Source organism: Pleurodeles waltl, chromosome 2_1 (genome assembly GCF_031143425.1).
Source record: "Pleurodeles waltl isolate 20211129_DDA chromosome 2_1, aPleWal1.hap1.20221129, whole genome shotgun sequence".
Lineage (NCBI taxonomy): Eukaryota > Metazoa > Chordata > Amphibia > Caudata > Salamandridae > Pleurodeles > Pleurodeles waltl.
In genome coordinates, this window is record NC_090438.1 from 93,051,024 (window position 1) to 93,335,812 (window position 284,789).

The 284,789-nt window shown below is 43.8% G+C and overlaps 1 protein-coding gene across 2 annotated transcripts; it reads left to right on the forward strand.

Annotated features, from left to right (window-relative positions):
- The first annotated feature begins 10,092 nt into the window (after positions 1-10,092).
- MTMR8 (myotubularin related protein 8) lies at positions 10,093-236,341 on the forward strand. Of its 2 annotated transcripts, XM_069210536.1 has the most exons (14): positions 10,093-10,260; positions 36,627-36,749; positions 57,898-58,060; positions 85,510-85,667; positions 98,418-98,546; positions 100,907-101,041; positions 145,623-145,755; positions 165,714-165,823; positions 170,718-170,843; positions 188,839-188,888; positions 196,134-196,334; positions 207,274-207,408; positions 210,208-210,334; positions 234,976-236,341. In XM_069210536.1, exons 1-14 carry the CDS (start codon positions 10,237-10,239, stop codon positions 235,249-235,251), a joined length of 1,890 nt encoding a protein of 629 aa, XP_069066637.1. In that variant the 5' UTR covers positions 10,093-10,236; the 3' UTR covers positions 235,252-236,341. The 2 variants fall into 2 exon arrangements, with proteins under 2 accessions (XP_069066637.1, XP_069066645.1); XM_069210544.1 differs by lacking the exon at positions 170,718-170,843.
- Positions 236,342-284,789: the final 48,448 nt, after the last annotated feature.

Consider the following 284,789-nt stretch of genomic DNA (forward strand, 5'->3'; position numbering starts at 1 on the left):
CACTGTTCCCTTCTCTGCCACTTTACTCTATGCCACTCCACTCAAGTCCACTGTATGCCACCCCACTCTACACCATTTTATGTCACTCTACTCTACGCCACTCCCCTCTATGCTGCTCCACTCTATTCTATAGCACTGTATGCTACTCAACCCCACTCTACGCCACTCCTCTCTATGCCGCTCCATACAAGCCATTCTATGCCACTCCACTCTACGCCACTCTCCTCCATTGTACTCTATCCTATGCTACTCTACGTCACCTCACTCTATGCCATGCCAATCTCGCCACCTCACTCTACTCCATGCAACTCCACTTTATGGCACTATATTTTATGTCACTTTACTCTGTGCAACTCCACTCTACTGTATCCCACTTTGCTCCAAACAGTGCCACTCTACAGTACTCTTTAGTAGCAACGGCCAACAGCCCCAGCTGCAAACCGCTCATCATCCAGTGGAAAACAGTGGTATGCGATAAAGTGGCTTCCACCGTCACACCAAAGATTTTAACTTCGCTGTCTGAACTTTTCAGGTTGTGTCCACTTAAGTTCTGTATTTTGTACTTGAATGCAACAGGTCACAACCTAGTGAACACAGTTTTGCACTCAATCACCGGTGGCATCTCTGACGTCACTATGCCTGGCACGACCTCGAGCTGCTCTCATCTACGTTACTGTCACATATTATTACCATAGCCATCACTTTATTATGAACATGCGCTTGCGTCCACACATTCTTTTTTCTAAGGTTTTAAAATGCTAGTGTGTTTTTGTTTAGTATGACCTTTTCGTATTGCCATCGTTTTTGTTTTCCTTTAGTATGACATTTCGTATTTCTATATTGTCGCCATTACTTAATTATGAATATGTATCAGCGCAGGAAATTTTACTTTTGAGGATTTTAAATAATAATGTATTCTTCTTTAGTATGAGTTTAAAATCCCACACATTCTTTGTAATGATTTTAAGTAACCACACATTAAGCTTGTTATTGTCAGTACTCTACGCCACTCCACACCACTCTATTCTGTGCCACGCTACTCCACTCCAGGACACTCCACACAATGTCACTCTATAGCACTCAAAACTACTCCATTCGAAGCCACTGTACGCCACTCTGCTCTACCCTATGCCACTCCAAGCCACTCTACGCCATTCTACTCCACTCCACTCTATGCCACTGTACTCTACACCACTCCACTTTACGCCACTCCACTCTCCGCCTCTCTACTCCATGCCACTCTACTCCATATCATTCTACTCCACTCCATTCTACTCTGTGCCTCTCCACTCTGTGCCACTTCATTCTACACCACTCCATTCTACTTCATTCCAGTCTACATCATTCTACTCCATTATGCTCTATTTCACGCCACTCCACCATGCACCACTGTACTCCAATTTTCTCTTTGCCACCCTCCTCTATCCCACGTCTCTAACTTTTAGCCATGCTGAATAGAATCACCCTGCTGTACAACATGGCTAAAGGACATTGGCAAGACATTGGCAAAGTCGATAGCTTTCACATAGACAAGACCTATTGGCTTTGCCAATGGTTGCTTTTGGAGGAGCTGGCTAACAGCACCCTAAGTAAGTATGCTCTAGACGGGCATGCAGGTGCCAACCTCTTTGAAAAGGTTTTAAATGAGTGTGCATCGGCTCTGTGGAGCGCCATCCTCGGGGCTGGCATATGTTCATCCTGCCTATGTGTGTGGCATGTCCATTTTACCAGTGTGCTTGTGTGTGACATTTTCAGAAATTGTGTGGCACTTCGAGTAACACTTCATCACACACGTAATTATTTACCACACCAGAGAAATAGCTCGAGCACTACTGAGTATTGCTTCAGTAATATATTTAGTAAAACCCAAGCATTGCTAACAAATGTACTTGATATACACCGAGCAAGAAAATGTCACCTGAGAGGAAGACGTGTGGCTAATAGACTTCTCCGGCCTCTCATATTTTCGAATTTTATTCTTGGAGATATTATCTAGTCCAGGTGTGTGTTTCCATCCTGGTGCCGGTAGTCATGAATTTCTATGGAACGAAAGGGCTAGACTTACCAGAATAATTACAAAGTCCTGGACTGGAGATGGTAGGTGTATGCGGTATTGGGAAACAAGAGGGCTTTGCTGCTGTGGAACTATCCTAGCAGTAGATGACTCCTGAGCTGCCTTTCTCAGCTCTAGGATTTCCCAGCATGCTCCTCCTCCGAGCTGACACAACAGCTTTCGCCCAGCCTGCTTCCTGATGCTCTCCATACAGGCCCCTGTCACCCCATCCTTCTGGACACCTACTGATCTCCATCACTCAGCGCTCATTGTTCGCCACAGCAGAAAGTCAATGCTTACTCCAGGAAGTGGAAGTTGGATAAGAACTCAAACACAGTGTGACACAGTAATCTCTCTCAGTAAGCTCAGTATCCGGCGGAGTCTTTAACATGCCCTGACTTACAGGAGGGGTTTAGGGAATGAAACCCCCCAAAATGTGCTATGACTCTCTATTTCTCTCTATGGGCAAAGTGTCTCATGCATGCAATTATCCCTAGGAAATGAGAATGGAAACTTGGCTGTCCTAAATCCTCTCCTTTAAAATCTGGCAGCAAACCCTCTTTTCAGGCCCCTACTCCATGGCGATGCTGCACTCCTCCCTATGAGATTCTGCAACCCGCCTTCCCCTTACCAGAGTTATCATCTGACCCCATGATATGATGGTGACTTTCATCCAGTTCTTTGGCGCCAGCAGCACTAAGCATGTTTTGACTATATATATAATGGGAAGTGTGGAACTACAAGTCATTGCTGTTAGCTACAAATGGGAAGTATTGGGGGGGGTTGCCCTTATTTCCTGGGGAGCTTTGCTTGAGACTTCTGCAGCACTCCCTCTGTTATGGCTTATGCATATTGCATAAGTGCACGTCCTTTTTTTCATGCTGTTGCAAACTCTATTGCTATGGGCTGATGGATCAGAAAAGGTAAAATGGAAGGTGTCCTGATTCTTCGCAGCAGTAATGTATGAGGAGATGAATGAAAGCTACACCCAACCCTCTCTTTTCTAGAGTTTGCGCATTCTCTCTGGCAACTCCTTTCCACCCACAGGCCCGCGCTTCGCCACATCACGTTTTGTAACTATTTTCTGACCTGTATGGCTCTTGTGGTTCAGTTCTGCTGATCTTGGTTACCAGAGGGTCAGGTACAGGTGCCAGCTGGAGCTGGCCCAGAAGATGGAGTATGGACGGCAGTCCACGCTCTAGAAAGAGAGCCCAAGGCTGCAGGGAGGATGCTGGCTGAACTGGGCTGCAGGCAGGGCGTGTTTGGGTGTGTCAGCATACAAGCTAATCTTTCGAAGTAGGAAAATGGGAGATAATGATAACAAATCGAGGGAATTAGTTTCCCCCCTGGATTAACATTGCAAAAGAGACAATTTCAGGCAGGAGACATCTGAAATAAAGCACTTTCTGGTTTTAAAAGTCGGGACTGTTGGCATGCATGCGTCAGGCTCTAGCTGTGTGGAAGAGGCCTCCAGATTGCCACGTGCCGCATGACATTCAGATTGCTGCTGGGACATAGCTGAGGTCTGACACTCATGCTGCTCTCTAGTGATGGGTGTGGCGCAGCTTGGTGGGTGAGGAACTCCTGCTTCATCGAGACAGTGCCACAACCAGCAACAAGACGTGCACAAGTGATACTCCTGTGAATACAGAGCATGTGAATTCAGAGCATGTGCAACACATGAAGTTTGGGACTACATACATGCAACAGGCCGACTCACGGTTTCTGCGCTCAAATATGGCTTTATTTTGCTGGTTTCTGCCTGCAATTGCTTCTGCTTCAATAGAAGTCAACGGGGAAATACATTTTCCTGCTTTTTTTTTTTTTTTTATCTCCCGCTATCCTCTTATAAAAATGTTGGCATGTATGGATTGATGTAGGCAGTAAGGGCACGAGACATTGTCTCATCTTCAGCACCTATCAGCAGAGATATGGTGGTAAGTGTGACAAATTATAGGTCCTGTAGTGATGCAAGGTGTAAAATAAAAGGTTTTTACTGGCCTGCATGGCACTTGGCAGGGTGCACCTGTTCAAAATGGCGATGGCCTCGACTGATCTCACTTGAATCTGATGCCTCTGGCTAGTGCTTTGCTTATGTGGTGTCGTGAGGGAGTGCCACTATATATACATATGTATGTGATCGCCAGTGCGATTAATGACACACGGACACAGTTTATGGTTGCACAGAGCCAGCAGGGTATCTCTCTCTCTGTAAGCCGCAACCTCCCCCCACCCCGCTGGCTTCCATTTATTTACATCTTTCTACACGTGACCCACCGGTCACCACCACTTCGCACAGACACGGCTCCCCTCTGATTACACTTTATTAGGAATGGTAGTGCCTCGCGACCAGTTGCGTTACTGGCAAGAAACTACATTCCTCCCAAAAACAAATAGCACAAACCAACGGAAACTTAACAGGCTTGTGAAGGTAACAGTTCACACCAGATGGTCACGTAATTGCTGAGATGGGATAGGATTATCACGTAACCTGTACTTGGTACGAGTGGACCTATCTAGATCAGGACTCCGGTATGAAACACCATCAGGTGGCACATCAGCTGCAACTTGTTCAGGACTAGGACACGACGCGGACTGGGAAGTTGAGAGATCATCATCCGAGTCAGACACAGCCACTTGATCACCACCAGACAATGGTGAGTCAGACTCATCGCCACCAGGTGGTGGTGGAGAATGAAACCTCTTGAACATGGAAAATTCCTTGTGACAGTGGAAGCCCCTCGCTGGGCCACAATCATGGATCCACTCTGGAAGAATATAGTCCAAGGGTTTTTGCCAATCAACAGGTGGAATTTACTTCCAAAGCAGTTCTCTTTTAGCAGGATAGTGTCTCCTATGTGTAAATCTGACTCTCTTGCATGACAATTGCGGCTAGCTTTTCGATTGACATTGATCCACTTCTGGTGGATCTGAAAATCATCAATGGCCCCAGGCATCCACTGCCGGTGATGAGGAATAGAGTCTACAACCACTCGACCCAGGGTAAAAAATGCCCAGTAGCTTGGCCAGTGGTAGAATGTGGAGTCTGTCGATAGTTCCGAAGGAAAGAATATATGGCATATTCACTTGACTGTCCACTTGCTGCAGCAATCTGAACGACCTTGTTTAAGGTTTGCATGAATCTCTCGACCTCTCCATTCGCTTGGGGCCATCGTGGTGTGATCCGCTGGTGCCGGATGCCAGTGATCTCAAAGTATGACGCAAACTCCTTACACTGAAAGAGAGGACAATTGTCCATCCTTATTTCAGAGATGAGACCGTGAGTGGCTATGATCTTCTCAATTCGGGGACTCACGACTTCAGTGGTAACAGCAGGGATGATTTCTACCTCTGGGTATTTGGAGAAATCATCAATCATCACCATGGTGTGTTGGCCATCAGGTAGACCCCCAAAATCGAGACTGGCTGAAACCCATGGTTGCTGTGGCCCTGGCTCCGTCTCCACAGGAACAGGCCGGCGTGGGTCCCCAGAAGCTTGACAACATGCACACGACCTCACTACATTCTCAACTTGCTCATCCATTAGGGGAAACCATACTTTAGTTCGCAACAGACTTTCAGTTTTCACCATACTTTGGTGTCCATGGTGTGCAAACTGGACCACCAGGTCAGTGAGGGATGATGGGATGACCAGCCGACAGCCTCTCAGCAAACACCCATCAGGGTTAAATGACAGTTCATTGCGAACATGATATAAGCTTTCCATTATTCGTTTGGTGGTGGGTGTGAGCAATGTCAATTGCTTCCTGAAAACACGCCATTGGTTTGAGCGGACTGCCTGCCGAGTTTTTTAAGGCAGTCATTTTTCAACATAGCCTGAATTATTATTTCAGTTAAGACAGGTATTGGTCGGGACCTGTCAGACATGTACCTCACATACTCCTCAGTTTCCTGCGCTTTCTGGATCTCGCTTTCTGTTGCGGCTCGTGGGTGGCTAACCAAGTAGTCAGCTGGGTTATCTGACCCTGGACGGTATTCCAAATGACATCTATAGTCCTGAAATTGGAGCATCCACTTTTCTATCCGCAGTGAGGGTTTTGACGCCGTTCCATTAAAGAGGGGAATGAGGGGCTTATGGTCAGTAGTGACAAGGAATGGTCGGCCATAGACATAAAGATGAAAATGTTTGCATCCCCAGTGTATAGCAATGGCCTCTTTCTCAATTTGCGAGTACCGTTGTTCAGTGTCAGTCAATGACCGGCTTGCAAATGCCACTGTTGACCACTCATCACTGCCCTGTTTTTGAAGCAGCACACCTCCTAAACCCTTTGGACCAGCGTCAACTGCAATCTTCCTGTCTTTGCGGGGATCAAAATATCGGAGTATAGCGTCACTAGATAGGGCATCCTTGGTGGCTTCAAACACACTTTGTTGGACTGATTCCCACACCCACGGTTCCAAGGATTTTGTCAGGTTTCTGAGCAGCTGTGTTACCATAGAAAGGTCTTCAATGAAGCGACCACAGTAGTTGACCATCCCTAGAAAGCTTTGAATTTCAGTCACAGTGGTGGGTGGGGACGCGTTCTTAATGTCTTGCACCTTCTCAGGATCAGGTGCTACGCCAGCTGCGGAGAATACATACTCAAAAAATTGGATTAGGCTAATGAGGAACTCGCACTTTTGGCGGTGGAGGGTTAGACCAGCTTCTTTGATCCAATGTAACACGCTCTTGGGCCTGGCATTATGCTCCAGGATGGTCGCTGCATGGATTAGGATGTCATCGCTGACATTGATAGTGCCAGGCAGATCTGCCAGATGCTCATGGATGACATTTTGAAAAACTTCCACTGCACTTGAGATGCCGATGTTTAGTCTTTTGTAGCGCCTTAATCCTACATGTGTCGAAAACAATGTTATATAGCATGATTCCTTTGCCAGAACCAACTGATGGTATCCTGAGTGCAGATCCAGCTTGGAGAACCAGCAGGAGCCACTCAGTTCGCCGACCAAGTAATCTATTGTGGGGGTCAGATGCCTTTCGCGCTTGATGGCAACGTTGGCGAGACGCATGTCAACACAGATGTGTACTTCACCTGGTTGTTTTGGCTTCCGCGTGACAACGATCGGAGATACTCATAGCGTAGACCCAGTGACTCGTTCTATGATGCCAGCTGCTTCAAGTTTGTTCAATTCTTTTTCCACCTGTGGCCTGAGGTGGAATGCAATACGTCAGTGCTGGAGTGCTACAGGCTGCACGGTCTTGTCTATGTGTAGCTTTACCTCTTGATGACGCAAACAGCCTATACCCTCAAACACCCCGCAAAGCTGTTGAAAGAGTTCAGGTACCGACTCTTGATATATGCCAAAAGCGGAGGTGACGATGCCTAACTCTTCAGCTGTTTGGCACCCTAACAGCATCCCATGACCTTCTTCAGCTACATACACTTGAGCATGGACTGACTGCGATCCATATGCAATGGACGTCTGGAATTGACCCGTGAGGGCGAGTGGCGTTCTCTGGCCATATGCGTATACCTTTACTTTTGCTATTTCTAAGGTAGGTGCAGGGACCATCTGGTGGTATACGTCTGCCGCTAAGATGTTTATGGAGGCCCCAGTGTCAACAACGGCAATGGTCGGATGGGTACTTACGTTGATCTGGCACCGTGGCAGCTTCTTCGACGACTGGGCCGCAGGGAGTGAATTACATGTTCTTCTGCATCGTTGTCATTCATGTCGCAGCCTCTCTCAGACCTACTTGCAGCGGTGTTGACAGAGGCGTTCCCTGGTCGTGGTTTGCTCGATCTGCACACCTTTACGAAGTGATTGAGCTTTCCTCAGGCGGGGCACTCACTTGGTCTGTGTGATGGTCCACCACAGTACCCACATGGCCTTGGTGGTGGTCGGCTGTTTCTGGGCCTGGCCTTGTTAGGAAGCAGTGTTACTCTGTTAACTGGTTGTTCTTTGATTGGTCTTTGGCGAGCTGCCTCCATGTGTGAAGCTCAAGCCTTGGATAACTCTTTGGTGCGTCCCATCGTGAGGATGTCAGGTAGGGACCTCCCCGACTCCTCAAGGATTCTTTCTCGCAGCTTTGCTGATGCGCACCCCTGAATCACATGGCCTCTGATCTCTTCGGTCTCATCTGCGAACCCACACGTGCTGGCTACGTCTTTCAGCCTCATGTGGAATGAATAGATCGATTCTTCTACTTGTTGTCTAGCTTGCCTGAATACAAAACGTTCATAGTCTGTATTTGCCATGGGCTTGAAGTGCATATTTAAGGCAGCTATCAGGGTAAAATGCGTTTTGGGGGTGTCTTCTGTGAGGTTCTTGGATTTCTTGTAGATGTATTTTCCTCCAAGGTGTAAGAATATCGCCCTCTTTTGTGCATTTTCGACTTTGGTGGCCTCGAAAAATAGCAGTACTCTGTCTACCCAGTCTTTCCATCGCAGGGCTTGTGCAGACGAGGCCCCTCCAATGACAAAGGGCTCAACTGGAGGGATGGTAGCCAGGTTGAGTCAGAGCATGTAGTGTGTGATGTGGCCCTCTCTGATTCGCAGTGCACAGGGTGAGAAGATAGTTGCCTAAACCCCCTAGTCTTTATTATTTTAGTTACGCCCCAGGGTGATGCTGGTGCATGTTTGTTCTATGACTGTAAGCCAATATGTTGTCGTACAAAATCTATATCCCCATGTAATAGTCTTTTTTTTGCTTCACAGATGTTCTGCTCTGTGGCTTCTATGTTGCTTGTGCCAATGCTTATGCGCTATAGTCTGTATTAGGGCTAACAATATTCTTGTTTTTTTTTTTTTTTTTAAATAGTCTCTGTACCTCATGGGCGGTTGTTGGACAGCAGATCTGTGAATCTGCTAGTGCTACACGTTCTTTCCAGCCTCGGCACGCCTTCTCCGGCGGTAGGCAGCATGCGGCAGAATGCAGAGGCAGGGCCCTGGAGACGAACCAACGTTCACTCGAAGAATACAAATACACACTCCGCCCTTCTGGGCGTACGCGGAGTGTTCGGACGAGCTGACTGGGCACGCCCCGGCTTCCAACTACAGTCCGACCTCGGGAGAGGTGCCGGTGCCGAAACACGCAAGACACGAGCACGGTGAGTGAAACGTGGCCGCCACGCCATGTGTGGTCCAGGTAAGGGTGTGATCCCTTGTTGCCAAATGTAGTGTTGTGAGGGAGTGCCACTATATATATATGCGCAATCGCCAGCGCGATTAATGACACGCGGACACAGTTTATGGTTGCACAGAGCCAGCAGGGTATCTCTCTCCGTAAGCCGCAATCTCCCCCCACCCCGTTGGTTTCAATTTATTTATATCTTTCTACACGTGACCCACCAGTCACCACCTTTTTGCACAGACATGGAGGGGAGTCAGGGCGGCTCCCCTCTGATGATACTTTATTACGGATGGTAGTGTCTCGTGACCAGTTGCGTCACTGGCGCGACACTACAGCTTACTAGTTGTTGTTCAACATCTTTGCCTTTTTACATCACTATGACATGCATGCTGTTTTGCGACTAACCGGCCTCAGTTAACCATATATCGCTTCATTGACATGCCTGTGTTATATTTTTACTGCTGCTGTCCTAATGTCAATGTGTCATATTATTGTTTGAGTAGAGAATAATAATAATTAAAGAAAAAACCCTTTATAATTTTAAGGGAGTTTACACGGCCTTTGTTGCATGATTTATTTTCCAAGTCAATCGATGGCCCTGCCTATGGTTTGAATTTAAAAAAAAGACCTAGTATAGTCTAAGTCTAGCCTGGTCGCTTCCTGCCTTGGTTCTCCCTATGATTACCCCCTATTGCAAATACGTGAATTTATATTTTGTCTGCAACATAGTTGCATAGTTTCTTTTTAATGCAATGGCCATCTATCTCTTCTGCTATGTTTAGTGCCCAACTAAAGGACCTGTTGGCACTAGTTTTATGAACCGAAGCAGCCGGCACTCCCACTAAGATGGTCGCCTGGTTGAAGTGTTTGCTCTGGTCCTTCTTCCGTTTCTCCTTATGGCGCGTGCCCGACCGTCTCCATGGTTACGCGCACCTCTCGCGATCATTGCCGCTGAAGCTTTCCGGACTAGTGACTGGCGCGGACACAGCCGGGCAAAGATGGCGAGTGTAAACTTTGCTGCGCCGGTGGGTGTGAGACCAGGGTGAGACTCCGGCAGCAGCCCAACCGAGGAGGGGCTCCCTGGCGCCATGGAGCACATTCTGACGCCCAAGGTGAGCGCGGTGTGCGCCCCGGGCGAGGGGGGCGTGACCAGATGGGTGGCTGTCTTGGTTTGGATTCACACGTTTTAACGTGGACAGTGAGGAGTGAAGTTCCTCAACAGCTGGAATGAGTGATTCCTGCACGGGAGAATAGAAGAACAGTGCTGCCGGAGGGCTGGGGCAGGCAGGTGTAGCACTTCACTGGCTGGGGGTGGAAGACCATTATGGTCACGAAGTAAGCTAGGTTCAGCTCAACCAGGCAGTGGTGAAAATCCTGAAAGCCCCCGAGTGGGTGATCCCTAACGAGCGAGCTCATGTGCAACCCGTCCTAGTGGGTCTTCTCGAACTAGGGAGAAGGCAAAAGGGGGGTCCCGAGGAGGGGCCGTGTGGAAATCGTGAACAATTAAGATGATGTCCTGAGCCAAAGAGAGGGAGGGACTCCTTGGTCCAGGGTTGGGGGTATCCCCAACCTTTGAGAGAGTGTGCTTTTGGCTTGGGCGCGGTTGACCAGAGAGGCAAGAGCAACCCGACCAGGGGGAGCAGATGTGCCTCCTGGATGTAAAGAGATCAGGAAATTATGGACGGTGAGGTGGCGGCTGGAATAGAGCGGGGAACGTCCTAGCCAAGAATAGGGGCGTCCTCACCCGGGAGTAAGATGTAAGCTATCTAAGAAGGGTGCGATATTGGCCAGGTAAAGTGTTGGCAGTAACAATCATGACTTTGTGTTTGTTATGAAGAGTTTGTTATGGTTGAGGGTGTACTTAATGCGAGATTGCGAGCTTGAGAAATGCTCAGAATATTAAGACCGTTATTTCGGGTGGATGTCTGACCAAAGAGAGAATAATTTCAAAAGTATTTTATTCACTTTTGCCTGGGAGACGACCTGCGATTACAAAATAAAGGGCATTTAAGACCAGTGTGCCTGAAGAGTGTATTTGAATAAGAGGTGAGGGGAATTGAGATCCTGGGTAGTCTGTTAGTCACATACGACGAGAACCTCAGGCATGAAGAGAGATTCCAAACAGGATGTGTGTGATGGTAGATGTTCACCAGGACAAATCTGATGGCGCAATCTCATTAGGACGTGTGTAATGGAAGATAGTTAGTAAAATGTGCTTGTGAGAAGGTATGATTGGAAAAACTGTTTTGACCGTCGCTGTAGTTTGAAGGGATAGACTTTATCATGGTAGGGAAGTGTGTGTTCCTGGGGGATATGTTTGAAAGTTAAACATCATGTAATCTTCTGGGTAATGTTCAACACTTTTCAGGGAATTTTCGACTCCGAAAACACATACAATTTCGCCTCTACTGAGAGCGGGAGTAAGTGAATTTCTTTTTTTATTTTTTTTTTAAACACAAACTGCTAATGCACTTTTCTGTTGTCTTTCCATATGTGGGAATTGCTTTCTTTAACTCTTGGAAATTTTTCAGAAAGTTTTGTTTGCTTCTTAGGTAAAAAAAAAAAAAGTAAATGTGACTCAGTCACATTCCGCTCTGTAAATCAAGACCAGAGTAATGGCAGAATCTTCATATTTGAATCATCCCAGGCTGTTACTGGCTGCAAGTACAATAAGAATGAGCGGTCTAAGTGCTATGAACCCCATAAAGTGGCAGTGAAGAAGTTCGTTGTAAACTGTGGAATAGATATGGCACCCTGGCCAAGTTCTCTTTTCAGATGGCACATAAGATAGAGAATTACTGACTCTATTCTGAACGTGACAAAAGTGCTTGTGCTAGTTCTTGAAGCTCATTTAAATAGTTGGGTCTGAAAAGTATCTCCAATAACTCACCTAGCATTGCCATTGTGATTCATACAACGAGGAGTATAAAAGGGTACAGAGTGATACGTTTTTTGTGGATAGCTGTACTACAACATAAGGATGGTTCTGACTAGCAAGAGGCATTTGCTTGAATAACAAACATTCATATGCTGAACATGAAACAGGGTACTTGTGGGGGGGCTAATAAGATAACACGGAGAATCAACCAAGGACAAAGAAGGAATATCAGATGGAGATTCCTTGATGTAACCTGGCAGTAACCTGAGGGTCCCGTAATGAGACTCACCAGTTAGGGGCATCTGCCAGTGGTGTTGCATTAATTCTTCTGCTATCTCAAGTGCAAACTACAAAATGTGCTGATATTGTATAGTAGTTACATTTATGTAGCTTTTCATACCATTGACCAAAATGGATTTGCAGGTGGGGCTGTACAATACACCATGGGAGTGCTTTGGATGGCATAGCTTGTCTATCAAGCGTCTTGGATGGGTAGCGTTTCCGTGTCATGCATCAGGACCAGGTTTTTGCACGTAATACACTTTATCGCTTCACCTTGGCGTGAATCAAAGAGAAAAAGAGTGAGAGAATGGACTTTTAAACATTAGATGGCAGTGTTTGGATGGGTACAAAAGGGTGTAAATGCAGTGTGGCCCTTGTGGAAACTGTTTAGATGTCATACGTGTATCGGAGACAGCTCAAATCGTGTTGCAGCGAGTGTGTAACTGCATACTCAGTGGTATAAGAGAAAACGCTGTCACTCATTTGGATAGCCACCATCTTTGTCCTGATCTCTATCATACATTTTAAATTACATTTTGTATATATAGAGCATAGGAAAGTGCCTAGAAGGAAAGAATGCTACCATTGGGAGGTTCACTCTTCCATGAACTATAGCATATACTTTGGAGTTTATAGGGATGCTTGTGTTTGAAAAAATAATTTTAGTAAAACATTGTTACGGATGTGTATTTAACTATTTTATTTGCCAGCGTACCTTTCTTTATATGGGCTGTGCTTTAGTTTTAATGTTCTTTTCGTGGATGTTCTGTAACTAACGCAGCATAGTTATAGAAAAATGCACAACTGGGAAAGGCCCTTAATTCCAGGCTGACTTGGGCCAAATTTGCATTCCTTATCTGTACTCACCCATGTCTCAATTGCTGTGATGTACTCAACTACAAGTTAGGAACACTTTGATTTAAGTATGAATAAATCAATATTAGCTTCTATGGTTAAAGAGCGTGAAACTGCTCAGGTTTTGTTAGCATTCATCCATTGCCGTTCTCTGTGCTGCTTGATGAAACACCCGAACACCTTTTCTGGTGGCTACGCAGAAAAATCAAATAAATGCACTTATGAGACACGAAAGCAGCCAAGATCATTCTGAGCATGTCCGTCACTGCACATATAGCACCTTGTGTTCTTTTATAGGCAGGCCTATTTATGTAGCTTAGTTTACAAAAGATCTTGTGCGCCTAAGTTAAGCTTGAGTGCATGTATAATCGCTCTCCTAGTTCAAAGAATTTGGAGTGAGGGGAGTAATTTCCATATGAGCAAATTTGCTATCACTGGCAAGTGTGTGGGCGTTGCTTGGTGTTTCTCCAATCATATGTTGGTAAACAATGAAAACGTTTCAAGTTTGTAAATTCTCGTTAAACATTTGCAAGCAGTCTCCCTCCCGGAAAGCTCTTGCAACTTTGTCAAAAATATTCTAAATATGGAGAAAAAGAACAAAAGGTTTTCAATTGCAGTTATACGTTTTTAATTGTATATCTGCACACGAAAGTGCACCCTTGTGAATTTGCGTATGCAGAAAGTTATTTTTATGAATGCTGGTGACGTGTACACATCTTGGAGTAAAGGAACGCTTTTTAATTATATGAAACGTTGAGATTTTCTATAAACGTAAGAGTAAACCTGCTTTTGTACATCTCGGAAATGATCACAAAAGGTTTTTTGAATTGGTTCTTTAAAATGCACCAGAAATCCAACATTATTACTGGCGAACGATAATGTAACAGCCATTCGGATCAAATTATGTTCATCACATTAGCATGTGTAGCAAACAAAGCCCTGTTTGTACATACTAACCTGTCAGTCAGCCAGTAAAGTTTATTGAGCATACTTCATAGCATATTTGTTTTGTTTTCAGGTTGCTGCTTGTTTCCCATTTTCTATAGATATTTTGCTGTGCAGCACAGTTGCAAATGTACTTCTTACAACTGTAGAAGTATCTATACACAGTTTAATGCGAGCTTCATTTTTCGTGCTTCCGGCTTAACTGGGCACCCTAATTTCCTAGCTTTGTGGTACTTTCTGAGGTGAATAGTTTAAAACATTGCATTAATCCGCGCATGCCACAACAAGTGAGCCAGTAATGCTTCAGAGCATGGGCAATTGAAGTTGGAGCTCTTGACCACTGCATTCATTTATTTTGGGTTTAGATGATTAGATCTTTGTCAGAGGTTATGCCCAGGGTTGTTACTTTTTTGTGTTGGGTTTGAGCAAATTTCAAGGAATGTGGGCCAATTTAATGGCACCATGTTATTCCTTGACCATGCTAGTACCAGAGGTATTTCTCTTTCGCCCTAAAATAGACGTGGGCCAAGTACAAGTACACAGTAATATTTTAATCAGTGACATGTTTATTCCTTAGATTGAGATGGATTTGGAATTGGAACTGTCTTGTGCCAAGTAGAGCATTTCGATGTAAGCCATGGGTAACAAGAACGATCCTGAAGGCATTGCACATGCTGCGTTTTACTTCAAAGATTTAGCTGACGTTATCCGTATTTGCTGGCTGCAGTTTTGTAGGAATAACTGGATCCACTTTAGAATGGTGCCTAAAATTCCCATTGAGTCTCTCCAGTTCCATGTTGTAGTCTGCAGATAGGATAAACAAGTATGAGTGCAGTTCATTATTTTCACCTGGCAATAGTAGGTAATTCTCTCTATTGTTTGCTGGCACCATCTCAAATTCTTGGAGAGGCAGAAAAAGACTGGTGGCATGGTGTAAGATGTGAGGGTCCACGTGTTTCTTAAATAGTCTAGCAACATGTCTTATAGGACCATGGTTAGCTCTGCATGGAAACACTGTTGAGTAGCCATTTTAGTTATAGCTTTACACACGTTATTTTAGCAGACTAGGCCTGCCGCTGACATTTCTTTCACTCTGTGCTTTCTCAAGGCTACATACAGTGAGATAGGTTGTCGGCAAAAGTGGTACGCCTTGTCTCCACTGTTCACAGAAACATACACACTTACGTGGGAATATTTTCTTGGAACATCATCTGTTTCATTATAAAAACACTGCCTTGACCCATGTACGTTAGATGGAGATTCCAGCCAGATGACCACGACTGTATACTGATTGCTTCGCTTCTTATGTAGACTACAGGCCTCTTTCTCAGGTATGAGGGATGATGACTTCCCAGGGGAAACCTGAAGGGCAGAACTAGAGCTTAAAACGCTGTGCTCTAATATAGTCTAGGTAGAAACTATCTATACAAACCCTAGTGACAATATGGTAGTGTTATTTCTGTGTTTTACTCTCCTTGTTATTTTTGTAATCCTTTTGTGCTTCATCATCGTAGTTATTGCAGTACATGCTTTATTATCTAAGATGCAGTTACTTCCATAAAACCTTATTGAACTTTATTCTGCCTCTGGTTGTCCTTGCACATGTGAGACTAATATAACTAAGAGAAACTGATGAGATCTGAGTGACCACAATGTCCCTGAGGAGTAATTTGTGTCATGCACTCGGTTGCCCAAATTAACCCTGCTCTTGGGTGGAGATGAGGCACTACTAGTTAGCCGCAGTAAACCCAGATTAGGCCGACAGGTGTCACTCGGAGCGGGTTCAGACTCAGTCCCCTGCAGCCCAGGCGATTTTGCCGCCCAAATCCAGTAGTCTCATTAGGATAATGAGAACCTACGCGACAACATTATGCACGAGGTAAAAGCAAACCCTGCACCAGTCTGTCTCACATGGAACACTGTGGTTATTGAAAGTTATTCCTGCCTAGAAAGTAGCCTTTTCTCCCCCATTCTCGTTATAATCGTCCTGGTGAGATGCTGGAAGACCTAACCAACCAGCATCCCCACCACTTCAGAGAGCCCTACATTGCTCAAATAAAACCATGTTATGCTATGTTGAGCAACATAAAGCCCAAGATAATCATCGGATCTGAAAATGTATTCCCACTTGTCCCTCCATTTCCTTTGTCCGCAGTTTTGTCACCCCTTCTTTTTTGTTGTCCCTCCATATTTCATTACGTTCATGGGAAGAGCATTTTACGTGGTTTTAGTGTATCTCCTTTATTCATATCTGGTTTGTTAGGCTATGTTATGTTCACACAATTGAAAAAGCATCTTGGCTTGTACCTCTGCCGTTTGTAACTTATATGCCTTTACTCCCCACTCTACCAAGACAGTCTCCCATACTCCTCTGAAATACTCATTCTTACAGTTACAATATAGTCCTTGAATTTACCACTCAATTTAACTGTATGCTGTAGCATCCTCCCCAGCCTGGGAGTATGTTATAAACCACACCACACATAGAGCTCTGTAACACACATCTTTATTCCTCAGCATATGATCACACACTGCTCTCTGATCACATCATAACTGTAAATAACCACATCCTAACACCTCCCAGCTAGCTACATAATTCTTCTATGGAGTCTGTCTAGAACCGCAAGGTCCTAGCGCATAAAGTCTCACAACACTGCGGTCCCACCCCCTCGTTAAATAAAATGTATAAACAGTAGTCGCATTATAGTTTTTCAATAGGTCATAGAGGTGCTCGCACTAGTCTGTCAAATCGAGTGGTAAGAGGTGGTTGAGATGAACTCTGGTTGTGCACCAATGACATCAGTTCAGATGCTTGATCTGGACTGTCAGACGTGATTGCCTCATTTAGCATTCTAGTACCTGTCAAACATTGAGGTGGGTTCTTAAAAAGTGACAAGTCCCGTGTGATGGTCTGTCGGGGACTGTGCATTGACACTTTGTGTCCTTCGCACGTCACCACCCTCCGAGGATTAACAGCAAATGGGGTGTTGGTTTTCCCCTTTCTTTTCTGTTTGACCAGGACCAGTTCACCTTCATCAAAGACTGTTTCCTGAGCTCATCAACGCCTGTCTCAGTATGCTTTTGTTTTGCACTTTCAAGAAGTGTCTGTGACACGAACCATGTTGGCATTTAGAGGTCAGTGCACTGTAGTAGTTCAGTCCTGATGGCTCTCCCAGTTAGCAATGTGGTAGGACTCTAACTAATTGTGGAGTGAGGAGTTAAACAATAAGCACGGAGGGTTTGACACAGGGTCTGGTTTAACTTGATTCCCTCCATCGTCTCTTGTTGAGTTACCCTTTGGAGGGTACCCATGAATTATTCGACTACATCATTGGCTTGTGTCCACAGAGATGTACACTTTTGATGCTTGGCATTTAGGGCCTCATTACGAGTTTGGCAGTCGGACCGCTAGTTGGTGGCAGGCGCCAAAAGACCGCCATGTTGGCAGTCATTCAGACTGCCGTATTACGAGTTAGACGGCCTGGACTGCCAAAACACAGGCAATATCCTGATACAACAGGACTCTGGAGGGCAGGAAAGAGGCAATCCGATTAACCAACCACCAGCCTGACAACCAACCACCGAACCTATTACAAATCGAAAATCACAATGGCGGTCTTGCCATAGTGGTCTTCCAATGACGGTGTGAACTGTGGCGGTCAGTGATCCCCACAGTAATACACAACACCACATTGGATGGTTTTGATAACACAGCGGACACACGTTCATGAACTCGACACACCTGAACAGCACACTATAAAACACACCCCTGCACATACCACAATTCATTGCATCCCTGTGCCGAAAACAGAAGCCAGAGTGACATATGAGCAAACCAAACCTCAGATCATGCAGCCCACCATCTCCAACAGCGTACATATCACACATCCTCACCACACCCCAGCACACACACTTGCACCCTACCAAAATTTTCACTCCTGCCACTCCCACATCACACAGCATCGTCAACTTATCACATCTAACAATTCATCACCAGCACCATGTCACCACAAAAACATCCCTGTTTCACAGATGATGAGTTAAGAGTCATGGTGGATGAAATCATTAGAGTAGAGCCTCATCTATTTGGAGCCCAAGTCCAGCAGACCACTATCAATAGGGAAGGGCCTGTTTCTCCCCCTCCCCTCCCCCTGGCCATTCCTTCCACTTTCAAGGCCTCCCCTGGACCCATGCCCCGCCCCGCCAAGAAGAAGTCAACCCCTCCCAAACTCGTCTTACCGAACATCACTGAGGTGCCTGCATGCCCCCTTGATGCCCCTGCGAGTCCCTGATAATTGTGGCCAGCTGCTGTGCGCTTGTTGTTTGGGGCTTTGTTTACCATGATATGTGTCCCAATGCAGTATCCTTAGAAGTATGGTCATGATGCTCCTACCCCAGCTGTGCAGTTGTTGTGGATGGTGCAGTTTGTGTCTTGTCTTTTTTTTCTCTGTGTGCATTGTTGGTCCATTGTGCTATGTTTGTGTATGAAGTGTGTGTCTCTTGCAGTGTTGTTTGATGATGGTGTTGTGTATGTGCCCGGCAGATGACTGTATATCTGTGTTGTATGTGTGGGCAGTCCCTGGCCAATGTTGGGTGTGAGTATGTGGAATGTATTTGTGTATGTGCAGTAGTTCTATTGTTGCTGTGTGTCGTTTGCAGTGTTGTTTGATGGTGGTGTGTATGTGCCCTGGCAGATGATTGTAGATGTGTGTTGTATGTGGTGGCAGTCCCTGGCCAGTGTTGGGTGTGAGTGTGTGGAATATATTTGTGCAGTAGTTGTGGTGTTGTTGCTGTGTGTGGCCTTCAGTGTCCCTGATCCTGTATTGTGTGGCTGTCAGTATGTGTGTGTGTGATGGCTGAGGTGCACGTGTTGTGATTGTGTGGGTGTCTCTGTTGCAGTACGTGTGTGTGTGTGTGTCTGGATAAATCGGTATAGCTGCTGGCCCTGCTGCTTCCCCCTCAGATGTTTTATAGCGGTAAAAATTTGTTGTACATGTTAATAATACACGTAGTTTTTTTTTTTTTTTTTTTTTTACTTACGGTTGGTGTCGTCTGCATTGGAATCAATGTGTTTTGGCAAGCAGGAGCAGCAGCATTACGTTTAGGAATGGCTAATTGCGGCTCCGGACGTGTGAGACTGTGTGCAGGTAAATGTCTCCCTTTATACTTGTTGTTTCCGCCTGCTGATCCGTGGTAGTTGGGCCGCGGTGGTCACATTGGCGGTGTGCAACCTCGTAAGAAGTCTGGCGGAAGCATGGTCTCTGGAGGCCTGTTTACGGCTCCACAAGGCCGCGGAGGTCTGTGCAGCCTGGCGGTGGCGGCGGAAAACTGGCCGTCTCCTATTTCCTCGACTGCCAAACTCATAATGCGGCGGTCCGCTTCGCCAGACTGTTGGCGGTCAGACTGCCACTGCCATTATAGCAGTCACGGGCCGCAAAACTCGTAATCAGTCCCGTAGTCTGATTAGAAACTGTTTGAATTCTTTGCTATTGAACGGCAGACCGTTGTCAGTTTTGAGAATGGTGGGGATACCCCATGCTGCAAAGACGTCATCTAGCTTCTCGATGACCTTGTCATGGGTTGTTGATGATAAATCCTCTACTAAAGGAAGGCGTGAATACTCATCAATGACTTTCGGGAGCTGATGTCCATTCCCTAAGGGCCCAAAGAAGTCAATTGCAACTCTTTGCCAAACCTGTGCATGAAGGTCAGACATTGTCACTGGATGTTAATTCACTTTGGTGGAAAAGCAGTTGCAAAGATGGCACTCTTTTTTTTATTTTATTTTCAATTTGCTCGTATGAGCCCAGGAATCACACTTGCTCTCCTAGGCCTGTTTTGTTGGCTACAGTGTCATGATGTCCTTCATGGGCTAGTTCAATGATTTGCTGTTTGAGGCTCTCGGGTATGAAAATTGCCATATCTCTCAATACAACACCTTCCTTGGTTACAGACAGTTCATTGTGTACATTTTTGAGTTTTTGAAATTAAACATCTTCAGCAAAAGGTTGAGTATCTCTTTCGCAATTGAGTTGAAATAATGTCTTTATTGTCATTGGTAGCAGCAGTAATCTGTTCAATGGATAGTGTTGGTGCCATACTAGACCTCACAACGAAGTTCATGTACTTTTCAGCCATTTTGGATGTCGCACTATGACAATGTGGTACTTGTGAAAAGTAATCAGCAGGGTTCTGACCTTTACCTGGCTTGTGTATAATTGCAGCCGCAGCCCCCAGCTCTGTGTGAGGGAGCTTCTTTGCTTTCAGATTTCCAAAGACAATGAGCAGAGTTTGGTGGTTTGTAAGGATATTGAAACATTTTCTGTATAAAAACACATGAAAATGTTCACAGGCCCACACTACAGCCAGACTCTCCTTCTCCGGCTGAGAATAGTTACATACTGTGTCACACAGGCTCCGACTGACCTATTCCACAGTGTGTTTTTGAGCATTCAGATGACCATTTTGATGAGCAAGGAGTGGCCAGCCCCTATTGGCTCACATCTTTGATGATCCCAGTATGCACCTGGGGGTCAAAATAGGCCATCTCAGTTGCTTTCTCAAGCACATTTTATGCTTTTGAAGCTTTGATCACATTATGCAGACCATTGGAAAGGGAAATTTCGTTTTGTCAAGACTCGGTGGGGCACTCACTGTAGCAAAGTCACAAATGTAGCTTGAACAGTAACTGGCCATGCCCAAGAAAGATCACAACAGTGACATCTTGTTGGGAGAAGTAGCTGTTCAGAGTGGGACCTGCATCTGCAAGTAACTGGCACACTTGTGTAAGAGCCTTCTCATGCTCCTCTTGCGCTGCTCCAAATACCAGTATGTCGTCACTGTAATTAAAAGCATGCGTGACAGGTTGAATTATTCACCATATAACACCCTGAAATATTTCAGAGTGTTAACCCTCCAAAATGCAACCTTTTTGTATCTGAACAAACCAACATGAGTTAAAAAAAAAAAGTAGTGATGTGCCTGCAGTTCTCTTCCAACTCGAGTTGGTGGTATCCCTTGTTCAGGTCAAGACGGGAGCTAACTTTGGCACCACTCAGTTTCATGATCATGTCCGCTTTGTGTGGACCAGGATGACGTTCTCGCTCGATTGCTTTGTTGGCCTGGCACATATCAACACAGATGTGCCCTTCACCTCCCCGGTCTGTTTTTGGCACCACCACTATGGGCGAAATCCATCGTGTAGGGCTGGTGAAGCGCTTAATTATGTCATGCCTTAACAGCGTTCTTTCTCAACAGCTTCATGCAAGTGAAAAGGTACTCGCCGGTGCCCCTGGATAACAAGGAGAATGTTCTCATTAAAGTCATATTTTCATTTCTTTAAACCTTTCTAGGCCATGAAATAACATTTGAACTTAGTTTCAGATTGAGTGTGAAACTTGTAATTGAGAGATATCGGTCCCATGTCATCAGCAGTGGCAAAACTGAATAGGCATACACTAGACGAAGTTCCTTGAAAAACATGAATGGACACTTTCACTGATACTTCTTTGTGTCGCATTGTCACTATGAATGACCGTTGATCAACGATTTGGAGACAGCCCATGTGTATACTTTGGTGTTTGATGTGTCAAGGCATGGCACAGGAGACAGAATATTAAACTTCTTGACTGGCATGATGTTAATTGGTGCACCACTGCCTATGATAAAGGTTATGGGGCAACCGTTGACTTTTATTGTACTCTTGTGGCAGTGTCCTAATAAATTCAGTTGTTTTGTTTGATGGTTTACCTTTTTATTTTTTTGTTTTTTCTTGCATGCGGCCAAACCGACATGCATCTGTCATTCTTGGTTGACATCATCATGGCACATCCATTTTCTTCACTGGTGCTTGATGATAATGTTAGTCGATCGCCGTCAAGCTCATCCTACACAGTCTCTTAGTCCGGTTTCTACTTGTCGCAACTGATGCTATTTTTTAGGGTCGAGCGCACAAGCGCTCCGTCCCTTTATAATCTCTCTTTGGGCTTTTAACCATGCCCAACTCACGCCTCTCACTTTCATTGGTTCGTAGGCTTGTCTTTTAAAATCCACTTTATTTCATTAGTGAAAGGCATGCATACGTCATGCCTTTTCTGGTGTTTAGCCCTCCTCGAGCGCACCAGCCAACTTCTGAAAACATACGAGGCTCAATGTTTTCAGCTTGGTTTCTGGACTACTTAATTTTTTTATTTACCACACAGCGCGATCGTGCTTGTTTTTTTTATTTGCAATTTCAGCGCTATGACGCTCAATTTTTTTTTTCTATTTGTGTGGCAAGAAAAGTTCTGTTACGAGTTTACAATGTTAATAGCTTTAACCCAAGCAAATGCGAGACACATTGCATTGCAAATGCTTGTTGTCCTTGTGGGCATGGCTAGAATGCTTCTGGAATCTTCTGATATCCATTTTCTCTTCTCGCTGTGAAATATTTGGTTTCTCTTTTGCTTTACAAATTGTTATGCAGTAGTTTTCTTTCCTGCATCCTATGCATATCTATCCTTTAGCTGGACATTTACCTTCAGGGGGAAATGAAAAACCATATTGGAAACACACATTTTTCTTCTTTTAAGGATGTCAACTTGCGTGCATCTGTCTTGTACTTGTACTTGTTTTTCATGACCAACGTTGATTCATTTTTCACCTTTCCAACTTCCATATCAGCAGCTTGTAGCTCTGCTCTTTCATCGGTTCTTGCAGCCATTAACATGTTCTCTAGACCGAGCGTCTTTCAATATGCACCTTCTCCAAGAGTCTGAAAAACAGACATCAATGACTGAGCCGTATCGCTTCTTCATCATTAAATTCACTGAACTTGTAGTGTTTGATAAGCATGTCAAGTCTTTAAACAAACTCATTCATCGTTTCACCAGCTTGCTGTCTTGCTTGATTGAAAATTTACCTTTCATAGCAATTTGGCATCGGATTGAGCTTGGGACTCAATGCTTCTTTGATTTGACGGTACGACATAGCATCAGTCTGTGAGATTTTCTTCAGCACTTCTTTTACTCTGTCACCGGCAATGTTCTTTAGATACTTAATAATTTTCTTCTAGGGTATCTGTGTCATCGAACATCTCACTGATCCACATGGTCCATCTGGTGCCAATGTTTTGCTTTTTGGCGTTGTCCAAGAGCGGTGGTGGTTTCAGAAACACAGCTGCATCATACTTTGCTCTTTTTTTCTACCACCGTTGAAAGTGCATGCTGTTCACTTGGACCTGTACCTTCTGCATGCACCATCTGTGTATTTTTACTTGGGTCATCATGCCTGAACTGAAATTGTGTATCGTTGTCGTCTTTCTTGGCGGTGGGTAGTGATTCAGTTTCTTGCACTTGATCATCATTGGGTTTAGCTTTTTGCATCGTACTTGGTTGTCACTGACTTTAGCGGTTCGTTATGTATTGATGATTTCTCTCTGGTGCGGTGCACTATTTTTACTTTTAGCCTTACCAATGGATTTTGGTGGGCTGTTCGGGGGCCTTCTATGTCTTTGAGGGCTGTATATGGGCTGGAGTGGGTTTTTGACTCCACACACGCCAGCTTCAAATGGCTTCTCATCAGTTTGGGCACATGCGTCTTGCACAAGCAGTTTGCTATGTTGTCGTAAACTCTCAGGGAGATCAGACCCTGTTCTTCAGGGCACATATCCCCTACTCGTCACCAGTTGTAGCATCCTTTGCTGCCTGGGAGCTTGCTAAGGAACACTCGACACATGTAGCTCTGTACCAGATGTCTTTATTTCTCAACATACGATCAAACACTGTTCTCGCATCATGTCCTAACCGTTAATAACAGCACCCTGACACCTCTGTGGAGTCTGCCTAGAACCACAAGGTCCTAGTGCACATAGTCTCACAGCATAACATATGCCTGGTGTTGTTAAATGTGTTGTTAGATTTATAACAGATCACTGTACACCTAGTTGCTTACCTCACACTCCTCTTCAGTACCTTCTGTACCGTTTTCTAGCATTATGATGGGTTCAGACCGTGCTTACAAAGCCGCAAAATGAAAGAAATAACATAATGTACTAAGTTTATTTTTATGGTAGTTTGTTAGCACCTCATGGTCTGCCCTAAATTTCCTCAGGTTAAAGGCAGAAGGTGCTAATTGTGTTATTGAAATGGCCCTCGACAAGACCCTGTGAGGGGAAACGTTCACATGCTTTGTGGTGGCAACAGGAATCAGGATGCAGCCCTAAGTAGAAGATGTTGAAATCAGCACTGTATTTCGAGTGAATGCTTTGGTAAATTACCTATTTTACTCTTGTTAGTTTGAAGGCGGCTATATAAGATGTTAAAGAGTCAGACATGTGAGAGTATAGGTGGCGAGTTTAGAGTTCTTTATTGTGATTTTCCTGTGCACTGCTCAGAGTTTTTTTGCAATGTCACGACTGCTGTAGCTGAGCTCTGCCATGAGAATCACTGGGTGGTGTTAATAGCTGTGTACTTATTTTTAAATCAGGAAGTGGGCAGCGTTGAAAAGTTTGTTTTCAGAATTGTTTGTTTAGAATCTGAAAGTAAATAGTTTCTGTGCTTGCTGAAAAACCAGGAGACCAGACTGTAACCACATGCATGAACACCCAAAGAGCAGAACAAAATCATATGAACACCTACTTGTGTGTATGTATATGTGTGTGTGTGTGTGTATATATACACACACACACACACACACACCCACCTATATAAATCATTGATTTTCTTTTAGAAATTGTGCTTTTTTTAATTTTCTATCTCAGCTAAAATTTTCTTAAATTAAAGTCAGTCAGCCCGTAGGAAACAAATCACTTCCAAGCTACACTTGTAAGCTACCTGGTCTTGTCTACAGGTGTTTACTTGGGTAAATAGTTTTATGCTCACACCTGTTGAAGCAGGGGATAATTGCTTTATCTAACTCCAGCCCGCGAATGTTTTGTGAACAAAGAAAATCCATCGTCCTTTCTTCTACTTGAGCTCTGAGTTAGTGAAGTTTGGTTTAGCCTAACCTTGTTAATGTTAGTAAAATATTTTACCCACAAAAAAAAAAAACACTCACCCCACAGTGGAAATGGGCTCTACAGTCCAGTTTTTTCTTATGGGTCAGTTAGCTGTTGAGAAGCAGAATATATGCAAGGATTGGGAGCCCAGTTCAATTGTGCATAGTACTTGAGTACATAGTATTGTGCATTCAACTTGATTCAAATGAGTGGGATCTTTTCTTTATCACAGAAACGTGGATCCCCGCCACCCCTCTGTTTCAGGAGCAGACCTGGACTTTACATGCCTGCTAGGTTATAAAGTCATCCATCAACCTAGGACAGGAAAAAGAGGTGGAGCAGTAGCGATTAATTTTAAAGCAAAGTGGGAATTAACAACCCTCAAAATGGATAAACTACAAGGGGTGGAACTGCTAGGCTTTTCGCTAAAGGAAAGAAGTGGGGTAGTCTCTTCAGGACTTTTGTTCTATAGACCCCCCCCCCAGGGACCCTGCAGGGCTTCATTCTACCATTTTTGAACTGGTCACTAATCTTACTCTGACTCATGCCAATTTCTGGATTTTGGAGGATTGCAATAACTGGGCAGAGGGCATGAAACACCCCCAGATTAGGGACCTCCTTCGTTCTTGTGAGACTATAGTTGTGATACAATTGGTTAATGGCCCAACTCTTCAAGGATGCCATAGCCTTGATTAAATACTCATGATACCAGGTCTGATTGTAGTTAATGATCTGACCCCAGTAAGTGGTCTGATCACCCACTAGTGATGTTCAAATTAGCTTGACCTAAATCAGAGGTAGAAGAAACTGTAACTATGAAAACTATGCAAGGTAGAGTCTGGTCTAAGCTAAGGAGGTTAAATGAGGGAAGGGTATTTACCCTACAACAAAACTGCTATAATGAGAAAGACTCAGTGGAGGAAAACTACGGTTATTTATAGAATTCAGTCTTAGAGACACTAGACAAAATTATACCTATGAAGACTTTGATACAAAACCTAGACAGTCTGCACCTTGGTTCACAGTACCCTTGAAGGAAACTAAAACCAATTGCATGAAGCTTGAAAGGCAGCGGCATAGGATTTAGAAAACGACAGGCTGCATCTAAAAGTTGCATTAAATCAGTACAAAAAAGAAATTAGGAAGGCCAAAGAAACGTACTATACCATGACGAATCGGATAGTAGCTAAGAAGTCTAAAAAACATATTTCATATAGTAAAAGATGTGGCTAATCCTGACTGTGATAAACAAACATTGAAACTGTGGTAGAAATTATGCAACAACTTTTCGGATTTCTTTCACAAAAGAAAATTTGAGTTAATTATAAATGACGTTAAGGAGAAAAATGATCCTCATGACAAATGTGAACCGTTGCTTGATGATAAAATTACCACTAACACCCTACTGTCTGATATAGCGGGCCATTGGGAGGGATCCTGGAGCAAACTAATCAATATGGAACCCATGAACAAAGAAAAATTGAGATCACTGCCCATGTCTATTTCCTTGGGCTCCTTATTAGACCTAATCCCGCCTGCGGTCTGGAAGGAAAGAGCCAGTTAACTATATCTGGGCCTGTTAAGTGTATGCTGTCACTCACTGACTAAGGGCAAAGTGCCCTCTGCTTGGGGAAAAAAAATAATCTCTCGCTACCCCGCTACTGGAAAAAAACATTGGTGGACATAAATGATCTAAGTAACTACTGGCTGATCTCTTGGCTTCCATATCTGGTAAAGATCGTAAAGAAATATGTTAGCAAGAAATTAGCCAGTTACCCAGAACACCATAATATTCTAGAAAGTTAACAGACTGGCTTCCGACTAGCATGTGGTACTGAAATTGCACTAATTCATGCAATAGATGAACTGAGGTTGACAGTGGGAAGGCAGCAGTACTGATTCTATGAGATCGGTCAGCTGCATTTGATACTGTCAATCATCAAATACTGCTCAGCAAAATTAAGGAAATAGGGGTCGAAGGCACCCTTTTGGATTGTACAAAATCGTGCCTGTCTGATAGACATGAAGCGATTGGACTTCCTCCCTTTCTAACGCAATTTAAGAAGATGACCCATGAGGTCCCCAAAGCGCAGTGCAACGTCTAGTTCTCTTTTTAATATAGATCTACGGCCACTGCATCTGTCTAATAGAGATGACAAACTGGTTCAAGCAGAATACTCTGAAATTTAACGGGAGTGAAACAGTTTCTTTCCTTGCTGCACTCCTACTAAAGCGTTCTATTCACTTCTTAGTAATCTCTGGCCTTGGAACATCAGTAAAACAGCTGTTACTTGCTATGGTCTGCTGATAAATCTAAGGAAGCTCATTCCGTTACTACCACAGCCAGCAAGAAAGCTGGTGGTACTATGTTCAGTTTGAAGCAGAATCCATTATTGGCATGCATTTGTGTTTGGAGCTCCTGATTACCTACTCAAAAGGCATGCCAGTGTTCAAAGAATGGCAGCGAAGCTTGCACTTAATAGGTCCAGATTTGATTTTGCCTCAAGTGCCACTGGGTACCAGTTAAAGAAAGACGTGTTTTAAAGCAATGTGTGTAGTTTCTAAAGCATTAAATGATACCGGCCCAACACTTCTGTGGAGACAATTTAGTTTTTATAAGCCTCAGAGGCTACTAAAGTCCACATCAGCGAACCTAGTGTGTGTACCAGACTTCAGGAAAGCAAGGTGGTAGGTCCTTCCGCGTTAAGGCTGCCCAGCTATGGAATAAACTTCTGTCATCCCTTAGAACTGACGCAAATCTCTATAGCTTTAGGAGGAACTTGGGGCCAGATGTAGCATTATTCCAAATTGCGACTTCAAATTTGCGAGTCCCAGCGACTCGCAAATTGCAACTCGCAATTTGGAATGCAGAAAGGTGTCTCAGACACCTTCTGCGAGTCGCTATGGGGTCGCAAAGACCCACCTCATTAATATTAATGAGGTGGGTCGCAATTTGCGACCCCATAGCGATTCAGGGCACTCACGGGGATGGTGACCTGCTGGGAACAGCAGACCACCATGTCCGTGACTGCTTTTAAATAAAGCAGTTTTTTTTTTTTTTTTTTCCCAAAATGCAACCCGTTTTCCTTAAAGGAAAACGAGCTGCACTTTGAAAAATAAACCGAAACCTTTTGTTTCGGTATTTTTCAGGGCAGGTAGTGGTCCATTGGACCACTGCCTGCTCTGAAAAATTATTTTTAGTGCCAGACACAAAGGGGAAGGGTTCCCCTCGGAACCCCTTCCCGTTTGCGCCTGGGTTACCATCCACTTCAAGTGGATGGTAACTGCGCTTTCATTTGCGACGTGGTCGCAAATGAAAATGCATATCATAGCGACTCGCAAATAGGAAGGGAACACCCCTTCCTATTTGCGACTCGGAAATGCATTTTGCGAGTCGGTTCCGACTCGCAAAATGCATTTCTACATGGCAAAGGGCCTTTAGCGACTCGCAAACGTCGATTTTCGACGTTTGCGACTCGCTAAAGCTTTGCTACATCTGGTCCTTAAAAACATGGCTTTTCCATAAGTACGAGCTGGAATTTGGTTCAACTTGTGATTGCAGTCCTGTCTAGTTTTATGTGTTACAGGCACTTTGCTAGTGGGTTATACCTGTGAGGTGGACTCCGTGCTCCTTAAATGTTTGTTAATAATAATTATAGTAATAATAATAATAGTGTTGCTTTTCAGTTACAGTTATCGTAAGCCCAGAAGGACTAAAACAGCATTGAACTTCTTAATTAGTTGCTATTTTTAAAGTTTGTTTTATATCCTAACCTGCGGTTTTGTCATTGTATTTTGTATCTGCATATCACTTGGTTACTTTCATGTATGTCTCGTAGTATCTCTTTATTAAAAAAGGAGCATGGAAGAGTGAAAGTCGTGTCTTCCAATTGTGAGTCAAAATTATATATGTATAACAGTGGTTCGTGGTTACCTATTTACATATTCCTTTTTGAGGTAAGCGAAACAGACTGCTTATTATAAAGAATCCCATTTGGAAATACTAAACACAGGGATGCTCTTGTTTACACACCTTCATCCCCGTAGTTCGAGCCGGTCACAGGGGGGTCGCAAATATCAACCTGCCTAATTAAGGGAGGGCTATCCTGCAACCGTCTTCGACTGGAGATTTTGCTTTTGCAGCCTGCCTCTATATATATATCAGACCTCTTGATCACAACATTATTACAGTATTAAATGCCTTGCAGATATATATATTTTTTTCCGAACTAGTTTTTTTCAACACATGCTGTAACAAGGGTTTTGTTTTAAATTGACTGTACCACGCCTAGTTTGTTTTTAATATTGTACTGCTAAGAGCAGGCATTCCAGCACAGTTCCTCCAGCTGACTACCAGAAATGTTTCGTTATGAGAATAAAATCATTTTTGCAAGTGACGTGGGGAAAAACATACTTTTGGAAATATTTTCAGCTTTATGAAGCTCTTCTATGCCTAGAGAATAAGCCGGCATAAAAAGTAGCTCGAAAAAGCAAGAAATTACGAAAACTGTTGTTTAAATTAATTTGGCAGTTGCATGTTGCATGTGATGTTGGCTCCTGGCAAGCGTGCCATTTTATTGCTGACAGTTTAGATAATTGCGTTTTCGGTCTACTATATTACAGAAACAGACAGATGTTTTCTGATATATTAGAGAAGCAAATCACGAGAACATTTATTTACATTATTTAACTAATATTTGTCCAAAAAGTGGCTGTGCTCTATCTTCACAGGTGTCTTGGGTTCTAAACTAATGCTAGTGTAGCTTACAATTTCACTTAAAGAGGCCAAGTCTGTTTTTACTACAAACGCCATTGAGTTCTAAAACTACATTGATACCTTGCATTAATGAATAAAAGTGAAGAAGGAACAGGATTTTCGATTTAATGCAGCGAGTTGCAATAGTAGGCAACCGCACAGCAGTACAGAATGGGAGGCGGAAGCAAGACCGCACATAAACAGGACAGGGATCTGCAGATCTTCCTACAACCTACCAAACTGTCTATCAGAGCCATGAGGTCCTGTGTGATGACACAGGGATTAGGTTGCCACTGTGCACATATAGAGTTAGCCATCATCAGGAGCATTATGTCTTGGTCTGCACACCACGCCCCTAAATTATTGAACATAGATTGAATGCAGTTTAGAGTTAGCATGCCAACCTTTTGTATGGTTTGAGGCAGGAGATAGGCTCACAGTGTTAACTGTGTATACAGTATTGTCAAGGAGGCATATGTCTGTTTCATGCAAACCCCTAAAGGAAATAAACCATAAGAGACAAGTTTAACTCTTAGAACTAGAATTCAAGATAGGACGTTGAAGAAGGAGGTGTTAAAGAATAACATTGGAGTTTCTGACTCTTTTGGAAGTTGGTTGACATTTTCCATTTTCGCAAATGCAGAAGTACTTTATGAGCAATGTTTTGATCCTATTGAAACTCCAGAATTCTTATTGACAGCATATTCACCAGACATGGAGTTTAGCTTCCCGGAGCCCCCTCCTCTGGCCTCTGTCCCTACTTCCCCAATCCTCTACTTTCCACACCTTCTCAACCAGTGCCCTCCGGCATCGGTTCTGGGATCCTCTCAAGCATACCTCCCCAGGTCTCCTAAGCCTCTGCTACCCTGTCCTCTCTTGTGGTGTATTTTAGGTGCTGCGACTCTGCCAGCGCCCATTCCAGCAAATCCTCTTGAAAGGCCTTCACTGCTGGAGTTTTGACGGCCTTCCAGCGAAGGAGTTAATATTTCTTAGGGAACTGATAATGAGTAGGTACTTTGAACAAACAGGCAGTAGAAGGGATGCAGAAAAGTATAAACATTTTCATTTTAAAAGGTGTGCATCAGCATCTGTATATATTATACCATGACAGTGAGGCTGTATATCATTCTCTATATGTCCTCCAAGTCTGTGTTATGGTAGGATGGTTCGTAAACATCTACAACTTAAGTATACACACCATTCTTTTTTCATAAATGGCCACAGTTCTATAAGGCCTTTTTCCGTATTTTGGTAAAAGAAATTCTGTAGGATATGCTAAACACTTAGGCAGATTATAAGTTGCTTATGGTGTATTTGAGGAAAGCCATTAATAAGGCAACGACCATTATTGCTCTCTCATTATCTGTACAATTAGACACCACTGTGTACATGGCTTCCCCTATGCCCCTTACTCAGTGTACCCAGGACTTTTACTGTTAGACTAGCCTTTGTTAAAATATATATGTGTGTGTGTGTGTAACTATAACTCCTTCCCTGAGGTAACTATAACTTATGCCCCTACCATGCACAGTTTTCTCATCAATACTTTTATTGCAAATGTAGCAGTGATAATATCAGTGATTACATAGAAGATGTCATGAACGATGTAATACGTGGGGTAATTAGCTGTGTATTTCAAGGGTTTAAGGTATAGTTACCTTGAGGCATGAGTCCCTGTGACCTTTGCTTTTTTCTGTGAATTGCAATGTTTTTTGTTTTTTTTAAGGCAGCAGGTGGGAGGAGTTGGCCAGGCCCTGCGGCCAACCCCTGCAGTTATTTAATCCCATGTCACACTCTGCCTTTGGCCATGCTTGGTGGGGTTGGCCACAGGGACTGCCCTGTGGCCAAGCCCTGCAACCAACCCCTCGTAGGCATCCAACCCAGCACCACGCATGGCCTCTGGCCGTGCGTGGCAGAAGGTAGATATTGCGCTCTGTATATTCCAGAATTGTTGGCATTGGTTTATTAGACGGAAAGCTTTAGCTTATTTCATCTATCAAGACCGTGTACCAATTCAGTTTCAAGTATTTGGTTAGTTCTCACACCCAAGTGAACAGTTTTTGTGCTGAACAGAAATACTGAATGAAAATACTTGCAAGTCCTTCACCCAAACTGGATCAAAATACGTTTGTAATGGATTCAGAATAAATGTTACTGGATATTTAAAGCAGGAGACTGCCCAGTGCTGAGCCAAGAGTACGGATTGTTGTCAGAGGAATCGGATCCATAGCTGCTGTAGAGTTTATCTATATAAATGCACATTTTAAAAAATATTTCCTAATGTTACAAGTTAGACTATTTTGTAAGTACTCCCAAATTTTACAGATAAGGATACTGAGGCTCAAGAACGCGAAATTGGATGTTCACGAACATGCAAATTGGTAAAGTAGGGATTAAAACTAATAGAGCACAAAGCAGAGTCTACCAGACCAAATATTCTGATTGACTCGCAAGCGCTGATATTGTCGGCAAGGTAGCACTTGCTTAAACATCCCTTTTAAACAGTATCTTAGCATTTGGTAAATTATTTTCCACTTTTGATTTCTTAGCTAATTTTGGACATTGTGAGAAACTTTGACCCTGGAGGTTAGTCATGTGTTACTTACTGTTCCTGCTTTGGCATCCTGTTTAAGGAAGAGTGGTGAATGGTTAACTGCCTGATTAAAATCTGGAAACACAACAGTATTCTCGCTTTTGCTCACTGTTTGAGCCGAGGATACATTTCTAGATGGGTGATCCAGGCAGAAACTATTGGTCAAAAATCAGTTGTAACATTTCACATATCTTGCTGTGTAATTAGTGGGAAACAAGCATTGGCATTGCCAATAGTTACTGTCTTTGCAAGAATGATTGACTTTGGCAATGTGTTTTAGCCATTATGTACACTAGTGTAGTTGCTATTCAGCATGTCTAAATGTTAGTGCCATGGAGGAGGTGAAATGGGGTAGATTAGAGTGGGGTAGATTGGAATGGGGTATATTAGCATACTGAGGGGCAGATTTCAGTGGAGTGGGGTAGAATGGAGTGCAGTGGGTTGGGTTGGGTTGGGTTTGATCTGAGTGGGTGAAGTGGGGTAAATTGACGTAGGGTAGATCTGAGTGAGGTGCTTGAATTGTAGTGGAGTGAGGTAGATTGAATTGGGTGGGGTAGACTGGGGTGATGTAGACGGGAGGGGTAGAGTGGTGTGGAGTGGGGTAGGATGGGGTGGGGTTGATTGGGGTAGATTGGGGTAGATTGGGGTAGATTGTGGTGGGGTAGATTGTGGTGGGGTAGATTGTGGTGGGGTAGATTGTGGTGGGGTAGATTGTGGTGGGGTAATTTGGAGTGGTGTAGTTTGGAGTGGGGTGGAGTAGGTAGTGGGGTGGCATGCGGGTGTTTGTGGGAAGTTGGAGTGCGGGTGTTTGTGGGAGGTTGGAGGGCGGGTGTTTGTGGGAGGTTGGAGGGCGGGTGTTTGTGGGAGGTTGGAGGGCGGGTGTTTGTGGGAGGTTGGAGGGCGGGTGTGTGTGGGAGGTTGGAGGGCGGGTGTGTGTGGGAGGTTGGAGGGCGGGTGTGTGTGGGAGGTTGGAGGGCGGGTGTGTGTGGGAGGTTGGAGGGCGGGTGTGTGTGGGAGGTTGGAGGGCGGGTGTGTGTGGGAGGTTGGAGGGCGGGTGTGTGTGGGAGGTTGGAGGGCGGGTGTGTGTGGGAGGTTGGAGGGCGGGTGTGTGGGAGGTTGGAGGGCGGGTGTGTGTGGGAGGTTGGAGGGCGGGTGTGTGTGGGAGGTTGGAGGGCGGGTGTGTGTGGGAGGTTGGAGGGCGGGTGTGTGTGGGAGGTTGGAGGGCGGGTGTGTGTGGGAGGTTGGAGGGCGGGTGTGTGTGGGAGGTTGGAGGGCGGGTGTGTGTGGGAGGTTGGAGGGCGGGTGTGTGTGGGAGGTTGGAGGGCGGGTGTGTGTGGGAGGTTGGAGGGCGGGTGTGTGTGGGAGGTTGGAGGGCGGGTGAGTGTGGGAGGTTGGAGGGCGGGTGATTGCGGTGGATTGGGAGGGCGGGTGATTGCGGTGGATTGGGAGGGCGGGTGATTGCGGTGGATTGGGAGGGCGGGTGATTGCGGTGGATTGGGAGGGCGGGTGATTGCGGTGGATTGGGAGGGCGGGTGATTGCGGTGGATTGGGAGGGCGGGTGATTGCGGTGGATTGGGAGGGCGGGTGATTGCGGTGGATTGGGAGGGCGGGTGATTGCGGTGGATTGGGAGGGCGGGTGATTGCGGTGGATTGGGAGGGCGGGTGATTGCGGTGGATTGGGAGGGCGGGTGATTGCGGTGGATTGGGAGGGCGGTTGATTGCGGTGGATTGGGAGGGCGGTTGATTGCGGTGGGTTGGGAGGGCGGTTGATTGCGGTGGGTTGGGAGGGCGGTTGATTGCGGTGGGTTGGGAGGGCGGTTGATTGCGGTGGGTTGAGAGGGCGGTTGAGTGCGGTGGGTTGGGAGGGCGGTTGAGTGCGGTGGGTTGGGAGGGCGGTTGAGTGCGGTGGGTTGGGAGGGCGGTTGAGTGCGGTGGGTTGGGAGGGCGGTTGAGTGCGGTGGGTTGGGAGGGCGGTTGATTGCGGTGGATTGGGAGGGCGGTTGATTGCGGTGGATTGGGAGGGCGGTTGATTGCGGGGGGTTGGGAGGGCGGGTGAGTGCGGGGGGTTGGGAGGGCGGTTGAGTGCGGGGGGTTGGGAGGGCGGTTGAGTGCGGTGGATTGGGAGGGCGGTTGAGTGCGGTGGATTGGGAGGGCGGTTGAGTGCGGTGGATTGGGAGGGCGGTTGAGTGCGGTGGATTGGGAGGGCGGTTGAGTGCGGTGGATTGGGAGGGCGGTTGAGTGCGGGGGATTGGGAGGGCGGGTGAGTGCGGTGGATTGGGAGGGCGGGTGAGTGCGGTGGATTGGGAGGGCGGTTGAGTGCGGTGGATTGGGAGGGCGGTTGAGTGCGGTGGATTGGGAGGGCGGTTGAGTGCTGTTGGATTGGGAGGGCGGTTGAGTGCTGTTGGATTGGGAGGGCGCGTTGAGTGCTGTTGGATTGGGAGGGCGCGTTGAGTGCGGGTGATTGGAGGGCTTTTTGAGCAATATCTTTTGCCTTTAACGTAAATTCCGATATGTGGCAGCTCCGTGGCTACACGAAGGAGTCGACTTTGCTTCTGGCAAGAGAAGGCATCCCCACTGTGTCCAGCCTTTGCCCATGCCGTATATTTGCTCTTGTTTGGTACAAGTTTTACCCGAAATATTACACAATTATCAATGTATAGGAGGCCATAAGCGCAGTTCTGAACATCTGTACTTGGGGGAATTGTGAACAGTGGAGGTTTATAAGAGCTTGCATTTACTATAAATTGCCAGTGACCTTGGTAGCTTCATTTGATTTTCTTTACCACTAGAACATCCCTTTACCCTTTTGATTTAGGTCTCGGACGTGTTTTAATAAAGTGAATTTATAATGTTCAAGTTCGGTTATGTGACAAGTGATTTTCACTACACTGTCAAATCACACAGCAAATCACAGTAGTTGGATGCTGTTCTTGTCACGAGTGACAAAGGCATTGTTAGGTTTTCTTTTTTAAGTTGCAAAGTCAGAGTGCCCAGGACAGAGTTTAGTCCTCTGATATGGTTTAGCATAGTGAAAGTGACCCGGTCAGATTAAATCTAGATGGTTAGCGAGAGTGACCAGGACAGGGGCCGGGCATTGCTCCTTCCTATTGTCTAGGTCATTCATTGATTGATGAATCAAGGCTCAGTCCTCTCTTGTAGTCCACACATGGAACGTGGTGATAGAAATACGTAATCCTCTCTTTTATGGCACACAGTGTAATGTTCACTGTTGTTATAGACAGCAGACTCCTGAGTGGCCAAGGCAGGGTGAGACCTTCTGTTTACGTCATACAGTAGGTTTGCAAGATGTGGGTCAGAAATGTGCTGTAAAGCACACAATGTGTTACTGATACCTGATTCAGAGACTCACTCTAAGTTGAAAAGTTTAAGAGGCTGTGGCGAATTTTATGCATGTGTTGCATATCTATCTATCTATCTATCTATCTATCTATCTATCTATCTATCTATCTATCTATCTATTATAGCGTGACATATAACGGGACAGTGGAAAGGTGGTGGTACTTATTGTGTTAAGCCATAAGGCTTGTGATAATTTGAATGGCTTGAACACTTGTAAACATGCCCATTAGACAGCGAAGATAGTTTATGATCAGCAGGCATTTCGGAGATGTTGCTTCCATTTAGTCTGGAATTGAGAAAAGGCGGGACCAGTTTATTTGAGTGTTGCCGTAGAAGGCGAGTTTACTAGTGAATACTCCATCATCCCGAGTGATGATCATCCCTCCAGGATACACTGTAGGAAGGAAAAACCCGCAAGAGAGTAAGTCCGCTGCTGCACGTTCACTTGTAAAAATCGGATTCCGCAAGGAGGATGTCACAGTTTTAGGTGGCGATAAACGCGCAAGTTTAGTAGCGATCCTAAAAGAAAGTACTCTCGCCAGATTTCAAGAAAGGGTCGTGGTTCGCTGCAAGAGGGCTCCGAACAGGCCAGGGCGTCTTGATTAAATCTTGTGTTTGAAGTTATAAGCAGCAGGTCGTGCCTGCAGACATTTGAAGAGGTCTGTAACTTTTTAGTTCAGTGGGTCCTGCGAGTGTAGATGACTTGCCGTTAGGCTTGCATAGTATTTTACACGCATGGCTGAAGTAGGATTTTTAACTTAAACGTTGGATGTGTTGTGTTAAGTAAAACATTTACTTACGAGTAACTTGTTTGTTTTATTTTTTCAATTTCAGGTAGAAAACGTGAAATTACTAGATAGATACAACAGTAAGAAACCAGCCACTGGAACGTTGTACTTGACTGCCACCCACCTGATTTATGTTGATGCCTCTGCAGAAGTACGGAAGGAAACGTGGGTAAGTTATTTCATCTCTGTGGTTTATTTCAGTTTGCTTCTTTGAAGTTTGTGCATCAGTTTGTAGCAGTTTTGTGCTCATTTATGCAAGATAGAGCTTTAGGGGAAATACAGAATAAAAGCACGGATCATTATTGGCCTCAGGTTGCTGACTCCCTCTAAAGGGTGAAAAAAGTGCACCCTGCCATTTGGGAGTCTTCTCTACTCAGCAGGGTTAAACAAAGTGCACTGCCCTGCAGGGGTAGAGCAGAAACGGGCTTACCTCCCTCCTCTTACAATTTCTGCAAGGGTAGACTAGCATTAGCAAAGACAGTAGGTCTGGACTTTGATGCAACACATGGAAAGACCAGATTTGCACATGGAAGCCAGGCACATCTAAGACACGGATGCTGTCCTCCTGTTGTTTTTAATTTCAATGGAAGCTTGGATGGCAAGCTAACTTTCATTAAAGTCCTTCTGTTGTTTGTATCAAACAAACAAAAACCATTGGACTCTCATAAAGGGCCACATGCCACCGAAGCTTCATTTCTCATAGTAACAAAAAGAGGGCTGTAGAGAGGGCAGGAGAGGCTTCAATAAAAGAACGCCTTTTGTTTTGATGGGGAAACGAACATTGTCAGTACGGCAGACTAGCCCGTATCCCTTTGCATGTCGCTGTGGGTCTGGAATGGTGTGAGGGTGATAAAGGGCGGGGCAGTGCAAGTGATGCACAGGGATTGGTTGGAGGAACATAGAGAGCAAGAGAATGGGGAGATTAAAGGAACCACTAAGGAAATAATAGGTTTATGGAGCAGGTGGTGACAATCCAGACCCAAAAAATGTGGAAGGAGGGAGGACCAAGGAGCAGCACACACAAGTGCAAGATATCTACATTTGCTGAGAGAGCAATACTTCTCGGGGCTGAGCGGAAGCATGACTGACCAGGTTTTAAGCCAATGCCAGAAAGAGGCAGGACAAAGAACAACTGATAGTTGTAAAGGCAGGGCCAAAGCTCACTTTAAGTATATAAGAAATAATAGGTATGTTAACAGCTTCACTTTAAAACCCAGAACCCTAAAAATGAGTGTACTTACATTCTTCTCACCACTTCTCCTTCAATCCTTGAACCAGATGTTTTAGAAACCTTGCCATACTGCAGGTTCACTAATGACGTCTCTGTCTGGGTGTTTAGAGAGTGCTCTGTGTTTAATATTGAAATAGTTTTTTTGTTTTTCCATTTATTGTTTTAATTTTATCGTTTTTTGCTTTAATATTAGGTCTGATTTTTGTTTGATTGTTTTGTTTACTCTTATGTATTACCTTTTTTTATTTAATGTGTTCATTCTCTAATATTAGCTAATTGAATGTTTTTGTCATATTTGTTTGTTACTGATACCCCCTTACCTCAACATTACTTTTTTGATGCCACGTTTACCCCTTCTTTAAGTTTTACTCCTGCCTTACCCTTACCTCTACATACTTAGCTGTTGACATCCCATTTTTCGTTTAATAAAATCTGTTTTTCCATGGTCCTTTTAGCCTTTGTCATTTTATGATTATTGTTCAATTACCTATGAAATCATGTCAGCACACAATCAGTGTAACCTGGTAGATAGCTCTGATATCTTAGTGTGTAACATGAGTTAGCTGTGAGAGCCTGTAAAATCTGTCTGAACTGAAAGATAGCTCTGCTGTCTAAGGTCTGAAATTGACAGATCTGTGACCCCCCCTCCCCCATCCTATCGTCTTCGTCCCCCTTCATCGATGCAGATTGTAAATGATAATCTTCTTGAAGGATGCAGAATGGGAAAATGAAAGGAATACAATATTGACATTAAAGAGGATATTTTACACATTTGAGAACTGGTAGGAAGCGTTGCCCAGTTGATTATTGTGTGCCTATTAAATTTAAGGCTGTCTTGCTTTGGGAAATTGTTCTGTTAAATGCACCCTATGGCTCTCTGTTTTTCTATGTTTCCTGGGGTGGGAGAAGTCTCTTCTAATTTTCTCTTCCACCTAGGATCTACGAACAATTAATGTTTTTTAATTGCACATAGTACATAAAGAGTTGAAAGTGTTCAGTCATTAAACAACGCAAAATAGTCAAAGATGTTTGTATATTCAAGAATGCAAGCTAACACAGCACATTCATATTCAAGGAAACCAAACTAGGCAATCACACTATGAAATGGTCTGATATCTTCCTTCTTATTAAAAAGTCTAGGTCTAAGCTGAGTGAAACATGCACTTCCAGCAGCAGCTGTCAGTTGATTGTCTAGTGTTCTGCTCTTTCTTCACTGCAGAGTTCTAGTAAATGAATGGGACACTAACGTTCTAAATTCAAGACAAAAGCGAGGTATTGCTGAACACCATTTCTTTGGAATAGGGGATATTGCATTTAAAGCCATTCCTATAAAACAAGCTTCAATAAGCAAGCATTGAGACATGAGTGTAGAAATGATGAGAGATCCTTACCCAATTCCAGCTTCCCCTTTTCATATCTGTTTTCAATGATAATCCATCTACTTTGTTGAATAATTCCTCCTTAGTGTTAAAACTAACCTTTTGGTAGACATCAAAGCTTTTTTTTAATCATCCTGTTAGAAATGAGGTTTCTGGTTGGGTGGAGTATGCACCTAAGCCGGGCAGAACACACCCACTCTAGTCAGGGCGAGGGAGTTACACACGCAAGATAACCCCTGCTCACCCCCTTGGTAGCTTGGCACCAGCAGTCAGGCTTATACCAGAGGCAATGTGTATAGCGATTGCACAACACACCCATCACATGTAATGCAATAAGTACACCACAAAGGAAACACAGCACCAAGGTATATACATTTTTATTGCATAAAACAACATTAGACCAAACACAACATATATCCGTAATATCCTGCTACACAAGCAGTTGTCAGAAAATCACACAGGTTACTAGAACTCTGCAAAAGTAAGTAGTAGTCAGGTAAACATATAGGTTAGGGGTATTCTGCAATATCAGCAGTAGTCAGGTTGTCATTATCACCAAAAACAAAGGCACCTATCAGGATAAACAGATCATATCACCAAAATAAATGCTCCTATCAGGATAAACTGATTGTAGATGCCAAGACACCAGAAATGCACATAGCACAATAAACACATTACCAGAGGTGCCCAGACACTATCACGAGTGCACATAGAAGTGAAACATTCCCTTCTGGTACATGTCCTAATAAACACGTTGTCCTGAATGCCAAGTTATCACTCCGAATGCTTGTAATGGGAACCCTCTCCTAAGACAGGCATAACAATGAATCCAGTCCCTCTGAGCCGGTGCAGACCAAGAAATGCAGACTTCCCTCTGCAGAGGTGAGGCTTTGCTAGGGTGCTCCTCGATGGGGCAGCACCTCTCCCCACCTTCTACATGCCGTGGTCGAGGGGCTGGCGAACCTCTTGTTGTCCCAGCCAAGATAAACACGTCACATACTTGTTTTGCTTTCACTAATGACTGAGCTGACAGAAATCTCTGAAATGCACTTCTCAGTTCAAAGAAGAATTTTATTATTATTTCACCACGAGGTTCCTAAAAGGAGATTAGCATGTTGAAAGCAAACGTTTAAAAATAGTCACAGCAATGAAAGGAAATATACCAAAATGATTCTCTACTGCAATGTACACAGCAAATATATGTATTTATATATGATATTATGCAAAGCAAATAATGAAGTAAAAATTAATCACCGTAGGGCCTGCCAAGCTCTTCATCTTTCTCATGCCAGCAAGACAATGACCCCGTTCGACTGAGAGAAAGAGATTACCACCTACGACATCAAGAATCCTGATTGAGGCCAATCTCACTGTCCCACTGGGTCTTTTTATATCTTAAAGAACCAAAAGGAGCTTTCTGGAAAAAAACCCTCATTTAGCAATTCAAACATGCTGGCTAGTTTAGGTTTGCTTTGAAAATAACAATTTGGGGTTTGGCCACAATTCCAAGGTGTCAGATCAAAACAAGGCCGTCCCCTGCCATCTGAGTACATCCTTATCAACCAAAGCCCTTGGTGAGAAAAGGCACGAAAACAAGCACAGCTTACAATGTGGAAAAATACGAACAGATTTAACATGTCAGTGCCTAATGCTACGATCAGTCAGTAGGCAGCTAAACTGAATACAAAATGTAGTCTGCAACTGATGAACACTAGACAGCTAATCCAGGTGTAAAGTGGTGCAACACAAAGTCTGTTGTCAAAACACATATTTCACTACAACGCTGCATGTTGGAAGTAGCCTGTCGCGCCACACTCGGTCCCTCCGAGCCGGCGAAGGGGTGACAAGGCTGCTTCTGGTGGAGGGGGCCCAGTGAAGGGGGGGGATTCTAGACATGTGGTACTGCTGCCGCCCCACTGGCTGGCTGACTGGGCTCCTGTGGAGGGGGTTTCAGCAGGCGGCAAGAAGCAGGGCGCTCACCACATGCTTGTAAAAAATGATAAAGGGGAGTGCCCTTCACTCGCTAAAGCTGCAACGTGGCCGGGGAGCAGGAGGCAGCGTTCCTCATGCACTGGACTCCATAGTGGCAATCTGGGGGACACGAAGACAGGTGTCAGTGGACAGAAAGACAGCACCCAAGAGGCAGGTTAGAGTGATCACCACCAACAGTCCTACAATGCCAGTCCAGCCCAACCTTGGGGGGGGGGGGGGGGTCAGCTGGTAAGGAGGGCAACAAACAGAAAAGCGATCTTGATAAGTCCTTTTTGCCACCTAGCAGAGGCCAGGCAGCAGGGCAACAAACAGAAGGGCAGTCCAGATGAGTCATTTGTGCAGTCCAGTAGCCTCTCTGTCAGAGGTTTGTTCCCAGTTCCAAAAGTGCTCTAAAAATGTTGGGAAAAAACCTCTGTACTTGTACTCCTTTTGCGCAGCCTCCACAAAATTGGGAGAAGGGTTTCCAACCTGTACTAACTGGTTCTAGAAGTGTCCCCTCTCTCCTCCAGCACTGGCTCCAGACATCAGTGGGGGGAGGGGGGGGAGGGAAGCAAACAAGCTCTTTGTGTGAGGCCAGGGCACAGTCTTTACAAATGCAGGTGTGCCCCACCTCGCCCCGCCTCTCCCAGCCCTGGAAGACCATTCAATATGTAGATGCACTCTTGTGGCACCTCCACCCTTCCTGTGTACAGGCTATCTGAAAGGTATGCACAAAGCCCAGCTGTCACTCTCCCCCAGACGTGGATTGGAGGCAAGCTGCAAAACACCAGAGTCATAAGCACAGAGAAATGCCCACTTTCTAAAAGTGCCATTTCTATAATGGTAATAAAAATTCCGCCTACACCAGTAAGCAGCATTTCTCACTACCAATACAAACATACCAAACATGCCTACGCTAACCCTCATAGATCAGACAATACCACTTAGACATATGTTAGGGCATTTCTAATGCAGTCCTATGAAGAGGCAGCACCCACAGTAGTGAGAAACAAAATAGGCTGTTTGTCACTACTAGGACATGTAGTACATAAAAATATATGTCCTACCGTTTGCATGCACAGGACCCTGCCCACAGGGCTAGCTAGGGCCTACCTTAGGGGTGACTTAGATGTAGTAAAAGGGGAGTTCCAGGCCCAGCAAGTATATTTAGATGCCAGGTCCCTGTGGCAGTAACTGCGCATGCAGGCCCTGCAGTAGCAGGCCTGAGACATGTTTGAAAGGCCACTTCTGTGGGTGTCGCAAGCTGCGCTGAAGGCCCACAAGTAGCATTTAATTTACAGGCCCTGTAGACCACTATACAAGGGACCTAATGGTAACTTAAATGTGCCAGTCAGGTGAAAGCCAATCATATCAAGTTTAGAAGGGAGAGAACATACACTTTAGCATTGATCTGCAGTGCCCAGAGTCCTAATGTCAACAAAAAGGGTCAGAAAAAATAGGAGGAGGAAGGAAAAAAGTTAGGGATGACCCTGTAAAAAGAGCCAGGCCCTTTTTACCTTTGAGATGATGATGTATGCAACCATATTATTTAAAGCTGCAGGGAGCTATTTGCAGACTTATATATTTAAAATGGAAAGATGCTTGCTTCTTAAAAAAATGCTGCTGTTTGGACATTTTATTTTTAGATCGAGTCTACCATACAGCACAAGCAGTCCGGTTACTAAATCACAGTTGTGGCCTTGCGAAGAAATTATAGGGGCTTACAGACTGGCCACTGCTTACCATTGGTTGGCTTTTTTGTTATTTTCTCATTCCCTTGCTGCTTATTTGAAGGCTTTCCTTATCCTTCTTGTGTTTGTCCCTCCCCTGCCATTTTTACCATCCTCTTGATTGGCTTACTTGTGTTCTTCCACTGCTCCAGTTCAGGGAACTACTTGTTTCATTTTCTTTAATTACTTTGTGAGAGTGCATGTGTTTTCTGGTTCTCTCCCCCTCTCGTCTGTGTGCTGCTTTTCTCTTCACAGCCACTTCCCAGAGCTATCTGTGTTGCTCCTCCATCCCCAGTGTGTCCCATTGCTTAGTCACAACCTTGTGTTTTGAGCGAAAATGCTATTTGTGTTTGAAAAAGGGCACACACTTTCCTGGTTATCTGCCCCTGAACCTGGTCTTCGATTACAGGTAATAGAGTGTTGTGTTATGCTCACCCACTGGAGCACAATGGGGCTTGGGCCCAAGCTTAAATGCTGTTTTATGCGTAGTAGCACATTCACTGTAGAGATAAAAAAAAAACATTTCTCCCACAAAGGAAAACTGTGGAAGGCATACATAAGGGTTCCACATCCCTCATTCCTGTTATTCTTCCTTTTACAATGGGCATGGGCCTTTCTGTCTACCATACAAATGAAACATATGGTGTCTCCTGAAGAAGAAGGGTTTAGACCCTAGAAGAACAGTAGACGCACCTTCCCACACGAACACCCCTGCCCCCCCCAGTTTTGCTTTAAATCGTCAAAATAGTCCACTCATTTCTTCTGAAATAGAAAAGAACATGAAGTCTTGGAGCTGAAAACGCAAATTTGAGTTAAAGAATAATTCTCACTGCCTGAGTCCATCTCGGAGCTCTGGTCATAGCCTTTCAGCTGTGCTTCCCTTTCTTTACTCCAAAGAACCCCACCAAAAGCTAAACGTCCACTCAATGGTCTGTGATGGTATCAGTATAAAAGCTTAAAGCCCTTTAGGGCTTCACCCAATGGAGTCACTTCTCTTCTTTCGAGGGGTGAGAAGCCAAGAAGCTCTCCATTCATTTCCCAACTCCCTAAACTCTTCTGATAGCCCATGCCCTTCTTTCTAACTTTGAGCCCTCAGGAGGTGGTCTAATTCATGACCTTTTTGGGTTAAAATTTAGGTAGGTTTCAAAACCTTCCAAGTACTTACAGGGGCCTAGTCTGCTTTAGCTGAGCATTGGTTGGCTTCATTGTGACTCATTTCCTTTCTTCTTACTCAATGGCTTTCTTTGCCCATTTTGTTTCCGCTTGTGTTTTCCCCTTCTCTGTAGCGTAGCCTCTTTACCTTGCTTTTGATTTGGCAGACTTGTGTCCTTCCACTGCATACTTTTAGGGAGTTACTCTTTTCTTCTTGATTGAGCACTTCGAGAAAGTGCATTTTATTTTCCATCTCTCACTCCCTTGCGTGGTTCCCCCATCCAAACAGCCTACTTCCATGTCTCGGACTCGTACTCCCCCGGCTATCAGTGTTCTCTTTCTAATGTGCCTCTCCTCGGACTCCCTGTGTTGCTATTATCCTTGTGTGCTGATTGCTCTCTCAGGTGCTTCACCCCCTGGTTCGCTGTCTCCCTCATGTGCTGCTTTCATCCCCTGACCATCTTCCACTCCTTTCCCCCTCACACTGCTGTCCATTTTTATTATTTTTCCTACTGATCTAAGTGGTATCCTCAATCTCTGATTGTAAATAAAAACAAAGAAAATGGTTGTGAATCATGTGTGCGGCAGCATAATGTGTCTGGTCTTATCACTGTACCTTTATTTCCTTTTTTTTTTTCCCAATGCCATGCAGCATCATGAAGAAAACATTTTGACTTTTGCCTCCCAAAACTGTACAGCATTGTGAAAAGCGATAGGCAAAGCCAACAGACACCAGAGATGAGACCTATTGGCCTTTCCTCTTCTTTTTGTCAGCGGTTGAATCTCTTTACTTGAATATGCATTGCATTCAAAATCATTTTATTGTGAGATAAATGGAGGAAGCAAATGTCTGCAACAGACACTATTACTATAAGTCATACAGTAAATGCATTCCCAAGCAATCAAAGACAATCCAAGACCCCAAGGCAAAGCTATATCCTGCTAAGCACAAGAAGAACTTGCGTCTTTCACGTAGTTCCCACTTATGCTGTAAGTCGCAGCCTGGGAAAAACCGTCCTGGTCACAATGCCACTCTCGACTGCTCTTCTTTGTGCTTGATGTCCTCTGGAAAGTCCAGTCAAAGTGCAAGCATAAGAAACCAAAACAGGACACAACCTCATTGTGCCACTCCAACTCCAGAGAGTATGTGGGAGGGTGTCAAAATGAAAGCCTCTTTTTATCAAGGTTGCTGGTCACTAAGTCAAGGTCTCAGCAGATCACAACACACCCTGAATATCCCAGGTTGTTGTCAGCCTTGCTCTGAAGTATGCAAAAGTGATGGTTGAAATACTTAAATTAATCTTAGCCACTGACACTTACTCTGGCCACATATCAGTCCAACATTATTTTGCACACCATACCATCTGAGTTTAGACCCATCCATATGCAAATTAGTCTTGACCCTGCCCCAATAGGAATAGTCCATCCTGAACTACAAGCCAGGTCCTCCCTGAACTGGAACACAAGCAACTCAAGACCTGTTGTGCCCCGAGTGGGGATTTTCAGCCTGGTGTAGCTTGTTTCCAGGGGCACAGGGAGCACAGGACCCACGTCTGGGCATACCTGCTGCACTTAGGGCATCGCACTGAGCAAAAAAAGTGATGGATGGAATAGTTGAATTAATCTTGACCACTGGTAATTACTGTGGGCCTAACGGTTCGAGCTGGACTGTTCCTTTTGGAGCATGGTCAAGACTGATTTGCAAATGGCTGGATCTAAACTGAGGAAGTGTGGTGTGCAAAATAACATTGTACTAGGATGCAGCCCTGAGTGAGTACCAGTGGCTGAGATTAATTCAAGCATTCTACCCATCACTTTTTGTGATTTGTAGTGGTGGCTGCTAGAATGTAATTAGTTCAGAGGCAGGCGCCTCACACTCCCTGTTTTGGTGATAATGAAAACCTGCCTACTGCTGATATTGCAGAATACCCCTAACCTATATGTCTACCTGACTACTACTTACTTTTGCAGAGTTCTAGTAACCTGTGTGATGTTCTGACAACGTCTTGTGTAGCAGGGTATTACTGATATATGTTGTGTTTGGTCTAATGTTGTTTTATGCAATACAAATGTATATAACTTGGTGTTGTGTTTCCTTTGTGGTGTACTTATTGCATCACATGTGATGGGTATGTTGTGCAATCGCTATACAGTGCTGGGCAGGGACGATCATCTGGGGAAAGTGGAAATCCGGAGTCTCTGGTCTCTGGAGGAAGACTGGCTTCACAGCATTCTGCTGGAGTTGTGGGTCATTCCCCTGCTCTGAAAGACGTTTTGCCCTCCATCAAGAGAGGAGACTGGTGCAGGCTCTCACTGACAACACACAAGGCAAAGTGGGGTCTTGGATCCTGTGTCAGCCGTCTTTACCTCTCTGGTGGTGGTTGGAACATTACCTCACAACCCACCTACTAGGCTCCCTGAATGCTAGAGTGTAGAAACATAGTAGGTAGTGCCTGGCATATCATGAATGGTGTCTATTTTCCAAAGTGGTGCATGGTATCTTACAACTATAGGGAGAACCCTAGCTATGTCTTTTTGCCACTGTCATGAGGGATGAATTGCAACATGGCTAAAACCATTGGCAAAGCCAAATGTTCCCAAAGGTGAGATCTGTTGGCTTAGCCTGTGCTGCTTTGCTTTTTCTTTGTCCCAGCAAGAGCTTGAAGTGAGCACTATTAAAGTTTGCTTGTCGGTCCTTTCAGCCTTTCTACGGTTGCCAGACCAGTCAATCTTGTTTGAATGTTTGAACCATCTGTTGTGATACAATTTACTAACTGTTTGACACACATGGTCGTTTACAAAATGTGATGCCACAATTGGACCTTAACTTGGCCTTGTAATTTTTCATGTGCTCACCATGCAAACCGATGCACTGATGTTGGTTGCACCACCTTGCTCATTGCAATTACGTCAGCTTATCACACGAGTCCCTTTTAGGCACTTTCAGTGCAACTGCCCTACACCACCACTTTAATTGGACAAATTAGAGCAGCAGACTCAGGCAGCCTTCTTACCTAAAGCCGTATCACCCTTCCAAGAAGAATCCCTCACAAATATATATTTTTAAATGAATTTATCATTGGCATATATTTAGCTAACAATAAAAATAAAAATGATTTTGAAGCCAGTGCATTTTCAAGCATAGGCACATCTAATGACAAAAGCATCCACCAGGAGGTAAGTAAATTATTCTTTTAGGGTACTACAAATGTCCCTTTTTTGTGCTGTATAAACAACTATATTCCAGTGCAAATAAGGAAATCATGTTTTAAAATAAGGAACATTGTAAACAGGCAGAACGACGAAACTACTATTTTAAAACACTATCAAATTGTCTATCATACTCGGAACATTTTAAATGTACAAAATAGAAAGGAATGTTTTTAAGGGCTCATTTATTCCAGGAACTTTTGGCAATCTGTATAAAAAGCATTTTCATGTACTTATTTAGCCTTCCTTACAGGAAAAGGTATGATTCTAAAGCTGTTTCTCCATCAAGGTGTCTCCCAGTACAGACACGTTCTGTGTGCTAGGTTAACATTCTAGTTCTTTATCAGAACTCTGATATTTACAGGCAGCTGTTCGGGGAGTAGGAGTTATTGATATGTGAGTTGATGCTATAATGAAGCTTGTCTCTGGTACATTTTATAACTTTCCTGGGTGGATATTGACTGGCCAAGAGTCCATGAAAGTGCAGCATTTTGGTACTGTACAGCTGTATGGTAAACCACCTCTTTTAAGACATTTCATTGTGGTTCCCTGCTTTGGTTGATCTTCTAGACACAATGTCTTGTAAGACAATGAAACCAAATCTACAGTATGTATAATGCTCTGTAAGTAAATATCTTAGTCTTCATGCCTGTTACTTTAGAAGTGCATTTTGGATGAAAGAGGCTTACTACACCTTGATGCTTTGGAGACTAAAATGATCATGCTTGGATCTAAAATACAACATCAAGAATGCCTTTCTGAGCACAGCCCATTCTTCGTAATTACATGTATTTTCTGCCATAAATATTTTCTGGCCTCTGCTCCCCGCCACGACTGCCACAAAAACATTACTTGCTGTCCAAATTTGCTCTTAGGTAGGCAGAAGAAACTCTAGAGTACAACCCTTGACCTGAAACCATCTTCCTCAGCTGTCATAAAGGAATAATGTTTCCTGAGATTTTGAATAATTCAAACACCACTTCTTCCATTAATTCTGACTCTTGTCAAAGTGTCTGTTTTTCTCTTCTTGACTCTTCAGTAATCAAGGTGAAACTTTGAGATGCACTCTACAAATATTCTTTCCTTCATTCTGTGGCTCTGGTTTCCAGCCCTTAAGTTTGTTTTTACTGTTTTTTCTTCTTTATGGCTTTGAGGTCCAACTCCTTCTAATTTTTTCCAATGATGTATTTACTGAAACATTTTCTCGGTTCCCTTGATCTCATAGAGTAAACTCATTGAAACATTCCAGTTTAGCCATTTTTGGCCTGCAACCTGTAGCTGTGCCTCTTCATTAGTTTCTTTTTTTGCAGTTTTAGTTCACTTACTTTTTTCGCCCAGAAAATCAGACGAGGTCTATTCTTACTTAGTACAATGTTTAATTTGTGATGCTACTTTTGTGCTTGCTCCAATACTCCAACATGGTTGGACGAATGCCTATGGCTATTTATTTTCAAGGCAGATGAAATCACCTACAAAGACACCAGGCTTAAAGTATCGGTGTCTAGATAAGACAAGTTTGAGTACTTAGAACCACAACGTTTTGCAGGTGTTTTGTTAGTTGGGGATAACTGGAGCATTAAGCCCAGTAGGGGTGTACACTTCTGGTTCCCCCTCTTATTTAATGGAAAAAAGATATGTCAATTTCCTGCCAATTCAGAGCAGCAGTAATACCTGCTGATTGACCAAGACATACAAAATCCATACTTGTTTTAAAATGTTCCGATCACATCAAATCGGGATTGGCAATATATAGTAGGCAGTAAAGACTTGTACAAAGATGTTGATAAATAAAGTATTGGGCTCTGACAAAAGAAATTTGTTAACATTCACACAGTGTGTTAACTTGTTGAAATGGGCTTAACACAGCCAGTTTTTTATATATCACAGTGAAGTTTACCCTTCCAGAATTGACCGGCAAGAAACATGACACCCAAGATCACATAATTCGGTCAGGTGGCGACGTTGTATTAACACTCGTGTCTGCTTATGAAAAGTATCTACAGCAAAGGCACTGGACCAAGTCTCATCTATACTTGTATACTCTTTGCCATTCAACTTAATCACCCCATCATCCTTTCAGCCAACAGTTAGGCCATATCTTGAAGCAGTAAAATCTGCATAAGATGTCAGCACAGGGTCCAACATGTACATCCTATTTCCATGTGTAGACGATTGGGGACGTACAGGGATTTATTATGGTCAAGGTGTTGTATTGCAAGTCTTTGGGCTTTGAAAACTTTATTTTTTATTGGATTTCACAGTAATGGATTAGATTTGTCTGCAGCAGCTGTTCTGCTTTGCTAAGGAGCAGTTTATGGTAACCTACCCAAGGAAACATTTGGGACAGAAAGTAAAGAAAACCAGTCTATCTTGCTTTACCGTTTTGGAGGAAACGCTTCCAAAAGAAAGCAACATTAAACAGATATTTGAATTTAATGGGTTTAACAGTACGATTGCACTAATCAGGGGAGTTTACAGTTTTAATTAACAGATGGCATAACCAAGAGCTGTTGTGTACATGATTGCCCGAAAATATATTTATTCTTCAAGTCAAGCACAGAGTGTCAGTCTCCCTTTATCCAATACTCGTTTTAGAGTGTATTTGCCAGACGTAGCAAGACAAAAACCTTTTATACAGTTGTAGGCTGCCTGTGCTGTGTGTGGTATCCTCACCACCCTCTCCATTAGTTGAACATGCTTTCTGCAGATTAGCAACAAATTCCACAACAGGTAAATTAATACAGCATGAACAATTAGACCATCTGTAGGACTTACTATCTGGTCATGGATGGGGGCCCTGAAGGGCCTCACTTCTTCGGAGGAGAGCTACCCATCCCACTTTCCTTACTGCAGGTGGAGTAGTAGTGTCGGTGCTCACCAGGCATATGATGGAAGGTGTTATAGTAGGGTTTGGAAGGGATGCCTTCTGTGGGTCTTGCCTTCCATCTACTACTATCGAGGTAGAGTAAATTTTTGTTGACCCACTGTGTTTTTTTTAAGCTGCAAGAATACAAGGGTCCGCTCTTAATTTGGGCAAAGACATCACTTTTTTTTGCTCACCCCCTACTAGTGACCTGAATAGAAACCTAGCCCCATTTAAACTTCAGCAGTATTTGTGATAAGTTGCTGTGGCCGTAGATGACTGCCCCATGGCCCTCAAAGTACTGAAGGGCTTGTGTATTTCATTGATTGAACATGTTCTGTCTGGGCCTTTTATTGTCCTAAGAGATGTGAAAATATTCTTTTCCCAACCCTCCTCCATGTTTACAACTCAGACACTTTCTTCTTTAGACTTGGGCATATGTAACTTGCTTCCTGCGGCTCTTTCTCACCATCCTTGAGCACATCATCTCAGGGCTAGTGTGCTGCCTTGGCTGTCAGCGAAAGGCACTGTGAAATTCTCCCCTCAGTGTATAGCACAGATAAAAGTGCCACATTTTTAATCAAAAAAGTGCAAATCTGCTGTTGTGTTCTACTGCTCCTTTTTGATTACAGTGTTGTTCAATCCTGTGTTAGACAGGTAACCTTCTTTTGGAAGCTCTTCAAGCAGCTGAAGAGCTGAACTTTTCACAAGTAATGACTGAAAAAGGCTTTTGCCAGTCTGTATCTGGCTCAGCGTTCATTGGCTACAATATGCCTGAACAGCGGGAATGTGCTCTTCTTATTTTACTTCTGCTGGGGTCCAGTATATGATACAGACTGCATAGTTCAACCTATATGCTTGTCTTAAGACAAATAAAACAACCATTATTTGAGGCACGTTAATTAGCTGTGGTATTTAAACTGTTTTAACTGTTGGTAGTTTGATATCTAGAGACCAGAGAGAGCTAGACACCTTTTTAGGAAAAAGCACGAAACGTGGCTCTTTACTTACTTCAGATTCGATATCCTCGCTCCTCTCACTTGGGTACTTTTACTTGTTTCGGTGGGTAGCACTGGGTGGCCCTGTTGCTGGAGCGGCTGTGCATTATATAAATTTTATTAACATAACATTACTTTGCAAGGCGGTATTACCTGATCTTCCTGGCAAACTAGGCAGTGCAACTACTGATTACTAACCCTTTTTGGTTCCTGTGGTAATGGTGCTTAAACGATGAAGCCTTGCTTTAGAGGCGGTAGTTAGGAGGATGTGATAAATACTACTCTGTTAAAGCAAAAAGGTATTGGAAAGCATGTATTAATTAATCTTAGCTGCTGATAATCACCCTGAGCTCCATTTCAGCCCATCGTTTTGCTCACTGTACTACTGCAGATAGCTTCTCAGCAAATCGGTCATGGCTTCACTCCAGGAAGGACGGTCCATCTCAATCTACTAGGGAACAATCCCTGTGCTTGGGAACACAAGCAATGTGAGACACATTTAATCCTTTTTAGGCCTCATCTTGTGATGCATCTTGTGTCTAACAGCACAATAAGCTAAGAGGAAGAAAATGGTGATAACTGAGGGCCGTAAGACATCCCATTGAAAACATTGATATATTCTTAAAACGAAATAATTTTTATTTACTTAAAACAATGTCAAATAGTAACATATTCACATTGGAAGAAAATCAGGTTCGTGTAGGAGATTTCAGCAGTGGGTTAAAATTCTGAGCATAGGATAGCTTGCGGAGTAAGATACTTCTATACTGTAAAGTGAATGTTATTTCCTTTCAACCTTGGAACCTTATACCTTTCATAGCTTGTTGATTAAGCTAGCATGCCCTAGGGGGCTGCTAGGTCATATGGGCATTGGACAACTTCCCTAGGAACAAAACGTATTCCTCTGCGGGACATCTGCGCTTGTCTGCACTCGGTCCCCAGGATGCTTAGGGTAGATGTTAGAAGTAGCTTTTAGCATTGTGGTTCAGCTGATCTAGATTGTATTGCTTTTTGCCCAGGTGTAGTATCTGGACAGTCTATGGGACCAAACTACACTTGGATGCGAAGTGGCTGAGCTTAATGCAGTTGGGCAACAGCTAGACTATAGTGTCATCCCCTGGGTCAAAACAAGCAGACTGGATTGCAGTTGCATTAAAAAGTCACATGCCACAATAGGCTTACCTTGCAGTCCTCAAGGGGACCAGCAGTCGAGTTCAACCACCCCACCCAACCCCTCAACCTTCCAGGTGGATTTCTCATCACTTCTTTGCTGCAAATCTAGATCATTGTGACTACCCAAACAGATTGAAACGCCACCCATGGGCCGACATTAGTTGTAGCACAATCCCACAAGTGTTAATACATCCTATGTATACTAATGCACCTAGCAGTAGTGTACTCCATACCTGATCATAAGACTGTGTATCAGGTTTCTGATATTGCTGCGGATATTCGGTAGTGGGTATACATGAATCTTTAGTGGTGGGCCACACTTCTGGAGCTTAATTTTGCAAAGTACTACACCCTAGCCTATAGAGTTCCTGTATTAACCTGTATGAAAAGTGAGGCTGCTGCATTCCGGTACAAAAGCCTGGACTTTCAGCCCTTGCCTACCTAATCCCCTGCAACCCATACCACAGCCCCACTCTTAAGGGTGCCCGATATGGTTGTTGGTCTGCATTAGTCCAGTTATTGATATCTACACCTGGTAAATGATGGATAATGATGATGGCGTTTGGGATTTGATTGGTTAAGATTTTGGTCTTTCAGTTTGTCATGTTTCCTAGTTAGGCAACTAAAAGGAAATGTATTGTACTCGAGAGAAGTGGCAGAATGGTGAACACACTAAGGCTGCAATTGCAAGGATACATTAAATCCTAGTCGGACCATGAAACATATATTTGAGAAGTTAGACAAAGCAGAGAAGGGAAGTTAGTCGGGAGACCGGTGACATGTCAGGAGCTACTTGAGTTATTGTCGCACGTTTTACTAATCTATTTGCTGAAATATTTTGCTTGGAATGGTAGGCATACATCTGATTTAATGTGGATAGCATTTTCTTTCTGAAATGCAACACTAGATTACAGCTATGGGAGTGGTAAGATTGTGTGCCTAGCTGGCATGTTTGCCAAAGTCTGAATCATACAGATAAAGTCAGACTATATCTAGTTCTTACACAGAGTTTACATCTCTGTATAGTGAAATGCTTGTGGTGTAATGCTGAGTTATAGTTGTAAGAACGTTATTTCATTATTTCGTTTGTCCTTCGCCATATTAAGATTGTTTTGCTTAGCTATTTGTTGCTCACAGTACTCCTGTATAAAACGCTAGAAGACGCGTTTCAGTTCTTTCTGAAATGTGAGTCTCTCCAACACCACCGCTAAGCTATATTTCTAAAAGGGTACAGTTGTACAATTACACAATGATGTTTAATGTGCACTAGTTTATTAGGATATTACACACACAGTGTGCACTTACATTTCACTTTTAGTAGTTGTTAGAAGGCTACTAACAATAGACTTAATTTATTTCCTGAATGTTATCGGCATCAGACACAAGTCAAAACCAAGTTAGTAACAGTGTTTTTTTTTTTTAATGCCTTGGGCATTATCACGCAAAGCCAACCAGGAACGTTATATGTGTCTCCTAGATTTCCATATTTAAGGGTATTCAAAATGTGCCAGGGAAATGTGCTACCATTGACACCTTCTCCAGGCCTCGTCTTGTAACCAGTGAATGCTTTCAGCTTGATTACCTGCACTAGTAGTTTCTCATTACTTCATGTGCAATTGAGATTTACCGACTTTTTGCCACCATTCAAATGAACGTATAAATAGATCACAAGAATTCAGCACGATAGGTCAGTGAGTGCAGAGATGTTGTGTGGTCTGTAGATCAGCGATTTATGTCGTTTGAATTATGGTGTGTGTGAGGGGTTGGGTTCTGAGCCCAATTTCCCCTTCCAGGTTTTTTTTATTTTGCACCTTCTAGTTTTTGGATCACTGTTGTGAGACTCCCACCACCACCCCCACCTCCACTCTTAATAGTGTCTAACCCACTGTGAGAATTTGTCCGAATGGTTTTGAGTAATAACCACCAGTGCCCTCCTTTTAAAATGAGTCGAACTGCTGCTCATCTGGAGTCAGAGGTCTGGTCATATGTGAATACTTGTACACACTGCTATGTATGCTGAACGGGGTGACTTTCGTCTGACTTAGCCTGGCATCTGCGCACAGGTAGCCTTGGCGAAGATGATACCTGTTATGAATTGGTTATGGCTTGTGCTGGCCGTAAAATGTATTTACCATCCAAAAAAAGGCGCAATTTATTTTTAATAAAGTGCAAGTCCATAGCACTTAACTATATTTGCTCCTTGGTAAGAATTGTGCAAAATACAATTATGCATTGCTTCAGTCTAGAAAAGCCATTCATATATATTTTTTAATGTTATTTGGGTCCCAAAACAGATACAATATTAGTTTGCCATATATGTGTTCCTTGATGCCGTTTGATATTTGTCATATTTTCCTGAACTAGCCCTATAACAAGATTCTGGTTTTAAACTACCATGCTAGGCCAGTTTAATTACTTTGCTGGCCAGCTGCCAGTTTGAAGGGCTCTCCCTGAACAGTGGTACACCTTAGGGGTTGAGGGAATCAGACTTTTCCTGTAAGAGGAAGGTGATGGGGTCAATCTGTGTAGAGTGATAAGTTAACATGAGTCTGGAGAGGTCTTACTTATAGGGACAAATAGGAAAAGTCACTAATCAGACCACATATTCCCTTTGAAGTTGGGGGCGGTGGAGGCAGGAGGCATTGTAGTGTTAGGCCAGGACTCAGCTAGGCTGAAGGAAGAAGTTACTTGAAAAATAGCTTGCTTTTGCTCTGCTTTAAAAAAAGAAAAAGCCCAAAATGCCACGCCTGGTGATGGATGAGCCTGCAGGTTGTTCCCAGGAAATGCCAGTTAGGGTGCGAGGGGTGCTGTAGCATCTCTGGATTGCATAGGGGTGTCCACCTTCTGGAAATCTCCCTCCACTTTTAAATCCCTGCACAGAGGCATAGACATCCAGAGCATAACAGCCACAGGTCAGACTAGCTCGCTGATGATCCCCTATCCGGAGTGGAAGGACTCTGGACGTGTACTTCTGTGACTCTGTTGGACTGTTTCCAGGCACTGACTTCCCAACGCCCTCTGGTGGACAGTATACAGTGAATTTGCTTGGGACCCTGAAGGAGAAGGTTCTGTTGGACTTCTGTATACTGGTACTGTGATGGGTACCCCTGGAGGAGGTTCCACGTACCTCTGGACACACAAGTATTCTGCAAGTGGCAGGCTGTTGCAGGGCCCTGGGAGTGAAGGCATCTAGTGTAGCTAACCTTTAGGTGCTGCAGCAGGAAGCCCCAGTTCCAGCAGCCTACCAATGGCAAGGGCAGGAGGACAGGTCAGGAGCTTTTTCCGTCCTACCGTTGCTTGTAAAGAAAAGCAGTAGTGCTAGGCAAGGATAACTTTACTAAAACCACTTGGAAAAAAAGTCAGAAAATTTAGAGGCTCTGATGCCCTTACATGAACACTTCTGGTAGTTAGAGCGTACAACCAAGAGCAAAAGGAACAAACCTCATTCAAACCGGTCTAACAGTGCCAGAGCTAGTTTGTTTAGCCCTTCCATTGTGGCATTTCTCGGCAGCTCTCTGAGACAACCAGGACCAGTAAACTCATACCACAACTATACTTTTGTTTTAAATATAGTAGCCCCCGAGCCCCTTGCGTTGTAAGTTCCTTTAGTTGACCGGCATGTTTGTTGGCACAGTTGCATTCTATATTTAAATTCCCCCCCCCCCCCCCCCCCAAATTCCCCGACCCCTTTGATTGGTGTAGGAACAAAACACTAACAGAGGTGACCCTCTGAGGAACCCCAAATCTGCAAGGAGTGCTGCCCCATCCCCAACATGCAGGGCTCACCAAGAAAAGCACTGCTGCACTATCCTGCACCCCTTCCCGCATGGTGACCTGCAGCTTGGGAGATAGACAGGCACGAGCTGGAAGTGGACCAGCTCACAGTTCGGCATTTTGTAACCCTATGAAAAACCCCAGGCCTCACCAAAGAGTGTGCCACAGGTCATAAAACCTCCCCATAAACCTGTGCGGGCAGAATTAAAATGTATGTATTTGGTAAGCAGAACTGCAAGAGAGCAGAGGCAACACAGAATTATAATTTTGCTAAGGACCTCCTTGGAGCATTAGTGGGCCTCACATAAATCCTTAGAGTGCCAATCTTCAAATCTATGTTTTCCATCCTATTTTTCCAGGCTTCCTCAAAATGACTGTAGGAGAGTTTTTTATTCAGGTTTTTACGCTGTTCTGGAGCTGGTTGCTTTTGCCTAGTGTGTCTGGGGTGCATGGATCTTTGTTGATAGGCTCTCTGGCTTTGCTAGGCAACCGTGTTAAAAGTAGAAATGGGACTCTGAAAAGACATGTTTACTGTTTTAAGTTTTATTATTGCAGGTTTGTTGTAGTCACAAGTAAATTTTAAATCTTACGTATTCTTTTTTAATATTGTTGAGAGATTGCATTGAAACGGAGGGGCCTATGTTTAACCGTATGGTGGCACCATAACCAAACCAGTAGGCCTCCTTGTTTACTAAGGCACTTCCCATCACCATGGTGGGTGTTCGACCCATAGTAGATATTGTTTTTTGGTAGTATTGTCTGCTGGTGTACAGATCGTTAGAGGTGCCTCTGGCATGTGTGGCTTAGGTCACCTTCAAGGGTTTATTTGACCTATGTGACCTTTCTTTGTTGTGTGCACTGTTTTAGTTTGTGAGGCCATTTAAAGGGCTTCTGAAACACACAAAAGCTGATGGGAAGCAGCTTGCAATATGTCTAACCACTGGCAGTAGCTTGGGTAGCACTCCCACCCATTGTTCTTTTGCTCACCATGCCATCTCAGTGTCGACCCAGTTTTATGCAAACCTGTCTTTAGCCTGCTCCAGTGGGAACAGTCCAGCCCGAATTGCCAAACCAGGGCCTCGTGAACTGGAACACAAGCAACCCAGGCTCGGTTTCGCCCTAGTTTTGGGCTGGGTTGCATGTTTTCCAGTTTAGGAGTATCTGGCCTGGCAGTTCGGGCTGGACTGTTCCCATGAGGAGCAGGGCCAGGGCTAATTTGCATATATCTGGGTTCAAACATAGGTGGCATGGTGAGCCAGAGAATGATGGATTTGGACGCCACTTCGAGTCACCGCCAGTGTTTAGACAAATTGCAAGCATTCCTCCCATCATTTTTTGTGTGCTAAGCCCACAATGCTGAGCATGAATTACAGTTACTTGATGTCTCACAGCGCATAGTATATTAACAGCTCTATTTTACTAATCTGTATTCCAGACTAATACTTTAGGAATCACATTTAATGTATGTTTTGTGTTCAGGCTGCAAACCACTGTTGCATGGCACCTGCTCCTTGTTGTTTTCTTTATTTTGTTTTAATCCGGATGAGTCTCTCCAGGAGAGTAAGACATCTTCCACAGGGCATGTGACAACCGAATGTGTGAGGAAGATGCATTTCATCTCAGTCTCATTGATTTGTGACTTTTTTTACCTCTACGATCATGAAACACAATCTAACACCAGCTAACTTTGTTAAAATTATAGTTTTCCAAATGCTGTCCAAGTATGAGTTCTGGAGTCAGATTTGTGTAAGCACTTTGAAAATCCTGGCTGTGTTGTTTAAAGCATGTAAATAAAGTGTTGTAATTTTAAGTAATGCAAATATTGCTTTGTTTCAGATAATACATCACCACATTGCCACAGTTGAAAAGTTGCCACTGACCACCAATGGATGCCCATTATTGATTCACTGTAAGAACTTTCGTGTTTTGCACTTTGTCCTTGTACGGGAAAGAGACTGCCATGACGTTTACACCTCCTTGCTTAAGCTCTCACAACCAGGTAAATGGGAGTGTGGGGAAGGCATTTTGCGTGTGGCTTGTTAATGTGCTTTTACTAACTTTATGAAATAGTAATTAGTTCAAGTTTTTGGGGTAATGTTTATGGCTACTCCTGTCACATAGGCATGTCTTGAATGTACCATGAGCTTTGTATAGTCATACACTTGTAAGATCAAAGATGCATGTACTTGTAGCTCTGCTTACATCACCCTTCAGTTTTATTATTTCTGCTTGGATAGACACATAAGAACTGTTCCATGGCCCTGCTTCATCGATCGGGATCCTTCTTAACATGTAGGTCACTTTGTGTTGTGTGGCATGTATCTCTTTTAGGATTCACTCTTGTTTATTGGAAGTCTTAATAATAACACATAAGCCAGGATTAAAATCATAAACTTTTCAAACTTGGATTTCACGCTGCCCCTCTTCAACCAAGACTAAACTGCTTGGTTCATTGAGCTGCCAATTTCAAACCAACAAAGATGGTCACTTCTTAGTTCTGATCTGTTTCTGCCTCAGTCTACCACGTCTTGATCCGAGGTTCCTGACAGCCAAAAAGTTCGGTGTTGCTTGTGGATCTGTAAGGAGAATTCCTTCCTGTTGTTCTTGATGTGGAGTTTGTCTATATACCGCACAGAAACCTCATGCCCTGCTGCCAGCTAATCATATATATATATTTTTTCATAGATTCTTGTTTGGGTGGTTCTGGTGAGATCAGAGAACTTCACTTTCAGAACTCTGTTTTTAAACTCTGCACAGCTAGCACCCTCCCGCTGTATTGATTATCCCTTTTCAAGTAGGATAGTCTGTTCTCCAAATGCCTTCCCTTTCACTCCTTTTGCTGGTGAAACACTTTGTAAATCTATTTGTTTGGGCCCATAAGGGCAGCACCTCAGTTTGTTCAAACTGCTGGAGCAGATGTCTGATGTCCTCTGATTCAGACAATGAAGACACCCCAAGGGTCCTCAGTTTGAGCCTGGGCTACGTTGTTGACCCTCTATACATCACTTCCCATCCCTATTGTTGCTGGTATGACAGTCTTTAAATGTACTCTGATGCTGAAGTGTCCCATTATATTCCTCCAGTTGGTGCTCTGAGTTGGTGAGCTTCTCTGTGCACCTACTCTCGCCTCTGTTTTTTTTTTTCAGTTCTTTCAGGTTGCTCTTTATTGAGGACATCATCTTCTGAAATGTTTTATTTGTAGCAGCTAGTTCCTGCAGTAGGTATTTCAACACTGAGTGAGGCTGGTACTATGTGGGTCTTCAGTCTCATCTACTTCCCCATCACGCTGTGAGGTGGAGCAACTCTGCAGGTTTAAAGTTTTTCTTCTTTTTGGCTCCCTTGTGTTTAATCACTTTAGGAAGCATGTTGTGTTGTTCTCTGCAGCAGAAAAATGCTACAAGCATAAATTATGGTTCTATGATCCTCGAGTGCCTCAAGTGTCACCTATCACGTTGGTGCACAGTCTGTGATCTCTATTTTTCATGATCACTGTATTGCCACAGCACTGTCTTGTCACATCATTTTACACCCTCAATTACATTGTAGCCACAGTAAGCTGCAGGTGCCTATGGTTTCCTCCGAGGCTGGCTCCCTCAAGCCCTGCTAAAATTACTCCTGCAGTTTCCTCAATCCTGAGTATGGATCACCTTAGTTCCTGTTGCAATATTCTCTGTGTTTTTGTGCATCATATGCCTAGCAGCCTTTCTAATGAGCAGCTGCACCCTGCTGAAGCACCATATTGGATTTCGACAGATGTGGGAAACCAGGGTGCAATGCAGTATTCTACTCAGACCATTTAGGGCTTCATAGATTCTGGTTAATAAGTGTTTCTCTGGTTCCGTCTACCCTGCTGCTATTACCGGCCCCAGTCTAGAAGCTGCACAAGAGCCCAGCAGAATTGTGTTCCTCCAGGAGCTCGACAAGCTTGAGTCCCCATGTATCTGTTTTAACTGTCTTGGTTTGTCATTAGGCTGTTGCCCTAAACATTGGGACTGAAATGTGGATCCTCTTTCTTTGTCTTCTGAAATGACTGATTTCTAGCTAGTATACTGGTCCCATATATAGCCTTGTAAACTATCTTGAAAACTCTTATCAACTCTATTATAATCAGTCATCTCAGTTCATGATTGGAGGATATGTGTGCATATCTTCTAGAGCTAAACGTAAGTTAAGCTGTAGCGTTAAGGGCAGCTTTTAGATGAATGAGGTGGATTCTGGGGATGGCATATAGAAAAATGTAGATGAACAGTCTTTGAAAAGTGGAAATGATTAAACCACTGTTTTGAAGTCATATGTGGGATACAGGATTTTATTCCTTGGAGCCACTTATGTGGTCTTGGGCTTGTAAAGTGTAAATATGGCCATACAAATTCAGGTTGTTCTGGAATATAAAACTTTGATTTAGTACTAACATCAGTGGTAGGTTTACAGTCCTTTAGTTATATAGGATGAAGGCAGGATTACACCTGTTTGGAGGATTGAGGAAAGATATGATAGGTGTAGAAAATCTGTTTTCAGTTGGTTTAGTATTGTGAAAAGTCATCCAGGATTTAGGTTCCTCTTAGGGTTTGTTGGTGTCCTCTGTTAAGTAGCCTTTTAAACACAGTTGTGTCATCTGTGTCAGGACATGTGGATGTTTTGATATTCTCAGGATGGAACTAAAGGATTCTAAATGTGGACTGAAGAATGCTGGGATAAGTATGGATTCTTGTTGAGGGGTGAGGGGCAAGTAAGATAGAGAGAGAGACTGATTTTGTTTGTCTGCAGATGTTTGTAAAATAAGATTCAAATTCTCTCAGGACTGTGCCACTGATCCTCTTCCAGTCTTCTGAGATTTTTAATGAGGGAAGAATGGTTGACTGTGTTAAATGCTACTGACTGGACAAGAAGAGAGAGCAAGCAGGATTCATCTTTGTTTAGGATGTGCAGCACTGTATCCATATTGTGTAGAATTGTAATCTATACTGGAACCACGCCAAGGAGGTTGCTCTGTTTAAAGAAAAGATTAAGTTGTTTTGTGACAACACTCTCCAGCAATTTATGAGGCTGGTTTGGTGTGATACAGAAGTTAATTAGGTCTTCAGGATTAGCAACTAAGAGCATGAATAAACAAGAGACCTATCCCAATTCTCAGGCAGTAAGGAGCTTTTCCTTGATCACATCAGCCAGTAATGGAGTGAGGGAGAAACTTATGTTTTTCACCATGGTGGGTGAAATTAGATCAGTGAATTCACAGGAGGCTCTGAGATCTTTGATTTGGGTTAGATGGTCACATTGCAGAATCTGTTTGAATGATGAACAGCCCTCTGTATCTTGGGGGTTATGATATATAATATTACCTAGTGACGGTTGCCACTAGGTAGTTATAGTTAGGATCATATTTCCATTGAAAAAGTGTTTTTTGACTCACCTATCTTTGGCGCCATTTGACAAATCTTCACAAAAAGCTTCCCAAAAAAGTGTTGCAATGATTCTTATTGTGCACGGAAAGATTTGGGGGGATCTGTCAAGCGGGGGCTGGGAAAAGGTGGCTGTCAAAAACGTTTTGTTTCCCGTGTTAATTCCCATAGGATCTTTGGACACAACCACAGCCCAAACCACTGGACGGAATTAGACCAAATTTGGCAGAAAGGTGGCTTTCGATATGCATATCACTCTTTCGCTTATTTGGTGTAAATCAGTTGAGTCTTTTTCGAGAAATTTAGGGAAATCCAAATTTGTCTCTGAAGCTGCAGCCAAGCCACAGCAAACTCTCCAGTTTCAGAGAGCGGGACCTGTGAAGCAGGTCCCCCTGTCTGAAAGCGGACCTTTCATCTCTGTCCACTGCACACCTGCAGGGAACAGAAATGAAAAGTTTAAGTTTAAAACAGCTCCTTGCTTGCTTGAGCAATGGCACTGTGAGGGAAGCCTTAAGGCTTCCCCTGCCGTGCCAGATAGCCCGTAAAGGGCATTTTGTTAACATAAAAATAAATAAATAAACAAATAAATATGTAGGAACCGCGCTGGAGCCCTTTAGGTCTCCTTTACGGTCCCAGATAGCCCGTAAAAGGGCTAAAAAAAAAAAAAAGCACAAAAAAACCAGAAAGAAAAACAATAGCTCAGCATGAAGGTCTCAGACCTTTGCATTAAGGGTTTGAGTCGAGCTGGATTAGTTTCCCCTTTTTTTTAATACAAATTATAATTTTAATAAATGACAGATACATTTTTTAATTCAGATTGTACAGAAATCTCATTCTAAGTATATCAGACATCAAAGCCCAAAAAACTCTAAGTTTCTCTCCCGCTCACTTTACTTCTCTCTTTCAATTTCTTCCATTCACACACCAACTCAGACCCTCATGCACTCACTCACAGCCAGTTAGACCCACACGCACAGACCCACTGAGACAGTTATGCACCCACTCACACACCATCACACTCCCACTGGCAACCTCATCACCCATTCACAGACCTGCGCACACACTGATCTACACACTCTCACACCCAGACACTCTGACAGCCTCGCTCACTCCCAGATACACCCTTGAACACATATTCTCACACCCAGAGAGGCCGCGGCCAATTTTTGCCAAGGGCTGTGCACAGCATGGAGTTGGGTGGTTAGGGGGATTGCCCGCAGGCCAGCCCTTGCGGTCAACCCCTAATCGCACGGACGAAGGCTGTGCATGGTGCAAGGTTGGGTGTTTATACAGGTTGGGCCTAGGCCAGGCCCTGTGGCCAACCGCTGCCTCGCACGGCCTTTGGCGGTGGTTGGATTAACATATAGTAATGTAAATTACTATACGTTAAAAAGAAAAACCTAGAAATTCACAGAAAAAAACAAAGGTTTACAGGGAAGTTAGTGATTTATATATATATATATATATATATATATATATATATATATATATATAACAATTCCCCAGTTTTTTACTGTGTTGGACGTGTCCAGAGGCTAATTACTCCACATATTAATTAATTGAAGACATCTTCTATCCCATCTTTCATATTATCACTGTAACATTTGCAATAAAATTATTCATGAGACAACTGTGCATGGCGAAGGGACTAGTTACGGTTACTTGAAAGTACTCTAACTGCTGAATTTCCATGGTTTTGTTCGAGCACATTCAGAACGTAACTATAACGTCCCTGTAACCTTTGTTTTTTTTCCAGTAAATATATATATTTATATAGTCATTAAAAAAAACAAAGGTTAGAGGAATGTTAGTTTGTCTCACATTTCAAAGCTACAAAACTATAGGAAGTCAGCTGTTATAGTTATCTTAGCTATTTACCTTAGCTAACTATAACTTGCAGTCCCCCACCCCCCAATGCACTGCTTATGACCTCACAGATTAAATAACTCATGACATGGTAACCCCCTTTTCTTTTTTTATATTTTCCCTGGTGGTGGTGGTCCCTGGGATGAGAGGTAATATATATATTGTTGCAAAGTCATTTTTTTAGCCTGTTAACCCCCATTATTTTTTTGCTGACTGGTACTGCTGATAACTGACTCTGACTCTGACTGTGCCCTGGGCTCTGTTAGCCAGACCCAGGTCAGTGCTATGTTAAAACACACGTCGTAGAGTACACTATGTATTAGGGTACCCTTCCAATTGGCCTGACATACCATGTAAGAACCTAGTATATAATAGGGCAAGGGTCTACAATCAGCCTATAAGCCCCTAATATATAATAGGCCATGGAGATTAGATGCACAACAGAATTTCTGCACTTGCATGAGTGCACTGCTGTGTGCTTTCTTTCCTTTTAACTGCAGGCCTGCCTTGTAGCCTTTCTTTAAAAGTTAAATTCATACTATTTGCATGACAGCCCCTATAAGTCCCTAGTAAATAATATGGTAAGGGAGTGCCAACTACCTATAAGATCCTAGTACATATTAAGGCATGGAAGTAGAGGCCCAGCAGAATTTCTGCCCTTTGCATGTTGCCACTGCTGGAGTTTTCTGTTATTTTTAAATGCAGCCTGACTCGGCAGACTGCATTTAAATGGAAGTAGTGTCTCAATTCGACTTTGGTACTATTGGCACTTTAAATGTGATGTCTCCCCTAGGTGTCCCAGGTGTGGGAGGTCACACAACTGTAAGCAGGGGCTTTACAAAAGATGTTTTATAAACCCTGGTGAAGGAAAAACTGAACATGTATTTTTCCCCCATTGTAGATACTGGCCTTCATAGGCTGTCAGTAATATTGTATTTCATTGTAATTATAGTAAGGAAAAGTCATTCAATGACTTAAAAGATTTGTTTTGATAAATCCAGCAAAGTGACATTGGTGAATTTATCACAACTTGTACAGAAAAGACGTTATAATGCTTTTCTTTCTGTAAGCCTCTGATTGGTCAGTGCTAACAGGATTAGCAGAGCTGCTTGATTAAGTGATAAGTGGCTGTCCAGGGGAGAGCCTATCTGATGAAGGGCAGCTCTGGGGCTACACAGGATTGCCAGAGCAGGGGGAGGGGTAATAAAACATACAGCCTCAAAGGAGAGCAGGATAGGAGGGAATGCCAAATCCCCTAACCCCCACCTTCTGGACCCCTCAGCCAGATATCAGGCTTAAGGAAGGAATTTGCAGATGTTAGGACGAGGACATCTATGGAAATGAGCCACACTGGGGTATGATTTAGTCCGCTCTTACTGCTCTGCTGAAATTTGGCCATCATGGATTTTGGAAGAATGGTGCTTTCTGGGGCAGGAATATGCCACATTTTGGAGGAATTGGTTATGCATCTGGGCGTCACTCTTCATTCTATTGGTCGAGGTGCTCCCCATCCTGATGACCAGGAGCTGGGAATAAATATCTGAGAGGTGCACCGTACATAGCCTCTCAGATCTGCTGCCTGAAACTACAAGAGGAAGGAGGACTGCCCTGCTGGAACCTGGATCTGCATCCTTAGCCTGCACTTCTGAGTGAACTGCGCCTGCTGCACAATCTGGTACTACAGCCCTGGGGATGGTGCCTTGCTTCAAGACGGACTCAGGAGTGGACTCCGTGCAGCTCCAGGTTAACAGAGCTTCACCTGCATCATCCCCAGCAGAAGTCCCCAGGCTGGAGTGCATCCAGTGGACTTTAAAGGATTTGTCCAGGTGCATTGTGGGAATTGTGGTCCAACTTTCCCAGGACCATCCAGAAACACCTGAAGTTTGGAGGTGTTTAAAGAATTTTGGTAAAGTTGGCACTTTGTTTTTTCTAAGCATTAGGAAGTGTTTATTCTTTAAGAAATTCATATCTACGGATTCAAAGATCAACCAGGAGATTCCAGGCCATTGGACTTCTGTTTTGGACCTGCAAGGAGGACCTCAGGAAACACCTCCTGAAGTTTGGAGAATGTTGGTAAAGTTGGCACTTAGTGTTTCTAAGTACTAGAAAGTGTTTATTCTTTAAAAAATCATATCTCTGGTTCCCTACATTGGAGTTTTGTCAGTTCAGTGTCTCTTTATAACATTTTTATAAATTGGTGTGGGATTTGTATTGTGTGTTGTGTCTCACTTATTTACTGTATTGGTGTTTTTGAATGCTTTACACTCTTGTCTCTGTGTCAAGAGGCACAACAGGCCAGCGGAACTTTTTAATTATCTCAAGCATCTTCTCGGATGATCTTTGGCCTGGCTGATCTTGGATTTGAAGAAAGTGGCCTTTGTTTCAAAGATACCTTTTTGGATCCTTTGATGTTCAGGATTTCTCTTGACAGAGGTTTGGTGACATATATATATATTATATCTATATATATCCAAACTCCATTTCTTTCTTCAAGTGGTTGTTTCTATATCTGAGACTTAATTTTATTCTGGATTTTCAGTTTGTTTTAATAGAGCATCTTAAGTCATAAGTTTGGTAAACAGATCTGTCATCAAATTAGTCTCATGTTCTCCAGGGTTTTTAATTTGCTTGGAGGTTTTCTGCATGAGGCATAATAATTTATTTTAAGTGTGACCCAAACACTTAATTTTACTTTGAATGAATGTTTTGATGCAAATAAGAGTGAATGGTAGACGAGGCTGATCTGAACAGTCCTCTAGTATGTGGGTTTCTTTTAGAACAGTGCCTTTTCTGAAATAGGTCGTCAAGCGTTGTGCAGGTCAAATCGGTGGACTGTTCAGCATAGTTTTTCAAGACAGTTATTTTTAAGAAAGTGGGACAGCTACGATAGAGCTGTGGCTTTTGAACACCCAAGTGGAGGCTGAAGCCTTCCTAATAATGCTTTACTAATCTGAGCTGGATCTTTCAGCTATGAATTCCATCAGTTGTTCAACAAATATGAGCCTATCCCTGGGTAGACACTAAATAACATGAGCTTGATCTTTGAGGTTTTTACTTGAGTGGGCGGGCAGTGGAAAGAAAGGAATTGCTCAGTTGGGTGATGTTTTTGTTGAGTGGGTGTTTTAAGTATAACTATAACACCTCTGCCTGATTGTTACCTTCAAGATTAAATGCAAGATCAGGTAGCCTTGTATCAACAAGAGGTCTAAAAGTGGCTGGGAGGGGGCTGTTAGCTATCAGGAATAGTAAGTCCATGGAGTTAGACAATATCAGGTCTGCAGTATCTAGCTGATGGTTGCTGCAGATCTACAGAAAACATTTGAGCGTGGAAATCCTGGTTTTATTAAAGAGTGTCCTGCAGATGGGAACTTTGATGACATTGCAGGAGATTTCATTGTTTTTAGTTTTTATTTTATGATGATGGTGACTTCTGTTGTTCGTGACGTGTGCTGTAAGATAAAATCGGCTAACCTCTCTGTTAAAGACTGGGAGCTCTTTTATGTTGGTTAGGTTTCTTTGTTGTTTCAAGGGCTGCTCCCTAGTTGTGTCATGGAGGAGCAGAAAGAGAATCAGGAGTGTAGGCTGGAATTAGCACAAATTTCTAGAGCTGTCATTGTTATGATTATCACTCTTATGGAGGTGATGCAGTCTAATCTCAAGAAGAACAAAATTGGCATGGGTTGGGCAGAGAGTCATTCAGCAAATGGTCTCACCAGGCACAGAAGTAGAGAGGGTATAGCCTCAGACTACATAGGGTGGGTGGTGATATAAGGACAAAAAAAAAAGATTGGCAAGGGTTGTATGTGCAAGAATTACGTTGATGGATGGGTCTAGGGTATTCTATAGTGTACAGAAGAGATTTTTCTTCTAATTGTGCATGTATTCTTTTTTGGGAATTATGATTATTTTTTATGTTTCTATGGACTGTGTGAAATACTTTTTCACCATTTATGTTAGACATATCCAAGAGAATCTGGAAAAAAGCCACCCCTTTGCACAATTCTACTTAGCTTTAGGGTCAACTTTCTTTCCATTCAGGCATCCTATATGTAACATTTTGCATCCCATGTGAATTCAGTGGATTAGTCTTGTACATTTGGTCTTTGGGGTCTAAATTAGGAATACATAAGTTGTTTGTGTCTTCAGTGCCTTTAATTTTGTTATATTTTTTGTACGGTTGTTGAAGTTGTTTCGTATACATTTGTGGTCTTTAATTTATGTGTCAACGCACATACTGTCAGTCCTTTGTTTTTTGTTCACTTGTACTGGCCTTTATATTATTACATGTGATTAGCAAGTAAGAGCTATGAATTCAATTTCAGATACTACACAATTGAGTGGACTATGGTTGACACACCTGGTTCATGTTTATGCACTGTCCTGGATTTGTGTATTGGGTGTGGATGTTCTCATTGCAGTGTTTAATTTGAGGCAGTCATTGCTGGTGGGGCCCATTAGCACTCATTTTTTAGGCCGGTGGGACCCATCAGCACTTATTTTTCCTTATCAGATATTCCTTAGGAGCAAGAGAGGGGGAAACAAATAAAGGGGATGGAAGAGAAGACAGAAAAACCTTCAATGCGGGTAAAAGCAAGAGCGATAAAGAGGCAGACAGTATCTGGCAGTAGAAAGAGGCATGCAGTGGATTCAGGATTGTGCAGCCTTGGTATTTGGCACGAGGACAATTATTAACACCAACCACTGTCTTTTGAGCAGTGACAATGGTACTCATTTTGCTGCAAATTAAGCACTGCCTCATTGCGCTTTTCACCCTATGATCATCCTTTCCTGCACAGCAAAATGCCCTAGTTTTTGCCAAGATTTTAAGAGGAACGAAAATGATAGCTTGCAGGTTATATGACTGTGCTGAAATATAATTAGTGAAATGAGGGAATCTCGGGGTAATGAGGGATGATTTAGGGTGGGCGATGTAGAACCCCCAAGAGTTCAGCACCCATTAGAATTGATTAATATTGTGTGGGTTAATTAAAGAGAGAAGTTGGGTTGGTGAGTGTTCTTTTTACACTGAGTTTTACAATTTATGGCTTTATTTCTTCTTTTGCTGTTGCTCCGGCCACACTGATGTAGTGTAGAAACTGCAAAACTTTACCATTGGTGAACAAAACAATGTATAGCAGATCCTTAGTAATGTTCTTCAACATCCTTGAGACCACATTTTATGATCCATCAAGCTGTCATTAGATTCTTGCATGATGTGTTTGTGGTCTACCGTCTCAGTATTTACTAATTTAAAACTAACAGTGGCTGGCTAACTGGGTGACCACGATTCCATGAATATATTTTAGTGTTAGAACTACGGAGATTTACCTTGTTCCACAACTGCTGCAGGAGTGCCTCTATTAACAACTGTTTGTGTGTGCATGTTTGTTTGTCTTTGCCTTTTCATCTTTAATTTTTTTTAATCTGAACAGTACCAGTGAATTTGCCCTTCTTAGTTTTAAGTAAATCGATTTGTTGGAAGATGCGTAGTATCAAAAAGTGACATGAATGTGAAATAATGTTGTGAGTTGCATTTGGTTTCTTTGAAGAGAAGCAACTTTATTGAATCCCAATAGGCACTGATAGGTTTGAACGTCTGTGGTTTCCCCTGACTTGACTGATCTCCCCCAGAGAGATTTTAAACACGTTTGTACATTAGAAATCCCTCTCCCCCAATAAAACATTTCGTAGCTAGCTTCGGCAGTCCACAGTTCAGAATTTCTGGACAATCTCTTCACTTGCATTATGTACACTTGCGTGCATTCCTCTATTTAGCATAAATTAATAATTTCCCTTTGTCTGCTCTCCTTCCTTTCCACTCAACAGCTCAAGAATGTATTTACTCTTAAATAGCAGCTGTAACACTGAATTTGTAAAGGTCCATGTAGCACGTGCATTTTTCTCCTCCTGGTGTACTGTGCATTAGCTGGTTATTCTACTTGGTCAGAAGCATTGCCGTATTTTCCATGTAATGTTTTTCTCAATTGCTTACTTTGAAACGTTTTTTGATGTTTTTAACAGGAATGCAGATCTGTGAAAAAGGGAGAAGTTAGAGTCCAATTGTGTGGGTGTGAAACCATATCCTCTATTCGTAGGTTGCAAATCCTGTTTCTTAAACGTTCATTGTAGAGAAAGTCTAAATAGCTCAGTTTTCAGATGTTTCCTCAATGGCTTGTAAATGGGTTCTGATTTAAAGTTATATCTGGGGCCTTGCCGGCTCTGCGCTCCAGGCTCTTGAAGATTTGTTGGTTGTTTAGACAAGAAATTCTGAACAGAGGTGGGTATTTGCCCCAGTATGTCTCATGAACAGTTCAGAGGACCTTGAATTTGATCCTAACATATTCTTGGAGCCAATGGAGTGCTTCAGCCCCATGCTTGCACGAGCTTATGCACATTCTGGCAGCTTGGTTCTGTAGTCTTTGGAGTTTGGCAATCGCGGAATGGCTTGGAATGGTTTAAAAGCATGAAGACTTACACTAATCAAATACATATTCTCCTAATGCTAAAACCTGGATTGCATGGTCAAGTCAGGAAGCACAGTTGGGTGTATAATATGGTAATTTTTCCATTAAGAAAGTGATTTGGGTGTCATCTGGATGTTCAACTGTTACTGCTGGAGAAGTTGGTCTACAGAATGCATGTAAATGTTAAACAATAAATGAGAGAGTAAAGAGCCTTTAAGAAAGCATAAGACACTGATCGTGTTACCTTCTTAAGTGATTCTACCCTGAGTTTTTGACTTGGTGAGAAATGGTTGCTTGTGTAACTGAGAAGGTCTGGATACGCCTGCCCATTGTTTTAGCCTTTCCAGAGGCGGAGTATTGTGTAAACAGTGTCCTACAAATCAGAAAGATTTGAGTATAAGAGATGTCTTCTTGTTTTCCTTATGCCGAGATCTTTGTTTCTGATGTTGGTTAAGTCAGATTTAGTGCACCTCGCTGGCCTGTATCCAGATTGAGGGCATGGAGAAGGTGTTTAAGTTGAACAGCCTTGTAAGTTGTCTTGTATCCTCCTTTTCTGTGAACTTCATGGCGAATGGGAGTTTGGGGATTCATATGTGCCCCATATATGGGGTTTAATTTCTCATTCTCTATTGCTATGTATTTCACAAATTGAGAATGGGAAAGCACCAGGACTTAAGACTATGATAGTTACCTTTATGATGTCTGAATTGTTCCTAGTCTGTATGCTCTTTTCCATTATTCAGGTGCTCCTGCTGAGTCCTCTTTGATCAAACAATCATAGAGGCTGCATTCTTTAGTAAGGAAGAGAACTGATGAGGTCATGCAACTGTGGGACAGACCACATTTGTACTCCGATTTGTGGTACAGTGAGCTGCCGCTCTATTAACAACTCTGAAAGTAGATTCCAGCCATGTTACCAACTACCAGGAACACCTACAAGCTGATACTAAGAGTAGCGGAGACAATAATAAAAGTAATTGTAGCGTTATTGAACATGCACACATCTAGCAAGCACAAGAAAGCCATTTTATAATTTCCTGAAACCATCTAGCTTGGATTTATTCTGTGAAACAATTTCTGGATGGCATGTCAGTCACTCATCCCATGTGGATATAAATCTCTCTTGAAGGTTTTGCCATGATCTTTGCCAACATCGTAAGAGCACAATTTATTTATATAATCCCAGTAGCACGTTGCAAAGATTGTGCGAATTAAATATCCCTATCAATACCATCGGTTTTAGCTTTAGTCACAGCCCTTCCCCGAGTTCTTTTGTGTTGATCTGTTAATTGATATTTTTCTGGAGTTTCTACCATAATCAGCAACATTACTCTGGCTGATAAAGCTACCTTCCCAACTTCACGCAAACCTCTATCCACCCTGGAATCTCTAAATCTCCCTTAATTGATTGTAGGCACTTTTTTGTGTTTGGGCAGACATTGCCATTGGCTCATGTTCACTACCCCTGTGTTCTGTTGTTTGATCTAGTCATTACATGAACAACTGAAACATAATTTTCAAAGCAAGAAAACTAAATTTGATGGTGCAATAACTCTGGGGAAAAAAATATAGCTCTGAAATGTTTGGCAGAACCGAATTGTACCCTTTTGAGAATTTAGATGCCTATACTGAATGTTGTCTTGTCCTTGCTGAGTGCTTGTTAAGACATTTAAAAGAAAATTAATGCCATCCTAACTTGGTTACCTGATAGCAACAGAAGTGAAATTATGCTGGTTTGATAAAACAGATGACCTTTAAATCTGCAAAATGTGTTCCAAATTGTAGATTAATTTGAAAGGTTGCATGCTAGGGGAGTGCAAAGTTAGAATTGCATACTTTGCCAAGAAACGATCAACATGTAAAAATGCAGATAAATGAGGATTTTGCCATAGAAAAGACCCTAAAAATACTTTTTTTTATATAAGATGTTCCCAAAAACATTTTTATGGAAAAGTGTTTTGCAAAGATGATAACCTTGCAACTTTGTGGATCTGCCAATTTTTTTCTGATACGGCGCATGCAAAACCTCAAATCAGTCTCATCTTCATTGAGTCAGTGTCAGACATGCCCTGCAGCACTTGGGGCAACATGTCACTTCTTGACATTAGCAGTTCCAGTCAGAGATTCATAACCACCCCAGCATTCATGCAGGCATCATGTAACCGAAGCCCATCTATTTGAAGCTCTCTTGCCTTTTCAAGAGTTACCACCCAGACTTGTTCTGTTGGACAAGCTTTCACATTTTCTCTTTTTCAAGACCTAGAACAGAGAGAAATAAGGAGTGACTGACTCCCTCCCAGGGAGCACCAGAAGGGCACCTGAACAATCCCCTACATCTGACGTGGTGCAGTTACAGAAGGAAGTTTAACCCAAGACTGCCTAAAAGTCCACTTGACCAATTTGGATGTTGTGTCCTAATAACAAATAGATCACAGACTTCTAGACGTTATTCATCTGATATCCTGACATAAGAAGCATGACATCTGCAACTTGTAATATCCGAGAAAGTTAATTTATGAAACTCGAGTAGGATTTTAAGAAAACTGGAAGCTATCTCATGATCCCCATTAGTTTGAAAACGTGATGAAAACTATGGATAGGCATAGTGAGGGGCACTGATTGTGGCAGTATCAAAGGAATGCATCACAACAGTATACACGATTGGCATTAAGCCTCATGTACATTGGGAAGGGGTGTTCCCCCATGTCTCGTCAGATTGCTGTAGATAGTACAGGAGGTCTGAGGAACAGATGTGCATATGGTGGCAATATTTTGTCAGGCTCTACTGAGTAAGAACAAGGGAACTTAATCCGTGCATTGCTGCGATTTGGTTGTCATGGTTGTAAGAAATTAGTAGTGTAATTATGACCTGTGCTGACTGCATCTCACAGCAGCTACTAAATGTGGAATGCAGCAGGTAGGAAGTAGATTGTAGCACATTGATAAAGTACTCAGAAAATGTGAGAAATACTTACTGTGGAACAGATGATGCGTGCTGTAAAAATGGTCAGAAATCATTTTATACATAGGCTTTGCAACCAGCCCTAAATAGCAGTGCTGTTCTGTGTGGCTAGAAGAGATGTTGACATGCATGCTCCATTCCCCAATCTGTTTGGGATTGTGAATGGGTGGGTGTAAGACACTGAACATTGCAGTGTTTACTAGCACAAGAATACTATACGTACTGGTTTCTATACTATGGAGGTGATGTCACTGTGTTCAACAAGATTATGCCTTGTGGAAAAAAGGATGATGCATAGGCGGGTATGAGAATGTATAACCGAATGTGAGAAGAAATGAAAATGTCACTTACCCAGTGTACATCTGTTCGTGGCATCAGTCGCAGTAGATTCGCATGTTCTGCAATAGCTCGCCATCTGGTGTTGGGCCGGAGTGTTACAAGTTGTTTTTCTTCGAAGAAGTCTTTCGAGTCACGGGACCGAGTGACTCCTCCTTTTGTCTCCATTGCGCATGGGCGTCGACTCCATCTTCGATTGTTTTTCCCCGCAGAGGGTGAGGTAGGAGTTGAATTGTAGTAATAGTGCCCATGCAATGGAGTGACTAAGTATGCACCTATTTAAGGTTGAGATGACACATATATAAATAATTGAAGGTAACTTCCAAACTGCTACAGGCTCCCGGGGAGGCGGGTGGGCACATGCGAATCTACTGCGACCGATGCCACGAACAGATGTACACTGGGTAAGTGACATTTTCAGTTCGATGGCATCTGTCGCTGTAGATACGCATGTTCTGCATAGACTAGTAAGCAGTTATTTCCCCAAAAGCGGTGGATCAGCCTGTAGGAGTGGAAGTAGTCTGAAATAATGTTCTTAATACAGCTTGACCTACTGTGGCTTGTTGTGCGGATAACACGTATACACAGTAGTGCTTGGTGAATGTGTGAGGCGTAGACCATGTGGCTGCCTTACATATTTCTTGCATTGGGATGTTTCCTAGAAAGGCCATGGTAGCACCTTTCTTTCTGGTTGAGTGTGCCCTTGGTGTAATGGGCAGCTGTCGTTTAGCTTTAAGGTAGCAGATTTGGATGCATTTAACTATCCATCTGGCTATACCTTGTTTTGAGATTGGGTTTCCTGCATGAGGTTTTTGAAATGCAATAAAGAGTTGTTTAGTCTTTCTGATGTTTTTTGTTCTGTCAATGTAATACATCAATGCTCTTTTGACATCTAATGTATGTAGTGCCCTTTCAGCTACGGTATCTGGCTGTGGAAAGAACACTGGAAGTTCCACTGTTTGATTTAGATGGAACGGTGAAATAACCTTTGGCAAAAATTTAGGATTGGTCCTTAGGACGACTTTATTTTTGTGTAGTTGTATAAAAGGTTCCTGTATTGTAAACGCCTGAATCTCGCTTACTCTTCTTAGGGAAGTAATGGCGATGAGAAATGCCACCTTCCAGGTTAGGAACTGTATGTCGCAGGAGTGCATGGGTTCAAAAGGTGGACCCATAAGTCTAGTTAGGACAACATTTAGGTTCCATGAAGGAACAGGTAGTGTTCTTGGTGGTATAATTCACCTAAGGCCCTCCATGAATGCTTTAATGACTGGTATCTTATATAGGGAAGTTGAATAGGTAGTCTGCAGGTATGCAGATATTGCTGCAAGGTGTATTTTAATGGAAGAGAAAGCTAGGTTAGATTTTTGTAAGTGAAGCAAGTAACCCACTACATGTTCTGGAGTTGTGTGTAATGGTTGTATTTGATTAATATGGCAGTAGCAAACAAACCTCTTCCATTTACTTGCATAACAGTGCCTGGTGGATGGCCTTCTGGCTTGTTTTATGACTTCCATACATTCTTTGGTAAGTTGTAAGTGCCCGAATTCTAGGATTTCAGGAGCCAGATTGCTAGATTCAGCGATGCTGGATCTGGGTGTCTGATCTTTTGGTTGTGCTGTGTCAACAGATCTGGCCTGTTGGGCAATTTGATGCAGGGTACTACTGATAGGTCTAGCAGCGTTGTGTACCAGGGTTGCCTTGCCCAAGTTGGTGCTATCAATATGAGTTTGAGTTTGCTTTGACTGAGTTTGTTTACCAGGTAAGGAAGGAGAGGGAGAGGAGGAAAAGCGTAAGCAAATATCCCTGACCAGTTCATCCATAGGGCATTGCCTTGGGATTGTTTGTGTGGGTATCTGGATGCGAAGTTTTGGCATTTTGCGTTCTCCTTTGTCGCAAACAAGTCTATCTGAGGTGTTCCCCAGAGTTTGAAATAAGTGTTCAGAATTTGGGGGTGAATTTCCCATTCGTGGACCCGTTGATGATCTCGAGAGAGATTGTCTGCGAGTTGATTTTGGATCCCTGGTATAAACTGTGCTATTAGGCGAATTTGGTTGTGAATTGCCCAATGCCAATTTTTTTGTGCTAGCAGGCTTAACTGCGTGGAGTGCGTCCCCCCCTGCTTGTTTAGATAATACATTGTTGTCATGTTGTCTGTTTTGACGAGAATGTATTTGTGAACTATTATTGGTTGGAAGGCTTTTAGTGCTTGAAAAACTGCTAGAAGTTCTAGGTGATTGATATGCAGTTTTGTTTGATGTACGTTCCATTGTCCTTGTATGCTGTGTTGATCGAGGTGTGCTCCCCACCCTGTCATGGAAGCATCTGTTGTTACTACGTATTGTGGCACTGGGTCTTGGAAAGGCCGCCCCTTGTTTAAATTTATGTTGTTCCACCACAGAAGCGAGAGGTAAGTTTGGCGGTCTATTAACACCAGATCTAGAAGGTGACCCTGTGCTTGAGACCACTGTGATGCTAGGCATTGTTGTAAGGGCCTCATGTGCAGTCTTGCGTTTGGGACAATGGCTATGCATGAAGACATCATGCCTAGGAGTTGTAATACCATCTTTGCCTGTATCTTTTGTGTTGGATACATGCGTTGTATGATGGTGTTGAAATTTTGAATTCTTTGTGGACTTGGAGTGGCTACTCCCTTTGATGTGTCTATTATGGCTCCTAGGTATTGTTGTACCTTGCGCGGCAGAATGTTGGATTTTGTAAAGTTGACTGTGAACCCGAGTTTGAAGAGGGTTTGTATGATCTGATTTGTGTGATTTGAGCACTGTATGAACGAATGGGCCTTGATTAGCCAGTCGTCCAAATATGGGAACACATGTATTTGCTGCCTTCTTATGTGTGCAGCGACTACCGCTAGACATTTGGTAAAGACTCTTGGTGCGGTTGTTAATCCGAAAGGCAGTACCTTGAATTGGTAATGTATTCCTTTGAATACAAACCTTAGGTATTTCCTGTGCAATGGGTGTATTGGTATATGGAAATAAGCATCCTTGAGGTCTAAAGTTGCCATGTAGTCGTGTAGTTTTAGCAATGGCAATACTTCTTGTAGTGTGACCATGTGGAAGTGGTCTGATTTGATGAAAGTGTTTACTACTCTGAGGTCTAGGATTGGTCTCAGTGTTTTGTCCTTCTTTGGTATCAGAAAGTACAGTGAGTAAACTCCTGTGTTTATTTGTGTGTTTGGCACTAATTCGATTGCATTCTTTTGCAATAGTGCCTGCACTTCTATCTCCAGGAGATTGGAATGGTGTGTTGTTAAATTTTGTGCTTTTGGTGGTATGTTTGGAGGGAATTGTAGAAATTCTATGCAATAACCATGTTGGATAATTGCTAGAACCCAAGTGTCTGTAGTGATTTTCTCCCATGCTTTGTAAAAATGACCTATTCTTCCCCCCACTGGTGTTGTGTGGAGGGGGTGAGTGACATGTGAGTCACTGTTTAGTAGTAGGGGTTTTGGGGCTTTGGAATCTTCCTCTATTTCTAGGGAATTGCCCTCCTCTATATTGTCCCCGAAAACCTCCTCTATACTGTCCCTGGTAACTGGACGGTGTGGCTTGTGAGGTGCTGGCTTGTGTGCTTTGACCCCGAAACCCCCCTCGAAAGGGCGTTTTACGGAATGTGCTGTAATTCCCTCTGCTCTGCGGGGAGTAGAGTGCGCCCATGGCTTTGGCAGTGTCCGTATCTTTTTTGAGTTTCTCAATCGCTGTGTCCACTTCTGGACCGAACAGTTCTTTTTCATTAAAAGGCATATTGAGAACTGCTTGTTGAATCTCTGGTTTAAATCCAGACGTTCGGAGCCATGCATGCCTTCTGATAGTTACAGATGTATTAATTGTCCGTGCAGCTGTATCTGCAGCGTCCATGGAGGAGCGGATCTGGTTGTTGGAAATGGTCTGTCCCTCCTCAACCACTTGTTTTGCCCTATTTTGTAAGTCCTTGGGCAGATGTTCAATGAGATGTTGCATCTCATCCCAATGGGCTCTGTCATAGCGCGCAAGAAGTGCCTGGGAGTTCGCGATGCGCCACTGGTTTGCAGCTTGTGCTGCGACACTGTTACCAGCTGCATCGAACTTGCGGCTTTCTTTATCTGGGGGTGGTGCATCTCCAGATGTGTGAGAGTTGGCCCTTTTCCTAGCTGCTCCTACAACGACAGAGTCTGGTGGCAGCTGTGTAGTGATGAAAACCGGGTCCGTAGGAGGCGGCTTATACTTCTTTTCCACCCTTGGTGTGATTGCCCTACTTTTGACCGGCTCCTTAAAGATGTCTTTTGCGTGCCGGAGCATACCAGGGAGCATAGGCAGGCTTTGGTATGAGCTGTGGGTGGAGGAGAGTGTGTTGAATAAGAAATCATCCTCGACCTGTTCTGAGTGGAGGCTTACGTGGTGAAATTGTGCTGCTCTAGCCACCACTTGAGAGTACGCGGTGCTGTCTTCTGGTGGAGATGGCTTTGTAGGGTATGCCTCCGGACTGTTATCTGACACTGGGGCGTCGTATAAGTCCCATGCGTCCTGATCTTGGTCACCCTGGCTCATGGTGGTGTGAGCTGGGGAGTGTGATGGAGTTTGTGCTGGTGAAACGTTAATCACGGGCGGAGGAGAGGGTGGTGGTGTAACTCTTTTCACCACTTTTGGTTGTGGTGTTTGTTCCGTCTGGAACTCCAACCTTCTCTTTCTCCTAATGGGGGGAAGGGTGCTTATTTTTCCTGTCCCCTGCTGAATGAAGATACGCTTTTGCGTATGGTCCACATCAGTTGCTTGTAGCTCTTCCTCAAACCTATGCTTCTGCATTTGGGAGGTTAGCGAGTGCTCTTCTGTATAAGAGCCTGAAGCTGGGTCTCTTGCAGTTTGTTTCGGCATCGAAACTTTGTCTGCGTGTTTTTTCGGCTCCGAGGTGACTTTTTTCCTTTTCGGGGCCGAAACCTCTCGGCGTCGATCTGTTTCGGTGCCGCTGTCTCGGCGTCGAGCCGTGTCCACACCGGCATCTCGGTGTCGAGGCTTGTCTCCAGCACTTTCTCGGTCCCGAGAAGGCTGCGTGCCGGTGTCTCGACCGGAGTCGGACGATCTCGGCACTGTTTGGGCCTTTTTCGGTGCCGACGGTCGGTCACCGAATTTATGGGTCGAGCCATGGCCTGGTGGCAGTGGCGTCCCCTGGGCCTTGTAAATGTTTCTGTGTGGTTTTCGACGTCTTACTCACGGTTTGTGTATCGTCGAATCCTTCGGAGTCTGAGTCTTGGATCGAGAAGGTACCTTCCTCTTCCTGTTCCTCGAACTCCCGGTGGGCTGTCGGTGCGGACGCCATCTGAAGTCTTCTGGCTCGACGGTCTCGGAGTGTTTTTCGGGACCGGAACGCACGACAGGCCTCGCAGGTGTCTTCGCTGTGCTCAGGTGACAGGCACAGGTTGCAGACCAAGTGTTGGTCTGTGTAGGGGTATTTATTGTGGCATTTGGGGCAGAAACGGAACGGGGTCCGTTCCATCGGCGTTCTTCAGCACGCGGTCGGGCCGACCAGGCCCTGACGGAGGATCGAAAAACTACCCCGAAGGGCACCGGAGCTCTTCGATCTTCGATGCGGTGTGAAATCTAAGTACGCCGATCCCGAACGCAACAATACCGACGAAAATCTTCCGAAATTAACTATTTTTTCCGTTCCGAAACTCGGAGCGACAGGAACACGTCCGAACCCGATGGCGGAAAAAAAACAATCGAAGATGGAGTCGACGCCCATGCGCAATGGAGACAAAAGGAGGAGTCACTCGGTCCCGTGACTCGAAAGACTTCTTCGAAGAAAAACAACTTGTAACACTCCGGCCCAACACCAGATGGCGAGCTATTGCAGAACATGCGTATCTACAGCGACAGATGCCATCGAACATTATACTTCTTGATTCACTTTAATGAGGCATGTTTTGTTTTATTAAATGCTGATAAATGTTTTTTTTTTAAATCTGCAACCTAAGCCCGACCTTGAATGCACTTTGCGTCTGTTGTTGTAAGAGAAGTCAGAGTTGGTGTTTCTCTGTTCAAACTCCTGCTCTGTCAAATGCCACCTCATTTAAAAAATGATGAGTTAGTGGTCGCACAGCTTTCATGAAAAGCCCCTAAAATGTAAAGTACTTTCCCTACAATTTCAAAAAGGTTTCCTTTACAATTTTATAGGTGGGAGACTTGTTGGAGTGCATTTCTGGTACCTCATTTGAAAGGCCTGAGCCAAGGTGTTTAGATCTTCTGTGGTGCATTTTCTGTATCCTGGAGTTCATACTGATTCACATGTCAATGCATGCCTTCACCTATACCTCAGGTAAAAGCCTATAACTCTGATGACCATCTTGGAACAGAGATTAAGTGACATCACCTCTCATTTTGTGGCACATCTGCCAGACGATAGAAATGCCAAAATGCACAATCTCAAACACAGTAATAACGTAATGAGAAGCTCCCAATTGAGTTACTAGACATTTTAATGCTGGAGTTATCTTTTCAGAAAACACTGTGACCCCGTGGCCTCCTAAATGCCCGTAGACTGTGTTGTGGATGCACAGTTTTGGAAATACTGAGGTTTTTGTTCTTAAACTTTGGTTGTTCTGTTTATCAAAAAAACGTTGGTTGTTCATGTGATTTTAAGCCTTACCATTAATTGAGGAAAAGCTTAGGATGTTTCTTTCTTTGAGACTGCATGTCTAGTTTTCATCTGTCCTAAAGCAAGTTTAGGAATCTTCCTGAGCTGCACTTTGGAGGACCATCTTTAGATACGTCTTTTCACCCTGACAGCACCTTCAGACTATATAGGACGGAAATAGTCACCCATGTAAGGAAATTCAGGGAATTCTTTTGTGGTGTATTTTTCATCAGTCCTAGGCCAAGCAGGGACTATTATATCAATCGGAGCCTTTTACCATTGGTGTCGTGGAGCTTAACCTTACTATTGAGACTGAAACTGAGCACCCGTTACACCCCCTTAGCACTTGGGAGATGGTGTGGGTTTAGACACTCACAGGTTGTTAGCAGGATGGTGAGGAGTAGGGTGATGGGAGTCCCCAGGCGATAGAAACTCAAAACAAGGGTACAAAAGTAAGAGCAGCAGTGCTACCTAACTACCTGTTAACCCGTGGGGGTAATCTTTCATGTGAACAATTGCCAGGAAAGGGCAGGGGAAATATCTGTTGCTTCAAAGGAGCCCTCTGATTCTTCTCCACACCTACTACAAAGGACCTTTAGAATGTCCTGGAAGAGTTATTTTGTACACGTATGATGTCTGGACGCTGTCAAACCCTTCATCTTGGGTACTGCTTGAATGTAGCAGTTACAAACCGGATTCCAGTGTGGCTCTGACCACATGAATTACATCCATATATACATGCATCCGCTGTACACGCAGGAAGATGTATACCTACAAAATCCATGTCACACATGGATGGACGGAGAACTTACTTGCAGGGCACCGGCAGACCACCTTACAAAAGGTGTCGAGAGGTCACTAGTTTGATTCTTTCACTGGCTGGTAAAAAGGCCAGCTATGCCATTAAAAATAGTTTTCTGCCTCCACTTTCAGTCCTGTCCAGTTCGGCAAGCTGGCGGTAGTCTTGTTCAGGAAGAATGGTGCACGGGGTGTACCTGACCAGACCACACACCCTTGCTCCAGGTGTCCATCTGTGTCACAGTACCCTCCAGCACACACATGTGGCTGTATGTGCTGACTGTGAGAGTCGAAGTTCTACTGCTTACTATGGTGAACTTGAGGCAGCAGCATCGCTTCTGAGATGGCTCTGGCAATCACCGTCCCATCATCTTTTATGCTCCGTTCAGGACCTTGCACATTTGTATCTTCCTGTTGGAGAAACGTCTCTGCAGAAGGTATGTTGGCCACCCTGTGAGACCATGTGATATTTTATAATCATAAACGTTAGAAGGAACACAAACACTAGTTATCAGCTGTCATGCAGAAATAATTGCACCTGTGCCCTACAGATTATTTTATTTCTTATTGTTAAATCCTTTTAGTGGAGAGATACCATTTCATGAAGTTCAGATTGGAGGTTTCTAAGATACTAAAGCGTTTTTTCTACTGTCTTCTCTAAATGTAATTTCTTGTTTTTGTGTACGTCTTCAAATAACCATTTCCTATTTAACTACCTCATGTTGGATTTTGCGCCTTCAGCTTTCTTTTTTGTTTTTTTTAAAGAAAAGTTGTTGGGTTTTTGCTTTCCAACATTCAATAATTATTCAATGCACAAATACAGTATTTCATAACACACATAAGCGACTGAAGAGGATCCTGAATGAGGCTCAAGTGGTTTTCAGTATTTCCTACTGCCTTATTTCTCACCCCCCCACTCCCTCCCATAGTTTCGTCTTAGAAAATAAATGAAAGTTTTTACAGTCTGAAGACCAAATATATATCCCTGCTTCTTAGCCCCTTTCCAAATCCTCAGTTACATAGAGATATTTGGGATAGTCATCTCTCCAGCGGTAGCCAAGCACCAGGAACCTAAGAGTGTATCAGGTTCATGTACCTGTGTTTCACATACAGTTCACCTCCCCAACCCTGTGATACTCGTCCATGTGAAAATGACCTCCTCCAGAGGTTTGTCATTTTACCTCTTACAAAAGTTCTTTAATTTTGCCTCCCGCTTCTACACTGCATCTGGTTTTCTAGTCCTGGGGACTGCTGACCACCATGTTAAAATTTTGTCCATTGACCACACGTTTCCATCTCTGTTCCCGCTACTTGTTGCTTATTCCTGTTCGGATTTACAGCTCATCTCTCTTCTGTTTAGCCGACAGTAACCCCAGATTGTAGAATCTGGCTTCATGCTTCTTTAACTCTGGATGATGAAATAGGCCCAGTAAGCCAACTGCGTCGTAGCCAGTGGCCTCACCTGTTTCCATCACAACCCTACTCCAGCACAACATTCACATTCCATAGGTAAAAAAAACCTCACTTTTTCCTTCTGACATTGTGTTTCTTACCTTGAGTTGTGCTATCAGGGTAGCAGTGGGCATAGCAAACACTGGAAGAGCAAATTTACTGTTGTACCTCATAAAATATCAGGAGAAAGTGCAAGTTTCCCTGAAAATAATTTGAGAGGCCTATTTATTATTATAACTGCAGTTCTAGCATACTTTCGGGAAAGTTGAAAATCCTCCAAGTTTTTTAAGAAAAAGTTCAGAAGTGGGAATTTTACATTGAACAAAGTTAGGCTCAAGGCAAATAACTAGAAACACAACAATGTTGGCATTTTCCGGAATTAGCGCTAAATAGCTTCTGAATCTTAACTGGGTTAAAGTATGTCTGATTTAAAGAATTTAACTAATATTGCTTAAATCTAAAGTTTCTAGGAAACCCAACTTACATACGTTGTTGCCCTCTCAGCGTTCACTTTAAAGTGGATTTATAGCCTTCCTTTTAGTTTTGTTGCCCAACTTTATACGTGTTGACTCAAATGTTTTGGTAGTTTTTAGGTCGCGCAAGTGCTTTGACCTGTTGTAAGAATTGTAGGCTTTTAACCACACCTCCGCACTCCCATCACTTTCACACATTCATGGCCTTGCCTTTCAAAATCCTTTCTTATCATTGCTTCACGTTTGTCCCTCCTTGGGGCAGTTTTGCTACTGCCTTACTCGTGCTCATGGCAGACCTGGCGCTTTGAATCGGCTTGCTTACGTCAGCTATTTTACTTTTCATTTTCAATTTAATTGGCAAGAAAAGTCCAGTTAAGTTTTTACAGCGCTAATAACTCTAACTCGAGCAAATGCGAGACCCATTGCATTGCAAATGCTTGTTATATATTGTGGTTGACAACATTTAACCTATTCATCTTTACTTCTATAGTAAAATATATGTATGCTTTCTTGTTTAAGGGTTTGCTTGACTTATTATTCTAGAGATGCACAATTGAGACAAACATTTTATTTCTTGAATCCTGTATCACATTAAACATTGGATATAATGACAAAACCAGAAATAGCTGTAGCTTCTGTGCATGAAAATTAAATCAAGAAGCTATAAATAATTGCTGTCTATGCCAACTAAATATGAATATCTCCAGTGACAACCGTAGCCTGTTTCGTTTGCGTTGCTCATAAAAAGTAAACACTCATAATTATTTTAATTTTAAACGAATGCATTAAATTCTAAATCTCCAAATGCTCAGTATTCAGGTGGTTGTACCCAGCACATGCTTGGGACTATTGACAAAAGCATTCATGAGCACTGGAAGTAATTCTACAGGGGTATTATTTTACGTACTAATATTCACTTTTGTGAATAGGCTGTGAAACGTTAGGCTTGATTTACTTATAACACAGCATATTATCAGAACCTGTCAGGAAGTAGGCTAATAGGGGTGTGCAAGCAGGCAGGCATGACTGTAAGACAATACACATGCATAAGAGATGGACTGGTGCTCTTGTGCGGATATCAAATATGCCTTTATACGGGGTCTGGAATTTATTAAAATATATTTTTGTCAATGTGACAATCTACTTCATAAATCTACTTGTCCTGTAAAAATTCTACTTCTCCCTTTGATGCCATGTAGTGCAGCGACAAATTATGACCGCAATCTCATGTAAGAGCTCTAATAATAGTCTCGCTGTGATTATGCCAGGGCTAATAGTATAGTAGGGATTGAATAATAGCTATTTCCTTATTTTGCACCTTTCCCCAGATCTACATACTAGTGGTGGAGGTAGCGGTAAACAAGAGTTTTAGGGTTAGAAAACCCTTTTCAGTTTGTGCAAACCTACTATCTTGCATGTTTTAAGAGTTTTCACCAGCTCTTCACTAATATTTTCCCATATTGAGGGAGGTTGAAAATTTACTCTTTACAAAGGCAAAGGTAAAACTTATTCCAGGGTTGGAAAAAAAAGTAGTTGGAGGGAAGTTTACTTGTAAAAATCTCAACAGATTTTCGCATGAGCAAATCTACACATGCAAATTTGCTTGTGCTAAAATACAGTTCATAAATAACCTCCTTTTCTAGGAGTACTGGTCTACATGGGTAAATTCATGAAATACAGAAATCTGCACTAATGCAAATGCATCTAACCTGGGTGCACTTTTGTGACTTTCTTTAGGAATTGGGCCCCTAGTTAGGTCTGGTGTTAACCAAGATTTTTTGTTTTTATTAAAATTGTAACACTCTCTGTATCCATCTGTCGGCTGGCTTCACACTGAGTGATAGCAGCCTGCTCTTTCCCAAGGAGATATCGGCACAAAAAGTAGTTTCATTAATTGCCAGGAACTACTGTGGACATGTGTGCTTTTTGAGACCAAGAAATAGTTTTGCTTTTTGCCAATGTTTGTTACACTGGTGAGGGCCCAGCAGTTATCCACAAAGTTTTACAAAAGCCAAGTCAAAACAAGACACACATTGACAAAACTAAACGACTGATCACCAATGTCAGACCTATTGGTTTTGCCAATGCTTGTTTATTTTAATGTTTTCCATAATCTTGTTGGAACTGGTTACACTGGCTGTTTTTTTTCATTACTAATATTTTTGGGGAAATACTAGCATACATCAACACATGTTACTAAAATAATGCTTCAAAACATTGGTACCTAAAATTAGTAATTTAGCAAAACATTGTTTTTTCCTAGTTGCATTTTTTTGTGAATATTTTATTTTGAAAGCATCAATCTCACTTTCAAGCTTATGCAAACATTTACACCCAACCATAGAGCATTGAGGGAGCATTACGCATAGCCTCATATTAAACTTTGCACACTTGTTTTCTGGAACCACTGTCAGTAGTGCAGGCCCAGTTTAGAACATTTATTTAGAACTGTCACCCTAATAATAAAGGCTTTGCATTAATTAACCATAAATACACCTTCAAACAGCACTAACATGTGGATGCAAATATTATTTCAACTGCAGACAATTCCCTTCATTTCCCGTAATGTAGTACTGTAAACTGACAGCCAAGGGGCTTGTGCTGCGCAGGGGGTTGGGACCACTTGTCCCCAGGACAAAATAAAAATGAAAACTTGTTCTTGTCCCCAAACAATACGTCATGGACGTCGGGCTACAGGAATTCCACACCCCTGCCTTCATAGCAGTTTCCATCTGACGTAGAAATTGAGCTCACCAGCCACCATGGTAATCAAGTCATGGGTTGCACCTTCATTGAGAATGTGTTTTTAGCTTGCAGGTTTTTTTTTTTTTTTTTTTTACAATCTTTTCAATGCTGCTGGGAGCTAATATAGTTTGTTCTGTAGATGTAATAACTAAGAGAGCATCCTGTTTTTTTTTTTTTTTACCATACTCTTAACTGTTGATAAGGTATGTTGTGTTTGGAGTGGCATTGGCATGCAATTTAATGAATGAATCTTGTTTCTGCCAGGAGAAGGCTGGATTACTGTAAATGTTCAAAATAATGTGTTATTTGTTTTTATCCAGAAAACCACGAGGACCTGTATGCTTTCTCTTACAATCCGAAATTTTACCCAGAAGAGCGGGAGGAGGGATGGAAGCTGATCGATGTGAAAGAGGACTTTTCTCGCATGGGCATCCCCAATGAGCACTGGCAAATAACAGACGTAAACAAAGGCTATGAGGTAACAGCAGCAAAGCCGGCAGTTCCCTTTCTCAAAATACGAAATCACAGTAAAAGTAACTAAAGGACTTGATGGTATTTTATGAGTGGGAGGATTGTCATAATAAAATACAGGCAAAGTCAAATATTTCAGATTATGCTGGCAGTAAGTAACTGCTTTCTACATTTTAATTCCATACTGACCCTTAATAACTATCCTGCATGCACTCTGCAGTGCCTCTTGCCTTCCTAGACTACATCCAGTATAATGAGATGATCAGCAACCATTCCTTTTAGTTGCCCAGCAGCCAATCACAGTAGTCTGAAAATCTGAAACAATCCTAATTGGTTCCATAATGGCTAATCAGACTGAATAAACCTAAGTTGTTTTAGATATTCTGAATTGCTGCCTTTCAACAACTCCTAATTGGCACTTGTGTTCAGGCCATTCTGATTGATTTTGGTCAACTATTCAGAATGGCTGTGACACACCAGTTCTTGCAGGACTGCTTTGTGATTTTTTGAATTTATGCAGATCTTTATTAAATGATTAAGGTGTCCCTTTTTCAAACCGAAGCTGTCTTGAAATTTCAATGTACATATAGTTACTTAAAGAATTTCAAGAGTTATAACTTAGTTGAGCTACGCAGAGTGGAATATTACAAAGTGCTAAAACAGGGAGTCAAGCCATGTCTTGTTGTACGTTGATTGAATAACAATAGGAAGGTTTAGTGGAGCAATAACAATTTGTGTTACAGTGTTGAAAATAAAGTGCTTTTGGGTGTTATTACTAAGTATCGCTTGTAGAAATGTAGCCTATTTCAGTCCAAGAAGTTCTTCATTAGTGATATGATTCAATCCTTCTCTGGCATATGCTGCCATCCACTCCCCACTCTAATATGCTCTGATAGGGAAGCTTGTACCGAATCTGTTCGTTCTCTACCTTTGCCTTGTCAGTGACGCTTGGTAAAATGTTTTTACAATACAGTTTGCAACAAAATAGCATTCATAAATGCTTCATTTTTTTTTTAAGTTGTCAGAACAGGTACAAAATCACTCTTTTGGTAGTACCTTGGGAGCAGTAGCATATTGTTAAAAAGCAGAATTCCTTGTTTGTGTCTAAAATTGTCATCCAATGAGCAATTATTGTATGTGACTCATTCTTTAAGACCTTCTACTCATTAAAAACAGTGCAGCGCAAGCTAGGTTGGTGCAAGCCACATATTTTGGGATGGTCAAATCCATAAGCACAATATGCTGGTTGTTCTTTTATGACCTTTGCCACACTTTCAGTATAGCTTTCTGAGACCTGGGAGGGTGCATATCTTTTCATTGTATTTAGTGCAGTAAAATGCATTACTTGAAAATGTGATGAGTAGCTCATAGCGAATTAAACTTTTTTCACTGTTCAATAGATTATTTTCCTACCTAAAACCAGAGTTTGTTTGAAATTGTACAGAACTGAACAATGGCCAGTGCCAAGAGGTTTAGAAATTCAATACATATGGAAGGATAGTAACCTGCTGCCTGCAAAATTCAGCGTGTCCCAGATAACTTGTATGCATCTTCTATAAATGATGATTCACCAAAATGGCAGGGATACCTGAAGGGACACTACAAACTTGCAAAGGTACTACTGGATTGACCTGTTGACCAACTTTTATATCCTGAGCATCTCTGTTTGCTTCTGCTGGGCCATGAGAAGAGAAAAGGTTGGAAAGTAACCATGTTTCGAAGAAGCATATCTTCTTTCTGTTGCTGCTGGTAGCTCCTTGCCCTCGCAGACCAGATATAGCAAAGCGTATGTCAATGGTACCAAATTGGAGAGTAGCAGCTGCTGGCGATCTATGGTTAATGCCCAGGACATCTTAACAGTAACAGAAGTATTTCATTAACTTCTATTGTAGCGGAATAGGTAACTGCTATAATTAGGACTGACATTAAAATTCCAGGGTCTCTCAAACCTTGCTAATCAAGTTCTCTCATACATTTGTCATACAGCTGACTGACCATCTGCTAAGAACAGGGCCATATGTAAACTCCCAACATAAGACTTCAAATCCATACATAGGACATTGCCAGACTAACTTTCTGACACCAGCCACAAACAGTGTAGGTTCTCCTAATCAACCCCTCCTAATCTCATCTGAACTGACCAGTGCACTTTTCATATCCTGTTCCTTCTATGAAACTTGAAAAGGGTGGATTGCCGATCATGCATAGTATAATTATAATGATGACTAGAATGAGAACTGTTCCTGTGTGTAACATTTCTGATCGAAATTGTATGTGCTGCCACAAAATTAAATAACACTCCTTCCTATCTATAGCTTATCATCCAAAACCTCTCCCATTAAATTGGCTCTGCCATCTTGTACTGTTGCTGTGTAAAGCTTTGCCAGCTTGTTTTGGGATCTAGAAGTCGCCATTTATAATATACCAGATAGACCAGGCAAAAAACAGACCAAGGTAACTTTTGTGAATGGGTGTTTTTTTTCATTTAACACTAAATGACCCATACAAAGCTTCCTCACTCAAATGGAAAAGTCTTTCAAGTTTATTTTGCAATGAAAATACACAGAGTTGGAATTGAGGTATCTTTTGAGGCCCCTACTGCACTGAACGTTTCTAACCTCAATTCCACTTCACAGAGGCACAGCAAATAGTAATTGCTTTACTATAATGTCCTGTTTTCAATATTGTACTTCATAGCAAACTTCAGGTGTTTCAAAGCACGGCATATTACAGGAGTTACTATACCCAATTTAATGGTGCTCACTTTACTGAAAGGCTGGGTTGACCATGCTGGGATTCAAACTCTTGGCCTGCAGATCACGGAGGAGGACAGCAATGATTTAACTTTTCGAGTAATTATGCTAATTAGATAACATTAAACCATGTATACATTTAAACTGTTTATCGTCTAAGTTGTTATATTTGTTTGTTTATTTGGTTGCACAGAGCTTTGAGTAAAAGATGGGCAGATGGGTGTTTACATAATCATTGGTGTACATATCACGCAATCATCATCTACGTGTCCTGCAGTGGAAGCATACTTTTATGGTGGTTAGCATGGTTGGACATCCGTAGTTCAGGGAAAGTATTAGTCCATTTCATCATTGTGAGTATCAACTCCGTAGTTATGGTTCAGCCATTTTTTGACTGCTAAAAACCACTAAATGGATTTACACAAAACTTGGCATGAAAGTTGAACTTCTCTCAAAACGTATTTTCTTATCTGGTGTAAATCTGTTAGTAGCTTTTATGATATTACTATTTGAGAAATGTATCTGATGGGCATTGTAGAGTTGACATTTTCCAATATCCTGTACCTTTAAACGTACGGGCTGGAAACTTTTGAGTTCTGTAAATCACATTTGAATTTTTCAAGAATGTGACTGGCTGATGAATAGTTTCAATATTTTGTTTGGCCACCTTAAACTTTGCAACATTAGTGAATTTGATAAAATTTGTACATTTGACGCATTGAAAAATGGATCACAGAGAGCAGGGGAAAACATGATGACTGGTTCTAAGCACCAGCGAAGAACAGTTCTGATCGGAGGAATGAAAAATGGTAAAACATGCACTTACCAAGTGGGAAATTGGGGAATTTCATGAAATTTGCGAGTACATGACAACCATGTTGTATTAAAAAAATGGGCATCATTTTATCAAATTCACGAACTTCAAAATATTCATACATTTTGGGATTTTGCAAGTTTCCAGAAAATTGCAATTATGTTTTTTAAGATAAAGATTTCAAGGCTGTTATTTGGTGCAGACTCTTGTAAGATGCACAGGAGTGTGTTAAGAGAGATTATATACAGCCAAACTCTACTCCGGCAGGGTATCCTTACATAAAGGGCCAAGCAAATCACAGGGATAATACAGGATTGTAATCCCAAGAAAACAGAAATGTTAAAACATCCAAGTTTTTAAGACCTTCTTGAATATAGAAAAATTGCATGTTAATTCAATATTCTGTGGGAGGGAGTTTCAGTGAAGGGATAAGAAAGGAAGATTCCTCCTAATATAGCAAGGCAAATCAATGTAATGTGCAAAAGAGCTTGATCGGCAGATCTTAAGGTCCTCGTAGGTCTATAAAAAGAGAATTTACTCTGAAATTAGGCAGGACCTGCGGGGTGAAGGGCCTTATGTATTTGACAGAGCAGTTTGAAGCTAGCATGCTTGCACATCACCAGCCAATGAAGCGACATTAAAATAGGGGCCAGATGAAGTTCTCATTGGAAGGTTGCAAATCATGGGAGCAGCAGTGTTTTCAATGGTCTGTAGGTGAGTGAACAATTTGTCAGCCATACCTACATATAGGGCATTACTGTAAATGAGATCAGAGTCTAGGTGATAATGTTCCTACATTGTAAGAAGGAGCACATGGCACATATTAGTTCGCCTTGCGCAGGATCCCATAACACGTCCTGCAGACAGAATTAATTTGATCTTTCATGAAGAGTGTATAATCAGTGATAATACCCAGCTTCCTAGCAGCTTTTTTCGGAATTGGTGACAGGTCCTAAATTGCTTAGCCACCTGTTGTCAGACCACATGGAATTAGATTTACCAACCTTGCCCCCATTTAACTTGAGAAGGTTCTTCCTCTTCTTAATAGCTACATTGTTTAAACGGTTTCTGTGGCTACAATGGAAATTATTGGTTGAGTGTCATCTGCACAAGATACAATTTCAAAACCACTTTCTCTGACAATTCCATCAAGAGGAGCCATACAGATGTTAACTAATATTGGACAGAATTAGATTTATATGAAGGAGGAAAAAGTGACTCGGTCAATCAGGATTTATAGAGCACTGCAAATCACCTGTGAGGGTCTCAAAGCGCTAAAGCTGCTAGCTGCTTCGTGGTGCTTTCTTCATTCGAACAGTTCTGTCCATGAGAAAAGTCTGTAGCCATCGAGGGCCTTGAAAGGGAGGCCTATTTCATACAGTCTTAGAATCGTAATAACATGAGATTTTATCAGACCCCGTGGACAGTTGGAGGATGGAGGGCAGCTGGTTTGCCATCATCCAGCTTACCCCCTATAGAATCAGTGGCAGCTAACAGAGCGCTTTCAGTGCTATGTGTCACTCTGAAACATGATTCTGAGGCATCCAGCAATTTATGTTCCTCCAGAAATGCAGATAGCAGTTGATTTAATTAACCTTGAAAAATGGTGACAGTTAAGTAGCAAGAAAGTAGGGCGAAAGTTAAAAAGCTTCACCGAGTCTGCAAAGGTGTTTTAAGCAGAGGAAGTACATTTACAGTTTTTCATGCCACAGGAAACTTTGCTGATTGGAGGGACAAAGGTCAAAAGATCTGTCAGATGGCCACAGAACAGAACAGAGCAGAGTTTACCTCCATAGTATGTAGACGAGATTCTTCGGGTGAGCTGGATCTGATGCCTTGCATGATTAATGTTGATGTTATCGTGGCATGGGCCATGGGCTGTGCACAGCATTCTTAAATGTGTTGCATGCACCGGTTGATGAGTTTTGAGTCTTGGTAGAATTTAACTAGAGGTACACAGCTGACATCAGGACTGTACTATTTCCAACCAGTGTCTAGGGCTCAAGATCAGTGTCCTTCAGCCCCTTGAGTACAGTTGATTGTTGTTGGCATCCTGGAGTGGTGTGATATGTTCATTAGCCAGAAGGGATCCTAGAAACTCCATATTATATTTAAATATAATTGGGACAAAATGAAGCCATAGTTTAAAATAATGGATATGTAACAATATGTAAACTACTACATAATTCTACTGTGATTGTATTTAGAAAATGTGCTGAATCGGCCATAAGGACATAGAACAAACAACTGCATGCCCCTTTTTAGTACACTGAACAGTGCAGTGAAATGAATGCACAAGGGAGTGCAGCGATAAACTAACATACTCTGTCGTTATTAAATATATATAACTGGTGAAGGTTCTTTGTATCCCCATATTAAAAAAAAAAAAAAAAAAAAAAAAAAGTTCTCCAGTATTGAATCTTTCATAGATGTACATCCTTGAATCATTCCCAGTTGTCGAGGTGGGAGTCCCTGGTACCATAACAAGTAGTGTACATTATACTAATAGGCTTTAAAAAGGAATACAAAGTTCAATTTAACAGTCTATCTATGTCATTTCTTAAAAATGGTCAATGCATAACTTTGGTCCTATCAGGCAACAGCGCCCTCTAGAATGCTCACCACAAAGGCTCCAGTTCCTCAGATTTTCTCTCGTGTGTCAGGTGATGGGAGTCTTCCTGGGCTCTGCTCAGTTTTTGACTTCAGAACAACTAACTTCTACTGAATACTTTTCAGGTCAGCTTTAAATGTCATTTTATTACAGCCGGCAACAGTCTGACTCTGTCAGAATCTCCAAGAAAGGGTCTTTTTAAGCCATGTAACACCTGTGGCAAAAAGAGACTTTAGTCCGAAGACCCTCACAGGGTCTTTATCCAGAGCAAAAGGTTATAGATTGCAAACTCTTTAGAACTTTCTCACAGAAAACCCTAAAAGACAGAGAAGGAAGACTCCTCTTGTGGTCACAAAGACGTAAATCAAAGGAACATTCTATTCAGTCCCTGAGAAAGAGTGATGACTTTTCACAAACTGAAAAATCCCACAAAAGAAAGATCTCGCGGATGCGAGCCTTCAGAGCCCCACAGGAAAGCACATAAAAAATGTAATGGAAAGGAGATGGTGCTTCATAAGAAAAAGTCTTTCTCAAAGGTCTCTTCTGAACCTTCAACACCAGCTAATAAAGAAGTTTTTGCCAGGAAAGTGTTAAAATCACAAAAAATGTGATCATGTTCGAAGACCATCTCTTTGACAATATTGACGACGAGACACCAATCACCATAACTTCTATGTTTACAACGGCAGCATCGCCTATAATAATATCCTCATCTCCATTGGCGTCAACGACCACTGTATCCTGCAAGATTACGGCAAAGCCTTTGTTGACGCAAAAAATGACGACGCAGCAAAAACTGCTAATGTCAACTGGCTCATCAATGAGCAGTACAGCGACGCTGACACCTTTTCCGTTGACGATACCAATGTCTACAACAGTTACCAAGAAAACATCACCATTGACGACACAACCTTCGATGACTCCACTATTCCAAAAAGCCACTGCATCGTCGACGATAGTACGATCATCACCGTCATGGATGCAGACAACAGCCACGTCATCTCTGATGCCCCTGATGCCTGCTGCAGGCCTGTCTTTGTCTACACTAACTGTAGACCAACTATTACATCCGGAGCACACCTCACTGAGTAAAATCATCCCATTTACACCGCATCATCTGTTGGATGATGATTCAGGCGATAAAGGACCTTTTGGGGTAGCGCACAGCCCCTCCGAATTACAAGTTAAATACCAGGATGATGATCAAGACGATGACCAGTACTGTCATGACAATGCTTACATGAATGACAACCTACAACAGAGCTACCAGCCCAGCTAACACACATAATCTACAGGACCAAACAGTTCAGATGCCACAGGACTTTATATTTAATCTGCAGACAATGCTGCAAGACTACTATAGACAATTTCCTGAACCTGCGCAATCTACACCTCCATCGCAGTTTCAAACTCCAGCGTGATCACCTCAGATGCCACCTGTTTGCCCTACTACGCCATCCTTTTCAGGGCCTCCGCTACCTACATTGCCATTAGCAGTCCCTCCGGTAGACGACCAAGATACATCACAGGATGAACAAGAAGAAGACTGAGAAATAAGAAACCACGCCTCCATGGCTTCAGAGTGGGATAACAATGTCATACAGCCGCCATCACCACCACAACCACCTCCTGTTGACTCTCCACCAGACAGTAATGGTGGTTTTCATAGCCCGGAGATGCAAAGCAAACATTTTGGACATGCCCTATGACAGCGAGTCATTATTCGGAAGGCACATAGATGACGCCTTGCAAGCTATTAAACCCAATACTGACACAGCCAGATCATTAGATAAATTGCAATTGAAGTGGCTGCTGTTTCGAGGAGCCAGAGGCAGGAGTACCTTTTCCTTTCAAGGAGGTTTTCAGCCCTTTAGGCAGCAAGATCAGCCCTACCAAGGGCAGTACTGTTCACTACACCCAGCAGTATAGACAACCACCTGCTGTAGCCTACAAACAACCAAGTAGAGGGAAACAACCCACTAGAGGTCGAAACACTTCAAGAAAACAATGACCTAACACCAGCGCAGGCTACCCTACATTCCCAGTCAACGCACAGATTAGGTCAAATTTCCCAATTGTTACTCCAATGGGCTACGAAAACAGACAAATGGGTCCTAGATGTCATAACTCAAGGGCATAACCTCGAATTTATCAACAAACCACTGAATCTCCCACCCATGGGTCTACCCCCTCCACATCTCAAACAGCTACTAAAAAAATTCTCATGATACCAAAAGGAGTAATAGAAAGAGAACTGTATATTCAAAAGGGAAGGGGCTTTTAGTCCTGTTTCTTCCTGATCGGGAAAGAATCAGGAGATTGGTGTCCGATATTATATCTTCGAAAACTGCACAAATATCTAAAAAAAAAAACCACACCTTTTTTACAGGACATTTTGCACCTTCTAAACCGTGGAGACTATATGACATCTATCGACCTCAAAGATGCATACTTCCAAATACCCATTCATCCCAATCCTAGTCCTCGTACTTGCGATTCCAGGCAGTTGGCGCTTACTCAGTTCAAGGTGCTCCCTTTTGGTTTAAAATCAGCCTCTCGAATATTTGCAAAAATGCTAGCCCCAGTGGCTGCACATCTAGGACAAAAAGGAGTTCAAGTATTCCCATACTTGGATGATTGGTTGATCAAGACACCATCACGACAAGCACACACAGGCACACTGAATTATTCAACAAGTTGGGTCTTACAATGATTCTTCAGAAGTCCTCCCTCATTCCGAAAACAGAAATAACCTTCCTAGGTGCAGTTACCAACACCGATACAGACAAAACAACTACCTCATTGGAAAGACAGAGAAAAATACAACAATTGGCCCACAAACTTATCAAAAGAAAGTCTGTTTCAGTTCGGATATACATTTGTTCCTGGAAATGCTATCTTCTTCCAGCCCTCTAATTCCGAACTGCAGAATTCACATGAGGCCACTGCAAGAAGAGTTAGACAAGCAGTGGAAACAATCTTAGGGCTCCTTCGACGACATCATATAAATAACTTGCGTGATGAGATCCTCCATACAGTGGTGGACGCAGAAGAAGAACATGGCAGAAGGTCTAACACTTCTGTCCCCAGTAAAGGACTAAGTGATAATGACAGATGCATCCCTACAAGGCTGGGGCGCTCACCTACAGGATCTTTCCATCAGCAGAAAATGAGGCAATCCTGACAAGAAAATGCACATCAACTATCTCAAACTCAAAGCCATACCGCTAGCGCTCCGTTCCTTCCTTCCTAGAATTGCAAAATCTTCCATGCTCATCAGAACGGACAGCACCACGTTCATGCACTACTTAAACAGGGAGGGACGAGATCAGTAGCCCTGTCACATCAAGCACAGGCAATGGGCAATACATAACAAAATATCTCTGAGAGTGGAACATTTACCAGGAGCATCAAATATGCTGGAAGACACACTGAGCACATTGACTTCAACCTGCCACGAATGGGAAATCGACCATCAAATATTACAGAACATATTAATCCAATGGGGCATGCCGAAACTGGACCTCTTCGCCATCAGGAACAACTGCAAATGCCAGCACTACGCAAGTTGGCATCACCAAAAAGGATCGGTGGGAGATGCATTTTCGATAAGATGGTTGAAAATATTTTCTTATGCTTTTCCCCGGATTCCTCTAATCCCACAGATACTTCGCAAACTAAAGAAAGAACCATGCAAGATCATCCTCATAGCTCCCAAAGGCTCAGACAGTTCTGGGAAACAGCTTCTCTTGCTTTCGGAAAGACCACACATACAGTTAATGCCCAGTCGTACACTGCTAACAATGAACAGGGTCCAGATCTTGCATCCCAATCCGACGCATCTATGTTTAGCGGCTTGGCTCCTGAACACTATAAATTTCAAAATCTAGACATTCCGCCTGACTGTAGAGAAATTCTAGCCAGGACTGGAGCAGATTTTACCAATAAATCATAAATTGAAATAGAAACTTTTTTGTATTTGGTGCCAGCAGAAGAACTTGCACCTGTTTTCTTCAAATCCTGAACAGATTTTCCCATATCTTTACAGCTTGCAAAATAGGGACACACACTCATCGATAAAGGTTCACTTGGCAGCAATATCCCAGTTTCGGAGAGAAGACAAAACATCTTCTCTCTGGTCGTCAAGAGTTATCAAATAATTTCCCCCAGCAAGAAGACAACCTCCTACTTGGCATCTTAATATTGTCTTAAGCCAGTGGATGAAAACCCCATTTGGGCCTGTACACAAGGCAGACCTAAAATATCTTACAGGGAAAACTGCGCTGCTGTTAGCACTTACATCTTCCAGAAGACTGGGTGAAATACAAGCCTTTACCATAAAAGAGCCCTTCATGCAGTTCAGGGACAGTATAAATTCATACCTAAAATTCCATCAGATTTTCCTCTAAACTAACCCATCATTCTTAGAATTTTTTTTCCAAATCCTTAGTTGACTGCTGAACAGACACTTCACACCTTAGACATTAAAAGGTGTATTAGATTCTGTTTACACAGAACACAACAATTTTGTGAGTTTAACCAGTTATTTGTCACAAATGGTAACTTCAAAAAAGGCTTTCCCACAACCAAGGCCACAATCGGAAGATGGATTGCAGAAACCATTTAATTCTGCCATGCAAGAGCAGGAAAACCATTGACTGACAGAGTGAAAGCTCACTCTGCAATAGCTGTATCTACATCAACAGCTCTATTTGCGGGTGTGTCGATCCAGCAGTTCTGCAGAGCAGCAACATGGTCTAACAGACACAACACTATTGCCTGGATGAAGCTGATAAATCTGATGCTGCAGTGGGGCAAGCAGTTTTACACCATTTTTTCCAATAAGGTGAGCCATACTATAATGTATCTACCCACCATCTGCTTGTGATGTATATGCATATAATTGGTAATTATGAACTGCTGACTACTCTGATTCAGGCATGTGAATCTATGAAAGATTCAATACTGGAGAAGAAAATAAGTTACTTACCTGTAACTGTAGTTCTCCAGTATTGTAATCTTTCATAGATTCACATGCGACCCACCCTCCTCCCGATACAGGCTCCCCTTTATTGTGCTTACAGTAATAACTCAACTTTGTACGTGAAAATCTGAGAACTGGAGCCTCTGTGGTGAGGGTTCTAGAGGGTGCTGTCGCCTGATTGGTCAGTGCATAACTTTGGCCCTTTTTAAAGAAAGGAATGGGCTGTTTAATACGACTTTGCATTCCTTTTCAAAAGCCTACTAGTATAATGTACACTACTTTTTATGGCACGGGGACTCCCACCCTGACAACGGGGAATGATTCAAATATGTGAACCTATGAAAGATTACAATACTGGAGAACTACAGTTACATGTAAATAACTAATTTTCTTACACTATGTATGGGCATGTTTTGATTTCAACGTTTTTTTATTCCATTTTGTCCTTTGTAACCCTCTCCATTTTTCCTGTACACAATTTACTTCCAATGCTCTATTCATCATCTACTAGTTGGAACCTATTGGTCCTTGTGTGCTGGCAGCTAGATGCCATTGAAGCCATTTGTGACCAGTAACTTTCAATGTTCAGAGGTAGCAAGAGGAGCTTTAGGAGAAGGTTGGGCGATGTCTTTGTGCAGGTTTCTGTCTACCTCAATTTCCAGTGGACAACCAATATTTTTTTTCCGGCCTTGTTAAATATTTTCTGTGTTATCATGATAAGCGCTTATATTATCCAACACGTTTTAGTGCAATTTAAAGACCTTTCCCCAAAAAAGTGTACCCAAGTCACCTGCAAGACAACAACCTCATCATCCTATTTCCTTCCTTTGAGAGTAATTCTTGAGATGACAGAGGTTTGTTGCAAGATTATAAGCACATTTTGGTGCACTGCATAAACTGAGTTGCTTTATTGTACAATGAATGATTGTGGGTAAGTTGATGTGCCTCAAATTCTTAAATTGTGAGAGGTAAGATCGTGCTAGAGTGGTTCGAGGGCCACAAGTAAAAGTTATTAGGCACCCACAGACTCACACTTTTATGAGTAGACACCAAGAATTTGCAGGTAGTTTCCCATATCTGGAACCACTTGTCGATTTAGTCCCCTCAAGGGTTGGAGAAGGTGCGTCTTGGGGGGATAGACCGAGAACAGTCCCAGAATTGATATGGGGGTGGTGTGGCGGTTGGTTATCGACGGACATGAATAATTTCCAGTGATCTAAGTCGTGGATGTGAAAATAGACTTGTCCGTTTCATTTGCTGCAGGCGAAAATGTCCAGCGGTTAGATTTGTGGCTGATACAATAGCTGTCATGTAAAGCACTTCTGCAAAACTGCGGCATTGACGGAGCTTCAACCTCTGGCAGCACTTTTTCTTTTCTGACAGTGCTGTGGCAAAAACCGGTACCTGAAATGAAAAAGAATGATGTGATGCACGTGTGCGCTTCGCGTACTTAGTGCAGCGATACTTTCCAGATACTTAAAGTGTTTGCACGTTAGGCGGGGTGGGCGCTGGTGCACAACCAGCGCCTCACACGCCTTGCACTCATATCATTGTGTTATCTCACGAGGCGTTTCTTGTGTTTGTTTGTCCTGCAGGTCTGCACAACGTACCCGCCCGCTCTGGTGGTTCCCAGGACTGCGACCCAGGCGACCCTGCACGGGAGCGCGAAGTTCAGGAGCAGAGGCCGGTTTCCCGTGCTGTCCTACTACTGCCAGGAGAACAATGTGAGTCACGCGGGCCCGGGGGCGTGCTGTGCGCACCGTGACCTCGGGGTGCGTGACCTTGCACGCTGTTGTTGGGAACGACTGCATACGAACTGTGAACTTCCTGTCTGTTCGCCCTGCTCTAGATAAGGCTTTTCCCGACTTCCTGTTATTCTCGCAGTCTGAGGAGAGCGCGGGAGTTCACCACCGAGCAGCCCCTTCTGTTGCCTAGCCCTCAAGCGCTGCGCAGTCATAAAAAAGTGTTAATGTTAGCTGCATGTAGTTTGGTTGAATGTCAATACGAGGAACACTGCTGCATGGATGGAGCTCCAGGTTGACCAGTTATATAGATATTATAAAGTGGCTACTTTTTCACAATACAACTGTAAACCGAACACTGCCGTTACCCTTACTAACGACACTCTTACCTCTGCCACTAAGACCTCTACCCTACCTCTAAAACATAAACCTTAATGATTCTGCCCCTAAATTTAACCTTGACCTTCGCTAATCCTAAACCAAAAATTAAGCCTAACCCTGAGATAATCTAAATCATATTTTAACAGTAATGTCGCGATTGTGAGTGCCTCCGAAAAATTCTCGTTATTTGCTCCCCTCAGAATTACCGCTACCAAGGGTTCTACTTCAACCCTGGCAGGGATCTTGAGGAATTACATAATTTGGGGGTCTAACATTGACATCTGTGTTTATACGATGATATTCACATTTTTTCTCCTGGACCTTCAAACGGAGATTTCAACTGCCTTTTAGCAGAATCTTCGTGTGACAAACCAAGTCTTAGAATTCAGATGGGTGGTAACTCCTGTTACCAGTCCCAAGCCAGATTGATGTCTGTGCTACCCCTTTCCCTAGGCTTGACCCTAAATCTGTCAGTGGTCCTTAATCTGACTATCTCTAATACGTACTCTAGCCCCTAACCTTTAACCCTGTCATTGTCAATGTACAATTTGGCATGGAGCAGTTTGTAGAAGACTGTGTGTTCTGTGTCCAGTTAGTGGTTTGAATATATCTACCTCATTGCAGGAAACTGCACAAGCTCTGTGTTGTTGTTGGTTTAATAATGGCCATTAGTAATGAAACATTTTACGTAAGTCTGAGTGTATTCACCTGCTGGGCCTCACCATTGTATTCAACTGTGCCCCGATGACTGTATTTTTTACCTGCATGCACTGAAGATTCATGTGTTTGCTGCATGCACATGGGCCTGATAAATGGCCCATTCAAAAGGGTGCATGGGTTCACTCTATGCGCCGGGTCCCTATGAATGTATTCACATGCAGGGACAGAATGCATTGGTTTACTGCATTCGCCAGGATCTTATAAATGTATTCACAAACTGGGCTTGATGATGCTATTCAGCTGGGGCATTTGGTCCTGATGACTATTTACCTGCATGCACCCCAGATGCATGTGTTCATTACATGCGCCACAGCCTGATGGCACAGGATGCATGGGTTCACTCTATGCATCAGGCCCCGTTAAAGTATTCACCTACAGACACAGGATGCATGGGTTCACTCTATGCACCGGGGCCCAATGAATGTATTCACCTGCAGGCATAGGATGCCTGGGCTCACTGCATATGATAGGACCTTAAGCCATGATTAATCTATTTTCCTGTACGAACTCAAGATAGATGTGTTCGCTGGAGGCGCCAGGGCTCGATGAATGTATTCATCTGCTGAAGCTGATGATGGTGTTCAGTTGGGGCACTGGGCCCCAGTGACTGTATTTACCTGCATGCTGTGTAATCAGAGCAGTGTACTCCGATTCAGTTTGGGGGAGCAGTGCTGAGCTTGTAGCATTGTGTTCTAATGCGTGGATTTAATGAAAAACAAAATAATTTGTTTTTTATGCCATCTGTGTTCGTAGAAGGTCTTATTGTTGGTGGCACATTTGTAGGCCATGTCTTCATAATATCTGATCTGGACGAAAAAGGCAGACTGTGCTGGTGCTGTTGAATTTAGCATTGGTGAGGGAGACTACGTGTATGTGTTGTAGAGAATCAGAAAATTGTATATAAACAGACCATTTTTGTTTGGAGCATCTGTAAAGGGGGTTATGTCTGTTGCTGTGGTCTGAAGAGTGAATGGGGATTGTATGTATTGCTTCTTTGGCATAAGTGCATGTATGAGTGATGTAGCTGCTGTTGTTGTAAATAGATTTGTACTTAGTTGATGAATTTGAAGGCGCATAAAGGTTGTGAATTTGAGTGGTCACCCTCTTAAAGTGTTGTCTCTTTTTGTCTGAGAGTTCAAGATGCAAGGTGCCCGTTAACAACCCAAATAAAGTTGCTCAAGAGGAAGAGAACTGCTTCCATGTGTAACCCATCTTTTGATACAACCAATGTTCTCTTACAGGCTGCAATCTGTCGGTGTAGCCAGCCACTTGCTGGGTTCAGCACTCGTTGTGTGGAGGATGAACAGATGTTACAAGCCATTAGCAGTGCCAACCCCGGGAGTCATTTCATGTATGTTGTAGACACAAGGCCAAAGGTAAATGATCTACTTAGAAATAATACTGACACTAATTCACATTATTGTAACAGGACTTGGAGGGACAGGCTTCAACTTGCAATAGAATATGCAAATATTGTAAGGGTGGGAAGAGCCAACAAGTGAGGATGGCAGATCCCAGGTGTATTCACCTTCTTTTCATATGTGGATTGGTGGAGGATGGCGACAGGACATCATGTAGTCACCTTTATGAAAAATGGAGAAAAAAAACATTGGGGTGTACTAGTGAGGGTGGCTAGTAGGCGGTGGGGAAGCAAATGTGGCAGGATGAAGGTATGATTTGCCAGAAGCTGAAGTTGGTGGGGCAGGATGGCTGGTAATTTCTTTTTATTATTTGTTTACATTTTTAATACAAAAACAGTAATGGACATAGGAAGGGCAGGTCATAAAGAGCTCTGGAGGGTATCAGGACTCCTGGTATTTTTTTCAAGGCTGGATGACTGAGAGAGTTGCAAAAGGATAATGTTGAGGACATTTTGGACCTGTGTTAGTTCATCCCCCTGTTTTAGCTTAATTTCTTATTTGATATTTTATGTGTTTTAGCTGCACTGCCTTTAGCAATGACATTTTACACACATTTCTTGCATGATATTCTTCTAGGAATATGTGCTATGAGTTGCTTGTTTAATAATCCTTTGCACAACATGCAATCAGTACTTTCTGCTCAAGGCTAGGAACACTTGTACACAATATTCTAGTTCTTGTGTTGCCTGTTCGGGAGGCAGCTTCCAACATCTAGACACAGCATTGCATCAGATCTTTGTTTACAACACAGTATGGCTTTATTATAAAATCAATATACTGACCCAGATGGGGCGGGGGCATTCCAGCCACCACCATCCTTGGATGAATGCTGTGTTCAACATATAGCTCTGCTGGCACAAACTACCAGCTTCCTGAGAGGCTTGCCATCTACACTGCAGACTGACTCCTGACACTATCTCCAAGTATGGAGCTAAAGCTAAACGTTTAGATCAGCCCAGGCAGAAGGGTGCACCCCCTATACTCTGAGAGTAGTCTTAGTGTTAGGTAGGAATCTCTAGAACTTCTAGAAACACATTTACTATGGTTGAATTATTCATTGTCTTTACCATGTTTATACCACTGGTAACTTTGCTTTGTTTTATATGCCTAATTATTGCTGATCATTGTCTGAATGCCAGATTGCAAATGTTTTAGTACATTTATTGAAAACCCATCTCGTATCTCTCTTGTGTTTCGCCTGGGTATGCATGAGTAACACAACAAAAGAATGAGATCTGTTTCCATGACTTCCCTGAGGAGTCGGTGTTGTGTTAGGTTGCCATAATCACCTTCCACTGCTGTATGTTTAGGGGTCCCGGTGAGGTACTGTGAGCTAGCTAAGAATTGGGCCACCAGTTCCTGATGGTGTGGATGAAGTTAGTCCCCCACATACTAAAGTGCTGTTGGCCTAATAACCCCAGTAGAAACCACATAACAATAAGGAAGACCATTTTGTGACTGATGTTCCAGTGGCTTGTCATCCTACAGCATGAGGTCAGCTTACTACATTGCTGCTCATGGTGGTGGCCACGCACAAAAGAAGACCGAGGTGGCTTACGACGAGTTTTGCATCTCCAATTTTCAAGCAAAATCACAAAAAACTTGAGCTGAATCCTGTTGTTTTTGGTCTTTTATAAACAGTTACTTATCTGAAGTATGTTTGTGGGAGGCCCTAAGAACTTAATGCAGACAAAGGATCTGTTTGTTGATTGAAATTTCTATGCTGAAGGCAAAGCAAGATCTTTCTAAGCAACGGTTGATCTGTATCGGGTTATGCTAAGGTAAAGCTTCCTGTTTCTTTGTCCTAACGGGTTCCTGGTTGCATTCTACTACAAGTAAGGCCCTTACAGCATCACTCTTGTTCAATATCCCTCTGGTAGATATTTGAAAAGCAGCATTTCTCTTTGTAAACATGTTAGACCATTACTGTGACTCAAGAGAAGATGCCGAATTAAAACCATCTCCTTAAAAACATCTTCTGGTTAAGACTTATTCCTTGGGGGACGTGGTCTGGCCGCGATCCATGATGGCCGCCTGAGAGTCCGGAGGCGCCGGACGGAGCGAGGGGAGCAGGCCTGAGGCCTACGGCAGGCCTCTGCGCCGTATCCTCGAGTGAGGAATCACCCCGACACGGAGAGACGCGTCCCTCGCTGAAGCTTGAAGTGGGAGAGAGTGCGCCCTTCGTCCCTACCCGCGCCTTGACAGCGGCTCAACTGCGGCTCCCGGAGCCGGCAACAGGCCGGGACGCCGCCTGACCCCTCCCTCCCTCCTGATCGATAGCTGCCGAAGGGGGAGAACGGAGCCGACCACCATCACGGCCCGGAACAACAACAGGAGGTGGCCCGATGCTGACGACGCGCCTCCCAGTGCCTCTCCACCCTTCCCCTTTCTGCCGGGGGTGACTGGATCGGCGACAAGAGGCCTCACCACCAGCGGAGCACAACGGACGGCTATCCCCCACCCCCCCAGCCTTACCTGCTCCAGAGAAGACCCCCTGAGAAACGACAGAGGCCCCGAAGAGGATGGAGAGGTGAGAGCCGAGCCGGTGAGTCAGAGAGGATGAGAGACGTACGGAGATGAGGGTGGTGGATGAGTGAGAGAGGGGCCGGGAGTGGGGAGAGAGAGAGAGGAATATAACAACGAGCGGAGAGAGGAGGAAGACGAAAGGAAGAGGAGAAGGCAAAGAGTAAAGGAGCAAACACTACCTAATAAAAAGAGGGGCAAGCACAAGAGGGGGCAAAGAGTAAGAAAACAAAAAAAAAAAAGAGGAGAAAAAAGAAAAAAAAAGAGAAAGGAAAACGATCAACACAAACATAACAACAAAAGAAGCAATACCACACTAACAGGAACTAACGAGGCATGAAGAGCAAAGACGGCCAGGAGTAACATCGGACCTCGGCTCGGCTCCAAAACAACCCCTCTCTCCACGGAACAGCCCTGCGGGACGCTGAACGCTATAGAGCCAACACAGTGATCCTTCCCCTCGTACATATACACCAACGACAGCCCTCCCCAGGAGGCCACTTAGAGAGGTACCCCTCTGAACTCTGAACCCCACCCGCCACCCTCTCTCCTCTGCCGCCCACGCTGATCGCCCTCATTGAGACACGGACAGGCACCCCCTTGGATCCCCACCTGCAGGGAGAAACCCGCAATGCCCAGAGGCAAGACGGCGGGTAAAGCACCGTGTAAACCCGCTCGCCAACTACTCTTCTCTGAAGCCCTGCGTCAACAGAAACATCCTGCTCCCGCAGACTCTCCACCCCCCTCACACAACACCATGTCAGACAATACTCAAGGAGCATCAATGGATCGTATACTGCAGGAGATATCGTCAGTAGGCCGCAAACTGGAAGGTATGGACACTGCCATGTCAGCATTAACAGCGGAAACGAGATCTATGCGCTTGGAAATAGCGGGCTTCCAGTCACAAATCTCCGGACTGGACCATCGCGTAGCGGCCGTAGAAAGTCAAGTGGTCTTACAGACTGACAGAGATCAGGAACTCTTGTACCTTCGCAGCAAGTTAACCGACCTTGAGGACCGAAGCTGCAGAAACAACATCCGCTCCCTTGGATTTCCGGAAGGCATTGAGGGTACAGATATCCTCTCTTACCTGCGAGACACGCTTTCCAAACTAGCCGACATAACATTTGACCCCCCTCTGGAATTTCAAAGAGCGCATAGACTTGGTCTCAAGAGACAAAACGGACAAGATCGTCCTCGTCCAATCATAGCCTGCTTCCTCCGGCACGGACAGGCCCGCCAATTGCTACAGCTGTCCCGAAGGCAAGGCCCACTCCGGCTCGGTCCCCTCGAAATCCGCCTTTCAGCAGACTTCTCCAAAGAAACAGCAGATCGAAGAAGAGCCTTTCTCTCCTTCCGCCCTCGCCTTCGCCATCTGGACGTTAAATTCGGCCTCTTCGAGCCAGCCAGGATGTGGATAACTAAGAACGGAGAGTCACGAACCTTCTATGACCCAGAGGATCTGAAGTCATTCCTAGAGGGGCTGCATGATCCGACACAATCCATGGAATCAACAACCCAACCCCCCCAAGACACACAGAACCAAACCAGGGGAATGGGCCAATCGGAAATTGCTCTGGACACCGACGGAAGACCTACTACAGACCCCCAAACCAGGGACAGAGATCTGGAGAGATTAACAAAAAGTTTTGATGACAGGGGCCAAGTCCTACAGGCGGTGGCGATGCACACACAACTGCCGGACAGAGACAAGTCCCGATCCCCTTTGAAACCCTAGGAGCCTACTATCTGAAACCAACATGGACACAGTTTTCCTACAAGCCCTCGATATCTACAACCACAGACTGTCATAGAAACGTTGCAGGACACATAGGAACTTTGATGAAAAAGCCCGGACACAGAGACATGATGAGTACTCTACTTTAATGTACACTCTTCAGACATGGAACCACGGAGAAACACCCCCCCCCCCCCCCAGAAGGCTTTAACCGCCTCGGACTGCTTAGACTGTTCGGATTGTGTGATAGTTTTTGTTGGCTCCCGATTACTTTTGTTTCTCAACGTCCCTCCCTTTCATGCCGGGTAACACTTACCATGTCCCGTATCACTTCTCCCATCTAGAATCCGGATCCATAACGTCCTCTAGAAAATATGGGAACTGACGCTATAACCTTGCACACTACTGGCTTGCCCTGGCAGGGTTGGGGCAAAACGATTCTGAACTGGGTTTTGAGCTCTAGACCCCGATCTACTAACAAACGCAATAGTGACATAATGATGGGCGTTGGTGCAAAGCAGAACAGACCACAGATGCCAAGTCCCAGAGCATATACATGCCACAACCCCTCAGAATAACCAAGGGGAAGTGACCTCAGTAACAACAATACTTGCCCCTGTCCTTTCCTCGCGCTTCCCCCAACCCCCCCCCGCACAGGGACGCGGCCCACATGCGACCTCCCCTCCTCCCCCATCCTCTGGTCACAAACACATTCCACACCCCCCCCCGGACATAATTGGATGCATCCACAGGAGATAGATAAAGTCATCTCTGACCTCCCGTACCACAAATCACCCGGAGAGGATGGATACCCTGCAGAATTTTATAAATAGGTAGGGTCAGAGGCGATTGATATCCTATGCGAAGCCCTCAATGAAGCCTGCGAAACACAGACATTAGGGGCCATATCCAACAATGCCACAATAGCTGTCATACCGAAGCCTGGGAGAGATCCTTTATTATGCGGCAGCTACCGACCCATCTCTCTACTAAACGGGGACATCAAAATTCTAGCAAGCGTCCTGGCAAACAGACTACGTAAAGTAATCCCGTCCTTAATACACTATACACAGGTGGGGTTTGTACCTGGCCGCACATCTAGGAACCACCTACGAACCCTATGCCATACCTTATGGGCGGCCAGAGACTCCCCGGAGTCGGCGCTGGCCCTTTCCTTAGACGCCGAAAAAGCGTTCGACCGCATAGAATGGCCCTACCTATTTGCAGCCTTAGAGAGATTTGGCCTAGGCAACAAATTTATCTCCATGGTACGACTGCTCTATGATCAACCCGCGGCCAGAGTCAACTGCGGAGGCTTCCTTTCAGACCCTTTCCCTATCCGAAGGGGTACACGGCAGGGGTGCCCCCTTTCACCCCTCCTGTTCCTTTTGACGATGGAGCCCTTGGCGGCAGCCATCTGGTCCTCCCCCTCCATAACCGGCCTACCACTACCCGAAGGCACCTCCAAGATATACCTCTATGCTGACGATATCCTCTTAACACTCACGGACCTGGAAAGATCCATACCGGCCCTATTAGAGGTAATCGAGGACTTCGCAGCCCTATCGGGATACCGTATTAACTGGGACAAAAGCGAGGCACTTCCGCTATCGCGAGTAACCACAAAAACGGCACTCCTAGGCTACCCATTCCGGTGGACGCCAAAACGTCTTAAATACCTAGGAGTGCTTGTTAACCCTGGACTGGCACACATGGTTGCTGGAAACATTGACCCTCTCATCACGCGGATGAAACTGGACTTTGCGAAATGGACCCTGTTAGGCCTTTCCATGTGGGGCAGAGTACAAGCGGTTAGAATGGTGACGGTACCCCGCTTCACCTATATCCTAGGTCTCCTGCCCTTACAAGTGCCCCTCTCCACACTAAGAGGCATTGATGCACTAATTAGATCATTCGTGTGGGGCACAATGCGACCGCGGCTATCACCAGCCAAGCTTTTGGCCCGCCGCATAAACGGGGGAATGGGACTCCCATCAGTGGAACACTACTCTTTAGCCCTCCAAATGTCTCAGTTATCCAATACACTATCGAATATACCAGATCCCCCCTTGTGGATAGCAGTGGAAAAACGACTCCTGACTGCGAACGAAGGACTCGGTGGACCCTACCGTGCAGACCTCCCAGCCACTAACTCAGCAAATCCTATCCTGGCGGCGACCAGGGCATCCTGGCAAAGGGCCCACCGACTGTTTGGGGTCCACCCCCTCATACATGCCCAAGCGCCCCTGTGGCACAACAGTGGCCTACGCATAGGTGGCGAGGTACTCCATTGGCCGCAATGGAAACAGGCAGGCATCCTCACCCTCTCACAGGTCCTGGAGAACGATGTGCTCAAACCCTTCCCCAAGCTACGGGAGGAGTTCGGCCTACACCCGAACCAGGAATGGAGATACATGCAACTCAAGCATTGTCTCTCCCAAGGGAGTACACCTCCACAGCGGGGATCCCTGCCCTCACCGATAGTGGCTTACCTGCAGCAATGGGGACAATGCAAGGGAGTAATGTCTGGTCTATATGATCTAATTATTCGACGGCTTTACTCCCAACCGCTAATGGAAAAACTACGTCTATGGTGGCAAACCAGGCTGCAGCAGGATCTAGACCCAGATGATTGGGAAGCTACCCTAGAGACACTAGACAGAGGCACCCGGGAAGCACGCTTGAAATTCTGCCTCTTCAAAATCTTACATGAATGGCACTGGTCCCCAGCGAAACTGCATAGGACCGGACTCCTCCCGCATGCGAACTGCTGGCGATGTCCAGAAACATCCTGTGACCTGATACATATCTTAGTAAACTGTACAACAGTACGACCACTCTGGGATGCTGTGAGCTCCACTCTGGCTGAAGTAATGTCACTTCCGTCACCACTTTCTCCTGCCCTTATACTTCTGCAAGATACGACCTCCCTAGACCACACAAGAGACTGTTGCACACAGCGTTAACTACTGCAAAAATTTGCATACTCAGACACTGGCGGTCAGAGACCCCCCCAAGCCCGGAGGAATGGATTATAGCCATGATCCGCACTGCTATGCATGAACGGATCATCTATAACTTACAAGACCAAGCTCAATTATTCCTACAGGTATGGGCTCCCTTCCTTACAAGGGGGCAATAGTGCCCTACCCGGAACCACCACTGTTCCCTTCTCCCTTCCCTTTCCCTCCCCTCCCCCACATGCGTCTCTTCCCCCTTCTCCCCCTCGCTCCCGTACCTCCCCCTCCCTCTGTATTTTCCCCCCTCTACCCCTCCTTATCTCCCCTTCTCTTCCTCTCTTTTCTATTCTTTTCTCCTCTCCCACTCTTCCTTTTCTTTCCTCTTCTTCCCCTTCTCCCTCTCCCTTTTCCTACTGTTTCTTCTTCTTTTCTCCTTTTCCCTCTTTCTTACTTTCTTTCCTCTCTCCCCCTTGCACCTTATCCCCACGTCTCTTTCTAAAATACCCACTAGAGTCCGAACGTCGCCTTCCAGCAACGCTCCAAACAGACCTCCATGGTAGATCCTTTTCACTATGTCGTCTGCTAGTCACCTGGCCCCAACCGAAACTGACCACGGAGTTGACATGAGCTGCAACACCCATTATCCATGCAGCAACATCCCTCGCTTCCCAGGGTGGCACTCCCTGGTCCTTTCGTCTGAACAGGTACAACCTACCCTTTACCCTCATATCTTTACCCTCTTTAAACCCCCCCACATAGCCTAAAATATGTTGGAAGTGAACTCTACCTCAAGTTTTTATATTACGACTGATACCTTGTTTGTGCCTTACGAGTTTTTTCTTCTCCTTCGGTTTCCTAATATCACTGATGTGTAATTACTCCCGATTGACGGGACCCTGATCCCATTGACTCTGTATCATATTGTGTTATTAACAATAAAAGAAAAGTAAAAAAAAAAAAAAAAAAGACTTATTCCTTATTGCTTTGTACTGTACTTAGGCATGTGAAGCGATTGAGGCCTAAAGGAGCTGATCAACGTAACACTGTTGAACTGTCTATTTATCTTTCTATCTTCTTTTTTTGGCAGCTTGTGTTTGTCGACATTGTTTAAGTTTAAAAAAAAGCTAATATGACAGTTTTTTCTCTCTGATGTTATGGAAAAATTGGCTTTATTTACCCTAAACTCAGTGGGCCAAAAACATATTTCTTAAAGGTGTATTCGGAGTTAATATTTCTGACAAATACCCTAATTGCTTAATATGCATACTTTTAGTGGCAAATGCCATACATTATTTTCTTCCAATGATGAATGGCATAAATGATTATTTGCGGTGCACTCTTTTAATAATGCATTGCATGCATATTTACTTACGGTGCATTTTATTAGTGATGAACGACATACATTTTTATTTGAGGTGCATTCTTTTAGTGAAAGTGGCATATGTTGAAAAGTACCCTTTTTTTGGCATGGTTACCCCCACTTTTTGTCTGCTGTCAGCATGCTTTGACGATCATCACTGGAATCCTGCTAACCAAGACCCCAGTAATTGTGCTCTCTCCCTCTAAATTTGGTTGCCTAGGACTTTGCATACCCCACACTTGGCATACTGGTGCCCCCTTGTAGGTCCCCAGTATATGGTACTTAGGTACCCAGGGCTTTGGTGCACCAGGGGTTCCCCGTGGCCTGCAGCATGTATTGTGCCACCCGTGGCAGCCTATGCAAAATGTGTCTGAAAACCTGCCATTGCAGCCTGCATGAAAAGGTGCATGCACCCTTTCACTACAGGTCACTGCAAGCCACCCCTATGGTAGTCCCTTCTAGCCCAGAAGCCAGGATGCAGGTCCCTGTGTGTGTGGGCACCCCTGCATGAGCAGAGGTGCCCCTACGAACTCCAGCTCCATTGCACTGGTCTTTGTAAGTGCGGGGAAGCCATTTTACCCCTGTACTGGACTGTGTCCAGCTACATAATGGTAACTCAGAATCTGGCCATGTTTGGTATCAAACATGTTGGAATCAATCCCCAATACTGTTGCCAGTATTGGTTGTATTATTCCATGCACTCTGGGGGCTCCTTAGAGGACCCCACCCCAGTATTGCTCCTACCAGTCTTCTGGGGTTTTGCAAGCAGACTGCGCTGCTGCCACCCTCCAGGCGGGTTTCAGCCCTCATGCTGCTTGACCAGCTCAGCCAGGGGAAGGCAGAACAAAATATTTCCTGTTGTTGAGGGAGGCAACACCCTCTCCCCTTGGAAATAGGTGTGACATGACTTGGGAGGGATAGCCTCCCCAAGCCACCGGTATGCTTTGAAGGGCACATTTGGTGCCCTACTTGCATAAACCGGTGTGCACCAGTCCAGGTACCCCCGATTCCTCCTCTGGTGCGAAACTGGACAAAGGAAAGGGGAGTGATCACTCCCCTGTCCATCACCACCCCAGGGGTGGTGCCCAGAGCTCCTCCAGGTGGCCACTTGGTTCTGCCATCTTAAATCTAAGACGTGCAGATGCCCCTGGGAGCATCTGAGTGGCCAAGTCACGTAGGTGAGGTCACAGCCTCCTCTTTGATAGGTGGTCACTCTGCTAGGTGACCAATCCCCCTTCCTGGGCTATTTAGGGTCTCCCTCATGGGTGGGTCCTCAGATTCGACATGCAGGATTCCAGCAGGACTCCTCTACAACGTTTACTTCATCTTCTGGCCACTGCAACTGCAACTGGACTCTTGAGGAACCAACAATCTGCAACTCCAGCTACGACTCGTTTTGCAACATTGTTTTTCCAGCTCCTTCCAGCAGCTGCAACGTTTCCCCATCTGTGCATCCTCTGAGGTCAACGAGACTCCAGCCTGCACCAAGAAGCAAGAAGGAATCTCCCTTGGAGTGACAAAGACACTCCCCTGCAGGCACCAACTGCAACAACAACCGGCTGCGTAGATCTTCTCTTCTCCATAACAGCGTGGATCCAGCATTACAGGTGGTGGCCTGGAGTGGTCTCCTTGGTTCTCTCTGCCAGCTCTCCAACTTGGGAGACGGTAAGCCCTTGCCTCTCTTTGCAGGAGAGTACCCCTGTGCACCACAACTCTTGCAGCTTCCAAGGCTTATTTGCTCCTCCTCCAAGGGATCTTCAGGCTCTGTGTAGCCCCGCACTTCTTCCTGCCAAGCACCGTCTCCTCTCTGCTGCTCCAGCGACATGGGACTCCTCCTCTTTTGTGCTGAGTGGGGCTCACTGCGACCGCTGTGCCTGCTGCCAGTGGGTTGCCTGTGGGTGACTCTCCCAACTGCTGAGGGTCACATCGGACCCCCCTCCTCGGGTCGAGTCTTCTGGGCCTTACTGATCCTCTTCAGCCTTGCAACTCCACATCTTCTTCTTTGGTATTTGCTGAGGCTTGTTGATGGTTCTCCAGCACCACTGATCAACTGCAATTCGACAGAAGACGTGGTCCACCATCTGCATCACTTCAGGAACTCCTCTTCATCTCCTGTGCTGCACTACTGATCTTCTTCGTCCCACGTCGACCTGGTCCTGCATCCACAGAAGGGTGGGTAGTGGCTCCTGTCATGACCGGACATTCTATCGCGAACTGGACTTGGTCCCCTTCCTTTGCAGGCCCTCTTCTGCCAGAATCCACCTCTGGGTTCTTCCAGTCTTGATTGAATCTTGCATAATCTTTTTCCAAAGTCCTCCTGTTGGGCTTGGGGAAAACCACATACTTACCTCTCCTCTCCTCTCCTGGTTGATGGGGTTTACTGTGGTATTCACCTCTTGGGGTTCCTACTTTCTCTAGCTCCCTTTTACCGATTCCACATCCTTGGGTGGGAGACTGCCTTTCACATTCCACTTTTTAGTATATGGTCTGGCCCTCCCCTCACTGTTTACCTATACTTTTACCAATGCTTACTGCTTTTATGTTCTTTAGTGATTGCTAATGTGTTTATAATAGTATGTTTATTCACCTCCAGGACTGCCTATTAGTATAGGCAGTATTTGTATTCTAGTATTTGTGTTACTATAATAAATTACCTTTATTTTTGTAACACTGTGTGGTTCTTTCATATGTGATTGTGCTGTGTGACTATAGTGTTATTGCATAAGCTTTGCATGTCTCCTAGATAAGTCTTGCCTCCTCATCCACAGCTACCTCTAGAGAGCCCTAGCTTCCTAGAAACTGCCTACAGTTTACTGATGGGGGATACCTGGACCTGATATAGGGTGATAACACCATAGGTGCTCACCACACACCAGGCCAGCTTCCTACAGCATACAAGTTTATTTGCAGGGCATTCTTTTACTAATGCATGGCATGCATATTCATTTACGGTGCACTTTATCAGTGATGAATGGCATACATGTTTATTTGTGGTGCATTGTTTTAGTGAAAATAGCATACATGTTTACTTGCGGTGCATTCTTTTAGTGAAAATGGCATGCATGTTTATTTGTGATGCACTTGCGAAGTTATGTATGACATGCCTGTTTATTTGCAGCACACTTTTCTTTTAGTGGTGGATTGCATGCATGTTTATGTGCATGCACTTTTTGGTTGTGAAAGGTATGCATGCTTAATTGCGGTGAACTCTTAGTGGTGAGTGACATGCATGTTTATTCGCGGTGCGCTCCTTCTTTACTGGTGATTGATATTCATGTTTATTTGTGTTAAACTCTTCAGTTAGTGGTGAATGAAATGCATGTTTTTTTTAGTGAAGAATGCTATTCATGTTCATTTGTGTTACACGTTTCTCTTTTAGCGGTGAATGGCATAAGCACAGTGTTGTCTGAAGAGCTCATACTCGCAGTGTGATTCCAAGCGCCTTCCTTGTTCATACATTTCTTGTAATTGCAAAGATGTATTTGCCCGCTACATGTCTGGGGACAACTCTGCATCCTTTGCATGTTGCTGCTCCTCCACGGCCAGGGTGCAAAAGCACAGCAGTGAGTCATCTGGGTGGAGAGAGGCATGCAGCGGATGTGGACAAAGTTAGCATACAATATCCGTGGCACATTCTTCCACCAAGGGCTTCTAATGGCAAGACTCTAAAGGACAGGGAATGTAGACTTTCACTGTGGCTACAAAAGCTAAACACCAGGGAGTACCCTTTATCTGAGGAAGAGAGTGATGACTCTTCGCGGACAGACTTAAAACTGGGAACAAAATTACTTCAGAACCACCTGCAAAGGTCATTAAGAAATTAAAGCATACTAAGATTGGGCACGAAAAGAGGCAGAAGGACCTTTCTTCAATCTCCAGAAAAGATAAAACTGCCTCACAAAAGACTCGTTCTGAGCCTATTACTCCTTCCCTGTAAGAAGCACTTCCAAAGCGTGCTTCACAATCTATGCAGTCGATGGCAAAATCCAAGAAAGATGTACCCTTGTTGAAGAAGACACCGTCGACGACTGCTTCTACGGTAATGACAATGCCGACCTTTACCACTGCGGTGTCTCCAATTATCATCTCGTCATCACCGTTGTCATCGATGACGATTGTCACTTCGAGGATTCTGAAACGCAATCACTGAGACACCCCTGATGACAGCCTTTCTCATCTTACTGTCAATGACAAGATCCTGTCGACGTCACAATACTCACAGGCGATGGACTCCTCGATGGCACCATCGATGAAGGACTTGTCGACGACGATTCCGTCAACGATGTAGAGCTTGTCAACAATGATACCGTTGGTGTCCCTGTCGACGATCATACTGCCAACACCCCCACCGATGCACCTGTCAACGACGCTGCCGTCGATGATACAGACGACGACGACCTTGCCATCGACAACACAACCAGTGACTACCTTGCTATCAACGAAGAAACCTCCAATGATGGAACACTCAGAATAAAAAACAAAACAATCTACAAAGATATTTCCACCACTGCCTTTAATCTCTTTAAAGGGAAAGTCATTGTCATCTAGTGTCTTACCAATTCACACCTCCCCAAGTAAGGTGTTGCCTTACCCACTGTCGCTCCTCTTGGATGATGATTAGGACTCAGACGATGAAGTTCCTTTTGGGATAGCTTTAAGTCGAATGCCAAGATTTCGGGGGTTTGACAAAGTAGACGAAGAATTTCAGAAAGATTACTATTCTGCTAGAGAGCACACAGAGCCATTTCATCTGGAATATTCGATGCTGGACGAACAGGGACCCCTCTATTCATATGCCAGTGTCCCTTGTAACTAAATTGCAAGGTTTACTAAAGGACTCTTGCATCAGATTTCCACCATCTGTTCCAGCAACTCCTATAACACAGACAGCATGGACAGTGTGACTGTTTCAGACTCCTACCCCTTTGCCAAGACCTGCAGCAGTGATTGGAGCACCTGCTGCTCCTCTACCAAGGTTAGCAGGTGATTTACCTCAACCCCCTGCTGACAATGCACCATCTACTGATTATGATAGAGAAGAGGGAGAAATAAGAGATGTTACAACACCAGATGAATGAGATGACTACCTTATTTCCACTCCATCTCCACCGTTGGCGGCACCAGTAGACTCTCCACCGGAATACAATGGCGGCTTCCATAACTTAATGTAAAGAGCAGCCAAACGTTTTGAACTGCCACTGCTTACAAAGGAAACAGAATGTTTTCTGTATGATTTCAAGGAACCTGCCAAGAAATCGGTCAGCGCTATCCCGATCATTTATTTTATTTGGCAGGAAGGCCTGAAAGCCATGAAAAAAACTGGTTACAGTATCATCAATCATCAATCATCCCACAATTGGATAAAAATATTAAGCTCCAGATAACACTCTGACTTGCCTTATTGGACAACCAAAGTCAGACTCCGTAGTATCACAGGCAGTGCAATGTTGCTCTAAGAACCCCTCCACACCAATTTCCTCTCTGCCGGGCAAGGATGGCCATCGCCTTGATAACATTAGCAAGAGATTCTCCACCATAGTGGCCACAACAGTAGGAGTGGCAAATTAATTAGCTATATTGGCCAGTTATGACCACCAGATGTGATCAGATATGTCAGCATACATAGACTTGTTACCGGAGGATGCAAAGCTGGAAGCTCGAAAGATCCTCCAGGAGGAAGAACTCATCAGCGGAAATGATTGACTGCTTTAGACAGCTTGCAGGGGATGCGGTTCTCCTTAGACAGGGATGGTTGAAATCCACCTCCTTCCACCCGGAAATCCAGACTAAAATATGGGATATGCCATTCAATGGTGAATCATTGTTTGGCAAACATGTGGATGATACCCTACAATCTATCAAGGGTGACACAGATACAGCATAATCCCTCAGTGCACTGTAGTTTCGAAAGCAGCCCTTTTGAGGAGGAAGAGGAAATTATTCCTTTAGAGGTGGTTACCAACCCTACTGACTGTATCAGTCAAGTCAGACACAATACCACCCTCAATATGTTCAACATCAGCAATACATGCAACAACCAGCAACTGCATATAAGCACTCTAATAGAGAAAAGTTGCCTGCCCAAACCAGAGATACAAGAAAGCAATGACCACATTATGATACTGACTTCCTCATCCTCTCTGACACCCTGAATTGGAGTTGGAATAGCACACCATTTCCATCAATGGTCCACAATAACATCAGACAGGTGTGTTCTAGATGTCATCTCCACAGGACATTCCTGGAATTTCTCCAGACACCCCACCTCGACTAAAACAACTCTTCAAAGAGATATCCAACATAATGCGAAAAGGAGCAATAGCACTAGTTCAAAAAAACCAGAAGGGAATAGGGTTCTGCTCCTGCATCTTTCTCATCAAGAAACCCTCAGGGGACTGGCATCCTATTCTCAACCTTCGAAGATTGAACACATTTTTAAAGAAATAGTCTTTCCACATGGTGACACTTTAGGATGTCCTACAACTCTTGAACAGAAAAGATCATATGACATCACTCGATCTCCAGGACGTATACTTCCATATCCCGGTACACCCAAAACATTGCAAATTCCTCTGCTTCCAGGTAGCCGGTATCCATTTACAATTCAGGTTACTACCATTCGGACTAAAATCAGCCCCCAGAATTTTTAACAAGATGCTGGCCCCAGTGGCAGCTCATCTCAGACAACCAGGTAGCCAAGTTTTCCCATACTTGAACGATTGGCTCATAAAAGCTTCTACATTTCATCAAACAACAGAAGCTACAGCCATCTGCCTCTTGTTGTTTAGCAAACTGGGTCTAACACTCAACTACCAGAAGTCTCACTTAGAACAGACAACAAGGTTGACATTCTTGGGGACTATTCTGGACACAGTAAAAACAAACCTTTATCCTCCAAAGACAGGCAAAGGAAGATTCAGCAACTAGCTCAGAGGCTATCTACAAAAAGGTCAGTTTCTGTTGATGGGAATAATTTCTTCTTGTATCCTTCTGGTCCCAAGTCGTCAATTACATCTGCGTCCGCTTCAAGAAGAACAGGGCAAGCAGCTGCTCCAGTTGCACGGTTCCTTCGAAGACCCCATTCAGATAACACCATCATTGAAAACAGCCATGTATTGGTGGACACAACCTTGACATTTGTCAAGAGGGCTTGGGTAGCTACAACAAATTCCCAGTTTTATAATACCAACAGATGCTTCACTAGAAGGTTGGGGTGCCCACCTCCAAGACCTACAAATCGGCGGCAAGTGAAACCCAGAAGAAACAAAGCTTCACATCAATCAACTGGAGCTCAAGGCTATTGCCTTAGCATTGAAGGTTTTCTCCCCAAGACAACACAATTATCGGTCCTCATACGAACAGACAATACTGTTGCGTAGGCTCTCATTATTCTAATGAGACTTCTGGATTTCGAGCGGCAGAATCGCCCGTGGTGTGGGAGACTGAGTCTAACCCACTGAAGGTGACACCTGTTGCGCCAATCCGGGTTCCGCTCTGGCTAACTAGCCGTGCCTCATCTCTACCCCAGTGCAGGGATGATTGGGCAGCCAAGCGCATGACATAACTGGTTTCTCAGGGAAGCCGTGGTCACTCAGGTTTCATCCGTTTCTCTCAGTTACATTAGTCTCACATACACAATGACAAACAGAGACAGTATATATTTAAATAAATAATGCTTTAATAAAGCGACTGCATCTTAGATAGCAAAGCGTGGACTGCAATAACCAGGATGATACAGCATGACAAGATTAAGATTGTGACAAGGAGAGTAAAACATAAAAATAATGCTACCATATTGTCACTAGAGTCAACAGACTAATTCCTACCTAAGCTATGGTGGAGCACAGCATGTTAAGCTCTAATTCTGCCCTTCAGGTTCCCCTGGGAAGACATCATCCCCCATACCTGAGCAAAGGCCTGAAGGCTGCAAAACAGCTGTAGCGAAGCATTCAGCAATCAGCATACAGTCGTGGTTCTCTGGCGGGAATCTCCCTCTAACGTGTAAGGGACAGGGAAGTGTTTTAATAATAAAACAGCTGATGTTTTGAGAAAATGTCCCTATGTAATGATGTGTATTTTCTGTGAATGTCAGAGACTAAACTTGTACCACGTTCACCGGTAACCTATCTTACTGCAGCCTTGGAGTGAGCAAGAATGTCTTGTTTGAGAACAGAGTGTTGGGCTAGGCAAAAACAGTCAGATAGAGAGAAAATATAACAAAACCGTAAAAGTGGCTACTGTAACAATAATAATAAAGCAAAGCCGAATAAAATATATCTAGGTTAAAGTGCACAGCAGCAGGCCTAGTATGTTAAAATAACGTGCATGAAGCGATAACTAAAATGGTTACACAACACCCTCCCCTTGTCGGTTGAAGGTGGTTCAAAGCCTAAATATACTTAAAAGCTACTAAGCTCAACCTAAGATATATATGTAAAAATGTCAATAATGACAAGTTAAAAGGACACATGAGCGTATAAAAGGACAATTTAAAACTGTTAACATGTGACATAAAAAGGACCGAATTTCAAGTGTCAGAGTTATCTTTAGAATTTCCCATCGATTCCGGGACAATGGAGGATATGAAATCTTCGACTTTGGCAGGTGTTAAAGATGGAAAGGCATTGCCGAGAAGGACCAAGGAGCAGTCGTGTTCCATAGCCTGAGCCTCAGCCAAGGCAGCATTCCGTGGTGTTCCCAATGATGAGTTAAGAGCCACATCATCCAGGAAGGGCAACTCATAAGTAGCTTCCCGTAGCAAACGCACCCTCAACACGCATGTCTGGTAATGAGCCCTCAGCGAGAACATCAACAGATCAGCGTCCAAAGAAAGCAAGCGCTGCATAGAAGGACAAACTTCCAGTGCGTGTTCCAAAGAGAACCAGAGGCACCGAAACACAGGCTGCACACAATGTAAAACCAGTCTGAATGATGGAGACAAGTCACACTCCAATTGCTCCAGGAGTGTTGCTCCAAAATACTGCATCATGCGTTTGCGACACAGCTGCGCTGATGGGAGCACTTTCATTCCTTCTTGTTGCGGTTGAGCAGCCATTGCGCATAAAAAATAGCAACAGCAAAGCGCCAACTATTACAGCCAAAGTTATTGGAAATCCCCCGAAAATACTGGAGAATATTGAGTGGATGGCTGATGGTATTAAACCGAATATGGAGGAGAAGGTGTGAACGAAACCAGAACTAACAGCCTTAAATTTGCGATTCCAATAATACTGGACGCATTAAATATCAATCCCACGAGTTCACCAAAGTGTCTCGGAAAGTTGGTACTTAAAAGGGACTGTCTCTCTGCTGACTACCTTGCCACCTGAAGTGCGCAGGTCTTGCGTGCAGATGTAAGAGCCACATGTTTTTGAAACAATAAAGCCTTGAGTCTGCTCAGCTTGTCAAAATGTACATTAGAAGTAGCAATATGAGGCCAAATGTCCACTACCTCTTTTATTTTAATGGGAGGAAAAAGTACGTTCCTGCAGCATGTAACAATCTTAGAGACCGAAACAACATGAACTATTCCGGCTCGCATCCCACAACAGTCTTCACCATTGAGGAGAACATAGCTGCCGTTTAAAAGCACCTGGAACGCAGGTCTAATCAAGGGGACTGGAACCTCCTTCAGATAACAAGCCAAGTTCGCTGCAGACGTGTTACACGCCCCATGCAAGGACAGCTGTTTATAAACCATTGAATGGCTGACAGAAGTCTCGCATTCATTACTGCTAAGAAAGACCTCTTTCATGCCACTGAGACATTTGTATGCGAAGGGTAGCTCCCACACCTCATGGATGTAACTATCTCCCAGTTTTTCGTATCTGCCTACCGGAATGTGTTTTAAACAGGATGTGAATTTTAGTCTGGAAATAGGCAGATTAATGACCCTGTGTATTAACCACTCAGCAGATGGTATTTCAGCCACAGTAAAAGGCAACTTTCCTAATTTTTCGATGTTTAGCATGACGTAAGTCGCTTCTTTCTTAGCTATTAGTTGTTGTTGTTGTGTTAAATTAAAAGAAGAAAATATTTCCCTCGCGCTGACATATTGCCAGGGAATGCTATCCGCCTTCAATGTTTGAAGTGTCCAACCCAACTGCATAATGGACCTTAGCTAACTCTGTCCATGATGTAAGGAAGACATATCTGTTTGTATAATGTCTATAGCAGAAGGGACAATGTTATTTAAGGTGTATATCCGGTCGGACAGGGTATTAATCCCATTATCTACAACAGCTAATGCCTTCTTTAAATTTTCCTGGTCTATTTGCTTTAACCGGGAAGCAGCTTCTTGTTGTGAAAGCTTCCAAATTTCATTATATACTTCATATAAGAAGCGTTTTATATGTTGTTTTCTGGGGCCCAACAGGAAGTCCTGTAAGTCGGTGTTATTAGACAGGAGACTGAGGTGTTCTCTAACCGAGTCTAGTGAGGAAGTCTTTAACCACTGCTGGCACAGTTTCCCTACACTGTATGTTGTTACTATACCCGCATGTTCGGACGATATATAGCGAGGGCCCGGCCCACTTGTTCTAACACCCCCAAGGAGTTGATAAAACATTTGTGACACCCATTGGTATCCATTGGCCACCATAACCACCCGCCAGGACGAGTCAGTGAAACATTAAATGTGCCATTCTGGACCCATTCATCGAGCTGATCTTCAGTTGCATTTATGTATCTTTGCCATTTATAAAATTGTGCAGAAGCAGGTGTGCTGGGCATGTCCAATTCCTTAATCTTTGCTAAGCCTAAACAACTTGTTTGTTGTACAGTTTCATTTAAAAATATCATTTGAATTGGTATCAGGCATGCTCTAAATAAAGCTTCCTTCCCCCGTATTTGCCAATGTTTAGTTCCCAACACACTTTTCAAGTCAGTCGACTATAGCCTTCTATAGTCAACCGGCAAACAAAGGAATATGAATATATAAATTTCGTATTTGTAAATAGTATGCATATATTTTCTGTGGGTGGCAATTTAAAATAATATGACTCTGCATTTTTAACATCGTGCCCAGAAAAATATGTAAACTTTTCAGAATACGTTTTAGAACTTCCTTGTGGTGGAGTCGGACAATGTTCCCATTGTGTATAATTAAAATCAGTATTTGGGCTGCTTGGTGTGTGGATGAAATGGTGCCCATAATAATTATAGCAAAACATATCACCATAATTCTCTTTAGATTGATAAACATCTTTGTTTTCAAATACAGTATAATACTGCAATTCAGTCATCATAGAATCAACTGTTTTCACATCCCAATCATCAGAAACAACCCCGGGTATTATTACATTGTTCATTGAAAGTTTAAACACATATGGTATTTGAATGACCTCCGTAGGGCCATATATATCAAATGTTACTTTATCCCAAATAATCCCATCAGGAATTGGAATAGCAGAAATGTTCACAAAGGACAAGTCTCTGCGGACCTTATGTGAAGAAAAATGTGGTTTTAAGACCTCATCCACCAGTTCAACTACTGTTGATATTTCAGAAAGAAAATGACCATGTATTAACAAAAAGAATATGACGACTAACCCAATCCAAAGCAGTAAGGCTAGTACAGTCAAGGAAAGCCACAGATAGTTCCATGGAAAAATGAAGTAAGTTACTTTAAGCCAATTTATCAGCTTACGTGGTTTTGACAGTTCAGGTGTCGAAGAGGCGAATGAGTCCAAAAAGTCATCGTTGATGTCGGCAAAGTATCCAGAAGCAGTTTGTGTCAAAACTGGAGCCGTGTTTGTTGGTGGAGTTGGTGTTTCCCGAAGTGGGACAGAATAAAGAGTACCATCCGTCTGTGTCGAAGTTGTGTCAAATCGATCAGTAATTTCAATATTATTTGATGCCAGTGGAACCAATGCAAGATCATTTTCCACCCTCCCCAAGCCCGGAGAAGTGTCAGTGTTGCTGCTTACTTCTTGACCAGTAGTGAAAGGGATTCAGGAACTACTGGCTGTTCCTTTTGGTTGGCTGTGGAGGATCGGCCACATGGTGTAGTTTGACATTGCCAGTGGAGACAAAACGATTTTCTTTGGCATCAGCCAACGGTGGTAGAATGGCAGTTCTGGTACCATGTATTCCCGAAACTGGGACCGGTGCACGACAAGAAGGGCCAAATTCCTTTTTCACAGCAACTTTTTCACAGCAACTTTTTCACGTACTAGATCCCCCAGTCTAGGAATCCGGCCAGTAGGAGTTACAGGTACATCCTTAATTCCTATGGAGGCAGCACTGGCCAAAGAGTTGTCATCACGGAACTGTTGTAATTCCTGTAAGACAGTGACACATTCATTTATGGCAAAAGGTGTTTCTGCCGCCTCCATGCCAGGACCATCAAGATCTGGAACATACATTCGAGTTCCGAACAGGCACTCGTGAAGTACGACCCCCAGGGACCTTCTAGGCAGATTAAGTGCTCTCTGGACTCCATACAGGTGGTAAAGCCAACTACGTCCCGTACCTAAGACTCTAGCTGTTAAGGATTGCTTTAAATCACGGTTTAATTGCTCCACTACACTATTTCCCTTGGGATGAAATGTAGACGAGTGCTGGAGTTGGACCCCCAATGAAGCCATGGCGTCCCTGAAAGCCCCTGAGGTGAAAGAAGGGGCCTGGTCCGAGTGGAAAGCTGCAACTGCATATGTACCGATAAAGACTTGCAACATTGTAAAGGTTTGTTAGAAATTCGGAGGGGTGTCTGCGATGGGTGCTTAGCAGTGGAAACTTTGATTTGTTGGCAGATGCCTTGTATAGGCCTGGCCACCAAAAACGGGCGTGTAGCAATTATATTGTAGCCGCCACACCAGCATGGGCAGATGCTGCCCCCTCATGCACTGCTTTAATCAACACTGGTCGTATATCTTTATTAGGAATTTCTCGAACCCCTCCGCCTGGCATCCTAACTTCAGCTTTTAGGCAGCCTCCCATTTGTTAGAAATATTTAGCAGGAAATGCTTTTGGATAGGGCGTACCATTAGCCGTAGCTTTCACGGCAGCCCATATGTCTGCATCCGGTTTCGCTCCTGAGCGGGTTACTGCAGCAACAGTGGCCGTAGCAACTGCTAGCTTTGCGGCTTCATCAGCCAGTGTATTCCCAGCCACGTGTATTCCAACGAGCTGGTGTCCAAGTGTATGTACAACATGGACATTTGGTAGCGTTTCCTTCAGATCCGCTACTTTCCCCCACAGTAATCTGTGTTTAATGGTGTTGCCTTTAGAATCTCTGAACCCATTCTGGCGCCAATAATGCAGGTATTCATTGAAGGACTGGACACAGTAGTACGAATCAATCAATCAGCGTGTGCTGTGCAGGCTCCGTATGTTCCAGTGCCATCACCAGAACTTTCAGCTCTGCTAGTTGTGCTGTGCAATCCCCTAGGGTTTGTGTAAATGTATGTAGGGGACAAAATGTATTATCCTCCATGTAGCCACTTACGACTGTGCAAGCAGCAGAGTATTGGTGCTTTGTGCCAATTGCAGGTTTTGCAGAGCCATCGGTGTACATGACTCTATGATATTGTTCAATAGGCAGTGTGTTTGCTGGAACTGGGTATTCTAGTTCGTATTGCAAAAATTCTTGAGTTTGTAATTTTGGGTCAAAAATATAATCTACATCAATGGCTGTCAAAGACGTGGCCCATTGGATCCAACGTGGATGTAATGCTTTTGCATTAGGGACGCTGGCTTTTGTAACAGCCTCTAGGGCTGGGATGGGAGAAACGACAATAATGCGTTTGCCCTGGGATAGAGGTCTTTCTTTAATGACAGCCATCTGAACAGCAGTGAGAATTTTCTCAGTGGGAGCAAAGCGTTGTTCTGCTGCTGAGTATAAATGTTATTTGTATGCTATCGGGACCGTCTCACCCTCTTTAAAGGTTACATAGGTGAAACCAATGGCACTAGCAATTACTCTGATGACCAAGTGTGTTTTGTTGTCCCTTGTGTGTAGATGTTGTGCTGCAAGCATGTCTGTCTGCAAGTCTCTGAGAATGCGTGTGTGTTCGACTGTACAAAACTTACTTGAAAAGTCCGGACGTATTAAGTCATATAAGGGTTTTATGCGTGACGCATATTCTGGAATGTAAATTCTGCGAAAATTTAGGAAACCCAATAGAGATTGGAGTTTTTTAATCATATTTGGAGGTTGTAATTGTGCGCATTTTTCTAAGAACTGTGGCACTAGGCTCTTTCCTTTACTCAGTAGCTCATATCCCAGAAATAGGACGCTAAGGAAGGCTATTTTAGTTTTTTTGAAGTTGAATTTGTAACCAAATTCAGCAAATTCCCCAACAATGCGGGCTACCCATCTTAAATGTTGTAGTAATTCATCATCCTTAAGATACATATCATCTACTTAGGACAATGCTTCAGGGTCAATGTCGTGCAAAATTGCAGTCACACGAGCTGCGAACAGTCCTGGGCTGTTCTTGTACCCCTGAGGTAAACGCCAGAATTTTTCTGCAAGCCCAGTGCGCTGAAACTTGTTAAGTCTCTACTCTCAGGTGCTATATTCTGGCAGAAGAAACCATTGGAAATGTCCAGTGTTGTTTTATATTTTTGGCGCACTATGTTGTTCATTAGTGCTGTGCTATGTGAGTTTTGTATAGCATATGTGCGTGTATGACTGTTTAAGTGTCTGTACTCTAAGACTTTTCTATATGAATGGTCTGGTTTAGCTACCGGGAATAATGGATTATTAACTGGGGAGGCACAGGTTTCAATTACGACTTGGTACTCTAGTTGTGTGAGGATTTCTCTCACGGGTGCTTTCGCATCATGTTTTAATGTATACTGAGGTTGAGGTTAATTTGTAATTGGTGTTACATGGTAGGGGGATTCTTTATCCCATCCTACATGGTTGCGATATAACGCGGGTGCCTGCGCCAATGCCCAATCAATGGCATAGGATTCCGCGAGTTCCTCCGGAACAAGGGGCGAGAAAGAAGGTTTAATAACCTCTTCCCCATATAGGCAGGTACGGACAAATTCAGGTGGCCAATCTTGTTCGGCCAACAAGATGATATATATATTTACCACGCGATCCTAAAAGATTGTGTCTATTGTGCATTCAATGTCCCCTTCTAAATGTAACGTTACTTTATACACCCTATCAGGCGTGGAGACTCGCATGTCCGCAGTTTCTACTTGTAGAAAGTCATCAGTTGCTTTCACCTCCAGATGCTCTAGAAGACTCCGGCGAACTATTGTGACCTCTGCCGCGCTGTCTAGCAGTGCTAGTGCCCACTTCCTGTTCTTCAAGAGGACCCTCTTCTTGAGTGGCATGTCATATTGCAACTGCTGCCACCTTTTTCTTTTTAAGTTGGCGTTTTTGCTGGGGAGGTTTCTCTTCCTTTTTAACAGAAAGCTCTGATGAGCTTTGTGATTCCTGTCTCGGTTTCACGTACTCTGTTCTTCGCTCTGATCGCCCACCTCTCTCATTGCGTTTTTTCCGATGAGTCCTGAAAGGAACGAGATTGGCGTGTATCAGTATATTGATATCTATCAGGCGTTTTTATATTATCTCTATTTTGGATTTTATATCTATTCTGTGGGGTCTCCATACGCGGAGATTCTCCCCTTTCTTTTTTAGGAGTTTGTTGTTTTTCATCCCAGCGTTTCTTGTTACTCTCAGGAGCTTGCTTGGAAAAATCTTTATTAGATTTGCCCTCAAATTGTGGTTTAGTTGGTCTGGCCCCTAGACTATCTCGACCAATACTAGAATAGGTCTCTGCGATAATCTTGGGCAGCTCGCGTTCCTGATCCTGTTGAGTAACATCACGGAGCCGCATGCGCACTGCTACTGTGACTGCTTCCCCTTTAAGATTACTTAAAATAATTAAGGATACTGTGGCAAAATTGCCCATTAATTGCATCCCCAAGTCCAGGGCCGGGGCAGCCCCATATTCATCTTGAATTAGCTTCAATACTTCTGGTAAATTTGCAAGTGTCAGTGTACCATGTGTGGCAGTATAGAGTGCATCAAATACCGTACCCCAGGTATTACAGTTATCTACTGTAGGGACCAACCCAAATGGCAAGCACATTGTTAGAATTGCTATGTTTATCCTGAGGTCCAGTATGGGGAAATACCGCTTCCCGTACATTTATTTTTTGAGCTAACCAAAACGGAGTTTCTTCTTGTTTGGCGGGTACTTCATCCATACTTGAATGTACAGTTGCAGGGTTAATACCTGTTGTCACTGCATGTGGTTGCGCTGGAGCAGCATGTGCTGGGTTTATATTCAATGTTTGCATTACAAACTGTACTAATCGCCTGTATATCGCTGTCAGTTCTGTATATAAGAGACGAACCTCGGATACTGCTAAATTTGCTACTGCAGGGTGAGGTGTATAAGTGACCAATAAAGGCCAGGTAGGACCTTCATTACTTAGAGAACCTAACCTAACTAGTAAAATTGTGTGGGGTAGGGTGCCATCAAGCCAATTATTATGTTCTTGATAAGATAGAGGTATTTATAAATATGCATATGCTCTGTATTGTCCAAGTACGTTTGCAAGCATATAGTGATGAAATGTGTTTGTGTTCCCATCAACTGCTGGAAATGTAACCCAAGAGTAGAAAAGTTCTGTTATATAAGCTGCATGGGCGTCCACCACAAATGTGACTGGACCTCCCCTGGGCCATTAGGCCGTTTGCTAATAAATGCGCAGTCAGGGGTTGTCTCATATTGAATGCAATTGCTACCTGTTGTGGAATCACCATGATAGATGGTAAATTTGTTCAGAGAAGGCACGCTCAATAGGGATTCTCCTTTTAGAGTTAAAGCTTGAACACCCTCCAGCATCAGATAAGATGTCCGACTTAGCCGAGGAGGAAATCCTTAATACCACGGACGTCTCCGTATATAGTACTGAGGTGTCGTCGTATATAGTGAGACAGATACACTCAGGAGGACCCGAAAATTAGAGCCTGACCAAACTTTGGCGGCACCATGTCGCGTAGGCTCTCATTATTCTAATGAGACTACTGGATTTTGAGCGGCAGAATCGCCCGTGGTGTGGGAGACTGAGTCTACCCCACTACGGGTGACCCCTGTTGTGCCAGTCCAGGTTCCGCTACGGCTAACTAGCAGTGCCTCATCTCTACCCCAGGGCAGGGATGATTGGGCAGCTGAGCGCATGACATAAATGGTTTCTCAGGGAAGCCATGGTCACTCAGGTCTCATCCGTTTGTCAGTTACATTAGTCTCACATACACAATGACAAACAGAGACAGTATATGTTTCCATAATGCTTTAATAAAGCGACTGCATCTTAGATAGCAAAGCGTGGACTGCAATAACCAGGATGATACAGCATGACAAGATTAAGATTGTGACAAGGAGAGTAAAACATAAAAATAATGCTACCATATTGTCACTGGAGTCAACAGACCAGTTCCTACCTAAGCTATGATAGAGCACAGCATGTTAAGCTCTAATTCTTTCCTTCAGGTTCCCCTGGGAAGACGACATCCCCCATACCTGAGCAAAGGCCTGAAGTCTGCAAAACAGCTGTAGCGAAGCATACGGCAATCTGCATACAGTCGTGGTTCTCTGGCGGGAATCTCCCTCTAACGTGTAAGGGACAGGGGGGTGTTTTTATAATAAAACAGCTGATGTTCTGAGAAAAGGTCCCTACTGTAAGGATGTGTATTTTCTGTAAATGTCAGAGACTAAACTTATACGACGTTCACCAGCAACCTAACTTACTGCAGCCTTGGAAGAAGCACAGAGTGAGCAAGAATGTCTTGTTTGAGAACAGAGTGCTGGCCTAGGCAAAAACAGTCAGATAGAGAGAAAATAAAACAAAACCGTAAAAGTGGCTACTGTAACAATAATAAAGCAAAGCCGAATAAAATATATCTAGGTTAAAGTGCACAGCGCCAGGTCTAGTATGTTAAAATAACGTGCATGAAGCTATAACTAAAATGGCTACACAACAATACCACCAGTATGTTCTACCTCAACAAGCAAGGAGTAACTCGCTCACCAGTGCTCTCCGCTCAAGCACAGGACATCTGGAAATGGGTGCTTCAAAACTGTATGTCACTCAGAGCAGAACATGTGCCAGGAGTGTCCAATCTCCTCGCAGACTCACTGAGGAGGACCACCATTCCGTACGACGATTGGGAACTGAATCAACAAGTCTGTGCAAGCTCTTCCACCGGTGGGGCAGACCGAACCGAGATCTATTTGCTACGAAAGAGAACAAGAAATGTCCATTCTTTTCAAGTTGGCATTCCAAAAAGGGGTCATGGGGGAATACATTTTTGATGCGATGGTCAGGCATCTGTGCCTACGCTTTTTCCTTGATCCCATTGATCCCAAAGGTAATCAACAAACTGAAGAGGAAACCTCTCCGACTTCTCATAGCCCCCAGGTGGCCGAGAAAAGTCTGGTTCACGGAACTCCTACTCCTCTGATTAATCTCATGTACAACTCAAAACGACACCAGACTTGTTGACAATGAACCAGGGCCAGATACAACACCCAGACCCAACATCACTACACTTAACGGCCTGGATCCTGAGTTCAGTTAATTCTCATCAGTAGACATTCCATCAGATTGTAGAGAAATACCTGCAAAAGAGAGGGAGGACACAACGAACAGAACCTATAAATTTAAATGGAAATGCTTCTGGCTTTGGTGTGTAACCTTTGACGTCTACCCTATCACATCACTGCCAGAGCAAATTTTACCATAGCTGCTGCACCTAGCGAAATTTGGATTGTCTCTTTCATCAATAAAAGTACGTCTGGCGGCAATTTCAAGATTTAGATGCACCAATAATGCACCTTCCCTATTGCCTAATTGAATTATTAAGTAATTTCCTCAAGGGCCTCTTCAGGGTTTTTCCTCCTATACGAAAGCCTCCACCATTGTTGTACCTCAGTGTAATTCTGGGACAGCTCATGAAGCAGCCAATTGAGCCAATTCATAAATCAGATTTGAAATACCTTACCAAGGGTTGCTCCTCCCCTAGGGAAGAGGAGCGTCACCCCCACCTCCCCAAAACCCCTCCCAGCCAGCAGCAGGAGCTGCAACATTTTATAGAAAAAACACAATAAACTAAATTTATGATGTTGTTTCTATAAAAGTAGGCGGATCATGGACGTGACGTAGACGGAGGGAGAGTGTATAGCAAGTATGTTTCACCGGCTGTCTCGGGCCAGCCAAATATGCATGCGCACTGTGGTCTCTTCAGCCCGGCACTGTGTTGTTGGGCTAGAGAGATCATACACAGGTTCCCAGTCTGCCTGGGAGCGCCCTGGCTGGACGCTCCCAACCAATCCTAATGCTGCTTTGAGCACCGTCAGGATTGGCCGCAGGGTAGGCTTGGAGTCTGTGTCTGCAGCCTGCAACGACTGAGCGGATGGAGTGGCGTGGCGTGGGATAAAGGTATGTTTTATTATTATTTTTTTCGGTCCCCACACTCCCCGCGCCGCCCCTTTCCCTCCCGCTTACCGCGACTGTACCTTACTTGGAAAATGGAGCTTCTACTGGCTCTGAGTGCAGCCAAAAGAGTAAGTGACATCCAAGCTTTTACCATCATACAACCTTTTCTTCAATTTACGACGCTGTTATTCTTCAAACCAACCCTAAGTTTATTCGGAAAGTGCCGTCAGACTTCCACCTGAATGAACCAGTGGTTTTCCGAATGTTTTTCCCAAATCCTCAGACGGTTGCAGAAAAATCTCTGCAGTCTCTAGATGTCAATTAATACCTCAGTCTATATTTGTAACAGCACCCATAACATACAGAAAGCAGACCAACTGTTTCTGGCATCTGAAGGTATCATGAAAGGTCTCCCAGTAGCCAAATAGATTATCGCCAGATGCATTACATCAGCTATACAGTTTTGCCTTTCAGCAGCCTGAAAACCATTGCAAGGCAAAGTAAAAGCTCATTCCACCAGAGCCATTTCAACATCTATAGCTCTTTTTGCTGGAGTACCGATTCAGCATATCTGCCGAGCAGCAACGTGGTCCAGCAGACACACATTCACGAAGCATTATTGCCTGGACGAGACTCATAAAACTGATGCGGCTGTGGGATAGGCAGTGTTACGACACCTGTTTAAATAAGGTGAGCCTCTTCGACTTTCCCACCATATGCTAAATGTGTTTTACAATTATATCGATATTCTTCTTTTTCACTTTGCTTGTTATTCTGGTTCAAGCATGTGAATCTATGAAAGACCTTTACTGGAGAAGAAAATGAGTTAGTTACCTGTAACTGTAGTTCTCCAATATTGGTATCTTTCATAGATTCACATGCAACTCGCCCTCCTCCCCTTGGAGGCTCCTCTCAGACATAACAATTATTAAGTTCACACTTACTCGAAAATCTGAGCGAATCAGCCTCTCTTGGGAGTGTTCTCTAACCTAATTGGTTTTAGCTTATGTTTGGTCCTCTTTTAAAAAGTACAATAGATAGACTATTAAACTGACTTTTCATTGCCATTATTGCCAATAGTAGTGATATATACTGCTTCGTTACGGTACAGTGGGACTCACACTTCGACAGGGAGTGATTCAAGCATGTGAATCTATGAAACATCCAATACTGGAGAACTACAGTTACAGGTAACTAACTCATTCTCTTCCAGAAACTCACTGAAAGAATAATGACGTAGGAGTGTGATGCATGAATAGAGAGATTTGTATACAAAGCAGCATTGAGAGAACTGTTTGGGCCCTTGCTAAAAGCAGTCATTGGTTCAGTGGTTCCAGGCACTGAAAGTGGCTACTTTGTATGTGTATGTGCACATGGTGCCAAAGCAGGATACAGTCATTCGCAATCGGGTAATCCGTTAGCTGAAGGGGGCCAATCCAGTGTCTTGCAGACAAGTGGTGGAAGATGGCTGACTGGAAGCCTAGTAATGTAGATATTTATAAAATGATAAGGCCTTGACTAACAACAGACCTAAAAAAATGTTCATGTTTCCCTCGAAAACAGGATGCCCAAGTAGGCAACATTTACTGTCTTTTTCAGTTTGACTGAATACATGTCAAATATGTTTGGCTTTAAATACCGTTTGGAAAACAGTTCACTTAGTGGAGAGGAAAAGAACAAAATTGTGAATAATAAAATACAATCTAAGGCAAATTGATCTTGCACCTTTAAGAACCTTGGAAGTCTGCACTACGCCAATATCCAGCATCATTTCATTTAATGGGAATTTGTGCCCCTCTGACAAAGATCCGAAACATGATCCTGCTTTACCTAAATGGTTGTCAGAGCACACCTATGCCTCAGCATTGAGAGGCTCAAACTACTCTGTTAACATCAAAGCTTCATTTGAGGTCAAAGTTTCATATGACGTTGAAAGACATCTCATCATTGTGAGAGTTTCCTATATCTCAGTCTCTCTCCTTTGGCAAGAAACATGTTGCGTTCTGCCTGAAAGTCCTGGAAAATAATTATGTACCTTCAACCTCTCTGCTGGATCCTGCAATGGGTGGTTGTTGTCTCGATGCAGGATGATGATCAGACCTGTTCCCCTCTGCTCTAAAGCTGTTAGCTCTCTGGTTACCTTCCACAGCCTCCTCAGGATTCATTAGACGTCCTACTGACACCTTGGGTTGAGCGGCCTGCTCCTCAGCCTCTTCAGGACAATGTGAGGTGGGATGTTTTGAGGAACAAAGTTTCACACCTCAGCAAATATTGTGAACGCTGTCTGATCCCATGCCTTTTTAGTCTCTAAGATTGATCTCTTCAAGAGTCAGTAAACCAGTTCTCAGAGTTCCTTCCAAGAGACATTGAAACACAAGCATGCACAGATGCAAATTTTCTGTGGTAGCACCTAATCGTTGGATTTATTGGATTTGCCAATGTTAGGTTTTCAGAGTGGCAACGAATGTTTGGGTATGAAGCTTAATATTTTGCTGTTTGTTCTTACCGTTTCCACTAAAACAAGGTATTTTAGGCCATTTGTGGTGATTCTGCATCATTTTGTACAATTTTGGTGGCACCGGTAGACACCTGCCTGCAGTGACCTAAATATTACACCAGGTCTAGCTCGCTGTGCACAGATGAAGTGCTGTGCAATGCAAGTGCAACCCTCCCTAAAGAAAATACTCAATGTGCATCAAAATTGCCTGGTGTGAATGTGCCCGAAATATTTTTCTCTGATGCTCACATGCATTGTGAGGTCCCATATAACATCCACAGTTTGCCCTGCAGAGCAGCTGAGCTGGCTGTACAGTCTTTGATATACTTGTCTGACCGCTGTCTGATTTGCTTCTGTTGTCTTTTACAATATTCTGCCGGTGTGCTGAAAGCTTGCAGGGGGGAGGAGGGAGGGAGGGAGGGAAGGAAGGAGGAGGAGGACGACGATGAGGAGGAGGAGTTTTAATCTTTTTATTGAGATGTGTAATGCACTTAATGCTTGCTACAGGAAACTGAAGGAAGAGTTAAACAAAAAAGTAGCACATTGAAAAATAACAATGACCGAGATTGCACAGTTACAGATGCATAATTTTTTTAACCATTCGTGTGGGGGGTGAGGACGTGGGGGGAGCACCGCAAGTTAAACATGATGACCGTGAAGGCGTGGTCCCAGTAGTGTAGATATCATTTCCCTAGCAGGTCTATAGACATGAAAACATTTTCCATAGTTTGTAAAAAGGGACTCTGCTATTATCTAAACTGTTCAGGGTGCCACATTACTAAGACAGTTTTCAACCCAACTCGCTTGCCTGAGAGACCATATATAAGTCTGTGTGGATGCGGGTGTGTGAAGAACCCCAACCATGGATCTATATATTGAGTTGATGCACTGTGCGGGAGGTTCACTCGTGTGGAGAGTGTTTTGCATTATACTTTCACTGGGTGAATAAGTCGATTTTGCTAGTCTGTAAGGAGGAATCGTCAACACGGTAATCATTTAAAGGACAGTGGAGAAATCATCTTTCCTAGATGAGGATGTAGTAATGTAGTTCGTTCATGGGGGTCGAGTGTCGTTTTTGGCTTCCAATTTGACGAGAAATGTGTTCATTTGTCGCTACCACCCAGTGCTAATCCCCTACTTAGCTGTGTTTTAGTACCTCCGCCTCTGCGCGTGCTAGTTGTAACAGGGAATGCAGCCATCTGGTGATGTCCAGGGGCAGGAGGGGGCAATCGCCTTCCAGCACATGGCATTCAGGTGAATGTCAAAGCATAATCTGTTATATCATCTACAATCTCTGTTACCTGACGCCAGGACAATTGTAGCGTGAAGCATTCCCATACCATGAGGTAGAAGCTGGCCTCTCCCAGGCCGCATCTTGGACATTTTGGATCAGACGTCGGGAACATGCGTTTAATGCAGGAAGGGGACAGGTACGTTTGGTGTAAGTAATTGAATTGGGTAAAACGAAGCCTGGGATTATGTGATGCCTCTTTATCCCCAGCCATAGCAGACTCCCATGAGCCCTAGAACAGGGGTTGGGGGTGGTACCTCCTTCCAACGGGCGCAAGCGTTTTCCACCCCTGCGCAATGTACTGTGTTCAAGGCAGTATATAATATAGAGATTACTTTACTGGTCCCTGGGTCGGACAATAGCTTTGTGAGTACTTGTGACGCTGTTGGTTCTGAGTTGCCATTTCTCCATGTGTTATGTATAAGTTGCCTAGTTGTGCAGTATGATAGGAATAATCCTGCATGGAGGTCATTGGATTCTCCAAGTTCCTCAAACGTCAGCAATGTACCCTCTGCAAAAAAGTCCTCCACCGTGACCAGGTTAACAGTCGTCCATGGGGTCATGTCACAGTGTTTCAACATATTCCTAGCAGCTGGTAAGCACGCTATAGCTATTAATGGGGAATAGGGTGTGTTTCTAGAGGTATTGTGTATGTATCTATGCCAGCAAGTTCTAGCTATATTCAGTAATAAGGATCCGCGTGTGGGAGGGCATGTCTTGTCTGCCAGCAAGTATATGCTGGGGGAGGAGGGGGTGTGTTGCACCAAGAAAGTTCATCACATATGCTTTATCTGGATTCTGGAACCCACCCAGCCACCGCAACAGCCATTGCAGCAGTGCCATGGCATAGAGCTCGAGATTAGGCATGCCTAGGCCACCCTTGTCAATGGGGTGCTGTCATATTCAAGGCCACTCAACGTCTATCCTTCCCCCAGATTAATTCAGTTAGTAAACTATTTAACGTTCGAAAAAGTGACTTCTGGAGGACAGTTGGTACTACCGCAAAGTAGTATAACAGTCTAGGGAGAACAAGCATGTTGGGTATGGCCACTCTACCCATCAGTGAAAGCAGGAGCGAGCACCAGAAGGGGAGCGATCTGCGAATACTTCTTACCGCCCGATCCAGATTACCCTGTCTCAGGTCTTGCAAGGAGTGATATATCCACACTCAAAGATATTTGAACGTAGTATGACACCAGCTCAATCGATAATGGGGGAGAGACGGTTGGACTTCCGGGGAAACAGGAGACAAGGGGAAGATGCAGGATTTTGACCAGTTGACCTTTAGTCCCGATATTATTCTGAAGGTGTTCAATAAGGACATTAACCTCGGGGACAGCCGCCACATGGTCACATAGATAAATTAAGGTGTCATCTGCCTATCGGGAGATGTGAAAATTGCGGGACTCATGAATTTCCCCCATTGTTCCGCTTTCTGTCTCAGGTGGGCCGCTAGCGGTTCCATCGCCAGGGCGAACAATAGTGCTGATAGCGGGCAATCCTGTTGAGTGCCCCTACGGATAGGGAAGCTATCTGATATGATGTTACCTGTTTTGACCCGAGCTGTCTGGTCAGAGTACAGGACCCTCACCCATTTAAAAAATCCAGACCCAAATCCCATACGACTCAGAGTTGTAAATAAGTGATCCTAACTGAGCGTATCAAACGCTTTTTCAGTTTCAAGGGAAACAGCCACTCTCCTGTTAACATTGTGGGTATTATTGTGAAAAAGCCGAAGCAGTCTTATGATATTCAAAAAGATATTACGTCCAGGAATAAAGCCCGATTGGTCCTTGTGTATCAAGTCTGACATTAGCGGGAGGAGTCTGTTCACCAGGAGTTTCCCCAGGATTTTACAATCCAAATTTAGTAGGGAAAGAGATCTGTAGGATCTCACGTCGAGGGGGTCACGGCCATGTTTTGATAAGACTAAAATGAGTGCCTCACGCAGCATCTGTGGTAGTTTACTGGACGAGCATGCCTCAGTGAACATCTCCAGCATAGGTGGTAGTAGATGAGATGTGTATGCCAAGTAGTACTCGACCGGCAAGCTGTCGGATCCAGGGGCTTTATTGCGAGCTAGTTGACTTATAGCAGCACAAATTTCTTCCATTGTGATTGGTGCATCTAGTTCCTCTAAATGGGAAGTGCATATTTGGGATAGGGAGATTGGGTAAAAAATAAGTGGTTACTTATGTTGATGGCAGTGGCTCAGCCGCTGCATATAGTGATAAGTAGCAGTTTTTGAATGCTGTATTAATGTCAGCCTGTGTGGTGAGCACTTTGCTGCTGTCTAATCAAATTGCCCCAATTGGAGTGTGCCTAAGGAGATCCTTTACTGGCCACGCCAGCAGACAGCCCGATCGGTCACCCTCGGCATATTGTCGCATCATCTAGTGCTGATAATCATGTTTGCACAATCTCGCGTCATCCTCCCTATGTTGTTCCCATAAGCTCCGGAGGAGGTCCAGGTTGGCTGTCTGATTTGCTACGGCTATTTCAGCTGTGCAAAGCTGAACCTCGAGTGCAGCTACTTCCCGATGTAGTTCCCGGCAGGCCTCCACAGATGCAGAAAGGCACTGCCCCTGTATCACCACCTTATGTGCATCCAATTAGATAGCTCGGAGATGTGTGGGGTTATGGTTTTGTGTAAAGTATGTGGAGATGCATGTGGCCAATTCTTGGTGGAAGGGAGGGTCTGTTATGTTTCTACATGCAAACGCCAGGTCGGAACACGTGTGATCGGTCTGCCCCATTGTATATTCATCTTCAACGGGCTATGATCAGATATGGTACGAGCTAAGTATTCAGATCTCATTGCCGTCTGTAATAATGCCGTGGGCCCTAGGAATAAATCTATCCTGGTATGGAGGTCATGGACAGGAGAGTAAAAGGAGTACTAGCTACTCATTAGATGGCCCGTCTGCCTCTCATCGTGGAGTCCCCCTTTCCACACACCAGTTTTGGAACACCTGGTAGGTCTTCCTGCACATTGCTTCCTGCAGTGGTGGGTGCGACCTACCCATAATTATGTCTGGGACACAAAATCCCTTCCCGAGTGCGGTGTGGTATGTTCGGGACGCGTGGTGCTATCCATATTAGCACCCCCTTGCAAATGCGGATGCAGTAGTGTACCATATGCCTGCCCTCTCCAGTTATGATTAAGCTTAGAGAGTACAGACTCCGTTAGATGCGTTTCTTGGAGCATAGCTATGTGTATTTTCTGAAGCTTTAGGCATGCCTGTATGCGGTGTTGCTTAGATGAAGATGCCATACCACGCACGTTCCATGTGATGATATAATTAGGAAGAGATAATGTAGGTTGGGTACTCATGGGGTAACGTACCACGTAATTGCGGAAATTACTGGGTTCACTACCCTGTTTGTGTTGAACGTGTGTGTGCGTGGTGTGTCTGATACCTCCGTTCTGTTCGTCTCTTTACCCTCGTGTCTACCTCTCCCATAACAATGTGCAGTCTTGTACTCATAACAACTATGTAAAAAATAAACAAGAGTGGCAACATGCCTAAACGGAGCACACTGAAGTATCATTATCTGGCAATACAAACAGTGAACACATTTGAAATAGAACCATTCCATACGATAAGTTTCATGTGGAGACACCAAAAACTGGCTCGCATCCTTTATCCAGCCCATAGGGTATATTATATGTTCGGCAGTCATCTCCGTGTGCAGAAGTGATGTGTGCGATCCTAGCCCCGTGCCCCCAGCAGGGACCCCAGGCGGTGGTCTTGGCCACTGGGCCTCAGTCACTCCATCCAGGAAGCCCAGCATGGAATGGGTATTTGTTACGACAGATGAGCAGCAGCGTGGTCCGCATATTGTTTCTTTCTTTCCGTATATTATAGTCCATACAAGGCATCGTGAAAGTGCAGGGCATAACTCCAGGTAGCTGCGCTCCTGTTATAAATCTTTATTTGTTTTATTTGTTCCTGTCGTGCCCAATCCTATTTATAAAGCGTCAGCCGGGCAGGGAGTAAAAGTTGGGTTATTGCAGGTTACGGCTGAGTCACTGTGGTCTCCATAATCGGAGTTAGATTCTGATGGCGTCTGGAGTGCAGCAAAATAATTCGACGTGAGCTGTGTGGCCTCGAGAAATACCTATGCTCGTTCTTCCGCAACCTGTGCGCTGGTCGGACCGGGCCTGCATCTCATATGGCGCTTTTGTTTGGGTCTCAGGGATAATCATTGTGTCTCCGTTTCTCCCTATTAGGTGGCTGGGCTAGACCCTTGGCATGGAGCGATGTCCAATGCATCCTTAGGGGTAGCAAAAATTTGTGTTTTTGCCCCATCGATCACACGTAGTCTTGCGGGGAAAAGCAGTGCATATTTTATGTTATTTTCACAAAGTTGTTGTTTAGCTATGAAGAAAGAGTTCCTTTTTTTCCTGAAACTCCGCAGTGAAATCTGGATAGGCAGTGATAGCCGCATCCTCAGATTTCCATGACGAAAGCATTGCAGTATTAAGTCTCTATCGTGGTAATTGAGGAGGCGGGCTATCATTGGACGGGGAGTGGAACCTGGTGGCTGAGGTCTTCCCGGGACTCTGTGGGCCCGCTCTATTGAAAAGAGTTTCAGGATTTTATTTTGAAACACTGTAGACATTAACCATTGTTCCAGAAACAGCTCCACGCTGGGGTCTTCTTCTGTCTCCGGGAACCCCATGAATCGGACATTGTTGCGCCTCGAGCACCCCTCTGCATCTTCTGCCCTTCGTTGTAGTGTTGCTACTTCCGTGGTTAATTGCTTTATCTGTTTTTGGAGATCCTGGATAGATGGGCGCAGTGTCACCATCCCAGACTCAGTCTCCTCCACCCTATCGGCTAATTTGCTGTGGTCTGCCTGAAGTAGGTTAACATCTTGCGCATCTGCATCAATCCTGGACTCCAGGGATGTTTTAGTGACTAGTATGGCCTGTAGAATTTTCTCGAATTGGGAGGAGTGGCTGTGAAGGGTAACATCTAGTCGCTGCAGGGAATGAGTAGTGTCATTTAAGGGTAACGATTGTGCCGCCGAGTTGTCCGCGGTCAGGACGGTCGGCTGTGTGTTTTTAGGCTTCCCCATCTGTTCTTTTCCAGGTGTGGTGATCGCGCTAGTGTGGAGGAGAGACATTCACCACTGTGGCTTTTGCGAATGGGTGCAAACCCCAGTCGATTTTGAGCAGCGCTCTGACTAGCGGTCAATTCAGCGTGCACACTCAGACTCATCATGTTCTTGTTCTCTAAGAGATGGACATCAGCTACGATTACTCCAGATATCAGTAAAAGTGTGGGCCCGTCTGATCTTACAGATAGTTACAGTGGTTTGATATCCTAGTGCGGAATCAAGTTGTTTACTGTGGGGATAGCCACTGGTATTGGGTGGTTTCCAGCCATGTTATACACTGTGAACTCATACTTTAACATGAAAGTGGCAGGTGAGCCCGGGGCCTTGGCTATCATGGCGCTTCTAGTTTTAGCGAACTAAAACTTGTTAGGCAGTCTTTTTATAGCCATGATATGGTACTGCAGAGTAGGATTCCTACCAGTTTGCAGTTCAGTCTAAGTCTATTTAGGAACGTGCGCTCCTGCAACATGGAGTTTCTCTCACTATCTCAGCGCTCCGTACTTGCACGCTGTATCCTCCTGGCTTTAGCTCCACTTCTTGGGCATGTCTCCGCAGGGGTTGCTGGGGAGTCTCCCCCTTAGGTCCTCACAGTGTGCCCGGTCTCATCCAGAGATGCGGTTGCGTTGTTGTGCTCCTGTTGGTAGGCAGTGCCCTCGCCTGGGGTGGAAGTGGGGTCTTCAAGGCCCACCTGTCGGCATTCAGCTCAGCTGCTCCGGCTCATTACGTTTTTATCTCCGCCCCACTGAGAGTTTCCATAGGCATCCCTGGGGCCTCCATTTATGAGGATTGCTGCCGCAGCTTCCAGAGGCGCTCTGGGCGTGCTGGCACATGGGCGAGGGAGCCTCCCCGCACCTCTCTCCTGCAGTCTTACTACCTCACTGGTCCTACAACACACCCACAGCCACCGGGTTACAGCCCGCACCCCGCCATCTCCGGCTCGGAGGCTCCTCCACTCTCTCTGGCTGAAGAACCACCGCCGGGACACACCAATAGCCTCGGGGGCGAGCAGAGTGGGTCCGCCACATCAGCCTTGCGTCCCGTCTGCGCTTTCCTTTTTAGGCCCATTCGTCTGCATCCAAGTTTCCGTCACTTCTGATCGTGCTGCAGCAGACTCCGCTGCAGCGCTCGTCGGACCTCCTGCTTCTGGCTCCACCTGGGCGGCAGGGAGCAGATCAAGGACGGCAAATGCCGTCTACAAACAGGATAAACGACCGGCCAGGTGCGGAGTTCCGAACTAGGCTCCCGCTCCAGTTGCCATCTTGGACACGCCCCAAATTCAGTGTATTGTTAAGATGTAAAATAGTCTCTCATGAATGCATTGCAGGGACTCTAAAAAAACAGAATGATACACCAAACTTCCAATAATATAAGTTGAGAAAGAAATACACATCTGAGCCAGGGCCAAGCCCTCTCCTCCTATTTTAAAGATTTGGTAACTATAGGTTTTACAGAGAGCTGCACTGTCAAGTCAGATCTAAGATGGGGGGTGGGGGGACTTTCTTAAAATAGTTAAGTAAGGCATCATCATATCGGAGTCCTGATCTTGCCACTGCAGATAGTAGTCTTGGAATTTCAGTCAGATGCACTTCCTGGCTCTAACTTAAGACGTGTCTCTTTGTGCACACCAGAAAGGTTTGGAGTTGCCTTTCACTGAGACATCTCTTGCCGGATATCGGGAGGATGAAGACCAAAAAATCAATCCTGATACAGAGACTTTTAAGTCTGTGGTTCTGGAGACGACCAATGAACCTGGAGTTAAACTTTTTCAGCAAGGGGAAACAACTATCACACTTACCATTTTGGAAAAGGACACTACAGGAGCAGAAGCACAGCAGTTGTTCAGCGTCAAAAGTGTTCTCAATGAAGAGGTAATAGCGAATTGCCTTCCTCTGCTAAAAGAGAGACTCCATCATCCTGCCTCCACTGACAAGTACCCGGGAGGCAGGGAGTATTCCACACCATCTCTCTGCATGACAGGATATTACACAGGATATTCGAGTACTACAAATGGTGCAGAATGGATACAAAATCAGGGTATCCAGCTCTCCTCCCCTTATACCACCGATTGGGTTAAATCCTGCAATGCTGGACTACGTGGGTCTTTCTTAGATTTTTTCATATCTTTAGCAAATGCAACTGCATCTGTACTCTGAACCTGCAGGATTACTGAATTCCTGTGCCCAATGTACAGCCCACACAAAGTTTCTAAAGTTCAAAATTGGCTGGAATCTTTCAGTTTAAAGTACTCCCTTTTGGATTAAAATCAGTTTCCAAAGCTGCTTCAAAGGTTTTGAAGTAATTACAGCCCAACCACACAAGAAAGAAGTGTTTGTTTGCCCTTATTCGGACAATTGGTTACTCAAAGTTTCTTCTTGTCACTAGGCTTCAAGACCTATAACCGACAGTAGATCTACCATAAAGATTGAGTCTCCATTTGTATTTAAAGAAATTCACAAGTTCAAGTACAAATCTTGCAGTGCTTAGGAGCATTTAGACAGCGAAGGAGGAAGTGTCTTTCTCACAAAAGGATTTTCCCCGTCCACTAGAAATGCTTACAACTCTGCCTAGTTAAGCCTTTAGAACATCTGGTGTCTTCCTTTCTGGCATCCATGGAGGTACAGCTCTGTAATCTGAGAGGCTTAGTTTCATATGAGATCTTTTCAGGAACATTTGGTAGAAGTCAGGAAATGGGAATAACAAAGTGTAGTTGTTTTTCAACGCCCTGCATTCGCTAAGGTTGTGATGCAAGGGGGGAGAACCTTCTCTCTGGATTTCATTTTAGACTTTTGATTGCTTCACAAATAGTGGTGGTAACTCTTTGGAGGGCTGGGCTGCTCACATAGAAACTCTCAGTCCTCATGGGCCGTGGTCCTCCCCACAAAATGGTTACCAGATCAACATGTTGGAGCAGAGACCACTTCAACGGCCTCTAGTCCCACTTGCTGATGCTCAAGGCTGCAAAAGAACAGCATGTCCCCCATGTACTTTTTGAAAAAGCAAAAAGTCACAGTGTCACAGGTGATTTCCAAGGAAGATCGATCATGCTGGTGAGGGGAATTCATCTGCCTGCAGTCCTCCTTCAGCGGCTGCAGAACTCCAAAGCAGATGACTGAGTCCCCATTAGTTGAAAAAACACAAATGAGTTTTAGACAGCAATGTGCTAGCAGACATTTTCACATGTTTCTAACATCTGGAAAATGGACTTGTGGGAAACCGAAGGAAACACAAAAGGTCTCACTTTACTTTTGGGTTTTGCACTGCCTATGGAATGTGCTTTTGAGGAACTGGTCAAGAGTATTTCACCATGCTTTTTCTCTGATCCCATTTCTTCTCAGAGTACTCAACGTTTGAACTTAACATGCAGATGATTCTTATTGCCCCTGAGTAGCCTTCATATTGATCATACAGAGGCCCTTTTCAGTTGCCCCTTCTGTCCCAACAAAAGCTGCTGAAGAGGTCCAGTCTGCTTTTCAGGATGTCTGGCAGAATCTTCCATCTTAGCCTTTCTCTTAACTGCCTGGCTATTCAGATCTTGCAGTATGTACAATTGAAACTCCCTGATGATTGCATGGCGATCCTGAAAGAGGTGAAGTTTCCTTCAACTAGGACATCATGAGCTTTTAAGTAGAACAGGTTTGGTTTATATTGTTTCAGCAAAGTAGGTGGACATTATAACTTTTCAGAGGAGATTATTCTATCTTATCTTATTTATCTGGCACAGTCTTGACTATACAGTTCTTGTACTGCAATTAAGTATGAGGAGGACCTTATACTTTTTTGTGCACTTACACGGCCTTCTTTTCCTGGGACTTGACTGTTTTATGTCACTAAGTTGATCTCCCTTGTACTAATGCAAAAGTTTGATATTACAGCACCTGCCTACCTGTCTTGGAAGGCTGCTTTTTCTGTGGTTATGTCTCAGCCATGATAGCGAGTGTGCTTCAAGCTCTGTGTAATGATGACCCCTTCACAGTTTTTCAAGGTGCCATGAAGAACTCATCCTTCTTTTCTCTTAGTTTTTTTCCTGATTTTAACATTAATCAGGCTATTTCTTTGCCAGATTATTCCTAAATCATGCCTGCCTGGCAATGTATCCTCCATAGATTTATGCTTTGTTTGATGAGAAGGTGGCTACTCCTGCTCTGATGAGAAATGTCACCACCCCTGATATTTGTAAGACTGCTACTTGAAGGTCAGCCCATACTATGCTAAAAAATTGTCTGCATATGCACTCCAAAGCAGATACTTTGATGGTGCTGGCTTTTCTTCGTAACTTATTTGTCCAAGCTGTGCAGTCTATGACTCTTATTGCACGTTAAAGTGTGATAGCTTGTTACTCTATTCTACGTTTTGTGAATATCAGAGAGAATCCCATGGTGAAGAAGGAAAACTTACTTGTAATTCTTGTTCGTCACCATTGCTATGGTCGTTGAATTCAGGAATGCCCTACCCACTTATATAATTTAGGGCCACAGACTTTGAACTGGGTCTTGTACATGGGTATCTTTTTCTTGCACCAAAGCCAAACTGCATGACTGACACCCTGCTGGGCAGACTGTGATGGTGCAATCTTCTGAGATTCTTTAGCAGCCATTTGAACTTTGTTGCAGTGTTCTAAAAGAGGGTACCATTTCATGCTTCTCTTTTATCCAAAGTAAACAGTTTTCTAAGCAGTGGTTCTAGCTAAATGTACTGTTTGTCTTGTATTTTGCTAATTGGAGAAAGGCAATAATTGTCGCCGAGATCGACATGCTTTTATTTATTTGGTTTATTGGAAAGTGGTAACATTATTTAAAGACTGTGCGCCAGGGTCTCACTCGTGTGAGGATATCCTGCCTTTTATGAACTCCACTGCAATGCCTGGTGAAGAAATTGGATTACAAGTTAGTATCGTTTCCTGATGTGGCACATTCTGATTGGGCTTTAACACCCCTTCACCAGGCATATTCACACTTTGACCTGGGACCCCGAGCACTCAGGAGTAACCGCAAGAAGACATGTAGCACAATACAAAACTAAATATTTAAATATGGTGTTTCATTGTACCCTATTGTGTGTTTTTTAAATAGTTTAAAATTTATAAGAAATAATACCTTTTATGTGGACAACCTTAGCTTTCGTGTATAGGATCATGACCTTGCAATTTGTATTTTTACAGATGTTGTTTCAGACTACCATACTCATTCTCTCTACATATTGGGAGAAAAAGGCAAATCTAGTATGCCTGTTGCAAAGTTCTCAGATGTACTTAAACCTGGCAAGGAAAGGTATTCAGGGAGGAAGTAGTTTTTAACTTGTTCTTTATTATTTTCCATAATTACACTAACAACACTGCCAACATGCACAATGCCATAATACTAATACCGCTATTGCATATCACATTCTATGAAGAAAAATATTTAAGGATAGTGGCATACCAAGTATTTGTTTTGCAGAATTTTCATTTGGCATCCCACATCAGTCAAACATTACTTCAAGGACAAAAACTTAAATCCACTGGGAAATCCATCATCCATTTACCCCCCACCTCCATATCCCCTACCTCGAGAAACCCTCTGTCATGAACCGCGCCAGGAGGAAATATTTATTTATTCATGTATTGTTTGACTTACTCCTTTTCAGCATTTATTTTTTCACAGATTATTCTACATTAAACATTTTTTTTAAATTGTCATACTTTAGGTTCTGTTTCTTTTTATGGTCTGGCTTGACACTGCAGTTGTCACCAGACAATTATGTCAGCATCACAAGAGGGGCTTTGGCTCGGCCCACATATTGGGAGCCAGGAGTACATTTTCAGATTGGTAAGAAGTTGTGTGCTTCGATAAAAAGTGCTTGACCTTCACACAGCTGTGATTATTTTGTTTATTTGTCCAGCAGCTGCCTGAGCTTGAACTTTCAGTGGCACAAACATGACACTGGAATGCTCATAAAGTGTCTTAGATAAGTAGATAATTTATGTTGTGTTTCTTTGGCAACAGCACAGATGAGAGGAGAGCAGTCATTAACCTGTATGGATTTTTAGGTCTAGTGCAACTGTCACTTCACCTTTTAACTCACACCAGTATTATTCTACAGTTATTTACTTTCGACAAGTACATATCCAATCCAGTGCTATTTACTTGAAATGCTTAACATTACCATAGAACATATTGTTAAAGCCAGACCTATTGGCTGGGCAAGTGCTTGTTTCTACTTGTGTTTCTTTTTTCAATTAAGCCCCAACACATCGGATATCTGTGTTTCTGTCATGCTCCATCAGTTTCACATCATAATTTCTTTTTCACTTCTGCAGCACACTTTCCATTCAGCTCTGAAGATGCCATTACTCCCTTTGTGTATCTTTGTGTTGCACAATATTTCATTACTATTTCTTCCTAAAATGTTAAAGGTCTTGGTTCATGAGCGATAGATTTGTTGATGGCACTCAGAAAAGCAGTCTGGTGGCCTTTAGCGTTATGTAGGAGAGTACGGACAGATAGTTTCCTGCATCGTAGTGGCAGATGGCAGAAAAGACAAGTTGATTATGGCAAGACTGCTTCATATGTTCTCTTCAAACAACAAGTACACAAGTGATTTGAGGTTTTTGTTAAAAAATTTGCCATATTAAATATAGACTGTTAAGAAGTTCTTCATGTTATTTTATATTGATGTTTACAGCGCCTTGCAGGGGCCCTGAGGTTGATAGGGGCAGTGTATAGACCAAGACAAAGGTATATGTAAGAACAAAGGTTCAATGTGCAATACTCAAGAAAGCCAGATAGAAAAAGGCAAGACATGGCGTGAGTGACTGATGTAATGGTAATTGGGCATTGAACTGTTCATAAGTTGAGGAGAGGAACTACATGGTAGTAGAAAGAAGCTTGCTTCTAAACTTGTACATTTGCTCTAGCATACCTGTAAAAAGGCAAGGTGTCTTAATTATAATGGCAGCTCCTATTTGAGCTAGTGGGCATATTCAGCGAAGCTTATCAGTAAATCTAGAGCTCTTCTCAGGTTATTATGTGAATGTAGCTGACCGCTGTCAGTGAATTTAGCTCAGGTTAATAAGGTTCTATTCATGGTTATGCTTTTTTAGATGATCGGCTAGACGTGAAAAAAGATGCATGTGAGATGTTTCTAGCTTGGATCTCTCAGGTTTGTGGTAATGTGATCTAACGTCTTCTAGCCTGTCATCGAGCAGCTGTAGCATGGGTGGCTACTTTCAGACGGGCTTAAAGCTGTTGGAATTGACCAGTGTCCAGATATTTGAAGCCAGCAGGAAGGGTATGATTTTGCAGACCAGATCAGTAAATTAGGTTTTACATGGTGTGCTCTTTGAAGGAGAGCTGAGTAAGAATGAAAGCCAAGGACATTTTAGCTGTCTCTGGTCGAGTCTAGTGTGTTGATAATCGATCATGGTCCCCCCTGGATCTGGGTACGCATGACCTTGCCATTGGAGCGGGTGACTGCATCTTGGTGGGGGTTTCGTTTAGGAGAAAGCACGAATACCAGTGATGTCCATTTATGGTATTTAGTTACATAAACGTGCTTGGCAGCCTTTTATTTTCATTTTGTGTTGACAGTATGATTGGTAATTATTTTTTTCATTTCTTCATAACCAGTTTTGTTGCTTAACTCATAACAGCTAAACGCAATGGCAAATCGAGCAGCTGGAAAAGGGTACGAGAACGAAGATAATTACTCCAATATTCGCTTCCAGTTTATCGGAATTGAGAATATCCATGTGATGAGAAACAGCCTGCAGAAACTCCTTGAAGGTTTGTGTAATGAGCCTTAGTCATTAGCTATTGACTAATACACAAGCATATTCAACATTTGTTTTTATTGCTATGGTGGTTGTTGCTGAGGTGGTGGTTATTGCTAATCAATTAATCGGTGCTTGTAAAGCGAAGCTACTCACTTGTTAGAGTCTCAGTGCGCTGGGGGTGGGGGAGAGAAAAGAGTGTAGCGTATACGAGTGAAGTGGTTTAAAAAAGCCAAGTCTTCAGTTCCTTCTTGAAGCTGAGGAGGGAGGTGGTTTGTCTGATGTGGATAGGTAGGGCGTTCCAGGCGGTGGCTGCGTGGTAGGAGAAAGAGCGTCCTCCTATTCTGGTTTTCCTGATGAGGGGTACTTCTGCGAGAGAGAGCTGGTCTGAGCGTAGGGCCCTGTGGGGTACGTGGAAGTTGAGTCGCTGGTTCAGGTAGGCTGTTCCGGTGTTGTGGAGGGCTTTGTGTGCGTGGGTGAAGATCTTGAAAGTGATTATTTTCTCTATGGGTAGCCAGTGCCTTGTACGTAGGTGTTGTGAGATGTGGCCAGTGTCGGGGTAGGTCAAGGATCAGTCTGGCGGCGTCGTTCTGGATGTTTTGCAATTTACTGGTGAGTTTTTTTATTCTGGCATAGAGTGTATTGCCGTAGTCTAGTCTGCTGGAGATGAGGGCGTGTGTGATGGTTTTTCTATGTTTGAGGTGCATCCATTTGAAAGACTTGCATAGGAGGTGGTGTGTGCAGAAGCAGGTGGAGGTGACTGACTGAATGGATTTGATGGTTCATACTGAGGTTGGGGTCCAGGATGTTGTGGTGGTTGTTGGTGTGGTGATGGTGGGGGTCTGGTGGCTGGTGGGGGTCTGGTGGCTGGTGGGGGGCTGGTGGGGGTCTGGTGGCTGGTGGGGGTCCGGTGGCTGGTGGTAGGTCGGTGGCTGGTGGTGGTGGTGGTGGTAGGTCGGTCGCTGGTGGTGGTAGGTCGGTCGCTGGTGGTGGTAGGTCAGTCGCTGGTGGTCGACTGATGGTCGGTCAGTCGCTGGGGGTGGTGGTAGGTCGGTCGCTGGGGGTGGTGGTAGGTCGGTCGCTGGGGGTGGTGGTGGTAGGTCGGTCGCTGGGGGTGGTGGTGGTAGGTCGGTCGCTGGGGGTGGTGGTGGTAGGTCGGTCGCTGGGGGTGGTGGTGGTAGGTCGGTCGCTGGGGGTGGTAGGTCGGTCGCTGGGGGTGGTAGGTCGGTCGCTGGGGGTGGTAGGTCGGTCGCTGGGGGTGGTAGGTCGGTCGGTCGCTGGGGGTGGTAGGTCGGTCGGTCGCTGGGGGTGGTAGGTCGGTCGGTCGCTGGGGGTGGTAGGTCGGTCGGTCGCTGGGGGTGGTAGGTCGGTCGGTCGCTGGGGGTGGTAGGTAGGTCGGTCGCTGGGGGTGGTAGGTCGGTCGGTCGCTGGGGGTGGTAGGTCGGTCGGTCGCTGGGGGTGGTGGTGGTAGGTCGGTCGCTGGTGGTGGTGGTAGGTCGGTCGCTGGTGGTGGTGGTGGTAGGTCGGTCGCTGGTGGTGGTGGTGGTAGGTCGGTCGCTGGTGGTGGTGGTGGTAGGTCGGTCGCTGGTGGTGGTGGTGGTAGGTCAGTCGCTGTTGGTGGTGGTGGTAGGTCAGTCGCTGTTGGTGGTGGTCGGTTGGTCGCTGGTGGTGGTGGTCGGTTGGTCGCTGGTGGTGGTGGTGGTGGTGGTGGTCGGTTGGTCGGTGGTGGTGGTCGGTTGGTCGGTGGTGGTGGTTGGCCGGTCGCTGGTGGTTGGCCGGTCGCTGGTGGTGGTGGTTGGCCGGTCGCTGGTGGTTGGCCGGTCGCTGGTGGTGGTTGGCCGGTCGCTGGTGGTGGTGGTTGGCCGGTCGCTGATGGTGGTGGTTGGCCAGTCGCTGGTGGTGGTGGTTGGCCGGTCGCTGGTGGTGGTGGTTGGCCGGTCGCTGGTGGTGTGGTTGGTCGGTCGCTGGTGGTGTGGTTGGTCGGTCGCTGGTGGTGTGGTTGGTCGGTCGCTGGTGGTGTGGTTGGTCGGTCGCTGGTGGTGTGGTTGGTCGGTCGCTGGTGGTGTGGTTGGTCGGTCGCTGGTGGTGTGGTTGGTCGGTCGCTGGTGGTGTGGTTGGTCGGTCGCTGGTGGTGTGGTTGGTCGGTCGCTGGTGGTGTGGTTGGTCGGTCGCTGGTGGTGTGGTTGGTCGGTCGCTGGTGGTGTGGTTGGTCGGTCGCTGGTGGTGTGGTTGGTCGGTCGCTGGTGGTGTGGTTGGTCGGTCGCTGGTGGTGTGGTTGGTCGGTCGCTGGTGGTGTGGTTGGTCGGTCGCTGGTGGTGTGGTTGGTCGGTCGCTGGTGGTGTGGTTGGTCGGTCGCTGGTGGTGTGGTTGGTCGGTCGCTGGTGGTGTGGTTGGTCGGTCGCTGGTGTTTGTGGTGGTAGGTCGGTCGCTGGTGGTGGTAGGTCGGTTGCTGGTGTTTGTGGTTGGTTGGTCGGTTGCTGGTGTTTGTGGTTGGTTGGTCGGTTGCTGGTGTTTGTGGTTGGTTGGTCAGTCACTGATGGTCGGTCGGTCGCTGGTGGTGTGGTCGGTCGGTCGCTGGTGGTGTGGTCGGTCGGTCGCTGGTGGTGTGGTCGGTCGGTCGCTGGTGGTGTGGTCGGTCGGTCGCTGGTGGTGTGGTCGGTCGGTCGCTGGTGGTGTGGTCGGTCGGTCGCTGGTGGTGTGGTCGGTCGGTCGCTGGTGGTGTGGTCGGTCGGTCGCTGGTGGTGTGGTCGGTCGGTCGCTGGTGGTGTGGTTGGTCGGTCGCTGGTGTTTGTGGTGGTAGGTCGGTCGCTGGTGGTGGTGGTGGTAGGTCGGTTGCTGGTGTTTGTGGTTGGTTGGTCAGTCACTGATGGTCGGTCGGTCGCTGGTGGTGTGGTCGGTCGGTCGCTGGTGGTGTGGTCGGTCGGTCGCTGGTGGTGTGGTCGGTCGGTCGCTGGTGGTGTGGTCGGTCGGTCGCTGGTGGTGTGGTCGGTCGGTCGCTGGTGGTGTGGTCGGTCGGTCGCTGGTGGTGTGGTCGGTCGGTCGCTGGTGGTGTGGTCGGTCGGTCGCTGGTGGTGTGGTCGGTCGGTCGCTGGTGGTGTGGTCGGTCGGTCGCTGGTGGTGTGGTCGGTCGGTCGCTGGTGGTGTGGTCGGTCGGTCGCTGGTGGTGTGGTCGGTCGGTCGCTGGTGGTGTGGTTGGTCGGTCGCTGGTGTTTGTGGTGGTAGGTCGGTCGCTGGTGGTGGTGGTGGTAGGTCGGTTGCTGGTGTTTGTGGTTGGTTGGTCAGTCACTGATGGTCGGTCGGTCGCTGGTGGTGATGGTCGGTCGCTGGTGGTGGTCGGTCGGTCGCTGGTGGTGGTCGGTCGGTCGCTGGTGGTGGTCGGTCGGTCGCTGGTGGTGGTCGGTCGGTCGCTGGTGGTGGTCGGTCGGTCGCTGGTGGTGGTCGGTCGGTCGCTGGTGGTGGTCGGTCGGTCGCTGGTGGTGGTCGGTCGGTCGCTGGTGGTGGTCGGTCGCTGGTGGTTGGTCGGTCGCTGGTGGTTGGTCGGTCGGTCGCTGGTGGTGATGGTCGGTCGGTCGCTGGTGGTGATGGTCGGTCGGTCGCTGGTGGTGATGGTCGGTCGGTCGCTGGTGGTGATGGTCGGTCGGTCGCTGGTGGTGATGGTCGGTCGGTCGCTGGTGGTGGTGGTCGGTCGGTCGCTGGTGGTGGTGGTGGTGGTCGGTCGGTCGCTGGTGGTGGTGGTGGTGGTGGTGGTCGGTCGGTCGGTCGGTCGCTGGTGGTGGTGGTGGTGGTCGGTCGGTCGCTGGTGGTGGTGGTCGGTCGGTCGCTGGTGGTGGTGGTCGGTCGGTCGCTGGTGGTGGTGGTGGTCGGTCGGTCGCTGGTGGTGGTGGTGGTCGGTCGGTCGCTGGTGGTGGTGGTGGTCGGTCGGTCGCTGGTGGTGGTGGTGGTCGGTCGGTCGCTGGTGGTGGTGGTGGTCGGTCGGTCGCTGGTGGTGGTGGTCGGTCGGTCGCTGGTGGTGGTGGTGGGTTGCTGGTGGTGGTCGTTCGCTGGTGCTGCTGGTGCTGCTGGTGGTCGGTCACTGGTGGGTCACTGGTGGGTCGGTTGGTTGGGTGATAGGTGTGGTGGTGGGTGGGTGGTGGAGGTTGGTTGGTTGATAGGTGTGGTGGTGGGTGGGTGGAGGTTGGTTGGTTGATAGGTGTGGTGGTGGTGGGTGGGTGGTGGAGGTTGGTTGGTTGATAGGTGTGGTGGTGGTGGGTGGGTGGGTGGTGGAGGTTGGTTGGTTGATAGGTGTGGTGGTGGGTGGGTGGGTGGGTGGGTGGTGGAGGTTGGTTGGTTGATAGGTGTGGTGGTGGGTGGGTGGGTGGTGGAGGTTGGTTGGTTGGTTGATAGGTGTGGTGGTGGGTGGGTGGGTGCTGGAGGTTGGTTGGTTGATAGGTGTGGTGGTGGGTGGGTGGTGGAGGTTGGTTGGTTGATAGGTGTGGTAGTGGGTGGGTGGTGGAGGTTGGTTGGTTGATAGGTGTGGTGGTGGGTGGGTGGTGATGGTTGGTTGATAGGTGTGGTGGGTGGGTGGTGATGGTTGGTTGATAGGTGTGGTGGGTGGGTGGTGATGGTTGGTTGATAGGTGTGGTGGGTGGTGATGGTTGGTTAGTTAATAGGTGTGGTGGTGGTTGGGTGGTGGTGCAGTCGTGGTTGGGGGTGGTGGTTGGGTGGTTGGTGATTATTTACTAGAAAAATGCTTTTTTGTACTCTTTGCATGAAAATGTCCACATAGTTCTTTTAATGCAGGTAGGGTACAGCTTGTTAAAGGAGGTACATATGTATGCATGTCCTACAATAGTAGTGCACAGTTTTTGCTAGCGTGCACCAGTGTTCTTTTTTTTGTGCGGGGTACAATAGTACTGCTAGGCATAAATTGACATCAAAGCAAATAATTATAGTAAATGCCTTTTACTGTATGATGAATATAGGTTCTCACTATTAAATTTACCTTCATTGTAGAAACTTTCCTTCATCTGAAGTGTAAGAAAAAAAATATATTAATAGATGGTATGATCTGACTCTTGGAGTTGGCTGGGTCTGTCAAATCTGTACTTGTCTCACCATGTTGTTATGGCTGGTTTTTTTCTGTTCCAATTATTATTTAATTTACCCATTTTGTACGTTCCTTTACCTACAGTTGACTTGATTATGGTTAGCCTAATAAATTTAGTAAAATCTGTTTAGTCCAATTGAATATCTTTAACACACTTGTAACCTTTTTTTCACATCTCAGCTTTGTACGCCTTAAAAAGAGATGACTAAATCTTGTACATCTTCGCTCACACAATAGTTAGCCGTTGATCTTCATGATTCAAGACTGGCATTTTTAAGACTAGATGATTTTTAAACCTGAGATTTTAGTGGTACTTTTGTGGTCATCTATCCTAGGTATTGACTGATAAGTAACATTTTAGACCTCATCATGAAAATATTTCTCTGCATGTCTGCTAATCATCAGTCCGATCAGGGCTGTATTCTCCGAGAATTGTATACCTAAAATAACCTTTAACCCTTCCACCTTTGACTGATATTGCGTCACTACTTCTTTACATCGCACCTCTCAGTGATTTGTGCTCCTATTCTTTGAAGCCGGTTGATTAAGTCCAACTTCATTCTGCAAGGACTGACATTTTGAAGCTATGTGACCATCTCCAATCTACCCTCGCACCTGCTTCTCCTGGTTTAGTGTTTGAAGGCTCTTAAGTACCTTATACACTATTGGTCCATAAGATATGATAACTTGTACGCTTACATATCCTCCTTGGCTGCACACAGTGCTGTTTCCATTTTAGTCTAATTCTCATTAGCACACATCCCATTTGGCCTATAATCAAAAGTTCAGGGTTCTCTGGTGTTATGATTTTGTGGTAATAAAAACGTTCTTATTGAGGAGATCCCCCAGGAGGATTCTTTTGGGCCTCTCAAAGTGAATTCTGTGGGGGATCTCCCTGAGGAGGATCGTGTTTAAGATCTACCGGGATAATATATTTTGGTCTGGGGTTAAAAAGAATAACATGCATCCTGAATATTCATCTTTGTGTGCTCTTAGCTTGTTCTAGGTTGTACGATCAGAAAAGGTGCGTGGTCATCTCATACACATTAGAAAGGTTAAATGTCCCACACTCAAAATATCTTGGCTTTAAATTGTATTTCATGGTAAGGTTTGTAGTCTAAATCATTGTTGGTCATAAAGGGTTTCTGTCCATCTCTGTAATTCATAATCAGTCCACAGTGTACTTCTTCTCGTGCTGTGCCCGTCCAGCTCCTGTGATATACAATCACCTCATTTTTCCTATGGAGAAATTGGATTATTTTATGTATTCCTGCTAGCTGCACTTAAATTTCAATTGCAAACAATGTCATTCTATGAATATTTCAGATGATTTCCATTATCCATCCATTTTCAATAATCTTTTTCCATGCCTAATGCGTTTCGGTCAAAGAGACCATCCTCTGTGGCAGATCTGAGAGAGAAGGGAGCAATTCAATGCCACATTTTTTTCCACATAAATTGAAGAAAACTCGTACAAATGAATGTTAAATACATCTGCATTCCAAAAATGGCCCATTGTAACAGATCATAGTCGAATTTCCATTCCTGTACACAAGTTTATAGCCTGGTATTTACAGCTGTTGCAACCAAGTCTCTCCTAGTAATATATGCAGATGTCTAGTGTATCCTCCATTTCCGGATTCTCTTGGAAAGGAGAGTGTTTCAAAGTAATATATAAGCCTTGCTTCCCAAGCGAGTAATGCCTAGGAGTTGTCCCAGTGTTAAAATTAAAACACAGCACCATTGGAAGCCTTCTAGTCAAACATGTTTAATGAAAAAATAGCATGCAGCACAGCAAATAAACAATTGTCATTTCAACCAACCACTGCTCTCACCCAGCAGGGCCAATTGGAGGATGAAATTCTAAAATAGGCAAATTGCCTCCTCTCTCAAGATAAATTCAAAATACAGTTCATTGTCTAAATTGACACCTTTTTCAGGAACATGTTTAACAAAATATGTGACAAAATCAAAATAAAGTTGAAGGGCAATATCATGTTTTTCATTTTCGCTGATAGTTTAAACATTTGTTCATATGATACTTCTCATTGTTACTCAAACCCTATACATAAGTATAGTAGCAGTCATTGCAAACACTAATAACCGCTATAATTTTCATATTTCTCACATCAAGTTATGTACCACATTTAACCCCTGTGGGTATATTCCATCTAACTTTTCAAACCATTTGATCTCTGCCCTTAGTATAATGTTTCCTAGGGTTTCACCTTTATGCTGGGGTTATGTGGACTTAAACCAAAGCTTTCTATTTGATACTTGTTATATCATTCTTCGAAAAATGCTTTTACTTATCTACATTTCCTTAACTTTCATCCTTTGCATTTGAAAAGATATTTACATTTGGAGATCTGCACAAAATTTCAAAAAGAGAGCTTATAATAATGAGATGCTGAAAAAGTATCCCAAAGTCAGCACCCTACTGGTGAAAGATCTAATGTGTTGCTAACCTTAACCAAGGGAGTTCACAATATATTGTGTTATGAACTACTTTACACAAAGCTCCAAAACAAAATGTATGATTTTGAAAAATGGTAATCAATAGAGAATGGTGATGATTGGAAAGTATTATTTCTTCAAAAAACATTGCTTTCTTGCCAGGGTTATGAAATACAATAAAGACTGCTTACTGCAAACCATGTAGAAGGGTACATTTCCATGTATATGCTCTTTGAACTGTAAACATAGTTTGAAAGGAATCTAAAATTTAATTCTGTACACTGGCAAAAAAATAAAATAAATTCTTCTGAAAAACCTTGCAACATGTGACAATACAAATTGTGTCCAAGCTACCACAGCCTATGTAAAAATATATATATATTTATACACAACACTAAAATGCCTATTTTGAAGCAATTGTTGGACAAAGGTTTTAACATAAAATAAATACAGTTCATTGTTTGAGATCATACACACTCCATAAGATTCAGATGGATCGAAAACCTATGTGCAGTATACAAACAGGCCTTGAATGAAGTGTAAAATTTGCTCTCATTTGAGAAATGTGACAATAGTACCTGTTAATAGTGTTGGTGATGATTGGGAATTGAGTAAGAGTGAGTCTTATTGTAGAAGTAGAAATAGCATTTCAACCACAATAGAAACTGAAAAAATATTGCATGTTAATAGTGATGCTGCTTTAATTTATTTTGTTCTCATTTTGTACATGAGAAAGGACTGAATTTCGAATACACAGGAGAGAAGTTGATTGTCGCATATTCAGTAACTCCCGGACGTTACTGCGCTTGTTAACTAACTGAAGCATGAAGAATCAGTTATTGCAGAGAATTTGCAGCCACTATGATCTGAATGGCAAAATTCATATGATATATCTGAGAAAAGGTAGTAAAGTTGAGTAGATAGAAAGGAGCATGTTACTTTTCGTAAATTTCAAACCTGGTGTTAAAAAACATTAATATCTGCCAGTTGATGGGGGCTGTTTCGATATAACATATGGGCGGGAAGTCCTTAAAGCTATCTTAATAAACGTCCAGACAATATCAGTATTATTTTATTTGACGCAATGAGTATGGAAATAGCATGCTTATGTTTTTTGTCACTCTTGAACATATGAATTATAGTAAGGCAGATTGCCCTTTTCGTAGTAGTGTTCCTAGCTTAAGCATAAAAAATATTTTTGCACACTAGAAACAAGTAGGCCTACAGGTCAAATATGTTAGATGTGACAGATTAGCCCTAAGTAATAAAAACATGTTTAGTAGGAGTGGTCACCATTGATTTGCATCGTAACGTCTTGTTCTAAAATGAATGAACCTGGTTTTCTCACCCCAGCCCGATCATCATAACTTAATCCTTATTTTGAGGTGTTCCCGATCATAATTTTTCTGACAATATTCAGTGTGTTGGTACAGAAAATGGCAATTGGATGATTATGTTTTTCTATTAGTTAGTAGACCAGACGTCTGTGTTTTAAAGTTGTATAGAAAGTGCTTTGCTCAAGATATAAACAGTTCTTGATATCCTAGATGATTTTGCCATCACCCCTTTTCAGCCCCATAAAGCTATGGGATCTCCTGCTGCTATTAGTTTTCTAAAATGTTCTACAAGTGTGGGCATGCTCCCAAAATTAATTGAAAAGTTCAGTTTTTTTGCTGAAAAAGAAAGCTATTTAAAGTTAATAAAATGTTATGGAGAAATTGAGACTCCATTTTCAACATGTTCTAATGTGCTATGTTGCATATGGTAAGGCATGATGTGCGAAAGGCAGCAGTTCCATCTGAGAAATAAAACCTATAAGCGGTAGGTTTTGCCAAGGTGACATACATGTTTTCCTTTCATGAGACATAGGATATGATACTGACTCCTTCCACAGTGCAGTTTCAAGGCACTGACAAAATGAATAGATTGACTTTCATAGCGCTTTCATAGACATTCAGTCTAGGTCAACTCAGAAGATATGATCGATCATGCAAAGGCCGGGTATCCAGTGAACATTCTGTCTTTTGGACCACCTCCTGTTATCCGAGCAAAGAACACCCTTCTACTGACAGAACTAAAAATTTTATGTGCCAAAGTTGAAGCATGCAAAAGCTTGGTAGAAGCTAGAACTTGTTGCTCTAAGGATGATGGTCCTGCTGGTGCTGGATGGTCAAAAGTTGTACTACAAAAATTACCTTTTACCTTTGTAATAGAATGCTACTAAATGTGTATTTGTTTCGTGAGATAATTGTATTTCCACAAGGTTTTTCTTTTTAAATACCACTGGTTTCTAGTTTGGCCTGCCGTTTATCAGCTTAGTTTTATTTGGCATCAGCAAGCTTTTCACTGTGTTTGCAACTTGTCCAGCATTGGTACTGTTCACGTCATGATTCATGGGGTGCCAATGCCTTCCAGATATAAAGCACCTTTTTTAATTTCTAGCTAGCAAGGATAACCGTGGACAGCACTCAGTTATATGCATTTTCTTTCATTCTGAACCAGAAAAGTTCTGGATTACAAAAGGTGTTTTATGGACACATTAGCAAGGATAAATGTTCCCAATAGAGGGTTTTCTATACTTTTGGATGCTCGCTGGAGCTGCACCTCGCTAGTTCATTGATTACTTTTTTGGGACTGTTTGCGTCGTGCCTTCGAGTAGTGTTTAATGCGTGATCAAGAATGAAACTTCAGGGCGTTGTGGTTATAATAAACAACATCTCTGCAGTAAACCCATTCTAGTAAATGTTGCTGATACCTGATGCCCATCCCTTTCTTAGGCTTATCGCCATATTCTTTCACACCAATTAATTCTCTTCCATCCTTGCAGAATGGGGATGTGAGACATTCCTATGTGATCCTTTTTGTCCTAGAGCAGTAGACCTTGTGATGTGCATTCCATTTTCCTGGCTTCATGAGTAAAATTGATCCGAAGGTTCAGACAGTAAGGCCTGTGAGAGGGCCTCACTCTGCCCATTTATGGCACAACGTATTTTAAACTCTAGGCTGCTTATTGTTTTTTCCTAACTCTATTTTAGTCTTCATGTTAAGATCTTTACTTAGTAGAGGAGTCTTTCTTCCTCAGGGGTGTGGAATTTAATAAAATATCTGCTTGTCCGTGAGGCAGGTTGCCTCTTAAATCTACCTGTCCTGTAAAAAAAATCTACTTGACCCTTTGGTGCCATGTAGTGCAGCCACAAATTATGGCAGCAATCTCATTATGGAAGAACTCTGATAGTAGCTTCTCTGATTATGCTAGGGCTACTACTATAGTAGGGCTTGAATACTTGCAATTTCAAGCCCTACTATAGCAATTTCCTTATTTTGCCACCTTTGCACAGATCTACATACTGGGGCTGGACAAAGCAGTAAGCAATAGTTCCAGGGCTGAAATGCCTTTGAGTCTGCAAGCCTGCTAACTTATATGTTTTAAGGATTTTCACCAGCTCTTCTCTAATCTTTTCCCATAAAGGTTGGAAATTTACTCCTGACAAGGGGAGAAGTCCAAGTGCTTCCAGGGTTGGAAAAAAGTGGTTGGAGGGAAAGTGAACTTGTAAACGCTCAACAGATTTTCACATGATCAATCTCTACACATGCATATTTGCTCATTCTAAAATAAAATTCACAAATATTTTCTAGGAGTACGATTTCCTTGTCTACTTCTGTAAGTCCTGGTGAATTCATGAAAGCCACTAATTTAAAGACACGGGTGCACTTTTGTGACTTTCTTTAAGAATTGTGTCCTTAATTAGGTCTGGCGTTAACAAAGACATTTTGTTTTTATTGAACTTCTATTTCACTCTCTATCGGGTGGCTTTTCTGTGAGTGATAGCATTCTGCTCTTCCACAAGGAGCATATTGGCACACAAAGTAGTTTTTTCAGTGCCAGGAGCTACTGTGGCAGACAGTGGCATAACAAAACTGGAGGGGCCCCCCTTGCAAAGAACATGACTCACTCAGGTCAGGTGCTGTGCTCAGGGCGCCCCCTGGAGGGGGGCTGCAGGGCCTTTGTTTCGCCACTAGTGACAATGTGTTCTTTTTGAGAGCAAAACCTTTTTTTATTTTTGTCTCTTTTTGTCAGTGTTTGTTACAATGGTGAGGGCCTGGCAGCTCCCACAACAATAAAGTGTTCCAAAAGTCATGTCAAATCAAGACACACATTGGGAAAACCAAAAGACTCACAAAAAATGTCAGATCGGTTGGCTTTGCCAGTGCTTGTTTATTTTCATGATTTCCATAATCTTGTTGAAAAAGGTTAAACTGATTTTCCATTAGGAATATTTTTGGGAAATATTAGCAAGAATCAACACATTTTACTAAATGACCTTTGAAATAAATAGCACTTAGAGTTTCATAGTAGCAAAACGTTTTTTTCCTTCTTGTATTTTTTTCTGAACATTTTATTTTGAAAGCAAGGAATCACCGCTCTTGCTTTCAAGTTTCTGCAAACATTTGTATCTAATCAGAGAGCATTCTGGGAGCCTCATATTGTTAGACTTTTCAAATATGTGCACTTTTTTTTTCTTCTTTTTACTGTAACCACTGTCAGCAGTGCAGTGTGGCCTTAAAACATTTATTTATATCGCTCACCCTAATGAAGTGAAGGCTTTTCAATGAACCATAAATACAAGTTCGAACAGCAGTAACATATGGACACACATATCACCTCAACCGGAGATCATTCCCTTCTCTGTAAACTGGCAGCCAAAGGGTTTATGCTGCAGGAGGTTGGACCTACTTGTCCGAAGGACAAAATTAACATGAAAACTTGTTGCCCTTGACCCCAAACAATATGTTGAGGGCGTCGGGCGTTAGGAATTCCACATCCCTGTATGCACATTTGTCAGTTTTGAATTCATGGTTAGTTGAATCCACAGCAGACTATTGGAGCAAGGAATGTTTCTGTGTGAATGCATTTTAAAGGTTCAAATAAGCTATTAATATTTTAACTATATACCTATAGTTTCTAAACAGATGTTTTCTGTTGGAGTGAGAGAAAGTTTGGATGTCTTGTCCAGTAGAGTTAATTTGTTTTTCATTGTTGCATGCGCATAGCTAAATCAAAGCCATATCTTTTTCCTGAACAAGAGGAATATTTTTTTTAAGTTTTTTTCATGTTGTGTTATTTCTTTCCTGTATTACTTCTGAATTGTTACAGATAGTCTTGTATTGAGATTAAATATGAGCATTGGCGTTCCTAAGAAGGCCACCCTTTCTCCTGGTTTGCTTTCAAGCTGTCTTGTTGAATTTACTTCTGCAGTGAGTGTAAGTGAATTTCAGTCTTTGCAGCCTGTTTGACAAAGGTGTCCGAAGGATAAAGTTTTTCAATGCCAGGAAGTTGCATTTGCCTGGGGTTCACTATCAATGTGCCCTAGTCACACCCAACTCCTTCACAGATGCTCTTTCATCAGAGCCATTGTGGACATGGTGTAGGTGTGTGTGTACCCATTGGAGATGAGAGTCCTTAAATTCTGGCTCTGATCCTGACGTCTCAGCCTTGGTCTCAGATCTCAGCAACACTGGCTCTTAGGCTGCTGTGCCTGATGGCCTCCTCCATCCTGCTAATGAAACATGCCTGGTGACACATGCTGACAGTGCAGTGGGATCTGAAATTCCAGTGGACACAGCACAAAAGTATTTCAGATCATGTTCAGATATCAGAGGAGCCTACAGAAGATATGCAGGGGTGGCTGCTGATCCGTGATTGGGTCAGTGGCAGACCCATCTTCCCTATCCTCCCAGAGCTGACAGTGGTGACCGATGCATTGTTTCTGGGATGGGGAAGCCATTTGGAAGAGATGGAGATTAGAGACCTCAGCTCCATATGAATTTTCTGGAACAAAGGGTGATTCCCTTAGAATTCCTGCCCTCAATCAAAGGGAGGCTAATCCAGGTGTTCACAGCCAACATCACCGCCATGTGGTATTGCAACAAGCAGAACGTGCAAGTTCGGGGTTCATGGGCTCTGTCAGGAGGCTCTGTGCCTTGTACATGAATGGAACATCAAGACATTTTCTTGGTCGTGCAGCACCTGACGGAATCTCTAAAGGCTGGGTTGGGAATACTTAGCTGTCGATACCTCAAGGAACACCAGTGATCGCTGCATTCAGAGATGGCTTAATGTCTCTTTAAGGACTGGGAAGAACATTGCCTAGATCTATTTGCCACTGCTGAGAATGTCAACACTTCTGCTCGCTGGAGTTCCTAAAGCAGCTCTCACTCAGAGACTCCTTCCAACTAGAATGGAATTAGGGGCCTCCTAAAACCCTTCCAGCTGATACCTCGCCTTCCCCAAGTTCTGAAGAAGATCAGAGCAGACTGGGCCCAAGTTATCCTAGTGGCACGCTGATTGGGTGAGGAGGGTATGGTATCCAGAACAGGGCTCGAAAAATCTACTCGACCACTCGCTATGGCGAATTTTATTTTATGAGGTTGAGCTATTTTTAGATTCTGCTCGACCCTTCTGGCATGAGTGGACAAAGAAGAGGTGTTCTGTTCAGTCAGAAACTGAATCAGCAATTAAGATGCCTTTAAATCTTATTCTTGTCACATTTGCTCTGTGGTCAGTGACAGAGGACAAAAGTCAGTTTGTCTTCTTGCAATGTGTAAAGAAATGGCTCCCTGTTGCAGTTACCCCCCACTTTTTGCCTGATACTGATGCTGACTTGACTGAGAAGAGTGCTGGGACCCTGCTAACCAGGCCCCAGCACCAGTGTTCCTTCACCTAAAATGTACCATTGTATCCACAATTGGCACACCCTGGCATTCAGATAAGTCCCTTGTAACTGGTACTTCTAGTACCAAGGGCCCTGATGCCAAGGAAGGTCTCTAAGGGCTGCAGTATGTCTTATGCCACCCTAGAGACCCATCACTCAGCACAGACACACTGCTTACAAGCCTGTGTGTGCTAGTGAGAACAAAATGAGTAAGTCGACATGGCACTCCCCTCAGGGTGCCATGCCAGCCTCTCACTGCCTATGCAGTATAGGTAAGACACCCCTCTAGCAGGCCTTACAGCCCTAAGGCAGGGTGCACTATACCATAGGTGAGGGTACCAGTGCATGAGCACTGTGCCCCTACAGTGTCTAAACAAAACCTTAGACATTGTAAGTGCAGGGTAGCCATAAGAGTATATGGTCTGGGAGTCTGTTTTACACGAACTCCACAACACCATAATGGCTACACTGAAAACTGGGAAGTTTGGTATCAAACTTCTCAGCACAATAAATGCACACTGATGCCAGTGTACATTTTATTGTAAAATACACCCCAGAGGGCACCTTAGAGGTGCCCCCTGAAACTTAACCAACTATCTGTGTAGGCTGACTGGTTCCAGCAGCCTGCCACACTAGAGACATGTTGCTGGCCCCATGGGGAGAGTGCCTTTGTCACTCTGAGGCCAGTAACAAAGCCTGCACTGGGTGGAGATGCTAACACCTCCCCCAGGCAGGAGCTGTGACACCTGGCGGTGAGCCTCAAAGGCTCACCCCTTTGTCACAGCCCAGCAGGGCACTCCAGCTTAGTGGAGTTGCCCGCCCCCTCCGGCCACGGCCCCCACTTTTGGCGGCAAGGCTGGAGGGAACAAAGAAAGCAACAAGGAGGAGTCACTGGCCAGTCAGGACAGCCCCTAGGGTGTCCTGAGCTGAAGTGACTCTAACTTTTAGAAATCCTCCATCTTGCAGATGGAGGATTCCCCCAATAGGGTTAGGCTTGTGACCCCCTCCCCTTGGGAGGAGGCACAAAGAGGGTGTACCCACCCTCAGGGCTAGTAGCCATTGGCTACTAACCCCCCAGACCTAAACACGCCCTTAAATTTAGTATTTAAGGGCTACCCTGAACCCTAGAAAATTAGATTCCTGCAACTACAAGAAGAAGGACTGCCTAGCTGAAAAACCCCTGCAGAGGAAGACCAGAAGACGACAACTGCCTTGGCTCCAGAAACTCACCGGCCTGTCTCCTGCCTTCCAAAGATCCTGCTCCAGCGACGCCTTCCAAAGGGACCAGCGACCTCGACATCCTCTGAGGACTGCCCCTGCTTCGAAAAGACAAGAAACTCCCGAGGACAGCGGACCTGCTCCAAGAAAAGCTGCAACTTTGTTTCCAGCAGCTTTAAAGAACCCTGCAAGCTCCCCGCAAGAAGCGTGAGACTTGCAACACTGCACCCGGCGACCCCGACTCGGCTGGTGGCGATCCAACACCTCAGGAGGGACCCCAGGACTACTCTAAGACTGTGAGTACAAAAACCTGTCCCCCCTGAGCCCCCACAGCGCCGCCTGCAGAGGGAATCCCGAGGCTTCCCCTGACCGCGACTCTTTGAATCCTAAGTCCCGACACCTGGGAGAGACCCTGCACCCGCAGCCCCCAGGACCTGAAGGACCGGACTTTCACTGGAGGAGTGACCCCCAGGAGTCCCTCTCCCTTACCCAAGTGGAGGTTTCCCCGAGGAATCCCCCCCTTGCCTGCCTGCAGCGCTGAAGAGATCCCGAGATCTCCCATTGACTTCCATTACAAACCCGACGCTTGTTTCTACACTGCACCCGGCCGCCCCCGCGCTGCTGAGGGTGAAATTTCTGTGTGGGCTTGTGTCCCCCCCGGTGCCCTACAAAACCCCCCTGGTCTGCCCTCCGAAGACGCGGGTACTTACCTGCAAGCAGACCGGAACCGGGGCACCCCCTTCTCTCCATTCTAGCCTATGTGTTTTGGGCACCACTTTGAACTCTGCACCTGACCGGCCCTGAGCTGCTGGTGTGGTGACTTTGGGGTTGCTCTGAACCCCCAACGGTGGGCTACCTTGGACCAAGAACTGAACCCTGTAAGTGTCTTACTTACCTGGTAAAACTAACCAAAACTTACCTCCCCTAGGAACTGTGAAAATTGCACTAAGTGTCCACTTTTAAAACAGCTATTTGTCAATAACTTGAAAAGTATACATGCAATTTTTATGATTTGAAGTTCCTAAAGTACTTACCTGCAATACCTTTCAAATGAGATATTACATGTAGAATTTGAACCTGTGGTTCTTAAAATAAACTAAGAAAATATATTTTTCTATAACAAAACCTATTGGCTGGATTTGTCTCTGAGTGTGTGTACCTCATTTATTGTCTATGTGTATGTACAACAAATGCTTAACACTACTCCTTGGATAAGCCTACTGCTCGACCACACTACCACAAAATAGAGCATTAGTATTATCTATTTTTACCACTATTTTACCTCTAAGGGGAACCCTTGGACTCTGTGCATGCTATTCCTTACTTTGAAATAGCACATACAGAGCCAACTTCCTACACAATGCAAATACTTTTCCTTGTGACTGCAGAGTTCCAGAATTTTGTAAGGTAAACTGTCTGAGTTATGTGAAATGAAAGGCTTTTGGTATCAGGTTTTTCCTAACACACAACAATTATATAACTAAGTCAACTTTACAACATTTGAAAATATATTTCAGTACCTGTGAAAGACCATTTTTTGTTCTTCTGTGTGATGGAAAAATAAAAAAATCGGAACACTTTATTTGGTGATGTGCAAATGATAATTTTTTTCTGAAACCCATTTTTCACAGATTATTGTTAATACTCTATATAGATTTATCAGTAAAGCTGCAATTTAGTGGGCAGGTTTTTGTACATTTCTTGGAAATTTACTGTCTGTAAATGACAGTGCACTACCTGCTTTAGTATTATAGTTATTTAAAACAAGTGTTTAAACATAAACTGAGAAACACTTCTGTCCTGATGGCAAAGCTATTAGTAAATTAAGAGGCAAGCCATGCATGGATCTTGTGTACCCTGTATGTGGGCTAGATTTGTTATACCTGAAGCAAATGTTTAGTGTATCTAATCAAACATAAGAGGTTTTTTTTTTACAGTAGAAATGCTGAACTCACATATTGGAAGGTGCACTCATGTGAAAATGAAGAAAAAGGCGACACTCAAAATACAATATTTGCCTAGGACCACCCAATTTAAAACCAGTTTCTGGGTCAAGTACATTACAGTTAAGTCGAGTAGATTATTCAAGCTACTCGACCTGCAGGTCTAGTAACATTTTCATGATTTGTTTAGGCCTGCAGAACTTCTGAGCATTTGTCCTCCTATCAGGCTGCCCCTTTGGGTGGATCTCCTGTTGCAGAAACGGCAGGGTTCTGCACCCAACCTTGTGCACTCCCCACCTTCATGCGTGGCGATTGAGCATCACTGGTTGAAGGAATTCGACCTCCCTCTCAAGGTCTCTGGCATCATCTTGGCAGCCAGTCGTCCATTAACAAAGACTTTATATCCGTGTCGTTGGGACACGTTTCTGACATAGTACACTGAGAAACATATTGACCCACTATATGCACTCTTGTCTGAAATTTTATTGTTTGTTCTCTCTGTAGCACGACAAGACCTTGCTCTGGGCACAATTAAGGATGACTTTTTGGCCATATTAGCTTTATTGCGGTTGTCCAATCAACCTCCATTTTCAAACCACCTGTTGTGACAGGTTTCTTGAAGGGTCCTCAACACGTTTCCTCCTAATCCCTTCCTTGTGTTACAGTGGGACCTTTATTTTGTTTGGACCTACCAGATATGTTCCCCTTCAAACCCATGCATAGTTGTCCGAACCGACTCTTGATCTTGACTCTTAAGACAGTTTTCTTGGTGGCCATCACATTGGCTAGGAGGCTCAGCGAGTCACAGGCTCTGTCTGTTCAATCTCCATTCACCAGCTTCTTCCCAGATAACCTGGTTATCCTCACTCATGCCTGTTTCTTACCGAAGGTGGAGTCACCTTTCCATGTCGGCTGAAGCATCACACTGCTGACATTATTTGCTGCACCACACCCGTCCACGGATAACGAGAGACCCCACCGTCTGAACCTGAAAAGAGCATTATCCTTCTATCTTGATCGCATCAAACAACATCAGGTTCACTGATCTGAAGCAAAGGAAAGCAGTGCAAAAGCAAACCATCTCCGTATGGATAATACTCTGCATTAAGATTTTCTACACACTGCCCAAGATGCAACGTCCTGAGGGCTTGTGGGTTCATTTTACTGGAGCCTAAGCTGCGACCACTACTTAGCTCATGAAGTCCCTGTCCTGTACATCTGTCAAGCTCCTACATGGGCATCACTGCAACGGTTTACTAAACACTGCTGCCTTGACAATCAGGTCTGCTTTGATGGGCACTTTGCCCGTTCAATCCTCCAGGAGTTTACCATTTGTCAGTTTGCAAGCCCACCACCCAGAGGGATTGCTTTGGTATCTATCCTAAGGTAAGGAATCTGAAGCTAAAAGACTTTATCAGATGAATACATTACTTATCTTGGGTAAATCCTTATCTAGTAGAGACTTTATCTCATCCCAGATTCCTTACCATCCATCCCATCCTCCCCATTCTCCAAACTTGACTTTTCCGCCTACCAAGGTTCTTGTTGCCATGTAGTTTTAGCACACTAGTCACAACACCTTGCTGTGGCTCTGTGCTTCTGGTGCAGAAACAGTCACACAGAAACTGAGGTCAGCGCACTGGGTCGGTGCCTATATAGGCACACTGAATCCAGCATGGCCGAAGTCGACGTGGAGTCGTTTGGTGGGCTTCTGGCACGTGAAGGTACTGCTCGAGATTTTCCAGATACAGTCTAACACCTGGAGAATATTTTAAGGTAAGGAATCTGTGACTAGATAGAGCCTCCACCAGATAAGGCATTACCGAAGGTAAGTAACTTGTTCAGTAAAGAGTGAAAGTGCTTCTGTCTGGGCGGATCACCTAGCCATAACACTTTAATCCACTCTCTATATAGCCTGACCTTCACAGGGTTATGGGATAGCATTACCTACAGCATCATATGCTCTGTCCCGCTGTGGCAGCACAGGATGGGTGCCTAAGTTGACATAAGCACTCAACACGCTTAATTCTCGGCATAAGTTTTCCATCAAAAGGTAAGTCTTCAGCTTTTTCTTGAAGAGGACAAAGGGCGAGGAAAAGTGTTTTTTAGAGTTGTGTTGATTTAATGTTTAACTCATTTTCACTGAACTTATTGTGACTTGATGGGTGAAGAGGAAAAAGTCTGACTGTCTCATACTATAGAAAATGGGTAGTCTATGCAGATGGGGAAGGATGGATATCTGCCCACAAATACAGCGTCCATAAGGTCTTAATGCTGTACATCTATCATACTAGTATTGATATTCTTGACTTTACTCCGAAATAATCTCATAAGATTGATTGGGGTTGGGGAGCGAGCTTGTTGAAATATTTATCATTATGATGTGATTCGCAGTTGTAGGTGGCTGCTGCTACTTCTGTTGATTGAAAAAGAAAGCAAGTTTAAAAGGAAAACATGGACCAAGAACCAACTACTCGAATTGATTGCATTGGTTGTGCTGTTCTGGTTTCATGATGTTTTTTTTTGTTTTTGTTTTTTTACACTATTTCTTTAGTGTGCGAGCAGAAGTCCCCCTCAATGAGCGACTTTCTAACAGGCCTGGAGAACTGTGGTTGGTTGCGGCATATCAAGGCCGTAATGGATGCCGGAGTCTTCCTTGCAAAGGTAAGTTTCTTTTACATGGAACATTTGTATTTGTGTGTTTGTTTATTTGCTCAGCTTCTTTCTTGCTTTTATGGAGGTTATGATGTAGGGGCTTCATAGAAGGTAATCGCAGAAAATCAGTATTGAAGAGAGGTGGGTAAGTTTGAGTGGGTAGGAAACTGTGATATTCCTCAACGAATACCAGTTAGATTAGGCCTTATACATCCCAGTCTAGATTGTGTTTGTGGTCTACTATATTCAAAAGGTGTCTTCTATGCCACTTTGTTTTCCATCACTTGGAGTTGAGTAGGATTGCTGTGTGCTTAATAAGAAATATGTAAATCATTGTGTGTTGTGGTTCTGGACATCAGGATTGTTTGTGTTTTTTACTGCTGTTTAATAGGCGCTATTTTGTAGGGTAAATTGGCTTTCTTGGTAGGGTGCCACGAGATAAAAGGATCTGTAGTTTGAGGTCACTTGGGGAAGGCTACAATAGTTATTTTTTTTAATTTGGAATGGATGGGAGTTGCATGGAGTGTAGTGTTAGATAAAATTCAAAGTAAGGTGGTAGAGTCAAGACATAGGTTGCAAGGGAGTCAAGGCACATGGATTGCAAGGGGGTGTAGTATTGGGTAACATTCAAGGTAAGGTGGTGGAGTCATGACTAAAGGTGGACTTTGTCAACCACAATTCGGAGCTTTCACTTCTGCTTCTGGCACACTGAGAACCAGTGACAGGGAATTGGGGTGGGGCACTTTCAGGATTCAACAAGGTATGTAAGATAATATTGAGGCTTTTGAATTGGGATTGAATGTAGATGAGAGGCCAAGTGTTAAGCTTGCTGAACTCTGAAGTGCAAGATCAGGCTTAGGCAGATTTTAAGGATGTTAACCAGAGTGAGGCTGTTATTTTCCTTTTGAAATAAACACTCAGATGCAGGCCGACAGAAAGGATAATTTAGTAGATATAGAGGGAAACAAAAGGTGGAATGGTTTTAGAGCAGTACCGGAGTGGTGGGAATATATAGTATCTCCTTTCTGTGTGAGATATTCCATCTCCATAGCATGCTACATGTTGTTTTAATTTAATTGGGGAACTTTGGAAATAAGACCTCTGCTGTGGACTTTAGATACAGTTGCACACCTACAATTACATACTTTTGTCCACAAGTTGTACTCTTTTGTCCATAAGTGCAGATGCTGTGGGAGTAGCCTGACTGAAAGAGTGGAAGTGTAGGCTACCCCATTTGTTGTGGCCCTAACTTCGAGTGGTGCAGCAGAACTTTTTTCTCACAACTAAAAGTGAAAGACTTACATTAGGGAAAGCTATACTGACCCCTGAATGCTGGACTGCAGACGTCAGTACAACTTTATACATTGGTGAAGGTAAAAACAGGTGTAAGCATACTACCATCTGAAATGACTATGTTGCAGTTGAAGTGCACATTGTTGATTTCAGATGATAAAGCCACTATTATTACCCTCCCCCCGCAACACAACTGCTGGTGCATCCCAAACTAAGATATGCCTTTAAGACCCCAAATACATGATCATATTAAGTTGCTTGTGTTACTGTTTTTGTTTCTGTTTTTTCAAAGTCCTGCATCCAGAAACGGAGTATTGGTTGCATTCTTAAATATCTTCATACTGACCTTAATGCAGGCTGGACAAACACAAGATAAGTGTTCCTTAGATCCATGCATCAGCAGAAAAGGAGGGCTTGGTCTGATAAGACTGGACAGCTTTAACAGATGGCCAACTCTGATAGATTCACAGCTGTGTCATCAGAATGTGTCCTGGTGGTTTGTTAGTTTGAGTCCCTAGCTCCATAACAGGCCATAGATCTTTCCCTGATGGACTAGCCAGTCTGCTGACTCTTCCAGAAAACTTACCAAAAATATTGTGTTGCCCCTCTCTGAGAGTATAGTTTAACAGTTTTGTTGGATGCCCATAATCGGTATGGATTTCCCCACCCATGTGGCCGCTCTCTGCTGACGTGACAAAAGATCTCAGCTTGCAAATTTCATTTGGTCTTCTTGCATCCCTGAAGTTGTTCAAATGAGGCAAAACATTAGACATCTGCAGATTCCCCTACAGACCCCAGTTAAATAACTTCTATTCAATTACTTATCCTCTGATCTCTGCCTAGGTTGACCCTTCATTGCACCCTACTCAGAGGTGCCTTTTTAAGTGACCCTCTTCCTCAGATCTTTGCAGCAGTGTGGTTCCTTAAATAAATGGGCTATATTCTGGAGAACACACACAACAGTTTGTTTTCCTGGAGAATTTCCTGGCTGTTTTTCTGGTAATGGCATGCATCTTTTGTATTTTTTCCTAGTTTTCCAGAGGAAAGGGCGGGTGTTGTAGAGAGACAACACAAGTTTATATTTTAAGACTAAAATGTGAAAACTAAAAGGATTAGTTTTTTAGTAAATATTTTACAGCACCTAAATGTAAAATCTGTTTAGTAAACAAAAACAGCTAAAAGTGAAACATAAAAACACGTGTGAAAGTAAATCTATTGAAGTGTATTTCCAATAATGAAGAAAGTTGATTATCTGAAGTATACACGTTAACTGCTAAATTGTTGTACATTAAACGAATAGGAAAAGCACATTTAAATCACTTAACTGAAACCGCTTTGGCCCTCTCTAATTTCTGTAATCATTTCTACAATGTGCACATAACCTTATGGCCCCTTTATACTTTCATCCTTCTGCGTTTGACAAAATGGCCACCAAGACGGGTAATGTTAGCCATTATTTATGCACCAAGAGACCATCCAGTTGGTGCTCTGTGCTGTATAAATGGTCTGATTTATTTATCCTGGTGTAACTGTTGCCAGGAATACAAAAATATCCTTTAAGGATTATTGAAAGTCCTCCTTTTCATGTAGTATTTTATCTTCACTGCATACTGCTGGCTAATCCAAGTCGTCCTTGACTAGCCTTCCAGAGAAATATTTGTTGTTTTTCAGCGCTTGATGGCATCATTATTGGCAGGATGAACACTTATGCTCAATCATGCTAATTTTCACTTGTAAAAGTTGTGTAAAGACGTTTGCATTTGCTTACGTTGTAGGGAAAACAATAGGACTAGTGATGGGCTTGCTTCTTTCGCACCTACAGTGTCTTAAGGACGGAGCCAGGGTATTCGTAGACAGTCTGCCCGTATCAGTTTGGGACAGTTCTGTATTTGATGCTTGGCAAACAATAAAATTGAAAGACAATCCTGAACTTCACTTTAGACAAAGGCACAATAAAGGATGTAAACAGACAATCCAGGCTCTAGAAACCAAAAGCAGGATAATATAATGTGACCCTAACTAATAAAAGTGATATCTTGGCACGGAAGTCTGTTGTAGAAATAGTTTGAGAATGATCCCCGAGTTACGAACATAGCTTTAAATAAAATGTAGGATCACTTGAGCAGTAAACACTGCATAGAAAGTTAAAGAAGGGAGATGCCTTAAGGATTCTTCCTTACGCTTTTGATCGAATAACATAAAACAAATTCGTTAGTCTGGACCTCTTACCTTCTGCTGATAGTACTGTTGTTTGGTCTCTATCTGTCACCATAAAGTACAGGAGATATAACTGCACTGTTGCTGCTAGCTGCCAATCCTGCCCATCAGTATACTCTCCAATGTCAAAGCGCACCATGTGGTATGCAAGGACAGGGTCCATTATGGCTGTCTAGTGACTTACTGTGCCATGAGCAATGACATCCTACATTTTTACCAGTATTAATTTCTTCCATTCGCTACTCGGCTTTACTTTGCAAGCAGTAGTCCTGATGCTAGAAGACAACGTGTTGGGGGTGTAAGATGGCCATTTGTAGGCTGGTACAAGCATCAATGTACCTTTTTTTTTTTTTTTTTTTTTTTTCACAAATCAGGATTTTTACTGCTATGATTTACTTCATTATTCAAAGTCCTTGAAAGGGGAATTATTGGATCACTTCAGCGGGGTTATAAAAGTTTGCAACAGCCTCTTGTTTATTTATTTATAATTATATGTAGGACAACTTGGTAAAACTTTTGTAAAAAAAAAACAACAAAAAAACGGAATTGTTCTTTCAAGAATTGTTTCTAATCTCAGGAATTTCACAGGATTTTCTATTAAATCTTTTCAATTTACACTGTGTTGAAATGTGCTACTACAGCAAGCATGTGAAAGAGTAACGGTTATAAAGTCAATTTTAACTGCAGAAACTGTCAGTATATGTGTGTGTGCTATAGTAAAAGAAAAGGCAGAGAACAGAACTGCCTGCATGACTGCTAATTCTCTAGTAGAAAGACATGTTTGGTAAAACATCAAATCGTCGTATTAGATTTAAGGTCGAATGCATAAGCAACATAATGTTTATGTGAATACCAGGTTGATGACTTTACCGCTCTGATCAATCCCCGTTTTAGTCACTTGACTCTCCGCACTGAGGGGGTTTATGAGCAGGCCAGTTGTAAACACTTGAGGGTGGAATGGGCCGTAACAGTGTGACGAGCCAAAACAAATACGTAGTGCAAGGACATTGAGTCTGGAGATAATGAATACCTCTGCTCTTTTTTTTGGATTTCGAGATTAGTAGTATCGTCCTCCTGTGAAGATCCAGTTCTGGAAGTTTGGGGTAAATTATTTTCTAAAACAAACCGTTTTAGCTGATCTCTTTGACCATCACATTTCGCAACCCTGGCTCCCAACATTGATTCATGCCAGATTTTGAACTATGAGTTTAAATAACTATTTTTTAGACTTGTATTAGTCCTTGTGGAGCTGTGAGGCAAGCTGCTTGCTTCTTAATATTGCTCAGTTGTGGAGACCTGTGTAATTTTGAAGCCAATCAGCTTTAATTTGATTTTGCATTGGATAAAAATGACCAATTTCGATGCTCGTTTTATTGTGGTCTTGCTTTGGCAGGCAGTCAAGGATGAAAAAGCCAGTGTCTTGGTACATTGCTCGGATGGGTGGGACCGCACTGCACAAGTCTGCTCTCTGGCTGCCATGCTTTTGGACCCGTTCTACAGGACTGTTAGAGGGCTTATGGTAAGAATGCCTACACTATTGTGTAAGATTTTGGTGAGGATCGTACACTATAGAAATAGAAATTGTGCACCCCACATTTTATTTCCATTTATAGTATCTATGGTCATTGCTTCTTTGGGCTGCCAGTCCTAGCTTTCTTAGACTTTCAAGAGAGCATTATGTCTGGCTTTCTTGGGATTGAGACTGGAGAATGTTGGCTGGATGGCCCTTCTGTCCTCCAGGGAGACAGAATCTGTTGCCCTGACAGAAGTGCCACCTGCTAAATTTAGAAATGTCTGCCAGCCCAGTGTATGTTTCTAGCACTGTCGGGAATTGCCATCATGGTGTGTCCTGTCAATACTTTGTAAGTTTGACGAATGACAGAGTTGTGCAGCAAACTTTCAATGTTTTTTTATTTACTTTTTATTATTTTCAAAAGAAAATCCCAAAGATTAATTTTCTTATTGAAAATAAAAAATCAGTGCCCCTCTCGCCATGAGAGTTTGCTCCCATGGTGAGGGGGGCTTTGAGCACTTTTGAATGCCCCTTACTGCAAAATTACAGGCATTGAAATATTGGCTGTATGTCTGTGTATCTAAATTAGGTGGATGGACATACAGCCAAACCTCCCACAGCCCTTCCTCCATTCGGCAGTCGGTGGGGGGTTGACAACGCCTGAGATGGCATAGTCTATGCTGTAGTCAAACCGGTGGTCCTCCCGATTTTTTATCAAACAGGCAAACCATAATCTTAGTGAGGGGGAACTCTGTCACTGTTGCAATGGAGTTTCCTCTCCGCCAACATTTAAACTACTCTGAATTACTTGTGTAGGAACTGATTTCAGCATTGATCAAGTTCCCTGAGTGACCTCTTCCTATGCACCGGTTTATGTGGTTGATTCAAATAGCGGGAATGTGTGTAAAACTGACATGTGCAATCTTAGAGTTAAAATACTCTAAAAACATAATAAACAACATTTTGCCCTCCTCAATGTGGCTACCTTTTAAGATTCAACATTAGAATGCTGGTAGTGCACCCTTGAAAACAAGTCTGTTTGAGTGACGTTCATTACCAATGTACTTTAAATGACTACTTTGGCATATCATTATTTTCTTAATGATAATTATCTATGGCTTAGATTTGCTACAAAAAGAATTTTTGAAGGCGATCTCAAGGCAAATGAAAGTAATTAGCTGCTTTGTTGCTCACCTACTTATGCAACGTGCTTTGTTCCTGCTTTTTGGTAGGTGTTTGATAACTTCTCAGCCTATAAGCAGCACCTGGAGAATAGCTAATTTATCTTGCTTTCATCCTTCAGAGCTTCCTTCCCTAACCCACTACTACAGTTTACAAAGCAGAGGTAGAAGAAAGAAGACTTTGTTTTGTGTACTTCTTAATTAAAAATAATTGTACAGCTCATATAAGCCATGCAGCAGTAAATATACCTCAAAGTTGTGATGTATTAAAACAGGACCACTTTCATCTTTTTCATTAGTAGGAGAAAGCTACAGGCATGTTTTGAGCCAGTGAATGATGTAGCATTTTGAGATATATCAGTGAGTTAAAATGTTTTCTCTTTAAATTTTATAAGTTTTGTCAGTGTAATCACATGGGCAGAGGAAAGAACAGTTTTACACATTGAGAAAGTTTCAGACTTGGTGTGCCTTTTACATTTTGGTTTACAATTGACTGTCCTCTAATTTCTGATGGATTTTCTAACTGCAGATTCCACTGCTTTGATTCCCGTCTGGTGACTGGCAGATAATCCAAAGCTTTTTTCATAAGTGTTCCTACGCCCCGCTAGGCGGCGTTCTGTGGTTTCATGTTGACTCCACACTGCCCTGGCAGTGACAGAGCAGAGCCACACATATAAGTGCCAGTCTTGCACTTTCATGTCAGTTCCTTTATTTCTGCATCATCCGACCTGGATTTAGTGCTTTGCTCATGATTTTGTCAGTTTTCCGATGATTTACAGAATATTTTCGGTATGCTATAAATCAATTTCCCCCCAGAATTCGGCAGGCCTCAATCTATGCTGCAAATGCAGTCAAGACCTGCATGAGGGGTACTTTTGGTGTCTAGGCTCAGGAAGTAACTAAGTTGTCTGATAAGTGCACCCTTATGCACCCGAAGCTGATCGAAAAACCGGAAGGCAAAAGTGCATGAAGCTGAAAACAAGGAGAAGTTGCAGCCTTCGATTAGGTCCTGCTCCAATTTTCAGGCCTAGACTCTGTACTCTCCTGTGACCATCTAGCTTTCACTGTTGAAGTCCTCAAGTAAGTTGATGTTCAAGTCCAAACTCAAGCGTTATGAAAGCGAAGCCGGACTCAACACCATCCCACACCTCTGACTCCAACGTGAAAGTGCAAGGGTGTCCCAGTGCAACTCTCACTTCATTGAGGTCTCTGGCCACGGAATGGATTCCCATGTTGGGCCAGACATGCCCCAAAATTTCCAAACACCTCCCACCCCCAAATTGAGGCCTTCAGAGTGGCCATACTTCACATTTTCAGTGTGCCTCTGGCTCTCTATGGTGCATGGCACCACACAGGGCTCCAGTGGGATTGCTGGCAGTTTCCTCCCCGGCTCTGGGTTACCCCTTGGAAACTGTTATAGAGCATGTACAGCCTCTGGGGCAGTCTTCCACTCCGACCGCCACGATTCATGGTGGTAGAACTGGTTGTCATGCAGCCTGATTCTAACCATGTTTTTCTACCACATCGTAGCTGCCAACAGGGTCTCTATTGTCTTTGTGGCTCTTACTCTGATCTTATGCCAGAGAAGGGTGCACCCGGTGGTGGCGGAGAATTTTCTGTTAATGATCCTTAAACCATGTCTTTGAGATATTTGTTATTCACCTCTGTCTTAGGCAGACTCAGGCAATACTGCTATCTCCAATGTACCATAACTTTACTTGTTTCTCAACAAACTCCTGAAGACTTGAGTGTATTGCAGCCAGCAAGGCCAGTCCCAGGCTCTCTTGTATTCACTTGGTCTGATTTAATATCAGCCTGTAGCCTAAGACCATCCTGAATGGACATGGCTGACCCTTATTCTCTGGCATGCATATCTACCTTTTACAAACTTTGCATTCCTTAGGATTGTATATTGTTATTATTGGCATTTTTATAGTGCACAATCTGCCAAATCTGGTAGAGACTTCTAGTTGCAGATTCCTTACCTTAGAATTTTCCCCAGGCGTCAGTCTGGATCTGGAGATTTTCCTTGAGCAGTACCCCTGCATGCCATCAAGAGGCGTTTGTCTGCTCGCAGCAGTTGTCAGTGTTGTGCAGTCCGTATATGACATCACAGGATATGACATCAGTTCTTTTCTTTCAACGCCAGACAGCGCTGATCCAAAGAAGAGCTACCCCTCAGTCCCTTTTTTTGACTGGTCTTTTTCAACTTTTTGTTGAACATTTTTGAGTGTTTATACTCCTGGTGCTTTCAGGTGTTGTCATGTAAGTCCGGATTCAAGCCCTGCGGATCCTGTCCTTGGGCGATGTCCATGATGGATCTGCACTTCTGGTGCTTGTGGTGCCTGGAACGTGACCATGACCCAAAAGTCAGGCTCCAAGTGCCAAGCTATGAATACGAAAGCTTTGAGGGAAAGGTCCCTAAAGCTCATTGCGGCCTGGTGATCGGAGGAAGGTCCTGAGAATAGCCGTGGAGCCCCCATTCATAATCGTCCCACTGCAAGTCCTCTGGATGGTCTGGTAAGTCGAGGCACAAAAAGAATCTGAAGAAGAACAAGCTTTCTTCAACTTCACCCTGTCTGTTGGCCGACAAGAGGAGGGAAAAGAAGCGTCATCAGAACCTGTGTCTCAGTCGGCTCTGCACCTCCCCGAGTTTTCGGGAGCCTGAGCGAGCCCAACTCCGAGAGTTTTATAAGGCCATGCACCTCATATTTGGGCAGTCAGACTCTGCTGTAGCGCCCTCGGGCCCGCAGGTTCGGCAGGGGGGTCCCCCTGGGTTCCACGCTGGCGACTTCGGTCTCTGCACTGGGGAGCACCCATGTATCCATTCCTGGATCCGAACTGGCATCGGTCGTATCAATTCAACCTTCCCCAACACTAGTTCTGATGTCAACACTCCCAATGCTGCCCGTGTCCCCAGGAGGCATCGACCCCATTCTCATTTCCGACTCCGACATGGAGCTGGACCGGCATCGCACAACACTGATTCCGACTTTGACAAGGATCTTGCACCCTAGGTCAGATCCTGACCTTTATTATCTTGGGCTGGGGTACAGTGAGGATTAGGAGGCGTCGCTAGACTCTTTGGAATACCAGCTAGACGATCCCATGAACTGGCAGACGGACCTGGGTGAGGCCAGTGGTCTGGACACTTCTCCTGACACTGGCATGCTTTCTCCCCCTACTGTGGCTATGGAGGAGGGGGCGTCCTACTCTATGATGCTGCGAAAAGCGGCCAAGGTACAAGGCCTTGAGCTGCCTTCATTGGCAGTCAGGACTAACCTTCAGCCTGGGGCTTGATCTTCTGAACCCCTTTTACTCTTTAATGAAGCCCTTACTAATGTCCTGCTGGAGACCTGGTCCAAACTAAGCAGGGGAGCTCCTGTGAACAGGACAATCGCTTGCTGCCATAGACCCGCTCCAAATGACCCAGTGTTCCTGACGCAATACCCAACCCCTGAGAGCTTGGTAGTCTCTAAGTCCCTGGGCACATTCCCTTCCACAGGCTCGATAAACTTGGAAAGAAGATGTTTTCTTCCTCCAGTCGGGCATTGAGGTACGTGAACACCGCATGTCTTTTGAGCCGTTACATCCATACGTTATGGGACTCTGTTGCACAGGTGCTGCCACAGGTCTCAAAGGAGGCTCGGGCCATTCTCTCCTAAGCTGTTGCTGTTGGGAGAGATGCAGCCAAGTTCACAATACGATGTGGGCTGGATACTACCGTCTCACTAGGCAAATCGGTTGCATCGACGATAGCCTTGAGGTGCCACGTCTGGTTGAGGACATCTGGCTTTTTAGGGCATGGCCACTCCACCTTTATGGACATGCCCTTTGATGACACTTGTCTCTTTGGAGGCAAAGCAGACTCGACGTTACTTGCGGTTCAGAGTAGGGCACAAGCATTTTCAATTGACTGTGCTCCCCTTTTGCCTTACCAGCGCCCCTCAGGTATTCACCAAGGTGATGGCAGTGGTCGCAGCTCATCTGCACAGGTTAAGGGTTTCAGTCTTCCCCTACCTCGACGACTCGCTGGTGAAGGTGGGCTCACCCCAGGCTGTTGTCTCCCACCTCCAGACTACGGTGGACCTCCTGCATTCGCTGGGAGTTCACTATAAACGTGCCAAAGTCACATCTGTCTCCCTGTCAGACACCCCCTTTTTTATCAGAGCTGTTATGTACACAGTGCAATTTCGGGCCTATTCTCCTGAGCGGATATTTGGGCTATGACTCAGATTCACCCTCTATCCTAGATTGCAGATAGAATGACTCTGAGGCTGTTGGGCCTCATGGTCTCCTGCATCCTGCCAGATGGCATATGCAGGCTTTCAGTGTGACCTGAAGTTCCAGTGGGTGCAGCAGCAGGAGAATCTCTCCAACATGGTCCTGATCTTGGAGGGAACTGCGCAAGATCTGTAATGGTGGCTCTCGAACAGCGATTGGGTCAAAGGCAAATACCTCTACCTTCACCAACCAGAGCTGATGGTAGTGACAGATTCATAACTCCTGGGACCGAACAGCCATATGGGAGAGGCGGAGAACAGAGGTGTCTGGTCTCTGGCGGGGTCCGGGCTCCACATCAAGCTTTTGGAGCTCAGAGTGATCAGACAGGTATTGAAAGCATTCATTCCCTCTTTCAAAGGTATAGTAGTGCAGGTGTTCATTGACAACTCCATCAGATTACCACTTCGGAAGGATCTTCTGTCAAAGCAGCAGTGGAGGGTTCTCCACCCAAATCTGTCCAATCTCCACTTTTTTGCATGGCAATTAAGCGGCAGTTGACAGATTTTAACCTTCCACCCGAAGTATGTAATGTTATCTTGGGAGCCAGGTGATCCCTCCACCAGAATGGTATATGCCTGTCGGCATAAATTTGTGCATGGTGCACAGACAAGTCTGTTGCCCCCTCTCTGCCCATCTTTCTGAGGTCCTCTTCTCTATACTTTCTTTGGCCCTGCAGGGCTCTGCTTTGGGCATCTTCAAAGGTTATTTGTCTGCTATCTCTGCATTTCTGATGTTACCTGACAAACCCTCTTTAAGTCTCCTATTGTTTGTAGGTTCCGTATGGGTTTTACCCACGTTTCCTCCATCACCATTTATCATGCCCCAATGGGACTTTTGGTTCTGACATTTCTCTTGTGCTCCTTTTGAGCCTCTTCACAATTGTCCTCTCAGGCGTCTAACATTAAAAACAGCCATCCTTGTGGCCATTACGTCTGCCCACATGGTGAGCAAGCTGCAGACATTATCTAAGCCACCCTACCTCTTTCCATCTATCCTGACAAAATAGTGCTTCGCACCAAGGCTTCCTTTTTGCTAAAAGTGGTCACACCCTTTCTTGTGGGCCAGACCATCACCTTGCCTACTTTTGATGCACCCCACATCCTTCTAAAGAAGAGAAGAGACTCCACCGCCTAGATCTATAAAGAGCTTTGGCGTTCTACCTTGATCGTACCAAAGAGTTCCGGGTGGATGATCAACTCTTTGTTGTGTATGTGGGTGCGGAGAAAGGTCAGATAGTGCAGAAGAGAATCATCTCTAGATTGGTCGTTCTCTGCATTAAACTGTGCTGCACATTGGCTGAAAAGCAACCCCCAGAGGGTTTGCACGCTCACTCTACCAGGGCAACAGCTGCATCCACTGCGTTAGCACGTGGAGTTCCAGTCCTAGACATCTGTCAGACAGCAACATGGGCATCCTTTCACACACTCACCAAACACTGTTGACTGAACAGTCAGGACTGAAGGGACGGGTACTTTGCTCGTTTTGGTCCTGCAGAACTTCCTGGAATGATCTTGGTTCGCAGACCCTCCTCCGGGGATGGTATTGCTTGGGGATCTATTCTAAGGTAAGGAATCTGCACCTAGAAGTCTCCATCAGTCGGTAACGCCTTATCTGGTAGAGACATATTCTAGTTGCAGATTCCTTACCGACCCACCTATCCTCTCCGCAAACTGATTTCTAGGGACAGGGACTTCCTTTTCAGGGCCCTAGTTTTGACGCACCAGTGGTCAGTGTTCTTCATGGCTCCACTTTTCTGGCATGGAAATTTGTGAAAAAAACTGACGTCAGCGCGCCAGGTTGATGCCTGTCTAGGTCCCTCGTCATATCTGATGTGCATGACGATGGATGCGAAACTGACTTGTCTGGGATAATAAAGTAATCTAAGTTGATAAAAATTCTTAAATGTTAGAAATGTAAATAATTCAGCAGGAGCTCTTTGAGACATAATTTTTCATTGTGAAACAGTCCTCCCCTCCCCCCTTTCGAAAGGAGATTGGTTCTACAATCTGCAAATTCTTTACTTATAAAAAAAATTATTTTATTTACTCTTGAATGTTAATAAATGTAAGTTGTTTGATAGTATCTTACATTTATTTGGGAATCTTCATTTTTTTTTCTTCTTTTGCATGTATGGTGGTAATGGTAATTTTACTAGAATGGGAATTAATTTTGTCTTGTCTTTGTTGCAGTTTTGGTGGTTGCTTATAGAGAAGTACCTAAACATTTTGATGTTGTCTTTTATTTCTGTTGTTTTTAACCTACTAACTTTTCTTCACCTCGAGCTAATATAATTAATAATAAATGTTACATATACTAAATGTGAATGTGTTTTTAGCTTCAATTTATTGACTTTGTTCTAAAATTTAATTCTGTAATAAAAAATCTTTTGGCTAAAAACCCTCCACGTGGATCATGATTGAGGCTGATGTTTGTAAGGTAAGAGCAATGGGGGAGAGAATCCTCCTTATAACTGAGGTTTAATAGTATGTTATTCAGTTCTGTAAACGGCGATCAAATAACTGGCAGAATATTTTCCTACTTAGAATTACTAAGCCATTTACCTCAGTAGCAGAATTGTCATTATTGGCAATCAAGTATGGCAGATTGTTGATTCGTGTCCACAGCAGTGTTCTCCACCCTCTCTCAGTAACTTATTTGTGACATTAACTGCCACCATTGGGTGTGTGGAGGAGTGGGTCTTTACATGAGCCTCCAGCCTTACTTTACAACAAACATCATTGTTTATGTAAAACTGTCATCTCATGTTTTTAGCAAAGCATCTTCTGGCTGTCTGAGCAGCAGTACTGAGGTGTGATGTTATGGAACAGTTTCGTTTGAAATTGTGACTTGTTTCATCTCGGGGTCACGATTAAGGGAGAAATCCATCTTGGCATTTAGAGAGTTGGCTAATTTCATAATCTTGGGGAAAAATGGTGACTGTCTGGATGGAGGACTATAGAGCTGTTAGGTGATAGGAGAAATTGAATTCAGTCTTCTTAAATTTTAAGTTTGTTTCATCTAGGACAGGTAGGCATCACGAGGTAGTAGCACATAGTGTTTGGCTTTATTAGAAGAACCTCAGGGAGTCATCTATAAATGTGTGCATGGAGATTTCTGTGTTGTGACCAGATCTAAAACAAAACTAATGTTAATGGGTTTTCGATGTATGTTTCTCCAGCTGGGTGACTCTGCATTTCTCTCTGACCATGGCCAAGAAGGGTAACGATGTAGTGAGTCAGTAGTTTTCAAGGTTGTCCGGGCCTGTGTTAATTTTTTTTTTATACCAGAGATGACCGTGGGCCACAGTTAGCACATCTGGAAAACTGCCTTGGAGAAAAGTGGAATTTTTTATTTCCATCTATCTAGGCAGAAGGGAATTAGCATGGTTCTTGGCTAGGGAGTTGACAGTTGTTTATTGGAGTAGGGTGCAGGCTTAGTGCTTGCAATTGCCATGAAACTGATAGTGTTTTTTTGTTGAGATGAAATTATTCAGGTTCTGGGTGCAGTACTTGTCGGTCAGTGTCTACTTTTATCTTATTTTTTTGTGTAAAAGTTTTGGGCAGGCCATTGCAGTTATGAACTTTAGGTGGGATGCCTGTTGCTACATGTGTCTGGTCATGTATGTTAAGTCTCTGTGGGTGTATTTTTAGGATTCTGAAGTTTAAAGCAGAAAAATTGAGTTTTACTAGAAAAAAAACTTTTTTTGTAAGTTTTTTTCTTTCCTTTCCTTGCATAGAGATGAGATTTAAAAGAGGGGATATTTTCTCCATCTCCTTTCATGGCCACTGAGGATGTTTCTCTAACTTTTAATCTCCTAGTTGAATCAGTAAGCTGCCATTTGTGGATTTTTTGTACTTATGATTTTATATTTTTTTCATGTACTACTTCACATTACAGAGCATGCCTTAGGATGAATGGCACAGGTGTGTATAGGTTTGTACAAAATCACATCTCATCAGTGGGTAACTATCACAGGAGACCACAAAGGTGTGGCGTATCTCAAGGAGCGGCGCTCATTTCAAGGGTCCTGTGCACTGAGACACTTTAAAATTCACAGTGCCATCCAAGGGTGGAAATGTGACATTTTGATCTGCCAAGCCATAGCACCATAATCATTCTGTAGACTAGTGCACTATGCATCTATATTTACACCAGCAACTGTGAACCTTCTGTGAGATAAGGACCATACCAATTGACAATGATGGGAATCATCTATACAGCATTTAGAATATCATGTAATGGGATCATTTGTAGATCGGGCATTTTCTAGCTAATTGTCACAGTGCAGTGAAACTCCATTCTACGAGGTGTCTACGAATTGCCGCTCATCTGTTATCATGCAAAGTATTCCGTTAAAACTTTTACCAACTAGAAGGAAAATAAATTCAATGCATCTATTAAACATATTATAACTAAACATTAAAACGTATCTAAGTTGAGTAAATATTTTGTTCTTGGCACGTGTAGCTGTATATACACACTTCTGTATACTCTTACTATCTAGGGTTGGGATCTGATGTGTGCAACTTGTTTTTCTTTGAAGATGTCTTTCAAGTCACGAGGTATAGTAAGTCTTTCTATGACTGGTAATGCGCATGGGCATTGGCTCCATTGTTGAATCGTTTTCTTCTGCCGTCTGGTTGGGACATGCATTACGAAAGCGCTGAGTCGATGCCCAGTGGTGCTCATCATTTGGGCCTTTTGGTTCTTCCATTCGCTTTGGCAAGAGATAATCGTTCTTTTTTGCTAATGGTTTAACTCCATAATGGTTCTATCAGCTGTGTGTCTGGAATCTCATTGATGCCAAGTCTGGGGCCAGGCCCCACTTGGTGCCTTCTCATCGGTCTTTGTCCTTGAGAATGCACAGAACGTGAGGCAAAGGGTTCCCTTTCAGTACTTTCTAGAGTGTCACTTGACTTCAGTTTAAGGCCCTTTGTCATATTCACAGGGCCATCTTTAATAAGGGTCCTGAAATGCTTAAAACACTGGCACAAATCTATGTTCCAGCTAGGCCACTCAGATCCTCATCAGCTAACCTGATCAAGGTACCGTCGGCTAGGAAGGCAAGATGGGGAGGAAGATCACAAGCATATCAAGGTGCTGTGCTGTGGAACAACCTGCCTTTCAGTATAAGATCTAATGCTCAAGAAACTTCCTTTAGGAAGGACCTGAAAACATGGTTATTTAAAATCTAAATTCTTCAACGAATAGAAATAGTTTCATCTTTGCGATGGCATTTGAAGCGCTACGAGGCCTTTTGGCAGTTAGGCGCTATATAAATACGCATAACATAACTTGAAGTACCTGCAGACAGTTCTTCACCAGGTCTGCAACCTCTGCTAGTCACTGGTGCACAAAGAAACCTTGTCGCCGAGCCACCCCTGCCTTCTAATGCAAAAAGACTCTCGGGTACTGGTGTGGTTGTCGACTTGAATTACCGACATAACGAAGCAACAAGGTGATGTCCCCCCCACCCGCAGACACCTTCGGCAAAGACATTGAAGGGGAACCAAAGGTCTTGCTCAGGCTGTGGCTGGAATTTCTTCTGATAAAAATACATTTCAAGCTGAATTTTAACCCCTTCGGTGCCGAGGACATAATGGTTATGTCCAGTGGCACAGGGCTGCTGTGCCACGGACGTAACCATTACGTCCTGGTACCGGCCCATGGGGGGAGGGCTTGCTAGTCTCTCTGAGCATTCCTGCAGCATGATCGCATAGCCACCAGGGAGTTTTGTTTATTTAAGTGGAGTGGCCTCTTGGGCAAAAGTCATTCCCCAAGGGGGGCAATTTATTTTAAGGCCATTTGGCCTATTTTAATTAGGCCCATCTGCCCCCCTATGAGGGATAGAAACCTCTAGGCACCAGGGATCATTTTATTTATTTTATTATCTTTGTTACAGGAGAGGAGCGACCCCTTAGGCAAAGGTCACTCCACTGGGGGGCAATATTATTGTATGCCGTTTCTCAGCCTATTTTTATTAGGCCAATCTTCCCCCAAGGCTGGGCAGAAACCACTAGACACCAGAGATTATATATATATATATTTTTTATTTTACATCTGGGGAGTGACCCCTTAAGCAAGGGTCCCTCCCTGAGGGGCACAATATATTAGGCCATTTCTGCCCCCTTGTCAGAAAGCCTACTAGATGCCAGGGAATTTAAAACAAAAAATAGAAGGGGTGGGGGCTGCCACCCAGTATAGGCATGGTCATGCCCCTCACCCCAACTGAAAGGGGTGGGGGGTTAACAGTTTTTCAGCCCCCTCCTGCAAACTAAAGGATCTTATCCCAAACGGCAAGCAAGAGGACATTTGATTATTTGGGGTTTGGATTTTACATTTGGGCCAAGAGAGCTTAGCTAACTCCCAATATCGTCCGACTTGGAATGGTGAGCGGCTGCACGTTTTGGACTTTGGGACGCTGCCACCTAGAAAAATCTACCAGACCTAGACACTAAACATCTGGGTTAGTCCAGGGTGGTGTGCTTCACGTGCACCCCACACAATTTTCTTGCCCACAATGCCCTGCAAACCTCCAACTTTGCTTGAAATCACACATTTTCCCTACATTTTTGTGATGGAACCTTCCATAATCCGCAGGAATCCACAAAATTCCTACCACTCAGCATTGTTGCATCTATACTGATAACAATTCTACCCCACTTGTCAGCCTAAAAACATTTTTTCTCAAACTGCCCTTTTGGACCTGCTTTGGCTCCCTCTCAATTTTGACATGTTTTTGGCCCTTCCCTGTCACAGGCACTTGGCCCACCTACACAAATGAGGTGTCATTTGTATTGGGAGACCGAGGGGAACATTGAGTGGTAGGAAATGTGCGCCGGTATGGTGATCCTGCACAGAAATGTGAGGAAAATGTGATTTATCTTTTAGCTAAATTTGAGGTTTGCTGTGGATTCTGGGTAAGTAATCACTGGGGGATCCATGCAAGTCACACCTCCCTGGACTCCCTCAGGTGTTTTCAGAAATGTCTGGGTTTGGTAGATTTCTCTAGATGGCTGCTGATCCCAGGACCAAAAACGCAGGTGCCCCCTTGCAAAAACAGGTTGTTTTGTAATAGATCATTTTGATGTGTCCATGTTATGTTTTGGACCTTTCCCTGTTGCGGTCACTAAGCCTACCCACACAAGGGAGGTACCATTTTTATCTGGAGATGTGGGGGAATGCTGGGTGGAAGGAAGTTTGTGGTTTCCCTCAGATTCCAGAACTTTGCAGCACAGAAATTGGAGGAAAAAGTGTTTTTTAGCCACATTTTGAGGTTTGCAAAGGATTCTGGGTAGCAGAACCCAGTGAGAGCCCCACAAGTCAACCCATCCTAGATTCCCCCGTCGCTGGCACTATCCTACCAACACAAGTGAGGTACCATTTTTATCGGGTGACTTGGGGGAACACAGAATAGAAGAACAAGTGGTATTGCCCATTGTCTTTCTCTACATTTTTTTCCTTCCAAATGTAAGACCGTGTATAAGATAGAAGTCTGTTTGAGAAATGCCCTGTAATTCACATGCTAGTATGGGGACCCCCTAATTCAGAGATATGCAAATAACCACTGCTTTTCAACACCTCATCCTGTGCCCTTTTTGGAAATACAAAGGTTTCCTTGATACCTATTTTTCACTCTTTATATTTTACCAAATGAATCGCTGTATACCCGGTATACAATGAAAACTGATTGCAAAGTGTAACTGGGAGGAGACTGAAAGCACAACATTTTTTAAAAAGGGGGTATGTCCCAGAAAATGCCCAAATTTTGTTTAAAAATGTGGTTTTCTGATTCAAGTCTGCCTGTTCCTGAAAGCTGGGAAGATGGCGATTTTAGCACCACTAACCATTTTTTTATTCCATTTGCAGGGAAAAAAACACATACTTTCTTCACCACTCTTTCCATTTTTCCCCAAAAACCTAATTTTAGCTGTATTTTGGCTAATTTCTTGGTTTCCTCCAGGGGAATCCACAATCTTAAGGGTACCTTTAGAATCCCTAGGATGTTGGGGGGTCAAAAGGACGCAAATTTAGCGTTGATAGCTTATGTGGACAAAAGGTTATGAGGGCCTAAGCGTGAACTTCCCCACATAGCCAAAAAAAGGCTCCGCACACAAGGGGAAAAAGGCATGGCAACGAAGGGGTTAAAAGATTGCCTCTCGTCTCCTGGATCCTGATATGCATTTAAGCATTTTCACGTTTGCGACGACTGGAGCCTCACGCAGTCAGAAGGAAACTTCAACACAGCGTTTGTACGGAGTATTAAGGTTGACAGGGGATTCTAGTATTGTGGAGAGTGAAGATACTTGGTGGGTAGATGAAGAGATTAAAGTGTGCCTAGTCACCTTTGGATGTATCACTGAGAGTGAATAGTTATAAGAGATCGAGCAGGATGAAGTAGTTAAAGCCATCATTCAGTTTGTCCAGTCGGGGGATGAATTGGGTAAGTAAGAAGAAAGATTTGCAGGGTACTATGAAGTTTTTGATGAATTATCGATCACTAATGGTATCCTCATGAGAGGATGTAGATTTGTACCACCGGTAGGAAAAGGGAACGTATTGTTAAGTTGGGCCACGAGTAGCACCAAGGTATTAGTAAGACCAAAGAAAGACTAGGAAGCACCTGCTGGTGGCGGGTATGGATTTGATGGTGGAGAGAATGGTAAGGGAGTTTAGAGAATGCAGAATGAGTGATAAGAATATGAAGGTAAGAACATCTCCTGTGATTTGTAGGGAGATTCCCAAGGAAGTGTGGGAAGAAATTGGAGTTGATATACTAGGGTCTATTCAGGTGGGAACTGCTTCCAAGTTTCTGTTGTGACAATGGATATGTTTTCACGATGGCCAGAAGTAGGATTGACTTCTGAAATGAATTCCAAGGCAGCGATTAAGTTTTTCTCAGAGGTATTTGCCAGAGAAGGCAATCCGAGGACCATTCTTACTGACAATGGTTTACAATTTACTTTAAAGGAGATTAGTATGTTTCTGGGTGATAGAGGTATTACTAATAAAAAATGTGATTTATATAATCCAGAAACAAATGATATGGTAGGACGATTTAATAGAACATTGAAGGAAACCATTCAGATTGCATGTGACAATGGGAATGATTGGATACAAGCAGTTAAGCATTGTGTTGAACAATATAGATTTACACTGGGGTCACTCCATTTCTCTTATTCAGGAAGCGGAAACCTTACACTGTAATGGAACCCCCCTGGGTAGGCAGCTTTCATATAGGGGATGTGTTATGTAAAGGAAAACAGTATTGTGAGATATGTACTTCTGCAAAATGAGAGGAAACAAAGATATAACTGTTGTAAAGCAGTTAAACCTTTACTTGTAAAAGTTGGCAATACTGTAAAAATCAAAATGTCAGATTGAGTCAAGGGTACACCACGGTTCAGCTTGGCATACAAAGTAACTAAAGTTTTTCATGGTGCGGTCAAAATTGATGATGGTCACATTTGGAACGTCAATAGAATAGTTATTATTATGAATGTATGTTTTATTTTGAGAATAACGTGTTTCTTTAGGGTGGAAGGTGTGTGGTAATGTGACATTCTCAGTGTGCTTGGGATATTATTACTTCTGTAGAATTTTACTGTTCTTTATGTTCTAATGGAATTTTGTTGTAGAATGTATGATTGGAGGAGGAGACAGTGAAAAAAGGAGTTGCCTCTGCTGTTGCTCAGGCTTTGGCTGCAGTTTCTTCTAATAAAACTAGATTTCAAGCTGAACTTTAAAAGATTGCCTCTAGTCTCCTGGATCCTGCATTTAAGCATTTTCACAGAGTCTACTGCCCAGTCCCCTGACACAAACATACTCTCCCTTGGCCCCCTCACTGGTTCAGCTTCTAAGCCCATTTAACTTACCCTTGGCAGCACATGGCCACCCTGTTGGAGGCAGCTTACGGTACTATCTACCCTGAAGGCAGAGCATTAAAACATGGCAATTGGGTGTTCCAAATAGTTCAGCAAGGATATGCCCTGCCATTCCTGCCTGACCCACCGCATATTCAACTTCCATCAGTACGGCTTTAAGAAGCCCATTTGCCCATTCCTTTGTCCATTCTTTTGGACAAATGAGCCATGCAGAGGGTTCCGGCATCAACATAGGGCTAGGATGTTACTTCCTTTATTTCTTTATACCAATAAAGGATGGCAGCCTTTGTCCTATTTTAGATCTTCACACTCTTTAGGTTCTTCATGAAAAGGGATAAATTCAATATGGTCCAGGTTCTATCTGCCCTGTATCCTGGAGACTGGCTGGTAGCGCTGGATCTGCAGGAAGGCCTATTTTCATATCACCGTCCTTCAGTCCACAGGCATTACCTGTGGTTCATGGAGGGCCAAGAGTATTTTCAGTTTTCTTTGCTCCCCTTCGGCCTCACCATTGCCCCTTGGAAGTTCACTAAAGTAATGACGGTAGCTGCTGCACACCTTCGGAGTTTGGATATGCCAGTCTACCTCGATGTCTGATTGTTTTAGGCATGCTTTCTGTTGTCAGATGTAAACCACTGCCAAACTATGGTACACCTTTCAGTTCTTGATCAATGTGCCGAATGTTACTGCCTTGATCCTGGGTTTCAGTGAAAGTTGCTTTCATGCTTCTTGGCCTTCTACTTCCTTCTGGTGGTCTACACCAGATGGTACATGTGGGCTCTGCAGTAGGATCAGTATGCTCAGCATGTAGGGATAGGTCTGATTTCATCCAGATTTCGGAAGAAACTGCAGAAGATTGCAGTGGTGCTCGACAGCTGATGACTGAGTGATGGTGCTCGAATGCTGAGTGACGGGTTTTAGGACATTTACTTGACTTTGAAGGTCATCCTGCTAACCATCAAAGGAAGGCTGGTTTGGGTTCTCACTAACAACACCACCCCTATGGAACTGGCTGAAGCATCAGGGCATTTTCCTGTCATGATCATTCTGACAGGATCTTGAATGCCAGGGTGGATGAACTCAAACTGCGGCTTCTAGTGAATCACAACTGCCACGTACACCCTGAGGTGGAGCATAGCTTCCAGCAATAGAGAGACACCTGGTGTGATCTCTTCGCCACTGCTGAGAACACCCTATATCAACACTTTGGTACACTGGGTGACTGAGTCATTCTGCCTAAAATGGAGTTCCTGTATGCCTTCCCGCCCGAAGATCAAGAACTGCTGGGCCCAAGTCAACCTAATAGTTCCAGATTAGGCCAGGAGAGTGTAGTACCTGGAACTTCTGGGTGTGAACATCTGTCCTCCAATTAAGCTGCTGCTTTGAGGGGATCTTCTGTCGCAGTAGCAAGGAAGGGTTCTGCACCTGGCCCAGCTCAACCCACACCTACATGCGTGGAGATTGAGTATGACAGTTGGCTGCTTTTGATCTTCCTTCTGAAGTTGTGGATGGCATTCTAGTGGTCAGTTGCCTATATACAAAATTCTGTTTGTGCTGGGGTTAGTTTATAGCCGAGGGTGGTTCCCACTAAGTAGACCAATTATAAGCAGTTTTCATATGTTTTGCTTTTTGTGCTGTCAGTAGCCCAGCAATAGCGTGCCGTGGACGCTGTTAAAAGTTATTTATCTGCCCCTTCAGCCAAGGTGGTTGTGGAAGATCCTTTTTCTTTCTTGTACCGAATTCCAGATGTTTGTCATCTATACAGAGAATGACATACACCCAATGAGAGCATTTCTGAATGAAGGGGTTGTCATAGGCAGGGCCAGTTTGGGTCTGAGCGTCCTTTGCAAGTTGGTGCAACCTTTATATCGTAAACAAATAGGTCGGCTGTCATGGTTAACATGTTTATTAGTGTTCTTGAAATAAGCATCTAGTTGGCAGGAATATTATGAACACTTATCTATCACTCTAGAATGCTAGCAAATCAAGGTCATTGCCATTATAACTACTAAACTGCAAAAGTATTACAAAGAATCAAATTTCAGTTGATCGCCAAATTGTGACGCATCCAAACACACCTTAAAGATGTATATGGACGTCATATAAATAGCAAAAGTAAATCCCATTTATTTGGTACTAAAAAATAATAGAGAAGGGGCTCCAAAATAGTTAACTTCTGTAAACACATATTGCTTTAGAAACAAAAGGACATATTTAATTTTTTTTAAATCAAAATCCAGAATTTTTGAATAATTGAACATTGAAACATGTGTGGCCTTGCTTGTGTTCCTCTGAAGAGTGAATATGATGTAGCACGGTGATGCTCAAAGTAGACAAATATACAAAAAACAGTCACCACTTCCATCTCCTGTCTTGTGAACTGCTACTTCTTTGCAATAAAGGGGTTGCCAATTGTGTTCTTAAGCGAAGTTAATTGGTTTAATTGCATCTTGTGCAGGATGGCACTCTAGGGAATTTCCTGCACTGCCAAATGGGATGGGTCCTGCTGAACTGAATCTATATATGCAACTGTGTATATTAGTGAAAATATGAAAAGTATTGGCATTCTGGGATTTTTGGTGCGTTTCTTTCATTAACCTCAAAATGCTGGATTTGCATATTTAGTGCTTTCTTCTGTATTTGTCTTCGCAGACTCTTATTGAGAGGGAATGGATATCAGTTGGTCACAAGTTCACACAAAGGTAAAATAAATATCTCTCTTCAGGGAAATGATAACCTTTATGCATTGTAAAGCATGCTTCCTGTTACAAGAATGTAGTTAGATAGTGTGGCAGTGTAGATTGACAGTCTAATGATCACCACCATCTTTTGTGTGTCTGGGGGGGTGTTTTTTCTTTTTTTGCTTCACCTACTTTTGGTAGTTTGCCACTGAAACTGAACGCCAGAGCTCCACACGAGCGGGGGTGTCTCCTTAAACCGAGTCAGCCTCCTATAAATATAACATATAAACAAATCCTGTTTCTCAAAGTAAAAAAGACCAGTCGCAGACTGCAGTGTGTTGCACACCACCTTTGACTTTCATATAAACAGCTTAGTCCGCCATGACGTGTTTTGGTTGATTCCAACGTCCTTGTTCACACACCTACAGTGCCATTTTGAAACCATATATATAGTGTCATTTGGCTCATAGACCTAAATAAGATACATAAAACTTTCTATTACTTGTCATGCTTCTCACGGTTGTTTTTACAATTTCAGTATTATCAATTAAAATTAATATTACCATTGTCACATTAATACTTCAGTGTCGGACAGCTGTATGGTGAATTATTTTTCTGAGTACAATTATTACAGCAAATATCTTGATGACCATTTATAGGATCGTTTTGTTAAATGCAATATTTGTCATCCATATGTAAAGCAAAAAACTATTATTGTACTGCTTACATGATAGATTCCACCAAAGTGTCAATAATGCCAGTTCATTCATTTGATTGCCATAATAATCGAACAAAGCCCGAGTGGGTCCACTTCATGTCAATGACTATAATTAACCTGCCTTAGCTGATGGTATCATGCTATTGAGTTAGGTCTTCCTGATTTATGAATGAAGAAATTACCTTATTGAATCATATGCACACTTGACCAAATGTATTTTGACAAGCAAAATTGGGAAATTAAAACAATTAAAAAAAAGAGAAAACAAACAAAGAAACAAAGGGAGGAATAAATACAGCTCAACCGATTAGAGGAATGTGAAGAAATCTTTACTGCTTAAACCATTTGGTACTTTGTTTGCATATGGGCTGGTGGGGGGGTCAATGACATCAGTAAACGTACAGCTGTATACAGTATTGTTCTGCGACTGATACTGAAACCTGGTTCTAGTTAGTTTCTTTTCCTTAGTATTTGGGCAAAGGGCTGGAGAGATCTACCCTTTATTTTATTTTTTTGGCGGGGTGGGGGGCTGGGGGAGGAATTTGTACATATTTTGGGTGTGTTCACCACTACATTCAACTGTGTGTGCACTGAATTTAAATTAAAGTTAAAGTTTTTATTTTTATTGTGTTTAGCACCTGCTTGGCTTGCAGGGCTAGGCATGATGTTAGGCATTTGTGGACCTTTGCATTTTGGGAGTTCTGCAGCTGTGTTTGATTTCAGTACAATCTTTGCATGGGCCTTAGTTGTGATAAACAATCTAATTTTATAAATACATTTTAACAGTCATTTCCTCCCATAGGTTATGGTTTGCTGAACTTAGAGTGTACGTTTGACCTAGGGTATGATGGCGCTAGTACTCAAAAGAAGTAACTGACATGATGCATCCGAGCTTCTATATTTCACAACCGAAGACTTTCTCAGATAGTCAGGTTTTCAGTGCACGTCTGAAAGTTTCCAATAAAGTAAGTGATCAGTTATACATTGGAAGAGAATTCTAGTTCTTCGGGGCCTGTACTGAGATTCTGCGACCTCCAATTCTAGTTTTACGGAGCCTAGGTACAACTAGCAAATTAGCCTTGGATGATCACAATGCCCTTACATCGCTTGCATCTTGTTGAGCAAGAAAATCAGGGACTAATCAATGAACAGCCTTAAAGACTAGGCACAGACTTTAAATTGGCTGTGCTGTATTACTTGGGGCCAGTGTAGCTGTTTTAAAAGAGGCAACCTATGAGGGACCTTAAGCACCAGTTTAGCAGTAGCATTTTGAAGTAGTTGGAGTTGCCCCAGATCACAGTCGGTCAAATCCAAGTAAATACTGTTGGTATAGTCTATTCTGCCATTAATAATTGCCGTCATAATCATTTTAATGGCTCCTTATGAGATGTAAAAATTCGATTTCCTCATTGTCTGAAGAATATGACCCTACATTATTAATTTGCAGTCCCAAAGAGAGCTGCTGGTCTACTATTATTCCCAGGCTTTTTGCAGCAAATTTAGGTGTTGGAAGTGGTCCCGTTTCCCTAGGCCAATAGTGGTTAGTCCAAACTCTATGATTACCATTGAAGACTACAATTTCTGTCTTCTCAGAGTTTAACTTCAGGAAATTTGACTTCATCCACACATAGATAAAGTGCATTGATTCTTGAAAGAGTAATTGGTACATATTCTGACAATCCAGACATCATATCTGCTTAGTCTGTAATGAAGTATTAAGCAAGATGTCAAGTGGCTCGGTTATACTGGGAGCTATAGCCTGCATAATTCTGGGTAGGCATGGATCATTGGGGGAACCCGATTTTATTTTGCCCATTAGCCCCTGTAGGGTGTTTTCCCTCACAGGAGTAAAATCATCAAGGGCAGTTTCCACATCCATCTTATTTGCAGGTTCAGTCCAATAAATCATTGGGTTGTCTGTGATAGCTTATTTGATAAGGAAGATCTTGTCTATAAAGAATCTATTTAGCTCACTGAAAATAGTTTGTCAGGCCATCACTGGCCGGCTAACTCGAATGACCCCCCACAATCTAAAATAAACTTAGTTGGTTGCAAGCTTCACAAAGCTTATATGAGTAGAAGGACTGTTTTGCTTGAACGATTTTTTTATAGCTCAACAAGGCTTCCTTATACATGCCCTTATGATCTGTCTCATAATTTTATGCGGTTTCAGATGGCCTTTTATTGGTACTGAGCTTTTTTCACAGGGGTGCAAGCACTTTCCTGGTCTTATTCATTCAACAAATTGTGCAAGGACTGGCTGGCTTCATTCTTATCCTTCCTCGATGTTTTCCTAGTCTTTTCTAACATCTTCTTCATCTTCTCCATATCCAGTCTGTCCCATTTTTAACAACCCTTAATTCTTTAATCCAAAGGCTATTTATACTAAGGGTTAGAAGATCCGATTACTTAAGAGGTTGGCCTGACCAGACACATGGTTCAATGTTGCAGTTTCCCAATAAGCAAAGGTCCACACCAGACCCAGAATGTAGCCCTTTCGATGGGTAGATTGATTTGTGTGTTGCATCAATTTAAGGAAACTCGTACGCTCCATAAAGTGCTGACGTTTTGCAGTAGCATCACCGTCTTCCGCCCAATAATTAAAATCTCCTACAGTAATCCGTTTATTATAATTAATCATCAACATGACAAGTCGTAAAAAAAATTTGCGAAGTCACCCATGTAGTGGGAAGCCGATACAGTACTAAAAACATAAATGGCTGCTCTTCAAACAGCAGATTAAATTACAGTTCAGAATCGTCAATTGATTCAACCTCCAGCTTTATTACTGTCAATGATTGCTTTATTACAGTTGTCACCCAACCACTAACTTTGCCTGCTGGGCGGTTAACATTCACACAAGAGTAGCTTTCCGACAAGACCTCCATTACGGATGATGGCATCAAAGTATCAGTTAGCACATCAGGTTGCATGGCAAGCAGAAGGTCAACGTTTTCTAAACTCTGCTTTTCTGAAGACCGAGTATTCAAGTAATAGATCCTCAGCATTTTCTCAGTAATCATTCCAGTTTAAGACCCTTGCTTTGAACCACTAGTCTCGAAATCAAGCTGGTTCCATAATCCCAAAATAGTCTATTTAGGCCTTCTTGGTGGGGGTGTTGGATTTACCACCTTCCAACTATGTCATTCAGCAGAAGAGTAGGTTCGGCATTATACCTGGCGCCTGGTCCCATAGAGAGCTTTATGTTGTTTCCCCCTCCCTGACTCATCTAGGGCGTAACCGCTACTAGATGCAACTGCACTTCCTTTTCCCTCTATAGTAACTTCCCCTGTGTTGTAACATCCTCACTGGTACTATCATTTAAACAACACACATTGAAAGTTAAAGTGCAAGGGTGCAGATAATAACCCAAAAAAAACAGGGCAATCTAACACATTGACGAGACACAAATAAAACATTTCATACAGTGAAGTAGAAAGTTTCAAACCGCGCTCTGCCACCCAGTTTTACTAACCAATTTCTCTCCTGAGCATAGCAGCACAATGTGGTTGAAACATAAACCCGTTTATTTCTTTTAATTATTTTCCTGGACTGGAAAAACTAGCTTTAGAAACCATTTTCATAAGAAATTATTAACACAGTTAGTTTTTACTACAGCAAGGGACAACCTTGTGAAGGAAAGCTAGCACAAGTAGCAGCTAACAAGAAACTGTTCCCATAAAAAAGCACTTGAGTACCAATGATTAGAATTAAAGACAGTAACACGATAAGCACTGTTAATGAATAAAGGGGCAACTTGAATGAGACCTCTCTAACACAAGGGACACTAGCACATGCATGACTAACACAGCCTTTAATTCTAGGTGATGGATACTTCTAACTGCATATTCCTCACCTTTAGAATATCCCTGGGCGCCAGACTAGATCGGAAAGATTTAAAACAGCATTGCTCCTGCACACCGGTAGATGGCACCGTATGGCTCTGCGTTGACTTTGTTCTGCCCCAGAGGTGACGAACCAGGCTGCATATGTGCATCACCTCTGCGCTCGGACGTCAGTTCTTTTCTTCCTGCGCTTTCATACAGTGTTACAGAGCATTTATCTGTATTTTTTCTTGTCGGTTGATGTATTTTTTAACATCTTGTCCAAAAACAAGTGTGCATGTGACCATGTCCCCTCAAAAACTATAGTGTTTAAACCTTTTCTGGACTGTTACAAGCAAATGTCTGTGACAACATATGTTTGGTGCTAGAGGAAAACTCTGTAGCAGCATTCGTGTCCAACATGGTGCCAAACTCCTCTTACCTTGGCTGAGGTAGTGTCCACAACGCACCCAGTCCCCGAACACTCTCATACTCTGAATACTGTAGAAGATCTGCAGTAGTGGCTGCTTGATCGCAGTTGCATCACCAATAGACCCCTCTCCTTGCCCCCTCCGAAAGCGGACGGTGGTGACTGTGTGGTTCGACTGAGCTGGGGAAGTCATCTGGGAGAGGTGGAAATCAACAGACTTGTGGCTCTGGCCAAGACCTGACTCCACATCATCCTGCTTGAGTTACTGGGCCATCCTCCTGGTACTGAAAGCCTTTTTACTCTCCATCAAGGGGAGTCTGGGTTAGGTTTTCTCAGACAACACTGCCACCAGGTGGTACTGGAACAAGCAGGGCTGTGAAGGGCCCTGTGTCGTCTCGGCTTTTCGTCTCTGAAACTGGCTGGAGCATCAGGCCATATCCCTGATCATGAACCAATTGGCAAGATCTTTTAACACCAGGATGGATGAACTCAGCCTGGGCACCTAACTGATTACAGATGGCGGTTTCGTCCCACAGGGTATCTTCCAACAATGAGGATTACCATGGCAATGTCTTCATCTCCGGCGAACGCACAGTGTCAAAACCTTTGCACACTGGAGTTTCCAAGAATTCAAAATTATTGTGCCCCCAGCCTCCCTGACCCACCCCTCCAATCAGCCTTAGATAGATATATCAAACTCTTTCATGTACTTTGTGTCAAATCCGAGGATATGTGACAAATTACTTTTATTTTACTTGCATCCCCACACACCTTCTCTGGTCCTCCTTTGTATGAGTACGTGGATGAATCGTAAATCTTGGACTCTACACAGTGACCGGTTGACATGATATTCATGCATCAAAATTTTTTGGGTGTGACCTACATATCTTCACATTATCGCCATAACAAAAAGAAACACAATTGAAACGTAAGGAAAACATTATCACAAAAACATATACACAAAAGTGTCCATTGTGTACATCAGTACATTTCAATAGAGAAACAAAACATGAACAAGTGTTTAACACAAAATCAGTAGAATAGTGGGTGTTGGGACATGGAGTTTCAGATATGTCCTTTCTTGGTGCTTGGCGGTCAGGTGTTACTTGTATTAACGTGCCTTCTACCAATACAGGGCAGATCACTCTCAACCCACTTATGTGTGCTAATGCGTTTCAGCAGTTTGCTTTAAATACTCGCACGTAGTGAACGAAGAGGTGTGATTTCCCTCCATTCTGCCAAAAGTTTACTCCTCAACTTCACTGGCTTCCACAAGCATGCGTCTCTCGAGCCTGCCCCATATGATTTTCGTTTCCAGATTCCTCTCCGGATCTGTTGTCACTCCAACTTGTGTAACCCCGTGAATCATGGGAATTGGAGTTTCTCACAGCTATCAGTCTTCATAGTACATACTTGCATGACTTGCTGGGCTGTGCAAATCAGCGGGTCACACGCACTCTTGAGGATTTGTGGGATGTCCCATATCCTCATCCCAATTAGCTTCATGGATCTTAAGAATGTGGTTCAGGTAGTACATATACCTCATCAAAGAGCTGATAAGTCCAGGTCATGGCAATGTAATGGTTGCTTATGTGCAGGCAAACATTCATTTTTTTATCAACGATGGCACTCTGGTGTGTATGTTTTATGTTTAATTTTTCTGGGCACCTTTTCAAACCCTGTTAAGCTGACTGTGGTCTCCAGTTCTCAAATAAACTAAAGTAAATCATAAGTGGAGTAGTGAGGCACATCCAGTGTGGGCAGCATCTAGGGTGGGCAACAAAGGTGTGTTTCCTGGGGGGGGTGCCTGTTGGTCCTGGGGTAGCAGTGCTTGTAGTGGAGCATTTCTGCCATAGTTATAATGATAAACAAGGTGGACCACTTCTACTAAAATATTTCCTTGTAAATGTTGCCAGTAATTGTACATAGGGCTAGATTGTGCATTTCCATTGGGGTCTAGAGCCATTGCAGACCGTTTTTTTAATACAGACTACCGCTGCCCCTTCCCCCAGCTCCCTGGGTTTCCCATGGGCACAGCAGGCACAAGAGAAATTAAATAGAGGCATGGAGCGATGGCTGGTTTGAACATTATGCCAGGGCTGCTTTTGGTTCCAAGCCCATCCCTGATTGTGTAACTTTTATACATCATGCTAGTCATTTGCATTAATGAGAGCCAGTTTTACTGTTTTTCGACCACTTGCATTGTGACTTACCAGTGACTGCATTGTTCGAAAACTTGGCTTAGTCTTTTCTCAGATGTATGTTTTTCCTTTGTTTCCCTCTTAATTGCCCAGGTGCGGCCATCTTGAGGGAGACCCCAAAGAAGGATCTCCAGTGTTCACCCAGTTCATTGAATGTGTCTGGCATCTAATGGAGCAGTTTCCTTGCGTCTTTGAGTTTAATGAGCGACTCCTGCTGGAAATTCATGACCATGTCTTCTCCTGCCAGTTTGGGAACTTCATCGGAAACTGTCAAAAAGAGCGCGAGGAAATGAAGTGAGTTCTCGTTTATACCAGACTCTTTAAAAGGAGCATGCTGTTTGGACAGTAGCTATAGTTGAGGGGGCAGAGGGACGTGGGAAGTCAAATGGGGTACTATTTCACCTCAAAGTCCACTTGACCTTGTACAGCTGCCACAGCATTGGAGAATTTACATATATACGATCATTGGCTCCTCAGTGGTGTAGCCTGGCTCACAACATGGCAACATAAACATATGATATCGGTATGCTTGTGCTAAATGTGCAATCCCTAATAGTCAATTTTTACTTTGCTGAAAATGTAAACTGTAAATTTCTCATAGGAGAATCCAGTCCAGGTTCACAAATGTGTTATTGCTCCCCCTAATAACATAGTGGAGCAAAGCATATAACACTAACTTTTCAAATTCTGTAGTTTGCCTCATTCTAGCCCTGAAATATAAGTCCTTGGAAACCTTGCTGATAATCTTACAAATGACACCTGTGGATGGTCAAACCTTACTGATAATCTTACAAATGACACTTATGGGTGGCCGGCAATGGTCTGGTTCATTTAGTGTGACTGCAGTTTGTAATCCACAATGTACTTCAGAGATATTCCTGTGTTGACAGCTCACCATGTGGGCTCTGTGTACTGTGTTTGGTTATTTATGCATTCATGTGAAAGCACAACAACCTTTAGACACATACAATTGCCACATTTCTATAAAAAGTTTTTTGTACATAATATTGCATAAATGTTGACTTCAGAATTTCAGTGGGTTTGTTATCATGTCAGTATGAGGTGGAAAACAGTTGACCGGATTACCCCATTTGAGATCACTCTTAAGTGACAGTGAGGTCATTTAGACATTTTATTTGAAAGAATGCTGTTTCTTATACTTCTATGGAACGCCAAGTAAAATAGGTCTAATAAAAATGAAGCTTAGTGCCTGTACAGTTATAGTTCCATCAGGAGGTGGATAACAATTTCCTAGGTTTTACCAGGTGATGTGTATACCAGCTGTGCCGGTTGCGTCTCAAGCTACAATCTGGCCCTCTGCTCATTGCTCCTTAGAGCATACATGCATACCAGCATGTTTCTATGTTGTTTAGAGTACTGTGCAGGACAACTCTTTCACATGTGTCAGCAGAGTGTTACTCTGGCAGGTTATGGAATGCATGTCTGGGAACAGCATCTCTGTCTCCCCATTCTGGCTGCAATCCTTCATGATGTAAAGCAGCAGCTTCCATCAGTCCTGCTCCTCGCCTCCTGTCCTCTCTCACGCTCTCTTGTGCCAGCTCCTACCTCTGTACATCAGGCCCACGCCTTGTGTTTGCTGCTTTAACTACCCAATTGTGAGTTTTAAAAGCCTCAACAGAATCCAAACTTACACAGTTCAGAGCAAACAAGTAATTTTTCAAAATGGTGATGTGAAAACAAAATAATATTCACTGAAAGAAAACATCCAAGTAATTAAAAAAGGCAAATCGTAATGTCAGAACTGCACTGTAAACATTCTTTGACAAAATCAAATGACATTGACTAACATAAATTCCGAAACAGCATCGTAATTTGCGAATAACCAGTGTATTTTTGGGGGGAAAACATACATTATGTGGCATACCTTTCAGGGAGACTTTTTAGACCTAATGCCATGGCCCATCTTTTGACATGACCAAATAAGAAGGTCTAATAGGAATCAAGGTCAATGGCCAGTGGAATCATAATGTTATGGGGGCAATGGATCTTTCTGGGCTGCAAGGTAACCGTTTTATGCCTTAGGAGGAAGGGATTAGCTCATTGGTTTGGGAGTGAGCCTTTCAGGGCACATGGCCAAAGAGATGGCTGTCTCTTAAGCAGCAGGCTGACCGTAGGCAATACTTGGTAGTGCTATATTGCTGAATGTAGGGAGCAGTTCAATGTGTAAATGATGGTGGTGTTGGTAGGTTATGAAGGTGACCGGCTGTGGATTGTTTGATTGTAAAGGTTACAGCCTTGCCTTGAAGGGGGGGCCTGTTTTGTGCCAAGAGAGTGCAGTGTGGTTACAGTAACAAGCAATGTAGTATTCTGATAGCCATAATTCTACATGTAAACATTCACTTAAACTTTTCCTTGATTTTCTAATGTGTCCCTATAGGCAGCCCAAATTTACCTTGTTCATACCTCCCTAAACGGGACTTAAGGCATTGTTCAGCTTTCTGATTCACAGTGTGATGACCCAAAGATCTATTTCTGGTTCTGGGCTCTCTCTAACACAGTGCTTCCTGGGAGTGAGAAGCGTTGTTACTCCCTGGGATTTGTGAGACACTGACATGATTCAGAATCCAAGACAGTAATATGTGGGCATGTTCTAAGATCACATATTCTTTATCACATGATGTATGACTCCTCCCTGCATATATGGTGGGACTTTCCAATAAAATAAATATATGTGCCCTCTCTTATTGAGAGAAATATTTCAGTAGATGATACTGACGTGAAAGCCTAGTGCTGATCCTTTAAATATATTTGACTTTTTGCTGTCCCTTTGCATGCCTGGGATTGTTTAAGGCTTTCCCACTTACGAGCAACCTTTCAGTTCTTTACCCTCTTGCCAAGCAGTAGGCATGTGCTAGCATATTGTCTGACCACGTTTCTAAACCCTTTCGGGCAAAATATTCCTATTTCTGAGTTGTTTTCATTTTCATGCTGTTTTTAAAACATTTCACTGAACTCTGCCATTTAATGTTTAAAATGAGCTTGCTGATTCCATTTTAATAGTGTTCCCTGACCACTTTTCTATCTTAACCACCATTTGGCGGCATCATAAATTCTACCCTTGATTTACTAAGTAATCATCCAAAGAGGTATGCAATATTAAGGAGGAGAAGAGAAATGACTGATCCTTGAAGTGTGAATTATTGATAGCAACCTGGGAAAAAAACTTTCTGGCCTAAGAGGACCAGCTGCTTTCTTCTTGACGTAAATAGTCATAGCCACTACTTAGCTTAACAACTCCCCACGCCGCTCTCTCTTGGCAATCTAACATTAGGGACTGGGGAACCTTCCAACGTTTTTCCTGAGCCCAAAAATATCCTTTAGCAAGAGACCGTGCAGTTGCTAAAACCCTTTCATGCGTTTCTGCAGCTGTTTACAGATCACAACGTCTGTTTCTCTTCTGCAAATTGATCAGGAAAGGAGCGAAATTGACATACCCTTCACGTTTTCTCCTGAAATGTTCACTGTTGCTCAGATGGGTATTGTTGGACTTGGCCTTCTCTGCAGCGTCATCCCAAATGTTTTGCCGTCTTCACCCTCCTGCTTGCTTTCTGAACCAGTTTTTGTTAATTTATAAGACTCTAGGCACTTCACTACTGCTAACCAGAGCTAAAATACTTATGTTCTCTCCTTTAAAACTGGTAGAAATTGGCTTACTCCCAATTGGCACATTTAATGTACTTGTGAGTCCCTAGTGAAGTGTTACTACATGTACCCAGGGCCTTTAAATTAAATGCTACTTGTGGGCCTGCAGCATTGATTGTGTTACCCATTTAGTTAACCCTTTAAACATGTCTCCGGCCTGCATTGCAGCCTGCCTATGCAATTTTTAATAGCCATTTTTATCTGGCCACGTGAACCTCTTGCCAGGTCCAAACCTCCCTTTTAAATAACAAATAGGTTACCTTTAGGGAAGGTCCTAATCAGCCCAGAGGGCATGGCACAGAGTATTTAAAACATAAGGCATGTACTTTTAAGTTTTACATGTCCTGGTAGTGAAAAACTCCTAAACTTGTTTTTCAGTGCTGTGAGAGGTACCTCTCCCATAGGATAACATTGGGTTATCTTATTACATTTAATAAGTGGTAATTTTCAATTGGGAACAGATAGGAATGTCAAGTTTGGTGTCTAAAGACTTGTAATTTAAAACCCTCTTTAATGGTAAAGTCAGATTTTAAGTTGCCATTCTGAAAATACCACTTTTATTATGTTGACATTTTCTTGTCTCAGCTATTTGTTGCCTGCAGCCTGTATCCCGGATCACATAACTAGGTGTAGCTGCCAGTTAATCTTTGTGTTTTGCTCCTAGACAGTGAGACAAAGGAGATTAGGTGTTGGCAGGATGGGCCATCTCTGACTTGATCAGGAGTAGGTCTGTCACAAACCACACTTCCATCTCACAAAGGTCCTACCTGAGCACACTCACAAAGGGTTTGACACTAGTCTTTTGTGACCCCAGACAAGCTGGGGCGCGAGAGCAGTGGCAGGAAACCCGTCTGTGGTGAAAACCTCCTGAAACATCTCCTACTTAGGGGCTGGCACCAAGTATAAATATTGATTCTCAGACCCAAGTCTTCAGTACACCTCTCTGGGTCTGTGGAAGACTCAGGACTACTGTGCTGCTGTGTAAGAAGGACTTCTACTCTGCTGCCTGAGTGGGAAGGACTGGACCTGCATCTTGAATCCAGGACCACCAGAGTAAATCCAGGGATTAGTTGGCTGGCCTCCTAATCAGAGCCACAGGGATGGAAAATGCTCCAACCATGTTGAACCCAGCACCTGTGAGTCTTGTGCCACAATGGGTGACACCCCCGTCCTGAAACCTTGGATGTAGACTTGAAGGTGCTCTGCCAGCACAGCTGTGGCTTTCACATCATCGACATCTTGGCCTCTTAGAACTGATCCTGGGCAACGCAAAGCCTTGTAAAGGGACACTGCCCACAAAGGTACTTTGTTCAGGGGGCCTACCTAGTCCCTATATCAGGCTCATGCTCCATCGTGGATGGCCTGAACTTGTGACTTTGTCCCATCGGGCACAACACATTATGCTTTTATGCACGTTTTTTAAACTGCACATCTCCGGTTCTACAAATTGTTTTTTTTGTTGTCATTTTGGTCTTAACTAATTTATTCAGTATTTTTCTCTATTATTCCAAGTTGGTGTGGGATTTTTCTTGTGCTATGTTTTCGTATTTGCTGTTTGAAATGCTGCATTCATACTTTATATTTTGTCGTTAAGTTAAGCTTGACAGGTTTTGTGCCAAGCTACAAGAGAGTCAAGCATGTAATGTTTGGGTTTGGTTTTGTTTCACTCTGAGAAGGATTGTGGTTGCTGCTTGAGTAGGGATTCACCTCCACCCCCCAACATGGTCATTGAAATCCTATCTCTATGCATCCGTCCTCCCCATCTCTGCCCTCCGTCCCCACATGATCTCTTATATCATGGTTTGAGACATTAGGTTGTTGATTGACTGGAGTGTGATCCATTGTTAAGCAGCATCCACAATTCTTGCCAGGGTAAGGCACAAGCAAACCTTTTTTTTAACCTAACCTCATCCCCTCATAGTTTGGCACAGAGCAGTCAGAATTAACTTGGAGGTAACATGTAAAGTATTTGTGCTACACTTCAAACAGTAAAATAGTGAAAACACCACACAAAAAGGATCCCATACCAGGATAGAAAAGTGTAACTTAATTTAATAAATAAAATAAGACCAAAATGACAAACATCCAATAAGTAGAACTTCAGCTATGATTTTTTAAAGAATCATGCTTAGAGGCAAAATGCGCCAACTGGGGGGTATATGGTTGCACCCCACCAGGACAAAGGCAAAATTGCAGGTCCACCGTGATGGAGCACAGGCTGGCTACAGGGATTCATTTCATTTAGGCCTGTTTAACCAAAGTACCTTAAATCCTGTTAGCTCAGCATTGCGTGGTTCCAAAACAAAGATGCTTCGTGCAGCCAATGCGATGAGTGGGTTCTAAGATGTGGCAAGACTGTGGTGCGAGGTCCTGTTGCGTCGTCATCCAGGATCCCGTCACCGGGGCTTGTGATGCGTAGGCCTATGTCGGAGATGTGCTGTGCGACCGGGGTGATGCTTTGGTTCAAATGAATGGTGAAGCTGCGATGCAGAGCTTTGGCGTTGTTGTCGAGGCTGCTGTTGATGAGGAATGTGAAAACCTGCTCCAGGAAAGCGTCATGCAGTGGTTGTTTGAAGGTGATGCTTCAAGCCCAAGATGTGGTTTGCAGCAATGATGCAAGCCTGTTGCGTTGTTTCAAACCCACACACTAGCAGCAATGCGTTGGTATTGTTCCCAGTGCAAAGGATGCATTAGTTCCACTGGAGCAAAACACCTTAGGCCCACTTCCAGGGATCCAGGACTGGAGTAGCACCACTTGGCAGGGTGTACTCACAGATGGCACAGTTTAGGAGCAGGGTGGTTGGAAGTATTTTATGTCCCTGGGGCTTCAGATCAGGAGGCCAGCCAACTAGCCCTTGTAGTCACTCTGAGTTCTGGGTTGGAGAGATGCAGGTCCAGTCCTTCTCCCTCGAAGGCAAGAGGGCAGCAGCACAGGTCAGCAAAGCGGGAGTCCAGCAAAACAGTCCAGCAGAGCGTCAGCCCTTCAGCACCACAGCAGTACTTTTTACTGGCAGAGTATCCAGAGGTCCAGAGGTTACTGAAGTGGTGGTACCTGAGGTCCAGTTCTTATACCCACTGGTGCCTTTGATGTGAGGGAGACTTCAAAGACATGCCTTTGAAGTGCACAGATGTTCTGCCCTAGCTCCAGATGCACTACAGCGGGGTACGCAGCCTTTTTTATTTGGACAGGGCACAGCTTGTTCAGGTGTAAGTATCTGTGCCCAGCACTTCCCTCCCTTCCGCTCAGGATGGCCCATCAAGTAACACCTAAGCTCCCTTTGTGTGTGTCTGTGTAGGGGGGATACACAAAACCCAGCTGTCACCCACCCCAGACAAGTGACCAGAGACAGGCTGCAGGTACCATATGGCTATGGCAAGAAAATGCCAATTTTCTAAAAGTGACAAGTTAGGATTTTAAATTGTGATTCCAGAGACACCTTGTGGGGTTCTCTTTCCATTTGGAAATTATACTTATTAGGTGGTTTAAGGTAATTCCAATGATATCATTTGGGAGAGATTGGCCTTGCAGTAGTGAAAAACGCATTTAAGAGTTTTTCACTGCTAGGACATGTAAAACCTAAATACATGTCCATCCTTTTAAATACATTGCACACTGCCCTTGGGGCGGTCTAGGGCCTTACTCAGGGCTGACTTACATGAATTAAAAAGGAAGGTTTGGGCCTGGCAAAAAGGTTTACTTTGCCAGGTCGACATGGCATTTTAAAACACTGCCCACACAGGCTCTGCTGTGGCATGTTTAAAGGGCAACTCAGGTGGGTGGCACAATCAGTGCTGCAGGCCTACTAGGAGCATTTAATTTACAGACCCTGAACACATTTAATGCATTCTACTAGGGACTTATAAGTAAATTAAATATGTCATTTGGGATATTAAATGTTACTATGTTTTGAGGAAAGAGCACAAGCACTTCAGCACTGGTTAGCAGTGGTAAAGTGCACAGAACCATAAGGCCAGCAAAAACAAAGTCAGCAGAAGTCTGAAGGCAAAAAGTCAAGGGAAAACAATGCCAAGGATTCAAGGTACAGCGCATAGTTACTTATCTCAAGGGCCTATATATCTGTGCCCTCACATGGCCTGTCACTCATATCATGGGCCTATGATCCGTGCCCTTACATAGTCACTGACATCATGAGAGTGGAGCAAACGTGGTGATGAAGGCAGATTGGTGTGCTGCAATTTGTTTATTGGGGAAGGAGACTTGTGCATAGATCGTAAATAGCAGAGTGGCCATACCGACTTTCACACTCTGGTGTGCTGCACACACAGGACAGTGGTCTTTCAGGGCAAGACAGTTCGTGTTCTCTCCCTGCACTGGTATACTGCACCTGAAACGATCATCTGAGGCCGACAGTCTTTGCTCCACACTCATTTTGGTATTACAGTAAGTTCTCATGCTGCCAGAGACCTTGATAACGATTTATCCTTTAAAAACATACATGTGCTTGCTTAGTTGACATCTTTGCGACCCTAATGGAGTCCTCAGATTGATTGGTACTCTTAATCAAGCCAATTTAATCATCTACATTGGGATTCGAAGGGGCCAGGAGCTTTTCTTGGACCTTTGTTATTTCATTTCAGTACATGTTGGTCCTTGATGAAATGTTGATGAAGTTTGCAAACCTGCGTGGCCTAGCAGATAGCACTCCTATGTAACTTGAACTACGTAGCAATGAAGTCCTGTGCCTGCTATTAACCGGTAAAGGCATCTGCTGGAGATTTCAATGTTCTGGAAGACTTTACATGGTGCTTTTCTAATCTTCATACAACCTACTAAAATACACGCAACCCTTCCTTTGCTGGTTCTCCTTCTCATGGATGATAACGCTGTAAAGTATGCATTAAGTGCTGTCGTCTACGGTTTGTGCTTCACAGCTGATTTACTTGGAGTGAACAGAAATAGTGAAACTTGTGTTATGGTCTTTAGGCTGCTCCACAACTTAGCAAAGGTGGGGGCTGGAAACCACAACTAATAGGTCAGCAACTTGCATAACTTAAGAGATCTGAATCAGTTTGCGGTATTGTCCAGGTCATAGCATCTCTCGGTGGACTCAATGACTCACTTATCACACTCTGGTCAAAGTGAAACTGTCTACAACTGTGTATGTACTGATTCAATATGCAAACTCTTTGTGTAACAAAGTCTGAATGTATGCAGTGGGTGTGTGTGTGTGTGTCACTCACCCAACGTACAGATTGCTCAAACAACAGTGTGTGTGCCTGTCACTGTCGAATGTGCAGTTAAACAGGATTAATCACTTAATTTTCCAAGTATAGTGAAAATGATGTCCACACATTACCCTCTCACTACAGACAAGACATACAGGCCGCACTGATGTAGATGTTACAGACAAATTGCACATTCAAGGCACATATGCACATTCCAAGAGGATGCTCTGGAAGGGGGCAGAGGAGCCCAGGCATGCTTCACCACCCACACGAGAATTATTGACACAAACAACCTGCTTTTATGTGGTGCCCATTGCAGTCACGCATGGGGCACATCGACGTAGTGAGGCCACTTGGATGAAGATGCGTGCACAAATACTGGGATTTGAGTTGGGGGAAACGTTTTAAGGCAAGTCCACAATTTCCTCGTGCTGATAACTACCACCAGATATTGTAGTGTGCTGACCCCCGTTTATAGTAGCCACTTCTCTTAGCTGAATCAAGAACTGACTGCTGACAAACCTGGGTGTGTCTGTACGACAACAGTTTCAAATGACTGTATGAACAAGAAACCCAAAGGCAGCATTCATTTCGTTCCTCTCAATTTTCCTTTACACCAGTACCAACTACATCATAACAGTGATTTAAAAGCTAGTTGGATGCACAAGTTGCGTACTGCATCACTCTCTTCCCTTGTCCCTAAAACACAATGTCATACCTCACCTGCATTTAGTACAGCATGTGGCCACCAGACAGCCTGCGTTGGCCAATGGGAAAACGTCTTTCCCTGCTGTAGTAACTTGAGTGGATTGTCATCAGCTCCCTGTGTATGAGACCAAAGGCTCTAAGTATGGACGCCTTCTCTCCATGCAAACATCTCATCAGAAGCAACATAGGCTGGAGTCTGACATTAACCGATCACATGCTGACTTCCTCCTATGATGCTCCTTGAGAGTATGTGTCGCGCACTCTCACCCTTATAATAACCCCATGTATACATTCCTTCTGCGCTTGAGATCCTCTAAACAAGAGCAAGTGCACCCTTCACCATTGCAGCTGTGCCCTCCCGTATGCCAATGTCACACACCCATCATGTTATGGTGCTCCCACCCAAAGGTACAAGCAGAACTAGCAATGTAACGCTGAGCCTCTATGCGCTTCCGCCACCAGCAGCTTCTTTAAACCTCTTCTGAACGAGCCAAGCCTATTCCAAAGTGCATTATGTACAACACCGACAGACTAAATGTGAGTTTCAGCATTCCCACTCTTCACCTACACTACCTGTCTGCACCAGCATGCTAAGATACTGTCAAGTACTTATTCTGTAGAGAGAAAGATTTATAAAGCACGAACAAGATCCGTGGTTATCAGAGTGCTGTACATAAAAAAGGGATACCTTTTCATGATATTCTATTTCTGTCATCACAGGTGATCCATTTTCATTCATTACAATCAGAATTACATAACACAAGAAACCAACATATTTGGATATTCATGTCGCCGTCACCCGTTCTGGTGGAGTGTTAACACATGATTGCTAAGTCTCTTCGGGAGGGTACTCCGAGGGTAGCTAATGCAAAGTCCAGAACCTTATGTTAGGAATCTGCCCAGTAAATACTATTGATGTCTTTCTTGAAGATGGAAGTCAAAATGTTTGACGTGATCTCCTATGGAAGCGAGTTTCATATTTTCGAGGCACATCCGGCGAAGGTGCTAGCGTATGTCGTCTTTTTCTTGAGCCTGGGAGGTTCCTGTAGGAAGGAGTTTGTGCTGTTAAACGAGTCTGTACTCTACGGTACAACACAGCCTCTTACATATTAGTAATCGCTCATGAGAATATTTATTGTTTCTGGGCTATTTTTAGAATCTGGCAGTAATCCAACAATGGCTTTTAAAAATATCCACCTTTCCACCCCTACATGCCTTAATGGCGAAGTCCTGTAGGTAGGCATGTAATTGGTAAGTATGAACAAACCAAACGGCAGAGATTTCTTAAGGTTGGATCACTGGCTCTGCCAAGATTTATCACGCTGGTTGCACAGTATTAGAAGTTCAAATAGTTTGCTTTTTTTCACTTTTGTTGGGTGTTTTAGTAGGATGGGGTGAAGTGAACAAACTTCAACGGATGACACGTAACAATGAAGAGAGGAAGTAAGATTAAGAAAATGAAAACCATGTTTCAGACACCTAATTCACTGTAAACGTTTAAACAAGTTGAACATTGTTTGCACTATATGAGCAGTGCGTCATCCCTTAGGTGCCACTGTTTGCCTACTTCACTTAACTGCCAACTCATCTCTTTTATTTTCACCAGAAGTAGTACATTTTTGGATGCTCTTTCTCAGTCTTTGGAATAAACAGAAGCTTGGATTTTTCTCCACAGAATCTTTGAAAAGACTCATTCTTTGTGGCCTTTCCTCCTGCAGAAGAAACAGGAGTTCCTGAACCCCCTGTACAAAGACTCATCTCCCTTAACACTTGGGGCGCTTCAACCAAACACACTGCCTTTTAGTTTCAAGTAAGTCTTTGGTTTCGGATAATTTGTTGAGAGTGGTTTACCAAGAATACAAGAAAGAAAGTACCTAAGCCCAGAGAAGGGGCTGTGGAGATGGATATAGAAGGGTGGATATGGGAGCATGGAAGATATGGGGGTAGGACGACTGGGGAGTGCACGTGGTGTATATGTATGCATCAGCCTGTCCTATTTTCTTTTTTCTAATACTAGATGGTATTTCTAATCTGGCTAGATCTCGTTTAAGGCAAAGCAGAGGACGGCTCATTCCGCACCCTTGATTTAATTATGAAGCTGCCTTTTGTCAACTATGCCACGTCAGGACCAGACATATGCAAATCAGTCTTGGTCCTGCTCCAGTGGAAAAAGTTCAGCCCACATTATTAGGTGAGGTGCCTTCAGATGGGAACGCAAGCAACCCTGAATGGATTCTGCCTATTTAGGGCGTGTCAGTGAGGTATAGCTTGAGTCCTGTGACGCGATTAGCACTGGACCCTTATCTGTGCATGCTTGTTCCCCTTAGGGCGTTGTACTGACAAAAGCAGAAAAGTGATGGGTGGGACTGGTAAATTAATCTCATCCACTGGTATTTACTTACACCATATCCCAGTCCATACCTTTTTTTTTTTTTGGGCCCATGTTCACCTTAGACAGGAGCCTGCCGTATGCAAGTCAGACTTGGTCCTGCTCTGATGGCAACTGTCCTTCGATCACCTTGTTTGATGCTGTTAATGTACTAAGTTTGACGGGTGTACTCAGATGTGGGTTCTGTGCTCACTGTACCATAGTACTGATACTTTACCTCACTGATGAGGTCCGAGTAGAGTTCTGTGCTCACTGTGACATAGTACTGAAGCTTTACCTCACTGACGAGGCCCAAGTAGGGTCCTTTTCTTACTGTTCCTTAGTACCTAAGGTATACCTCACTGATGAACCCCAGGGAGGGTTGTATGCTGATTGTGCCATAGTACTGAAGCTTTAACTCACTGAGGACCGAGTAGAGTTCTGTACTCAGTGAGTCATAGTACCGAATGTCTGCCTCAGTGATGAGGCCCAAGAATAGTTTTTTGCTCACTGTGCCATAGTACTGAAGTTTTACCTCTCACTAGGCCTGCCTAGGCCAAAAGCGGTGTTTGGTTCCTTGTGTTGCTGTCTATAGTAGGCCTGGCATTTCTGGCTGGGCTGTTTCTATTGCAGCAAGACTAAGACTGATTTGTAAATGGCAGGTCTCTGTTTGCAGTGTCATTGTGGGTGAAAAATGATGGATTGGCATGTGGCCCTGATCAATTGCCAGTATCTAAGATTACATCAAGGATCCTTCATTCACCTTATTTGTTGCTGTAGGGGTTAAAAAGTGACCTTTTGTTTGTTGCTGTTGACAGTAAGTAGTGTGTCATTTTTCTCCTCACCATTTCCCCACCATTTCATTGATTTATTTGTTTTTCCAGAGCTTCAGAAATGACTATCCCTGGGGAGAAAAGCTCCCCCCCCCCCTTTCAGAGTTAAACGCAGTGCAGACTGATGAGCATCCATTTGAACCGATGTTCAAATGTAACCTGCTGCATTTTCCATGGACAGAATATCTACAGCATCTTTTGAAAAAAATAGATTCAAACTCTACTTTCTCATGGTCCAGTTAGGTGTCCACTTTGCAGCGCTGTTTCCATAAGGACGTGCTTTACTCCTGGAAATATAGAAGTTGCTACTATGTACTCAAGTTTGGAGTAAGCTACAGCTATTCACAGAAGAGGGTTAAGTGTTTCAGTGAACCTGTCCCTCTGACAATCTGAAAGTTATTTTTTAAATTTTCATGTAACCAGACACTTCCCCTTTCATCATCTTGTCCTATTTGGGTTCCCCAGCAGATAGGTTACTTGACAAAAGGCCATTCCTTATGCACTGTTGGACAAAACCAAATCAAGTACAAACCGAATAGCTTTGCAAAGTTTGGCAACTTTTAAACATCCAAACCACTTTAGTAGTTTCATGGACCACAGCGCACTTCGAGTAGAAAATCACTGTATTGTTTCCAGGTTAACAGCGCACTTCGAGTAGAAAATGCACTGTATTGTTTCCAGGTTAACAATTTAAATAAAACATTATTTGAATGTAATATTTCTCTGTATAAAGATGTTCCACTGTCCGCAGGTAGCTGGAGATAGTGTAGCGTTTACAAATATAATGCTGCTATACGTTATGCACACCTCGGATCGCAATTTAAGTAACTTTTTCAAATATGTTTAACCAAATGGTCAAATCCCAGTAGCGATAATGTGGGTTTTTATGCTTTCAAAGTCAATAACTTTAATGCAGTTATTTTGGTAATTACAACATCTTATTTCTACAGCGCTATGAAATGGCAAAACCGGAACATCAGAGGCCCTTATTAAAAATACTTTTTTGCTGATGTCTGCGAAGACTCATAGCCATATTTGTGCTCCTAATGAAAGACGTATATCTTATAGTGCCTGTTAGGGAGTGAACTTGCAACCGCCTCAGTGTCCAAGGGCGCCCCTAGAAATGGCATTACATGGCAGTAGTTTGTTTCAGGTGCTTACTCCGTGGATTCTCAGCTGGGAGGTGAAGATCTGGTCCACAATAAATGACTGGAAACCTCATTTGACTGAAGAGACATCACAAGACCGGTTAGATCAGGCAGGCCTCCTTTGAAGGAGTCATAGCTGGTTATATCAGAGGAGCTCCGAAGCAGGCCTAAGGGGTAGCGGGCACTGCCACGTACCAGCCTGAACAAGCTTCCCTGTTGGTGACACACCTCACCTCCATGTCCCTTCTCCCCTTCTCCAGGTTCTGGTGTGGGATGTACAACCGCTTCGACAAGGGGATGCACCCCAGACAGTCCGTGTTGGACCGCCTCCTGGGCTGCATGAGTGAGAAGAGCACGCTGCAAACCGACGAGGAGGAGCTAGAAGACGTGAGTGCCTCTCAAACATGCATCTCAGGCCATAGATTTCCTACAGACCAATGTAAATTTGTATACCTCTCGTCTTGTCGATGTACAGGTGGTAATGAGAAGGTACATTGGCCACATGAGACTGTCTGCTGTCTTTGTTTTTCGGAAAAATTTCTGATTTTACTGTGTTTTAGTCTGGTTTTTAAAAAACGTATCTACTGCAAGAAGCCTAAAATAAGATTTAAAAAAAAAAAAAAAAGGATTTAATAATGTGCATATCTGTTCATTTTGTACACTACATCAACACTGTGCCAGCTGTTACTTGTCACCTTTTTGCCAGGGATTCTAATTATACTTGGATCTTTAAAAAAAAAAAAAAAAAGCAGCGGCTTTAATGTAGTCCTTTTCTGTCTCGCGTATTACGCATCGGCAGTGTGAAGAAGCTGTGAACTGCCGTGTCCTTGCCTGGGGCTACCCACCAGCTGCATCCCTCGTTTGCGTCTTGTTTCCAGGGTTGCCTTGGTAATATGAATTCATGCCGTCATTAAAAAGGTATTTTTTGAGGGAGCGTGCTGGCAGCCTGAAAAAATATTAGTAAAGGCGGCCACCATCAGCCTCACCTTGAACACAATAACAAGACCGACTTTAACAGGGAAATTGGCAGAAAATCCCAGAGTTGAAAGAGTGCCCACCAGTGGCTTAATTCAAAATGATGGGGACCCCAGCCCAGTATATACAGGGCCCCTGGAGATTCCATTGCTTCACTGATATCCATAATCCCGAGGAGGACTAGGGTGCCCCCTGGAGGGTGGGAGCCTGCTGCGCCACAGGGGCCTCTGTTACTCTCTGGAACCAGTGGCTCACAAACCTTTACCCATTCAACGGTGGAGGCAACTTACAACCTAAGTGGGTGTACACGCTAGGCGTGCCCGTGCGTAGGGATGCTTTTGGCCCATAACATCGAAGGCATGCTGACGCTCTACCCATCCAGTATTGGAAAAGGGGTGCTGGGGACCTTTGTGGTAGGTGGTCGTGCCTGGCTGTTCAGCCCAGCATTGTGAACTGTAATTCCACCCATCATAGTGTAGGACTCTGAGATCAGGAGTACAGTGGGTGTTGGCCGGTTGTGCCAGGAAGTCTAGCCCAGCATTGAGGAAATGTAATCCCATCCGTTATAGTGTAGGACGCAGGTGTACAGTGGGTGTAGGCTTGCAGTGCCTGGCAGTTTAGCACAGTATGGAGTACTGTAATCCTACCCATCATAGTGTAGGACGCAAGTGTAGGCTGGTGATGTGTGGCAGTTTAGCCTAGCATTGAGGACTATAATCCCACTAATCATACTGTAGGGCTCAGAGAGCTGGGGTGCACTGGGTGTTGGCTGGTGGTGCCTGGCAGCCCAGCCCAACATTGAGGACTATAATCCCACCCATTATAGTGTAGGACTCAAAGAGCAGGGGTACAGTGGGTGGGTGCCCGGCAATTCAGCCCAGCATTGAGGACTACAATCACACCCATCATTGTGCAGGACGCAGGGCTCCAGTGGGTATTGGCTGGTGGTGCCTGGCAGCCCAGCCCAACATTGAGGACTATAATCCCACCCATTATAGTGTAGGACTCGGAGAACAAGGGTGCCTTGTGTGTTGGCTGGCAGTGTGTGACAGTTTAGCCCAGCATTGAGGGCTGTAATCTAGCATATCATACTGTAGGGCTCAGAGAGCAGGGGTATGTCGTGTGGTGTCAGGTGGTGCCTGTCAGTTTAGCCCAGCATTGAGGGCTGTGTTCCCACCCATCATAGTGTAGGACGTGGGAGTACAGTGTGTGCTGGCTGGTGGTGTGTGGCAGTCTAGCACAGCACTGAGCACTGTAGTCCCACCAATCATAGTGTAGGTCTCAAAGAACGGGTGTATAGTGAGTGTTGCTTGTGGTGTGTGGTAGCTTTAGCCCAACATTGAGGACTGTAATCCCACCAATCATAGAGTGGGATTCGGAGAGCAGGGTAACAGTGGGTGTTGGCTACTGGTGTCAAGCATTGAGGACTGTAATCCCACCAATCATAGTGTAGGTCTCAGAGAACGTGGCTACAGTGTGTGTCAGCTGGTGGCCCGTGGTAGCTTTAATCCAATATTGAGGACTATAGTCCCACCAGTCATAGTGTAGGTCTCCGAGAACGGGGGTATAGTGAGTGTTGCTTGTGGTGCGTGGTAGCATTAGCCCAGCATTGAGGACTGTCATTAGGTCTGGACCTGGTTGTGTGCTGACCTAGAAGACATGCTTGTGTGTTTTTGGCCACCATGCCTTAAAGGGAGCTCAGGAGCTGCTCATCTCATGCACCTGCAGTCAGTGTGGTTTGCCACTGTCCTCTAGTATAGGAGGAGGCGGGTAAAGGTGCCCTTTAAAATCCAATTACTGTGATGCTCTCCAGTACCTTCTTTTCTTACTTCCCTCGCTATGTCCATTAATTGTTCATTTCTATGTATTAGTTCTGTTCCAACTTCGTGCGAGTCACTGTTTAAAGACAAGGGAAAAGTTAACTGTCCCCACTGCGTCCCATCCATTTCTGGTTTTCAGTAAACAGTGAGTGGCCATAAGAAGGGTGAAGACCCTGCCTGGAGGGAAGAGTGCTGCAAACGATCAAGTGGAACACCCCATTATTGTATAATTAAAGGCTAAACTTCAAACATCAAACTCCTGCCTGCAGTCCTAGCCATCGCCTCAAGCAATGCCAAGGGATGTGCTTCGCAAAACTGCAGAACTCAGTTAAGTCCACACAGAACACCTCTGAGATGTTCTTGTGGGTCTGAGTTGGGGCTGTCCTTAGCAGGAGGAGCAGTGGAGGGATGGGGTGAGTCTCCCCTACTAATTTACACATAAGCCCCCTCTGGACCTGGGAGCCTCTGGACCCGGGAGCCAGAGTGGGAGAACCCCAAAAGGCACACGCAGGCTTCTTCCAGAGAAGAGCGGCCTCTGGTCATCCCTGCTGCTGCAAGAATTATTTCGATCAATTTACTGGGCCTAAATCAATGAAGTCCTTGGAGTAGGAGATGAGAGGTAATTTCATTTTGAGGGGATCGGTAAATAAAAGCACCACCGATTTTCAGTCATTCCTGATTGCATACGATACTAGCTGCCCTTGCGTGATGGTTCATGTGTTGTAGAAACAATAAAACACCCAGCAGTGAAGAGGCGGCTGAGAAGCAGCAGTGGTCTCTGCACTCACGAGTAGTCCACAAGGACATCCAAAGGAAGTGACCTTACAACAAAGCAGGACAGAGTTCAGCGTCAGTTGATAAAGCAAGGCAGAGACAGTCCCAAGCTCAACAAGGGAGTAAAGCAAATGCCTGTCAGAGTCCTTTATCTCTTAGCTGTTGCAAACAGATCTGCTGATATTTGGTGGTTGCTAGACACAAAGTGGAGTTACAGGCAATTACAAAGATAACTGCCCTAGGTGACAGTGCCGAGATCAGGAGCCACAGAGGTAGCATCTGAAAAGGAAAAAATATAGGCCCTCATTATGACTTTGGCAGTCTTAAAAAAAGACCGCCGAAGCCGCGGGCGACAACATACCGCCGGTGCTGGCAGTATGTTTGGCGCCCTATTATGACATTTCCGCTGGGCCAGCAGACGAAAACAGCGTTTCCGCCCACTGGCCCAGTGGAAAAGTCAACACAACATTGAAGCAGGCTCGTAATCGAGCCGGCGGCAATGTTGACGTGTGTCGGGTGCAGTAGCACCCGTTGCGCATTCCACTGCCCGTAATTCGGGCAGCGGAATGCACGATGGGGCTCTGCCTGGGGGCCCCTGCAGTGCCCATGCCAAGTGTAATGGCACTGCAGGGCCCCCACAAGTCTCCCATACCACCACCCATTCAATGGCAGTGTTTACCGCCATGGACAGGCTGGCGGATGGGGTCTCGTAATCCCCAGGGCACTGCCTCTTGCAGCGCTGCCCTGGTGGATTACTGCCGCTGGGACCACCAGGCTTCAGGCTGGCGGCAGCCTAGCGGTATCGGCGGTAGTACCGTTGCGGGTCTGCCACGGTCTTAATGTGCCGGTAAGTGCCACCAGCCTGTTGGCGTTACTACCGCCACATTATCGCCACCCGCCGGGGTCATAATGACCCCCATAGACTTATAGAGGGGTAACTGCCAGTAATCCGGTTATTTTCCACAACCAGAAACCCCATTTCTAACAGGGATTCAAAGGGACATGTGATTGACCATGTTAGCAAAGTTCATGGAAATTGTGAGATGGAAAACTCAATTTTTATGTACATTGTTAGGTAGTGCAGCAAAGCCAGTTGTTTTCAACTGCCAACAGTGAAGAGGTCATTCTTACAGAAAACAATGATATAGTACAGATTGATACCCAATTAGTATTGGATTGAAGACCAATAACTGCATATTGAAGTCATGATAAAGTGTGTTGTTGACAACCATCCTTCCACAGTTTTATGTTAAATATGCTCCATGCTTCCAAATCCTGTTGCTCTGCTCCAGGAACCCTTCAGGAGCTTTGCACAGAATGACCTTGGATCCCTCAGCCCCACGTAAAGTATTTGGAGTCCTTTCCCAACCACCTTTAAAAGCCCCACTCAATCCAAAATTAAAAAATACCTAGCATCTTGCCTCCCTGCCCATCCATCCTTTGCCTCCCCTCTTTCCCTTAACCGTTCTTCCACCGTACAAAAAGCACCTGGCATCCAGCCTTCCTCCCTCACCACCCACTGAGCGGTCTCTTCTCCCTCGTCACTGAAGCTGCACCCTGCTTTTATCAGCACAGCCTGCTTTTTCCTGTCAGCCTGGGTGTGCAGAGACCCAGGGCTGCCAAGGGTTTGGTGGTTGGTGGAATAGAAGTGCCATCTTACACAGTGTAGGTGTGTCTGGGCCTGGTGCTTCACTGCCCTGATGTCTGAAGTGAATAACCTGGTTATGAAAGCACAGGTGTCTGGGCCTGGCGCTTCACTGCCCTCATGTCTGAACTGATTAACCGGGTTAGGAAACCACAGGTGTCTGGGCCTGGTGCTTCACTGCCTTGATGTCTGAATTGAATAACCGGGTTACGAAAGCACAGGTGTCTGGGCCTGTGGCTTCCACTGCCCTGATGTCTGAATTGAATAACCGGCTTACGAAAGCACAGGTGTCTGGGCCTGGCGCTTCCACTGCCCTGATGTCTGAATTGAATAACCGGGTTACGAAAGCACAGGTGTCTGGGCCTGGCACTTCCACTGCCCTGATGTCTGAATTGAATAACCGGGTTACGAAAGCACAGGTGCCTGGGCCTGGCACTTCCACTGCCGTGATGTCTGAATTGAATATCCGGGTTATGAAAGCACAGTTGTCTGGGCCCGGCGCTTCACTGCCGTGATGTCTGAGTTGAATAACTGGGTTATGAAAGCACAGGTGCCTGGACCTAGCGCTTCCACTGCCGTGATGTCTGAGTTGAATAACTGGGTTATGAAAGCACAGGTGCCTGGACCTAGCGCTTCCACTGCCGTTATGTCTGAATTGAATAACAGGGTTATGAAAGCACAGGTGCCTGGGCCTAGCGCTTCCACTGCCCTGAATGTCCGAATTGAATAACCAGGTTATGAAAGCACAGGTGTCTGGACCTAGCGCTTCAGTGCCTTGATGTCTGAATTGAATAACCAGGTTATGAAAGCACAGGTGTCTGGGCCTAGCGCTTCACTGCCCTGATGTCTGAATTGAATAACCTGGTTATGAAAGCACAGGTGCCTGGGCCTGGCGCTTTCACTGCCGTGATGTCTGAATTGAATAACCGGGTTATGGAAGCACAGGTGCCTGGGCCTAGCGCTTCCACTGCCCTGATGTCTGAATTGAATAACTGGGTTATGAAAGCACAGGTGCCTGGACCTAGCGCTTCCACTGCTGTGATGTCTGAATTGAATAACTGGGTTATGAAAGCACAGGTGTCTGGGCCTAGCGCTTCACTGCCCTGATGTCTGAATTGAATAACTGGGTTATGAAAGCACAGGTGTCTGGGCCTAGCGCTTCACTGCCCTGATGTCTGAATTGAGTAACCTGCTTATGAAAGCACAGGTGTCTTTGCCCAAATTTCTGAAGCGAGTAACCGGGTTGTGAAAGCACAGGTGTTTAGACCTGGTGGTTCACTGTCCTTATCTCTGAAGTGAGTATCCAGGTTATGAAACCACAGGTGTCTGGCCCTCGTACGTCACTGCCCTGATTTCTGAATTAAATAACGGGGTTGTGAAGCACAGGTTCTGTGCCTGGTGCTCCACTGCCCTAATGCTTGAAGTGAATAACCGGGTTGTGAAGTCACAGGTACCTGGGTCTGGTGCTCCGCTGCTCTGTCCAAATTGAATAACAGGTTGCAAAACCGTGGCTGTAGGTAATGGCTTCCCTGCATATCAAAACACAAGGTCCATACACTGCTTTTGATAATCCCACCTTTAGGCTTCTATCATCTAAAAAAATTGTAAAAAATGTGTCACAGGATGCTTTTGGAAGGAGACCCTGCCATGGCCAGAAAGGTGTGTTGTCATCACGTGGCTTCAGATGTCTTCTCAGATCTTCTTGGCTGTATCAGAGTGGGATCACTGGCTGACTGCATCACTGTAGGGTATACATACTGATCGTCTGCGAAGGAGCCGCCGTTTTACAAACCTTATGTTAAGTCTTTAATGTGAACTGGAATCCTGTAACCATCCGTTGTTTAGAGATAGACCGTGTTCCTTTACCATAGACATTGGTTGGGAAAGACAGTAGGCCACAACACAACTCAAGATGTTTTGGGTTACCTTTGTCTTTAGGCAGGAGTCGTGCGGTTGACCAGAAGCCACATAGGTGCAGAAAGTTGTTCAATATTGCCTTTCCAGGGCCTGACGCAAAGGGCGATCCAATGTTTTACAATACCATTTAGCAACATCTTTCCTACCTCATTGCAAAATAACAACATGCCCTTTTGCAAATGGGAAAACTGAACCATTAAACAGTATCTACCTTATTCTCTTTTTACGACTTAAAGTCTGTATATATTTTGTGTCTTCCATTGTTTTCGTATTTTTTTCACCTTTTCCCATTATTTGAATATTTTACTCTCTCATGCTTCTTTGTAATGTTTCTGGTTTTGTGTCATTGATGTAAGCGAGATAATCTGTTTCAAATATTGTATTTTGAGTTCCCATTTCTCTCGTGCGCAAAATGCTGCCACCAAAAGCGTTAAATATAATTTGCTTGACTGTTGAAGTCAGTGTCCATTTACCCGGCTTCAGAGTCCAGTGACAGATTGCATTAATTTTACTTTTTATCTATTTCCAGATCATCATTTTCTTTTGTGTGCCAAAATCACCTTTGCTTTGTAACATAACAATTCCACAGTACAATCTGCAGCTCATGAGTCAAGGAGTCAGCCTTTTAGTAAAACAGTACCTTGTTTGCATTGACCTTGGCTGCAAAATTAAATAGTTCTGCTTGTAATATGTGAGAAACTCCTGCAAGATTCACTTTTTAATGCTATTAGGTGTGCCGTGCCGCTCTCATGTAAATTGTATCAGAAATATGGCCTGGTGTGTAAAATGCGGGTAAGATACCCAGAAACATAAGGCATGGCCCTCACCTTCCAAGGGGCCCCTGCGAAAGTCCAATTTTTCTCTGTCTTTTTCTATATCTCAGCCTTTAATGTATAACTAAATAAATATAGTTTGGTACCGTGGGCTTTGAATAAGTTGAAAGAGGTAATAAAACGTAGTTGTTCTTAGCAGGGGCCCCATCATTTTCCTTGCCCGTGTCCCTCAAAATCCTTAAGGTGACATTTGAGGTGCCGTCTCAATGTATTGCTGATATGCTTTCCAAACACTTGTTGCAAACACTGCTCGTGCAATGCATGACATTTTTTCCTCATACAGTCCCAAGAACGAATATTATGTAAAAAGCGTGGGCACTGGAAGAACCTGAAATAAAAGATACCCAATAACAAGGATTCTGGTGAGAATACACTTGCATTTTAAGAAACTGTCTGGGCCTAAAGTTCTCGATGCATGTCAGAGCGTTCCCTTTACCACAAGTTATGTAAAAAAAAAAAAAAAAATGTATGCAACTACAGCTACCTCAGACGCGCATCCATTTTGTGTTCTGAATCTACAAATACATTAAACCAGCCCTAGTAATTCTCCAGAAACTGAGCCCATTCTTCTCTTTTGCCTTTTGTATAACTAATCCATCACTCACCCGGCTCCAACATGAACTGGTTGTTTACGGTTGGTAGCCACACCTTCTCCGTGCTGGGCATATCCTTCGGAACACGCTGCACTCTGATCTGACCACAGTATTATTATTATTTTTATATTAAAAATAAAATTAAAGCGTTGACGATTTCATGAGGCTCTTAGACGCTGTCCTCAGATACATATAAAATAAAACATACATGCCAACAGTAAAATAAGAGTAGCACAACATTAAATGACATTATACAGTGATGTGAAAAAGGAAGTACATCCATTTAAGAATCTATAATAATACTTCTTAAAACATATTTGTCCCTCATCTTCCCCGGTTCTGATGGGTCAATGGCCTAGTGCATCCACTGCAGGAATCTAATGTTGACAAGTTTAAACCCCACACTCAGCCTTAATCCTTCCGAAGTTTATAACATTGGTGTCATTGTATTTGGTAGCACTAACCATACCACTTTGGATGAACGTGCTCCTTGCAAACTGAGTCATCCTGTCTGCACCCAATGGTCCAGTAACATGAGGAACACCCGTTAGCAGCAGTAACTTGAAGTAAACATTTCCTCTCAAGATTGAATCTGTATCCCATATCACTTATGGGGAATTATGGCCTCATCCTTATAAAACTGTTTATGGCGTGTGATGCTTGAGTGCATTTGTTTGTGCAGAGCTATCTTTATGTCCTTCCACAGCATGACTATGTTGATTATGGTCTAGTATTTGACAGTTCTGAAATCCTTATTCTTCAATTCAATTGTAGATTTACTAGTGTGTTTTGGATCATTGTTCAATTACACGGCCCACTTTCAGCCACGTTTTAGCTGTTGCGCAGATTGTCTTACGTTTGCTGTTAAATACTGTACTACGGAGATGAATTCATATCAGAATGGATGATTGTCAGGCCTCTTGAAAAGCAAGTCAGTCAGCACTCTCCCACCACCAGGCTTGTTAGTTGGGCTGAGGTTCTTATGGTAATGCACAGCTTTTCTTTTTCACCAATTATGTTGTTCTTTTAGTCAAGTAATTCTGCATTGATTCTCTCCAGAGGACATTGTTCTTGAGGTCCTATATTTAATGCAGGTACACAATGTTGTACACCCTGTTAGTTAATTCTTGTAATTCATTCAGGTACGAACATAAGCCTTGCAGCTGTGTTTCTACTTGGACAGCCTGTGTTTTTTTTCCTGATTTCTTCGCCACAAAAGTAGTACGTTTTGAGTTTTCTCCTGGATGTAGCTTTGGGGTTCTGTGCCACCTCTAGAAACATCAGTGGGTCAGATTTTGGGATGACCTTGATTTGATTCCCATTTCTGGGTAGTCTGGCAACCGTCTTGAACTTTCTCCTTTTCTCTTTCTTACTGTGGGATGATGGACATTATATAGTTTGAAAATGTCTTTATAACTCTTCTTCTGGTAATAAGTAGCAGCGGCTCAATCTCTGAGACATTTTGAACAAGGCATATGTTAACAAAATCGGACTGCTTCAGAACAAACTGACAACATTTATGTGTTATATACAGATGGTACTGGTCTTGATGATCAAATAATTATTTGAACTGATTCTAGGTATCATCTTAACTGATATGGAAGCTGCAAGGATGCATTTTTTTCCACACATGGCCCCTAACATTGGATTATTTCTTTGTGTAATACATGACCTATTAAAATCTATGTATTTTGTCATCCAGATTTAGATTTATTTGTTGTTAGGATTTGGTGAGGACTTGATGTAGGTCAGATTTGTCCAAATATGTAAAACCAAAGACTCAAGTGTGTACTTTGTGAACCACTGTAAAGTGCAGGAAAGAGAAGAGGGAAGCAATATTTATGGGATCAACAGGTAGAAAATATCTGTTTCATGGTTTATGCAAACACCTGACACCCTGTAGCCCTAAAACCTGAAGAGACGTGATCAAGAAGACCATCTGGTGAAGTGATACTGGCTTTTACCTTGCCATCCACAAGGGTCACAGGGATTTTCGACCTAAAATGCACTACAGTTGATTAGTTCTCAACCATAAGGTCACCCATGTGAGTTTCAGCTCTGACTCTCTTTTAGTCAAACAACTGCTTAGTCTACCATGGCAGTGTTAGAGTTGTATAGTGTACGATCCTTCGTGTTTATAGTGGGACAGGCCTGTTGTGGAGGTATATACCCCTCTCATAAATGATAGTAGTGCTTCAAGTGTACCGTTTGTGAGAATAGAGGACTTATGTCTTCTCTTTTATGAGGACATCAGTACTTCGTTGTTGGACCGGTCATGAAGCGTATTTCTATCAGCGCTGCCAATTCCAGGAGGCTTTAGAATGCTGGCAATAGGGCTTTGTGAAAGAAGTGGGAGGCTTGTCATTTTTGGTTTTGGAGAGTTAATGCTGCTGATTTATGTTTTAGATCAAGAGTGGTAAAACGTTTGCCACAGCGACAAGCTATTGAAAAGTCACTGAGGTTTAAGAAGGTTATTGCTGTTGATGGTGTGTACTATGTTTTCAAAAGGAAGAACTAAGAGGAGGTGGGGGTTGATTTACACGGTGCTTCTCTGTTTTCAACAGATATTTGTTTGAATTGTCCTCCTTCTGATAGTCTTGATGTAACAGTCTTGTCTTTGAGATAGAGAATCTGCTGTGTTTGCTGAGATCGAGGTTTGACTGTGGTTTGACCACCTTGGTAAGGCGCAGAGTGAGTGTGGGGGCTGAAATGTGGCATTGGCGATCCATGTCCTGTGCAGGCTACTTTTACATTCTTGCATTAACAAATATGAGGGAACTATAATCACCAAAGCATTGAAAGACTCTCCAGACTGAGCATTTAGGCAACATGATGCCTATTATTGCACCCAAATCTGGTTAAATGTTGTGGTCATTATAGTTCTGATGGGTACTCCTAACCACAGATTCCTCCCCGCACAACTCTGGATCTGGAACTTTTAACAACAGTGGTCCTGCACTGCAAGAAGGTGCTCTGCGGCTCCACGTTGGCCTTGTTCTGCCTCGGAAGTAACTGAGTAAAGCTGCATGTAAGCACCACCACCTGTGCATCAACGCCAGTTCTTTTCTTTCTAAACCTTTAAGTATGGATTCATAGCTCTGCTTCCAGTTTTTGATGGGTGACAAATTCTTCCAAATTGCTTCCCATTGGGCAAGGAAACAAGCCCTCCACCGAAGCCTGTAGAATTCAAACTATGTTATGACTGTTGGAGATGGACTCGCACAAGGTGTGCGTTTGATGTTTGGACTCGGGTATGTTTCCAAATATGTGCCCTCATGCACCTGAAGGCGATCCAAGATATTGAAGGGGGTTATATGTCACCGAACACTGAAAGATGTCACTGATGTTGTGTTTTGCTCCTAGTTGAGGGTGTCAAACCATCCCCTTTCTTAGGGACATTACCATGACAGCTCTTCTTTACGTTTAAGGCCATTTGGTAAGACAAAGTCAAAATCAAAATCAAAGAAGAAGAGTAAGTCAAAGTGGAATTTGACTCCCTCCCCCCCCCCCACCCCCCCTGCTGCCCCCCCTTCTGCCTCATATGCCCATAGATAAATCCAAAGGGTGTCAAGGTGCTAATAGATCCTGCTCTCGATCTCCGATTGAGGAGTCAATGCCACGCTGATCCTGCTGCGCCCGACACCACAGCAGAAGGAGGCCATGCTACGTATTTTTAGCATCCTTATACAGGGAGTGCAGAATTATTAGGCAAATGAGTATTTTGACCACATCATCCTCTTTATGCATGTTGTCTTACTCCAAGCTGTATAGGCTCGAAAGCCTACTACCAATTAAGCATATTAGGTGATGTGCATCTCTGTAATGAGAAGGGGTGTGGTCTAATGACATCAACACCCTATATCAGGTGTGCATAATTATTAGGCAACTTCCTTTCCTTTGGCAAAATGGGTCAAAAGAAGGACTTGACAGGCTCAGAAAAGTCAAAAATAGTGAGATATCTTGCAGAGGGATGCAGCACTCTTAAAATTGCAAAGCTTCTGAAGCGTGATCATCGAACAATCAAGCGTTTCATTCAAAATAGTCAACAGGGTCGCAAGAAGCGTGTGGAAAAACCAAGGCGCAAAATAACTGCCCATGAACTGAGAAAAGTCAAGCGTGCAGCTGCCACGATGCCACTTGCCACCAGTTTGGCCATATTTCAGAGCTGCAACATCACTGGAGTGCCCAAAAGCACAAGGTGTGCAATACTCAGAGACATGGCCAAGGTAAGAAAGGCTGAAAGACGACCACCACTGAACAAGACACACAAGCTGAAACGTCAAGACTGGGCCAAGAAATATCTCAAGACTGATTTTTCTAAGGTTTTATGGACTGATGAAATGAGAGTGAGTCTTGATGGGCCAGATGGATGGGCCCGTGGCTGGATTGGTAAAGGGCAGAGCGCTCCAGTCCGACTCAGACGCCAGCAAGGTGGAGGTGGAGTACTGGTTTGGGCTGGTATCATCAAAGATGAGCTTGTGAGGCCTTTTCGGGTTGAGGATGGAGTCAAGCTCAACTCCCAGTCCTACTGCCAGTTCCTGGAAGACACCTTCTTCAAGCAGTGGTACAGGAAGAAGTCTGCATCCTTCAAGAAAAACATGATTTTCATGCAGGACAATGCTCCATCACACGCGTCCAAGTACTCCACAGCGTGGCTGGCAAGAAAGGGTATAAAAGAAGGAAATCTAATGACATGGCCTCCTTGTTCACCTGATCTGAACCCCATTGAGAACCTGTGGTCCATCATCAAATGTGAGATTTACAAGGAGGGAAAACAGTACACCTCTCTGAACAGTGTCTGGGAGGCTGTGGTTGCTGCTGCACGCAATGTTGATGGTGAACAGATCAAAACACTGACAGAATCCATGGATGGCAGGCTTTTGAGTGTCCTTGCAAAGAAAGGTGGCTATATTGGTCACTGATTTGTTTTTGTTTTGTTTTTGAATGTCAGAAATGTATATTTGTGAATGTTGAGATGTTATATTGGTTTCACTGGTAATAATAAATAATTGAAATGGGTATATATTTTTTTTTGTTAAGTTGCCTAATAATTATGCACAGTAATAGTCACCTGCACACACAGATATCCCCCTAACATAGCTCAAACTAAAAACAAACTACAAACTACTTCCAAAAATATTCAACTTTGATATTAATTAGTTTTTTGGGTTCATTGAGAACATGGTTGTTGTTCAATAATAAAATTAATCCTCAAAAATACTACTTGCCTAATAATTCTGCACTCCCTGTAGTTTCCTCTGGTGCACCCTCTACCCCAGGGATCCACAGGGGCCTCAATTCTGGTTACCTCTGGCATATCTGTCCTCTGCTAAGTCTGAGCTCCAGGAGCCCATTGCTGGTTCCATGCTGACCTCTGTTCTGTCTCCAAGACCTGCGCCAGTTTCTTCTTCATCGATCTGGCCCTGAAATTGGCTGATTTCCTGCCAACCCAAGCAAATCTGTCTGGACCCCAACCAAGGTCACACTTGGACTCCACATCAGCTCACCCGGGCCCCATATGATGTGACTCCGATAAAACACTCTCTCTTAACACAGCCATCCTCAGAGACTCATCCACCTTTTTTGGCTCAGATTCTGACCAGGTTCTGATCTCCTGACATTGACGGCAGATGATATTGGGGATGATTTACCCCCAAATTACGATGATGACACTTTCTATATTGACTAACAGGAGGCCAGTGAGATTGATGCATTCCCTGATAAAGGGTTGATTTCTCCCCATTTGATGTAGTGGGTGCTGAACCTACAGGTAACTTCTGTTGAAGTCAAGACAAATGTCCTTACTGAGGTATTGCAACCTGGGCCAGCCTCATATGAATACTTCCATTTTGTGAAGCCCTGACTGATGTTCTTTTGGGCAGTCAAACAGAGCCTTGCTGTTGCGCACCGGGGAACAGACAAGTGGCCAGACACCACAGACCTGTGCCCAATAAATTCCTTAAGCAGCGTCCCACTCCTGAGAGTTTGGTGGTCCAGGCTTCTACTAGCAAAGTGAATTCTAAAACATTCCACACAACTCCTCCATACAGTGAGTCAAAAAGGATTGAGGTATTCAGGAAGCAAATGTTTTCTTCAGCCACCAAAGCACTGAGATGAGATAATGCGGTCTGCCCAATAGGCCATTTTACGCACACCCTGTGGGACATAGCCAGCAAGAAGAGTTCAGAGCCTCCTTAGCTCAAACTATTTAAGATGACCAGGATGCAGCCAAATATGTTATTCAGTGTGGCCTGGACACTACCGATTGTTTAGGGCAACAAGTTGGCAGTAGTGCGCTCATTGCAACGTGTGGATGCGATCTGCAAGCTTTTCTGTGGATGCTCAGGCATCCCTTGTGAATTTGCCTTTTGATAGGCCCTGCCTGTTTGGCAAAAAGGCTGGTTTTGCTTTTGAGTGGTTTAAGGAAAAGCAGGGCCTCTGCACATTCCTTGGGCCTTTTCACCTTGGCCAGACAGTTCCCTCATCAGTTTCTACCCTTCCAAGGCAACTTAAGCGGTTTGGTGTATAGACAATACCAAGCTGTGCCACCACTGAAACAGTCACCCAGCCCCTTTGTGATCAGTGATCAAGGTGACATTGTGCAGGTCACCAGGGACAATGTTCTTCTCCGGCCTCCTTTCCTGTAACGTCTGGCTTCTAACTGCTTTAGATTGCCCTTAACTTCACACAACCACCATGCAGGAGACAGGTCAAACATTTTCTCCAAAGGAGGCAGTCTCTGACAGATGAGTCTTCCAGACCGTCTATTAGGGTTATGCACTCTTGCTTTTTTTCTGACCCTCTGCGGCTTACGCCTGAGTGAATCTCAGAGGAGCATCTATCCATCTTACTGCAGGAGGTGCCAACTGTTCTGTCCAAAGGGGTTGTTAAGAGGGTGTTAGTCTCCAAAATATGAGTGGGTTGTTACTCCTGCTATTACCTTCTGCCAAAGATAAGGCAGAGGCCTTCGCCCTATTTTAGATCCTTCATGTCTGAATGCTTTTCTGCACACAGTAACTAAATATGTACTCTAGCATTGAAACTTTCATAGATTCACATGCTTGAATCATTCCCTGTTGTCAAGATGGGAGTCCCCAGTAACATATAATAGCAATGGAAAGATAGGTGTAGAATATGAAAGGCCCTAGGCCCTTCAATCTTGCAATCTATCAGTCTATTTAAAAAAGAGACCAAACTTATCTGTCTGACAATCAGGCTGCTCTGCCCTTTTAGAACACTTCAGAGAGAAGCTCCAGTCCCTCAGATTTTCTACCACATGTGCTAGGGAGTCTCCACGGGGCTCTGCTCAGTTCTTTCCTTCTTAGATAATTTCAAGAACGAATTTCTGTATTTTTTTTGTGCTAGGAAAGTATTTTTCCTCGGTTCCACAGCGTTCTTTCTTCAGAAAGGCTGAGACTTACTTCTGTTCATCATGTCAAACAAAAAAAAGAAAAGTCTGCAGGACTTGCAGTTCCTGTGGAAAAAAGAGGCTTCACTCAGAAGACCCTCTCAAAGACTGCATTTACTATCTCTACCCAGACCATTCTGCTAAAGACTGTAAGATATGTCATACCTTTTCATCTAAGACCTTGAAGGACAGGGATGGAAGGCTGCCAATTTGGCTTCAGAAACTCAAGACTAGAAAAGAGCCAGTTTTTTACTCTGATAGTGAGGACTCCTTGGTCACCTCAAGGAAATCCTATTAGAGGGAAAGATCCTACCATTCCAGATATTCCTCAGAGCAGCCAAGGAAAACCACAAAACGACCACCCATGAGTTGTACAAGGGCTGTTCAAAATCTCCTCAAAAGGAGAATTCTTCTGCTAAAAAGGAGAGAGAAAAACTTCAGAAAATGCCAGGTAATCATCCTCTTAGCCACCTACACCTTCTCATAAGATTAGACATTTCTTCAAAAAGCCTTCTTCATCTCCGCCAACAGATACATAGTCATCAACGAAGAATACATATACAACGGCATCAGTGACGACGACAACTTCAACAGTAGCAACGTTGTCCACCACCTCTTCCTTCTTGTTGATGACTGCACCTATAACCAGACCTTTCACTCTGAAGATCTCTATGAATGCATCATCGACGGCACTGTTGGCAGCTCCACCGTCGTCACGGACTACCTTGCCAACAACAACAACAGTCTTCAACTTCTCAGTTGATGGCAAGTAAGAAGGAAATAACAGATCTGTTGATGACAGAAAAGAATCCAGAACATTGTAAAAGCAAGTTGACACCAGAACACGTCTCCTAGCAAGGTGACACCCCTGTACCATTCCATCACTTGGAGGAAGAAGACTTAGATCATGAAAGACCATTTGGGGTGCACATAGTCCCTCAGAGATGCATGTAAAATGTCAAGATTATGAAGAATGATAGGAGCAGGAATATGAACAGAAAGAGTATTAACCTTCACATGAACAGTATCAACAGCCATTTCAGGAGGAAATGATCTGTCTACCTGGCGCTTTGATTTCAGATCTTTAGCTTATGCTCTCAGGCTTTAAGAAGCGATTTGCCTCTACAACAGCCGTGGCAAAGCAAACGTCCACAGCTTCTCCACCTCCCACTTCTCAGCCGTCCACTCCAGCACAAAGGCCTATGTTATTTCCTACTTCTGCAAGACCTACACTGCAGACATCACTTCTCCACAACCCTGATACCTCTGAGGAAGCGAGAGAGGAAGAGGAGCCCCAAGACACCCATTCAGAATGGGATGAATACCTCATCTTCACACCATCATCTCCATTCCCCGCCCCAGTAGACTCACCACCGGAAGACATAGGGGGTTTCCACAATTTACAAGAAAGAGCAGCTAAAAGATTCACACTCTCCATGCTCACTAAACAGATGGACTGTTTTTTACGTGACTTTAAAGAACCATTTTAAAAAAGTGTAAGATTTATGGCCATTGTCATTTACATCTGGGAAGAAGGCTTAAAAGTAATGAAAAACCCATCCATAGTAACAGCCGTTCTTCCACGCTTAAACAAGAAATACAAAGTCCCGGAAGACGCCTCAGCTTGTCTAACTGGCCATCCAAAGCCAGATTCAACAATAACGCAGGTACCCCGGGGTGATCCAAGAACAAATCCACTCCGATCTCTGCACACCCGAATAAGGAGGGACGACGATTGAGGAAAAATCCTTTTCAATATTGTCCAATGTCTGTACTAACATTTAGGTCGGCACATTCCCTGGTTGTTTTAGGCAGATACAATTATGGGCTGACATTGCCCCATATATAGCCCAACTCCCGGAAGAAGCCAAGACAGAGGCAAAGATGTTACAAGATTGGGGAGCGCGCCACATTGGAAATCAAAGACTGTGCAGTGGATACCGCCACCACTGCATTTAGACAACTGGCAGGTTCTGCAGGAATGGGAAGACAGGGTTGGCTTGAGGCTACCACCCTCAGACCAGAGGTGCAAAACAAGATTTTAGATCTTTCCTTTGAGGAAAGGCCCTTTTCAGCAAACATGTCATTAAAGCTCTGCAAGCAGTCAAAACAGACATGGATATGGCTAGATCTCTGGGGACTCTACAGTTCAAGATGTCGCCTTTGCCAGAGGAAGAGATGCCATCATTTAGAGGAGGCTATTATCAGTACTGCTATCCCTCCTACACATCTACCACTCAACAATTTCACCCACAGCATTCCCAAAGGCAGCCTCTGCAAGCGCCATACTACAGACCTCCAACTGGCGGGAGAGCAATGCGCCAGGGAAAAAAACAGGTTGTCGCCAATGACCTGTTACAGGCTCCGGCTACTCCTTTGTCTCCACTACTCAGACTAGGTGGAAAAATATCCCAGTTCACCTAACGGTGGCAGGAGATAACATCGGGCCAATGGGTACTAAACCTTGTTCAGTTCAGCCACACCTTAGAATTTATTCAGATTCCACCATCAAACCCACCACTCACCTTTATTCCCAGACATCTATAACTGCTCAAGTTCGAGGTCAAGACCATGCTCAAGAAAGGGAGCGATAGAGAGTCCCTTTTTCACAAAAAGGAAAGTGATTCTGTTCCAGTTTCTTTCTCATTTGCAAGAAGGGGAAAGAATGGTGGCCTATCCTCGACCTTAGAGATCTCAACACGTATCTCAAAAAACAATCATTCCACATGATCACATTGCAAGTTATTCTACTGCGTCCAAACCACAAAGATTATATGTCAACTCCAGACTTGCAAGATGCATATTTTAACATCTCCATCCATCCTGCTCACAGAAAATTCCTACGATTCACAGTAGCTGAGAGCTTACTACCAGTTTAAAGTTCTTCCCTTTGTCCTGAAGTCTGCTCCTAGGATATTCACTAAGTGTCTGGCACCTGTAGCAGCCTTTTTAAGGAAACAGAAACACCAAGTTTTCCCATAGTTAGACGACTGGATCATCAAGACACATTCCGATTGAGCTACACAGAGGTCAATGGAGGTCTGAATAGCCCTATTCAACGGGCTGGATCTTGCTCTTAATTAGAAAAAAACTAAAACCCCAGCCATCGTGGGTTATAACCTTTCTAGGAGCGACACTAGACACAGTCAACAACAAGGCCTTACCCACATCAGAAAGACAAATGAAGATCATATCCTTGGCAAAGTCTGTTCAGAGAAAAGAGATCTTCAGTTGGTACAGATGACAGGTTTGTTCAACGATACCATCAAAATATCTCCAGTCACGATCGAAGCCTTATATTGGTGGACGCTAAAGACATACCTTGCAGTAAGCCTTTCCTTTCTTGTTCAATCCTTTCTGTTGGTCATTACTACTGACTCTTCCCTGGAGGGATGGGTAGCATACTTCCAGGACTTACAGGTCAGCAGAAAGTGGCAAACGCCTCTTCAGAACTGTCACATCAACCTACTCAAGCTCAAGGCATTGCATTTGGCTTTACAGGTTTTCCTTCCAAAGATAAAGAACTCTGCAGTTCTCATACAAACGGACAACACAACAGCGATGCACTACTTAAACAAACAAGAGGTACAAGAACACTTCCCCTCTTGAGAGTCTCAAGACATCTGGAATTGTTCTAATCAAAATGGAGTGCATCTACGAGCGGAGCATGTCGCAGGGACACAAAACAAGATTGTGGACACTCTCAGCACACTAAAGTCCTCTTGCCACAAGTGGGAAATGAGTCAGGAGGGACTCAACCAGATATTCTTGCAGAGGGGCAAACCCAATTGCGACTTCTTTGTAAACCCCCAGAACACTAAGCGCCGATTCTATGCAAGCTGGCATTACCTTCCAGGATCGTGGGGGGAAATGCATTTTCAATGTCCTGGTGCATAGTCTTTGCCTGCACTTTTCTGCCCGTTCTCCTGATTCCAAGGCTTCTCATGAAGATGAAAATAGAGCCTCGCAGACTCATATTAGTAGTCCCTAGATGGCCTTGCCAACATTGGTTTACAGAACTTCTCCTTCTGTCAGAGAAACCTCACATTCAATTGATGGTGTCACCTTATCTTCTGACAACAAGAAAAGGCCAAATCCTGCACCCGGATCCCAAGTCTCTGAAATTATCAGCCTGGCTCCTGAACACAATGAATTTGCCCATCTAAACATCCCTCCGGAATGTAGAGAGATACTCGCCAGGGCCAGAGCAGATAGTACCAACAAGACTTCTCACAAATGGAAAAGATTTTGTTTATGGTGTAAGTGGAAAATGATACATCCACTATCCTCATCATTGGAGCAGATATTGCCGTACCTGCTACATTTGGCAAGTTCAGGATTAGCTCGTGCATTCATCAGAGTTCACCTGGCAGCCATATCTTGTTTCAGAAGGTCATCTGTGTCTCCTTCATTATGGTCCTCTAGGCTATTCATACAGTTCCTCAAAGGCTTGTTTAGGGTCTTCCCTCCAGTTAGACTTCCTCCTCTATTTTGGCATCTGAACACAGTGCTATCACTGCTCATGAAACACCCATTTGAGCCTATTCACAGAGTGGAATAAAAAGTACTCATCTTGGAAAGTTGCTCCCAGGCGTGTCGGTGAGATTCAAGTTCTTACTATTCAGGAACCATTCCTACAATTTAAAGATGACCGGGTAATCCTTCGTACAATCCCTAAATTTATTCCTAAAATCCTGTCAGACTTTCATCTTAAAGCCTTTGATCTTAAAGACTCTTCTCCTTCCTGGCGGCCAAGACCTAGAACTCCCTCCCCACCAGCCTCAGGACCACCCAGGACCACTCCGCTTTCCGGAGACTCCTAAAGACCTGGCTGTTCGAACAGCGATAACCCCCCCCCCTTTTTCCCCTAGCGCCTTGAGACCCGCACGGGTGAGTAGCGCGCTTTATAAATGTTAATGATTTGATTTGATTTGATTTGGACACAGCTCTGTTCAGGGCTTTTCTTCCTCCGCAAGCAGTCAAGGACATTCAGGGTTGAGACTTCATAGTCTGATAGCCTAGTGCGTCTTGCTTGTCCACTTTGCCAGATTGCATATGCAGGCTCTGCAGTGGGATCTGAAGGCTTAGAGGTCCCAGCACCAAAGGAACCTGGTGAACGTCATCCACGTTTTTGGAGGAGACTGCACAGATCTGCTAAGTGGCCGCTTGACTACATCCTGACCAGCAGCAGACCACTCTCCCTTCCCCAGCCAGAACTGGTGGTGCCTAACGATACTTCACTAGGGAGGTCATCTAGGAGAGATGGAAATTAGCGGTCTCTGGTGAAAACCTAGCCCCCATGAAGCTGTTTGAACTATGGTCCGGCTGCCTGGTTTTAAAGGACTTTGTGCCATTCATGAAAAGGTTCTCACAGTCAACCCTACCTCCATGTGGTACTGCAACAAGCAGGGCAGAGTAGGTTCCTGTGCCTGGAGGTACAGGACCTCTGGAGATGGATGGATTTTCAAGGCCTCTCCCTGATTGTAAAGCACCTGGCAGGATCTTTAAACGCCAGTGCAGACAAGCTCAACCAGCAACACATGGTGGATCATGAATGACATTTACATCCCGGGATGGTGGATGGCATCTTCCAACATTTGGGAGAACCCTGGCAGGATATTTTTCCCAACACTGACAATGCACAGTCAAAACCTCTTCATGTTGGAGTTCCCAAGAAACATCTCTCTAGGAGACACATTCAGGCTAGAGTGTAGCATGGTACCCCTGTATGCTTTTCTCAACCCAAGTCATCATATTGGCTACGAATTGGATCAGGAGATTGTAGAACCTGAACTCCTGAGCATCTGTCTTGCAATCAGGCTGTCGCTTTTGGAGGATCTTCTCTTGCAGCAGCAGGTCAGGGCTCTGCACCTCAACCTGTACAATCTACACCTGTGTGGGGATTGAGTGACAGCAGTTACTTGTGTTCGAGCTACTCCCTGAAGGTATGAATATTATCCTTGTGGCCTGTCTGACCTCTATGAAGACCATTTACGCAGGTCCCTGGGCCAAATTTGTGATTTGGTGTGGAGTCCACAACACAGCCCCCTTATAAACCTAATTATCAGAGGTTTTATAGTTTGTTTTGCTTTTAGCCAAGCATAGTCTTGCAGTGGGCACCACTAAAGGTTATTTGTCAGTTGTTTCAGCCCTTTGTTTTTGACTGACAAACCTTCCTTGTTTAAATCTCCTGTAGTGATGCAGTTCATTAAAAATTTGACACATGCTTCCTTCCAAACCATTTGTAATGCCACAGTAGGATCTAAATTTGGCCCTGACGTTCCTCAAGTGCACCCCCTTTGAGCCACTGGGCAGGTGTTTTTTGCATCTCCTTTGAGCAACTGCACACCTGCTTGTTGCATCTTCTCACTTAAACCGGTTTCCCTCATCGCAGTAACTTCAACTGGTCACATGAGTGAGCTGCCGGCTGTGATGGTGCAGCTTTCTTACCTATTTTTTTCCCAGACTAACTCTTGTTGAGGACCAGGGAGGCTTTTTATGCAAAATTTCATGACTCTTACTATGTTGGTAAATCAATCACCGTCCCAACTTTCTTTGCTTCTCCTCACCCCTCAAAAGAGGAGGAGGGACTAATTTGACTGAACCCCTTATGCCTTACCCTTTTGCATGGATTGCACCGAAGACCATTGGATGTGTAACCAGCTTTTTTGCGTGATGCTCATAGGCAAAGAAAGGTAAGGGGGGTCGCGAGAAGGACTTTGTCCTGGTGGCTAGCCCTCTGCATTAAGATCTGCTATGCTTTAGCCAGAAAAGCATCCTCCAGAAGGACTGAAGGCTCATTCCAGCGGGTCCTTTGCTGCTACCACTGCATATCTGTACAGATATGTCAGCTACAACAGGGCCAGCAGTACACACATTCACAAAGAACTACTTCTTTGACAGCTAGGTCTGATGGGAAGAGCATTTTGCTTGTTCGGTCTTGCAAGATTTTTTGGTCTGAGCCTGCTCCACGGACTTTCCACCTTAAGGAATCTATGATTAGAAGTAGCCATCAACATGATGCCTTCAGTAATGCTGTTTCTGGTGGATTCCTTACTGCCCTCCCATCTCCCCGTTCTGCAGTATGATTTCTTGTTACCATCTAAAAAGGTTGCAAATTACAGATCTGCACACTGGTACCGAAAATTGTTTTGTGCTCCGTGTTCAACGGTGCTGAAAGAGTCATGAAGAAACTGATAACAAGCACGGGCGGTGCTTGCATGCAGCGCTGCTCTGTCACTTCTGTGGTTTAAGAAAGCCAGTGTGGAGCAGCATTGCGCCCCCTAGAGGTCCTCTTAAGCACTCCTGTGAAAACTTCTAGATCCAGTCTGGCACCTAAGGTATATTCTAAGGGTGAGCAGTCTGTGGTTAGAGTACCTACAGGAAAGAGAGTTACCAAAAGTAAGTAACTTGTTTAACTAAGCTACAACTAAATCAACATTCTCCTAGCACTCCTTCCTCTTATATTGAACAAAGATCTAACTTAATCCAACAAGAGTTCTTACACAATGATTTAATAGTTCTGGAAAGAGCATAATGTTCTCCACTGGCTGCACCACATAAAGAAGAGATTTGGGCCCTCAGTACATCTGGGATTCCTCTAACTAATCGCCCAAATCCACACCTGATTTCATTAAGGAAGGTCGTCCAGTGTCTCTAAGCGCACTCTGACTCACTTTCTTATAAAGTAGGGCTGTTTCTATGAAGATCATTTGGTATAAGTTCTCAATCCTAACGCACATGCTTTTTTTTCAATATTCTGTATAGACATCCTCTCCTTGATATTTCTGGGTGAAATTAGGTTCCTCTCCTTGTCTGTCCTTTTGTGGGCATCGCAACAGAAGCCTGTCTGAAGTGTTGATTATTCCTCCTTTTGTTCCAAAGTAGCAGCAAAACCTTTCACCACTGTTTTCCTTTTCTACGGGCTCCAAAATCCTGCAGTGATTTACGAATTCCACCATGGCTGCTTTAGCTTTGGTTCCTATCTAAGGAGCTTTCTTCAGCAGGTTACCAGCCTTCATGCAGGATCCATATTGACACAGGCTTTTTCGTAAAGGAATGTTGGATTTCAAGCAGAGACCATCTGATACAATTGCCCTTTAAGTTGTGTGGTGACTTTGTCACTATGATTTGTTTAATAACTGGGCATCTGCCATAGTATTGGCTTAAATGAAAGTGTAGTTCAATGGATTTTTAACTTTGTTTTCATAATTGTTTTGTTTCTTTTGTGACGTTGAATTGGTGAATTGTGTTTAATTATACTTTTCCCCCATTCATCTTCATCTTTAGCCAAAAGAAAACCTGGAATTGTAATTCGAATTTATCTTCTTTGCCAGATGTCAGACACAAAATCATTATTCTTTCTATTTCATCCACCTTTTATAATTCATCTGGTGCCATGGGTTTTATCCATTCTTTTATATTAGTGATCGTGCAATCAAATTAAAAAATGTATTAGTCTGTATTGTACCACTGCTAAGGGTCTTTGGTAATTCATGAGGTTTACTGTCTTCCGTGGCAGTGTGTAACACCCTCCTAGGATGTTGTGGTCATGGGGAAGTTTAAAAGCACATTGCGATCATTTATGATATTGTGTTACATTTTCGATATTTCACCTTCAAGTCTTTGTCACCATGGTGAAAGTCAAGTATTTGTTGGGTGAACATATGGTTCCTTTTTGTAATAACAGGCCTGGCAAATTCTTACATCGTGTTCTGTGATGTTGTTGCCCCTTATTGCTTGACTCCGTTGTTGGTAAATCCAGAATGCACAGTATAAAAATAGACCATAGAACTGCTTGCTTTATATTCTTTTGAGTTCAGTTGAATTACCAGTTCCATTACATGAGAAACCATTTGATATCCTATCTGAATTCCCAAGTTATGTTTTATGACATCGGATGATTTGATAATGAGTACCTTGGTGATGGTAAATTTTGAAATGCCTGTTTTATAACTGTATTGGCCAGTTTGGAAGGATTCATAACTTTGCTAAATTGTGCTATCATTGACAAAAAAAAGTTAGATTTTTTTAATTTCCTTTTTTTTTTCTTTTCACCTACAGAAACTGCCTGTATGTGATGATCAGCACTCGAATGAAGTCAGCAGTCTGTCAGATCATATTAATGCTTCACATGAAGCCTCTGTCTCCCCCAAGTTGAAAGCACCAATGGACTGTGAAGATATTGCACTTGTCAAGCTTTCCAATGGCACTGACACAGAAGCGCTCAGTGATATCCGTGAACTGAGTCAAAACAACAGAGAGGACCTCAGTGCTAATAAAGATCTGCCTGGAATTGGAAGCCATTCAGCCGTTCAGATTGGTGTGGAGACCAACTGATCAGCAATGCTGGGACTTAGATGTACAGCATTCATCCTTGTTGTGCCTCCAAAAAGGCACCCTGGCAACAAGTCTACAAAGTCTGTGTTCTCCCATTCAGAGTTTGCTGACTCGACGAGCATGCTTAGAGGCCCAGGCCACTCTTATGAGAAGCACAGAAAGAAAACAATGAAATGAATCTCGGTCTGATTTGTATTGTGATACAACAGAGCACAGTGCTGGTGCAGCCGTTCATCTGCCGAAAAGGGAATGTATGAAAAAGGGCGGTAGAGGTGTGATATCGCCTTTTCCTAGAATATGATCTGCCAACGTTCAACAAATGCACGTTCATGGGCATTTTTTGCAAGAGCATATTGAGGACAGCATGCATAATTGTTACATGTGCCGCAATGAAGAATGATGCACCCATCCATTGCAGCAACTGCAGTAGAAACATTGATCCACTAGTAATTTGATGCTGCAGCCTTAGCGATCGCGCTTCCATTGGCGTTCTCAACTGTTTAATGGTGCTGCTCGACTGTTACTGACCTCAAATACCCCCAGACTGATGAATTATTGCACATTTCTGTCCAATATTTGTTGTATCTGTACATTCTTCAGCAGCTGTCCTGTGGCATTGTCTTGTCTGAGGCAGTTTGTTTGTACACATGGGGAAAAAAAATCCAAATGGCACTCCGAAGAACGACATTTACTTCTTACAGTAGTTGTGCAAATCATTTTTTTTTTTTTTCAGATTTTAGAGAAATTCCGTCTGACTTCAACTCAGTGGGTAGGAAGCCCTAGGGCGGCCTTGTTGAAAGACTTCCCTCACAATGCCATCACTATCGTTAGTGTTTAACTAAACATTTTTGCTGCCTTGTTGCCAAGTTTAGGCCACTCTATTTTCTTCACTTGCTTTACAATTTTGGATGGGTGCATGAAGCAGCATTTCAACTTTAGATCATTCTCAAGCTTCGGTTGCCCTTCATGTGTGTTACTCAGCATGATCACTGGTGGTTACATTGTGTTGACATGTGCTAAAAAGACACTAGTGCCTAAGCTCTGGAACATGATTGCCAAGTATTTCAAAATGCACTTAGTTTTGACTTGCGTTTCTGTCGTTTCCTGTTGCACAAATCTGATTTTATCTCAGTCTTTTGGGAGTGATCTAAAAAGGTAGTACTCAAAATATAGTTAACACACTGTTCTGCATTCTGAGCAGTATTTTACTCTACCAGGGGAAAGAGATTCTCCTGATTCCCTCTGCATACCCAGACTAACGTCCTCACATATATCTTCACCACCTTGGTCTTATTGCAGATAGGATTTATGTTAGCATTAATGTTTATTAATTGGCCTTTAAAGTAGTGTTTTTGGATTCTCTTCCTTGTTCTTAATTTACCCAAGTGTCTAAAAGAGATCTGATTAAACATGCCATTGGATCAGTAGCCACCTCTTGGAGTAAATGCATGAAAGGAGCCATCTGTACGGATTGGCCACTTCCAACCTTTTGCAGCTATAACTGCTTTTTCTGTGGTAGTTAACTTCTTGTAGGATAAGAGATATCAGCACAGTAATGTGTATTTTATTGTCAGCGGCAGTAAGAATGGCCTGATTCAGAATGATTTTGCACAAAAGTGATTAGAGAACTAGGATCTGGATATTTCCACACACATATTGGATACACTAATGCCAACAATCCTCTAGCGTTATGAATTAGCAGCTTGAGTAAATATCTGACAAGCACTTGGATCCGGCATTGGTGAGCTGTTGGCCAACAAAGATTTGATGAACGCCCACAGATCTGGATTTTTTTTAAATTCACCAACATTTTGTCTATCAAGTAGGAGCACTTTTTATTTAACTTGAGTTTCACTTGGGGCTAAAGGGGTGACGTGGGGAATTACTTCACTGGATTCCAAATATTATGGCAAACAGTGGCCTCACTTAAATGGCATAGTGCATGTATTGATTGATGTGAAAGGCACTGTGCCTGTTACTTGGCTGTACGAAAGAGTAAGGTTAACATTTAAGTGAGGACATTTGTTGCCGTAATAATTTGACTCTAATGAAGTGACCCCTGGTGGAAACTCAAGTTCATGAAAGTTCTTCTATTTTGAACAATTGTGGCCTTGAAGCCAACATTTCTCATCCTGGAAATGTACTCCTATAATGATTGAGGGATTACCTTTTCAGAAAGGAAAATAATGGAACAAGATTGTAGCACAAGGAGAATTTATCCCAATGGAACAGTTTCCCAGTGGAGAAAAAAAAAATGTAAATATGCTTTCGCACATTTCAGCAAGCATACATAATTGAGCAGATTTTCCTCAATGTGTCCCATCATCTGAAATTCGCTTCATTGGCCATGAGTACACCAGAAAACCATTTATTTGCTTAGATTTTCATAGTGTACCCATTTGGATTCTGTGAATTCCTGAATGTTTATAAATCTTTCTTATTCAAGGGTCTAAGGGCCTGATTTATTATTTGACGGACCAGCCTGTTGTTCTGCCAGTGGGACAGAGTAAATTAGTCCGTCCCCATGGTGGAGGTACCATCTGCTAAATTTATAAATGATTGCCAAGCAGACAGTTATTCATAATGCATTGGCAAGAACTGCCATTTCTCCTACACCCCTTACTCTTTCTGGCCGTCTGAGATGTTTGGCTATGATGATGACTGAGCAATCACCGCTGTAGCCAAGTCTATGGTCTGCCTGCATTTAAATGGGGCGGATGGACCATTCTGTAGGTGGTAAGGATACTCTGTTGCTGTTGTGGCAGAGTATCCTTACTGCCAACTTGTAAATCAGGCCCTAAATCTACAATGTGGCCCAATTTTGTGGGTGGTGATAATGGAGGACAAGGTGAAACCTTTTGAGCTTACTTTTTGTAACATTTATTATGGAACTGTGAATCCGCATATATACATTTGTAGAGCAATGATGTCAACTTCTGTGCATAAATATTTGTGCACTGCATGCATGAAATATGTAGTATCTGGCATAAATGTTTCTATGCTTTGTATTACAGATCTGAGGGAGTCCACACAGTTCCATAGAGCGGTGTTCATGCACCCATGTCTGTATAACAATTCAATACCTGCAGTTCTAGGGGCTACATGAATTAGATGCTGACCCTGTACTGCACTTTTGCCCACTTGGTAAGATCATGCCCCATCAGCCTAGGGCCATACCACTTCCTACTACTCCTGTTTTATTACAGGTTTATGGCAGACATGTGCCATGTTCTGAAGCTTTACTGCTACAGCTTACTTCCAGACACCAGAGGCCCCAGGCTTGGTCCTCTTGCTCTGACAGGATGCAAAATAATACTTCCATGCTTGGTTGAGGTTTTTCAGATTGTCACCAAAATATCCTTTTTATTAGCCAACCACGCCCTCATCAATCCATGCTTGCCAATAGAAAAGACCCAACAAAGACCTCTTGTTGTTTGTTACATCCTCCAGTTTTTCACTTGCGTTTTAGTTGCCAGATTGTATATGGGTTTTAGCTGATTTTGGACCCAAGTCATTTCATCATTGCAGAGTGGACTGACTTTCCAACTGTTACATTGTAGGTCATGCCCCAGAAACCCTTTTACTTTTCCTTATTTGGGTTTTATTTACATATGACTAGAGTAGATTTTATCTGTCTGTATTATTTCTCCGTCTCAGAGACCAGTTATTCAAAGTGTATGGAGAATTGCTTTCCCATGGTAGTGGGTAAGGCGCATGGGTGCTCCCTCTCGCTGCCAGTGTCAGAGCCAATCGCATTCACTGGTTACTATTACAATTACCATTTACTGGGTAGTTCCTGATTATGCTGTTTCTTTGTAGGTGCTAGATGACACAGCTTTTTATCATTCAGCTAGGTGCTCTAAAGCAAAACCAGAAAGTGGTCTAATTTAGTAAGTTGTCTAAATAGGATCATTTCTTTTACTGAAATTAACTTTTTTTAACCAAGAAGTCTGTGTTGAAAAGTCTACTTTTATACAGGTTTTTTCATGCCAGACTCCTGATCAAAGTCAAGATCGAAACTTCATTTACTAGTTGAAGATAGAGAGGCAACAGAAGCACTCGACTGCAGTAAAAATCAATCAAATTACTGCACCTTCTTTTTATTTTGTAAAAATTCATTCAGAGCAGTAGGTAAATGAGCACATTCACTCTGTTGTGGAAGACTGCTGCGTGTGTTGGTACGGCAAAGCACTCATTAAGTTAAATGTTAACGCTATATTAAAGTTAACTTTACTTTTTAAAATCCTAATAACAGCAAGACCTAATTCGAATACCGGTGCAGAATACCAGTTTTGGTGTGTCAGGGGGCTAAAAAAAAATGCCATGCTTGTAAAAGGTTTGGCAACACCGCATACCTACCTGTTTTGTTAGTCTGGACTAATGATGACCCCTATTCTTCTGTGTTCCTTTACACGTTTTTTTGCCAGTAGTGGTAGCTTGCCCACTATTTTATATGTGTATTGTTTGTGTGTATTGACAAGTCTTATATGTTGTTTCACTTGTGATAACTCCTCCCAGACTACTCTTCACAAAGGGAAAATATATATTTTTTATATTTTTATTTTACATGGGATTTAAAATAAATCTAGTGACTCAATATTTAACAGTGGTCTTCAATATGCTATAAAAGTGCTGCTTAAGAACCGCCATCTTTCACTAAGTCTCACATTTTGGTGGTTTTTGAGACGGTGATAAAACACATTAAAAACTACTCCCATTAAAAGGGTGGGTTGTAATTAATTTGTTTGTAAAGGCACAAATCCCTCCAGGAGAGTCTGCTGCACTTCTTGGAGAGTTGATGGTTGAATTGTTTTTGCAAATGAATGAACTTTTAAATCAGAATCTGTTGTTGGAGCACCAAAAAAGGGTTAATTCCTTTCAGACCGCATCCGTTGTTACAGACATTCCTGTCCTCATTCATAATACTTCCAGAATTAACTTGCCATTTAATTTGCATAGTTGGGTTAATATGAATTATGAAATGAATAATAGTGTACAGAACACCAGGCTCACTCACTCCATTGCATCAGATCAAAGTAGATTATTTAATCAAATGTTTCAATATACGTGGGGCAACCAGGTTATATCTAACGAGGCAGGGAATTGAGTGAGCTGTGTGCATCACACGAGTAGGGAGGGGGGCTATATTTTTCAAATACTTCACTATATGATTGTCACTTCCCTTTTCCTTTTCTCTTAAGTTGTAATAAGCATATACACAGAGAGCAGGAGCATAACGTACTTCTATAGTGTTCACAAAATGCACTCAATCTGTTTATTTCCTATTACAAATGCAGAATATTTTATTTCCTACATTTTCTCACAAACTTGACACATATTTGCTTGTGCGCATCAAAGAGCTGAAACCATGTGGATTTCTACCAGGGGCCATTTTCAGTGTTCTGTAGGGGTTCTAGATCAACACAGACAAAAACTGAACATTTATTTCCGCTACGTAAATATACATTCAACTGGCCTAATACAATAATTATTCTCATCACCTTAACTTTCTTTCCTGTTGAAAAATGTTATTTCCTTGTTCCTCTGTGAGTACCACAGCAAAAAAAAATCCTTTTATTGTCTGTTACCTGCTTCTCGGAAGCAAAGTTTAATTAAGGTCACATTTAATGTGTCAGTTGTCGTGTTGAAAATATAATTGATTCAGTTTATATGTAGGAACGTAGCACACAGGTGCAGTGTACCAAGATTTGGATAATTATCATTTGTTTTGAAGTGTTGTCAGGTTTTTAGTTGTTCAAATTCATATAAAATAGCTGGATATATAAGCGTAATGATGAAAACGTTGCTTGAAGCCACAAAGTCAGTTCCTTGGACTGCATGGGTTTTTAAGAGGGGTAGCAAAGAAGGGCTCAGAAATAACTAATTTACGATCTGACAGTCCTGAACAGGATAGCTGTAAAGGTAGGAAAAAGAAACGTACCACTCTTTTAGTACCTAATTAATAAGTTGCCAATAAACCATATTGATCCAGTGTAATACTTCTCAAGGCCAATTCACCATCACTAGTTATTTCTTCTGAAATGCTTCTGTGAAATGCATCTTGAATGAGAGTGGTAATAATAGGATGAATACCCAGTGACCTCAAAAGTTAAGCCCTGTTTGGCCCTAATGGGGCCCGTAGCAGCTTATCATGGAGTGCCGGCCATTGTTCTCATGATGGAAAGTATGTCTAGACCAGTAAAACTGTAACTTATTTGTATTTCTAACAAGCTATTTGTGTTAGAATGTGGAGTGTCTTGTAATAGCTCATCTGTTACGATACGCTAGAGGCTGTTTGTTTATAAAAATGAGCACTCACTTATCCGAATGGGTTAATTTGCCTCCTAATACATGTGGTTTACCAGTCATTCCCACCATCCTGTGCAGTACTGCCTGTGATTGCTGTGCAGGATGTGCAGTGCAATTATTGAGATTACATCTTACAATGTGTTACAAGTACAGTAAACCCTATGGGATACTAGCATCCAAGTTCACTGGTGATTTTGTGATGGATATTTGAAATGTTCAACTGATCATCTTATGAAGCTGAGGAATGGTGCAGTGTTATTCATCCAGGTATGATTACATCTGTTGACATTGCTTTCATTTTAGAAGCATGTTCACAATTAAGTCTGGAAAGGCATGCTTAAACATCTTTGTAACCATCCCCACCTTATTAGCGATTTCTCGACAAAACAGTTTGACTGTTGTGATCTAAGTTCATTAAATTTCAGGAGATCACTTAATGTTATTTTTGCCCCTGTCACTGCCACTGTTATCCAACCACAAAACCACTTTGACGAAAACTCTGATAGACCTTGTTTTTGTAGAATTGCACAAAGGAACAGTAGGTGAGCCGCTTCTTCAATTTCTAGCAGAATAAGTATTGTTTACTTCGTCTTAGGGTTAAATGTTGGTCAGATCTTTCTGATTGCATTTGATCGTCGTAGCACCAGCGTATACTGGGTGTTATGCTTTTACATGTTTTTATTTTTTTTAAACTATGGAGTGTGAATTGTGGGAGAATGAACAATGGATAATAAACATTTGCCTTAATTATGTAGTTTGCAGCTCGGAATGGAAAACTATGCATTTGTTGACCAGTCCATTAAGGGAATATCTAAAAAAAAAATATATATATATATAAATGTTTGCCATTTTATATGAAATGCAGCATGGCAACCAATATACGTGACTATTGTTGGTTTGTTAGGTTATTGGTCAGCAGGTGGATTATGAGAGTGTTAGAAACTTGCTTAGTTATTGTGTTCTGAAAATAGCTGGGAACCTAGGATCAGATGTACTAAAAAAACCTAGTCACAAAAAGTGATGGCCACTTGCACACTGATTTTTTGTAACTAGTAACTGAAAGTGTAAATCAGTCGATCTACTGTAAGTTAGTTCACAAAATGAGAAATCTGAAGGAGTTACAGAATTACCTGCCTAATAAACAGTGATTAGGCTGGTCACAAATTGTGGTTGCCTAGGAGATTGGCTATCTTCAAAGGGATGGGGCCTGCCAAGGGCAGCAGCCCATCATCCTTGTGAAAGTAATTCAGAATTGACAACTTTTTTTTTACCAAATGATATTGGTTTTAACAATACAGCCTCATCCACTGAGGGGTACAAATAGATGATATAGTCCTTCTGACCCAAGACATTGATCAATCGTAATAGGATTGACAACTTTTTAAAGCAGCTGCAGTTTCTTAAAGGAAACAAAGCTGCTTTAAAAAAATATATAATGTTTCCATTTTTAAGAAACTTCATTGAGAGCAAGTGGTTCCCCTAAAGCTGCCACCATGATTCCCAAAGATAATGGGGCCCAAAAGAGACCCCTACTCCTTTGCAAATCTGTTACCACCTAATTCGGGAATGAGCGACTTATCATTCGTTTATGACCAGAACTACAGTTGCAAACCATTGAAACAGGTTATTTAGAAGGAACACCCAAAACACGCCCCTTCCAAATACCGAATTCAGAAAAACGTTTCCAAATTGCTAAGTTAGTTTAGTGAATATACAAAAGGGTCTGGTCAGTCACAATCTAAAAGAATTTGAAAGATTCAACAACAAGCAGGAGGGTTTATCATGCACACAGGGTGGCAGGAATCTGGATCTCCTATCTAGTAAGGAGATAATGGTATTTGACACAGAATGTGTTAATCTAACTTGCAATACAGTACTATGATTTGAGAATAACAACAAAGGTAGTGGTGCCCAACCAGTCCGCACTTGCAGTGACCTCATGTGTAGCATCATGCATGTCTCTTCGGGTCTAAGCAGTGATTGGCCACAGTTGCAGAATGAGTGGTTATCGAATGTTAAGTGGTACAAAAAACTATGGGTTGTAGTAGAAGCCTCGATTTTACATCATTTTTCTACCTTGGAGTAAATTATTCGTGTTTTAAAGGTCATTTTGTGGATAAAGTGAATTGCAGCAATTTTTAGCCAGTGGGGAATTAGCATCTCCTATCATCTCACCCTTGGACTTTGCTCATCACTCTGAAATGTTTTTAAGGAGAATCCATTCATGTAAACCTGGTAAAGTGGTAGGAAGAATGGATTGATTTGGGCTTTACGTCTGTTATAGTCGAAATAGTCATTCACTTGGCGCAAAGCATGCCCTCTTTCTTTCCCTTTGCTTGGCTACAGAAGTAAGATTGGCAGGAACTTCTGCTGGTTTGTTTTTTTCCCCAGAATGACTACGACCACCCTCCTTCTCCTCCCTCCCACACCATACTTCCAGATACTCCCTAGGCACTCCAGTTTGAGACGCAAGAAATGGTAAAACGTAGTTTAGAGATGTTTGTTGTTAGGTGCCATTGTTAGAGGGTGAGTCTTGGCTTTTGATGAGGACAAAAAAGTGTTTGAAGTGTTTACGCAGGTGATCCTTTCCACAAAACATTCCCAGAGGCACATGCATCCTAAAAAAAAAAATGATTTTCAATAAGTTACCCAGGTGGTCCCGTATGAATGATACACATCATCTTCTAGCACTGATTTCTGTGGAGATTTACATTTGAGTAGCGGTACCTCCTCCCTGAATATTTTCTGAATGCATTGATCAGTTGATTTATTTAAATGCGCACAGAGAAAAGCAATTGCAATAATGGCTGGCTAGAGCATTCATTAGACCCGAGCAGCAGATAGTGGAGTGACACTAATTGTGAATCTAATTGTCTGAGCCTAGGGCAGTGATTGACAGCCAGACAGCCTAGTGGGTGCCAGCCTCTGATTTCCAAAGATGCATGCTGCCAGCAAAGACTGTTAACCATGGCAACCGAGTTCAAGGTTGCCAATTGATATAAGAGAAAACAGTATATCTTTAGAATTATTTTGTGCTTTGAAGAAGCAATAATTTACTCTGCGCTTGGTCATTGGAGAAGACAGTTTCCGCGCCCCTTTCACTGATGCCTAAATTGGATCGTGCCTCCCCATTTTTTACACTTTACTGCAATTTTTACTCTTCTGTGAAATTTGTTATGAAATTAGCTGGGTTCTCAAATTGTTGCAACCTTGTGCTACACTTTTTTCCTCAGAAATATGTTTTTTTCTACTTTTAATATCTTGCCTGGTTGTATCTGGTTATTGTGTTAACCAAAAAGGCACATTGCTTGACAAGCATTGAAACATATGAGCTACAGGAGCGTTTGAATTGTTATTTTTAAACTCAAACCAGACAAATGCAGATGGTTAACTTGTGGTATTTTGTGAATGCCTCGTATTCCACTATTATCTACGTGTATGCACTGAATTTATGACGTACTACTGGTGTTCTGTGACCTGCTGCAGCTAGTCCAATATTAAGTATCTACTCTGAAATAAGTAAAGAGTTCTGTTCCTATTACAAAGTGCGTCGTAAACAATCTAAAAAATGTGATGTCAAAGTATTGGTATAATCATGTGTAAATGTTGTTTGTTCCAACTTCTGTTGAACTTGTCATCTGCTTTCCAAGTGTACTAGGGTTACAAAACATGCCAAAAAGGATTTTATATGCACAAAGCATATGTATTGTTTCTGAAATGTATTGCGGTTGTCCTGTGTTAGTCATACTTCGATGTTGCACTGCTTTTTTCTTTGTTCTACACTCTTTAATTTCTTTGATTTAAAAATAATCCAAGCTTGTGAAGTCTTGTGCAAGTAACACAGTTTATTTTGCTACAAAAGAAGATTGAAATACACTGCATTTATAAAATAAAATGCATTTGTTTCCTTTTTTTTTCGTTTATCTATCTGGAATCAGTGGGGTGTTTTCTCTGTTACATTACGCGTGCATTAAACTGTTGAGTTATATGTAGATTGGTGATGCTGTGCCCCCCTTGAGATTCTGTCACAGGCAACCATTTGAGACTCTATAGCATGAAAGCAGAAAAAGGGAGTTGTGTGTTCTTGTTGTCACACGTGGCCCACTTGTGAAAATGGTAGATTTTTAGAAAGTGTTGGATGGCACCTTCTGCTAAATCGGAAGTAAAATAAACATCTTCAAAAAAGTTCAATAAAGTAAAAACGTAGGTAAAACATCTAGGCTTCTATTCTGAAAGAACTTCTTACCTCCCTTGCAGTTCTCTCAGAAGTAAAAGAAAAGGGTGCAATTACATTTGCGAATTCCGGATTCAGTAATTGCAGATATTGCGGTTTATGGTCATTTCCAGGTGTGCTGTTTGCACAGAATTCTGAATTTCATACCTGTAAATGATGGGTACTGTGCTAAATGCACGTGTTACCCAACCTCATTCCAAGGTGGGCAAACATTTATTTTTGCCCTCAGTTATATTTAGAAAAAACTGTGCATTCCAGATCCCTTTGGGTGCAGTTTGTGCCCAACTTTCAATCCTTACTGAGTTAATGGGAGAGATGGACTGAATGATTTGGTCTGTTAAGTGTTTCTCCCAGCATAAATTGAAGCTGCTAGAAAACTGAAGAAATGTTCTAAAGATGCATGTTATTCTGCAAGGTAAAAAGGCAGCTCTATGCTCTGAACCATTTACTTGCGAAATCAGGCAGAACTTTCAGAGTCTGAAAAGAGATGGGTGAGTAGGCAGAGATGCCTCAGAGGAGATCCTTTGACTCGCAAGGCTCAAACTTTCTTGTTCTTCTCTTGTGACTCTTGGCCCGCAGTTAGAGATATATTCTGTCCTCTGTTATTACCACAGCAACACGGCGCACAGCTCTTAACATTTGCCTTAATCTCTCATTCAACCATAGTCATCAGTAACACATTCTTCTACGTTTCATTACACGTAGACCCAACGGCCCTTCATGAGCGAAACACATCAATTTGCTGAAGCAGAACAATTCTCTCGTCCATCATTAAACCTACAGGCCACAAACTCTCTTATTCATAACTTTGGAACAACCTTTACAATTGTGTGTACCCTTGAGACTTTCTTTACCACAACATAGATTTCCAACTATTGCATGCCTCATAATACAGAGTTCCCTACCACCTTGAAAACACCTGACACATAAGCGTTGCCGCCACCATGCTCACAAATATGATCCATTGCTTTTCACTATGCACTGGCGTGTCCATGAAGGTCTTCCTGGACATAACACACAACTTGTTTCCTTTCCTTAGTATATATTCCACTGAGAATGGTATTATTACCTTAAAGCAATGTCTGGCAACTATAAGTCCTCTCCACTGTTGAATATATTTAGTTCAGGCCTTCAAAATGATTCCTTAGTGAATATTCAATGGTGCCTCACATCCCTGAGTATGTCAAGTCCTTCGCCTGAAACAATCAGAATCTGGTTTCAGTAACTTCCAGTGTGGTGGAACCGTGCACAATAGTGACCTCAAATATTTTGAATGTAAACACTGCAACTGATCCTTGTGCACTTTCACCGCAGTATCATTTTAAGTTATTTAATGTATGTGTTTCATTCATCACCTTTAAGAAGATAAAAGAACCCTGGCAACATTCAGTGTGTTTAAATACTACATCGTTTCGCAAAACATGACTAAAAGATAATGTATATGCAGAAAAAAACAGAACACAGATTTAGCGTATAATTTAAATACCCATAAATTTTTGTAACATCATTTGCGGATACAAGCTAAGGCTTTTTGTTAGTGTTTCTCTTTCGCTTTCATTTTTTGACGAGATAGGTCTCTACAGTGTCACATGATTAACTTGATCTAGCATTTGGGAATCCTACTAGTCACACCCTCTTATTTAAAGCGGTTCACACCGTGCCTGATTCTCAAGCAGTGGATCTTACCTAGATTCACATGCTTGAAGTATTCCCTATTGTCAGTATCAAAATCCACATCAGTCTAAGAAAACCAAAACACTATTAAATAGCCATAGACTTAGGAACAGTGTTCAGAAGTGCATTTGCAGCATTGAAAAGTACTCCAAATGTAGCCAGTCGGGTGTATGCCACAGCACTTTCACACAGGTCGACTGTAAGAGGATCCCCAGGCAGAGCTGTGCTCTGGCTCCTGCATAGGTCCTGGACAGAGCTCTGCTCTCCCTCCTACACTTAACTCAGAAAAGTAACATTTTGACCTCTTTTGGGTGAGCTCCCAGGCCCAGCTTTAGCCTCTGTTTCACGTTGAGTTGTTTCTGAGTATTGTCCTACTGAGCCTAGGGAAGTTTGTCAGGATGCTACATTTTCATCAGAAAGAGAAAAAAATCTATCTTCAAGGCCTGTTCATTCTGTGGTTGTAAGTAAAGGTCTTGCTGATTATCAGCACCGCAAGTGCATTTACTTACTTTACTCAAAATATTGAGGTTCAGAGTGTGACATTTGCAAATCTGCAGAAGAGATGTCTCTTTGCAGGAAATGATTCTGCAAGAAGTGACACAGAAATGAAAGCGCCTATAAACCCCATGAGGGTGTCACTAAAAGGGGTTCCTCTCAAATCTACTTAAGCTTTAAAAAGGAGCCCACCTCCGTTAATGCATCCTCTGATCGATCCTGTTGCCCCCGAAGAAACAGCGCAGAAAATGGCAGTGATGGAGGTCACATCTCCTTTTCTGCCTACACTGATACTGTCAACAGCATTGTTCTTAGGTGAAGAAGGCCAAATTATTTACTCGGCTGTAGTCACTGGCCAGCTTTTTTTCTACAGCTTCTTCAGTAGTCACCTTTGTTCTAGTGGCCCATTGTACAACATCAACTGCCTTCGTGCAATTCAGGACAAGAAGCTTGCATTTGAGAATAGTTATATTCCACTACCTCTGGAAGTACCATTGATTTTCATACATCACCCCTTTCCTCTGAAGGAATCGGGCTGGGTACCCAACCACATATAAACAGATGATGAAAATTACATTCAGGATTGCTTTTTGTATGAGGAGCAGTTTTAGGCAACCTACAGTCCTTCACAATTGCACGTTCAATATGACTCAGAATGTCATTAGGATGAGTTTCAGCATCAATATGAAGACATCTGGCAAGACCCCAAGCATCACAATAGATACTTCCTTACTATCAGTGGGCTATGCGACACCTTAACCCTGTCCATCTGAACCACAAATGATGCAGGTCCTCTTGATTTTTTTTCGAAGTCATTTCAACCTGTGATGGAGAATATTTGCAGAAGACTAATAATTCTGGTTAACACACAGGTGGGTAAATAAATGAAGCCTTAACAGAATATTACTGTACTCTCTGTACTGCTGCTTCCTCCACTTCATTGATATGTGCACTCCCTGGATTGACACACTACAGTATCATGATCTGGAAGAATCCCTGAAAAAGTTGCTTAATATACGCGTGCGGTCAAACAATCTGGATCACTGTTGAAGTCCCTGCAGAAGATGCTTATAGTGGTGAGCCCCAAACACAGAAGGGACTCTCTGGATGTATGCTCATATGAACCATTCCCCCTATTGAACTCAGACATTAAAATCTAGTACAGAGTACTCGCTAATCGTCTGCTTCCGATAGTTGAGCTAATACACCCAGACCAGAACAGGTTTACATGAGGAAGAAATACCTTCCTCAACATGTCGTCTCTTGTATTTGATGCAAGGCTGGCACGAGGAACAACACTTATCTCGCAGTGTCACTTGGCATAGAAAGGGCTTTTGATACCCTGGGGAGGCCTTACCTAATGTTGGTTCTGGAGAATGTAGGACTTGGACCAGAGTTTCTTAGCTGAGATTATTGAACTGGTTCGCTGTCCTGCTTGTGATTCTCAGGAAAGTGTTTTGTAGAGCTCCATGGTGTCATGTCCAACTTAAGATGGAGCAAAGGGAGTGAAAGGGTGGTGCATGGCAAGAGACAACAACCCATGGTTGAAGGAGGCCAAGTAAACCCGAACTTTGAAAAACATGATGTGATGGCCCAACTGTAGTGGCCGATGAGATGGCTGGGAAGTGCATCTGATCCAGATGGGTCAGATTTGCTCTGCACCTTATGGGGGGGGTTGTGGTTATTGACTGGCTACTAAATTTGGCGTTAATGTCCCCTAGGCTAAACAAGCTCATGATAGTGGCAAAAACCTGCCGGTACAAATATGGGCTGGTGTGGGGAAACCCTTCCCTGTATGTTCCACAGTCGCTTTTATGGACACTACCTGATTCGGTGAGCATAACCAACACATACAATAGGAGACCAAGGATGGACATGGGAGTGCGCTACTTTAGGACATGTACACAGAAGACGGGCTGTTCCTGTCTCAAAACATACAGGATTGGGAACAGGCCATTATATGACTTTCAGTTCCTTCGCGACCAAATTGAAACAGATTTGGGGGCGGGACCTTGCCGAGTCTGACAAGTCAGAGGTACTGCATTGTTTGTTGACCCATGGACAAGATAGAAAAGCACTTACCATACTATACCACACACTGCCCCTACAATATCCATTCAAGAGCATGGACATTAATAATACATGGGTACAGGACTTTGGCCTGTACCACAGAATCCCAGGCTCAAGTTGACACAGTTCAAATACTTGCACCAAACCTACCTTATTCTGTGGCGCATAAGATGAATATTCCCATGGGCATCTTTGGAGAGCCCAGTATGTATATACTCCAGTGCGGACTTTTACCACATGATGTCCCTGTCCTGGCCCAAGCATGGACCACAGTAATTGGGGTGATATCTGTGCTCACGGACCACAGTATAACTCCTGAACCACAGGCCTGTCAGTTGGGCCTGATGCGTAGATCAAAGAAAGATCAATACATACAAAAATGTGTTGGCTTGGTGCTCGTCCTCTTCAAACTGAAGCTTCCTGTTGAACAAACATTAAGTGCTGACTCGGAGACCTACGTAAATGGGTGACTGCCATCGCCTATGCTCTCGAGTGGCTGTTTAGGGCGAGAGAAAGGTGCCCTGCTGGTACATTCTGGGATTTACATCTTTTGAAGGTGCATGTGAAAATTGATGAAAAGTCACCCTGAGGATCAAGAACATACACTAGTAAGTTCTCTGTATGTTGGCCAGACACTCAGTAGTCTGCCAGGTGACACAATGAATGGTGCTGCCTGTCCATGTTGCTCAGCAGGCTTGTTGAGTAGGTGCTGGTCATGTGCTGGATAATGGGTAGGAGCACTCCAGGCAATGCTGGCCACATGGCATCACAACCATGTACCCACCATACTTAACATACAAACAGAGCACTTAGCTCCAGCGCCTGAAAATAGTGCATTATGATAAGTATCAATGTTGCTGAGGTATTTTACATTGTTCAAGCCCCCTTTTTTATTTTTTTTCCTCTTTTTAAGTAAGCATCAAGATAGGTCTCTGTATGTTCCAAATAATGCCCAGATGATACGACTTATACTTTGTAACTTCTAACTTGTCGGTGTAGCCTTACCTGTGTCTCATGTACTCGATGCAATAAAACTCAAAAACGTAATGAAGAAACATTTAAAATAAAAAGACTATCATCTCTGGTTGTATCTCACTTGCAGCCACAGTACTGGCTGTAGTGTTGCACCTTGAAAAGAAATACTGTGGTTACCACTCTTTCATCCTGTCTCACAGGTCACCCAAGCCGGGATTCAGTCATCGCAATTGTGGTGCGGAGCAGAACACATAATCCAGTTATGCCTACTTATACTCCACCTAATCAAGTGAAATTTGCATTGACACTGTGCAAAAGAATGAGTTCCATCACAGCAATGTCTGCTCCAGTGCACATGCTCTAGCTATACTACACCAATATGATAGGCAGATGTGGAGTGATATTGGCCAGTACCTGGAACTCCTATCAGAGGATAAAAACGTGTTCGTGGACATGTTCATATGGGAGGTAGTCAACGCATGAACTATGGACTTTTTTAACGTGTACTTTCACCAGCTAGCAGGAGCTTTTGAAGACAATGGTGGCCTAAGAGCACCTCCTTTCCTTCTGGAGGTGCAAAGGAAAATTCTACATATGCCCTTTGATGGTCAAAAATTATTTGGCAAGCATGTGGATGAGGCTCCGCAAAGTCCTTTGGGTTTTCTAGCTCCAGAACATCACAGAACTACAGAGGAAGCTCCTCTCAGTACGAATCCCAACGGAGGCAGTCTAGTCAATACCACGAAACCTTCAATGACCAAGAATATTACAGAAACCAGAGGTGACCATAGAAAGTCCTTGTAGAAGTGACAAGGTTCTTCATGATTTCAAAGTCATAACTCAAATAAGAGAACCTAAGGTCCTGGCTCTCTGTGAACCCCAGCCTTCATCTTGTCTGGGTGTCGGTTTGTGGGTATTTAAGTACCAAAGAATCAATGCAACAAGAGTTTTTACTCCAGATTCTTCTAGGTGTTGACTGGAGACCTCTTCTTGGCTTACAATGTCCTTATGATGCAATCTTTGAGAATGGCACTGCAGGAGGCCCTTTCCATGCTTCAAGAAGATGAATTCTTGAAGTCCTTAGACCTTCAGGAATCTTAATTCCAGGTTCCCATTCATCAGAATCACAGGCAATATGTGAGGCCTTCTGTTACCAATTCAGGGTCCACTCTTTCAGAATAAGGTTAGGCCCAAGAGTCTTCAGCACGTTCCTGGTACCCCTGGCATCATATCTGTAGAAGGAAGGCTGCCAATTGTTTCCATACTCGGATGACTGGTTATTGAACGGCTCAAAAGTGAAGGAAGCAGAAGACTTAAAACATGCCTGTCTGGCTATCTCCCATTGAATGAGGCCAAATTCTCTCTATCACCAAGTAATAACTTCTTTCTTAGGAGCCTACATTGACACCACTCAGGGGAAGGCATTCCCTTCTCTGGAGCACGCCTCAAAATTGACGACCCTAACCACAACCATTTCAACAAATATTCCATTTCAGTTCGACAGTACAAATAGCTGTTAGTACTGATGTCCTTATGCATTCATCCATTCCTCATTGCAATCTTTAAATGCAACCCATCCAACAGGAACTGCACCATCAATGGCGACAAGCCAAGGATTCATAGGAGGACTGATTGTCTGTTTTGTGCCAACTGAAGCAGGCATTGTTGTGGTGGAGAATGCCTCTGAATCTTTCAAAAGGCCTTCCTTCTAATGACCACATCAGTTGTTAATGACAAAAGATGCATCAATGGATGAATTGGAAGTCCACATGAAGGACCTATTAATAAAGGGGAGTGGTAAGAAACAGAGAAGAGGCTCCATTTCAGCGTTCTGGAGCTCCTTGGTATTCAATTCTGCCTACAGACTTTCGTTACCCATCTGTGAAAGAAATCTGTCCTCAACTGGCAGACAATACATCCTCTAATGAAGATCAAAGTTAAACATTCTATCTGAAGCTCAGCATCTGTGGTTCTGGGCAGTAGCCAATAATATCGACCTGATGGTGAAGCATTTGATGGGCCTTTACAACAATCAAGCATATGCTTTCAGCTGAACCCTCTTAGAATACCTTAGATGGGAACTATATGAGGACTAAGCTTGGCACGTCTCAGCCACAGGCTCAGCCTAAGCTGGACCTATTTGCGACTCGTGAAAACAGGAAACACAATCTCTTTGCAAGCGGTCGTTACTAGCAAAATGCTCCGATGTACTATTTTCGATGAACTGGTGCAATATCTTTGCATACACTTTTCCTCTGAAATGTTGTAATATAGACACAACACGTAGACTGTCAATGATCTCCAAAGTAAGAAAAAAATACTTTCAAACTAAGTGATTGCTCCTGCATGGCTGAGACAGTATAAGTATATTGAATCGCTACGGCTGTCGAGTGCTCCACTGCTCACCCTCAAAGTACACCCAGAATTTTTAACAAGACGCTAAGGTCAGATTCTAGACTACGATCTATAATCCTTGTACCTCGTGGCCTGACTCCTGATTACTTAGAATTTAAGCATCCGGATATTCCAAAAGAATGAATACATGCCTTGAAGCAGGCATTTTGCACCCTCTACTTCCCAAACATACAACAGTTCTGCACCTGGTGTATAAGTAAGGCAGTGCAACAACATCCACTACCAGTATAGGCTTCAGCCATATCTGGTGCTTCTGGCCAAATCTGGTCTCAAACTCGCTTCTGTAAGATGCATGTGGCTGCTGTTCCAAGATACAGTGCTCAGCCAGTCATTCTTCTCAGAGCGAGTGATCAAGAGTTCTATGAAAGGTCCATACTGTGCCATTCTCCCAGTGATACCTCCACCTGTTTCTTGGGATTTTAACACAGTCTTGAGCTGTCTTACATATTCTACATGTGAACCAGTTCACAAAGCTGACTTAAAACTCCCATTCCTGGAAGACACTGTTGCTTCTCGCATTTACATCTTCCAGAAGAGTAGGCAAATTACAAGCCTTGATGACCATAAAGCCACTCCTCCAATTGCACAGTGCTAAAGGGACCCTGTGTGCCTTAGTACTAATGCCTATATCCATTAAAAGGACTTGTATTTTACAAAGTATATGATTGATATAAATGGGGTCTCTGGCAGTCAGTTTGCACTCTGTCCAAGCAGGGACCCTCAATCTAGTCAGGGCAATGGAAATACACACTTATATAACCTCTGCTCACCCCCTTGGTACCTTGGCATAAGCAGTCAGGCTTATCTCAAAGGCAATGTGTAAAGTATTTGTGCCAACACACACAGTAATACAGTAGTGAAAACAGTACAAAATGGACACCACACCAGTTTAAATAAATAGGCAATATTTATCTAATTCAAAAATCCAACATACACAAGTAAAGTTATGAATTTTCAAAATAATAGATTCTTGCTCCATAAAAAAGCAATAGAAACGTTGTTACACAAAGTACCTGGTTTGCATCAAAAATATAGCTGCCCAGGCGATCATGCATCAAAAAAGTCAGCGATGCATCGTTTTCTCACTCGCAAGTGAGGCCGTGCGTCGTTCTGGACAGGGCACTTCGGGTCCGTGCAGGTTTATGTTGATTTTTGATGCCCAGCGATGATGTGTGAGAAATCAGGCCGCATGGTGATGGAAAACTGTGCTGCGTAGAGTTTGCGTTGTTTTTACAGCCGTGTGGCAGGTGATGCGTCAAAATCTTTCCCGCACAGCTTCCTGCGCCTGGATTTCAGTCCTTGTTCTACCAGCTTCACCTTTCAAGGGCCAAGGGACTGGTAGGGCACCACTTGGCAGGGCAGGAGTCTCAGCGGAGAGTCTAGGTGCTGGCAGAGGAAGTCTTTGATAGCCCTGAGACCTCAAGCAGGAATATACCACAAAGTCCAGTCTTTGTCCTCTTTCAGGCAGATTCAGCAACTGCAGGCCAACCAAGGAAAGCACAATCACAGGCAAAGGGGCAGGCTCCTTTTCCAGCTCATCAGCCCTTCTCCTTGGCAGAGGTTCCTCTTGATTCCAGAAGTAATCTGAAAATCTGGGGTTTTGGGTCCGCTACGTATACCCTCTTCTGCCTTTGAAGTAGGCAAACTTCAAAGGAAAGTTTGTCATTCACAAGATCCCATCTTACCCAGGCCTGGCTCCAGAAACACACCAGGGGTTTGGCGATTGCTTTGTGTGAGGGCAGGCCCAGCCCATTCAGGTGTAAGTGACCACCCCTCCCTCCACTCTAGCCCAGATGGCCCATCAGGATATGTAGACTACACCCCAAATCCCTTTGTGTCACTGTCTGGAGGGGATTCACACACAGTCCAACTGTCAGTCTGACACAGACCGGGAATACACAAGCAGGCAGAGTCACAGAATGGTTTCAGTAAGAAAATGCCCACTTTCTTTTCAAATCAACAATTTAAAAAACAACTTTACCACAAGATGTATGTTTAAATTGTAAATTCAGAGAGCCCAAACTCCATTTCTCTATCTGCTCCCAAAGGAAAACTGAACTTAAGTTATTTAAAGGCAGCCCCCATGTTAACCTATGACAACCTTGCAACAGTGAAAACCAAATGTGGCAGTATTTCACTGTTAGGACATGTAAAACACATCAGTACATGTCCTACCTTTCACATACACTGCACCCTGCCATGGGGCTACCTTAGGGGTGCCTTACATGTATAAAAAGAGAAGGTTTGGGCCTGTCAAGTGGGTACACTTGCCAGGTCGAATTGGCAGTGCAAGACCACACACTTAGACACTGCAGTGGCAGGTCTGAGACATGTTTACAGAGCTACTCATGTGGGTGGCACAACCAGTGCTGCAGGCCCACTAGTAGCATTTGATTTACAGGCCCTGGGCACCCCTAGTGCACTTTACTAGGGAATTACTAGTAAATCAAATATGCCAATCATGTATAAACCAATCACCAATACAATTTATACAGAGAGCATATGCGCTTTAGCACTGATTAGCAGTGGCAAAGTGCCCAGAATCCTAAAGTCAACAAAACCGATCAGTTAAAATAGGAGAGAAAAGGCTTGGGGATGACCATGCAAAAAGGGCCAGGTCCAACAATGATGAACAAAGTTGCAGGCTTTGAGTGCAAACTTCCCTATCGGAATGTGATAACATGACATTGCAACACACAAATTCTTTACTCAACAGTTTTCTATAGTGCAGTCTGATCCAAATGGTAGTGTCACTCACAAGGAGACATATTAGTGCATCATGATAGCTCAGGTGGTCGCATAGCAGTGAATGTTTACCAACAATAGTCTATCCGCAAAATGGAAGAAGTGTTGATGGGCAGCTTCCATTGTGTGATCAGTTGCTGCTGGCATTATGGAAAGCAGACCTTCTGTGCTTTCATAATTCTTGCATTTTTAGTAATATGTAGTACTTTTACCTACATTCTTGACATGCATTACTCAAAATTAACACACTTACTGGACAATTTAATACTTCTGTCTGTGGTGATTGCCTTCTGGAAACCAGTATTTCTGATGGAGACTTCTAACCTCATATACCTCGCCTTTTGAATTCCCCTAGACCCCAGACTGGAAGTGGAGAATTTTCTGCAGCAATTCCCTCCTGTCAGTAGCGTGTGGTGTGTAGCTCCATGTCTGGTCTGTCCCACTCTGGATGTGACGTCTGGTCCACCTCCACACTGTGCCTTCCAACGCTGATCCAGAGCTTGCTCCCTCAAACTTTGTCTGGCCTGAACAAATTCATTTTTTAACTTTCTCCATTGTGCAAAGGTCATGTAATTCCTAAAATGACAGGGGCCACACCTTGTAAGGATTGCCACAAACCAATGTTGGTTATGTACTCTCACGAGGTCTGTCTCTGGGGTTTGGGCTCTTCACACGACTTCGTTTCATGTGACAAATGCTCTCATATGACTCCAAAGACCATCCAGGACTGAGGCCAAGCTCTAAATTGCAAAACAGGCCTTGTCCCACTCTAAGTTGATGGTGCATATGCTTTCTTGTTCCTGATCCCATTAGCTCTCTTCTTCCCAACTGAAGTCATCAGGTAAGCCTAAGAAGAAGCATAAGAAGTCAAAGCATGGGTTTCCTTCATCCCGTCACTCCGACCATAAGACTCTAAGCACCGGCACTGATGCCAGAGGAGGAGTCGATTGTCCTTTCCTACTTGGAAGGGTATCCTATGCAATCTCCACTGAATTTGCATGTTTCTCTTCCCGAACTCATTTGGATTTGGAGACATTCTCTTTACAGTGCTGTATATCTTATCCTGCTTTTCCTTCTAACACTAAACTGTGTGTGGTTCAATGCCTTTAGGTTTATGAAGCCGTCACAAGTGAATTTAGAAAAGACCCAGGAGGTCATGTTATCATTGCTCTTCAAAAGCTGTATAAACCAATCACAGTGGCTACTTTGGCTAGATGAATGCGTTGGTTAATGGTTGAGATCGGAACGGACATTTCCATTTTCAGATTCTGCCCTGTGGGCCATGGCTTCAAAATCTTTCTCCTTGGGCTCAAGGCTAGAGGATATCCTGAGAGAAGCAGACTGGTCATCAGAATCGACATTCAAGTCTTTTTATTACAAACCGATGGTGGATACTTCTTCAGTGGTGGTCTCTCAGCTTTAAATTAGCATAATCCGAAGCCTCCGGTCCTGCCATAGAATAAAAAAAATTCTATCTTACGCAATAAGAATTTTCAATTCTATTAAGGACACAGAGGCGTGGATTATCCCACCCTGATGTAGTTGCACATTTATCTGCATATGGGCTAAGTATATATTTTCTTCATTGTTGCCAAGTGATAAAATGTTTGTGTTCCCATCCTGAATCTATATATAAGACTTGATAAAACTTCAAATTTTCAATGCCATTGGCTAAAGATGTTTTTTCTGATGAAAATGGATATTATGGCTTCTTTGTCCCTGGATTTCAGGCAAAGACTGGAAACGCAGCTGAGATGATCGATCCTCAGGATATATTCATCCTTTTGATTACTGGCGTTTGGACACTGATCAGTGGGAGTCTTCCTTCTTCATCCCCACTGGATGTGGTCTCCTTACGCTTCTTGGATTTTTTCTAGTTACATTGTTTATTTCATTAAGTTGAAGATTATGACTTTATAATGCAAAGAAAGAGGATGCAAAATGGGCTCTTAGGTTCTTAAATGGTCCGCACTTATGTGATTGGGGCATGTGACTTGGGTGACATATGGTTACATGGGTAATGTAGTTTTTCTCTTTCTATTACTGTGATTGGCTGCTGATTTGTTCACAGAAAAGAAAGAGAATCATAATCCTCACCTCTGTGTCCTTAATAGAATTGAAAATTCTTACCACATAAGCTAGAAACGTTTTCATTTCACTGCGTCCTGACCATCACGTATGCTTTGTTGTACGATTGTTGTATGGTTGTCTCTTACTGCTGGCAAAAGGTCAAAGCATGCAACTAGCATCCCAAAAGTCAGCTGGAGGTCACAGATAGTAAAGCAAGGCTAGCTTAAAAGAACATACGTTTAGCAAATGTCTCCATGTGGGTGTCTGTCTGATGGAAATGCACACGGGTTGTGCCTGCTAGTGGAGGCCTGGACTACCAGGGTCTACAGTGTTTGGCATGCAGGAGGAAAGCTGGTTATCCTGGAACATGTCTGTGCCTTCTGCCTATTTTCTATTGACTGATAGACAAGAGCCTGGCTTTGCTCAGGTGCCCAGTAATGAGTCTGTTAGGACTTCATTAAAAGGTAGCAGGAGTTACAGTGAGGTCTGCCCTAGCTGCAGGACATATGTTAGGATGTTTGTCTTAACTTCAGTGGTAGGCATATGTAAGCCTAGGACGTCTGCTGCACTTCGGATGACCAATGAGATGGAGATAAACTCTTCAGTTGATGTCCCAGGAGTGAAAGAATAAAAAACAAATGTTAGGAAAGGTGTCAAGACCACTGGCTTCCTTTAGCTCCAGAAAAATATTTTTGTCCTCTTAAATTTGTGAAGAATCATCATCAAGATTGGATAGTCTGCACTTGTAGGAAGTTGACTCTGTATGTACTATTTCAAAGTAAGAAATAGTATGCACAGAGTCCAAGGGTTCCCCTATGAGGTAAGATAGTGGCAAAAAGAGATCATTCTAATGCTCTATTTTGTGGTAGTGTGGTCGAGCAGTAGGCTTATCAGAGGGTAGTGTTAAGCATTTGTTGTACACACACAGGCAATAAATGAGGAACACACACTCAAAGACAATTCCAGGCCAATAGGTTTTTGTATAGAAAAATATATTTTCTTAGTTTATTTTAAGAACCACAGGTTCAAGATTTACAATCAGTACTTCAAATGAAAGGTATTTCACTCGGGTATCATAGGAACTTTGAATCGGCAAAATAGCAGGTACAGTTTTGGCAAAAATGGCAATAAGCTATTTTAAAACTAGACAGTGCAATTTTCAACAGTTCCTGGGGGAGGTAAGTGTTTGTTAGTTTTGCAGGTAAGTAAACCACCTACAAGGTTCAAAGTTGGGTCCAAGGTAGCCCACCGGTGGGGGCTTCAGGGCAACCCCAAAGTTACCACACCAGCATCTCAGGGCCGGTCAGGTGCAGAGGTCAAAGTGGTGCCCAAAACGCATGGGCTTCAATGGAGAAGGGGGTGCCCTGGTTTTAGTCTGCCAGCAGGTAAGTACCCGCGACTTCGGAGGGCAGACCAGGGGTTTTTGTAGGGCACCGGGGGACACACAAGTCAGCACAAAAAGTACACCCTCAGCGGCACAGGGGCGGCCGGGTGCAGAGTGCAAACAGGCGTCAGGTTTGCAATAGGTTTCAATGGGAGACCCAGGGGTCTCTTCAGTGATGCAGGCAGGCGGGGGGGGGGCTCCACGGGGTAGCCACCACCTGGGCAAGGGAGAGGGCCACCTGGGGGTCGCTTCTGCACTGGAAGTCGGATCCTTCAGGTCCTGGGGGCTGTGGGTGCAGTGTGTTTACCAGGCGTCGGGTTCTTTGAAGCAGGCAGTCGCGGTCAGGGGGAGCCTCTGGATTCCCTCTGCAGGCGTCGATGTGGAGGCTCAGGGTTGGTCAACTCTGGCTACTCACGGGTAGCCACCACCTGGGCAAGGGAGAGGGCCACCTGGGGGTCGCTTCTGCACTGGAGGTCAGATCCTTCATGTCCTGGGGGCTGCGGGTGCAGTGTGTTTACCAGGCGTTGGGTTCTTTGAAGAAGGCAGTCGCGGTCAGGGGGAGCCTCTGGATTCCCTCTGCAGGCGTCGCTGTGGGGGCTCAGGGGGTCAACTCTGGCTACTCACGGGCTCAAAGTCACCGGGGAGTCCTCCCTGTAGTGTTGGTTTTCCGCAGGTCGAGCCGGGGGTGTCGGGTGCATAGTGGAAAGTCTCACGCTTCCGGCGGGAAACGTGTGGTCTTTAAAAGTTGCTTCTTTGTTGCAAAGTTGCAGTCTTTGTGAAACAGGGCCGCTGTCCTCGGGAGTTCTTGGTCTTTTTAGATGCAGGGTAGTCCTCTGAGGCTTCAGAGGTCGCTGGACCCTGGGGGACGCGTCACTGTTTCAGTTTTTCTTGAAGTGGGGAGACAGGCCGGTAGGGCTGGGGCCAAAGCAGTTGGTGTCTCCGTCTTCTCTGCAGGGCTTCAGGTCAGCAGTCCTTTTTCGTCTTCAGGTTGCAGGAATCTATCTTGCTTGGTTCTGGGGGCCCCTAAATACTCGATTTAGGGGTGTGTTTAGGTCTAGGTGGTTAGTAGCCAATGGCTACTAGCCCTGAGGGTGGCTACACCCTCTTTGTGCCTCCTCCCTGAGGGGAGGGGGGCACATCCCTAATCCTATTGGGGGAATTCTCCATCTGCAAGATGGAGGATTTCTAAAAGTCAGTCACCTCAGCTCAGGACACCGTAGGGGTTGTCCTGACTGGCCAGTGACTCCTCCTTGTTTTTCTCATTATCTCCTCCGGCCTTGCCGCCAAAAGTGGGGCCGTGGCCGGAGGGGGCGGGATTCTCCACTAGCTGGGATGCCCTGTGGCGCTGTAACAAAGGGGGTGAGCCTTTGAGGCCCACCGCCAGGTGTTACAGTTCCTGCAGGGGGAGGTGAGAAGCACCTCCACCCAGTACAGGCTTTGTTACTAGCCACAGAGTGACAAAGGCACTCTCCCCATGTGGCCAGCAACATGTCTGGTGTGTGTCAGGCTGGCAAAACTAGTCAGCCCACACTGGAAGTCGGGTATGTTTTCAGGGGGCATCTCTAAGATGCCCTCTGGGGTGTATTTCACAATAAAATGTACACTGGCATCAGTGTGCATTTATTGTGCTGAGAAGTTTGATACCAAACTTCCCAGTTTTCAGTGTAGCCATTATGGTGCTGTGGACTTCGTGTATGACAGACTCCCAGACCATATACTCTTATGGCTACCCTGCACTTACAATGTCTAAGGTTTTGCTTAGACACTGTAGGGGCATAGTGCTCATGCACCTATGCCCTCACCTATGGTATAGTGCACCCTGCCTTAGGGCTGCAAGGCCTGCTGGAGGGGTGACTTATCTATGCCATGGGCAGTGTGAGGTTGGCATGGAACCCTGAGGGGAGTGCCATGTCGACTTAGTCATTTTCTCCCCACCAGCACACACAAGCTGGCAAGCAGTGTGTCTGTGCTGAGTGAGGGGTCCCCAGGGTGGCATAAGACATGCTGCAGCCCTTAGACACCTTCCCTGGCATCAGGGGGTACCAGTTAGAAGGGACTTACCTGGATGCCAGGGTGTGCCAATTGTGGAGACAAAGGTACAGTTTTAGGGAAAGAACACTAGTGCTGGGGCCTGGTTAGCAGGCCTCAGCACACCTTCAAATCATAACTTGGCATCAGCAAAGGCAAAAAGTCAGGGGGTAACCATGCCAAGGAGGCATTTCCTTACAGCTCTCTTCCAAAGATGGCTAGCGTCCTCCTGATAATATTCATCCTCCTTGAAAGCCTCAAAGTTAGCCATGGTGCCCCAAGTTATTACAGTCACTCACCAAGGGCATCAATCAAGATAACAGAGTTACAATCAGGGGGAGTGCATGACCCCAGCAGGCACAAAAAAGTAGAGTTAATACTGATAGAACATGGAGGGAGCCTCCTGCATTACCCTAGGCAAAGCCTGTGCAGATTTTTACACCAGGGCACCTGGGGAGCTTAAACAATGAGCACACTGATCATTTTTTATGCCTCAATGAAGCTAAGAATCAGCAGCAGGGAAACGCTGCAAATTTATGTGGTCTAACCAGCAGGTGGATCGCACTGTGTAATTATCAGGGTGAGCATTCCAAGAAACGCTGTCTGTGTAGCCATCGTCATGTTTAAATGAGGTGCAGCAGTTCACGCATGCACGCTAGTATTCAAGGCCCCTGCGGGGCTAGATATAGGACTACGGCTGTCAGAGAGACAGCCGCAGCCTCTCCCCCTTCTTTGGAGCCATCCTGGGCATGGTGTTTTTCTGAACCTTCCCACAGTCTCAACTAGTTCAAGACATTTGTGCTATGATGCTGATTGTCTAACCCACTGACTTAGGACTCAGTAAGAGCGGCGTTTAGGCTTCTTAGCCTCCTGCATCCTGCTTTTGGATTACATGATGTGGCACATGCGGGCTCTGCAGTAGGATATGAAGTCTCAATGGGCTCTGTACCCTGGAAACCTGTCAGATTCCACCCAGATATAGGAGAAGACTGCAAAAGATCTGCAGTGGTGCCTGCTGGACCGCAATTGGACTTGTCGCAGACCCCCTCACCTTACCCCACTCAGAGCCAACTGTCATGATGGACTCAATGGTTTTGAGGATTGGGGGGGGGGTCATATGGGAGAGGTGGAGATTAGAGGACTCTGGTCTTGCCTCCACATCAATTTGATGCAGCTCTGCGCAATTTGCTTTGGACTGGAAGCCTTCCTCTCCCCCATGAAGGGGGAATGGGTGCAGTTTCCCACAGACAATACCACTGCCTTGTTGCACTGCTTCAGACAGGGCAGAGTGGGGTCATGGGTCTAGTGTCAAATGGCTTTGTATCTCTGGACCTGGCTGAATTGTCAGGGCATCTCCTTGGTTATGCAGGGAGATGCCAGGGCAGACAAGCTGAATTGCTATTGCTTAGCAGACTATGAATGGCAGCTACACTCAGATGTGGCTCAGGGCGTCTTCCAGCAATGGGGAGACCCATGGCTAGACCTTTTCACCACTGAAGACAACATGCAGTGTCCAAACTTTTGTGTGTTGGGGTATCAAAGGCAGTTGTCACTCACATCGCTTTTCGCCTGGATTGGAGCTCTGGACTCCTGTGTGCCTTCCCACCTCTGCCTTTGCTGCCCAAAGTTCTGAAGATTCGGAGCGAGTAGCTCTGGACTGGGCGAGGAGAATGTGGTACCCAGAGTGTCTGGCCATGAGTATTTGCCCTCCAATCCTGCTCCCCCTTCAAGAGGACCTCCTGTCACAGTAGCCATGCCTGCTCTACCTACACTTTGCTGTGTGGAAATTGAGTGGTGACCGTTGATGGCTTTTGATCTCCCTGTTGAGGTAGTATCATCTTGGCTGCCAGGCATTCCTCAACTAAAACAATCTATGCGGGATGCTGGAAGAAGTTTGTCTGATGTTCTTCCCAAAATATCCAATGTTTACAAGCACAATTATCTGACTTTTATTTTGTTTATATTTAGCCCAGCGAGGCCTTGCGGTGGTGATAGTTAAAGCTTATTTATCTGCTCTCTCAGCTTTTTAGGTTTACAGAATCAGCCATCTTTATTCAAATCACCTGTTGTGATCTGTTTTCCAAAAGGGCTAACCAATCCTGCCAATACCATTTATGATGCCCCACTGGAACCTCAAACTGGTTCTCACTTTTCTCAGGTGCGCTCCATTTCAGCTAATGTACAGCTGACCCCTTGAGCTGCTCATCTTAAAGACAGCTGCCCCCATAGTGATAACTGCAGCTCTTCACGTGGATGACCTTCAAGCAGTATCTGTCCTCCAAATGTATGCCACTTTCTTCCTGGGCAAGCTAGTGTTCAGAACTAAAGTATAATTCCTCCAGAAAGTTGTCACACCTTTCCACATAGGACAGTCCATTAACCTTCCAGCTTTCACCACCCCACCTATCTACGAAGGAAGGATACTTTGTCAAATGCACATATTTGCAGATACTTACAAATGCATTTACAAAGGAGTTTTTGACACGGAGAGCCGGAGTGAAAAATCAATGACCAAAGGTCTGTTTATTTTTGCTGCAGCAAAGAGGACAGGTTTACCACTGGCATCCCAGGCCCGAAGTAAAGTGTGCTAGCATGAAGCGTTTAACAGTGATATTTATACTCATACATCAAAGGATACATAAAATGTGTAAATAATGATATACGTCATACAGATATTTTAAGGAGTTAATCAGTTTCCACACACCGGTTCCATTCCCAGCTTTGTCCTTGCCTCCCCTCTGCAGCTGCCTGACTCCCCACATTCTTGAGACCCTTCAAAGGATTACGTGGTTCAAAGGTATAGATATCAGCCTTTCCCTCCCCAAAATACCACAGCCGAGGTCAGTTAGTTATTTTGAACACACAATTATAATGAGTACAGTGCCCCAGTTAGGGAAAGAAACCAGCTGCAAGCCTATGGCGTGGAACCGGGCTTATTTTACTTAAACAAATATACATAAGATAACATATGTGATAGACAGTGCGTTCAGAGACAACAAAAGCTCAAACTTACACGTGTAAAAGAAACGAAGCAATTCAAAATGGATTCTAACAATCGACCCTTTTTGAGTTTTTTTCTTCTGAACATAATAAACGTTTGAATAGTTCTAAATTTCCTCATATATGTTGAATTTTACTCCTACTTCCTTGAAATTTGCATTCATGGGGACATAAACAACCGATGGGTATGAGCAACCAGTATCTGTAGTGAGGATAGTGGGGTCAATAGCCATTAGGGAATTTATCTCTTCTCTCTGCATCATAGCTCGATTTGTTTCTAGTATTTTCACTGGCGGAAGTTTACACAATTTTAAACAGGAACAGAGAGCAGGTAAGCACTGTACTAATAAACAACTTAATACAATAGCTATTATTATAAAAAGTATGTCTTTAAACAACCAGCCCCACCCCCCAAACCAAGACCATAACCATGATAAACTCAAATCGCCTCCTTCATATTGGCCCCCCTTTTCAAATACCTGTACTGCTTCTTTTATTTTCCCAATATCCAATTCTATCTTTGATGACTTGTTGACAAAATAACAGCACTTTTGCTGGTACTGATGTTGGATTAAAACACATACTCCTCCTTGTTGTACTGTAATCAAGTCTAGGGCAAGCCGATTTTGTATCGCCAATTGGGCTGCAGAGTTTATCTCTATCTGTACACTTCCTATGGCCTCCCTGGTGGCATTAAATGCAATGGCCAATTCAGCTGACATATTCATCATTGCCAGTTGTAAATCGAAAATTCCAAATCCTGGAATAAGAACATGTAGCACTTGAAATACCCAGTTCTTTCGCTCCTCCAGTATGGGTGTCCCTCGTTTGTACCTATGTGCAAAACTCCCCATGTTAAGGGGCTGGGAAGATGATATATTTGATATCACAGTAATGTTGGGTGCCAAATATGCCAGTGAACATATCCCTTCCCAGTTTAGAGGTAGTACTTTATATGCAGTTCTTCCACATACGAAGTACATGCCTCCCTGGATTTGTGAATTTATAATGCTGTATTTTATTCGGGGCAATCCTACACCCTCTGGGGTGTCATGCTCAGAATTATTGCAATACTTGTAATCCTCCCAGATTGTATTTAGCAATGATACATTTGCCCAGGGTGCAACATATGAACATCTAGCCGTCCAGAGGGGGCCAAGGAAAACCCGGGATAATATTACAGGTGAATTTTTCCCATTTCTATCTTGTTCTCTGGAGGGATCATATAACAATCCTTCTGGATCTACCAGAATCTCATTTTCTCCCACAGTCAGGTTCCAATAATTTACAGTGTAATTTTGATGAGTCCCATTAATTAACGCTGTCCAATTTCTGTCTATTTTCTCCTCTCCTTCAAGATCCCAATTCCCTGTTTTTATATCAAATAACAAAGTGTAAACACACTGTTCAGGAGGGATCTTTCCCATGTATTTTGCCTCTGGGTTTTGCCCATAAAAATAGGTACCAAAACATATGGGAAACATTTTAAGTGTGGCATTCTCTCCAGGCATCGGGGAGAGCTTGTATTCTGCCTGAGTATTAGGGAGCACCGCACACCTAGGGTACCATTGATATTCTTGTTGGTCACATCTCCAAGTGGTATTTGGTACAAGACACACTTCCCCTCTTTCATATTCGCTTGGTGATACTGGTACTTCATAAAGGCCTATAGGATCCTCAGGGTGTCTAGACAAGTGCCGGCAAATCCAGCAGTCAGTGAGACTTAATGTCTCAGCTAACTTTCCATGAACCTTTATCAATGGATGTAGGGTAGGATTTTGCAACAATGATGCAACACCACTGGACATTATACATATTAACATGAGGGTCACTAGGTACTTCATTGTTGTTTTGTAGAAATAGTTATAAGGCCACTCTTCCCTATTCTCTAGAGGGATATTTGTCCTGCCAAATGGATATATTTTCATAATTTTATTGTGCTCTCCTCCTTGGTCCTACAACCTTTCTATGATACCGTTTTACTCGTCTCAACCGCCTATGTGTGTTCAAAAATATACCCACACAATTACCAAATATGTAAATGCAAAATATTGATATCACTATACTAATAATCATATACGTATAGATACAGATAAGTAAATTTTACTTCAATGTTCACACCCACTAGGGTTCAGCACCGCCGTGCTTTCCACTCTAGCAGTTAGGCTGCACTGGTTGGTCCATGAACAAGTTTTTCAAATACAGGACAATAGATGTTGGCTTGATCCTAGGTCCCTTATCTTCTCCTTTTCGAGTTTTAACTCCTGGTGAGTCTCAACTCCCAGTGAGTAAGTCGCGATACTTCAAAGTTAGTCTTCAGTATAGTTTTGTCAGTTTCGTTCAGTGTCTCAGCAAAAAATGAGGGCGGAGGCCAGCAATTTTCAACCAGATCAGTGATGTGCTTGGGTATTAAACAGAAAAGTGCACCTTTATTTTTTACCGCTGGGACTACAAACCGCACCAACCCTAATGGCTGGCCGCTTCCGTAGAACTGGTACTTGTTTTTTTCTCGCCAGTCACAGAACTGTTAACTCCATTTACCCACTGCTTTTAACACAGATAATAGCGTTGCACAAGCTGCATCCCACTATGCTTGTGTTCTCGTTGAGACAATTGTTCTGACCAATGTTCTGGTGTCGTTGCACAGGCTAGTCACCCGTGTTCCTGTTCATGCTGGAAATTTAGTCATCACAGTCATTTACAACCTCGTCGCCCAAAGTGTGCGTAACAACAGTGAGGATAGCTCGTTTTAATGCTGGTACATCAATGGCATCGGAAATGCCGGTGGCGGTGAAAGTGGGGAACTGTATTTCATGAAGGCAGGAGTGCCGTATTCTGCTGAGCAAAGGATTCCTTGGCCATTCAGAAGAGACCTCAGTTTGCAATTCCAAGCTAGGAGCTATCAGGGTGATGTAAATGTAGCTTTTCGTAGGGGTCACCACCTTACGCACCTTCAAAATTCTGTTCATTTGGATGGGCGAGGACGCAGGTTGTATCGATGAGTTTGTTGATCTTCAAACAGCAACTCTTCGTCACTGGGCTGCTGTGTCACCTCAGGAGCAGAAGTAGCACTTGAAACCTGTGGAGGTGTTTCCTGTCTCCCTACTTCTCTGTAATCAGGAGACAATGGTAATTCTGCTGTTAGAGTACTTTGTAGTGGAATTGGTGCACGCTTACAGTGGCTAGCATGTATCCAGTTTTTCCTTCCTTCCACTTTCACCGCTGTCTGTGTTGCAAGCAGTACCTGGGCTGGCCCCCGCCACCTGGGCTGAAGACTGTTGGTTCTTTGAAAATTCTTTGTCATAAGCCAATCCCCGGGCTTAAAAGGGTGACCAGGGCCTTCAAGAGGAGTCGGTAGGCTGGCCTTGACCTGTTGGTGGATCAAACGCAAATCTTTAGTCAATTGTTTACAGTAATCTACAAACAAAGGATATTGCACTTCAGAAAGCTTCTTTGGTCGTGGTACCCCCCAGATATTGGCTGGCCTCCCCATGACAACTTCATAGGGGGATAATCGTGACTTGCTACTGGCAGTCATCCTGATGGACATTAATGCTAGGGGCAAAGCATCTGGCCATTTTAAGTTGGTCTCAGCACAAATCTTAGCTATTTTGCTCTTCAAGGTGTAATTATACCTTTCTACAAGGCCCGCTGATTGTGGGTGATTTGCAGCATGAAATCGATGTTTGATGTTAAGGGCGGTACAGACCTTCTCCATTACCTCATTAGAAAAATGACTGCCATTGTCACTCCAGACTAATCGTGGCAATGCGTATCTAGGAAAATATTCTTTTAGTAATATTTTGGCGGTAGAGAGGGCACCATTGTCTTTTAATGGGTAGGCCTCTATCCATTTTGAAAACATGCATACTACCACTAACACATATTTCAGTTTGTTACACGGTTCCATGTGGATAAAATCCATCTGTATAGCTTCAAAGGGGAGATCAGGAGGGGCAAAGTGGCCAGGGGGCGTAGGGGTCCCTTTTCCTGCATTGTGCACTGCACACACCATACAACTTTTAACCAGGTTATTAGCAGCTTTGGGTATCAGAGGATTACTCCAAACATGGTCCAAAGTTGTCTTGATGCCTTGGGCACTGATGTGTGCAGGACTGTGGGCCATAGTAACCATAGCGTGTACATAACAATTAGGTAACATCCATCTTCTTCTGTCTGTGTCATCTGTGTAACAACCCTCACTGTCTAGTCTACCGTTCTTCTCCCACTGTTCCCTTTCCTCTGCTGTTGCTTCTGCTTGAATATCTCTCACACACTGCATGGTATTTTCTAATACTTCGTACTGGGGCTCTCCCTTGATGCTACTCTCAACATATGCATTGTCAAATGGTGCTCGTGCTGTTGCTTTCGCTGTAGCATCTGCAAAAGCATTTCCTCGTCCTATATCATCAGTAATTTTTTTGTGGGCACTACACTTAATGATTGCGACCTGACGGGGCAGGCTGAGAGCAGTCAAAAGTGTCACAATCAAGTTGCCATGCTGAATGGTAGTGCCATGTGACGTGATAAAGCCTCTATTCGCCCAGAGTCGCCCAAAATTATGAGCTACTCCAAACGCATATTGGCTATCAGTGTAGATGTTAACACTAAAATGTTCACTTATTTCACAAGCTCTGGTGAGGGCAATTAATTCTGCAGCCTGTGCCGAATTTTGCGGGATTCTATGAGATTCAACCACTGTTTTGACTGTGGTGACGGCATAGGCTGCAGTGGTCGTACCATCTGGTAACTTGAAGCAAGACCCATCTACAAACAGCTCTCCCTGTGGGTCAGATAGGGGAGTGTCTGTTAAGTCTACCCGTCCCTTGGTTTCTTCCTCAGTGGTAAAAATGCAATTATGATCAAATTCCACATTGTCCTGAGGGAGGGGTAGTAACGTAGCTGGGTTCAAGACATTGCACCGCTTCAAAGTAATATTTGGACTGAACAATGTTAATTCGTAACCCGTTAGACGAGCACTGGTGAGGTGCTGCGTCTGTGTCTTGTTTAACAAAATATCAACGGCATGAGGAACCATCACAGTGAGCGGATTGCCACCAACAAACCCTTCACTTTGTTTCACCGCAGCTGCTGCAGAAGCCACTCCTCTAAGACAAGTAGGCAAAGCTTGCGCCACAGTGTCCAAGGTGGAAGAGAAGTATGCACAAGGGCGTTGTCTCCCACCTTGATCCTGTGTCAAAACAGACAATGTACAGCCATGCTTTTCATGCACAAATAAAACAAATGGTTTGCTGTAATCCGGATTACCCAATACAGGAGCAGAGCACATCGCCTTTTTTAAATCTTGAAAAGCCTCCTCACATTTGTCAGTCCAAGGTACAGGAGAGGGCACATCTGAAAGTGTCAGAGCAGTCAATGGTTTTGCTATAAGTGAAAAATTTGGAATCCACTGTCTGCAAAAGGATGTAAATCCAAAAAATGCTCGGACTTCAGAAGGGGTGCGTGGTGCAGTCATTGTATGAACCAGTTTAATTCTGTCTGGATGTAATCTCCTTCCCTCCTTAGAGAGGAGGTGTCCTAGATAGGTGACCTCCTCTCTACAATACTGCAATTTTGGAAGGGACACCTTATGGCCCAGAGGTGCTAAATGATGTAATAATGCAACAGTATCAGTCTTACATTGTGTCATGGAATCTGAGGCAATTAAAATATCATCAATGTACTGCAACAATGCAGAGCCTGAAGGTGGATTGAATTGGTCTAATTGACGTTTAAGACATTGACTATATATGCTCGGGGACTCAACAAATCCCTGAGGAATTCTTGTCATCGCGAATGATCTACCAAAAATCGCAAAGCTAAACAAATATTGAGATTCTTCGGCAATTGGAATGCTGAAGAAAGCATTCTTCAAATCGATTACGGTGAAAAAACACGCAGAGGGTGGAATCATGGTGAAAAGACTATTCATGTCTGGGACCACGGGAAACTGGGGAATTACTATTTTATTAATTTCTCGGAGATCAATAACTAATCGATATACTGTGTTATCAGTAAATGATTGCTCACCATCTAATCTATTAGCATCATTTTGTTTCTTTACAACAGGAAGGATTGGACTGTTACATGGGCTGCTCACTATTTCCTTTATGACACCTGCATGCACAAGATCAGATATGACTGCCTTGAGCCCTTTTTCGCTTGATTTAGGTAATCTGTATTGAGGAACACGAGGTAACCGGGCACCTGGTTTGATTTTTATTACAATAGGGTCGATATCCATAATGCCTACATCATTCTTGCCTTTGGCCCATAAGCGAGGGTCTATTTCCTTTAGCTCTGGGGGTAAGTCGTATTCCTGTGAGAACATGCACCGAGTTGGGGAAACACTATCCATAGTTACATAGACACCATCCATTGAACAGTGAATAACTGCATTTAATTTCTTTAACAAATCTAATGCAAACAAGTTTTCATTGCAACCTGATGTTAAAGAGAGTGGCGTGTGTACTGTAAATGGGCCTACAGTTACTCTCATAGGTGTTGAGATGGGGCTCACCACGGGGATTCCAGAAATCCCAATTGATGTGGTTTGAAGCCCAGACAGGGGAGCCCCGGGGACTGCAGAATGTGCAATAGATGTTCTGGTGGCACCAGTATCTAGAAGAAACTTATGGCCCTCTCCTTCGATTTTTACATCAATGTAGGGACCATTCTGATCTACAGGAATACTTACTCGCCCCTGGCCCTGTCTGTGGCTGTCCTAATAATTGTAGGATTCAGAAAAGAAATCATCAGCATAATATTGTCGTTCAAATGCATTGTCAAAAATATTAGTGTTACGCGGGACCTGATTCTCATTCTGCGAATTCTGATCAGTTCTACCTCTTCCTCGTCCTCGTGCATTACCTGCCGCGTTCCCTCTATGAAGTGACATACTTTGTCTTCCTTCCAGTAATGGGCAAGTATCACGCCAATGTCCATCCTGCTTACAGTAGGCACATTGGTTGATATTTAATCGGCGGTCTTGGGGTGGTGCAGATGCACCTCGGCCTCGACCCCTTCCCCGTCCCCTTGGTGGGCCACCCCTTTGCTGAGGGGTTGTATCCCGCTGGGGGTATGCCTGCTGTAATAATACCTTTTTCTTCAATTCTTTTACTGACTTCTCATTCTTTTCTAATTCTTCCTTGTACCTGCTCTCATAGTATTGTGCCATCTGTAAAATCTCTGCCTGTCCCTTCGTCATCCACGAACTCTCTGTTGCTTTTAATTTTTGTGATATTTCAGGTAGAAGGCCATTAACAAAGCGTTCTACAAATAGTGTGACACCTGTTACGGTGGCGAGGTCTTGACCGCTAAAATCTATGAAAGCTTGTTCAATTCTAGTAAAATAATCTGGGACATCTTCACCTATTTTCTGTTTATAAGTGGCAAGTTTTCCCCAATCCACAGTCTGAAGAGGTATAACAGTTTCTAACTTAGTCAATATCCGGTTAGGTAAATCTAAAATATCCTGATGCGGCAGGGTTCCTGGTGCCCTCTGTGCTTCTCGTGCTTCTAAACCCCCCCATGTATTTCCCAAAGTAGGTGCATCATCTACTCTTCTAATTTTATGCCAAACTTCAGGACCCAATAAAACACCAAAAAAATAGTCAATGTCTTTGAGTGTCATAGTTGTGGTGGAAATGGCAATTCTAAGGTCCCGATAGAATCCAGCTGGATTCTTTCGAGGGTCTGGCAAGTCTTTCTTTATAGCCATTACCTCCTCCCTTTTCCATGGTATATGGACAAATTGGGCCACCGGCACGGGAGCTGGTTGTCCGGCGGCAGCTGCTGCTGCTGCAACTGCAGCTGCAGTGGGCATATCAGGGTGCACTTCCCTCATTGGGTACCCCTTGTCATATATATTGAGAACATCTTCCCTGGCTATGACACAAATGCGTACTCCCTCATTTATGCTGTTACTATCAAGAATACAAGCCACACTGTCCCGCCATAATTGGTATAATTCTTGTTCATAAGGGAGAGGGGTAGAATCTGTAATACAAGACTTCCAATCCCTCTCCAATTTTTCAATCATATACTGTAGTGCTAATTGCTGTCCAAAATGTGACATCTGTTGTATTGTGTCCATAATATCGGTGTGGGTGTAAATAGGATGTGACATCCAGTTCTCTGACTGATTCTTGATAACCCGTTTTTCCCCATCCCCAATAGTGGAGCGGGTACTAGGGGGCGAAATCGACTTAATAGGTGTGCTCCATATGGGTGAAAGTGAGTGTGTGGCTGTGCACTGTTGACGTTGTCCATTTGGGGTATTAGGGGCAGGGAACATTATTTGTAACCTTGCAGTGCTGGCTGGTAGTGGTGGGGCAGGTGGCGGAGGGATTAGGACTTGGGCTATTGGGGTAGCTGGGGCTAGAGGCTGTGGTGGTTGTGGCACATGCTGCTGTAGTGGTGCACCTGGATTTCCCAAATTGTGCCCTTGCCCTTGCTGCTGTTGTTGTGCCCCCATGATAGGTTGGGCTACTGCAGGGGGTGTGTAAGGTGGAGGTGCAGTAGGGCTATTATCTAATAGATGTAGCATTACCTCATCTTCCTCTAATGCATGTTTGGTTTCTGTTGGCTTTGATACATAACTTCCCTCCACCTGGGCCCTATGGACTCTATCTTCAGATTCAATCCCTTTCTGGGTTTGGGACTGGTGATAAAGGGCGGCCTTCTGCATGATGGTTCTCCTGTTTTCCCTCTCTATCAATTTATCTGATTTAATTTTTCTTTTATTGGCCTCCATTTCCCATTTTCTGTATACCTCAAACATATGTTGTCTAGCCTTTTTATGAAACAAACATTCCTGTAGGTAGGTTAGTTTCTTTAAATCAAAAGACCCATCCTCTGGCCACTGGAGGTCAGGACAATGTCTAGTATACCTGCGCCATATACTATTATACAAATTATTCTCTAAACCATAATCCTTTAACATGTCCCACCCTGGTGTTCCCTCTTTTGGGATCGGTTGCTTTTTATCTAAACGTGGCACATGATTTCGGCGAAAACAAAGACATAACCCTTGCCAACATTTCTTATTTCCCATATCTAACCTTTTAAATTTTCAAAAGACAACACACACCAAATTTCAAAATGCAACATGCACCACAGAAACCCTTTTTCAAATGGGCACCAAAGAAAACCTTTTTCAAATGTGCACCAAAGAAGAAAAAAAAACCTTTTTCAAATATTTACCAACTTTACAAATTGCTCCAGGCCTGGGCAAATTACTCAAACAAGAAAAACACGTGTAATACAAATTGTCAAATGGTACCTTGTACAAATGCAAATTTACCAAGATAAGTTATCCAAAAACAATTATTCTCTCAAATGCAAGTTAAAGCAGACAAGTAGCCAGCGAGGAACAGTCTTACCTGACTATCTGCTTTTTCCTGGATTTTTCTCCGGCCGCCCGTGTCAGACTAATCAGTCAAGATAAAAACAGATGTTTTCAGGGACTTCGCTGGGACATCATGAGAAAGTGGGGAGAGGCCTGCCCGGTGGATAAGATGCAGCTGCTTTTGAAACTAAGTCTTTGTGCAGGGGCCCCTGGAATCTACACCTCCGGAACGGCGTCCCCCCACTGGCAGCACGTCTCTTGACAGAGCTACTGAAGATATCCACTGGAAGGTCCCTGTTCGGGCGCCAAATTGTCAAATGCACATATTTGCAGATACTTACAAATGCATTTACAAAGGAGTTTTTGACACGGAGAGCCGGAGTGAAAAATCAATGACCAAAGGTCTGTTTATTTTTGCTGCAGCAAAGAGGACAGGTTTACCACTGGCATCCCAGGCCCGAAGTAAAGTGTGCTAGCATGAAGCGTTTAACAGTGATATTTATACTCATACATCAAAGGATACATAAAATGTGTAAATAATGATATACGTCATACAGATATTTTAAGGAGTTAATCAGTTTCCACACACCGGTTCCATTCCCAGCTTTGTCCTTGCCTCCCCTCTGCAGCTGCCTGACTCCCCACATTCTTGAGACCCTTCAAAGGATTACGTGGTTCAAAGGTATAGATATCAGCCTTTCCCTCCCCAAAATACCACAGCCGAGGTCAGTTAGTTATTTTGAACACACAATTATAATGAGTACAGTGCCCCAGTTAGGGAAAGAAACCAGCTGCAAGCCTATGGCGTGGAACCGGGTTTATTTTACTTAAACAAATATACATAAGATAACATATGTGATAGACAGTGCGTTCAGAGACAACAAAAGCTCAAACTTACACGTGTAAAAGAAACGAAGCAATTCAAAATGGATTCTAACAACTTCATTACCTAGACCCAAAGAGAGCTCTGAGTTTTTAAATTGATCATATCAAGGACCATCGGGTAGAGGATCAGCTCCGATGACCTGGGGCTTTCTAGGGTGAAATAGGGTAAAGGTGTACAAAAGTGAACTCTCTTGAGATGAATTGTCCTGTGCTCCAAAATCTGCTATGGATTGGCCAAGAAACAGCCTGTGGAAGCCCTACACATCCATTCTCCCAGAGCAAATCAGTGCTGCTATTACTACGCTTGTGCATGGTGTGTCAGTCTTCGACATCTAACAGGTTGCTATGTGGGCATCAGTTCACACGTTCACGAAGCACTACTACCTAAATGACTAGCTCAGGTGGAAGGGACACTCTGCTCACCTTCAGTAATGCTCTTTCTTGTGCATATTCTGTCTAACCTCAGATTCCTCACTGAACCACCCTCCTCCCTGTTCTGTGGAGTGGACTCTCATAGTCCATGTTAAGATTCCATCTTAGAGTTCTGCACACTGGTGCAATTTGACTAATAAGGCTCCACATCTGACAGATATGAGAAAAAAAACTGATGTCAGGACACAGAGGTGGTGACTTTGTAGGGGCCTGACCTAACATCTGCGACAGGACGGATTCAAAGCAGAGCTGTGCGACAGAGTTGCTGAAGAAACTTCTCAGGGATCCAGTATGGGGCCATGGGGCTATTCACAAAGTGAGGAATTTGCAGCAAGACAGACCACACCACCACCACAAAGAGCATTACAAAGGTAATAACTTGTTCTTTTAGCAGTTATAACTTTTCATGAATGTTCGTATTGTGTATTTCCGTCATTTATTTGTCCTTAACATACTAATCTCCCACCCCCCCTGAACTGACATGAGACCAATAATGCTTGAAGTATCTCTGCATTATGTCCATGGTTTTATTAGAAGAAACATTGCAACCAGGGGCATATTTTGATCTGTGAGACTGAAGATTTGTTAGTCTGATATTTCATCACATGTTGGGTGAAGGGTAAGGGGTTTAATGAGTATTTTAAGAGTAGAGGTTTCTGTGTGTTGTACAAAAAACAGCTTTAGACATGCAAGATATGGCACTTGAATTATGGCCCTGATTTGAACTTTGGTGGAGGGAGCGCCTCTCCACTATGGCACTGTGCCATGGTGGAAGCAGAGGTAGGTGGAGGAATCGCAGCCACTGCCAGCAGCCTACCATATTCCTGCCTTTTAAGGACAGAGTGGAGTGTTAGCCACCTTATTTGACTATACCCTGGTGAGGCAGAATTTTGATGGTGTCGCCTACCAGCTCAGAGTCAGAAGTAGCTTTTTCTCTCCACCTCCCTGGGTTTTCCATTACCCCTGTACCCCAAGGTAAACCAAAGGAGTATTTTCCCTGAGGTGTGCATGTAACCATGGACAGAAGTGGATAGTCACATGAACTAACATACAGAGAAGAACAAGGAAGACAATTTGTGAGGTCTGCCACAAAGTGTGATGACCGCAAAGGCACCCCTGTGCTTAGCCTGCTGGTGTCGGCTGTAGTTTCAAGGCTGCACTCTGCAAGATGTAGGGGCATGACATCGTACGGAGGATTTTGCTCTCACGTGTTGCCAGTTGCACATGCATTATTCTGGACTGATTTTCATATCTCTAACAGCCATATTTAAACGTATTATTCTGGTGACATGAGATTGTAGATAGGTTGAATCTGTTATTTTACAATCAAATCCTTTCTAAATCATGTGCGAAGACCACAGGGAATTTGTATTGGGTCCCGAGGCTGACCCTGCCCCCACTCCCCCCAGAAATTTAGTGTCTCCTATGCCCCTGCTTGAGTGTGTGAACTGTCTCCTTTAAACATGGTAACATTGTCTTACATCCAATTGGCACATGTAATTTACTTGTAAGTCCCTAGTAAAGTGGTACTACATGTACCGATGGCCAGTAAATTAAATGCTACTGGGAGGCCTGCAGTACTGATTGTGCCGCCCTCTCAAGTTGCCATTTAAACTTGTCTCAGGCCTGCCATTGTAGCCTGTCTGTGCAAGTTTAACACTACCATTTTGATCCGGAAAAAATATTTTTGCCAAGCATAAGCCTTCCTTTTTAATACATATAGGTCACCCTCAGGGTATGCCCTAGGAAAGCCAAGGGGTGGGGTGCAGTGTATTTAAAAAGTTGGACATATACTTTTAATTTTTACATGCCCTGATAGTGAAAAACTGTAACACTCGTTTTTCACTACTGCAAAGCCCACCTCTCCCATAAGATAACATTGTGTTGCTGTGTTACATTTAATAAGAGATAACTTTCAATTAAGAGTAGGTAGGAATGTCAAGTATGGTGTCTAAAGAATTGGAATCTAAAACCCTCTTTAATGTTGAAGTTGGATTTAAGTCACAATTCTGAAAATGCCACTTTTAGAAGGTTGGCATTTTCTTGTCCGAATCATTTGGTGCCAGCAGTATGTATCATGGGTCACATGAACAGGTGAGCTAACAATTTGTTTTGTGTATTGCTCTGACAGTAAGGCAATAAAGTATAGGTGTTAGCAACGTGATCCATCTCTGACTTGATTAAGGGGAGGATCTCCCACCTGCCACACTTGCGCATCACAATGTCTCTACCTGAGCCCACTCACAAATGGTTTGATGCTGCTCTACTGTGAACCTATACAAGCGGTGGCCAGGAGATGGAGGAAGCAAATTCATATGGGGGAGTGGAAACCTCCAGAACCCGCTCCTTCTTTAAAGTAGGCACTAGGTATAAATATTAGATTCTCAGAAGCAACTCTTCAGTACACCTTCGGACCTTTTGAAAACTTAGAAGGACTGCTGTGCTGCTCTGCAAGGAAGCCTGATACTCTGCTGCCTTAGTGAAAGGACTGGACATACATCTTGAACCCAGGACCACCAGAGAGACTCCAAGGACTAGTTGGCTGTCCTCAGCAGAGCCTCCGGGACAGAAAAACCTCCTATCATCTTGAATCCAGCACCTGGACTCTGTCCCTCAAGTGGTGCCACCTCAGTCTTGGTCTCTTCGAAGTGGGCCTGAAGGTGCTCTGCCAGCCTTGCTGTGGTCCTGTGGAAAGAACTGGTACAATGCATCTCCTTGCAGCTCCGCTTCAGAGGTGCAGCTGTGTGACTCAGGACTTTGCATCGCAACCTGCAGGCTCTTTGGAACTGCCGCTGATGATGCATTCTCGATCACAAGCCCCTCGTCGACAGCAACCAAGACAGTGGTGCAGGACTACCCATCACAGCACTGCAGCTTCTTGGGGAACCCCGGTGTGCAACACATCTTCCACACAGGAATTTGTACTGCAAGGCCTTGTCGATGGAACCCCCAACAATGATGCAGGACCTTGCATTGCAGCCTCGCAGCTCCTCAGAACTGCTGCTGTGAAATGCATCCTCGATGAGGGATGTTGCAATGCTTTGCAACCAGGATTTAAGGTACTTTCTTTAGTGGGCCTATTGTGGACCCTAAATACAGCCTACATACAGCCTGCGCTCCATTGCGTTGGGTCCAAACTGGTGACTTTGTCCCTTTGTTGCGTGACCAGATGACCACAGTTGTCGCTTTGCGCTTTTAGGCACTGTTTTCACTTAAATCTTTAAAATTACATATCGCCGGTTCTAAGGATTGGATTTTTGTCATTTTGGCTTCCAATAATTTATTACAATTTATTAAATCTTAATCTATGTTTTTTAAATAGGTGTGGGATTTTTCTTGTGTTGTGTTTTCACTTTATTACTGTTTGAAGTGATGTATAAATACTTTAAACGTTGCCTCTAAATTAAGACTGACTGTTTTGTGCCAAACTCTAAAGGCGAAAACATGAGTTAATGTGGGGTATGCATGTGTTCCCTGTCCTGTGGTTTCTGCTTGAGTAGGGCTTCTCCCCCCCCCCTCAACCGTTAACCAATTTCCCACTGAAACACTTCCCACATAGTATCAAAATAAAGACAGCATAATTCCAAGCACTTATCCTACACAGTGTAGCATGCTACCCACTTAGTCAAGTGCTTCAGCGCCCCAGCTGGAGTTAGTAAGGGCTAGAGAAATGTTACAATACAGTGCAATTTGAAGCCATAACAAAGGAGTGATAACTAGTCATTGTCTTCCCTGTATTGTGCAGTGTACAGGCACAGACAGGGCCGGCTTTAGGGTGGGGCTGCTGCACCAGGTGCTGACCTCAGGGGGGCGCTGTGTTTTGCAACAACTTACAAAACTTGTGGTTTAAAAGCACCTGCTGAAAAGTTCCTTGTGCGTCCAGCCTTCATGAAGCAATTAAAATGTCAAGATACCTCTTGTGATTAATGTTCCAGCTAGGGAGAGAGATAGAGTTTTGTCCAGTGGCAGGTTTCACTCATCATTAAGTAGCGTGGAGGGTTAATGCGCCTGCTGCAAAGAGCAGAACTATATTTTATGTGGGCAGCTGAGTGGATTAGTAAAGCCGGCCTTTGCCAGCGCTTTAAAACAAATGAATACATGTGAAAGGGGGGCTATGGAGAGATCGGGGGGGCATTTGCCCGGTGGTAGTGTGGGAATCCAAGGAGGTGGTCATGGGGTGGGGTGTCAAGACTGTCGCACAGGGCGCCACCAGTGCTAAAATCGGGCCTGGGCACAGATAAAGGAAGTGGGCTGTAGTAGGCGTGTGCTGACAAGGATCTTTCTATACAGGCCACATTCCACCTTGTCACGCATGCGGAGTGACAGACGGGCTACAACCCGGCAAGTGGTGACTCGGCATTCCACAAAAGGATGCTGCAGCAGGTGGCCGGATGCTTTGCATTGCAGGAAAAGCGCTTGAATTGAAGTGCACAGTATAGGCGCCGGGGGTCATATCAAAAAGGTTGAAAATACCTGGACCGTTTTCAAAAGACGCTTTTCAGTGTGAATAGGAATTTTGGGTAACACATAAGGAGGCGGAAAATAATTCTATCGACTGTATTACTGGCTGAAAACTGAAGGCACCTGATGCATTTTAGTAATGAAACAGCCCAGTACTGCAGGGTCACTCATAGTACTGAGAGGTAATATTTCTCAGAAGCAGGACAGTGTATTTGCCCCCTGTGGTTGTCACCTGGCCGGGTTTCTACTGGCACCACCGTGATTTTAATATAAAAATAAGCGAAATGAATTAAAGCCGGTATTTTAGCTCTTATCTGTGCATACTTCAAACAGCAAATATACATAGAAAACACTTTTAAATTTGCTCTAGAGCTGATGTAATGAGCCATGGCCAATAACGGAAGTAAACAAAAGCACAAAAGTAATGTTAGGAATAAATAGATTGGATTTTGTTTAAGTCCTATTTAATATCTTGTCCAGGCCTTTGTAGTATCTTAAAACAACAACAAATGGCCGGTATTTTTTTCTTGGAAAGGTGGCGACCTTAGTCAGAGGAAGTGACGTCCCAGCAGCCCCACTCCCTTCACTGTCATGGAATGGGTCTATTTTCAAATCAAAACTTAGGAGCAAACATTGCTATCTTATTCTACTGGGGAAAAACAACTTTATTTGAGGTTGATTGGGTAGGGGCAATAGTGTGTACGCGTCTTCCACTTTCAAACCGGGAGCCCAAGCCAGCTATATGCGACTTCAAAACCAATTTTAAAAATGTACTGTGACTCACTGGTGTCCCCAGAGGGGGCTAGATGGGGCCCTTGCCCCAGTGTTATTTTCCTCGGCTCTCCTTGTGCTCCATTACCGTAGCTGCTGAATATGGCAAGTGGCACCGACAATCAGACAGACACTGCACCTTGAAGTTACACTTATTTGTGAAACCACCTTTCATTGCAGAGCAGTGTTTGATTAAAATATTTAAACCTGACTTTGTATAAATATGTGTTAAGTTAAGAAATGATATACACTGTTAACAAAAACCTGCGTGAATGACGTACGTGGAACACACACAACTGGTGAAATGAGTGGAGTCTTGTGCTTCCTGTGGCATTGCCATTGCAAGGCAAAGCACTTCTGATCTCACTACTTGAATACAAGAAATATAAGTCTGTGCAGTTTCTAAAGCCTGGCTGTTAAACAAAGCCGAGCTGGAGAAACCTTAGTGCGCATGTGTGTTTGGCTGGCCCCAGAAGGCTGGCGGGACACATGCGCACTTAGGTGCATTCTCCCTTCCTCCCACCTCCTGTGGCCCAGCCCCGCCCCTCCCTGCACTGCTGGCTGTGCCAGAAGCAGAAAAATTAAACAATAGTGAACCATCGTTCTATTTTTCTGCTTCTCGTACAGCCAGTGGGGTGACGCTTCTTCGCCATATCGAAGGAGCCGCCCCGGAATATTAATTTGCATATCACATTACCACTTAAAAAGAGGATTACTATGAATGTAGTGTTATCAATTGGGTTAAGTATGTGTTAATTAAATTTTCATTTTGTTGTGTTATTTTTTGGTATAAATATTGTGAGGTCATGAGCATTGCATTTGGAGCGCAAAGTATGCTTTACATAGCTGTTGTGCAAGTTATAGAATGTGGCCTTACACAAATTTAAAGGTGAGCAAGGCTACAAAATCTTTCATATGGTAGTAACATTGGTGCCTTATCCCACTTTTGCACAAAACTTGGCAGGCTCTTCTCATGTGCACCTTAGTCTTGAAATATTGAGTTTCATGCACATCCATCGAGAAGGGGCAGAGTTAAATAAGAGTGTGGAAGGGAGGAGAAGGGTTCACTTGCCAACATTTTAGGCATTAATCAAGGAATTGTAATATTATTTGTTAGGTTATTAGTAAGTTTAGCCCTGTGCAGGAATCTCAAGTTTCAAGCAGATTTGATGAAGGAGAAAAGTTGAAGCCGGGGTCAAAAATATTTTTATTTACTTGTATGTTTGATGCTGTATCATTGGCCGATATGAAATTTGTCAGCAATTTAGCATGTTTACCTTATCCTTAGTATATGGGGTTTCACACAAATCCATCTAAATTGGGCACAGCTCTGAGGGCTTGGGAGGGACAAAAAATTGTTACATTGCTAACCTTTATCTGTGTGTTTTCTCAGTCTTACTATTTTTTTAATGATGCACTTCATTCAGCTACCATTCATCCATTTGGTGCCGCAGTTGTGCACAGTGGGGGTTGTCTGCAAGGCCTAGCAGGCCAGAACTTAACATGCCACTGGCTTCTAAAACCCCACTGTTCAGGGTGTAGGGTACTATTCAACTCTAAGCTGTTTTAGACAGACACGTAAAGCTGGGAAGAAATAGAGGTTGTGGAGGACCAGCTCTTGGTGGCTGGCCCATACAAGGACACCAAGGGTCAGAAATTGGCATTTCAAGGTCACAGTTGGTGTAACTCTCACACATCCTAAAAAAGCACTGTGAGCTAGCAAGATGGTGCCAGGCATCTTCCTGATGGTGGTATAGCTCCCTCTCAGTGCATCACCAAATTGCGTCCTTCACATTTGTTGTTTTGTTCCTTTACCAGTTCATTTACTCCCTGTACTCCTGCATTTTGTGTTCTCTGTACTCCGTAGGCCCTTACTCCATTGTCTCCATTTGCTTTTGTCTTTATGTGCAATATCTGGCTCATTTGAGCCATCACGGCTGTAGGCCTCTTGACATACCACCAACCAGGGTCTTCTGGGTGCCACTTTGTTTCTTGGTGCTTTTGGTACTCATTGCCATGAGTTCATCTGAACCACTGAAGTGTGGTATTTCCTTCTCTATTCAAACTTCTGTCATATGTGTTATAGGGTTTTGGAACCCTGACACTGCTTACTATGACACCATCTGCTTCATACATGTGAAAGGGGTCTCCAGTGCCGTTTTGGTGTATTCTCTCTCTCGCCTTCCCTGCATCCCTAATCTGTCTTTCCCTGTTGCTTATTTATCCAGCTGTACTACCCCTCGAAGCATCCTCATGGGGAGATTGGTGGATTATCATCTGAGTCCAGTGCCCGCTCTCCCTGGTGGGAACAGGTGCATTTGTGACAGTAGCCCCCCCATGTGCATTGCCTTTGACTGTGCCAGCAGGGATTCCCTGCAGGTCTTGACCTTCAGCATCTGCCTCTGCATCCTACCAGGAACCTTTCTGAACCACAAACCCCTTTTTGGTAAAATCACAATTTTCATGAAAATTGCATTTTGTTTTTGAAAAGTGTACCATTTTTTTCTAATGGAGGTTGTGCAAATTGTTATGCTACCGTGCTGAACTAAGGGCCATATGTAGGAACACATTTTCCCATAGACACAGAATGGGTAAAACCCTTTGCTACATCTGGCCCTTAATTCTTTCTGTTTGTTGTCGCTATTTCCCAGGCTTTAGAGTGCCCCACCAGTTACCCTATGGGATCAGCCATGTCTCACGGTGTCCCCATTAGCCGGTGAATTATTTTTTTCATAACACGAAAAGTGTGATTTTTTTTACACAATTATGATTTTAAAGATGGTGGGTGAAAAATGGATCCCCCTCATCAGCCAATCACATTTGTCAATAAATTTGACATACAAATCGCGATTTTCAAAATTTTGATTTAAAATGTCTATAAGTTCAAATCTTTAACCTTTTTAAGTTCTCCTGGCAAATCCTTCACATGCCAATATCACAAAAACTACTGGGCAGATTTACCCCAAGCCACACAAAGGATGCTTCCTGAGTAAAGTTCTTTGTTCATTCGAAGTTTGGCATAAATCTTTTCAGTGGTTTTAGCTGTAGATGCCTGAAAACATTCCTGTGGAGCCAAAATGGGACCCTCCCCTAACTGTATTCCATTGTGGGGAACTGCATAAAATTTGACATGCCATACCTTATCTGTCTACCATTAGCTAAGGTGACCACCCATCCCTGATTTTCACAGACTGTCTGTGAATTAACCCCAAAGTCAGTTGTCCAAGATGAAGGTTTCAACGGACGGCATTTGCCATAATTTTAGCCTTTGTGTTAAAAGACCTATGTTACACTAATGCCTCGACTGAAATGAAAGGTCTCCTGTGCTGTGATCCAGAGGGAGGGACAGACACATACAAGAAACAAGCCTTCTCACCAGGCTGCTGGCTGCCTGAAAAGAAATGTAGATCAGTGAAGTTGATTAATCTGTTAATGCAAAGGTTGCTTGGGAGATTGTAGAGGTGGCATTAATAGAGGCAGACACTTTAAGTTTCCTGAATTTAGAAAGATTTATTCTTTTTGAGAGGTATTGTAGGGAACCCCTCAGTGCTCCCGGGACCAGGCCCACCCAGGGGCTTCTCAAGCTGCTTTGTGAAGTGTGTACTTTTAATGGACAGTTGAAAACCTTTTGCACTAGGTGCAATCACCATATTACCAAAATGTACACTTTGAAAACACCTTTTTAATTGTAACCTGATTTGATATCCACATTTTGTGGCAGTCTATCTTATTCTGTGTGCAATGCAAATTTAAAATAATGACTTACTGTGCTTTCTGTGACAGTCAGGAACCTCCTAACACTAAAAATACAAAAGTTGCTATTTCTTCAGAATTAAGTTCAATGGGCTTCTGGTTGCACACACACAGACATAGGCAGTGATCACACTAACCACCAGAGGTTTCATGACATAAAATAGAGTGTTTCCCATTGTTTTCTTTAGCCTGCATTAGCTTTTCATTTAAGCTGTCCATTACTTTATATGCAGATATCTGGTGGTGAAAGATCAAAAAATTGTCATATGATATTTTGTTCTTTTTTTGCTATGCCTTTGATTCCACCTCCACACTCCCTGACCAAATCCCGATTGCAGTATCCATTCTTTTCAATGCCCTTTTATCACCGAGAAAGCCAGTGATGTTAGGATATGTTGCCCCACAGTTCCTCACCTTCACTATGTACCTTTTTCTTTAGACATTGTGTCAGATGAACCTTAACACAGTATACTATTCATCTGACAGAA

Bases quoted from the DNA above. Each gene is read 5' to 3' on its own strand.
- MTMR8 (XM_069210536.1), top strand. From the start codon at position 10,237: ATGGAGCACATTCTGACGCCCAAG. The intron at 98,547-100,906 runs GTGAGTCACGCG...GTTCTCTTACAG, and splicing joins ACTACTGCCAGGAGAACAAT to GCTGCAATCTGTCGGTGTAG. The intron at 170,844-188,838 runs GTAAGAATGCCT...TTGTCTTCGCAG, and splicing joins GGACTGTTAGAGGGCTTATG to ACTCTTATTGAGAGGGAATG.